The sequence below is a fragment of the Salarias fasciatus genome, chromosome 18 (genome assembly GCF_902148845.1).
Source record: "Salarias fasciatus chromosome 18, fSalaFa1.1, whole genome shotgun sequence".
Taxonomy (NCBI): domain Eukaryota; kingdom Metazoa; phylum Chordata; class Actinopteri; order Blenniiformes; family Blenniidae; genus Salarias; species Salarias fasciatus.
Window position 1 is genome coordinate 7,313,212 of NC_043762.1, and position 244,851 is coordinate 7,558,062.

Genomic DNA, 244,851 nt, shown 5'->3' on the forward strand with positions numbered 1-244,851 from the left:
TTAACACTTTCATCATGTATACTCTGCTGCACCACAACAGCAAAAAGACTCAAAAGTTTAAATTTAAAGGTCAAAAAGGAGACACAAACAGCATGTAAAACTGACTGACTTAAATTCCATCAATCCATCTATTTTCCACTGCTTATCTTGGACCGAGTCCCAGAGGCAGCAGTCTAAACAGGGATGCCCAGACTTCCCTGTCCCCAGACACTTCTAGCTCTTCCTGGAGGATCCCGAGGCGTTCCTAGGCCAGCCGAGAGACATAGTCTCTCCACCATTTCCTAGGTCTTCCCCAGGTCCTTCTCCAGGTGGAACATGCCCTGAACACTCCAGGAGGCATCCTAAACAGATGCCAGAGCCACCTCAGTTGGTTCTTCTGGATGTGGAGGAGTAGCGGCTCTACTCCGAGCTTCTCCCTGGTGATGTAGCTCCTCCAGCTATCCCTAAGGGAGCGCCCAGCCACCCTACGGGGGAAGCTCATTTCAGCCACTTGTATCCAGGACCTTCTCCTCTTGGTCATGACTCAAAACTCATGACAACAGGTGAGGGTAGGAGCAAAGATTGACCGGTAAATCGAGAGCTTTGCCTTTCAGCTCAACTCCCTCTTCACCACAATGGACCGCTACAACGACCACGTCACTGCAGATGCTGCACCAACCCGCCTGTCAATCTCACGCTCCATCCATCCCCCACTCATGAACATGACCCCAAGACTCCTCACATAAGCACCAGTCCTCATGTGTTTTGTAGATTTGGTTTAAGGACCTCACTATTTCACGTCTGCTTTTTGCACTGGTACCAGTGTCTCTCCGCCCACCTAGAGAGCAGACCACCTTCTTCTGGTCGAGGACCATGGCCTCTGATTTGGAGGTGTTGATCCTCATCCCTGTCGCTTCACATTCGACTGCAAACCGCCCCAGTGCATGATCGTCCAGGTCTGATGAAGCGAACAGGACAACATCATCTGCAAAAAGCAGACAGGAAATACTGTGGTCCCCAAACCAAGTCCACAAAACACATGTGGACTGGTTGAGCGAACTCCCACGAGCTATCGAGCACCCTATGGAGGGCCTAGAGCTGGTCCAGTGTTCCACAACCAGGATACAAACCACATTGTTCCTCTTGGATCCAAGGTTCCACTATCAGTCAAATACTCCTCTCCAGTACCCTGGAATAGACTTTCCCAGGGAGGCTGAGGCGTGTGATACCCCTATAGCTGGACCACATCCTCTGGCCCCTCTTTTTAAAAAGGGGAACCACCACCCCGATCAAGCTACTATTCCTGATCGCCACAGAGACAAGTCAACCAAGACAGTCCCTGCACATCGTCCAGCACAGACCCCACCAGGTAAAAGAAACTTAAATTTTACTCGAGCGCTACTAAAAGAGCGGGGAAGGAGTTCCCCTCTTCCGTGCACGCAAGCCACAGGCACGAGTGTTTCACTGAGCTGCATTACGCCCAAGGCCTGCAGGGGCTGCTGTTTTGCATAAAATGTGCAAACTCCTTATGGTGTGTTCACACCGGACCCGTTGCAAGCGTCACGGGTGTTGTTTTTTCCATTCAAAGTCTATGGTGGACGAGCTTCAACAACACACGTCAGGCGCTTTTTGAGCGTCGCTTTTGAGCGTCGCTTTTCGAGCGTGGGCGACGCGCGTCAGACGCGTCGTGCGTTGCATGCGTCAACGCCTGAAGTTGGGGAAAATTGAACTTTTGAAGCGCCAATGCAGAGTGTCATCCAATCACAGACAAGTACTCTGAGCGCTGATGCGGGCCAGAAGGTCGTCAAACTAGGCCCGGGAGAGGCGGAGGTACCGCTGAAAGCGAACCGAAACTTAAGGTACTCAGGGCGAATCTCGTCCATCCCCCGGTGTCTTGCCACCTCGGAACTTACCAACCCACTCAGTGACTTTAATTTGAGTGATGGATGATTCCCCCTCTGAGACTTGAGCCTCTGCTTCCTCCATGAAAGACGTGGCAACAAGATTGTGGAGGTCCTCAAAGTATTCCTTTCACTGTCAGATAATCTGCCCAGTCGAGGTCAATAGTGTGTGAGGCTTGAATCCTTTTTCAGAACTAATAATCTCCATTCATACATGTTGTGTCATCATATCTTAAGCTTGTTTTCTAGTTTCGGATTTCTAGTGAAGCCGATGTTGGCATCTTAGTGTGTGACGGAGTGTAATGAGCTGGTTTGTGTTGGATTTGCCCCCTGTTGCTGCTCAGACCCCCTGGGACGCGGAGTACGATGTGTGGTGGGACGAAGCCATGACCGACTCTCCGGAGGAGTGTGAGCCCGAGTGGCTGGACGCCGAAGACCCGCTGTTCATCCTCTACACCAGCGGATCGACCGGCAAACCCAAGGCAAGGCCCTGGCCGACCCACGGAGTTACTCACTACGGCGACTCGCCGTCAGCGAGGCACCAGGAGGAAAGAAAACTCCTGCTGTGCTTGTAATTTCTCACTTATCTTTCAAGAGAATCACAGCTTCCATCTCCTCTGATAAGCCTGTAATGATGTTAACCGTGCCTGCTTTTACATAATCTGCTGTGAAATAGTGAGAATTAATGACTTTCCAATGTGATTAATGCAATCTTAGAGAGTATCTCTGATTGTGAGCCTGGAAACACGACAAAATGATGTTTCTCACTCTGATGCACAAAATCCATGTAGAATTCATCCATATGTTTCATGATCTCCTGTAAAATATGACTGTACTTCACTGTATGTTCCCACAACATGACTCACACACACACTCACACACACACACACACCAGCATACACACCCCCGTCCCGTATTTACAGTGTGCCGATGGTCCATCCTCTCCGCAGGGCGTTCTCCATGCCGTCGCTGGCTATCTGCTCTACACCTCGCTGACCTTCAAGTACGTTTTCGACCATCACCATGACGACGTGTTTTGGTGCACGGCCGACATCGGCTGGATCACCGGCCACTCCTACATCACGTATGGCCCCCTGGCGAACGGCGCTACCAGCGTTCTGGTGAGTCGGAGCGGCGTTGTTTACCTGGCCGATGCACAAAGCCAAGCCATCGTCAGCTCAGCGTGTGCGTGTGTGTATGTGTGTGTGTGCAGTTTGAAGGGATTCCCGTCCACCCTCACGTCGGCCGCTTCTGGGAGATCATCGAGAAGTACCGAGTCTCTAAGTTCTACACGGCTCCCACGGCGATCCGCCTGCTGATGAAATACGGCCGCGAGCCGCTGCAGAAGTGAGTGACAACACAACTTTTAGGCAACAGCAGGAGAGCTTTGACCTCACACACAACTCTCGTATGTTAAGGAATCTGTGCAGATTTGCCAGGTTTGACCTCTGTGTGGATTCGCCAGGTACGACCTCTCCAGCCTGCGGATCCTGGGCACCGTGGGCGAGCCCATCAACCCGGAGGCGTGGCAGTGGTACCACGAGGCGGTCGGTCAAGGCAGGTGTCCCGTGGTCGACACGTTCTGGCAGACGGAGACGGTAAAAGGACACTCAGAGTCCGGGCGACGTTTTCAGACTTCCCCCTCCTGAAACTGTCCTCTTTTGTGTGTTTGTGTCTCGTCAGGGAGGTCACGTCCTGGCTCCTCTCCCCGCCGCCACGCCGCTGAAACCCGGCTCGGCCGTAAGTCACAGCGTCCCTTCTGAAATTCACGAGCATGCTGGTGTTGAGGGAGCTTCATGTTTTCTCTGGTTGGGGCGTCGTTTCAGACTTTTCCTTTCTTCGGAGTGGAGCCGACCATCCTGAATGAGCACGGAGAGGAGCTGGAAGGCGAGGCCGAAGGTTATCTGGTCAGTTTTCCAATCCGGCCAAACCGCCAAGAAAATTCTAAAAATCTTAAAGAAAACATTGATGTTTTTGATCAAATTTCTAAAGAGTAGCGCTGAGCATCAAGCTGATTTGAAAGCTAACAAACTAGCATTAGCCTCAAAGCCATGCTGTCAGGGGGAGTTTGAAAAAAACTCCCATAATGCAACAACTGAAGAAGTTTCAAAGATATGCCATTGGATTTTCACATCAGAAAGTTTCATTAAAATTGATTTATGTTGATTTTAAAGCCATTAATTCTTTTGGTGAAAATAGAGACATTTTGATCCTCATAGTGTTAAAAATGTTGCTGCTGCTGTGCTCAGCGTTGTTTTCATGCTGTTGCAGGTCTTCAGGAGGCCCTGGCCCGGAATCATGCGCTCAGTGTACAGAAACCACGAGCGCTTTGAGAACACCTACTTCAAGAAATTCCCCGGTTTTTATGTGACCGGTGACGGTGAGTCGGAGAAATCCGCTTCAAGCTACCATCACTCACAGCTGAAATGTCAGTGGGGGCGAGTCGGCAGCTTCCCTGCTCTGAATTTACATCCTGATGTATCACTAAAGCGCCAGAAGAGCCTCTTGAGGCAGGGAGCGCGATGCTATAAAAACTTCTTTCGGGGGTTACGCAACTTGTTTTCCTGTCTTTGGTTCTCAGGCTGCAGGCGGGATAAAGACGGATATTACTGGATCACCGGGAGGATCGACGACATGCTGAACGTGTCAGGTGCTGCGCCGTGACTCGGTCTGGGACGCCGATCCTTCCTCTTCCCCGTCACCCCATCAAAAAAACAAACAAACCTGGCTTTCGAATCGTCCCGCAGGTCACCTGATGAGCACGGCCGAGGTGGAGGCGGCTCTGGCCCAGCACCCGTCCGTGGCCGAGGCGGCGGCGGTGAGCCGGCCGCACACGGTGAAGGGAGAGTGTCTGTACTGCTTCGTCACGCTCAAAGACAGCCGGGAGTTCAACCGCACGCTGGAGGAGGAGCTCAAGAGACTCGGTGAGGATCGAGTCCAGATCGAATCCAGCTCGGCTCCGGCTCACAGGAAACCACAGATCACAGATCTGTTCTATTATCTACTTGTTTCTGGCCAGTATGCCATCATTTTTATTAACATTGAAAGCTTTTAATTTGTTTAATAGCTATAACATGCTCTTTTTATTATATGTGTGATTTTTAATTAAGTGTTCTTTACACATTTAATGCAGATAAAATAGCAAAAAAAACAAAAAACTACATAATTTAAAAAAAACTACGTAGCTGTAGTTGTATTTAAGTACCACTTCAACTTCGAGGAAAAAAAAACACTTAAACACCATTTTAAAGTTGTATTTTTTACAGTTATAGTGACCTCCGGAGCTTTTTCAGGATGACTTCCTGATCACAGAGTTTGAATCGTGACCAACATGAATTCTCAGTTCAGTCAGAAACTCACTGGAATCATTGAAATATGAAGTTATCCTGAAAAAACAGGCAGGAGCAGTGACTTCCTGTCACCAGGCTGTAGCCAATTTATCAAAATACAGATAATCTAGATAAACTGGAAATGTGTTTGAACAGGTCAAAATAATTGGATGACCCCCGAAATTTTTAGAAATTAATGTCCAGTGACAGAAAACATCAGATGAGAAAAATTAGGATTTTACATGTTCGTCTGAGTTACAGCAATAAATGCATCCAGTGTGAAACCAACATCATGAAGATTCGTCCAAACTGTGGAGCTCCGTTTTCTTTTCATTGTCATTATTAACCCTCTTCTTTTGTTTCCTTCTCAGTGAGAGAGAAAATCGGACCAATCGCGACGCCGGACTTCATCCAAAACGCCCCGGCGCTTCCCAAAACTCGCTCAGGTAACGACCGGACGCCTCGACAACACTCCTCCATCGCCTCCATCTCCCTGCTCCTCCTCCATCAGTCTCCTCTTCCTCCCTCAGGAAAGATCATGCGCCGGATCCTCCGTCAGATCGCCCGAAACGACCATGACCTGGGTGACCTCTCCACGCTGGCCGACCCCAAGGTGGTGGAGGTGCTGTTCAGCCAGAGGCGTGAGGCTGCAGCCTGAGCGCCGCCCTCCTCCGCCCTCCTCCTCAGCCTTCTCTTTTCTATCTATGCATCGGATCAAATGAAGCCGGTCAGAACCAGCTGCAGGTTCTGGATCGACCGGTTCCCCTGCTGCTCGGTTCTGGATCGACCCGTTCCCCTGCTGCTCGGGTCTGGATCGACCCGTTCCTCTGCTGCTCTCTGGGATCGAAGGACTGCTCAATTTTCTGTTTCAGTGAAATTGGGAACGTCAGGCGACGATTTAATGAGTCAAACTGAACGTGAGCTGAGTGTTTCATGTGTTGACGAGCACGAATGTCTTTGGGCCAAAACATCTCTCTCTCACACACACACACACACGCACACAGACACACGCACACACACACACACACACACACACACACACACACACACACACACACACACACACACACACACACACACACACACACACACACACACACACACACACACACACACACAGACAGACAGACACACATACACACACACACGTTCTCCTGCGGTGATTCAAACCTGCTTTTGTCGCTTCTCTTTTTGAATTTTTCACTCTGCCCAGCTGGTTTTGACTGATTATCAGTGTTTATTTCCCTCCTGTGTTAACATTTGTATGACCTGAGAATAAAATGCTTTCTGCTGCTTTTGTTCTCTCTTTCCCTCTGAGCACGGCGGCTTCCTGGCGCCCCCTCGTGGCAGGAAACGAGCCCTGCAGCTGCCACCTGCCACCTGGGTGTGAGATTCCTGTTGTGCCCCTGGCGGGGCTTTTACCTTTTGGTCCTGTAATGATGCTCCGAGTTTTCCCACAGCTTTGAAGATGAGATGTGTGCAGCAGGGAGCAGCCATTATGGCAGAGCTCAGACATGAGAGGCCTGTTTAATCTTAAGAGTTCTTTTGAAACTGTAAGCGCCAGTCATCTTAAAAAGCACAAAAAGGCACAATAATCTGATTGTTGTGGGTTTTTTTTTTTCTCCCATCGCCTTTTAAGAGATTAGATTGCAGCCGTTTGTCATGAAAGCAGCTTTGAGGGACTGCGCTCTTCATCATCCCGTTAACGCCGGGTCGCGTACAGTGGGAGGGATGCTCCTTTGTCTCCTCCGATGCCTCGGCGGTCACGTGCATGCGGCGATGTGCGAGAGTGGAGGTGGGCAGGGCGAGGGATGAGGAGGGAGAAAGAGAGAGAGAGAGCCAGCAATGGGGCAACGTTACATCACCAGGCCCAGCACCAGCAGCAGGAGGAGCAGGAGGAGGGGTTACCATGGCAACATCTTCACCACCACCTTCACACCACCCTCCTCACTCCCCTGACTCCCCCGTCTTTTCTTCTGGTCCCACAGCAGCAGCAGCAGCTGCAGGATGCTTCAGGTTTTCACACGTTTTCAAAAAGAGCTGAAACAAGCGAAGCGACTCCTCAACATGACTTTTCCACCTGATGCCTCTGAAGGAGCGGCGCCGAAATTCAGACGCCAAAATAAGAGAATCAATGATGTTGAAAGGGTTACAGTCTGCATGTTTTAGGACTGAGGGAGGACATCAGCATAAAAAAAAAAAAAACAATGAATGCACAGGGAGAACATGCAAACTTCAAAATCCTAACCTGGTATCCTGTCAATGTGAGGCTGGAGTGCTAACCACTGCACCACTGTGTAGCAAACAACAAGAAACCAAGAACATGCAATGGCAACAGCAATAAAATTAACTAAAACTCCTCATTAAAATTCTAAATGTTTTCTGTGGGATTCCGTAAGCCTAGTTTTTAAAGATGCATTATTATATATTTGTTTATTTAGAAGTTGTATAAATAAACTCACATCAGTCTAAGATTAATAAAAAATGATCAAAAAAATGAATTAGAAAAATTTTGGGAAAAAAATTCATACATCGGAATGAAAAAAATGATTATTTCTGTGTAATTGTGCATAAAAATCTCTCTGATGTTGTGCAGAGATCCATTGATCAGGCTGCACAATTTAACCAAATGCAAATGAGCATTTAACGGTTTGAATCTATTGATCTTGATCATAAATGTTCGACCATGTTTCTAAATGTCTCCCACCTCTGGTAGGTTGGGTGAAAACTGGAACTCTGAAGTTGATTTATTAAAAAATGAACCTAACAAACTCAGAGAATGTCATGTTCCAGATGAACAGCTTCCCATTTCCCGCCTCTTTCTGTGTAAATCGATCAGCTTTACAGATCAGTGGATTTATCAGAAGCATCAGATCAAACTTGAATCCAGCTCAGCTCCACGCAGAACAATAACCCCAGAAATAAACAGATTCGTCTGATGTCTGACTGTCTGCAAGAGATTAAATTCAACAAACTGAGGCTCTGAAGCTCCGAGGAGGATCCGGTCAGTGCTGACGGAGCGTCAACCCTCTGACGGCGGAAAGCAAAACACTCCTGAATTATTGATCAGTCTTCAGGAGGTTTGCTCTGTGAAGTCGGGACACTTTCAGTCTGCAGTTCACCGCAACGGAGAACTGATCAATCAGTCCCGTAACCCTCATCTGCAACACACAGCGAGAAAACTCCACAATAAAACTGAAAAAAATCTGCTTCTACTTCATAGTGGAGCAAACATGGGGACTGACTGTGTGTGTGTGTGTGTGTGTGTGTGTGTGTGTGTGTGTGTGTGTGTGTGTGTGTGTGTGTGTGTGTGTATTCTTCACATTCTGACAGAATAATATATTCAAAGTGGCACTATGGCACAGTTTTCTACACTAGAACAGCAACAATGTCTGTACACACACACACACACACACACACACACACACACACACACACACACACACACACACACACACACAACTTTCCTTTGAGGAAATCCTTCATTATTCTGCCTGTGTTGGTGTGAACTCAGATCCATGTGCGTGTGTGTGTGCGTGTGTGTGTGTGTGTGTGTGTGTGTGTGTGTGTGTGTGTGTGTGCCTGCCTGCCAGGCACATCCAAAGCAAATCAACGCAGACAAAAGAAGAATCAAGTCGGCACCAAAATGAATGGTGTCTTTTTGTTTTTGCCCGTCAAAAGGCGGACAGATGGTCCAACTGAACTCTGAGGCGGTTGGTTTCGTTTTGTAGTGTGAGTCGAGGCAGGAGGCTCCACATGACTCCAGTAAAATCACTAAAGTTGCATTTATACAGATACAACAAATTAGAAACTTATAATGGGACAGCACGCCTAGATACTTTCAAAAGAATCTTTCTCATCGTTTTGTACAATTTAAAACATAGTTGCCTGCAGTGGAAAAAGAACAACATGTAACTCAAACTAACCTGTTTAGTCCTTCAGTACCAGTTTGTATCACAAGGTGGTGCATTGAGTTACATTTTATGTGTTTTGCATTAATTCTACACAAACTGAAATATTCCGATGCTTTTTTTTTTATTTCACATAAACACAATCTGGTTTGGAAACTATTTAACGAAATAAAATAACCTAACGATCACTAACAGTTACATTACTTGCACGACGATTTCATATGAAAACTCAAAACTTTTGTTTCATTGTTGGAGTCTGTTTCCATGACAACGGCGCTCAGAGCTGCTAAAAATGCGACTTTTTTTGGCAAGGGCTCCAAATGTGGAACTTCAAAAAAAACAAAGTTTTTACTCTGAGGTCATGTAAACGGGGGAAAACATAACTTTAAAAATCCTCCGACTGCTTCTTCATGGAAACGAGGAAATTTTCATTTGAAAGGCGGTATTAACGGGGCTTCAGTAGCTAATGCATTATTATTCATCCATGTTCTGAGGCAGGGATCCTCAACCACCCGCAATAACAGAATCCAAAGTTTTATTTTGAAAGTGTGGATTTAACTTTCTGTGATTCTGCTCTATGTTTTATTTTGAAAAGCGCTTGACTTCTGCTGGCGCTTATTTAAAAAACTATGCTTCTTAAAACTGGTCAGTGGTGCCAAAAGGTTCAGGGACTGATTCAACTTGGACTCCTATACAGAATCGAGCCAGGGCTTTTCTCTTTGTGAGGCAGAAGAGCGAACCGCTACACCACTAATTTTCCTAATCTGCATTTTACAAAAAGCGCTGTAGTTTTGTGAATCGATGATTTGACGTGCCAAACCGAACGCTCATTTTTCTCAAACGGCTCTGCTGCGTCGGCTCAGGGTTCAAACGGTCGTCACACTCGCCCAAACAAAGGCCCTGCCTGTTTACTGCCACGACAGGGCATCTCTGGTGGAGCTAAACTGAACCCTCCCCTCTCTGAAGCCCCACCGTGACGCCCAGCCTGATCCACGCCGCCGTGAACACACGCCGAGCGGCGTGGCGGCGGCAGCCTGGACGGGCCCTCGGATGAACACTGGAGCCTCTCGGGGCCTCAGGGCTCAGTGTGAATCCCTCGACTGCGGCGTGCACGGTTGCCATGGCGACGCCTCGGCCGATGGCGTGGCCGGGCCTATTGTACGGCTCATTGTCCGCTTGGGGCCTTGGTGCGTGGCGGCGTGCACGTGCATTTTGGGGGCCAGGATTTCGACAGAGCAGCGTGGCGCTTTGGAGAATCCATTCAGATATTTCTATTCAACTAAACATGTTTGAGACAAACTGATAATCAATGCTTTAAAGTTCACCTGCTCACTGAGAGAAAGCGATTGATTTTCAGCTGTTGAGCAGTTGAAAAACCTTAAGGTACGTTTTCTGCTGGCCACAAAAACAGAAAAACAGCTGTTCAAAAAAGGGAGCGAGACACACCTGGACCCTGGGATGGATCAAAGGTGGCAGGTGTCAAACATCAGGCCTGAGATCAAAGTCAAGTGAAATACCTTTTACACTCCTGGCGTGACGAATGACAAAAACAACCCCAGAACCACGAGAAACTCTCCATGTGATTCAGTTTATGAGGGGGAAAAAAACACAATTTTCAAAGGTACAAGAATAAATGACAAAATCCAGCTAAAAAAAAAAAAGAAAGAAAGAAAGAAAGAAAAGTGAGTAATTGAAATATCCAAGAGTCCATATTAAAGAATCTGGGACTGAAATTCTTATATTTCTTTGCATGTTTTCTCTAATAACCATTTGGACTATAATTTTTAAACACAGTCACATTCTCCACTAATTAACCACACAGCTTTAACTTTACATTTGATTTTTTTTTTCTTCTCATTTTTCATCTATTGACTGATGAATTTTAACTGAAAGTCGTGGCGTTGCACGTATCATTTGATTCACTGATTCATCCCCAGCAGGCCGACTAGTTGGCGCATAGTTCACGGCCCGTTCGCGATAATTGGTCGTGACCAAAATTTGAAACAACACATGGCACGCAGTCCCGACGGGTTCACGCACACTTCACGCCGCTTTACCAGTGGTTTGCGACCGTTTGCGACTCGATTCGTGGCAATGCGTGCCACAGAATCGTGCATGTGTAAACCTGGCTTTAGCCATGAGCAGCGTTAGCAGCGACAACACACGCTCTCCCCGCCCCCCCAGCCAAACTTTTTTCCTGCAGGAAACACTTCGTTTTTCATCAAGAAGCAGCTACTGGAGACCAACAGACAACAAATGATTTCTGCTGACGACCACTGGGTCTTTACATCCACTAACCTGTCAGTTACAAATTAGCAGGCACCTTGTCTCCCGTTTGTAATAAGCTATTTGCGTTTCTGTGGCAAAAAAAAAAAAAAAGAAGAAAAGAATAATTACCTCATCGGAAGAGTCCATCGTTTTTTTCACCAAAAAACATTTCCAACAGTGATTCGCGCTGTGGAAACGCGAATCACCGTGGCAGGTCGGGGGCGAGAGGGAGTGGGGGACACCGGGGACACCTGGGCGTACGTCATGTGGGAGCACCGCTTTATTGTTGTAAGAACGCAGAATTCTGCTAGAGGGTGACCGAAGTTACGCACTACAGCTTTAAAACTGCCTTGAAATGCAAAACAACACGCACTTCAAAGCACGATTAATCACGATGAACTGTGGAAATTAATGGTGATCTTTAGACAGTCCTCATGTTTTTAAAGCAGATGTTTTCCAGAGGACCACAGTGGCTCATCTGAATGAACAATGTTTAGAATTTGTTGAGAAAATTACAAATGTGTTTTCTGAGGCCGTTTTAACCTCTGTACATCAAAATACACTACCGGTCAAAAGTTTTAGAACACCCCAATTTTTCCAGTTATTTATTGCCATTCAAGTCATTCAAGTCCAATCAGTACCTTGAAATGATACAACGGTAAGTGGTGAACCGCCAGAGGGTAAAATAAAAAGTAAGGTTACCCAAAACTGAAAAACAGAGTATATTTCTGAACAATACCGGTCAGTGAGTACAGTTTCCTTCATCATCAAAAGGAAGTCAGAAACTGGAGCAAACTTTGACAGGAAGAGGTCTGGCAGACCCAAAGCCACAACTGAATCAGAGGACAAGTTTCTGAGAGTCGATAGGCGGCTCACAGGACAACCGCTTCAAGCACAGCTTAATAGTGGTCGTAGTAAGCAAGTCTCTGTTTCAACTGTGAAGAGAAGACTTCCAGCTGCGGGTTTGACTGGACGAGTTGCAGCAAGAAAACCATTGCTGAGGCGTCAGAATAAGACAAAGAGGCTTGCCTGGGCCAAGAAACACTGCCATTTGACTACTGAAGACTGGAAAAAGGTATAATGGACTGATGAATCAAAGTTTGAAATCTTCGGTTCATCACGCAGGATCTTTGTACGGCATAGAGCAGGTGAGAGGATGCTTCCACAGTGTGTGGCTTCAACTGTCAAACATGGAGGAGGAAGTGTGATGATCTGGGGTTGTTTTGCTGGATCCAGGGTTGGTGACTTGTTCAGAGTGAGAGGCACCCTGAACCAAAACAGCTACCACAGCATGCTGCAGCGCCATGCAATGCCCTCTGGTATGCCTTCTAGTTGGTCAGGGGTTCATCTTCCAGCAAGATAATGACCCAAAACAGAAGTCCAAGCTATGCCAGAACTATCTTGTGAAAAAAGAAGAAGCTGGTAAACTTGAAAACATGGAGCGGCCAGCACAGTCTCCAGACTTAAACCCCATTGAGCTGGTTTGGGATGAAATAGACAGAAGAGTGAAAGCAAAGCAGCCCACAAGCGCCACACATTTATGGGAACTTCTGCAACAGACATGGGAAGAACTTTCTGAAGACTCTTTGATTTCTGTTGTAGAAAGAATGCCACGTGTGTGTTCAGCTGTTATATCTGCCAAAGGTGGCTACTTTGATGAGTCAACAGTTTAGGATCCGTTTTGGTCTATAAATTGATTCCATGATTTCTTTTTTTGACTCCAATTGCTTATTTGTACTATGCTTTGACGTCTGAGTGCAATGAGACATTAAACGGCATAATTTTCAGTAAAAAACACTGGAAAAGTTGGGATGTTCTAAAACTTTTGACCAGCAGTGTAAATCAAACTGATCAATGATTTCCTGTCTCCCACTGTCACAGAGGATCTGTTTAATGGAATCATACGATCATTAAAATGTTTTAGATATAGTCTCATGTGGAGGTTTTTAATAAAACGTCCATTTCAGCCAATTTGATTGAAGAAATGGATGAAAGATACTTTTTTTTTACTAAATTATTGCATTGAGATGCACTGGTGGGGCCTTTTAACTGCCAGCCAGCAGCGACAAATATCACTTCTACTCTCCAATTCACAGTCCAAGAATTAAATCTGTAAATTCCAAACTGTTGGCTTTTACTGGAAAAGTCCCGACTTTATGGCTGGCGGGAGTGGCGGAGCCAGAGAGGCAAGGAGGGAGCGATAAAGAGGCAGGGCGGAGAGCCGGAGGCCGCGGTGCCCCTTTCACTCACTTCTGAGGATGAATAATTAACATGGCTGCTGATGGCAGCGAGTGGGTCAGTGGAGGAGGAGGATGCTCTGCTTTTACTTCCATCTGCCGGCAGAGAAACCCTGAATAATTCACGACGGGTCTGAAGTGACTGCTCACACACACAGATTTCAGCCTCCATCACTTTGATGCGAGCTGCAGCGAGAAGGACGACCTCTGGAAAAAAAAAAAAAAAAAGCCGTCGTCGTGATCTTTCAGTTCTCATATCAGCCGGATTCACATTTTCCAGAGAAAAAAAGTCACATTTTCTGCAAACTGAACTCATCGTCGCTTCAACCGATTTAACGGCAAACTTTTTAACCTTCTAAAATTCCATTCCAATTGGAGGAAGAAACCAAAAGAGATGGAAAGTAGTTTAATGACAGTAAAAGAACTGGAGGAAATGCAACAAGCAGCACCTGTAAACTGATACGAATTTAAAATAAAAACTGATATGAAGCTCTTACCATCAGTCGTCTAGTTGAGTTGATGGATTATTCGCTGCAAACCAAATAATGAATCTGGTGGGTTTTTGCTCCTGTTCTGAAAAATGTTTGTTCTTCCTCTTCCTGTGACCTTTGCCCTCTAGCATATAATACCTGTGTCCAACTGCTGCCACCAAGTGTCCAAATCAGGAAACAGCAGGTAAATATTTAAATAAACTAGATAAAATTTCGAACACAGGTATAGTTAACGACTCCTGCACTCTGGTTAGAAAGGAGTTTGATCTTTGAAAACAGTGGATTTGCTCTCGACTCTGTGAACAATCAGACACGTTGTTTCCGACTCCCTGGACTCTACAGCGCCCCCTATTGAGGGTAGACCTTAAACAAACATGTCCGAGTCTCCGTGACTCAGAGTTAGCAGCCGATCCAGAAGTTCAGGTCTGGAGAAAGTCCACGTTTCTCCATCTGGTCCCCCCGCCTGCAGCAGCCGCTCCCTGATGATGCCTCCTCCATGCTGCTGGAGTTCTGAGGTCCTGGACCGGATCAGTGATGGTCTTCAGGTGGTCTGGACTGGTCCCTGGACCATTCACTAAGTGTAGAGCAGTTCTGGGGGATCCTGGTCCTCGAGGACCAAGTTCCAGAACAGATTCATCATAGCGAAGTGATTACATTCAGGTGTTTTGGAGAAGAGGAACGTTGAAAACATGCAGATCAGAGACCCTCCAGGACCAGATAAACCCACTTCTGCACTCGATATGTTTCAGAGTGATGGAATCTAACAAGCACGCTTTACTGGACCCTAAATAAAAATTAAACTAACCAGTTTTTTACTGGTATCAATGTTACAGAGACAAGCCTTAGATAACTTTCGTGTTTTCGTGGTGTTTTGAAAATGTTGTTTTCATGTCGGGCCACTAGCGGGTGCTGTTGGTCTTTTTTTTTCTTCTTTTTTTTTAATGAAACCACACATTCGGAGAGAACCAGTTAACTTGTAGTTTTTCAAACTTCTCTTTAGTTTCCTTGCATTTCTAGAATAAGCTTTGACGATATTATCTTTAGATCATTTGCAGTATATCAATGCACTGCTCCTCTATAAACGAAGGCAAAGCAGCTTTAGATTGCACAGAAATGCAAAAATGTTTAAATATATTTCATTTTGCTGCTGTTAAAAGTAGCGTGGAGATATCAGTGGTCGTCCTCTTGCGTGACAAGCTGGGAAACATGAGTAAGGTGGCACATATATGACCATGATGCAAGAGGATTTGACTTCTGGGAGGGACACAATCTTCTTATTCACGTTCACTCTGTGTGTGTGTGTGTGTGTGTGTGTGTGTGTGTGTGTGTGTGTGTGTGTGTGTGTGTGTGTGTGTGTGTGTGTGTGTGTGTGTGTGTGTGTGTGTGTGTGCGTGTCTGCCCCCCCTGACCCACTGTAATCCTGCGGTCTGCACTGTAATCCACACACACACACACACACACACACTCACTCACACACACAGTTCAGGATCAGCGTCGGCAGCAGACTCGGGTCTAACGACAGAGACAATCGTCCATCTAACCTCCAGAGACAGGAACCACAGAGGAAGTCTGTAAATACACATTCATGTTTATTACCGTTTACTATTTACATAAGACTATAGCTCGTTTTAGACATAGACTTTCCATTAAAACATTCATTTTTTTTTCCTCAACATAAATCTTTTTCTTGTCAAAAGAAGAAAAAAAAAAAAACAGAAAAACTTCATATCCAATAGTAACAACTGTACAAAGACAGTCTGGTAATTACAATAATTTACTTAAAAAGGGTTTGTATTTTCTTCAATGCAAATGATGAGACGACAGAAATCCATCACGATGAGTTTGAGCTTCTCCTCCCTCCAGTGACTACAGCTTGTATGTACATGCACTAAAGTGCTAGTGTTCAAAAGGCATGCAAATATTTCACTTATATTTGTACATCTGCCTTCCAAAGTATGCATAAGGTTGTCGTCGCCCTTCGTCCTACATGTCGACAGTCGGACATTCGTAAAAATGGAAATAAAAATGACATCAAGTGTCTGCTTCAGACCCGGTGAAGCACGACTGGCTTTTTTTCTTTGTTTGTTTCATTTTCCCAAAGTTTTAAACTTGGCAAAAAGAAGGGTGGACGCGAGGAGGACTGGACGAAGAAGACACGTTAAAAAAAAAAAAAAAAATGTAAACAGGTGTGAGTAGAGGTGCGAAACCGATGAGGACAGACATGGAGCGGCGAGGAACTCAGGTTCAGGCACCTCTGATGGAAACGTCACGTTCACGTGGTTCTGGGTGGTTTTACAGTACATCTCATGTTCTCGATGGTCAGCTGGTGCTACTGGGTGGATCCGGCCCCCCCTCCAGGCCCGAAGGAGTCTCTGGATCCGGGAAGGGGGGCGGCGGCTCTGAGGTACTGAGGGTGAGAGGAGGTAGAGCGTGGCGGCGTCACGCCGGCTCCTCGCCCTCCAGGATGGGCCTCCGGTGTCCGGGCGGGGGGAAGGTGAACCTCCTCCTGGAGGTCCCGCTCCACCTGGGGGAGGAGGAGGGGGAGCGGGCCGCCCAGCGGGACGGGGGCCGGCGGTTGGCCGGGCGGGCCGGTCTGAGGAAGCAGGAGTCCAGGGGAGGAGCCACCGGAGAGCGAGGGAGGTCCTGAGGACGAGAGGAGGCTGTCAGCGAGGAGGAGGAGGGAAGAGGAAGAGGAAGAGGAGGAGGAGGAGGTCTGCAGGTGTTTAAAACCAGGTGAGACAAACTGAGAAAAAAATAGACAAAAAGAGAAAAGTGAAGACTCCACAAACCAAAGTGAAGAATAATGCCAAAAGAACAATGCAGGAAGATGAAGAACTTGAGGCTGAGGCTTCAACTGAGGCCCCGTTTCCACGACGACGTGAAGACTTTTCGTTTCATGTTCACACAGAAACATTTTGAAACATGGTGTCTGTTGACACAGAGAGGCTGGAAACAATGTAATGAGCCTGTCGGGCCACTAGTTGCCGCTGCTGTTTGTTTTAGTGATGAAACCACACACACACACACACACACACAGACGCACACAGACACACACTGCAGAGAACAAAAAGTTCTAAACATTAACACTGGAAAACACGGACGCTGGTATATCCGCTGTCTGTGTTGGAAATGTGTTGCCAGTGGCTGAGCAGCGTCGAGGTGTAAACAGACACCTGAAACACAACAGCAGTTTTGTGTTTTCACTAGAAAACGCTGCCGTGTGAACTTATTTTTTGCGTCTGCCTCTGGCAAGGAGCCCAGGGTCGACATTTTAGTGATAACCTTCTGCCACAGAATTTTCCGCGTGAATTGGAACAGCACCACAAAAGTCACATCAAAACGTGTGGAAAATTCCGGAGCGGCGCGCTCTGACTTTTCTCAGTGTTCTGGCAAATAAATTCCGAGAAAATTCTCAAAAAAACGGGCATTTTCCCCCCATACAAGCGGATAAGAGCCGACTGAAACAGAAGAAAAACAATCATTCCTAAACAAGTCCGACGTGCCTGGCTATACTTTCACTTACAGACGTTATTAAAATATCAAAACGTTGGCATTTTTATCCTCTATCCAGATGTGAAAAGCTCATTTCAAGATCTTCTGCCAAATTTAAACTGTGAGCTTTCAGGTGTGGTAAGAATTTCAGTCGTTTTTGGAGTTTGTAATGGGAGAGGGTGAGAGAGGGAGAAGCTCTCCATTTAAACCGAAAATAAAATTCCTTCTCTCGTTCCCACGGCCACATTTCTGGCTCAATCTTCACAAATTATACATCAAAATGTAGGGATTTCCATTGTGATTCTCACAATACTTTCATTTTGTCTCTCTCTGAAACGGTTCTCTCTCCAGATGCATTTGTTTGAGGAGAGTGCGGAATTTTCTCCCATCCACTCCAGTGCATTTTGGAGAGAGACTTTCTCGCTGAAATCCAAAACCTGGCACATTTTTACAAACTCGCTGTGGCTCTATGGATGATCCTACAAACATGAAAATTTCAGGATAATTCCATGAAAGGCTTCTCACACTCACAGTATTTTTTTTTCTTCCAGTTTTAACTCTCAGTTCTTGAGAAACAACATTTCTTCAGCCATAGAAACTGGATGAAAAACTGCCGATTCCCTGTCATGGCTGCTGAGTGCAGCTGGTCTCCATGGCAACACACACACCTGCTGACTCTGTCACGGCTGATCTCAGGTCAGAGTTCACAGTGAATATGGACGGGTTATACAAACACACACACGTTCACACACTCTTGGCAGCAGCTGGCAGGCACAACATTAAATTTCCTCTGGAATTTACTAGTTCTTACTATTGATTGTTCTTTGTTTCTGTTTTAAAGAGCTTGTAAAAAGAGTCTACAATTCTACAATTTTATTTAGCAGACGCTTTTGTCCAAGGCGACTCGACCAGTGTTGTACGTCACGACGAGTCATTCCATTTTATCAGGTTCTCCCTACTTCCTTTCACACACACGAGAAAGGAGACTTGTTACATATTTTGATGTTATTTTTTCCGTACTTGTTTTCCTTCTTCATTTATTTGTTGAATGATTATTTGGTTTTTCCATGTTCATAATAAACCATCACTGTTCGGCTAATCCCTTCAGTTTCCTGAAGCTCAAAGAATCCTTTCAGTGTGGATTCAGCCTGCAGGTGCAACTGATTCAGGTCTTGATCTTTCGCTGTGGCTCTTAAAGCTTCTATCGAAACTCAAATAATCATCAGGCGATGGATCTGATCAGTATTGGCGGGGACCTGCAGCACATCAGCAAACACACTGAACTCATCGAAAAGTTGCCCCGATGCACCATCACCGTAACCAAACACACAGCCTCAAACGACCCTCAGAGATATCCTAATTATGGGGAGGAGGAATGATTTTACAATCATTTTTTTAATATTTTCAGGATCAGTAAACCTGACAGTGCTTTAAAAAATAATGCAGCGCGAGCCGGAGAAGTCCGACGCTTCAAAGAAGTTAAAGAAGTGTTTAATCCCAAAGTGGACTCCTTTTGATCTCACATTATCAATACATGCTGGTTCATCCTGTTTACGTCAAAGTGAACTTAGTGCTCAAAGAAAAAAGTGGACGAAGGTTTCAGGACGACTGAACCAACCGTCACGCTGCTTTATAAATAGACCATCTGCTGGAGGTAGATTCCAGCTGAGGGACGAGTGCAAAGCAATAGTCCTCTAAAAATACATGAGCAGAGGATGAAATGGAGGAGAAATAATTCACGGGGATGAATGAACCGATGGATGGACGGATGGATAGATGGACAGACCGATGGATGGATGGATGGATAGATGGATGACCTGCAGGAGGTTCTTCACCAACAGGTAGAAAACCGAGACGGCAATACGGCGGAAACAGGATTAATTCAGGATTTCCTCGCAGACACCGATACTTCACACCACACGGAGCTCATGCAGCGATAAAACACACAAGAAGAGGAGCGACAGAAAACAACAGCTTCACGCGACTGCTGGTCAGGAGATCCTGAAAGAAAAATCCACCTCAAAACAGAGCCGATGTCTTAAAACACAGATGATGAACGTTTCGAGTGTTTTATACTCGACTAACAGCACCAACTAGTGGCCCGACAGGAAAACCAGGAAAACTATGTCTTTTCCAGTGTTTCTGAAACGCCGCTGTGTAAACGTGAAACTATTCTAAGACAAAAATGTGTTTTCACAAGACAGCTTCTTAAAACTTCAATCATCTGTGCAAAAAAAAAATGTATCTGAAGGTAGATTTTTCTTCCATGCATGCAGAATATGGATGAAAATATTGAGTTAATTTCTCCACCAAAGAGCAAAGCACAGGAGAGGTGATGGATCTTCAGGGTTAATCTTGTGGAGAGCTGGTTAGAGTGAGAGGAAATGAAGAAGAACCGGGGAAAGGGGAGAGAGAGCGGAGACCGCCACAGTCCGCATGGTGATATGAGGTGGAGGACCTGGTGGGAACACACAGCGTTAGAGTCCGGCGAGACCGCATGAAGACCAGGCAGACCACAACCGACCCGGGGCCGAGCGGAAACGGCTGAAACCGGCTCACAAACCGTCCCCGGTCCAGACGCAACGTGAAGACTCTGTGGTGAACGCGCTTTAAAGGACCGTTCTGCTGTTTTTTTATTCACTCATTAACTGTGGCTTCAAAAAGCATCGATATCCCCTGAAATTCTCCAGGTTTTCACACATTACGATTTAAATGTATTCTATTGGGATTTCATGTCCAACAAAACGAGAATCGGAAGGAAAATGAGTCAAGGTTTTACCATTATACATATATATATATATATATATATATATATATATATATATATATATATATATAATTTTTATATATAATTTTTTTTTCTAATAAAAACTGAAAATAGTGCAAAAGTATTTGTCCCTCTAAATAAAATCTGTCTTCAGGTGTGTCAAACATAAGGTCTGTGGGCCAAAACTGGGCCGTGGGGGGCTCCAAAAATTAAAAATTTCAAAGAAAGTATTGATTTTACAGAAAATCTGAAATAACAGCTGGATCTGGGCTCAAAGTAACGCCACAGATGTTCTGCACATGTACATTAATGTTTGCGTATAATTTGCATATAAGTAAAAAAACTTGATTGACAAATAAAAACTGTGAAATGATGTGCAAAACTGAAATTGTGAGTAGACAGTCATTAGCAGATGCAAAATATTTGTGGCATTATATTGAGCCCATAGACAGAGCTCTGCTCAGAGCAGACCAGAACTAAAGAAAACCAGCTCTGCTCATGACCCTGAACACACCGCCCCACTGTGAGGCACGGTGGAGGCAGCATCATGCTGTGTGGAGGCTGCTCACAGCGGATGGAGGATGCTGTGCGGTTCTGTCACATTAAATAATGTAATGTGGTTGTAATGTGACTGAAAGTGGAAAAGTTCAAGAGGGATCAATACTTCATGAAGCTACCGTTCACTCTGAATGACGATCACCACAAAATGTCTCCCCAGGTATGAAAATCCACTTTAAACTCACATTAGGTACACGATTCAGGTTATAATGTACTACAGGAATAAATAATTGAAAATAAAAGCTGGGGTTTTCAACCACACTAAAATTATTTTCACAATTTAGCCTTTTTTTTTAATTAAAATAACTGAATACCAGCAGAGTTCAGGAGTGATTGCACCGGCTTTCAAATCCCACAAAGCTTTGATATGAAACACTTTCTCAATCTCTTTCTCTTGATAATCCATCCAGACTTCTCCTGTAATCTGGATTAAACTTTAAAAGCTAAACTTTCTGTTCCCGGAGTCAGTTTGTAGTTTATGAACGGATGAAGGGAAAACTGTACCAATCAATAAAATCTGAACAGTTTTCTTGGCTAAAACCCAAAAATGGTTTTGACAGTAATGTGTGTGGTTCATGGCTCATGGGGGGGGGGGGGGGGGGGGGGCGACATGCCAAAACACCAGGACGGTCCTTTAAAAACAAACACACACACGAAGAGGTGAGCAGGCATGCACGTATCAACACCACAACACGCCGATGGCTTCACACACGGTCACGCCGCCGCCCTGTGAGGCATGCATGGATGGAAAGAGGGGGGCGGGGGGTGGGGGGGTGGGGGGGGCTCTGTGGACTGTGAGGTGAGAGGTCCCTGTAGGGGGTGAAGCCACCGCCACCCGGAGGCCGTGGAGTAGGAGGAGGAGGAGGAGGAGGAGGAGGAACTTACATCGCAGAGACAGGAAGAGTTACAGTCCCCAAGGAGTTGTTAGTATGACAGTGTGGTTCTGGATCGGAGGAGGAGGGGGGGGGGATACGGGGGGGGACAGATAGAGTGGGACAAGTTAGCCGGAGGAAAAGAGGAGACACACGGTAAGCTGGGCAAGTCGGAGCGGGGAGTCGGGAGGCTGAATTCACACACACACTCACTTCGGACCTGGAAGAGACACAATGCAGCTCTGAGAGGAGGAGAACGCACATCTGGGCCCGGCGACAGCGGCAGTGCACATCTGTACACCTCCATTTGCCAGGGATCAATACAACTGATATGTGTTACTGAGAGCGTGGATGGAACGCTGCGGCAGTCCTGAGGAGCTGCCGTTCTCGGGTCATCCGTTTCGATTTTTCTTTCATTTATATCTTGAAGCTGCTTCGTAATCTGGCGCCATAAAGAACCAGCTGACCGCTTCTCCTGGGTTTTGTAGTGAAAGGAAGACATCATGCGTCTGACTGCTGGCAGAAACACCTCAGCTCCACGTCTTTCACGCTACTTTCACAATTTCACACAGTCAAAGGCGCGTAGAGCCTGTTTTACATGTGTTGTAGCAACATTTTATATGTTTTTAGATACTTTTTTATGTATTAAAGAGTGTTTATCAAATGAAAAAGATTCCTCATGTTTATAACGTCTTGTTCTCTGCAGCGTGCGTGTGGTTTCATTATAAAAACACCCAACAGCACCCACTAGTGGACCGGCAGGTCGACTACATCGCTTTCAGAGTATCTGCCGTTGCCGTGGAAACGGTCACCACTAAGGAACGTGTTTCCACAGGAAACGTGGAATTACCGTGTGCTGAAGGGGCGGTGGGGAAGGCACTGAGCAGCTCTCCAGGTTTACAGGGAACAGATCAAATCACTACAAAAACTAGAAGCACTTAAAAGTCTGGTTGACCGTTTAATTGGAGCCTGTGGATAATGAATAATTATGCAGCTTCGCAAATGGGATGCCGCTCGGTATGTAGCGGAGAGATCATTAATTCCCCTTCTTCAGTTATCAGGCACATAAATCAGATCGCAGAGAGAGCTAAAGCACAGAAGAAGAAGAAGAAGAAGAAGAGGAAGAAGCTACAGAGGAATCAGGACTGCAGAGGAGAAAACAGGCCGAAGAGGAAATCTTAAAGAGCGTCTGCCGTAAACAGAGAAAAGTTAAATATTTTAACGTTACCATTGCATCAGTCAGAGCTTTTCGATCTGAGAAAAAAGCATCAACATTTCAGTGGTTGTGCAAATTACATGTTAGCTGCTGTGTTTTTTTTTTTCGTTGTTTTCTCTGATTGTCACTACGAGGGCGAATCCGTGGAGCCGTCAGCGTGTCAGGAAACACGGGCCAAAGATCAAATGCGAGATGAAGCGACCGATCCGGTGCGTCTGTGTGTTTACCTCCATACATCCGGGCTGCGCTCGGTCCGAGTCGGCCGGCCTGCCGCCGCCGGCGCCGCCGGCGGGCGCCCCGGCCTGCAGCCTCCTCTCCTCCCTGAAGCTCTGCTCCTGCAGCTTCTTGTTCAGGATGCGCGCGGCGTTCTCGGCCAGCGTGTATCCCGGCGGCGCCGATAGGTCCTGCCGTATGCTGACCACCTCCGCGTTTCTGTCGCCCTGCGTCTCCACGATCAGCTGCACGGGGCTGGGCGAGCGGCCCCTGGCGGCCCGCTGGCACTCGGCGGCGGCGCCGTGGGCCGGGCTGGGCTCGGTGGTGGGCGGCGGCGTGGGCCGGGAGCGGCTGGGCGACTTGTTGAACTTCTGCATGGAGTCGTAGACCACCGGCGTGTGGTCGATGATGTTGAAGAGGCTGGACAGGCCGTCGTTGATGGTGGTGTGCACCGGGCTGTCCCGGGTGGTGGTGGAGCGCGCCCACGCCGACTCGCTGTTGCCCTTCTGCGGCGTGGTGGGCGTGGGGGCGCGGCTGTTGTTGGGGAGGTCGTTCTTGTTGGACGTGGACAGCTTGCGCTGGAGCTTGGGCGAGCCGTACTTGGGCGAGCAGCAGGGCCGCTCGAACTTGCTCTGGACCACCGGGGAGTACTGGACCTTCCTGGTGCTGCGGGACGGGGACGAGATGGGCGTGCCGCCGCCCTTCGGGGTGAGGCAGCGGTGGGGGCTGCTGGTCAGGTTCCTCAGCAGGTCCGTCTGCAGCCCCACGCTGATGGTCTGGGTGGTCTGGGTGCCTCGCGTGGTGAACCCGTTGGTCTGGCAGGCCGTGTCCCGGACGGCGGGCCCCGGGGGGGAGCGGATGGCGTTCCTCACGGAGATGGCCACCTCCTTCATGTCGTCGCTCATGTTCCTGGAGAGCTGCAGCTCCAGGGACGAGGCGTAGCCCACCGTGGGGCAGATGGGGGACTGGCTCGGAGAAGTCCTCAGCCCCCCTCCCTCCAGAAGACAAGGCCACCTGGTGCTGCCGAAGACCTCGTCGGGCCCGCCGACCCCCACCCCCGCCTCGCCGCCACTGCCGCCGCCCCGCGCTTTGGTCCCCTTGGCGTACAGAAAGTCCGGGTCTTGGGCAGTGGTGCGCTCGGCCCCCCCCGGCCTGGTGGGGCTGTGGAGGATGTGGACCCCGTAGTGCTCCAGTCCCACCCCGGCGGCCCCGGCCCCGTTGCCCCTCAGCGGCGACTTGTGGCAGTGCTCCGGGCTGCTCAGGGTGCTGGTGGTCAGGGTGGCGCTGGTGGTCAGGAACCAGGAGGCTGGCTGGAATGGATCGGGGACGGGTTCCCCCTCCCGGACCGGACCGGGGCCCGGGGCCGACGGGGGGAAGTCCCAGCCCTTGTTGTTGAACTCCTCGATGTACTTGAGGTCGTCCGGAGAAAGAGGCGGCGTGATGTCGTCCTGGCCGGGGTCGCCGGGTCGAGTCTTGTCGGGGAGGAACGGCGAGCTGTCCATCAACCGCTGGAAGTCACTCATGGAGCAGACCGACTTCGCTCTGCAGGACACACACACACACACACACACACACACACACACACACACACACACACACACACACACACACACACACACACACACACACACACACACACACACACACACACACACACACACACACACACACACACACACACACACACACACACACACACACACACACACACACACACACACACACACACACACACACACGCATTTAAAATGAAGTGAAATTCACACCAAAGGTCACAGAAGTCTCCAGCCATCGTCCTTGTTACTGAAGAAGCCAATCTGCTTCTGTTGATGGTTCAAAACATCATCTTTCAAAGCGACTCCGTCTTTTTTAATAGTTTATAACGGCCTGAATTATTTAACTATATTGTGACCTAAATCTTCCCAAATACTCCACCAGGAGGAAAATCTCTGCCACGCCAAGGAGCTTGAGACTGAACTCCACAGCAGAGCTGAACAATCAGTAGCCGATCGGACGAACTGCCTCACCGGAGCAGACTTCCTCCTTCCCTCATGTCCTCCTCCGGGAACGCAGCAGTTCCTTCGTTCTCCGAAAGCTCGTTCAGGGCCTGAAATACACAAAATAAACGACATGTGAAGTGATAAAACGAAGAAAGGCTTCATTGAATGGATTCTGGCTCTCTCAGCTCCAGCTCCAGAGAGCAAGGAGATTTATCTTCTAACATGGGGCATCTTTGTTTTTTGTTTTTTTTTTTAAGCTTTTCAACGTTAATGTTTAAGTTTTTAAGGGTATTTCATTGGGGAGTTCAGACATGAAAATAGCAAAATACCATAAAAGACGATATGAAAATTAACACAAATACACACTATTTATTTATAATAAAACCTGCAGAAAATATGCAAAACTGGTCCAAATTGCACATATTGGCTGCAATCAAGCCTCTTGTGGGCCGGTTTTGGCCCACGAGTCTTATGTTTAACACTCCTGACTCAGATCAAAAAGAAAAAGTTTAGATGAAAAAGCTGAAATAATTCAGACTTTTAATATTTTTATTTGTAAAAGTCATAAAAATGAAGAGTGCAGTACTTCCCATTCATCAATTTTAAAGGAAAATATCATAAATATATCAAAAAAGACACCGTTTTTTTAAAGAATTGTACATTTTAAGTGATAAAACTGTATTTTTAAGGCTTTCCTGACTTTACTGAGCAGTCTAGATGTCTAGGCCGAGAGATGCTGACCTACTCATGAAGCCTCTCGTTTCCTCTCCGTCACGCCACACTGACCTCCTTCATGCAGGGGAACCTCTTCTCGCTCTCCAGCCTGCAGGGGGGGGGCACCTCCAGCCCGCCCAGGGGGTCCAGCGTCAGCGCGTCCAGGAACAGGTTCTCGGCGGGGCCCTTCAGCCGCGTGGCGGCGCCCTGCTCCTCCAGCATGGCGTCCGAGTCGGAGTGGGAGCGCGTGGGCGGCGGCGGCGGGGCGGGGGTGGACGTGCAGGGGGAGCGGGGGGCCCGCGGCGAGCGGGGGGGCGAGAAGCCTCCTCTGTGGTCCTCGCCTCGACGGGAGTTCAGCTCTCTCTGCATCTGGACGGAGGAGGAAGCGGAGTGAACGCCGTTGTCATGGGAACGGGGCCTTATACTGATCATCAGTCCACATGGAGAACATGCAGACTCACAGAAAGCACTGGGACCTCACATTACTGCAGTTTAATCAAACTGACTGGAGGAAGAACAGAAAACTCTCCGTCTTCACGCTGCTGCATCGCTGCATAAAGCATCTCTGCTTCCCGCTTCCCGCCGCGCGGCGGCGTTCGGCGCCGCGTCAGCAGTTTTCCCCTCCGGAGCCGGAACGCGTGAAGAAGAGCTCACGAGGCGTCACGGCGTGACGTCCGGAGACACAAACATGCTGCAGTAACGCCACGGCTGCTCCGACCGCACGGCTCAAGAGCACATCAATAATTCAGCCGACGCCGGATGAGCGAAAGCAAACGCCGGAGGAGAGAATCGGCCCGAGAGGAGAGACACTCCGCCACTTCCTCGCTTCATCCTGACTGTGGATTCACTCCATCTCCTCACATCACGTTCTGCTCTTCCCGCTGGACCGATATCACGTCCTCACACAGATTAAATACAATTATTCCATACACTACACCGTCTTTGCAAAGGAGGTTCTGACTTTCATTTTTCTAAATAAATCCCATCATGCCTCTCTTCTCATCCGTGTGAAAAAAGGCCGTAAAAATGAACCTGAATCAGGGGCGTCGAACACATTTTAGATCAGCCTAACTTCATTTTGAGAGGATACGTCACCAAAGTGTCGATATTCTCACAAAATGCAAATAATTGCTGCAGAAAATGACTCAACATGAGGCCAATTTGATCCTCAATGTTTTCTTTGAAATCTTGTTATTATTTGATTTGTGTTTTGGCCAGATTAGAGCTCCGTGAGGGCCGGTTTTGGCCCACGGGCCTTATGTTTGACACTTCCTTTTTTTTTTTTTTTTTTTTTTTTTTAGTTTGAACTTCGTTCTGGAGCTTGTGAACGTGTGAAAATCTCCAGAACAGTCCAGCTCCTCCTCCTCCTCCTCCTCCTCCTCCTCCTCCGCCTCACCCTCTCCATCTTGCGGTGCAGCTCCCTCATGCTGCCGTCCCACTCCTGCCGCTCGCGGTCGAAGCGCTCCAGCAGCTCCGCCCTCTCGCGGCTCCACCTCTTCTCGCCGTGCTGCAGCTTCCAGCGCAGGTCCAGCGACGTGCTGTGGCTCTCCGCCAGCAGGCGCCGCTGCTCCTCGCGCTCCTGCTTCAGGGCCCGGCCGGGGTCGGCGGCCGGACCCCCGGATCCTCCCTGAGCTTCTCCTCGCACCTTCGACCGCTGCTCTTCCTCCTCCTCCTCCTCCTCCTCCTCCCCCAGCTGCTCAAACCACAAACACACCGAGACGGGAACATTCTGTCAGTAATCTACTGTCAAACACATTTTAGTTCAGCGGCCAGAAACAGTGAAACAGTGTCATGATGACAATAAAATTTTAACTTTAATGATGATTTTAAAGTTGCAAAATACTGTGAAACGTCCAAAAAACACAATCGAATGTTCAAAAATTCAATGTCTCCTTTAAAGTTTTTCCCATTTGCTTGGTTTGGCCAGATTTGTGCCCCAAGCGGGCCGGTTTTGGCCCACGAACCTTATGTTTGATGCATCAGCACATACAGAAAAGCACGATAAAGTGCTTCTACTGGATATTTAATCACTCCCTGCTGCTCATCAACCCGATCCTTTGGTTTTCAAGTCATCTGAGCAGGTGAGTCCTGATCCAGGAAGCAGGACGAGGAGAGGAACGGCGCCGCCGCAGAGCGAGGAGGAGCAGGTGGAGGCTCCTCCGCCACCTTACGTAACGCTCATTGACAGAATGAGGAAAAGCCCAGCGCAGTAATCACTGCCGATGTCTAAATCCGTCACGTCATGCTCGGCGTGATAACCACGCTTTAAAAGAGCCTCCCTGAAGTCCTGCGTCTGACAGAGGAAACGCAGAACGCCGCTTCTCGCCGCCGTTCTCCGTCCTGAACCGAGCAGGAAAAGATCATCTTCCTCCTGGAATTCAAACGTCTTAATTGGCTCCCAAAGCGCCGCTTTTTCCTTTTATCAGAACAAAGCTGAGAGAGGAAACTCCTCAGAAAGGAATATTTAATCTCCAAACAGCAGCGAGGAAGAAAAACAAGAAAACCTTGAGTTTACGTGTGACAGTAAGAGTCCCACTTTAAAAAACGCACGTTACATAATATATACAAGTATATGCTTTTCTCCTCTGATCGTTTTGTTTGCTGTGAAATTGAAAACACCTTCAGCACATCTATACAGACATGTATAGACACAAAAATGACTATATTTACACTGTTTGCAGCTGTTTCTTACAAGCTGAATATTTTAAAAATGTGCTTTACAGGTGTCAGAATAAAACAAAATCAGCACTTTAGGTCTTGAGTTCAGGCTTACATCATATTTCATAACATTCACAGCATTTTCCATCAGTCTAGTGATAAAATGATCCAAGTTAAATGATGCCTGAAGACGTAAATATTGAAATAAATGTGATTTGATCAATTTCATGTGTTTCACAGGTTGTTTTTTTCCTCAGAAAGTCACAAAATGCTTTAAATCAGTTTTTAATAACATGATTGGGTTAAAGATGTTCATTTTCATGTATTTCAGTGAGCGTAGAAAGCTAAGACACCAGTCAAATTATTGATTCAAGCCTTTTATTTAATAGTAGAGAATCTAAAATGTATGAACGAAAATGGACTCCTAGCATCGGAACTAGCTCATATTTAAGTTTTAGTGTTTAGTTTTCTCTTTGTTTAGGTTTGTAAATGGAAATAAGTCCTGATTTCATCTGAAGTTCAGTTATTTGAGGTTTGAAGAGCATTTCTGCAGTGTTTTCGTTGCACTTCATCTATTCATCTTTATCCAAGACGTTTTTCTTTGAAAGAGAAAATTATTAATATGAGCTACTTTATATTTGACACACATTTTTCTGTGGTTTCTTACAAAAAAAACAAAAAAACAACGGTGTCGAGCATTTGTGGTTTGTGATTATGAGGATTTTTCACCTTGTTTTCAAAATTCTGCTGTGAAAACATGAAACTTCTCTGAAACGAAAACCCCAAAATGATGCTTTTTCCCTTGAGACGCAGCGTCAACAGGGCCTCAACCTGAGGCATGGACACCGTTTGAGTTGGAAATGCTCTGATCAGCTTTTTTTAAATAAAGTTATTTGATATGATTAGCATTTGACCTGCAGGCCCACAGTAATGTTAAGATTTATCATTTAAAATCTATCAATACATGAAGGGAAGTGAAGAATCGGCTTCCCTGTAACGACTCCAGTCATTTCCTGACTTTTTTTTTTTTTTTTTTTAATTTAATGTTGAGAAACAAACCGAATTCATCAGTTGTTACGATATTTAAGTGACGGTGGTGGACGCTGCATTTCTATCTGAATCGAGTCTATTTTCTTACAGTTCGCAGCTCTGCTCGGTTGTATCGAGTTAAAAGCATTTGACTGGAGATGGGAGCTGAGATATCGGGTCGGCAGGCAGAAAGCCTCCGCCTTGTTTGTTTTGGACGCGTTGCAGGTTCGCCCCGAGCGGGATTTGATCCGCGGAGGAGTCAACATGTTTACTGTCGGCGGGCGCTGCGAGCCAGATCGCGCCCTGCGCCTGTAACGGCGGCCGCTGAGGCGCCATCTGTACCTGAGCGACCTGGCTCTTCATCTCGGCCCACTTGACCTCCCAGGCGGCTTTGTCATTGGCGTAGGACTGCTGCAGCTGGCTCCGCCGCGCCTCCTCCTCCCGCAGCTCCTCCCGAAACTCGTCCAGCAGCGTCCGCAAGGCCTGCAGGACCCGGCGGTTCTCGCCGAACTGCACACACCACACACACACAGACACACCACACACACATAGACAAGTGTCAGCTCAGCAACTTCCACTCTTATCTGAAAACACGCGACGGATTCGTCTCCTTCTTTTATCTGATCGTGTCCTTTGTGTCTTTTTAGAGCACTCTGGGATGAACCTGCTTCGTCAGTGCTTCATAAATCAATTTTTTTTTTTTTTTCACTTTAACGTCTCCATCTTTGTTCCCATCTCTGCTTTTCAGCCTCGTCCCTGCTCTGACCTCTGCAGCAGGGGTGTGTCTGAACCCAGAAGGCCCCGCACGACCGATCGCTGACACTCCCCCAACACGTCCCGAGGCGGCGTGCGCGGCCGCATACAGATGAGAAAGGACGTGACAAGCTGCTCGCCCTGGAAGGAGGCCGGCAAGCCCAGCAGGAGGTCGACCACAACCCTAAACCCATCACCTGCTCTCACTGTCACTTCCTTCTACCGTGCCCCTCACATGGAGAAAACCAAAAACAGACAAATACTGCTGGGTAACATCAAGACGAATCCATAATCCCCCAGGAAAGCAGCCAAACCAGAAAGCCCCATCACATTTATACCAAAAGGAAAGATTTAGTGATGAGATTATTACTGATGGACGCAAAACTTTCAGAGGGAGCCTCATTTTTCTGCACATTAAGATAAATGGCGATTACACTCAAGTGTCCCCGATGGAGACGTCGTTTGTGAAGGAGCCTGCAGCAGGAAACCACCTGCAGCTCCCGAGTCTCAGCGAAACGCATTAAAAACACGGATATTAGAAAGAAAGACGGACGGATTTCATTTGGAGTCTCTCCTGATCACAGGAACGAGGATAAAACCACATGTCGGACCAGAAATCACAACACGACAGAAAGTGAAGCACTTAATGCTGCTGAATAATGCATCCGGGACAAAGACGCTCACACTCCTGGTTCTCTAACGGGGTGAAGAGAAGAGCCGCCGCTCCCTTTGTCTCCCGTGAGACTGTAATATTTCAGTCGGCTCCAGAAGACTGAAAAAAACAAAACAAAAACCAAACAGTGTACAGAATAATTGCCGCCTGTAAGCAGCTATCTGGGTCAACGCGCTCATCTGCATACTGGTGCCAAACAGCGCCGATGAAACGCTGCCAAACATTCAGCGAATAAAAGAAAGAAAGAAAAAAAAGGAAAAATAATGAACGGCGTCACTTTGGTGGACAGACGGTCAAAATCACAACAAAGCATCAAGTTTTCACTTAAATTCTCACAGAGAACCTTTCTTCATTCATAGAGATCCTAATGTGGAAAATCCATAACTGTGTCACCTAAATAATAATAATATTAATAAAACCTGATCTGTTTAACTCCTGTAACACCAACTTTATTCTGATTTTAATTACAATTTCTGGAGCTGAACAAATAAAATGAAGACAAAAATAAAGCAAGGTTGAAAGGCTTTGCTGTATAGAAATATAAAGGGCCGTATAAAACTTCAATCATCCCCAGAAATGTCCAGATCCTTCTCCTCGTGGCCTGAGCAGAAGGTGACAGGTTCATCTGCACCAAACTGGACTCACAGCATGGCGGAAAGTGAGAAACTCTCCAGACCTGATAACTTCCAAGTGGCTTCAGCAGGACAAGCAGCTAACGCTAACATTACCCGCTAACACGACACAAGGCGCAACTGGACGATTAGGGCCGTGTTTTTCAACCCCTGTGCCATCATGGAAAGGATGAATTATGCTTTCTGTACGAACGTGATGCCTTAAGACACAGTAAGTAAACAAACATAGATTAAGAAAAAAAGGCTGCCAGTTTAATGCTATATTCTATGGGAAAATCCATTCACATGCTAACAGTTAGCAGAACAGTCACAGAACTTGCTGGAACAAATTAAACTGAATATTTGACTTAGTAAATACAAAGCACAAACTCTAATTATTTCAATAATAACTAGCTTAGATTTTATTCACTCAAGAAAACATGAATAACAAAAAAAAAAAAAAAAAATTCTGACAAAACACAGAAAAAGCAGCTACGGTGGCCCTAAGGGCTCAAAACACAAATCAAAAATTCATCCAGAATTTTGCTTTTTTTAGTCATTATTCAAGTTTTTTTGAGTGAGGAAAATATATTCCTGTTAGAGGAGGAGTACATATAACACACAAACACACAGAAAGACACAGGCTCCTCCTTAATAGTTAATAATTATCTTTGTATTAAGAAAATATTTCTTTTTCATCAAGAATTAACTTTCTATATTCAGAGTTGGTTCAAACCATTCGAAAATGTTATTTTGCTGCATTTTTTTTTATTTTATACGATCAGCTGCCGACTTTAACGGGATGGTTTTGGGAGTTCCTGCGTGATTTCAGTCTCACACTCGTACCTGTCTGTGGTGCTGCAGGTGTCGGTCGGGTGAGGGCAGGGGGAGGAGGGGTCCCGGGTCGGGGGTGTCCGCCGGGGTTTGTGGGAAACAGAGTCTGTCGTCTCGGTCGGGGTCGGCCTCCGCCTGCTCCACGATCACCCCCAACTCTGGGAATCCCTCCGACTGGATGAGACAGAGGAGAAAACCGTCAACTTTCTGCAGCAAGGCATCCTGGTTCTTTTAATCAGCCCACCTCTGGTGAATGATCTGGTTTGTCTTCACTGAAAACATGCAGTGTATAACACACACACGCAATATACAGACTTGGAGAAAGTTTAGGTAAACAAACGCACCTCTTGGTGTGGCGCCTCGTCCCCCGGGTCGTCCCGGCGTCCGAGCCTCCAGTGCGTGAGGATCCAGCGGAGCTTCATGTAGACCATGATGCTGTTCCGCCTGAAGAGTCGGACCTCCTGCTGCAGGGCGGCTCGCTCCTGAGCCCAGGGCACCTCCAGGCCCTGCAGGCCCTGCAGGCCCGGCAGATCCAGGCCTTCACGCTGGACCTCCAGACGCAGACGCTCGTCGTCCTGCTGCAGGGACAGGAAAGGGTTATTTGAAGGTGTCAAAGGTCATCTGTATGACGTCTAGTTTAAGCCTCCATTCTCTAAAGAGAGCAGAGTTCCAGTACCTGAGGCAGAGAAACCACGGCTTCCCGTTCGTCGGCCGTCGCCGCCCTCATCCTTCGGTCGTGATCCAGGCGAAACTGGAGGTCGGGAGGCGGCGCGTCCCGGAGCTGAGGCCACAAACCGCCGCGCAGCACAAAACACAGCAGAGGAAATGACTTGGAGCAGCACGCACACGTTGATCTGCTTCAAACCAAACAGCTGATTAGATCTGTTCCCTTCAATATCCTCAAAGCAAAAAAGTGGAAAGTGCTGGTTAGATTGTGTATTTTTGAGCCTTATTCACTGAAGTGACACCTGGTCTTTAAGGTCAGACTTTTAAAAGTACGAAGATAGATTCAGAGGGTCCTCTGCTAGTTTTCTCTAGGCTTCGTTCCTCTCCTGCACAGTTGCGTTTCACGTGGGAACGTGCCGATACCAATACCAGCAGGAGGTTTGGGCTTCGATTCTGCACGGAGCACCTGAACTCAGAAGAAGATTCCCGATGCCACCTGGCGAGTGTTACGTGACGTCGCGGGTCGGCAACTTCACAGGTACGCAGTGAGAGGACGAGCGATGCTACAGGCTAACGAGTTTCGGGGCTCACCTACCAGCGATGCGATATATTAAACATGATTAAAGTGTAACTGCTCAGCGTGCTGTGTATTATTTGCTTGTAGAGTATGAATTAGACTTCATAGCATTTAAAGTACTGGTATCAGTATCGGCAAGTAGCTACTGTAATGGTTGGGCTCCCTTACTCTCCTGAATAGTTTGGTTTCATCTTCTTGTAATGCTGTATTTTCTTATTTTGTTTGAGTTAAGAAAAAAAACTCGCTGTCGTCTTATTCTGACAAGTTTCCAGCAAAACTTTGGGAAAAGTACGAGGAACACAACTCCTCTTTTATGAGAATACAGACTGAAGAAATGTTTTGATGTTTGTGCAGGACGGGAAGTTTCTCCGGGTAAAAAAACAGCACCGGGTGAGGAATGGGATGCTCATGTTTATGGTGTTGAATGTGATGGTCGGTTACTTGCTTGTAAAACTGAGAATTTAGAGATGAAAAGAGGGTTTAAGAGGCGATCGCTGCCTCTGGCCATGGACTGCAGCCTCGCTCCAGCAGTAAGTTGAGCTGCTGGTTGTGTTCTGACCCTGGATCACCTCCCTGTCGGCCCAATGTCAAATGCAAATCAACCCGGCCTACAGCGCAGCGCTAATCCCGCTACATCCAAGCTGCTTTCCCATTCATTCAGTTCACCTCGCAGATTACACTGCGGCAGAAAGGCTCTGTGGAGGGGAGGAGGGGGGGGGGGGGGGTGGACAAAAAGAACTCCACGCCGATGTGCCGTAACTGTAACTGTAACAGTGATGTGTCACGCCGCCGTTACGTAACTACGGGTGAATTTCTCAGCGTGAGGCAGCGATTATGAATCTCGGCGTCCTGCTACGGCGCAGTGGAGGCACTGACGGGTTTAAGCGCTCTGAGCCGGGGGCTCTCATCCTGCTGATTGTGCTTTTAGCCTCACGTTGTCCGTCCGGTGCGTCCGGCCGCCGGTGACACTTCATCGTTTTTTGTTTTTTTTTTAAACATATGTTGGATTTGCTGAGTCGGGTCGCGGTGAAGCGGCGCCAGAGGGCAGATTCAGCTCTGAAACACTAAACCCACACAAACTGACCCTCAGGTCAATGAGCTGCAACTGTACAAGAGAAATATCAGCTCAAAAAAAATCTCATAACACAACTTAACTTCTCACTTTTTGATTATTTATCTTCCACTTATATCCTGATGGAAATCGCCCAGCAGCGTACGGCACCATTAGAAAAGAAAAGCAATTAAAACATGTCGAATTGAAGGAGAGAGAATGAGGAAAATTACCACCTGTAGCTGTGAGAGTGTGAAAAAAGAGTGAATGGAGTGAAAGTGTGCTCATCCGAAAGTGAGGCGCTGGACTGAGTGGCCCAATACGATCCCGTTTCACATGGAAAAGCAAATGAATTTAGATTAAACTGTGCTTTAAAGCTCCTCAAAATATCACGTGAAAGCTTTTTAGAGGCAATTTTATACATTTTAGATTTGTCTTTTTCAAACCAGACTCTTCATATTTGACCTGTACATGTTAGAAATCAACCCCAGAACAGGAACTGTTGATCATTTCCATCATCTCATGCACATCGGTGCAGATTTCAGCCCAGATTTTGTGAGTTTTCCCATAATTCAGTGAAGCAATGCCTCTATTCACAAATATTAATTCAAATAATGAAGATTTTTCGATGAGCGCAGATGAGACCAGACTGGATAGATGACAGCAGGAGAGGAAAATGTGGGATCAGGCTTCAGTTTGTTCTGGAGTTGCTGGCTGAGTTCATTGTCTTAGAGCAATGTCCAGGTCAAACATGGTCCGGATTAGCGCTGGAGGCTGATGGAGGAAGGGAGATGGAGGAGGCACTGACCTCTGCTCTTAAAGCCAGGGGCCTGTGGTACCTAGAGAGTCCCGTGGCTCCCCTGCTCTGGGCCTGGCTCTGGGGCTCCACGCCTCGCTCCTGTCCTAGACGCCACTCCAGCTCATCCCTCTGACCGGACTGTGAGTGACGTGGAGGGGAGGGGAGGGGAGGGTAGAGGGGGGGGGGGGGGAGAGGGGTGACGGGTGGAGGAAACAGGGGGTGCGGGTGGTGGCGGCGGTGGAGTCGGGGAGATGCGTGAGGCGAATCGTGGACAAAAACAGACAGGAGACAACAAACAGGGCAGTGAGGGGACGGGGGAGAACAGCGGTGAGGGGGGGGGGGGAACAAAAATCAAACCATAAAAACAGGAAATGGGTAGAGAGGAAATCAACTAACAGACGGCACGGTGTGGAGACAGACGGACTAGAGTACGAAGAAAAGCGCGAAGAGGAAGACCAACTTAAAGATGACGGCGTATGAGAGGGATGAGAAGAGGACGAGAATGAGGATGAACAAAATCATGGGCTGAAACATCTGGCGGGAACACAAAGAGGAACCAAGAGAGGGAGTCGGGAGGAGGAGGGGGGAGGGGGGAAAGAATGCAAAACACTCGTTATGAAGCGCATGCAATGAGGGATACATGAGTCCAAACCGACAGCTGAGAGATACCACAGCAGAGAAGTGCAGAGCGAGAGCTACGGCCACGCCGGGTAGGAGGAGGACAGTCGACACATGCCCGTGCACAGCGGGGCGGGACAAGCGCTAAACTACGGAAACCTTGCATCTCCAGCCTGCACGATGCACATTTCGGGCAGGAAATACAGCATTTTCGGCATTTGTAGGCGGCGACATGCCGGCCGGACCGCTGACGGGAGCGCAGAGCGTCCGCGCTCGTTGTCATAGCAACACATTTCAAGTCAAATATGCGGGGAAAAAAAAATAATGGAACCAAAATCCTTAAGTTTTCATTATTCGGCAGGTAAAACACTTTATTCACATTTATTTAAGAGGCAACATGTCATCTGAAACTTCTCATCCTTTAAAAGTGATTAAAGTAACAATATTGTCTAATTACGTTGACATAATTTATACAACTAATCAGAGATAAAACATCAGAATGACTTTAATTTGTCACTTGATCATGACAAAAGAGCAATTAAACATACTGTGAATGCAAATAGTTTAAATTTCATGACTTTTATGAGTTTTCTAGGTTAATTTAAATGATGCTACTCTGAATTATAATTCAAATTAGGTCACAATACTCAAAATGTGTCTTCTTTATCACTGAAACTGGTTTTTAATGAATCAGATTATATATTTGGGAGTACTTCCCCCTCTGGTGATGGCACGTCTACATTTTTTTTGCTCTTTCGGTTTGTTCATTTCGAACTCGATTCGCAGACTCGTTAGTTGCAGCGGTCAGCTGCGGCTAAACCACCCAGCTTCACCCAGACTAACCGGAGAGTCCAACAGGCGGCGGAGCAAAGCAGAAACAGAACAAGCAGCTTCAGAACATGATCTCGCCACAGCAGACTGGCTCCTTCGGGAAGTGCTCTGTTTGATTCTACCGGATTAGAAAGGGACGTCCGAGACGCTGCCTGATCATGCAGCACACAGATAATGAACCTGCTTTGGGAGAGTACACAGTATGTTGACATGTCGACTCATTCAGAGCTGCAGGAAAACAAGGACAGGAAGCAGGATGCCAGCCAGTGAGGTTCTCACACAGCGCCATGCCACTCTTGTTTTGGGCGTCCGACAGTTATTCTTGTCATCGCACACACTTATGCGGTTCATCTCCTTGGAAACACCACGGAGCGGCCGATGCTTGTGTGCTGATCGAGTGTGTAAACACACCAGCTACACCATTTATAATGAGTCATACAAATGATAGCATGGTGTAGCAGAGCTGCGAAGGAGGGGGGGGGGGGTCAGACGGGGGACTTACTAAAGTTCATCATGCAACCATTCGTCAAGAGAAGTCGAGCCAAATGGAAGAAGCTGCTAAAATCCCTCCATTCACACCAAGCAGGCGACCGGAAGCGCCAGGCGGCCTCGCCGCGCCCTGGCTGCTGCAGACAGTGAGCGCAGCGGGTGGGGGGCGGGGGGTGGAGGCAGGCGGGGCTGCTGGCTATGAGGATGGAGATGCAGATGTGAAGGCGGCGGCAGCAGCAGCAGCAGCAGCAGCAGGAAGCGATGGTGACAGCAGTGGTTCTGGGTGGAGGGGGCGGGGGTGACGTGACGGTGCTGGTGCTGGTGGTGGTGGTGGTGCCAGTGTGGCAGAGCTGGGTGGCTTACGGTGGGACTGCCTGTCACCCTGCGCTGCGCTGGCTCTAAAGACTCCACCCCAAGACGGCAGCCTCCTCAACTCGCGTTGGGTTTGGATCTTTTCAAGTCGCCTCAGCTCACCTCAAACCTGTCTAAGCTGCTAACAACCAGACTTTATTAATCCCCATTTCCAGGATGCAGTGTTAAACTGATTGGGGTCAAGAGTCAGGGACCACCACAGCCCATCACTGCATGAGGCGGCCATGTGAGGCGCTCCATGACTCCACTGGGAACAGTCTGAGGTTCAGCGTCTTGCTCAAGGACACTTCAACGTGTGGATGGAGAGAGATGGGGCATCGAACCTGCAACTTTCCTCTCAATTGTGACGAACAGAAGATAATCTAGACGGCACTGGTGGGACCATCTCCTCACAGGCTTCAGGTCAGTTCCAGAGAGCCACCATACTCCTAATTTGACCAACGCTTCCCCTAATTCTGGCTGTCACACGTCAATGCTTTAGGGTTAGGACATCTGACTCAAACCCTTCTAAACGCTTCCTAAACGCAACTTTACAAAGATAGGAAAGACACTGTGATAGGGCGATTCGATGGAAGCATCATTGATCCAATCTGAACGACCAGACCTGAAAAGATCCGAACCCATCTTTGAATCCAGCTGAATGAATTTCCCACCGACAGTCCTGAGCGTCTGGCTGAAGATGTACGACGCTGCCGCTATCTTTAATTAGAGGAGGTTATTTTGCACATGCTGCTGACTTAGACTCTCATCGAGTTTATTTTAGATTTAAATGGTTTACTAATGACTGGACACTTAGGGGCTCTCAATCCAAAGATAATTTAATTCTCACAACTATGAGCTGGGGATTATTACCTGGAACTTCACCGACCAGTTTTCCGCTGTTAACGGTGACTAAACCATGATTTTGAGACAAGGAGCTTCGATCAGGGGAAATGAAATACCGATCAGCGTTTCACGTCAGACCTACGGACAGCATCGTCCTGTCTGGACTTCTTGGAGAGAGTCTTTACACGGCTACCTACCATGCAGTTTCATTGATATGATCACATTAAGGCAGAGAGGAAACATCCAGACTTACCTGGAAGTCAGTGACCAGATCTCTCCCGAAGGTGCCGATGGGAGAGTCCCGGGACATGGAGGTGACGGTGGACAGGAAGCTGCTGGACTCCGTCAGGTTGGGCATGGGTGACAGATCGTCCGTCCGCTCCCTCAGCCCCTCTCCCACGTGGTCCAGCTTCTCCACGAAGATGTGCAGCTCGGTGCGGAACGCCTTCATGCGTGTGTTGATGGTGTCCAGGACTTGAGTGTCCGGTTTGGTTCCGGAGGCTCCTCCGCCCTCCAGGCCTTCTCCCGTCGTCACCAGCAGTCGGCCCTCGAAGATCAGACTGTCGGTGTCGGTGATGAGCCGGTCCACCGTCTTGCCGAGCCTCTCGGCCTCTCGCTTCACGTTAGAGAAGGACTCTCTCTCCTCCCGCCGGCGGTTGGCCAGCTCGGTGGCGCTCAGCTCGCTGCCATCCGACGGCTTGATGCTCCCGAACCCTGAGGTGGTCGCCGTTTTCTCGAACAGGTCTTCGGAGTCGCTCTCGCCCCCGATCGGACCCTCCCTCTTGGGCTGGAGGAGGAGGAGCCGGCCCGCCTCCTCGTCCTCGGCGGCCTCTCTTCTGCCGGCGTCGCTGTCGGCGTCGCTGTCCCGGGGGCTGCCGGTTCGAAGCCCGAGGTGCGCGGCCAGGTCGCAGCGCTGCACGTTGGACATGAGGACGCGGTTCTCGTACTGCAGCTTCATCACTTTCCCGCTCAGCTCGTTGATCTGCATCCGGGCCGACTTGAGCTCCTCCATCATCATCCCGCCGGTGGAGCCGTTCCCGGCGCCCCCGTTCCCGGGTTTGAACAGCGTCCCCTCGACGCCCTCCTCGCCGCCGGGCCCGGAGCCGCCGCTCGGACCAAACTTGAAGCGGTTGAGTTCGGATGTGAGCTGCCTGTTGTGATCCTCGATCTCTGAGATGGAGCGACGCAGCAGCTCGGCCTCCTCCTCTACGAACTGGAGGTGCCGTCGCAGCTCGCCGGCGGACTCCAGGGCGTCGCCGCCGTACGGCGAGGAAGGCATGCTGGAGAAGGGCTCTCGCCCGAAGCAGTCTCTCTCGTACTGACAGCGGATGTCTTCGTTTTCTGCCCGTAGGCTGCGGTTCTCCACCTCCAGCTCCACGATCTTCCTGCCCAGGATGTTGGCCTCCTCCTCCACCAGCTTCAGGCGGAGGCGCAGCTCGGCCTCTCGGGTGGTGTGAGGGCCTCCGCCGGCGCACTCGGCCAGGGGGAGGGGGCTGTCCACGTCCCCGTAAACCGACTTGTACTTCTGCAGCTCCTGCTCCAGCTCGTCCTTCTCCCGGCCCAGCTTGGCCATCTTCTTCCTCATCAGCCCCGACTCCTCCTTGGCGAACTGGAGCTGGCAGCGGAGGTCTGCACTGTCCTCCTGGGGGTGGCGGACAGAGGGAACAGAGTTAAGACTGAGGAAGGGACGAGTCCTCTCTCACCTGGAAATGCTCCTGACCCACAGACCGCTGACTGATGTCCTCAAGCAGGGGACTTAATGTCCATAAACATGTCCAGTTATTCCTCTGTGAGACTGGACTGCCTCACATTACATGAAAAAGAAAATCACATCCAACTTAAAGAAAAAAAAAAAGAAAATTCCTGGGCTATAGGAGGATGGAGTTCCAAAAATGTAAAAAAAAAATAAAAATAAAAAAATAAAAATAATAATAATAATAATAATAAACAAATAAATAAATAAATAACAATTTCCAATTATAAATAAACCAATTAAAGATAAAATAATAAAATAACTGGAGGATGTTTTTAACTTTACAATAATCTCTGATGTTTTTGTTTTTTATTTTCTTATTTCTTTCGTTTCTGGCTCATACTCCCAGTAAAAATTCAGAAATGTGTGTGTCTGTGAAAACAATAATAATAATAATAATAATAATAATAATAATAATAATAATAATAATAATAATACTAATAATAATAAAAATAGAAAATGTTATCTTTTTTGAGTTGTTTCTTCTCAAACGATTCATAAATAAAAACATGAGGAATTTTTATTTAAAAATATATAGTGATAATTTTAGGTAGAAAATAGACAAAACATCTGATATTACAACAAAATTCTAACTTTTAATGACCTAAATCTTGTAACTAAAGAATACTTTTTTAAAATGAGGCTTAAAATAAATAAATCTATGATATATGGGAGTTTCACTGTTTGCACATAAGCAAAAAAATATTCTGCAGAATATATTTCAATGTAAAATAAAATTTTTAAAAAGATGAAAAGTGATGCTATTCTCTTGATTCCGGGTCACTGGGCTGCTAATGAGACAATCCACTCCATTCACGTTGGCATTACCTGTTATCCAAGTTTCAGTGTAATTCACTCTTTTTTTTAATTTAATAACTACCATTCAAAGGAACCGATGAGTTTTTTTTACCCCATCACTGCAAAACTCACATGCATTGATCAGACTAACATCTCTATTGTCTTTAGTCAAAGCAGCAGAACAAAGCGTTTTCACCTGAGTTGTGGATTTCTTGTCTTTAAAGGTTTCCCTGCTGCCTCGTCGCCTCAGTGCGGTCTGGAAAACAGCAGAGATGGAAACACGCCATTCAGTTTGACATACAGGCAGAGCGGCATTAATATGTGTGGACGTCTTTAAGGACATTAGACCATCACCATACTTCCACATTCACTCCCTAATGTCACTTTAATCACCCAAATCAAACACTTTTACACGGCTGTCATGGAATTTAATGGACTGTATTCGTGATCCACAAGTCGTAATTGGAGTCTTTCCTTGAGACTTGTGCAGTTTGGAGCATCGCTGATACTCTGGAGCTCATTCAGAGCCGCTCAGGGCGACAGACGTCTTATCCCGGCTCAGATTCAGTGACACATGGCGCTTCCACGGCGCTCCGAGGGCGAAGCATCTGCCCGTCCAGCGGGGCAAATCTGGCCTGGAGCTAATACTGCAGCGGCATCGCACGCAAAGCCTGGATAAAACGGGGGCTGGTGGACACCAGCTTAGACTTACACACTAATAAAATCATTCATTTTTATCAACTCCCGGCCTCACATCAGCCGCAGCGCCAAAGGAAGAAGAAAGAGAGGTGAAGAAGCAGATCGAGAGAGAGAGGGAGGGAGAGAGAGAGCGAGCGAGAGAGAAATCCCCCTCTATAAATGCAGCGTGGAGCTTTTTCCAGGAACAGATTGCAGCCCTGGCAGAGTTATTTAAAGGTTCTGATGATCAGTGAAGCTGCAGCCTGGCTCCTTCCTACCAGGAACAGGTTCAGATTAATATTTCTGATCTCAGAGTGACGGATTTCAAAGTGAACTCAGATTTACTGTGTATTAGTTCACTGCTAAAACGAATTCTAAAAGAGCAGCGGCACGCAAACACGCCTCCGTCATGTTATCCGTTATGATCAATTTCAAGACACGTTTGTCCGACCTTGTTGCAGGTTTTTGTTCATGTCAGTACAACGATATGACGACGAGTGACGAATAAAGGAGAACAACCTCATCTCCGATTAGCTGCAATCTGCAAAGCTTTGCATGAGGTTTTGATGGATCGGGGGTCAGTTCATGTGAAACCGAATCCCAGGAGGCAGCTCACTAATGCCCAACTGCTCAGGAGGCGGATCTGTTGGAAAACTTTGTCCAAATCAAACCTGCGAGCTTGCTTGACTGGATGAAATCCCAACAAAACTCAATTAATCTGTAGTTTTTTTTTATATTTTACTGTATTTCGCACCATTAAAATGAGCTTTATGTTGAGATTGGACTAATTTTCAGTTGGTTTTTTGGGGTCATGGAGCATGACGAGGGAATCTTTCGGAAAAAATTCTTCATTCTGCTGATTTGTGCATTTAAAGAAGGTGATCTGTTCCAGTCTGTGTCCTGGGTGGGTTCGGCTTCTCTGAGCCAGTGAGGAAGACGTCATCCCGTTTCCGTTTTGTTGGAATATTTGACCAGCATCAGTTTCAAACCAGCCCGTCAAACAGATTCAGCTGTCAGTCTCAGTTGAAGCTGTTACACCATGTGGCCGTGCCAGGTAAGATTCGGGAAGTCATTACTTCTTCAAGTCAACACGTGGAACCACATTTGAAGCAAATTAGTCGTTTTCTTTGAGAGAAAAAAGTTAAAATCACAGCTTGAATGTAAATGTAGCATCAGAGAGCCTCCATCTTTAGATGAGATCAGTGCGGTGGTACAAACAGGCCGGGCTTCAGTTTCTTTTCTCTTTGATCGTCCTGTTGTTTCTCTGGTTCTGACTCCCGCCTACAATAAGCGGGGATCCTGATCACGGCGGTCTGGAGCTCCGAGGAGCTTTGGACAAGATGCTGTCTAATCCTCCGACTCCCCGGAGAGATTAGCTCTGCCGCCACAGCTGGGAGTTACACCACGGCTGCTGTGGAGACGCCAACACACACACACACACACACACGCACACACACACAGAGCCGGAGACTGGTGTCAGAGCCAGCGGCCGAGTCCAGCTCCAGCCCCGCTCGGGGCAGAACAGGTTCACCCTCACACTTTCCACCCGGCTGGCCATGAATGACTCACCCTGTCCTACTGCTCCGTTTAGGAGGGCAACCATGTGTGTGAGTGTGTGTGAGTGTGTGTGTGTGTGTGTGTGTACAGTGACGAGCACAGCTGGAAGAGAAGCAGCTAAAAAAAGGTTTACACATCAACGACTTATTCATACTGAAGAGCTGCTATAAAAAGCAATTAAAAGAGTTGATTCAGGCCTGAAGGAAGCGAGTTCCCGTGTTTTGGGAGGAAGAGAAAGTCGAGCCACATCGCCGCCTCAACATTCAACACTCTCCTTTCTGTTAAATACCACACTCACTCTTTTATTTCACTTCTAATACATTATTTTTTCACTGCTGGCTGTTTGCTAAGTCACTCGTCCTGCTAGTGGGACACATTAAACTAGAAATACTTGGTAAATGTCAGATTTTTTACACATACAGATGATTTGACAGTTATAGTTTTTCACTAAAGCTCGTTTAACCATTTTATTTTACCCCAAATTCAGACAGAATGAATGTAATCTGTGTATTAACACCATCCATCCATCCATTAGTCAAGCCACTAACTTTAGTGACTATGTTGTTAGAAAAAAATGCATCAAAAGTTGAAATAATATAATTTCGAGATTAAGAATTAAATGTTTGAAAGTTATATTCACTTAAATTCCACACACTTATAAAATGAAAGCAAACCATTTTCTTCTACTTCATCTTTCAAATGCCACCAGCGACAGCTATTTCAATAACCATTATTATTAACGAGCACTTTTTTAAATGTCCTTCACGAAGTGCTTCACAGAAAACATCAAACACATGAAATGAAGACCTTCAAAGGGATAAAATGTTCCAAACCATGATGAAAGCAGGAAAATCTCTCCGATGTCAAAAAGACATTGCTAGACGATCAGTGGCTCCGCTGACCTGACTTCGGGGGCAGGTTGATCAGAGCTAAACAGGCCCCTTCAGTTTTCAGTCAGGCTTTTATCCAGACACCTCCGGCTGAGCGTCTCCAGGTGCTTCAGGTCAGTGATACATGAGGGAGCGAGGCCATTAAGAGCTTTACAAGGATTTTAAGGAGCGATACGACGGTGTTTGAGGTTGTTTTTTTTAAGTGCATCAAAGCAGGAACTCTCGTCTGGATTTCTCTCTCTAATGAACATGATGAGCTTCGGCTGCAGGGACTCGGACTTCGAGGCGGCTGGAGTCCCGACGTTACACTCTGAGTCCCTGGAAGAGTTCAGCCAGGCTGCCGGGATCAGTTCAAAGGTCACAGCTTCAGTGAGATCAGCACAGCAGAAACAGAGGTCGGACCACCGGGGTCACAGGTGAGATCAGGTCTCACCTGTAAACGACCCCTCATCACTGGATCCTGATGTTCTCCGAGCTCACCACGACAAGACAACATCTGTTACATCTGGGTCTGATTCCTCGTCTCACACCGAATATAAATCAATCCTAATTCCTTTTGGCAACTCAACAAGATTATCATCGATCGTTAAAATAATAACAAAATTGTCTTTTTGAGGCCTTCAGAATTTTTCACTTCATCTGCAGTCCCTCACACCACGGCTGAAATGAGACCTTTTGAATTTTGAAGCCACTAGGCCAAAAACATGGTAAAAATTTGTAATGTGAAGTCAAAAAATGGTAATTTGCAGCTATAAAATACTAATTTAAAGAAACAAAATAGTAATTTGAAGCCACAAATACTAACTTGATTCCAATAAATAGTAACACGAGACCACAAAGTAGTAATCTGAGGCTAAGAGATTGTAATTTCAGGCCACAGAATACTAATTGGCAGCCAAAATGTAGTAATTTAAGCCACATAATAGTAATTTCAGGGTAAATAGATTGTAATTTGTGGCCTCAAAATATAATTTCCTGGCCACAAATTACTTTTTTTTGAGGCCATAAATAAGTAACTTGTGGCTACGCTTCAAATTTCAAGTTTCAGAAGTCATATTTGGGACTTTGTACAGTTCAGAGTTGAAATCAAACTGTAAATTTGTGGCCATGAAAACAGTAGTTGGTGACCAGGAGATGGTAAGATGAGACAAAGGAGCATTTATTGCCACAAAATTGTAATTGATGGTCACGATTTATAGTTTTATTTCAGCGGTCATGTTTCGGTTTCTCTGTATTTCAGTGTTTTGTGTGACTGATAGAACTCCTCCTGCTCCTCCTCCTCCTCAACGCCGTTGGTCCGTCGGCCTGTCGGTCCGTCGGTCTGTCCTGCGGCCTGCAGGCAGCTCCGGCTCCCGTCGGCAGGCCCGCTGCAGCTGCTTTGGTTTCCCTCCTGCGGGATCCTGCCAGGCTGAGGGATTATCAGGCTGGAGCGAGGCAGTCGTTTCTCTGCCGGCTCTGAAAATCTGTGCTTCGCTGGCCTCCTCGTGCACCTCCCTCCCGGAGACTCCCCCTCTCGCTCGCCGCCTCTCACATGTCACCCCTGAAGGACGTCGGGAATACATAACACCGAGTGTGTGTTTCACCAGCGGGGCGTTCCGCTCTTCTGGGGACCGGCGGGAGTTTGAACTGGAGGATGAAGGTCAGAGGGAGGACACGATTCAACAATTCCGTTTATCCATCGCTCGGCGAAAAGCGTCTTCCCAAAAGTCCCACAGCGGACTGATCAGCGTCACAGCGCTCACTGTAAGAAGACAAACCAGTGTTGATCATTTCATCATCTCCGTTGTTAGGATAAATGTCCTCCGCCTCACTCGCTCGCTCGCTCTCCTCTTAACTCTAATGTAATCACAGCAGCAGCTCCAGCGCCATCAGACACACTTTTACATCTGTGGAGAGTCGGAGTACACAAACCATCCAGGCCGTTCTTCAAGGTAATTTGATTCAAAGACGCAGCAAACAAGAGGTAAAGTCCAGGAGTCACTGCAGAACGTGATGTGGTTTTTCTTTTCAGCGCTCCGGATGATCCGATTAAAGTTTCCTCTGCTGATCCAGTTTACAGGAGTGAAAACGCAAAGATTCCGGTGTGTTCTGAATGTCTGTTTCCACGGCGACGGAGCTCGGAGCCACTGGCAACGCAGATACGTGGAAACGGTCGGGCTTCATCACTGCGTGAACGAGGGAAAACGCAATCTCTGAGAATGATCGGGAACCGTTTAGATCCGAGGAAACGCTGCTGCCGGTCCCGTCGCTAATGCCAACGACATCGTTTTCAGCATCCCTGCCGTTCCCATGCCAACAGACCCCCGAGGCCTGTGTGGATTCTGTGTGTGACGGTGTATTTATGTCCGGCTGAGTATTTATGGAGTTCCTTTACTCTCCGCCGCCGTTATTAAAGTGCCACTGGTCTACATTCTGCAGCTGGACCGGGTCCAGGCCTCAGGAGATAAACTGCTTCGTCCAGGAGGAAGAGGAGGAGGAGGAGGAGGAGGAGGAGGAGGGGGAGGAGGAGGGAAAACGTGTTGCTGCTCACAGCCTCAACAGATATTCTTGGAAATGTTGACGGAGAGGAAAAGCAGGATACTGTGTTCCGCGACACGCCTGTTTGCGTCAGACGCTGGAGCGTTTTCGGGGATGAGCCATCCAGAAGTGACTTCATGTTGGGAGAGGAGGAGGAGGGGGGGGACATTTTGGGGGTGGAGATCGAGCGGGAATGGGAACACGGCGAGTGTATTTTCAGCAGCATCTGCACTCAACAGCTTGGCCTATTTATGATTTCGCTCAGAGACGGCAACACAGTGCAGAGCGGAGCGGAGGGAGGCGTCTGGCGCTGGTAATGGGATTTAACAGGGGGAGCGCTGCGACCAGTGAGGGGGGGGCGGGGGGGGGGGGGGGGGGGGGGGGCGGGCGGGGGGGGTGAAAGTGGGGGAGCAGCACTAAACGGGCTGCAGATAAAACCCTTCTCAGCCCTGACACAGGAAGCTAAGACCCAAACACAACAGAATAAATATTGCTCACCCGGCGGGAGAGCTCAGAGAGATAAGTCGCTCTAAAATGTTTAGAGGCAGATTATATTAGTGCGATCGGGATGAATGAGGCTCAATCTGGGCTGTAATCCCCTTCAATGAATTAATTAATACCGCAACACACTTGACTGAAAACATTTAAGTCTTCTTCCTCCTCATCTGATTGAATCTTTTTTCTTTCCTTCCTCGCCCTGAGGACGCACGCCGAAGCGCCGTCGCTCTCTTTGAAGGCAGGAGCCGCGTCGGGATTTACAGCGGCCTGTTATTTTTATATGGACGATCAATCTCGCTGCACCTGCAGTGCTGGAAATATCCTGCATGTGGATGTGCTCCATCAGCCAAACATGCACCAGGAAGCACATTGAAATTCAATTTGCCATTAAAGGTGATGCACGCGTGCACGCACACACACACACACACACACACACACACTGTACGCAGCGATGCACCTTCAAACAGCAACAGCAGCGAATTTATGAAGAATTCCTAAACCAATCAGAGCTAAATTAATTGAGGTAAGGACGACACACACACACACACACACATCTGCAGTCATCAGTCTAACGCTCTGCTGGAGGCGCGGCCGGCATGCGTGAGCGTTAGTGAGTGCGCACGTCTGGCAGGAAGACAGGCTGGACGCATCGCGCCGAGGTCGCTCCAATGTCAGGGCATCCCGGCGGACGCCGGCGTCTCCGCGGCCGTCCGGTGGTCGCTCCGGAGGCGCCGAACGCCGAGGAGAGCCGCTGCATCCAGGACTGGACCCGACCAGCTGGAACCACACGAGAAGTGCTCCTGCAACGCCTCTGCTTCTGGCTCACTGACTCATTATCAAGATAAAAACAGCAAACAATGCAATTCCTGAAGTTTAAAGGAGAAGTTTCATCTTTTCATGGCCTGATTTCAAAATCCTTGCAGTCAACTGATGTTCCAGGACCCGAAAACCTCCAAGAAATTCTGGCTTCCCTGGTCAAACCGAGCCCACTGCCAGCTGTGGCAGCAGTGATCGGGGCAGAGAATTAGCATTTACCACACACCAAGTGAGTTTAGCTTAAACAATTTCCTTAAATACGACTAAATTATGGTTTGAAATGTCAACCACTCACCCAAACATGTGCTGCCTCTAATTTAGTTAAAAGGGGCTGTATCATGCTTTTTCAGCTAGTCCAAACCCTAGAATTGGCATTAACATGGTAATAGTTTATTTTTGGTGCTAAGGAAAAGTCATTTTGTGTGAAATAAAAGATTTTCTGGGGCTAATTCTGAAACCCGGAAGAGAAAATGCTCTGTTTCACTGAAAATCCCGCCTCTCCCCCTGTGGACTTTGACTGACAGCGAACTTCAACCAATCAGAGCTTCAAAACAAATATGCTAGCTAGCTTTAGCTCTTTAGCTCTAGCTTCTCTACACGCAAAGACACGGGAAAACGTCTTTTCCTGTTAGAAACTCACCAAGCGCAGACCCTTCAGACTCTTGCTCTTGCTTGACTGTTGCTTTCAGACGATGGTTAAAGTTTATCTCCGTAATCGGAGTTACAAAAAGCAGCAACGCTGATTGCCGAGGGCCTGCGGGAGGAGGAGCGGGGGCTCAGGGGAGCCATCTTCTCCGTGTGACGTCAATATGGGAAACAGAGCGTTTTCATGGGTACGGGAGGGGCTGCCTCTCTGAGCAGCTGAAACACTAGGAAAGCTCAAATTTTTGGTGAGTACATAACTATATAACAAGGTTAAAACATACAAAAAGTGAATTTTGCATGATACAGCCCCTTTAAAATTATTCCAGTAAGGCTGAGCTACGTGAGTAACAGATACGATGTGAGATGTTGGGATTTAAAGACAGATTTGAGGAAAACATTATCTGCTGTGGGTCAATGATGCATTAAAACCCCTGAACAAACTCATCAGGTGAACTGATGCTTTGTTTTTTAAGCCCATCTTCTCTGGTTTTGTCCGTACGGAGTGAGAACTCAGTCACACGATATGGATTCAGACAGTTAAGAAATGTGAGAAAACACTGATGGACAATACACTGTTATTAAATTTTCAAATGAAAAATTAAATGAAAAATCTTTCAAGGATTTTTTGTTCTATTAAAAGGTTTATATTCTGACAGCGCTCCAAACCTGGACTGACGTGCTGAACTGTGTCTTTCACAATAAGGAGAGAAGGACTCAAACGACGAGCTCAGACAGAAGATTTATGACTGAAATGATGTGATGAGAGTTATCTAATCACCGGACAAAGACCTTCCTGTGAGCGGTCTGAGAGCGAGGACCGAAAGCACACACACACACACACACACACGAACGGACTGTAATTTACAGTGCTGCCGCTCGCTGGGCCGTCCTGAGGCTGTGCAGAGAGAATCAGCAGGCGTGTTGGGCGGGGAGTCAACAGATTTCTATTCCTGGTTTCCCAGCAGAGACGTTCGGCGGCAGATCGCTCCAGAAAACACCGACTCTCCAAGGAAACCACCCCGGTGGCTGCAACGACCCGCCCAACATGCACATGCAGTACATCCTCCTGCAGGATGGCGTGAGCGTGCACGTGTGTGCATGTGCGTGTGTGTGTGTGTGTGTGTGTGTGTGTGTGTGTGTTTGTGCAGGAGGTGGCGTGCGAGCGGCGGAGGGTCGCTCCCATCCTGCTCCTCTCCACTAAGCTGGGCCTGACCTCAGCCTGAGCCCCGCCGTGCATTACAGACCTGCACAATGGGGCTTTTATGGGGCCCGTCACTCACGCTCTCACTCAAACGCCGGCCTGGCACGCCGCCGGGGGGGCGGGGGGGGGGCAACGCCACGCCGCTCTGCCAAACTGGCACAGGACAAAGACACGGTGGACACAGCTGAGAGGGGAGTTAAGACATTCACCGGGAGTTTCTACACTAATGCCGTGCAATCCCTTCAGTCAGCCCGCAAAAAAAAACACAAGACTCAACAATTAGCTTCTGATAATAACGAGCAGTTTCCTCAATCCCGGAACGAGCGCCGCACAATTAAGACAACAACAATAGCAAGAGAATCAGGTTCAACACTGAAAGAGGAGTTCGGCTTCGTGATTAGTCACAGCGGTGTGTGTGTGTGTGTGTGTGTGTGTGTGTGTGTGTGTGTGTGTGTGTGTGTGTGTGTGTGTTGGACACTTGAGACTGGGCTGCAGCGCTGACTCTGCAGATCTGACGGCGAGCAGAGACAGCAGAGAGCCCAGGCTCCACCTCGCTGCTCCCATTAGCGGCTCCGGCTCCTCTCAGATGTGTAATTACAACCAGCTTCACCTGACGCACACACACACACACACACACACACACACACACGCCGTGGACGGACATTAATCTGATTTTTTTTTTTCCTCATCGCAGCTCAGAAGATGAGGACGATGTTGAGAGGTGACGATGAAAGGCTGCAAATATTCTGCTATCTCCTCAGAGATGGTGAAATACCATAGAAGAAGAGTGATAAGGACGTGGAGGACACATCCAGAGCGCATCAACCAGGACGGAAATGAAACGCGACACCGGCTACAACACTGGAACACGTTTCTGTGTTGATGTTATCTGACTTTGTGTCCAATGAAAAGATAAGAGAAAAAAAAGATAGAAAAATGAAACTGGCAAAAGAGAACCACAACAGTGGTTTTGTGGGCCAGACTGGAGCCTCTTGAGGGCCAGTTTTGGCCCACTGGCCTTATGTTTCACACCCCTGACTCCTTCTCATCACTCCGTCATTTCACAAGGAAGTGATCTTTTCTGAAGTGACGCCATCAGACGCCGCCGCGCAGCGGAATTAAACCACAGCGACTCATCAAACAGCTTTAATTAACTTTACCGGGACTTTTCAGCTGGGTGTGATCAGTGAAGACGTCTGCTGGCGCACAGCCGGACGCCGCCACGCTCCGCCACCCTGTGAACAGCCGTAAAACCACCGACCGGTCCACACCTGATTAATGACCCGCCTCCTCGGCTGAGCCGCCCATCACCGGTTGCCACGGCAACAGATGGACGAATTTAAGAAAAACTGTGGCGTTTTGTAACTCCGCTCATGCATTTATGTTGAAATATCACATGAGCGAGCGGCCCGAGGCGTTCCGGCAAATAAACCAAGACGTAAATTAATTTTATTGATCAGTGAGGAGAAAACATCAGATCTGTGAGATATAGAGATGAGCTTATAAGAACTTGCAAATGAGGACAGCAAATCTAAACTCTCTCCTCTAAACGGGGCCGTGAAGAGTGAAATGCACAGTAATTTACTGCCGTCTTTCCTCGCTTTCTTATAAATTTAAAATAAGATTATACTGCAGAGGAAGATTCACAAAATGTCTCGTTTCTGTTTAGAAGTTTCTGAATATACCTCAGGTGTATTTTATATATTAATTTACAACTCAGAGAGAGATACCGAATCTCCAAGAGAACAGTTTCAGATTCTTTACACTTGAAAAGCTGCATATCACCAAAATATCAACCGATAAAGTGTCTGTCACCTTAAAGAAAAGAAAAAAAAAGACAGCAAATATAGAAGGAAAAGGGCAAATATCCAAACACTGCAACAGAAACCGATACAGAGCTCGCTCACGGCTTATTGTGTCTCTTCCACTTGACTGGTTCTGCTTGAAAACCAGCGGATTGTTTATTGTCTGATGCCAGAAACCCTCCCGAGTGGCGTCTGATCCCGGTTCTAAGCTGATCACGCACTCATGTCACAGCCGTGGTGTTATAAGACCAGCAGCATGAATCGCTCCGAGAGGTCAAAGGGTCAACATCTTCAAAGAAACCAAACGGTTTACAGTGCGGCAATGTAGCAGAACCTTTCCGGGGGAAACGCAGGAGACAAGAAGAGGCCGGTGGACGTGAGAGGCCTCTGTCTGGAGGTCATTTAACGCACGTCCTCCAACCGGAGAGCGGAGCTATAAAAACACACCGAGGTGTGTGACGGGAGTCACCGTGTGTGCAGCAGCACCAGCTGCAGGCTCCCCAGCAGAGGATTCTGGGCCTGCTGGCAGTGAGCCAGCCGAGTGTGTGTGTGAGGGGAGGCAGTGACGTTATACACACACACTCCACAGTGTACAGAGGAAAAGATGGGATCAGATAGAGGAGCAGAATAATGCTGACAGATCAGGCCTGGTAAGAGATCCGGCGTCTGCCGGGCCGGTCCCGCCACGACCAGCCGCACGGCGCGGCTCAGACGTGTAAAACACACAGATCATCTCCGTTCCCCCGTCGCCTCGCGCCGGCCAGATTAGGAACTCATCTTTGAAGGACCTGTTTACAGGATAAACCCGGCGTCTTGTCATGTTTTCATCTGACGAGGCTTTTTGTCTTGTTTTTTTCCTGATTTCTCCCCTCATCCAGGGGTTTTTGCCGGTTTGCTGCAGCCTCTTCTGTTTCTCGGTCACTTAAAGTGAACAGTATTTTATTTATTTCACCATCTGTCCCTGATGGGAGACGACCGGAGAGTCGATCCTCGCAGTCTGCCGGGGTTAATAAACATCGACGGATCAGTAAAACGGGGCTGCTGGAGCCAACTAGTGAGAGTCAGAAAAGGCAAAAAGCCACCGAGAGAACTCCGACACGAGACGGAGGAACAACACTCGACCGCAGGAGACACTGTGCTCAAGTCAGGAGCAATCCGTCACTGGGCGAGAATGTAAATATACTCGTTCTGCGTTTCATCTGCTGCCTTCAGGACTTGGATTACACACATTATACATACACACTTCACCAGAAATGACAAGAAGCTGATGAACCCGGTCTTGGTCCACAGGCCTCGTGTTTGACACCCCTGCTCTACGGTAATTTATAACAGATCAATCTTATGATTGAATTTTCCTCCACTGGTTCATTCAGAGCTTCCTCCGAGCTGCATCCGTTTCCTCCAGGCCTCGAATTGTGATATTTGTGCACTAAAGACTCTAGTGTACGTTGCACAGTGCCTGAAATATGGAGTCAGAGGAGCAAAAAGCAAACAAATAAAAAAAAAATCTCCATATTGTGATTCTAAACATGTTTTCTCCCTGTGGTCATGATGAGAACTGAGTGGAAGGAGCAGGATCAGATGATTCCTCAGGCAGAGACGGAGAGCAGCAGATTTCTGGAGACGTCGCCGGTCCTGACGAAGCCGCGCCGCTCCGTCTTTACAGCTGGACTCATCATTTAATCATGAGTGTGTTTGCGTGCGACGCTCAGCCCCAGAGAGCCGGGAGTGCCAGCCTGCGTTTGGCTCCTCGGCCTCCCACTTCGTCTCGACTCCCGCAGGAAGAACGTTTCACTCCCGGATGAAGCACTAACCGCCCGGCGAGCCTCCGTCCGTCCGGCCTCTGGTGCTTCTACGGAGGAAACGTCCTCCGGGATCCGGACTGAAGGCGGCTGCGCTAACTGGAAATGGAGCACTCTGAGGGCCCGTCCACACGGCAGCCAGCTCAGGGGGAAATGTCCGTTTGCTCGGAGGAGCCACGGAAAACACAACTTCTCGAAAAGTTTCGGGCTCCGACTACGTCCTGTTCGGTATTTCTGGCGTTGCCGTGTAAATGAGAAAAAACAACGTTTGGTGTGAAGGCTGCAGGTCGTCCTGACGAGCTGCTTCGGACTGTTTTCTGTCACACTGCCCTGCTGCTGCTGCTGCTGCTGCCTCCCGGACTCAGACCATCTCTGACCTCTGCTACTTCTAATTACTGCTTTCAGTCCGGCAGAGGATGATCCAGTCGGATCGCTTTCGCCGAGAATAAACGCAGAGAGGACAGACACTTCGAGGTCTGCCGTCGTCTCCGGGACGTCACGCAAGTGCGTTCCAGCAGAAACACATTGAAACACTGCTGCATTCACGCTACGGTGAGGCGCTTCTGCATCAAGACAGAATTTAACACGGGAAATCTGGAGACGGAGAGCGAACCACTGCACCACTGACAAACATCCTCCTCCAAATCCGCTCTGTCCAGCCGACCCCACGCCGTCCTCTCTGCTCCTCGCGTTGGGAGGATCGGCGAGGAACACAGTGAGGCTGCCGAGCTGCCGTCAGCCTCCCTAAATATAACTGCTAAAGCCATTTGTTCCGGTGGAGGAGAGAGGCTGCGCCATACAGACCCCTGGCTGGCGGAGCGAGCGCTCCTCCTGGTTTGGGATGTGGGTTAAGCTGAGCAGCGAAATGTGAGACAATGGGGAGATTTTTTTTTTTTTTTTTTTTTTTTCCTGCTGATGGATTCAAAACCTCCCTCGGTTCTGGTATCTGTTCAAACCACACGGTTCTGCAATAAACTGGTTCTTTCTTCACGTTAAACATTCAAACAGGACATTTTATACTCGAACTTTAAAACACGCAACGTCTATCTCAAAATTCATTCACGGCGTGTGTTTGAAGCCGTGAATCCCCCACCTGCAGACCGACTTCACTTCCCAAGAGACTGCCTTTCATGCAGATGTTGGATTCGTGCATGGCGGCGGCGGCGGCGGCGGCGGCGTGACGGTATAAGCTTTATATGGATGTGTGTCACTGCAGCAGATTTTGACTTCCAGCAGCGTCCCCGCTGCTCTCCTCACGCCTCTCCTCCTTCCTATTGGTGCAGTCAGACGGCAGATATTAACTAGGTCAATGAGATTCCTTCACACTCCTCTGACAGGGAATCACGGCGCAGGGAGGCGAGGAAGGAGAGGTGAGAGGCGGCGATGAGGAGGATCAGAGCAGGAAGCTTCAAAGCTCGCCGTGCTGAGAGGAGTCTGCAGCGACTCCCGCTCCAGCATCCGCGATGCGACTTCTTAAAAAAAAAAAAACGCAGAAACTTCCCGTCTGCAGCTCAGATAGTGGCTCAGGAGAGTCAAACACGTTTCGCTTCAGGCCAGTTTCATCTTGAGTGGACCCACCGCTAAAACAGAGCCACAAAAACCTTTCTTGATCTCCTGCGCTGTAGAGTATACGTGATGAAAATGCTGATATTTTCACAAAAACACGAACAACTACAGAATATGACCACAACCTCCACACAGAGCCCGATTTAATGACGCCTTCTGGTGCAGAATACGGTGAAATGTCCTTGAAACTTCTCCTCTGGCTGTTGCACCTGCTGGTTTTTTTTACCCGGCAGCACAGCTCTGAGAGGGAAAACCACACTAAAGAGTACCTGGAGGAAATCCGTGCACAGGGAGAACGTGCAAACCACTGCACCACAGTGTGAACACTGCTTCAGGTGCACGTATCAGTGAGTCTTCCCTCAAGCATCTTTCCGACGTCCTGGAGGTCCAATGTCCGCGGATCTGCAGCCGCTCGCCTCCCCTCCCGCCCGAGCCGACAGCAACACGCCAGGCTGTTTTATAACAGCCCTTCTAGTTGGATTAATCCATGTCGGGGCGCCAATCTCTGGGCCAGAAACACACTGTGCGGCTTCTGATCGCACGGAGACAGCAAGAGACGGGGAATTGTAACAGAAACACGACGGTTTTTAATTCTAGCTGCAGATTACTGCGGAATATTCTCACTTTTTCAGGTGTTTTATAGCTGCTTGTTTGTCTCCGACTGGCTCGAAAAAAGGATCAATATAAAGTATAAATACAGCGATCTGGGAAATTTGGCCGACATGGAAATCAGCAGCTCTTTGCCTTCATTCCCGTGTCTTTGCGCCGTCTTTGGGAGGTCTCTTGATTTTTGTCAGGCTTGCTGACTCGGTGTTGTGGATTTTATACCTCGCCCGGGTCACGGTTTACAAGCTCTAATTAAAGCAGGAGGAAAAAAGGCAGAAGCTTAAAATCCTGTTGAACTGCATTCTTATCAGCCGCGCTCGCTCCACCTCTCGGTCCTGTTCCTGAGATTAATCTCAGCCTGAGCGACTCGCACAGCAGAGGGCAGCTTCTTCAGGACGCCGACGATCATCCTTATCACTTCTGCCCTGGATATTTATCATAAAACCGTAGACAAAGACCCAGAATCCATTGCAAATCCATAAATGAACATATCGGGGGGCGTGTTGCAGGAGACTGGAAGCCTGCTTGTGTTTTTCTGGGACAAACCTCGGGGGAACACGAAAAACTCTGCGCTGGTTCGGAGCAGCCTCTCCGCTCCCCTTCCCTTCGTGCCGGCGTCATCCGGCGCTCATGCATGTATTCATCACTTCCCCAAGATGCACAAAACTGTACACAAGAGCGGCGTTACGGGGCGCGGCGCGACCTTCCAGTCGGATTCAATAACCGGGACGAGCACTGAGCGGGAGTCCGCCCATGAATCAGAAACCCGCCGGACGGTCGCCCCGGTGAGCCGCTGTCCAGAAGTTCCCCGAGTCGCAGAGACGACGGGGAAAAAAACTGGAGTTTGTTTCCAGACCAGACATGGATTTTCTGTCCCGTTTCCATCAGGAGGATCAATGGTGATGAAGCGTCTCTCAGAACAACATTTAAGGTCACATACGTCCCCGGAGCTTCGATTTTAAACGCGCGGAGGACATTTTTTTCCAGCAGGTAGAAGCATCGCAAGCGCAAACTGTGTCATCCAGCTGCCATCTCCACGCCGAGCGCTCCGGCATTAGCCTACTTTCTCTCCGCTGGCAGACGGCGTGCTACCTGCCGTTGTCAGAATCGATTAGTCTAAGCAGCTGAACCTGAGCAGCGCTGAGAATAGCCTCTGCCCACGGCATTACCGGCCTGGAGACCTCAGCTCAGAGTTATCAAAGCAGATCCTCAGAACTCAGTATCTGTAAGAACATCTGTCCCACGAAGAGTCCCGGAGCGCTGCAATTCCACAGAGCTGGGATAGAAATGATAACACTGGGAAGAAGAAGCTGCTGAAAAACCTCCTCGGAGCCGATTTCAGAATCCGAGGCCCTCGGGTGGAGCTCGGATGATTGGCTCTGGTTTTCCTGCAGCCCAACGTTTCCTCTGCAGAGATCCAGCAGAGCGAGGCGGGAAGAAGCTCCAGCAGCAGCCGGACACATCCATCACGCACCACCCACACCACCCGGCCTGTGTGTGTGCGTGTGAGAGAGTCGGTCTCACCTCTTTGGTCCGCTCCAGCTCGTTGTGCAGCGCCTGCTTGGAGATCTCCACCTCGATGATCTTCTGTCGGAGCTGCTCGTTCTCGTCCTCCGCCCGGCTGCGTTTGTCCTCCACGCTCTCCAGCTCGTTGTGCAGACGCACCGACACGTCTTTGGCCACCTGAGGTCACGGGAAGGGGCCAGAAAGGTCACGCGACGTGTGACTTTAACACACACACATTTTGACATTTTTCTGTTGACCGACCTTCAGGTCCTGCTCCAGGCTGCGCAGCAGCTCCCCGTCCACGTGTCCGGTCTGAGCCACCCGCAGGCTCTTCTGCTCCGCCTTGCGCAGGCGGTACTGCAGGATGCGGCAGTTCTTGTTGGAGCGGTCCAGCTCCCTCCGCAGCTCCTGCAGCTGGTACACCTCCTCCTCCAGGTAGCTGTCCCGCACCTCCTCCATCTCCGCCCGCAGCTCGTCCACTTCATCCTGAGGGCGACACCACGGCACGTTACAGCCCTGATCGAAAACGCCGCTTTGAACTTATATTCAGGAGCAGGACGGGACTCATCATACAGTGTCAGAATCTGAAGCGGAGCAAACACCCCAAGGTCAAGACTTCAGAATCCGATGCTCCAACATATTAGAGGAGTGATATACCTTTGTAGAACCTGCCAAAACTTTCACATGATTACATCTGAGTCTCAGTAATGCTGGTGACGTAACGTCACGAGCTCTAAGCATCTTATCTCCTGGATTGGAAACATCCATATTCCCAAACTCAGGAAAAAAAAAGAAAAGGCAGATTTATCTCCTGAACTGAAATCAGCAATGCTTTGTTTCTTCAAAAAGGAGGAGGAGGATGAGGAGGTGGAGGAGGAGGAGGAGGTGGAGGAGGAGGTGGAGGGACACTCTCCTCTGTTTGTTTTACAGATTTCCCCTGAGAGTCAAACACTGAGGCTCAACTGGCACCTGATGAAAAGACGGAGGGGGGAGGAGGAGGGTGTCATTTAATGAAGACTGAATCTATCCTCATGTGGGAGAGCGCCGGGCCTGCTGTGATCCCTGCCGGTCCCCCGGGGGGAGGGGGGAGGGGGGGGGGTCCTCCCGATCGATGGACGGGTTAAAAGCAGAGCTGGAGCCACGAGAGGCACTTTGAAGGAAAGATTACTGACGTTTATGAAGTGTGTGTGTGTGTGTGTGTGTGTGTGTGTGTGTGTGTGTGTGTGTGTGTGTGTGTGTGTGTGTGTGTGTGTGTGTGTGGCCACTGCCACTAGTCAGTCAGCTGTGGTTAACGTCACACTAATGAGACGTGGGATCACTCCACCGCTCCGGCCCACTCCAGGTGAATCCTGTGTTTAGCAGCAGTGCCGGGGACTCCCAGACACTTTGGGGCGTGAGGGGAGGGGGTGGGTGGGGGGCAAAGACTCTCCGAGTCCCAGCTGGCAGGAGGGTGTTTGAACCCCACACACACGGGACATCTGACTGTTATCAAGTCCTGTGGGATAAAGCCATTACAGCCCGAGCCGCAAAGCTGATTAACTCCGTTGTGTTTCCACCCGGCTGGGGAGAGACGCCGACATGCGTGATCAAGTTTGAAATAATACTCTCATCAGGAACATGCAAATAGACCTGCCCGGCTCCCCGGTGCCGCATTATCTGTCAGAACCCGCCCCCTCCGGCCCCCCGGCTCATGGGGGAAGCCTGCAGAGGGTCCTGACACGGAGAAGCTTCCTGATCAGACCCTGAGCTGAGAAACCCAACAATATCTGGAGTCACTGTTTTTAATACGCTCAAAGGAAACAGCTGCCTCAGATCCCCTGCATCTATTGTGGAAGTGTCTTTGAGCAAGGCACTTGAACCTCAGACTGCTATATGGACTGAGCGCCTTGCGTGGCAGCGGCCTCCACTGGTGTGTGAATGTGATTAAAAGTGTGTATCAGTGAAATCCATTCATCACTTTGTGTGATGTGTTTGAACATGGTGAGTGGAAAACCTAAAAAAACAAAAACAAAAAACAAATGTAAAGATGAAGGTGAGTCGACATCAGTCACGTGCAGACATGGAATTAAAGGGGAGGGGGGGGGGGTCAATAAAAGCCCCATCAGCAGAGGTCAGAGGATCCCAGGGGGAGAGGGGTGAAAGCAGACATGATGGATGGAGAGAGGACAGCTGGACATCAGTGACCTGGAGCTGCAATAACTTCCAGACTGAAGAGATGGATGGGGGGGGGGGGGGGGGGGGGGGGGGGGGCTGCTCCGGATGGAGCCTCTGCTGGGTTCAGGTCCGGGATCCGGTCTTACCTTGAGGTAGTCGTTTTCAGATCTCAGATCCTCTATCTCCCGCAGCAGCTCCTCCTCCGGTGCGTCCTTGGCTCCGGGCAGTTTGGGCTTCTTGCCCCCGTGCGCCCCCGGAGCGGGCTGAGCCTGAGACGAGCCCCCCTTGGCGGAGGACGCGGCCGCTCCGGGCGGGTTGTCCCGGTCGCTGGAGCCGGTGCCGGACTCCGCGTCGCTGCTGGCGGCCGGCGCCAGCCTCTGCTCGTCCGACAGCGGCTCGGACGGACAGTCCGACAGGTCGGAGCTGCTGTCGGTGTGGCTGGCCCGGCCCGGGGGCGCGCCGGTCGGGACGCGGATCGGGGATCCATGGCTGAGCGGGCCCGGACTCCCGGAGGGGGGCTTCCCTTTCTTGCCTTTGGTGCCGTCCGGCTTGGCGCCGGCGGCTCTGGGCTCCGGGGCCGCGGGCTGCGGAACCTTCGTGGGCTTCTTCGCCACCGCAGACTTGGCGGTGCTCCGCGCCGCGGCCGGCTTGTCTTTGGAGCCGGGGCTGGTGCGTCTGGAGCTGCGGTTCGGCGGCGCTAGGGACCCCGGGGCGGACTGCTGCTGCTGCTGCTGCTTGTTGAATTTGGGGGACTTGGGGACGATGGCAGGTGGCTTGGCGGAGCGGGAGTGCACATCCTTGAGGAAGGGTCTGGCCGGGGAAGGCGCTCGGTTCAGCCGCTTCTTCTCCAACTGGTGGTTCTGCGGTCTGGTGTCGCTGCCGGAGCCATTGGAGCTCTCCATTATACACCGGCACCACCCGCTGCAGGAGGCCGATGGAGGGAACGATCAATCCGCCGCGAGGAGCTAAACCCCCGACGAGCCACGCCACTGAAGCAGCCCGGTTTCTCTTCCGTCTTCCCCGCCGGGCTGAGGATGCGCATCGTGCGTGGAGCTGCGTGAATTCACTCCATCCTCACTGCGTGCACCAGGTTGTCTCAGCGGAAGGAGGACCGGGAGGGGGCGGGGGGGGTACGGACGGGCGGGCTGCGGTGCCGCTTCTGGTCCGGATCAGCTGGTCTCCATCGCTCCGGTCAGCCCCGGTGTGCGGCTCCTCCTCACACTCCTCCCGATCTGACACGGAAAATCTGCAATCTGCGGTGTGAAGCTCAACGCCCGTGATTTCCTGCGGGGCGCATGCGCACCTGCCGCCGCCACACACCCCTGGCTTTCTCCCGGACCAGGAGGGACCGGGTCCGATCAGGTCTGATCGAGGAGGGGGGGGGGGGGGTACAGCCTTTACCAGGTCTGACGCGTAATGTCGCGCATGACCAGATGGCGCGCACGTTATTGGCTATCGATCACCTCCACGTGAGGACTTCGGGGAGACTTCACTGATTGTTTTGATACATTTGAGTCGTTCTGACATCAAGAACACGATTTAATTCGTGTTCCTGTCTGGATATTTACACAATTTTAATTACTAGAAAATTCTTTTCACACTAAAATAGAAACAAAACCACATTTTCACACTTCATGAGAACATTTGTATAATCCACTATTTCTCCATCTTTAGATGTGTAGGAAAAATAGCTTTAACCTTAGAGATAATCTAGCTTCATTTCTTTATTCTATCATTTTACTTTTCTATCTTTATTTTCAGTTGTTCTATAGTATCTTGGATTTTGTGCCTTGCAGGAAACATAAATGTTATTCTGCAATAAATATTTTGTAAATTACAATGTTGGTACAATGTACAAAAAAAGCTTCAGGTGAGGAGCAAAGACCATTCAATGTTCACTTCCTCTAATCGATCACTTGTTTCAAATCTCTCAAAACCAGGACCACTTTTTCAAAAACCTTATTAAGAATTATTGTGGAATTTTTACAATTCATTGTGGTTTTATTCGTTTTTAACCCTTTATCCCGTATATTTTCCTAACTCCCACATTTCTTCCTGTTTCTGTCAAACCAAGAAAGGGTTAAAAATGTTCAGTTTTTTTATGCAAGACTGAAAACTGTCTAAGAAAGTATGCATTCGAAGACTTAACCATTCATGAGGCATGTCGCATTTCTTCAACACTCAGAGGCATAAAGACACATTCTGGTAATAAATATAGACATCTTTAATTGCATTTCATTAGTTCAAGAATGCCACAAGTTATAAATACCACAAATCTGTTTTAAACATGCCAAAACCTTCCACAGACTTCCCGACCGGTTGAACACGAAGTAGAGTCTTCCGTGTGGAAGGCGGACGCTCGGGTCGAGGGAAAAGCGTTTCGGAAAAACACAGAGAGGTTTAGAGGGCTTGGCTAATAAAAGATAGAGCACAGGGTTAGTGTCAAAGGTCAAAAGACTGTCTACGTCTGAAGAAACGCTCACATGTACACAAAGGTCGTGTTGCTCAATCGGATCAATACTGCGAGACCTGATTAAAGGCATCGAGCCTCGACGTCTGCGCCCAAGGCAGAGTTCAACATGTTGAATTTGGCATTAGAGTCGTTGTTAGATACACATTTGAAGCCAACAGAAGCTCGGGTTTAACATAAAAGGTGAAGGACTACGGAGGAAAACCACGAACGCATCGCAGCGACTTCCAAAGGAAAATACCAGGAGTTAAAAAGAGAGAAGTGTTAACGTCGAGGCCCGGCGTTTCAGAGAGACGTAAAAGGACAAGCCGCCGCAAATAAAACCCCAAACTGGTCCGTCAGCGGGAGCAGAAACAACACGGATTCAGAGAAAACGCAGAAGAAAAGACCTCGCTGAGCCAGAGCAGTTCCTCTCAGCTCAAACACTCCATCTCTCCGTTCTGAGAGGCGTGGCACTCACCGATACTCACATCTCCCCACAGCTTCCACTAACTGGACCTTTTAGTCAACTGTGATGAAATCAAGTTCGCGAAAGGAGGAGATGTGCAGGTCTGACCAGCAAATCGAAGTTTCCTGAGTCGTTCAAATACTGAAGAAGCTTCCCGCCTGTTTCCCCGCTGACACTCGTCTCTGATCAGTATCCGAATCCAGAGGAAGAAACATGTTAGTAACAGATACAAACGTGTGTGTGTGTGTGTTCCATCATCTGTCTTCTCCCACACACACTTTCTTCTCCTAGCTCCGCCTCCAGGCGGCCCAGCTTCACTTGTGCTTTTCTTTTCTTCTCGGCGTGTCAGTTGAACTCGGGGGACGAGAGGCCGAAGTGCAAAACGTTACAAATCTTTTAATACTTTAAGGCTGAGCACAAACTGACACGACTCGTCCGGTCGCTACGGCAACACGCCACACTTCCACCACGTGCTTCTGTTTACCTGCAGCCGACGCCGTTTGACCGACTTAGTGAGTGATGAGGGAGAGAGAGAGAGAGAGAGAGACCCCCCCCCCCCTCCCAGAAGGCACCTGCGGGGCACGGCCAGTCAGAACGGTCAGAGAGATGAGGTAGTCCGGGTCACGTGCAGACAGAGGGGTGGGGGGCGGGGGTGGGGGGGCTGTTAGTGCCTCTCAGGGTGGGAGATGGATTTGAAACTCTGCTCCAGACCGTTCGTGTTTCCTAACTGCTGCTATGTGCCGCCCTCTGGTGGCTACAATGATACTCTGCATACTGTGTATGTGTGTGTGTGTGTGTGTGTGTGTGTGTGTATGTATGTGAGTGTGTGTGTGGTGTGTGTGTCTCTCAGCAGCAGCGCATGCGTGGGGGAGGCAGCTCCGGCGGCACTTCCGGTTCAGGCTGCAGAGACAGGACGCTGTTGGAGAGCTCCTTGTTGGGCACTTCCAGAGGCATCTGTTGGAAAGAAGACAGCGCCACCGTCAGGTCGCCGGCCACACACACACACACACACACACACACACACACACACACACACACACACACATAAACACACACACACTGAAACCTTATGGACCAAAACGACGAGAACACGTGTGCAGATCCTACTGACGGAGAGAACAGACTGCTTTCACCGGTCATTAAGCCTCACTCAGTAATGAAACACGGAGTCGGCCCAGGAAGACACGCCCACCTTGCTCAGGATGTCATCCACCAGCTTCAGGAAGATCTCGTCCACGTTGAAGTTGTCCTTGGCGCTCGCTTCGCAGAAGCGCATTCCGCTAATCCGAGAGGCGAACTGGAAAACAAACACACAAACAAAAACACTGAAGTTTCAGGGACTAAAGTTTAACAAATCAAAGTATCTGCTAAACCTGCAGCCAGACTTCCACACTGCAGCAAGGTGTTGAACTGACCCGCTCCCCCTGCTGTCTGGTGATGATCCGGTCCGTCTCACAGTCCAGCTTGTTACCGACCAGCAGCAGCTCCGCCTCCTCTGAGGCGTACTGACACACACACACACACAAATGGAGAAAAGCTTCCAGAGGTTACTGTGGCTCTACTACCAGGCGGACCCACTCCAGATGAGCCTGGACTATCGCGTGTTTGACGCCTTGGTTTTCCTACCTTGTCGATCATTTTCATCCATTTCGGAAGGTCCTCGAAGGTCTCCTGTTTGGTGATATCGTACACCAGCACGATTCCTTTGGCTCCTCGGTAGTAGGCTGATGTGATGCTGTTGAACCTCTCCTGTCCAGCTGTGTCCCTGGAAGGAAAAAAAAAAAAAAAGGAAACTTAAAAAAAAAACAAACAAGGCATTGGAGAGTCACTAACTCTAATATAACAGCTGTTTAATGATGTTTCCACTATGATCAATTAATACACACTTACAGTCTAAATGAGTTTCATCAAACTACAAATACATACAGAAGAATCAGATTCAAAAGTCTGATCTTACAGATTGACAGTGTTGTGATCAAGAGGTTTCAGGTTTCTCTGGTTAGCAGCATTCAAATTAACCTGGGATCAGTCTGAATCCCGCATGCAGGCTGTTTCCTACCAAACTAAAATGCAGACAGCTGAGGAGCTTCGTTCCAAAAAGAAGGAGTTGTAAAAGACTGCCGGGCTGCATCTCTCTCTCTCTCTCTCTCACTCTCTCTCTCTCTCTCACTAGGATTTTGGAAAGGAGCTCCTCAGCGTCAGAGTGTTGATTGGGAGGCGTGAGGCTGTGACTCAGCGGATCATGTGACTCAGCTGCTGCTGCTGCAGCAGTTTGAAGTGTTACTGTACCTCCAGCCGGCGCCCAGCGAGTGACGGCAGCTGATGTGACACACGGGGGGGGGGGGGGGGGGGGGGGGGGGGGGGTGTTAGTTGGGGGCAAGACAGATGTGTTAGTGAAACAGGCAATGGAGTTTCCCCAGCAGCCACACAGTCCGTAAAAAATACAAACAACAACATGTGAGACGTGAAATGTTCCCAAAATGTGATCAGAGAGGAACCCCGTCACATCTTGGTGAGTCTGAGCAACGGAACAAGGCACATTAGACATGATCTATGGAAAAAAAAAAAAAAGACATATAACGCCCCCCCATTTATTCTCAGAAATGAACAGGAAGCAAAACAAAAGGTGGGAAAGGCAGACGCCCGCCATCACAACTTTTCTGACCTGGATTTAACAGGATTCATGTTTTCACCAGTTCTGCTCATTTGGCTCAAGCTTCTTAAAAGCTTCATGTGCAAAAGCAGAAAACACTAAATTCAGGACATTTGGGAACACAGTCCCTCTGACATATTGCCATGCTGAGACTCGAACAATTAAAAGAAATTCAATTATCCTCTCCATCTTTTGTGATTTCCTCAAATTTCCACACAGAGACCTCTGACTGGAAGTCTTCAGCTACTGTCATTTAAAATGTCCTCACATTAAAGAAATGCTCACATCTGAAAGCAAAACCAGGAAAATCAAGGATCAATACTTCCATCATGTGTATTAAATAATCCCTGCTGAAGTTTTGGATTTGGGCACGTTTTCAGATCTAGGAGCTGAGAATACAGGGACCAGACGTATTCCGATTAGACACCAATCTGATTGAACTCATGTCATGTAAACACTTGATCTGATCAGATTGATCGATCGGGACTGAGGGGTTGGTGTAATGCAGTTCTGATCCGATCAGAGTCTGTGTGAACGGCCTCATCAGTTCACCTCTGGGTAAAAGTGGATGTCACAAACATCCAGCATCACAGCAAAGCACTATGGGATTGATCCACAGACTGAATAAGTGTGTGTATCTATTCAGACTTTATGTTGACCAGATAATCACATTTCCCAATGTGAAATAATTAAACCGTCTTAAAACAGAAGTCAATTCACTTTAGGTTCCAGTAGTTTTAAAATCAGCATTATTATAGAATTACAGTGATTATTATTATAAACGACTGAATTTTGGCAACTTCAAACAAGAAAAATTAAGTTCTCCTTTAAAAATGAACTGAATGTTCAACAACTACATCAAATCACACTTCAAAGCTCCGAAAGAGTGTGTACAGCCTGAAATACACAAAGCTCTAACAATTTTCTGCTTCTTTTGGTTAACTTATCCTGTAGAATCAACAAACATGATCTTAACCACATGTCTCTGAGCATTTCAGCATTAATACGCACTACAAATCCTAAAGAAAATTATATTTTTCCTACTGATACACTCCTGAATGGAGCCATTAAAGCTGCGGCTTTAGAGAAAAGACTGAGTGTAATGATGTGCAGCTCATCAGAACTACCAGCGTTCAACACCAAACGATGAAAAGAAACTTTCAAAATAAAACAGTCGATATGCAGCCAGTAAACCGGCTGTAGTGTTTGTCAGGGCGGCCTTGAACGCTCCACGCTGAGGATTAAATAGGCATCTCTGTGTAGTTTCTCACCATATCTGTAGTCGAATCTTCTTCCCTCTCAGCTCCACCGTCTTGATTTTGAAGTCGACTCCTGGAAGGGAAATTCAGGGATGAAAATATGTAAACAGACCAATCAGATCTGTGGACGTCTAGCAGATTGTGTCTGAATCTGGAATAACAGTACGGCTTCATTCTCTCATATTAAAACTTCAGAGGACACAAACTGAAAGACATGGGAAACCTGAGGTTTTCCATGATTTTTACTTTTATAATCTGAGATTCAAACAATTGATTCTGATGAAATCTGTTAAAAACTGAAACAGACATGTCACCTTTCCCCCCGGAATTCTGTAAAATGTAGTTTACACACTATGGAGTGCCATTATCTCACAATATAATCTACTAATTGGAGGAAATGCCATAAATAGGACTTAATGCATGCACAGAGTGTCCTAGTTTTTGATATGTTTTGCACGTTCATGGGTGTTTTTGTCACGCATCAGTGAGAGGCACTGACTGGATGGGAGGCCAAGTGGGCCAAAACACCCCTCTGTTAGATTAGAGGAGAAATGGGTAAAACGTGGCCACTTGACTGATGAGAGGCTAAAGGCTGAGTTCAGCTCGAAATTATAAATAAATGACATTTCCGAGACTTACAGAAAACAGAGACACCTGTAGCTTGGTCATACCTGTCTATTACTGTGATCTACTATTAAAATAACAGACTTTTGATAAAAATATTTCCTCTGTGGTGTCGGATCAAAACAACTCAACATTAGAGGTGCACGGCTCACACACAACATGCAAGTTGTGTTGCGATAATGGCAGGACACAAAATGGAGTTCTGCCAGAGCAGCAGCTGCTTGCTTGTGTTGTGTGTGTGTGTGTGTGTGTGTGTGTGTGTGTGTGTGTGTGTGTGTGTGTGTGTGTGTGTCTATTCTGGGATTAGACACTATGGCTGTCTGCTGGATGACCGGGCTGTTTACTCAAAAGCAGATCACAAAGTCTTATCTTCTGTGAGTGCAGGGGTGGGAAACTTGTGTTGTTCTAATCAGACAGGGTGAACATGTTCATGCATTGCTCAGATTGTTCATACTTTGATAAAAATCTGAACATAAATAGGGTGAAGCAGAGCTAAAGGGCCACTTGTGTCTAACGATGTTGAGGTTGGTCTCAGTGAAAAGACCCACTAATCAAACAGTTCAGGAGAGCATGTGATCTGTAGTGAAATACTGAATATTTGGATATTCACTGACAGCTGACAAGCGAACACAGAAGCTCAAAACATGTTTTCCAAGCTTGGGGTGATCAGGTTCAACCCTGTCTCTCTATATTACTACTTCAGGGACTCCTAGTCAGTGTGTGAAACACTCTAAAACCTCCTGAAACACTTCTCCGAGCCGTAAACAAGGAATATAATGTGAGGTAATTTCATGTAGTGAACCAGCTCAGTGCTCAAATAAAAATATCTTTCAGCTAAAGTTCGCTATCTGGCATTAGGAGCAGTTGGAGGGGTGTATCTACTGTGTTCACCCGGGATATTAAACTTATCCATCTCCAGCTGGTGTCAGGAGGAGTGTATTATGTTCAGGCTGTCTGCAGCATCTTTTCTCCAGAAAGTAGTCTGATCCCAGCTCGGCACACAAAACACCGGACGCACAAACCGCCTTCCGTCCTCACCGACGGTCGACTTGCAGGCTTCGCAGAAGGTGTCGTCGGTGAACCGCTCCATGAGGCTGGTTTTACCGACACCGCGGGATCCGATGATGATGATCTGGAGTTTGAAATCAGCGGGCCGGGGCGGCACCTTCCTGCGCCGGGACTGAGCCCCCAGAGCCGGGGACGAGTTCGCGGAGCCCCCGCCGCCAGCTCCGGCGGCCCTCCGCGGGATGTCAAACCTCGAATCCATCAGTAACTCCGCATTGGTGGTTTGAAAGACGAACAGAACGAAGCAGGTAGTTACAGCAAACTTTCCTCCGTCCCCGAAGAAGTTTCAGAAAGTTTCTCTGTTACCGACAGTTGTTGTTGTTCAGCCATTAGAAACCAGACGTCATGACGTCATATCCGCTTTGACGTCCCTCCGCCACTGAGACGTAAAATAAAAAAAAAAGGAAGAATAAAAAATTAAACATATTTTAGATTTCTCTGTAAAATTGATATGGAAACAAAAAATAACGTTGAAAAGCTTTATTTATTTATTTATTTATTCTGCAATTTTGGAGAGCGAGGGAGGGAGAGAGAGAGAGAGAGAGAGAGAGGGAGAGAGAGAGGGAGAGAGGGAGGAATTTCTTTATCTGCAAATGTCTTTCAAAGAGACATGATAGAGGCCACAATTTTCGACGTTTTCAAATACTTATAATGAATAAAATAATATTATAGAATATGCCAGCAGAGCTGTAGATGCCATAGTATAATAATTAATCGAGGATATAGCTAGGATCTACAGATATGTGACAAGCAATTGCTCTCAAAATGGATAAAAAATGATCAGCTAGAGGAAATGGATGAGACAGTTAATGAAACGTTACCAAGACGATCACATCGGCTTAGTGTGCCCACAGAGAAATTGTTTTTCTACCAAAAGGATGAGCAGGATAAAAGGTAGAGAAAACTGTTATCCATTTATCAACATTGGAAAGGTCAGGTCAGAGCAGGCCTGAAAAGTGGTCTGTCAGACTCACAATCAGCAGAAATGACTGATGATATTGAAAAGACAGTAAATGACATGATGAAACTATACAACATAAGAGCGTAATGCACCATCTCACGTCAAAAGATGCTAAATGTGACTTGTGAATTGATGACAAATGGAAATCATTTCGGAGTGTTTGTATGATGAAAACAAGAAAGACATTGTGAATATCAACTTATAAACACACTCACACTAAGTCCACATTTGGTACTGCATCACAGTCAATTTATCACTCTGAAGCAAGCATTGCTGTCAAAAAGACTTGATGCAGCTGCAGAACGAGCTGCAAAGGAAGCTCAGTTTAAAATCACACAGGAGGAAATCGAAGGGAAAAGTTAAGAGAAATGGAAGAGAAACACAGGAGGGAATTAGATGCGAAAAAATCTGGACTTGAGTGTTTAAAAGCAGAAAATTAGAGATTTATGACATGGAACTGAAGGTTGATATGAACAGTCAGTTAATGCCACACACCTATGTGACTTCTCCTGTCACTTTAAGCTTTGCACAACAAGTTCCCACTGCCATCTGCAGGTTCATATTGTCTGCCCATGCAGCAAAATGCATCCATTCCTGTACAACATTTCCAACCTCGTGTTATCGCTCCATCGCCTTCCACAGACATTTCCCAGCTAAAAGCTAAAGCTAGCAATACAGCATAGCTGCAAACAGAATATACCGGTGACAATGGTGTTCAGAGGAGATACAATCAGCTGCATCAAATGAAAGGCATCCTTTATCTCACTTGTGTACACCAAAGGAATATCTCCTGCTGACAAGCTGCATTTGTTGAAAAGGTATGTCGCTGGTCCAACACTTAAACGAGGGCACAATTCACAGCTGTGAAAGACGCATGCAGAGATGCATGGAAAAGACTTGACATCAGCCTTTTGTTGTTAAATAGACATTCAGAGACAAACTGTCAAAGTGGCCCTAAATCCACTCAAAGGACGCAGAAGGTTTACGGACATTTTCTGACTTTCTCACCGCCTGTCTGCAAGCAACAGCACATGCAAAGGGCTTGGAGATAAGAGGCTGTGAGGAGAACCAAAAGTTATTGTGAAAGCTTCCAGAATGGCTTGAGACACGCAGTAATCGCCAGGTCACAGTTGCTCTCATGGAAAGTGGAGATCTCCCCTCCTTTTAGGATTTTGCAGAGTTCGTAGCACTTGAGATGGAAATTGCCTGTAACCTGTAAAGACACACTCAAAAGAGGTTAAATCAAAAAGATCTGCAACTTAAGTCTTTGCAACACAAGCTTCTGTTAAAGCTGATAAAGCAAATTCAAACAGCAGAGCAGTTAGTGTTCGCTTTAGACTCCCAAAGTGACAACAAATTTGTCAGTGAGGAGGTACTGAACCAATTACAGACAGACTCCCATTCAATGTAGCAAAAGCTAACCACAATGCTGGCAGTTCACATAATGGTTAAAAGTTAGAGAGTGTCAGGGGCTACAACTCAGATGTTCACGACCTTCCACTCTCTTATACAAAGGACTACATCCCATTTAACTATAACAGCATACCTACAAACGAAACGACAAAGCAATACCCCGCCTGTCAGAGATTGTTGACAAAATACCACCACTGATGAGCTGTGATGTTGGACTACTCATTGGATTTAACTGTCCCAGAACTTTAACTCCAAAACAGGTTCTTCTCAGAAATGACAGTGAGCTATTTACAATACTGAGAGCTCTGAGGCAGAGCATTGCTGGTGGCTCCACATCAGAGCTTAAAGAAACTGAAACAAGTTTGAGCCACAGAGTTACAGTAAAATAATTTTTTCCTGTGACTCCTATAGATCTGATAAATGTTCTTCAGTCACATTTTAAGGACACAGTCTCACAAAACCATCTGATTTTTCTGGACGAAACCGAGGATGGAATAAAGCAAAACAAACACAAAAGCCTTACAGAAATCAGACTCCAACATTTAAAGTGAAAGTTTCTCAAGGATGAGAAATACAAAGGCACCATGTTGCATACATGAATGACATAACTGAAAGAGATGTCGAAAAACTACAAAATGAAGGACCAAAAGGTGAAAAATGGTACATCCTCCACCATGGGATTTATCACTCAAAAAAGCCAACAAAACTGTGTGTCATATTTGATTGTTCAGCCAAATACAATGGAACAAGTCTCAATGATCATCTTCTCCAAGGACCAGACTCAGTAAACAATCTGACTAACTGACCCAAGGTTCAGGCGGCATATAGAAAAGATGTTCCATCAGGTTCTTGTCGATGGAAAAGACAGGGATTACTTGCACTTACTCTGGTGGAAAAGCGGTGGTACAAGCTCACAATGTCAGACCTACAGAATGAAGGTTCACCTTTTCAGTGCAGCACCGTCTCCAGGCTGCGGAAATTATGGACTTAAACATTCAGCCAAAGAACACAGCAAGTCCCACCCAGAAGGTTCAACGTTCATGGAAAAGGATTTTAATGTCGGTGATGGAGTTGCAAACACACAAAACACAAAATGCATTTTTTTTTAATGAAGAGTTTGTATTATGGGAGAAAAAATACCTAATCCTACTGGGCCCTGTGTAAACACTGTTTGTCCCTCAAACCCAGTAATGACTTGGATGATCGCCCTCAGCAGCAACAACTGTAATCAAGCATTTGTGATAACTTGCGATGAGTCTTTCACAGCACTGTGGAGGAATTTTGGCTCACTCCTGTTTGCAGGATTTTGGAGGAAAAGCAGGGATCTGCAGCAGGAGCCTCACAACCTGCAACAAGTTTGAATCAACATGGAAAAAAAAACAATTTCATTAACATAAGTGATTCATTCAGGTTCATTTTTATGGAACAGTAGTTTCAGTTAAAGTCACTTTTTTATAATATAGCAGTGTTTCTATAGTTACTGATTACTTCTCCAAGAAACTAATCCAGTTACTTTACTGATTACCTCTTTCAAAAGTAGTTAGTCACTTTAATAATCACTTTACTCACTTTTCTAACACATGATGCACAATCTTAACACACTATAAAGCCATTGACCTTTCAGCCTGTCTGTTCTTTCTGCGTTTTCCTTTGTATAATTGAACAAAATCAAAGTGTCTTTGTTCAAGTTTTTGTTAGTTTCAGTGTTTTATGCACATTGCATCCACCATAATGTTAATAAGTTCTTTTTGAATTCTCAGATTAAATGTGAGTAGTCAGGAAACCAGAGCACCTGGAGAAAACCCACATTCTGGTGCTGGTGGGGGATTAGCGGTTAGCGTTTCCATGCTCGGTAGAAGTGACCGGTCCCACAGCAGCCTCCTCCTTGTTATTGACCATGGTCACACTTCTTTTTCTGGAACAACCTGCTCCAGGTCGTCATTGTCTACAACCGTCTTGGTTTCTTCCACTTCTTTCCTGCTGATTCTGCTTTTGCTAACCCCCCTCCCATAGCCTCTTGTTCTCTTTTTCCCTCTTTTCTGATTGCCTCATCTAAGACCCTGGTGGCCTCCTCCGGCCTGATCTTCTCACGCAGCAGAATCGGCATCTCAGGACCTTCTTCTCAGACTGGAGGGTCTTCTGAACAGTGAGCAGGACCTCCTTCTCATCCTCCACCGTCTTTCTCTGCTCCACCACCTCCTCCAGAGCTCTGTGCTTCACCCTCCTTTCTTCTTCTCTCTGGAGCTCCTGACTTTCTTGATCAGTTGTTCAGAGGAGTCTCCCATTTTCCTCCAGGTATTCAGGCGAGTTGCAGTCTGTGTGTCTGAGCTTCCCCTCCAGGTCGCTCCCTTCTCGTTTGAGGGTTCAGTTTGAGTAAAATGGGTCCTGCTTTCTGCCTTGACCCTGTCTGTCCTGTGTCTTTGAGCCTGCAAGCGTTGAGACATCCACAGGAGTTCCTCCTTCAGTTTGTCCACTTTGTCATTTTCCCACTGCTCTTTTCGGAACTCCTCCAGTTGGCAAATGTTGGCAGAGAACACAGTGTCTGAGAGTTGAATCCTCCAGGGGAGGCTGTGCTGGGGCTAGATCCGAAAAGCCAAACATGCAGGTTGCACATTAGTCCAAAAGCAGGCAGAAGCAGGTGAGCGGCCAAAGCTGGATAGAGCGGAGTCGGAAGGCTGGGTGGACTGGGCAGCTTGAGCTACGATCCAGCACCAGAGTGGAGTAGAGGTCTGATTAAAAAGACGCCCTCTTCATCAGGAAAGCGATCTCCTCTCCCAGTCGCAGCTGAACACAATGGTAGTGACAGCCGGCCCCTGAATTAACCCAGTTTGGCTTTAATGTCTTATTGTTTTCAATAGCAGAAGATATCAGCTAGTAAGGCAAAACAGATCTACAAAGGAAAAGACAACAAGCAGGATATTATGTTGGAAAGACTCTTGCTCTGTCGGTGAGTCCTCCTGCACAGAATACACTACACTACACTACACTACACTACACTACACTACACTACACTACAGCAGGAAACAAAGTGTTCGGCATCACAACAAACGTCCCAGAAATATGGGATCACCATTCCAGACTCAAAATTATCTTATTTTGGGAAACTTTTTCCACATCCATCATGCCTGTCATTGCATGATTGTCTGGTTTACTTTAATTAGCTTACAGACAATAGTTTTAATAAAACAAAACAAAACAAAAAATGAACTTTACTGGGGTTTTTTTACCCTTACTTAGGAAAGAGACCATATTTGGTTCGTTATTTATTTCTTCCAGTGCTTTAAAATTAATGTTCCATTAATTCTACTGGTGCTACATTGAGATGTGTTAAATTTGAGCAGGATTTTCACATTTGTGAGGATAACGGATGCCATAATTACATTTTCCACACACAAACCATGACAACTTAGTGATCTGGGTCAACCCTTTTTTTTATTTACCCATAACAATATGTCTATTTTAATTTATTTTCCTGACTGAAATTATGTTAAATGATAGTAAAATATTGAGATATATAAATGACATTAACAATTTAGCAAACTCCAAGTAATTCAATGAGTTTCCCTCATTGTTTCTGCTGCAGTGCAGAGAGCTTCCCTCCACTGGATGGCAGTGTGTTCATTCAGCTCCACAGCTTCAAGCAGTTTGACTCATTTCAAATTCAGCCATCTGACAGAAGCAGAGGGGAGAAGCTTGATCTCAGATTTATACTCTGAAGTAGAAATTATGTCAGAAGTCAGACTGCTGGAGATCAGAGAAATTGATTGAGACAAAAAAGGGAGACAGAGGAGGAACATCACAAAGTCCCACGAAAGAGAGGAAGACGGTGGGAGAGAAATATGTCTTCTTAACTAAAAGGAATGTACAACAGGACAAAATTCTCCCTAAGGTGGAAAGATTAGTCTGAAAATGAATTGGATATCTTCAGCTGCATGTCCAGATTTGACAGATACATTTAAAACTACACACATTTCACACTTTCTATACATTGAAAAAGGAGGAGGAAAGCAGAGAGATAACATTATGTCTACCCAGCTTTTTTTTAATGGTCTCTCTATAATGTAACATGACATAGTTTGGTATGTCAGAAGCAAATTTTCTTTACTTTACATGAATTTAAACTGAAGCAGTTTGACTGGCTTGCACTGGAATAGAGACGTATTCAAAAAATGTACCAGATCACTTGAAAGCGCTCATGTTTCAGAAGATCTTTAGTGACCTGGTCCAGTAAGTCATGATGGAGCCTGGAGGTAAAAGCAGGTGTACTGCAGTGAGGAAACGCTATTGACGCGTCTCCTGCCCCTGTTGAGCTGATATTTCAAACAGGGGAGAGCATGTAAGGTTGAGAGGCAGTCACTCATAAAAGTGCTGTAAAGCAAAGGGTAAGCTGGGAGAAAAGAGGCTGTGTGTGTGTGTGTGTGTGTGTGTGTGTGTGTGTGTGTGTGCCGCCAGTAAGACAGGAGGCAAAAAGCTTCAGACACAATCAATAAGTGAGAGCGAAGCTGTCTGAATGCATGTGTGTGCACTGGACTAAAGACAAACCTCAGAAAAATGACTGGCAGTGTGCAGAGGTGGCAAATCTAAAAAACCCGGCGGCACCTCAGGACTGTGGCGGATTTGCAGGTTTAAATCTCACTGGTAGTTTCCCATGAGCAACACACTTGATCCCAGAAGTTTTTCGTTCAGTTACCCATGAAAAAGATTAAATGCAATGAAATAATTCCCTGAAAGGAAACTATTGACCTAATGTAACAATGGGTTTTTCTTGCTTTTTTAAAAAAAATTGTTTTCTACATTTCAGCAGAAATGCTTCGGATTTCACTAATTAAAGTCCTTATAGTGACGTATTTTCCATGATTTGTGTTAATGCTCATGATTAAGCTGGCGCATCCACATAAACAAATCATAAATGTGTGCATAATGTGTGTAAATGATGTGAGATTACCTGCTGATAATCTGCTGAAACTCAGCGCATGAACACTGACCTGAAACGTCTATTTTTGGTCGTTTTTCCAGCAAACAGTAGCGATCACGCATTAAATATTGACAGGACGTTCTCCCATTCCTCAGCATTAGAAAACCTGTCAATCAACCGATGATTATTTATCACTTGGAGCCATAAAGGTCAGCCGTGGCTTCGCCGTCTTGAACAAGATGATAATTCACCCGTTCATTCAGTCACTAGCTCGTCTGCTAATGCTGCCGGATTCTGATGGAGCGGCGTTCAGCCTGTCAGTCAATCTTCCCACTGCTGCTCTGCTGTGTTTGCAGGTCTGGAAACACAAAAACATGCACTGAACAGATGAGACTGCTGCGGTTTTGTCCTAATGTTTGACCCTCCTGTGTTATGATCTTATTTATTTGTGATGTCATCTTTGTTTTCTCAATCCACCATATGCGACTGTTGAGTTCCTGCACTCCCAGATTTGTGTGATGTTTGCACGTTCTTCCTGGGCCCGTTTTGGTTTTCGTCCGGTTTACCTCCACGGTCCAAAAGCAGGCAGGTCAGGTCATTTGGTGTTGCTCATGGGCTTAAAGGCAGTGGATTGATGAGCCGTTCCCCTGAAAGTCTGACTTGGATGAAGTGGACACAGAGGGCAGACGGGTGAGCCATAAAACATCCACAGCATTAAAAAAAAAAAACGGGACGCAGACGTGTTGAAAATCTTACAATGTATATAATTGACACAAGATTTCAGGTACAACAGCAAATGAGACATTTTTAGATTTTTTTTTTTTTCAACCTCTTTTCTGGCATCTGTCGTCACCATAAGAACAAACTTTCCATCGATTTCTGATAACAATAAAACCAATGTCAATTAAAACAGGAAAAAATAACTTTTTTTTCCCCCCTGGTAAATTGGCTCCTTTCAGAAATGCCTCCGTTTCTGAAGTCAGTGTTGAATAAAGTTGGTTGAATAATCAGCTTTGCGGCGCCGTGTGAAGGCAGGCCGGACGCCCGGCCTCAAACCCACGGCCTTCTTATTTACACCGTTCCACCACTGTCAAACAGGAGACATCTCGCTGGGCCATATCTATCTGCATACACACACGCGAGCACGCACACACGCACACACACACACACACACGCACGCATCCCCAATCAATAGTCGTTTCTGGAAGGTGTTGACTCGCGCATCGATCGACCATCTTGTGATGTCTTTGTGCAGACAATGCCATTTATTGGCCTCATAAAAGTGCAGGTTTTATAAAAGGGAGGGGACGAGGGGGGGGGGGCTTTGAACAACAAATTAATGAGATCAAAAAGTGAAGGAGGAGCGGGTGGGGGATGGGGGCGGTGTGTGTGTGTGTGCAAATTTCAGCCCATGACATTGTGAGGCCGTCACTGAAGCTGAAGCTGTGAGTCTAAAGTCATCTTTGAACTGGAATGTCACCATCACAGCTGGAGAACTTTCTGATTCTTTACAGGCCCGCGTGTGTTTACTTTCACATTCATATTCAGAAATTCCCTCCGGGGGTCAGCGACATGCGGCGCGCTCGCAAACTGTCAAAGAGTGTGTTTTCCCATCCCCGTCGGAACAACCGAGATCACAATAACTCTCTCTTTCGAGTCTCAGCGTCTGGAAGGCAGTCACAGGCAGAGTCCTTCATCAGGGACGGGCGGACAGACGGGCGCGCTCACACGGCAACACATCGCTCACTAATCAAGCCTCTCCGAAGAGCCTGACACGTGTTCTCCTCGCGCCCTGGCCGAGCCGAACGGGTCTGCGGTATCAGCGGCTGTCTGCTTGCATATAGATTATTTTTAACAACATGAGCCGGAGTGGATTGTACCAGTGCGCAACGCAAGGAAAGGCATACTTAAAAGAAGACTGTTGCACCTTCCATCTCGCAGCCCACGAGCAGTTCTGACAGCACAGATATCATCAATACAGCTCGTGAGCTCTGATAGCAGGAGCTGGATAATACTATTTTTGAAAAATGAGCTATATTAGTCTCCCATTGCTGTCACTTTAATGGCACTCCATCACACAAGTTTAGCCAGATGCATTTCAATAGATTTCCTCGCCGCGCCGTCCAAACCAGATTTACAAACGCTCTGAAGTCCGTCCCCCCCCCCCCCCTTTTTTTTTTTTTTGCCTCTGTCGATCAAACACAAGTACACACTCACGCGCGAGCATTTGTCCCATCAGCCCGCACGCGGCGCTCCTCCCACACGTCTGGGTTTTAAAATGCGCCGCGTGCTTCCTGTGTTCCCACAACAATCCCAGTCAGGACGACACGTAATGAAGCGCTGTGTCATTGTCGTATTGCCTTTGCCGTCATGGAGAAGCTTTAAAGGTCATTATAACTGATGAGCGGGGGGGAAAAGGGTAGCGGGAGACGGGCTGGGGAGAAAAGAGGCACTGATATAGAAAAGTTGCAGATGCAGATACTCTGACAGATGAGGGCAAATAAAACTATGGTCTGACCTCTTAGAAAATGTTGGTGCCTGACTGACTATTTTTCTCTAGGAAAAAAAAAAGAAAACAACAACAAAGAAGCAATCAAAAATATGTACAATGTTTTGTCTCGCCATAGAAATAGTAGTACTTTTCAAAGACGTGCACGGTGCGGCTGGTTCTGTGAAATGAATCATCGCTGTAATTACACAGGAAAACCTTTGACACTGAAGTAATGTTACTAATCACAGGATCACTGGACCTTCTCAGGGTACACAGGAAATTATGCATATTATAGTGTTGCTCCGTTTCGTGATCGTAGAAGGATTACTGGAGGGAAGAAAAAGAAAAGTGCAGCAAGATTGCAGTGTCTCTGCTTCTGTGTACGTTTCTGTTCTGCTACCAAAAAAAAAAAAAAAAAAAAATCACAGGAGTCGCTCAGCGTGAGGCCGATCGGACACCGACACCCCCGAATCCGCAGATATCATGTGGAGGGAGTCATCCGAGACCGGGGGCTTTACGAATCTGGAGGTGGTGCTACACTGCCAGCGGGGGGCGGAGGAGGGAGGGAGGGAGGGGGGGGAGGACTGCCTCAGCAGGGGGCGGAGGGGATGCTGGGATGGGTGGACGGATGGAGGGGGGGGACGACGGGCCGTGTTCCTCTCATGTCAGACCATCATGTCAGTGTAAATGTGATCAGGGCTGTTATTACAGCCTCCATGATGAAATGGCAAAAAGTGCTGATGCAGAGAAAGAGAGAGAGAGAGAGAGAGAGAGAGAGAGAGAGAGAGAGAGAGAGAGTAAGGATACTGTGAGGCTTAATGCATGAGGAGGTCTGCTGCAGTCCAGATTATCCTCCTTCAAACGTTATCGCCGCTTTAATACTTTCAGCTTCTGCTTTCTGTGAATTTTTGCGTCTCTATAAATATCTTTGTGTGACTAAATCAGTTTGGGGTTTTATTGATTATCAGTCGATAAATAAATAATCCTCAGGGGAATTTTAAGACGTGCCACCGCAAGGCTGCATTCCGACTCTCTCAGTGGTGTCAACACCAACGGACGGCGACCACAACACTCCCACACGTCCAGTCCCAAACGCCAGAGAGAAAACCGAAGAAGATGCAAAAAAAAAAAAAAAAAAGAAAAGAAAAAAAGACCAGCTCTAACGGAGTCGTCAATATACTGAGAGGAGAAGACAAGAAACATTGATGAAGTGAAATTTCCATTTTGTTCTAATCCAAAACCAAAGGAAGTCCATCCGAGCGACTGGTTTGTTGTTGTTTAGTTAAACTTATTCAGTTTTGGCAAAAGTAACTAATCCCCCAGCTTCTCCTCCCTCCTGTTTGAACTCCCCCCCCCCCCTAGACTCAGTCCCGGTTGGTTCCACGCCTCCTTCAGGATTATAGTCGCAGCAGCAGGAGGAGCAGCGGGAGCAGGCAGGAGGCGACGGAGGGGAGGCGCCGCGCCGCCGAGCCCTTCACCTCCTTGTTTTCGGGGAGGTAGGGGTAGAGCACGGGCCGGTCGGTGGCCGGGGCCACCAGGCGGGGGCTTCGGGAGCACGAGTCGTCGGTGCACATGCCGCTTCCTGAACCGCTCACGTCGTCACCTGCGGACGGAGAGGCGGAGTTTAATCCGACGACAAATTTATCACTTGGACTAATAAAGAAAATTAATTCAAAACATGCCAGTGCATTGCTTTTCAGAACACATGCCGCAATATATACTGTAATTATAGTAATAGTTTCACTTTTTCCAAAAAGAAACACTGGTTGATATTTCATATTATTGGAGACAAAGCAAACCCAATCAGAAAAGAAAAAAAAAAAACAAAAAACCTAAAATTTTATTGTCCAGGTGCAGGCCCCAGAAAATAAATAGAAGAGAAAAAGCAAAACCATGTGAGAATCTAATTACATAAAGGAACAAAATACCACTTCAGTCATGGAGAAGGACAATCTGATTTAAGAGAAAAGCCTTTAAAATCCAATCTTAACACTAACCATATCGCTTGTGCCATTTTGTGAAATGGAAGACAGAAGTGTGCTGCGCTAAATGACCATGTTTGGTGTTTTTTTAAGCTGGAACTTGTTAAAGTGCTTCGATCATCCGTGAATCATCCGAGATGAAGTTCCTTGTAAACGGTCTTTCGAAACTTCTGGGTTTTCTAATCACTCACTGGTGTCCTGAAAGTCCACATCCTGGCCGTTGAGCGCATTCTTCAGGCGGTGCGTCATGATCTTCAGCTGCATTATTTGCTGGCGTATTGTCATGTCTGGCTTGGTGATGTCGATTTCCACCTCGGGGTTGTTGATCTGACTGGCGAGGCCGTCGCCCATCACCTCCGGAAGGTACCTGGATCACACACACACACGCTCCATTGAAGTGCTTCAACTGATCAGTCATTTCAGAGTTCGGGGGTGTCCAATGTAAGGCCTGTGGGTCAGAGCCGGCCGGACCCTCGCTGACAGCCATACCTGGCTCGATTCATGCCGTTCCAGCACTTGTCCTCGGCCCCGGTTCCCGTGGCCACTCGGTCGCTGCAGAGGACGCTCGGGAGGGAAACCCAGTACGGCTGCATGTCCCTCAGCCTCATGGTCACGTCGGTCACCTGCAGGAGAGACGGAGACCGTCGGAACCCGTCGGGCTCGTCGTCAAGCCATGAAACCCGGGACAGGAGTTGAGCTGGACGGACACTGACCAGCTTCTCCATCTTGCCGGAGCTGGCCTCCAGCCCGTCCTCCGCCGCGACCTTCCCCCGCTTCACGCTGTCCTCCTCCCCCGTGCTGCTGGTCCCTCCGGCCCGGAGGTTTCCACACGCCTGGAACAGCTGGGGAAGAACGATGAGACGGAAAATCAAAGGTGAAGGTGAAAGAAGAGGAGGAAAATTGCGGGAGAATTTCCGAGCACGCGTGTGGAAACACATCTGCCAACGAGAGACGGCGGCGACAGGCGCTGGTGGCGATTTCATGACCTCGGGAGTCAATCACAGCCCGACTTTAGCCGAGTGATTCACAGCTCAGAAAGTAGCACTCGTCCCTGCGGGGCTTACATTTCATATACGGCGCCCTGGGAAGACAGAGAGACTGCAGTCAATCTGTCGCCCAATCGGCCCTGCTTGGAGGAAGAGCGTCGGGCCTTTGAACCTTCACACATCGCCGGGAAATAATCCCGCCGTAAGCTCAAAGTCACATCTGTTTCCACAACGCATCGATTTTCTCTGCTATATATCAAACAAAGTGAGTGAGTGTTACACTGTACACACACACACACACACACACACACACACACACACACACACACAACACAGCATATGGCTCCTGACATCAACAGATTATGTAAATAGGAGATAATCTTCCCAATGCGATATTGCTACAGCATCGGCTGACTTTCCGACGCAGCACTTCCTGCGGGAGATGAGGATCAGACACCGACGCCGCGTGTGACCGCCATTCCCAAGCAGGTCGGGGTGAGGAGGGGGGGGGGGGTCCGCCCGTCTGCAGCTCACCTCACACTCACCGCACGGCACACGGGAAGCTTTGTGTTTCCACTTACACTCTACTTTTATTTTCCACCTTAACCAAACAAGTCAGTCAGTCTTTCATTGCTGCCAGTTGCTTTTAAAGGAGCGTATAAAAGTGGAGCCCAAACACCATTAAAGAGTGAAGTAAAGGCTTGGCCTGCAGGCTGCTTTATGACTCACATCCCTTCATTTCACATTAGGAATGTGGAGCTTTAAAACACGACGGATGGAGAACCAGCGCAGGTGATAAGTGTCGACATAAAGCCAGGCGATAAACTCCAGCAACGAACGAAAAAAAGAAGTTCAGGCTCAAATGTTGTCAGAGCAACAACTCCAACATCTTTTTTTTTTTTTCTTTTTTGATGAAATAGCTGCATTTATAAGCAGTGTGTGTTCTGACCTTGCTGTTGATGTTCTCTATACTGTCCATCATGGTGGCCATGGCCTCAGATATCCGGTAGGGCAGAGCGAGGATCACGCTGTCGACGCCCGCGGCTCCGTCCAGCCGGTCGGCCACCTGCATCATGGTCTCTGCGCACACGGAGGTCCGAGCGTTTCACATGGAGCGCATCGGCGCAGAAATGCACTTTTATGAACGTGACGCCTTTGAGCTGACATATGGCCGGACTGGATCCGTGTGTGTGTGTGTGTGTGTGTGTGTGTGAGCCCCCCCACCTGCCAGATGCCTCCACTCGGTGTTGAGGTCCGCCTGGTTGGCCAGGCAGCCCTTCATGACGTTGCTGCAGTAGTTGGCGCAGGGCCTGGCGGAGGCCATGCCGCGGCAGTGGGGACAGTAGGTCATCCTCATCATGGCCTTCATGCACTCCTGGCTCAGCGGCACCTGCACGGCGAGGACACGGGACAAAGTAAACACCTTGAAATGAACCGCACTAGAAAGACAGAAGTTTAGAAATTCAATTTTGACACTTCATAAAGACAGAGAGGTCAGCGGGGGGTCAGCTCCCGCCGTGACCTTTCTTAGCGTGTACCAGACTTTCTTTGGGCACGGTTTCCGTGGAAACCACTCGGGGAGAATCCACCTTTTGTTTCACCATGTGATGAAAAGGCCCTGACATTCATACAAAGTACTGGCAGTCGCTCACTCCAGCCTCCCAGAATCCTCCACTCCTCTCGCTCCATCCCACAAGGCCGTTCCCCCAGGAAAGGGCCTTCGTGCGTGAAAAGTGAAACTGGGTTAATACCAGTAAGCCCTGTTCACAAGAGAGTACAGCTATGCATACAAAACCTCAGGAAGTATAGGGTGTGTGTCTGAGAGCGAGGGAGAGAGAGAGAGAGAGAGAGAGAGCAGCTACGCATACAAAGCTCCTCTAAGCTGACATCTGGGCCAGCCTGATGCTTTTCCTGGAAACTGTTCCTCCGACTGTTAAAATCAGCTTTTTAACAAATATACAGTGAAAACAGAACAATTGAGATCAGGTGGGAAAACACCTCGCTGACACTCTGACCTTCGCTCTCAGGCCTGTCAGGGTTTAGGGAGGAGACTCCAGTAATCTCTGCGTAAGGGGACATGAATCGGGCCGGTTTCAATCAGGGACGGACCGTTCCGTATCATGTTCGGAGGTCTTTTCCTTTCAGGAATACCGGCGTTACGGTCACGCTCGTCCTTCTCCTGGACTGTTTGCGGTTGTCGCTGATTTTCCTATTTTGTCCTGCGTTACGCAACGCTGCTGATAAAGCGTCGGCAAATCGGTTCAATCGAAAGGTTGGAGATTTGATTCCCCGTCCATCCGCAGGTGGAAGTGTCCTTGAGCAAGACACTGGACTCATGGCATGAGAATGGATGAATGTGCACAATAAAAGTGAAGATCAGTAAAAATCTGCTCCATGAAAATCAAAACTGGTGAAATATAACACCGGTTCAAGTTGTTTATTCCTAACTTAAGTAAAAAAAAAAAAAGTGTATTACGAAGCTAAAATGGAAAAAGAAAAAAACAACATTTTCTTATAAAAGAGGAAGGATTACAGCACCGAGTGAAACAAGTGACACAGATAAGCAATAACCACATTCCCAGGCTTAATCTGGAGTCATATGAGACGTGAGTCAGATCCTCACTCCTGCCCTGCTTTCCTCCCGTCTTTCCATCCTCTCCCCGCCGCTCATTAACGGGATGAGTCAGACGATTTTCAGCGAGGGAGGGAGAGGGAGGGGGAGGGAGGGAGGGAATGCAGCGGGATGAGTGGGAAAAGCTAAACATGAGAGGTGGAGGGGCGTTAAAGCAGGTTCAGCAGGAGGGAGTGGAAGAGAAACGGGGGGGGGATGTTAATGAAATACTGATTAAGGAGCCGCGGTGGTTAATGGAGTTTCAGTTACATCATCCTTCTCGGCGTTAATGCCGGGATTCCCAGGCCAGACATGAAACACTGTGTAACTCCTCAGTGCTGCTAATTGGAGGCCGATGTTGACAACTTCCTGTGTAACCTTGGAGCCGGTGGAGCTCGGGTACGGGGAGGAAGTGCTAATAAGACCCTCCGAGTCTCAAGCTTAGGCTGCTTCTCATTAAGAATCTATCTGTGGATTGATAAACTGATAACGGCTTAATAAGTTGTCACAAAATGAAAGTCTGTGCTCCAATTTCCCAGCACACCAAAGGATTGAAGAAGTCAAAAAGAAGAAGAATAGGAAGAAAAAAAGATTTCATATTGAATTTTGTGGCAGTCAGCTTATCCGAAAAGAAATGATTTCGGTTTCTACAAAAAAAAAAAAAAAAATTCACTTTCAGAGGCCAAGATCTGCTGAAATGAGGATTAACTCGACTGTAGTGAACAAGAAGTAGTGCCTGAATAGAGCTGCGTAAAAGAATCAACTGGAATCAAAATGGATATTTTAAAGTTGGGTGTCAAACATATGGCCTTCTGAACCAAAACCGGTTCACAAGCGGCTCCAGTCCAGCCCTCCAAACCGTTAAGCTCACTGGAAACATGTCAGCTGATTTTTGAACAGATTTTTTTCACAGAAGAAGAAACAGCGGAACACTGAGAACCGAGCTGAGAGATCAGTGATGCTGCCATCAAAGCTAGCTAACTAGCATTAGCCTCAAAGCCTGGCTGTCAGGGGGAAAAACACTCAGAACGCAACAGATGAAGAAGTTTTTGGGGCATTTTGCAATAGAAAGTTTCATTAAAATTGGTTTTATACAGATTTACACAGATATTCTGAAATAATTGTTTGATTTTGTGAAAATAGACATTTTCGTCCTCTGCGCCACAATAAAGAACCGGTGCAGCCCACTCTAGATGTTTCAAAAACAAACATTTGAGGTTAATTTTGGACTCAAAATCGCTTTTGCATTAAACATTCATATTCAGTCCTGAATCTTAATTACAGGCTCCCTTCTTCAGCTTTGATCATGCCGAAGTTAAAGTTTTCATTTTTTTTTAAAGAGTTTTTCAAACCACAATCTGCAGATAAGGATAAGGAGACTTATTGTTTTTCAAAACACTCTCAAGTGCCTGTTATCAGTCTCACCCAAGGTTATTCATGCTGATTCCTCAGCGTTGCAGCTGTTTGCTGACTAAATTTAGGGATTTTTTTTTTTTTTTCTCCAGACAAAAAAGGAGTAGCCTGGGGCCGGAGGAGTTAAATCTTTGACCTTCCAGAGTCGGGGAGCATCTTCACACACTCACGCTGAATACAATCAGCTCCTCTCTGGCCTAATAAAGAGAGAGTGTGAGTTCAGAAAGCCTCTGTTTGATGTGGTGTTTGTGATTTCCATGTATCTGCCTGTCCTTGCTTCACCTTCACAACATGCTCGCCATACCTGCGTGCGGCTTCTGCGCTGCCTGTGGCGGCGGAGGCGGAGCCCGCTCCCGCTCTCCCTGCCTCGCTCTTCATCTTCCTGCCTGTCTCTCCTCTGTAATTAGTAAGGATATATGAGCGACCTCTCCTCCCGTGCTACAGAGCGAGCTGATCCAGACTCCTCGCCTCCAAAGTGAGCTATGCGGCACGTGGCCTACTTCCTCCACTCCCTCACCCCAGGGAACCGAAAATCCCGGAAAAAAAAAAAAAAAAATACACAAAAGCAGTTGAGGACAGAGCAACTGGTGCAGACCGGAGCGAAGCAAGAGAGGGATTAATTCTGCAACTTTCTGCTGAAAGCTCACATTCTCCCCTCCTTTATTTACTAAGAAATGCTTCTTCATCACCCCTCTTCATGTCGTTCATTCTTAATTAGAATAACGACGGTTTCAAACACAAATGTTCTTGTGAGTGATTGGGTTTTGTTCAGGAAACATCTTGAGGTGTCTTTTGTTCAGATAAAAATAGGAGCGGTCGTCTCATTACTGCCCGATCAATCGCAGATAGAATTACACTGGAAGGAAGGTTGGACTTCTGGGGAAAGTAGATTTTACAAGCGTGAGGAAATAAAACCTGAAGAGTGAGCGGAGTATAGAGAAGGTGCAGGATTTCTGAGTGTCTCGTTGACAGCAGTGTGGCATCAATCTGCATTAATACAGCACAGCTGTCACTGAGGAAAACAAACAAAAAAACAACACAAACTCGCTTAAAGATTGCGAAAAAGAACAGTTGGTGGAAGTCAGAACCACTTTCAGTCAGATCAGATCGGACTTGGACGACTGAGGGTTTGTTTTCACGACTCAGAAGATGGACGGTGTGTAAATGGGACCTAAAAGAAAGACGAGAAACCTTGTTTTGGTTTTTTTTTTCTTTTTTTTCCTCCTGTCCGGATCAGTGGACGCAGCTCAGGGAGTCGTCCGTTACAGACACTGACCACGTGTCCCCAACGCCGCCTGCCTTCGCCATGCAGGCTGCTCTAAATAGGACAGAAAGCAGCTCGTGGCCTCATTCAGCTCGCAGCGGATCCAAAACCCCCCCGATTACAGCTGTGATTTCATAAAAGCTCGGCTAATTATTTACACAAATCTTTTTTTTTTTTTTTTTAGACACACTTGTGACGGCGGCGTCACTCGCTGTCCATCGGCGGATGTCAGGAAATGTGTGCGAACATCAGGGAAATGGAAAAATGAGTGTGCCGGCGAGCCTGCCGCATCTCGCTGACATAAGGGCTGCAGATCATGAACAAACATCTCAACATGTGCAGCTGATGATCATTCTGATCTGGTCTCTGTTTTCCTCCGTGGCTCCTGCACAGCATTGACGAGGTGTCTGTCCCTCTCTATCCAGCTCTTTTCTGTCTTTAACAGCATCATGTCTGATTCTGCTGCAGGTTTAAACCCATTAAAACCCTTTTTCTGTTCCTTTCCTCTGCCACTAATGCGTGCTCATGTGGAATTCGTTGGGTTTTGTCTGTTTTTTATTGGAACGCCTTAAGCTGACTCAGTTAGTAATTGACAGAACATAAACAGAACTGAGTTGAACGGCTTTAAACCCCAAGAAAATAAAAAATCCCCTAAGTTTTTCCAGTTTTTTTTATCCATTGTGTATCAGATTTCATTTGTCTTTAGAGCTGTGCATAATGATACTACTTTGAACTGATACCATTCTTGTTGAGTTGTCAAATGTCTGATAACTCATTTAATTTCAGAGGCCATATAACCCAAATTTATACTTTAAAGTTTTTCTATGTGATACATTTTTATCTCCACCCTGAATTGCCACCTTCTCATTGTGACAGAGGAATTTGAGAGCCCGCATGATCCCAGGAGCTATGTTGTCGAGACCTTCATGCCCCTGGTAGGGCCTTCCATGGCAAACAGGTCCTGGGTGACGGGCCAGACCAAAGACAGTTCAAAAGCCCCTTTGAAGAACAACAGAACAAGGACTGTGACATTACCCAGTATGGCACAGCCAGGGCCCCAACCTGGAGCCAGGCCCGGGGTTAGTCCGAACAGACAACGCAGGGCCGACCTCTGGTGGACTCACCACCCACCGAGGGAACCATAGGGTCTGTGTGCAGTGTGGATTGGGTGGCAGTCGACAGCAGGGTGCCCAGCAACCCGATACCCGGACACAGAGACTGGCTCTAGGGACATGGAATGTCACTTCGTTGGGGAGGAAGGAGCCTGAGCTTGTGAGAGAGGTTGAGAAGTACTGGATAGATGTACTTACGCTCACCTCCACACACAGCTGGGCTCTGGAACCCAATCCCTTGAGAAGGGCTGGACTCTCCACTTCTCTGGCGTTGCCAGCTGTGGGCTGATGGGAGTTTGCTTATCCCCACACAGCTCAGCCTCATGTGTTGGAGTTCACCTCAGTGAAAGAGAGGGACTTGTCCCTGCGCCTTTGGGTCGGATACTCTGCACTGCTGTTTTGTCTCGGCCTACAGGCCAAACAGCAGTGCAGAGTGCCCGGCCTTCTTGGAGTCCCTGGGAGGGGTACTGGACAGAGCTCCAACCGGGGACTCCATCGTTCTACTGGGGGACTTCAACACCCACGTGGGCAGCAACAGTTTGACCTGGATGGGGGGTGATCGAGACACATGGCCTCTATGATTTGAACCCAAGCAGTGCTCTGTAACTGGACTTCTGTGCTTGCACACAGTCTGTCCATTATGAACACTGTGTTCAATCACAGGTGGTGTCCATAAGTGCATTTGGCAACCTTTGGCTGTAAGTCGCTGATCGACATCGCTGTTGTGTCATCTGACCGGGTGAAGAGAAGAGCAGAGTTGTTGACCGATCACCACCTGGAGGTGAGTTGGATTCGCTGGCAGAGGAGGAACCCTGACAGACTTGGCAGACCCAAACGTGTTGAGAGAGTCTGTTGGGAACATCTTGCGATACCCTCTGTCAGCCCAGTTTTCAACTCCCACCTCTGATAGAGCTTATCCCTGATCCTGAGGGAGGCTGGGGACATTGAGTCCAAGTGGGCCATATTCTCCACCTCCATTGTTGAAGCAGCTTCTCAGAGCTGTGGTCGTAAGGTCTCTGGTGCCTGCCGTGGCAAACCCCGAACCAGTTGGTGGACAACGGAAGTAAGGGTTGCCGTCAAGCTGAAGAAGGAGTCCTATCGAGTCTTGTTGGCCCGTGGGACTCCAGAAGCAGCTGACAGGTACCTGCAGGCCAAGTGGTTGTGGAGGCAAAAACTCGGGTCTGGTAGGAGTTCGGGGAGGCCATGGAGGAGGACCACCGGTTGGTGTCAGGCGCCTCAGGAGGGGAAAGCTGGTCTGCACTAACACTGCTTACAGCAGAGGTGTGAAGCTGCTGACCTCAACCACAGACCACAGGATTTCGTCTGTGTTTTTTACAGAGGATGTTGTCCTGTTGGCTTCATGGAACCTGCACCATCATGCACTGGGGCGGTTCGCAATCAAATGTGAAGCGATGGGGATGAGGATCAGCACCTCCAAATCAAGGCCATGGTCCTCGACAAGAAGAAGGTAGTCTGCCCTCTCCAGGTCAGCGGAGAGACCCTGACCCAAGTGGAGGAGTTGAGGTGTCTTGGTGTCTTGTTCACAAGTGGGGGACGGATGGAGGTGAGACTGACAGGCGGATTGGTACAGCATCTATAGTGATGGAGTCATATCAGTCATCGTGGTGAAAAAGGAGCTGAGCTGAAAGGCGAAGCTCTTAATTTACCGGTCAATCTACACCCCCACCCTCACCTGTGGTCATGAGTTTTGGGACATGACCGAAAGGACAAGAAACTGATACTAGTGGCTGAAATGACCTTCCTCCGTAGGGTGGCTGGACGCTCCCTTCGAGATAATGTGAGGAGCTCAGTCATCAGGGCGGAGTTCAGAGTAGAGTCGCTACTCCTCCACATCGAGAGGAGCCAGCTGAGGTGGCATCTGTTTAATGCATGTTTTTCCAAACTCAACTCACATGACCGTGATGCTAATGCTAGTTAGCTAGCTCTCATGACAACGTCCTTAATATCTCAGCTCAGCTCTCATTGCTGTGCTGTTTCCACAACTCTGAAGAAATTTGTTCAAAAAGTCAGTGCTTTCTTTGCAGTTTTTCATATTTGCTTGATGGCTCGGCCGGACTGGAGCCTCTTGAGGACTGATTGTAGTCCACGGGCCTTATGTTTCATGACTTCGATGTTTTTAATAGAGTCAATATGGGGTGAATCCCTTTGATGGAACCGTCTTAATGGGGGTCTTCTAGGAATGGTTGCTGTTTCATCTATATCATTAATATCAACAACACAATGTAAAACCTCGAATGCAACAAAATTTGGGAATCTCCCCGACGCACATCCTGAAGCTCCGTCAGTTGTTCCCATCATGCTGTCTCTCGTTAGCTGCTAGACTGGCCAGTTGTGCTGCATGTTTGGGCTCCGCTTGAGTCGGTGCGATCAGCGAAACTCGTCTCACGGCCGTAGAGGAACAGGCGGACTGTGGTGTCTGTGGTGCCTGATCCCTCAGCCTGCACCACACTGATTATGTGCTGCTGTCCTCCATCCAGTTCTTTTTTACTCTCCCCTAACCTCACATGTCTAAATCTGATTGTACTGCAGATTTTTTACCAATGAAAATGAGTTTTTTCCTTACCACCAACACCTACATATGCTTACTCATGTGGGTTTGTTGGTATTTTTTTTTTTAAACTGAACTGGTTTAGATGGTAATTGGTGCTGTATAAATGAAAACTGTAATGATTGTGGCTCTTAACAGATTAGAAGACGTTTTCTGGGAGTTTTCACTGAACTTTTCACCAGAGGTCTTCATTAAAATTGACTTTATGTTGAGATTGTGGTCATTTTTGTGAAAATAAACATTTTCATTATGTTTACTCTATGTAACAACAACGAAAAACTTTAAAGTTCAAATTTGACAGTTGCAATAACATGATTTTACAGGACTAGCCCACTCAAGATTGCATTGTAAGAAATTAATTTATTGAAATGTGTGGCATGGCTTAAAACAACATGACCTTGTACTTCAAGGAAATAATTCCAATATTCATAACTGCCACAGCATCTGCTTCCCTAAAGCTTTTCCCCGCATTCATTGCGACTCTCACCCGTCTGCCTGCCTCGTGTCTGACAGCAGATATTTTTCACGCGGGCATCAATATCGGCCACCTCCCTGGAATGATTTCTCAGGCCTGCTCTGATCCTCACCTCGGTCTTGTCTCACACGCAGCGGCGGCCATTTCTCCCGGGAGATATTAACCCTCCCTGCAGCCCCGGGAGACATTTTTCAGCGCTGGGCTGACATTAACTGTTGTTGCAGTGGCTGATTGTCTGAGCTGCGGGCCATCCTTTACGGAGCCTCTTGTTTCTGCTAACATTGATCTGCCACGGCTTCACACTATGTGCGCGGACTGGTAAAGCAGGGCTCCAGAGCGCTGAGGTGCTCGTATGGAGGCCAACGCTGAAGAGTTCGCACCTTTACGCTCCAGAATACCAATGCATACACACACACACACACACACACACACGGAGGGCACAGGCAGTTTCAGCACTGCGCCAGATCAGACAGAATATATATCTCTGCAGTTCTCTGAGCCGTGTTTGACAGGAGAAATTCAGATCTATAATTTTAAAAGAAATGAGTCCTAAGTGCGAACCTACCTGGGAGACTTTTCGGACCACCTCTCCGCTGATCACCAGCCCCTGAACAAATGACCTGGCGGCCACAAATGTGCGAGTGATCATGGTCTTCACCGTTCGGGGGGTTTCTCCGAAAGGTCGCAGTGTTTCTATCTGCTTAGACACACACTCCAGGTAGTCTTCACCTGGAATCGACACACACACACACACACACACACACACTCAATGAAAACCTTGATTCAAGGACATGAACAGATGATCAGAAATCCTGAATTATTAATCATTTACCTATAAAATATTGCTTGTTTGCCTGGTGGAAGAGTTTCTCCAGCAGCCGCACCCAGAACTCATTGAGCACCTCCTCCAGGTTGACGTTGGAGCCTCGGTAGTAGTGCCTCAAATCCGTGTACAGGTCGGAGAAGACCTGGGAATTCTGGGAGTACAGAGAGCCCCAAGTTGGAATGAAAGTCTCCTGCAGGCTAATCGAAGAGCGGTTCAGCAACTCTAGGAAGTAACCTAAAAACAGACATAAAATGTTAATAGTTTAAAAACGGCTGAGGAAGAGCATTTTATACCCTGTCAGCAACTCCAGGCTGTAGTGTTCTCCCTCTCTGAGCCATAAATTACTTCATATCTTCACATTATCCTTCTGTGCTACTGTACTGCGCGACGCTCGACGTAACGCCGGGCGAGAAGAGAGGCCATTAACACAAGATGTCTCAGCCTCGTACAGTCAGGGATCCATCTGTAATATTTCCACATGATTATAAAGCCATCATACGCTGGAAGTGCTTCCACGGGAAAGTAATTATTTCCACACGTTTCCCGGCTTTGCGGCGTATTCTTCGTTGCATACAAACACTGCCTTTTCACTGCCAGCCAGCCCGGAGCTGAACTGCGCCGGGCGTCCCTCCGGGGAGAGGGGGGGAGATTGACAGTGCTCCAGGGTGCAGCGTATGCCGCTTCAAGGCAGGATTTTTTTTTTTTTTTTTTTTTGCAAATGTAGGCAGTGAAGAAGGCAGGAAGGTAAACAGAGTGACAGGCAGGCGGACGCCGAGGTCTGAGACATCTCAACGGAGCTCCAAATCCAAACGATGTTTCTTCAATTATCAACTGAAAAATCATCATTTGAAGATGTGTGAGCATGTTTAGCCAGAATCGGAGGCATTCACAGTCTTTCCCCGAAGGCCCGGCGGAGCTGTTCACATCTCCACACACTGAGCTGCAAAAGGAGAAAGCAGCGTCTAAATGTCAAAGTTCAGCTGTCACTTCCCCCCAGGTTCAACCTGCAGAGGATTAAATGAGCCAAAATGACAACTTCAGCTGATCCATGGTTGTTTTCGTTGATGTAAAATATGAAAATCATAAGTTTACTGCACATAATGTAATGCGTATTGTAAACCATTGAACCGAACACTACTGCTTTACATTATACAGGTTGTACAAGTAGCGTAAGGTTGGTACTCGCCCTTGGTATCGGTGCATCTCTACTTTAAACCTGTTTGCGCTGCGCTGTAGTTGTGTGGAGGTGATGAGGGACGCACACTCTGAGTTTTGTTTCCAGAAATTCCACATTTTCGGTAGCATTGTTACATTCATTCATTCTGTGTGCAAACAATGTTTATAAATGAGGTTCAGTTCTGCCGAGACAGCAGAAAGTTCAGCCCGGACCATCAGTAAAGCGAACACCTTCCCAGTGTGTGTGTGTGTGTGTGTGTGTGTGTGTGTGTGTGTGTGTGTGTGTGTGTGTGTGTGTTTGTTTTCCTGTGTGAATTGAACAGGAAGATGGAAGCCGTGCTGCTGTGCAGCCGTGTTTATTTTCTAGGTGTCTTATCTTTTCCAGCCGCCGCCCTAATTCAGAGGGAGATGCAGAGGAGAGGAGGCTGCAGCCCCACGGGTGTGTTGATGTGTTTGTGTGTGTGTGTGTGTGTGTGTGTGTGTGCGTGTGTGATGATGCCCTTCCAGCGGTTTGCATGTTGACAAAAAAAAAAAAAAACACCTAACATACGTCCCATACACACCAGCTTGCATATTTAAAGACACACGGTGAACGGAGGTAGATTGAGTGTGAGCCGCTGAAGGCTTGAAGACGGTCTCATCTCTTGGCCTTACGTAACGCTCCCATGTGCTCTCAGCTCATCCCAAACCATCTGTGGAGCATTATCTAAGCACTGGATACTGTATCTCTGCTCATTAACACACACTCCTGGACTGGCTTCACAGCTGCTGCTGTTTGCTGCTTTCTTCTGGCGTTTTCCACAGGCCTCCAGCTAAAAAAGGCTGCTCCGCAGAAATGCATGCTGGGATGAGGTTCTCTCGCAGAGACTCATGGTCGATCACGCAGACAGAAAGGGGGTTCATATTCCTGCTTTCACTGTATCTGATGGCCTCTGGAGCATTACTCAGTCTGACGGACGGGAAAGAAATGAAGCAACTTTTCCTTTTATCTTAGAATTTGTCTCTAAATTGATCACAGTTCTGAAAGAGAGAGAGAGAGAGAGAGAGAGAGAGAGTGTGTGTGTGTGTGTCTCAGTGTTTGAATTACTCTTCCAGTGCCGCTGACCTTAACACAGGAGTGTCAGACTCATGTAAAACTGACTATAAAATAAACATAATTCCTATTTTAATGAAACCTTCTCATGCAAAATATAGAGAAAGTTAATGTTTGAGCTTTTACACCGATCTGAGCTGGTTGGATGTCGCCGTTTCAGTGGAATAAATAAACATGCAGTGGAATGAATGTGTCCTGACACGCGGTCCGTCCAGTCTGGGTTTGCAGGGCTGCAGTGTGATACCTCGCTCCCCTGTTCCCTGACCTCCTGCCACTCAAACCGTCTTCAAACGGCTCCGGACCCGCCGCAGAGCGCCGCAGAGCGCCGCAGAGCGCCGGCGGGGCCGGGTCTGTGCCACTGACAGGCAAACATGCAAACACACAAAATCAGATTTCCACCAGTCAGCAGGAAAACACGTGTTCCAGGAGACACGTGTCCACAGAGAGACAGACGGACGGCGTTTCAACACATGATTCAGGCGTTTATAGGAACTTATTGTGGTGCTTTTCTCAGGCGCCGGGTCTCCGACCGCCACACCTGGAGGTAAACCGAGTTCTGCTGTCCCCGTTTGCTCCTCCGCTCTTTTTACTCTCTGTGAATAATGATCATCATTAGCGTGACGCGAACCGTCCCTCCCGCACGCGCGTGCGCTTCCTGTGCTCCGGCCTGTGAAAATGACCTTTCCTCGTTCTTCTGTTTGCGTCTCGGTGACAGACGGCGCTCAAGCCGTTCAGTCCCCGTCCTCGCGTTCTTCCCGCGGTCCTCCATCATCCTCGGGAGCTCCGCCTCCAGCTCTTCTTCTTCTCCTGCCTCCACGGCGGCTCTCTGGGGACGGCTGACGGAGAGCATGTCTAATTGCTCCTGTTACGTCACAGCGGAGGTCTGGAGGCACAAACAACAGCTGGAATAGAAGCTCTTCGGAGCCGACGCGAACATTAATTTCACGTTTTAATCTGCGATCGCCGGCTGGATGGCGGGGGAAGGTTCCGGTTTGAGTTCAGATGCTCACTGAGCGGAGGTCACTGGGAACATTGGGTCACTATTTAGTGATAGATTTCAAAAATGTTGCTTTTCTGAAAATTTTCTAAATCAAAAACGAAAAAATTATGCTTTTTCACTGAAGTTAACAAGTTAAGCAGTTAATCTCCAGAAAGTCCCTGTTCGGTTTCAGCTTCAGCCTGTTAAACACCTGTTAGGTTCATTTAACTGAAGCGCACAAGGCACCTTCACACACTCACAACAAACACGCAAAACCGACAAACCGAATGACAGAAACACTAAAAGACGAGCTGCCTTCCCTTCCCCTCGTGTTTTGATGTGCCTCTTCCGATCTGATGATAATATTTCAACATTATCGCCTCTGCATGATTAAGAGCAAAAAAAAAAAACTTTAATGTGACAATAGATCAGCCGAATTGTTCAAACTCGACTCTCCCAGCGACACATTTTGGCTTTCCATCTTTTTACCTCGCTAACCGACACAGAAGCGTTTTGAAGGAGCGAAGCCAGGCGTGCGCCTTAATGACTTTCTTCCTGCAGTGACAGAGGAGTTAATGATTTCATTTGTAATCACTCCGAGCTCCACATCCAGGCCACCTTGACATGTCAGAGGCTTATTTTAACTCCACTCCTGCCTTCTTTTTCTTTTCTTTTTTTCATCCCACTGCTTCTAAGCCTCAATTAACACGCGCACATTAAAGTGCGTGCCAGTAGAACGTTCTCCACACTCTTCTTGATGAGTACTTCTCAAAATCGGCTCTTTAGCACCGACGAGTCGCCGTTCGCTCCACGCACCCTCTGCTCTCTCATGGTTTTTGAAATCGCACTGAGTGACTGAGGCTCCCGCTGACAGGGTTCGATAACGTTAAGATATTTTAACTGCGACAAATGAAGGGATTTCCCAACAAATGCTATGAACTTGAACCGATTTTTAAAGAAAGACTTCCTCCGCTTCCCTCTGACCTTTACTGATCACGACTTGAACTGAGAGACGCGGCGTCGCATCCAGCTCCGAACCATAAATAGTAAACCGGCAGCGCCACGTCGCAGACGCGCTCGTTCTGGCACAGCATCAGACATTTCCAGGAGACGGGATGGAAAAGGGGAGATCTGACGAAGAATGAAAGGTTGAAGGGGATGGAAACGGGGCTGCGAAGGCACCTTTTGTATACCTCTTTCATATCTGGCAGCCTTAATTCTATTTGCCCATTTGACAAGTGCTGCGAGATCAAATTAGACGGATTTTGCTTCGGCAGAGAGGAGAGAGCGAGACGGAGAGAAAATGAGCGCATGAGATGAGGATCGGAGGAGAGGGCGTATTAAAAACTCAAATGTTCTTTCGCTGCAGCTGCCGAAGCTGCAGATGCCAATATTTCTTGTTCTAACGCGAGAATTTCTCAAACGGAATATAGGAATCATTGCTTTTGTGTTTCTGTTTCAGAAAATGTTCAAGTTTACACGACAACATTTTGAAAACGACGTCTGTTCACATGGAAGCGATGTAGTTTTCGTGATGCGCCACTAGTGGGTGCTGTGACACGAATATTCATGATTGTTATTCGGCGAATCTGAAGCTGAATCAAAGTGTTTTCCAAAAGTTCCCCCTTGATAGCAGTTTCCAGACAGCTGCATCTCGCGTGTCTGAGCAGCTTTTTGGGTAAAACGGACGCCTGAATCGCCAAACCCTGAGGTGCCGAGCGGCCCGTCTCGTCTCGCACTGCGTCCGGTCGGGAAGTCAACCCGGTCCGCGGTGCTTCAACCCGTGACCTTCCCGCTGTGCGGCTGAATGCAAAGCGAGCGTGTGAACCCTCCTTGTGAGGCTTGTTAAAGATTCACTCGTTTCCCCCGGACCGACCGCAGGTCGCCGCCGCCGCCCGCTGCGACGAGGCGTTGGCGTCTGAAGATGACTGACAGCCGAGCGGTGTTTAAAAAGGACCGAATGGAAGGAAGACGGACCGAATAACGCATTGTGGTAACGCCACACTCGCAGCAACAATCCATCATCTGCCGCAACGACCCAGAGTCCCCGGCCCCTCGGCTGAGTTATTACCCCACCTGTGCAAGGACGATGAAAAACTAAACACAACAGGCACAAACAGCGACGGTTGTCCTGGGTACAGTGAGCGCACGGCGGATGACGCGGGAGCCATTAGACGCTTTATGAGACGGACGGACTCTTCATCAATAACAGCTCTTATCTGCGCCCGAGGAGCACTTCAGGCCCCTTAGTCAGAATTTAGACTCTATTATGAGGTGCCCGGCTTTAAACAGGCCGACGTATCACATAATGCACGTCGTTTATCAAGGAGCTCTGGGTGGAAACCTTCACTCCACTTTCTCACCGTGTCTCCTCCGACGTCTCCCGGCTGCCATTACGCACCATTTAGCCACTGCCTCTTTCTTCTTCTCTCCATCTGGTTCTCTTTTTAAGTGGTTTTCCCCCACAGCTCGCTTCCTCCTTGGCTGTCATTTTCCTCCCCTCCTTCCCCGCTCTATCTGATCTTACTTTCCACCCTCCTCCCTCACTCTCACGTTGTCTCCTTAGCTTTTTTTCTTTTCTTTTTTTTTTTGCCTGTTCTTTCCCAGGCGCCATTGCTCCTGGTGAGTAATGCGTTTGGCATAATTAGGCCAGTGTGCTCCAGGTCCTCACCGACATGATTTGCATGCAGATAAAATGAGCCAATCAAGCCCCACAATGGGACCAGATGCCCTTGTCTGCCCGTGACATCGGGAGGGGTGACCCTGGGAGCGGCAAATTAGAGGGTGGGCGGCGTTGGCGGGCTCGGACGTGTTGCATGCTTGCAGCAATGCAGATGCAGATGGGGTCACCGGGAGGCACGCACTTCATGATTGGCAAACAACCATTCACCAGTTTTACACGGCCGACCTGAACAAGGACAAGTGGGTCGGTTCACTTCTTCTGTTTTCAGACGGATTGATTTACTTCACAGTTTACAGAGCAGAGCAGAGGTGTCAAACACATTTTAGTTCAGGCTCCACATTCAGCACAGTTTCATCTTCTGTGGGCCGGACCGGTGAAACAGAGCCACAATAACCTTTAAATATGAACTTTTTCTTTGTTGTGGCTCTGGGAAACAAAAAAAAAAAAAGGTCTATAATTTCAACTGTTCATAAAATCGCAACATGAAGTTCATTTTAATGAAACTTTCTGGTATAAATATGATGAAATGTCCAAAAAAACTTGCATTGTGTCCACATGAGAAGTGCATTATCGGAGCCGACGGACGGATCTGAGGGTTTGCTTCCAGACTGAAGCCCTGCTGCGGTTTGTTGTTGATTTAGTGACTATAAATCAAGTGTAAGAATAATAGTGCGCATGCCGTATGATGGAGCGGCGTCCTCTCCGGGGTTTACTCTGCCAGTTCATCAAGGTCGGCTTGGATTAATGTGGATCAGCGTGAACAGAATGTTGATACTTTACTCTATTGCTTCTTTTTGGCAGGTGTCTAATAGAGTGACCGCACTGAATACATATGCATGAAAGCAGGACTTTCCCTGGAATTGGACTGTCAAATGAACTTAAATCACATGTTCTCAGGATTTGGCACGTGTGCTTCACGTAACCAGGCTGGGACGTTCAAAATGTTTAAAATCTACCACAAAGCAGGGAAGTTCGACGGGGTTTTCATGAAAACAAACGGCTGAGGAACATTTGTCTTCGACAGTTCGGCAGTCATAAAATCTAAATAAATGCATATAACTGAAGGAGGGGTTTGTATTTGAACCTTTTCTCTTGCACGCCTCCGCCTTTTGGATGAGTTGTTCAACAAATTCAGTCTTCGGCTTTAACGCCGGTCGCCTCGGTTGCTCCCTCTCAGTTTGTCTCCAAGGGAGAACATGGGATTACTTAACAGGCCAGCTGGGAGATGTTCAGAGATCCACTTAAAAAGGGGGGGGAAAAAAAAAAGAAAGTAATTCCTACTAGAAATGAGCGTTCGGCCAGTGCTTTTCAAATCAGATTAGGCTCAATGACCAAATATCTGCCAAGAGAAATGGGCCGGGACTCAGTGGCCCAGAGGTCCGTGACCTTGTTAGAGTGCATGTGCGCACATTTTAATGACCCAAGACCTGAAAGGACATGAAAAGAAAAGCCTGTCAGAATGATGAAAAACTCCGTCTCTGTCTTCAGCTTTGTTATGCAAAGCGTAAACAGTCGAGCCTTAAAGACGGTCAGAAGTGTAGATTTGCATGAATTCCGTGCGACAGAAGCAGTCTGAGGACACCGCAGACGTCCCGCCGCCGCCGCCGCCGCCGGGCCGAACGCCACCTGCCAGGCTGAAGGTTTTTCCGTCTGTCTGATACACCTGGACGCCGTCGAGCACGCGGCTCCCTCCGGCGCCGTCACTCTCCCCGTCCTCCACGACCTTCCTCCTTCCCGCTTCTCCTCCCAACTCCATTTTTTTTCCTGTTTGTCCCGGCGATCAAAATCAATTTCAATATTTCTCCGCCGCCCTTCCCCTGCCTCGCTCTTTTCATTTCACCGTCCTCTCGCTCGCCCACTCGGTTTGATTTTTCCCTCTCTTAATTATACGCTGCACATATTGTTTAGTTTGTAGCTTTTACACACTGAGAACGACACAGGGATGCATTAAAAAAAAACCACGTCCAGTCGCACTGTGAGCGGAACCTCTCACACGGTGAGTCACAGACACACACGTGATGTGTGTGTCACTGTGCGAACGCTCGGCCGGCTGGATGCGAGCACGCCAGTCCTCTAATCTGCGGCTCGGTCGGCGCTTCTTCCCAAATCCCGGGACCTTAAAAAGGCCCGGATTGCCTGGGCCGGGGCAGTAACACCCTGCACTTAGCCACATGCTGCAAGCGAGCCCACACCCTGCTAAACGCAGCCAGATGTGCAGCGACTGGAAACACGCGGGCCAGCGACGCTTCGCTGCCACTCGGGACGCGTCGACACCACTTTTTGAAAGCTATTAAACCGACTCTGCACGGACGCTACGTCGCCACACACATCTGTCCGCACCGCTACCAGAATCAGTACATTTTCTGCTTTAAACTACATAAATCGGAGGAATATTTGTCCTTTGAGTCTCGGAGTCCAAACAACTGACTTTATTAACAGTGAAACAGAAAGAGAACTCCCCGAACGAGAGGTCTAAATATAACCTGACGCTGATGAAATGTGTCTTATTCCCACTTTTCGGCAGCTCTCGCTAACAACAGGAAGTCTTCGGGGAAAATCACCGGTCATGTGGCAGCAAATGAAACATATTATGGGTCCAATTAACCCCGGTCTGTCACTCGGCTGTGTTTGAGGACGCAGCTTCCAGCAGATGCTTTTTAGACCTCCAGGTCCCAACACACACACACACACACACACACACACACACCCCTCTCTGTCAGCTCTCATATTCGCATCCAATGCTCAGCTGGGGTAAAATGAGGAAAAAAAAATAAAGCGTGGAAGAAAAACAAGGCTGAGGATCGCAGAGGAGAGAAAGTAGAAATGCTCAAGAAGGAGAGAAAGGAAGCAGAAGAGAAGTGGAGCAGAGGACAGAAAGTACAAATGTGGATAGATTAAGAATCAACGGAGATAAACAGTCTAATTAATTCTCTGTTTCAAAGCAGCAGCAGCAATCAGGAGTTTGTAACAACACGTCTGGCGAGCGTACAGGAAAAATAACAAGCTCCGAATGACTCGTCGACGAGGCAACACGCCTTACTGATGTGCATCTGTGTGTGTGTGTGTGTGCGTGTGTGTGTGTGCGTGTGTGTGTGCCTGCAGCGCCGCGTTGTTTACCGGCTCCGCTGTGCTAGATGAGGTGCGTCCCTGCAGAGCAAGGAAGTTCAGGATGACATAAACCATCCCGGACCAGATGTGTGTTTGTGTCGGGCGTCCCGGACGCAGGACGGATGGATCCTCCTCACCCGACTACAAAACCACGGCGAGAACGGCAGAGCGCCGAGCAGCACAGGAAGAGTAAACAGATGTCAGCGGGCCACTAATCACTCCGGAGAGGCCGGGCTAACTCTCCGGGAACGCCACTGCACTTCAAACCTCTTTTACATTTCTCAGTCGTGTAAATGAGATTATTTGTCTCCTCCTCCGTTCTGTCCGGCGGTTGAATGCCGACCCGTCCGTCTGCGGTGCTGTCCCACTGGGAGCATCTGACACTCTTTACTCAAACAGGCTGTTTTTCCCCGCAAACCGGACTTCGCTGCACATCCTCCGCTAATCTTCTCTGTAAACTTGTGAGCCCTCTCACTGTAAATCCCCATAAAATGTGTTTCTCTTTATCTGTTGGTGGGAAACAAGACTTTCTGATTCAGCTGTAGTTGAAAAAGCAGTTTCCATCAATAGGCTTGTTTCTCTTCAGGGGGGCCATTGATGAATTATAAATCAGCCTTTTTAAATTAAGCTATTTTGCACCGTATACTTTGGAGCAATCCGTTCAACAAAGCTGTCTGAACGGCGCTGCTGTGTGGCCAGCCTGCAGGCATCCAGCCCGGCCCACATTCAACATAATTTCACCATTCAATATCCAGGAATGCATTTGGAGCCCGACACAAAGGGATTTGCTGATTTGGAGTATTGATCCCATCCTGCAGAGAACTGAGAGGTTTTGGTTTTGGTATCAGTAAGTAGTGAAAGTACATTGGTCTTGTTTCTGAGCATGATGAGGGAAAAAAAAAAAAAGCAAAATAAAATCCCCTCATCCCGCTGATCTGACACTTGATTGGAACTCACCATCGAAGGCCTTGTACTGGCCGGCCAGCGAGGTCTGCAGGGAGCGGCCGGCGTTTTTGAGCAGCCCCTCCATCTCCCTGCGGCTCAGCGCGGCCAGGTTGTCCTCCATGTCGCTGGTGCAGCAGGTGTAGCCCTGAGGACAGATGCGCAGGTGCTCTCCTGGACGGCAGAGAGGAGAGAGGAGTGTGTGAGGAGCAGGCGAGCGTTTCCATCTACTGTATCAAACACACCAACGCGACGGAGCTCAATCAGCTGCAGTGTTTGGTTGTGTACGACTGTGTGTGTGTGTGTGTGTTTTCCTGCGTGATGAGCAGCGGTGCAGCTCCCATGCACTTTTAATGAGCGCTCCTGACACGCAGGCTTAAAACATACACACACACACGCACATAAACTGTGTGTGTTTGCACTTACGCAGACATCAGAGGAGATTAAAGCTGCAATCAGTCTGCATCTCAAATCACAACAAATGTTTATTTACAAGTGAGAAGACGAGATGAGAGATTCTAGGAAGTACTGTTCATCTTCCGGAGCGAGGCAGAGCGTGAGATTATTCATGAGGGTGTGTGTGATGCACCACGTAAACAAATGCACAGCGGCATCAAACGGGCTGCGGAGTGTATGCAGATCAGATCGCGGCTCCGCCGCTCTCCCCCGCCGAGACTAAAGGTCACAGCTTTGTCTTCTGCGCTCGCCGTTCTTCAAGCCCGGCGAAGTTTGTGATGAACATGTGCTGCATGTATTTTGCAATCAAACAGCTTCCAACTGCGTGGCGTTTCTTTTTTCCCGGAGCGCAGTGGAACGACTGTGTTTATTCTTCCAGCTCACTGATGGAGTCGATGCTTTAAAATGCTGCTTTTTTTTTTTTTTTTTTTTTTTTTGTGTTCTTAAATATGGAAAAAGAAAACCACACACTAACTTGTTTGCCACAAAAGATGAATTCGAATTAAGAGGAAACTGACGAATGCTGGTCAACAAAACAGAACCTTCACAGTCTAGATTTAAAGGTTATTCCGGCTCTATTTCACCGATGTTGTGCATAAAAGACCAACACAGCAGTTCAGCTACCCACAGGTCAAAGGGTAAATGGCTGAGCTCTCTCTGATCCAGACACTGTTCCATTATTGAAGCTTTGCAGCTTTACTTATTCAAAGTCCTGAACTGTTTAATTAACACGTCGCTTCACATCACCGAGCTGCACTCGGCCTCCAGATGCAAAGCATACACAATCCTGTAAGCACACATAAATGCAGGATTTAATGATTTAATGTCCCTCAGGCGATCGTTAGCACGCGCCCTGCAGGAGCGGCTCCACCGGCGCGGCGCACACGTCAATGAAACGCAGCCCAGAATCGGTTTCAACTGCCACACTCCGTGATTCCTGTTTAGCGCCACAGTTTTAACTTCATTTACTGTGCATGTGTGTATATCATTTAATAGTCTATTTCCTGAAAAGTTGCAAATTCAGTTGTCGTGTAAACGGACGGCCACAACGCAACGTGAAATTTTGCGATTTCACTTAGAAATCGCCGCCGTGTAAACGGCCTCTTGATGTCTTCTGAATGTCTTCTCTCGGCCGGTCTGACGGTGGAGAGCAGCAATTAAAAGCAGGGAAGGTGACATTGAGCGTCTCCCAGCAGCCTCTCACTCCTAATGGTCTGACTCACACCTACAAGCACCGCGGGACCATGGGAGTTTGGACCCGGCTTTCTGTGATTTATGCGTGAAAGAGACTGAACGACAGAGCAAGGGAAATGACAGAAAGAGAGAGAGAGAGCGGTCAGCAAAGAGACGGAGAAGCGCGAGGGTCAGCTGCGACTATCCAGCCTTTAACGCTGCCGTTTAAACGCCCGGGTCGGTCTGAGTGTCGGCGTGTGAAGCTGCGGCCGTTCCTTCTAATGCAATCTGCTTCCTGTCCTCTGCTGAAGGACGTCAACCGAAAAAAAAAAACAACGAAAAACAGCTGAGAGAGCAGCAGGACAGACGCTCACATACAGTCAGACTGCAGCTGATTAATACAGAGAAACATCAGTGTGAGCATCTACACTGTACACACACACACACACACACACACACACACACACACACACACACACACACACACACACACACACACACACACACACACACACACACACACACACACACACACACACACACAGCAGGAAAGGAAAGGTCACCTGTAACTGAGTGTTACGTTTCCAGTTGGATAACCGAAGAGCGAACTAATGTTACTGACAGAGCGAGCTTTTCCATTTGACTCCGTGTGTGTGTGTGTGTGTGTGTGTGTGTGTGTGTGTGTGTGTGTGTGTGTGTGTGTGTGTCTATTTCGGTTAGAGTGACAGTAAGCCACTCTTCACTGAAGTGAAAAAGGAAATGTATACTTAACAAGCAGACAGGCACTTCTACTTTTACACTCTTTCATTTTACACACACACGCACACGCGCGCGCGCACACACACACACACACACATGCACTGGAAGTTCAGGCAGTCTTGAGGCTTTAACATCCACAGCCACAAAAAACAAACGTAGATATGTAAGATAATTCCATTAATTCATATATTTTCATTACAAAGTACAAATACACCCAACATTTCTCCTTGTTTTTTTTTTTTTTTTTTTTAATTAGCTGTCTGCTCCACTGCGCGTACGACGTAAAGAAGAAAATAACCAACAATTTAGCATCATGCTGGTTTCCTTGCAAAGAGGCCAGAGGGGATTTTTTTATCCGTTGGTGAAAAGACAAAATGAAGTTGTTAATCACAGCTGAAGATAAACTCTGCTTTGGAACTGATGAGTTTTGATTCGGCTCCAAAGAGGAAATTTGGGCTGAAATTAAAGGTTTCTGGATTGTTGCAGGAAAGAAAGAAGAAGTCGATGACAGCTGCATGTTTCGATAATAGTTCTGGGATCTAAATGCAATCAGTGGGAATAATAAAAAGATAATCTTCTCCTCCAAATGAATAACATCCTGGTGAGAAACCTTCAATATCCACTGGCTTTCTCTGCTTATCGCTTCAGAAAAAGCACGACTTTCAACAAAAATACTTGTGATTTATCTACTTTCTGATAAGACAAAGAAGGTGTGAGTATAAGCACGGCCTGTGTGTGTGTCTCTGTGTGTGTGTGTGTGTGTAATATCCACACACTCCTCTCGTAAAACATGCACTTTAAGGTCACATTTAGATTTCACATATGAATCAACAATATGACAAAGTTAAAAGTGAAACAGTTTAAAAGTAAAAGCTTCCCCTGTCAGAAGCATGATAAAAGCTTTTTAACTGATTAACCAGGGCGACACCTCAGTTTACTTTTTCACAACTCGTTAGCCATTCAAATGTATTTAAATTGACAGCCGGCGTTCCGCAGTAATCAGCCTCCTCCTGCGAGGCCAATCAGTGCCGAGGCGGCAATCAATCCATCCGGCCTCCGCCAGCGTGCACGGCCCACCCCCTCCACGTGCGCCACCCACCCGCTGGACGGACTCGACCTCGCAACCGTTTCACCTGAAAACGCTGAACATTCTGCGAGTCCGTTTCCACGACAACGCCCGTACATCAAGGCAATTTTAAAGTCTCCAGCCAACAGGAAGACAAAAATTCTGACCATTTCAAGACGGAACAGGTTTGATGCTGTATTCATCCAGATAGTTCGGAATAATGTGTGAACCTGCGCTGGCACTGCGCTCGGCTCTTCTAAAGGCTGCTTCAGACTGTTCACTGTGTTTATTCATTTGACTCGGCCCCAGCTGCACAGTTCATTCAGAACCTGTGTTTCTTTGTCCTTCAGAGTGCAAAAAAAAATTGGACCACTCCATATAATTTCCCTGCATTGTGTGTATAATGTATTTTCTTTGCCTTCGAGCACCATTTATAACGGGAACTGTGGCAACTTGTGCAGAAAAAGACAGCAACGTTTCTCTGCTTTGTGGAAAATGATCAATTTTCTTGTGAAGCGTTTGGACGTCTGCCATTTTAGAATGTTTTTAAATGAATTGAAGCAAACAGTCATAACTACCCACTGCCTGCATGGGGGTGACATGGAGGCATCTTCAGGTCGGAGCGCCGCCGCTACAGGACCATCACCGGCGAACAACAGTCGCTAAAAATGACAAAAACAATCCCTGATGGATGCAGCCAGGCAGACCAACCATCAACGGGAGTCTGTGTTCTTTAATAAACCCGACAACCTAATAAACCTAATAAACGACGGCTTCTGCGGGTCTGTTTCTATGAACACAGCTGAACTACACTTTCCATTAAATATTGACTTTTTTTATTAGAATGCTAGGAAAAACATTCAGAATAAGATCCTTTTTTTTCCTGTTTCTTTCTTTTTTGTGACCTTTACAGCATCCATGTTGCTTTGTTAGGTTACATGTTAGTAAAATTCACTCGGCTGTGGGTTTGACATGCAGTAGTTCAGCTTTGTGATCAAGCTACACGTTTTGGTTGTTGCTTGATCTTATTTTGCAACTCGATTAATGTTGTTTCAACAGTCTTTTTCATCAGAAATTAATGATTTAAGGTAGAAAAGAGTCTCAAATGAAGGAACGATCTCTCAGTTCTGTCTTCTGGGGCTGCTAGATGTTGCTGAACGCTGGTAGATTCAGGCATGTGGAAGTCTATTCGAATCGATGAGACGAATTGAAAACTAAAACACTGATTTTTTTTTTTTTTTAACATTTCTTAAAGGTGCTGTAGGCAGGATTCCGCATCTCCGCCATCTTGCTGAGGGTTACCTAAGCAAGATGGCGATTTGACCCATCTAAGATGGCCATTTGAAACCCAGCACAGTCAATCCGGTCCTGTTTTCTCTGACATCACGCCCTTACGCAAGTTAAGCCCCTCCCACAAGAACCTGCGACGAACGCCCCTCGACCAATCACGGTTAGAGCCTCATAGGCTCTTCTGATTGGTCAAAGATACCTGGAGCTGTCGAGATTGAACAGAGACAGATGGAAACGCTGCCCCTCGCGGTAGTGCAATTATGCTACACTCCTAGAGGATTATCAATGGATACTCTAACATTTAATCCAAAGAAAACACAGAAAATTTAGCATTGACTAGCAAAATCCTGCATACAGCACCTTTAAGAGCAGCGACACAACAAGACAGACGTGAGCAGAGATATCGTTGATGCTAACATGAAAGCTAGCTAACAAAGCCATGCTGTCAGGAAGATACCCACAATGCAACAGGAGACATTATTCACACATTTCACTGCATTTTGCACCAGAAAGTTTTATTAAAAGTGGATTTTACGTTGAGTTTGGAGACATTTTCTGTCATAATTGTGAAAACATCAACATTTCTATCGTGCCTTCTGCCTTTGAGGTTTACAAAAAAAAAAAAAACCTAAAGGTTATTTTACCGGTTTTCTGTATGCGGCCCGTGAGACTCCAACGTGATTTGACACGGCTGAAACAAACCTGGCTTCACCGCTCACGCTGATGTTTTTGGACCAATCTCGAAATTCGGGATGCGTTACATGCAAACGGCTGGTAAATCTCCACACTGACAAAGCCGGTGGATTGTGGGACGGAGAGTGACATGCATAACTGATACCGTTTCACCACACAGAATGTGTGTGTGTGTGTGTGTGTGTGTGCGTGCGCGCTGCAGGATTTGAGAGATTAGTAGCTTAATCCAGTCATCGGTGAGAGTGTCTACGTGTGTGTCCGCGGCTCCGTGGATTATTGCCAGTGCCAAGGAAAACACCCGTGGAGAACCAGGAATCACACACACACAAACACACACACATACACACACACACGCACACGCTGGGAAGGGGATTAGGGTTAAACAGATGAAGTGCGGCAGCAGCGGTTGACATGTCTGATCCAGATTTTTACATACCGACCCGACAAACGTGAAAACACAACCGTTTCAGCGCGGCTCCGTCAGCCGGGAACTTTTCGAAAACGACGGATTCCGTCGTTTTCGAAAAGTTCCCGGCTGACGGAGCCGTGTCGAAACGGTCTGAGAGTGACCCTCGCCAGTCTGGTAACGTGAGCCGAGCAGGGAGTCACATAAATAGCTTCCTGTAGCCAGACAAGGCGGCGGCAGCGGTGGTGACACATTAATATCACATCACGACGGATCCTGAACGCCGCACGCTTCAAACCCACGCCGACCGACGAGGGGGGGCGATCAGTCCGACCCGAACCGGACTCTGGGTAAAGAAGCTCTGACTGGAATAATTATTTCGTAACAACATGGACAGTAGTTTCCAACGGTTTCATGAAATAATAAAAAATCCCAGCCGCACCTGGAATCGAACGCGGGTTTTGAATGTCAAACACAGCGGCGAGAGAACGACCGCGGCGCTCCGGAGGATCCCCGGCCGGCTGCAGCGCCGTGATTTATAAGCAACATGATGGATTACAACAGGTTTTCTAATTAAGTTGGTGTTGCACTGAGAGGCATGGTTGACTGTGCACCCTGACAGGGGACGCACAAACACACACACACACACACACACACACACACACACATTTAGTTTTTTTGTCCTGTTCCTCCTCACATCTTTCCCCTCCCATTCAGAGCCCCGGGCTCCGCCGGCCAGTGAGTTACCGGAGTGTGAATGCCAGTGGCGTTAAATGGTGGCACCGGTTTGTCCCATTCAGCCGGCAGGTTCGGTCCAGGTGCTGCTGCTGCTTTTCAGCGCCGCCTGCCAGCTCCCCCAACCATGCCCTGCTTTCTTCACCCTCATCCCCTATCTGTGTGTGTGTGTGTGTGTGTGAGAGTGTGAGTGTGTGTGTTTTCGCTTTGCGGGCAGCTGGAGATTAAATTGGACTGAATGCAGGAGAATGTAATTTACTCAGACCTAACAAGAATAACACATCCAACAATCTATTGTACAGACACACAGTGTCCTAGTTACACCCTGCAGCCCGTCCTGCCTCTGCCAGACGCAGACCAGCCTGGACTTGAGCTTTCTTTGTGTGTGTGTGTGTGTGTGTGTGTGTGTGTGTGTGTGTGTGTCGCCTCTCTCGCAGTGTGTGCACAGTGAGTGAAAGCAGTCAGTCAAAAGTTCACCAGAAGGAACTTTCTCCACATATCTCAGGAATACGGCGTCGGGCGCCATCTTGAAACAGAAGAGGAGGAAGTCGAAGCTGCGGGGAGCCGGCCTGGTTTTCTGCGAATTTCCCACTGATGACGGCGAAAAGCTTTCTGACAGAAAGTGTCAACGGCTGACGGAGCTTCCTGTCACAAGATGCAGAAATAATAATAATAAAAAAAAAATAAAAAAAACCTTGCTCTTACCAGAAGAAGAGCGGCGCCGTTTCCTTTTAGCTGATTGTTTTGGGGCGGCTGTGGATCAGTGGGTTGTCTTCCACTGTAACGGATGATGGTTTGATCCCCACCAGCTCCGCCCATGTGAGGAAGTGACCTTGGGCCAGACTCTCCACCCCAACATGTGATCGATCACGGAAAGCACTTTTCAGAAACTGGAGCGCTTTATATAAAGAATCCATGCTGCATTTTTAGAACCGGAGTCGGAGGAGGAGGCCTCATGCTGTTCCAGATTCTTCACATCAAGTCTGTCTCTGGTTTGGCCAATCATTCAATAAATACTGTTGAACTGGCACAAAACTGGCTTCATTGACTTCTTTATCGCGTTCAGAATAATGTCTGCCGTTTAATTAAAAATGCAGGCAGTTGGAAGGAGACACCCAGTTCATAAGCGATCCGTCAACGCGGCAGCTTTATATTCCATTTTAATACGGCGCGAAAGCAAATTACCGCGGCAACGTTTAAAAAGAAAAGTAACTGTGGGTTCCCCTTTCAGGAATGACACTAACTGACATGTAAAATTGCTTCTACAAATAAGTGCAAGTGCAAAATGCACTCGAGAGACGGGCGAAGATAAAAGGATATAAAACGGAGCGTTGTATACGAGCCTGCCTTAATGCCTTGTTTTAATGTATTCCCATGCCTCTGCAAAGCACTTTAAACTGCCTGGTGTCAGAATGCCGCTGTATCAATAAACCTGCCCTGCCTGTGTGCAGGTATTTGCTCCAGTGTGTGTGTGTGTGTGTGTGTGTGTGGGACGGGGAGAGCTCACGGCTTGACTCCCATGCACAAGTCGGCGTCTCTCTGCAGCAGCGCCGTCTCCTGATGGTGGAAGAACAAACAAAAGCAGGCGGCTCCCCTCCGCCCCGCGCCGCGCTCAGGTGGAGGAGCTGACGGATAAAAGCTGACCTGCTGTTGTCAGGGCCTGTCAAAGCAGCACGAGCGCCAGCCAGCTCAGCCAGGCCTGAGTCACACACACACACACACACACACACACACACACACACACACACATCCACAGGAGACCCAGATGCGTCTGGATAAAAGAGCTGCGTTTGTACGAAAGAAAAAAAAAAAAGTCAGTGCTAATGAACAGGAATGAAAGCTGAAGAGGAGCCCAGGAACAGTTAGAGATGAAGAACAGAGAAGGAGAAGAAGTAGAAACACAAACTATTCTATCAACAACCAGCAATCAGACTCCTGGACGACACACATGTATTATTTCTGAATCACAGTCAGTGAAATATTAAGTGGCAGATTCCACATTTAACGCAACAATCGCACTAAAACCCAGTCGTCCAGACTGCTAATAGTAATGACAATTATTATTTTGGATTTGGGTGCCGTCGGCTCGCTCTGATGGCTCCACTTCACGGAGGGAACGCAGCGTCTGTTCTCTCGTTCGAGGAGGAATCCATTTTTAATGGAACACAAATGTCACATCTGATGCGATTCTGCCGTTTAATCCGTCTCTCCGTCAGTGCGGAGGGCCGTCCCCGGGACGTCCGTCTCCAGCTCTGAACCGACATCGCACGCCCCTGCCACTCCCTCTCCACCCGTCTCCGCGGCTCCGCTCACAACCTGTGAAATCCTCCATCAGATGTGCTGCAACAGGCGCGGCGCTGGACGGGTTTCTCTCGCTGGGTGATCTGATTATAGATCAGGCCGATGGCTTCAGTGGTCGGATCAAAGCACAGACGGGCCTCTCAATTCCTCCGACTTCACTCATCTCTCGCTTCCTCTCCTCCTTCCTTCGCCTCTGGCTGGGAATCCGGCCAGGGAATCTGTTCCTCCGCACACAGCAGATCCACACTTGCCTCAAACACTCGCTCGCTTTATTTACGAGCGGCGCTCGATAACAGTCTTCATCGCGGAGGGCGTTACGCTTTATCGCTATCGTTTCAACATCATTTGTCAACATTTGATATCAATCAAGATAAATGCTCACATTAGCCGTTATTTCTGGCAAGATTTGTGACATTCAGGCCGATACCAGGGGCGTCGAACACGAGGCCAAAACAAAGAACCTGCAGTTTTTTCAAAGCAAACATGCAGTTTTGTAATTTGTTTTTGGATGTTTCACTGTATTGAGCACCAGAAAGTTCGATTAGAATTGACTTTATGTTGACATTGTTGTCATTTTCCATTGTAATAGACACTGTGAGCACGGCACAAAAAAATAACTTTAAAGTTTAAACGTAATGAGTTTTGAACAGTTCAGTTAAAGTCTGATCGAAACAAAAACTACTAACAACCTCTTTTATTTTTTTTCTTCCCACGGTCTGATCCCAGTAACTGACAACCACACACACAGCCTCTGCGGGCGGGTGATTGTTCTCTCACTCATATGTCTATTAACTGGTGAGTCACACCGACGAAGGGGGGGGGGCAACATGGGAACCGGCGCCGTACAAGGAAAGCCCTGTTTTGGCGACGCCGTGCACGTAACGCCACGCACGTGAGGCCCTCTGTTTGGAAGTCAGGCTGGAACAGGCCGGCGCTTCGGGCCTCGCTTCGTCACCGTGAGTCAGTGAAACGTCTCGACAACGGACGGACTGGAAAGTCGCCGGCGAGGACTTCTCCGAGGGAAAGGGGGACGCTCAAATTCAGCGCGCGGATCAAGTGGAAGACGAGGAGACGAGGACATTTGGGGGACGGCGGCAGCAGCGAGCGTGCGGTCTGCGGCGCTCTGCTCCTCCTGGACGCTTCAGACCACGATGACACGGCGTGAAACAGCGTCCTGCCACCGGCTCGCTGTTCTATGTGGGCCGCCGTCACCGGCGTCGCACGGCTCCTCCGTGATGCAAACCAGCGTGGGCTTCGACCGCGGCATGCTGGGAAAAACACGGCATTGTGGGTGAGGCTGATTCATCTGCAGGACGCTTGGTGGCTCACCGAGATGAAGACGGGTTTAGCTCAGACTCTTCAGACGCTTCTATTATTAGACGTTCAGCTTCTGCGTCGATGTGCCGGCGACACAAAGGGAACAATGTTCCATTAATTCAGAAGTCAAAGATCAAAAGATATTAGAAATACGATGAATCTCATGGTCGTAATGCAACATACAGCAGTGAAAAACTACTTCTCTCTCATTGTTTTGTGGCAACAAAGTGAGCTTTGTTTCGCTGTTGGATTCATCAGGTAGTTCAGTTTGAATTGGTTTAGTTTGGATCTTTAATTTTTAACTTTATTAACTGGTTGAACGTGGTTTAGTTAGCTTATGCTCCTCTGGCTGTTCTGTTTATTTACTGGTTTAGTTTAATTTAGTTTTGTGTACTTTCACATGTTGGTTTTGTTGAATTCTGTTCAGCTCGGTTTGATTTAGATAACTTTGTTGCCTAATTCAATTTGATAAGCTTCAGTTAATTTCGCTCTCTATCTGTCAAACTCGTTGAATAATTCCATTCCTTCTTGTTTGCCTCTCTAAACTTTGGCCTCGGTGCTCAGTCACTGTTACATTTGAGGCGACGGTAAACACAAACTCAGATTTATGCGGTGTTTACCCGCCTTGCTGTGTTCGCTGCAGACTGCAGACTCTCCATTTGCGAGCGAAACGCGTCTGCCGATCATCTTCAGATTTAAAAAAAAAAAAAAAAGGTTAATTAGCCGAGCTCGGGTAAAAACCAGAAAGGTCACGGAAAGGTCAGCCACGGCGGCGGTGACGCGGGCCGAGCCGCGCAGGCTGCATCCTGTCCTGTTTCCACGGCACACAGCTGCGCAGCATTACTGGCAGCTCCGAGGCTCCTCCTGCTGATACCGGAGTCGCTGCGCCGCCTCGTCCACCGAGGCGTTACGCTTCAAACAAACAACGTAACTTCTAATGGAAGCCGGTGGAGAACAGAGCGAAGAGGCAGCGGTCGCAGCGCCGGGGCCGTGACCGCCTCCTTCATGCTGATGCGATGCGGTAATAACCTTCACTGGAAGAGCAGAGAAAACCGTTCCTGGAAGTCCATTTGGACTCCATCAGGCCACTTGATCTCTGTCAACCCGGCAGATAAAAGCAACATTAAACCGACTTTGACGTATTTTCTCCGCCGACAGCCAAATACTACTGAATCCGTCACGGCGGAGGACGCGTTAGCATGACAGCTCGAAGCCGGCCGGTCACACGGTGACCTCCTGAGCGCTGGAACCAGCCCCGTCGAGAACAGGACAGTCATTAGTTCCCTCCCCGCTGACGGGGCCAACGGACGAATTATGTGGCGTTTGTGAATTTATGCTTTGCGCGGAAGAATCCCAGCATTCTTCACAGACAGATCAGCGAGAAATTACTCTTCAAGGAGGATTACGGCGAGCAGGGCTGGGAACTGATGTGCTGCTCTGATGCCAGAAGTTCACTCAGATCTGCATGTGACACTCAACAAGCTGTGACCCGTTTCATCCGGACGTTTTATCAAGGAATTGTTGTAAAAACTGTAAACACGTCATCGATTCAGTATGAACCAACAGAACCGGGTCTCAACTGGCGAAATGAAGGTGAAACAAACATGATGGGAAGGACGGAAATTCAAGACCGTTCAGAAAACAAACGTCTAGCAGTTTCCACGGTGAGGAGATGTTGGCAGACTGCCGCCGTGGCGCAGCGGCGCTCTGACAGGTAAATGAACAAGACGTGTTGAGGAATGCTTCTGTCTTTCACTCCGCTCTGGTCCACCTAATCCTCCTTTCAGTCCGGGGGCCTGAAAGGAGGCTTTTCAAGGCCTCTTCAGTGAAAACAGCCCAGCTAAACGCTTGTCAGACGTGCACTCCTGAACCCGGCCTCTCGCCGCCGCTCGCCTTCCTCTCGCCTGTCTCTCCACTGCTTTAACGCACTCACCTCTTTAATGTTTCCCTCTCACGGCACGCTGACAGTCTCTGCTGTCAGCTGCCACGGTTCCTCCGTTCTCACCTCACACGCCTCGCTCCGCGGTAGCTCCACCTGTTCTGCTGAAGTCTCTTCATGACTTCTTACAAACGGCGGCTTTCCTCAAACGCCTCGGCGTGTCACTTCCACGTCGGGACCCGCGACTCCGGGCTGTTTCCAAATGTTGTTTTTCATTCTGCAGAGACTCGTGAAGACGTTCTCGCCTTCGTAAGCTGCTCAGCGCAGAAACGGAGACGCCGCCATTTCAGGCGAAATCGGAAAACGTGGCGTTTTTGTTTTTTTTGCGAGTCACCCGTAACAATCCAACATGGCCGTTTGTTCATATTAATGCCCGTTCTCTCCCGTTGCTGATGATTACAGCATATTTTGTGGTTTCATGAGTACAAAGCGCTCTTTAAGCAAGTCAAATCCATTTCATTATAAAAACGACCAACAGCGCCAACTGGAGGCCCAACATGCTAACTACATCGTTTTCAGCGGTAGTTTTGTTTCAGGGTTAAATTTAAGGACTCCACGTCTGACGGAGTCGTTGGATTAACGTGTCTCTTTATTAAAGACTTTCAAAGAACGCGACCCGACTTCCACTCTTCCTGCAGCTCCTGAAATACATCAGACTGAGAGGAACAAAGCTCCTCCACTGTCCTTCAGCACTGGAAACAGTCATTAGAAAGAGCTGGCCTGTGCTGAAAGGGTAGATGGTTATCCTCCCACAGTGAGATGAAGGCGGAGAAGGATGGAGGAGGGGGGCGAGAGAGAGAGAGAGAGAGAGAGGCTGCAGGGAGACAGATAGGGCACTGCCTTTTTTTGCTGAAAGGGTAGATGGTTATCCCCCCAGCAAACGATCAGGAGAAGCAGGAGGAGGACGAGGAGGAGGAGGAGGACGAGGAGGAGGAGGAGGCGGCGGCGGCAAGGCCACAAGTAGAGCAGAGCAATCCAGCAGGGAGGGAATGAAGCGGGGAGAAAGCGACAGTGAGGCTCTCTCTCTGGATCCTGGACTCCAGCTGAGAGTCGACTCGGGGCGCCGTGGAGGCAGCAGCGTCGCTGGTGGCACCGGATGCAAACTCCACTTGTAATATCTGACTTTTCACTTTTGCAGTTTTTACCAAGTAAAATAATACAGTAACTATTTAAATATCCGGTTAAAGTTAGAGCTGTTGTCCTGACTGATGGTGAACTTTATGTTTCAGGTCGCTGAGCGAGACAGGAGAATAAATTTGGATCCTCGAAAAAAAAAAAAAAAGTTTGAGAATCACTGATTTAGGACACTGCTGCCCCGAATTATTTAAACTTTTTAAACCACAAGAAGAACATACAGTACATGGATGAATATCGAATAATATCTAGTTTTCATTTTAAAAAAAATGTAAATGCATCCAATGTGTCGCTGTGTGATAATGTAACAAAAGGTTCTCTTCCACCGACAGAAAAACAAAGACGACATTTCCAAGTCATCAGTTCTCCTGAGTTCGAAATTCAGTGCTCACGGACACGCTGTTCTGTGGTCTGAGCGCTCGATCACAATAAAACCACCTCGCTTCATTCAGCCTTTGTTTGACGGCGAATGTGTGAGCTTACATACGAGAGAACGGCGGCGGCCTTGAAACACGAGCCTTTAGAAGAAACATGCAAAGAAGCACAACATGCAAATACAAATACACACACACACACGTACAAAAAAAAAAAGAAGAACAAATCATTTCAAGGCTGATTGTGTCCTTTCATGGACACTGAGAACATAAAAATGCAGAAACCTCACACGGCAATGATTTCAAGTGAAAATGTAAAACTTTGGATGCATGATTTTTTTTTTTTTTTTTTCCTTTCTCAAACCAAATTGCAAAATTGACATTGAAATTCAAATTAAACAGGATCGCAAACATATTCTGATGCATCAAATATTTAGACTGGTGCACAAGAAAGCTGAGCGGAAGGTTACACCAGGATATGTTTTCCTTCAGTCTCTCCGCTAAGCTAATATGCCCACATAGTGGCACAAACCGTGGAAATGTTCTATCAATACTGCAAAAGCGGGAGAAGTCAGCAAAGCGCGGCGGTGATAAACTATTCAGAACGTTTCCAAAGGAGTGAGAGCAAAGATGGTGGGGAGGAAAAAAGAAACAGAAAGGATGAGGAAATGCGCTCTGTCTGTCGCTTTCAGCTGGCAAAATACGTCTCCAACACAAATGACCCAGAACCATAGAACTGATGCAGCGCGGCGCGGTGGAGCGGCGTGATGTAGCGCGGCTCGGCCTTCTCCGGGTCCACAGGTTGGATTCCCACCACCTGTCCTTCGTCCAGCTGTGATGATTAACTCTGAGCACCGGCGGACCGAAGCCCGGATCGGCCCGCCGTCAGCGGGGCCCCCGCCGGCGTCGCAGCCACCTACAAAGCCCGGCATTGTGCGGCCCCGGCCCCAGACCCCCGGCCCCCGGCCCCAGACCCCCGGCCCCAGACCCCTGGCCCGTGCCCTCCGCCCACACATCAAACCACCCAGATCCCGCCGCACTGGCATCAGTCAACGGACAGAAAGCAGTTCTAATTAACTTCAGATCTGTCAGCCGGCGCCGAGCCGAGCCAGAGCAGGCATGTCAGATCAGGCCCCATTTGATCTTTATGGGGATTTTTTTTTTTTTTTTTTTTTTTTTTGCTTCATAAAATTAAAAAAGAAATGAGCCAAAAGAGGGGAAGAAAGGGCTGGTATTTGCAGAAAATAAACTTCAATAGACGGGTCTGCTTTCATGTGTTACATGCACACCTTTGTGCACTGTGACAACAGGTGGTGTGTGTAAGCACTCCAGTGTGTGTGTGTGTGTGTGTGTGTATGTTCTCCGAAGGTGTTGCACGCAGAAAGCTGTGATGTTCATGTCCTGACAGGAGAGGAATGACGTCTCTCCACTCGGAAACAAAGAACTTAAGAGGAAGAGAAAGGAGGCTTTTGTATCTGAATTAAATGCATGTAAAAATGAGATTTCTGATTTAAATTAACAATTTTCAACTAACAAAAGCATAAATTAGTTGGGAAAATAAGTTTCTTATAATACATGAGGGACTCGGTATCAGGAAGCAGCTCGTACAGTAAAGCGGTGTCAGTGCATCCCGGTTCAGTCTGGTAACGTCACCATATGGGATTGATTTCAATGCTCCTGCTACTGGAGGTGAAACTGTAAAAAAAAAAAAAAAAAAAAAAAGGCTTGGAAACGCCTCTCTGTCCTAATTGCCTGTTTCCGTGGCTCTGCTTGTGTAAAAGCCGGCACAGCTGAGATTCACACTTTAAGCACAACATTACGGCGACGGGAGAACAGCTGTCTGAACACTGTTTGTGCTAAAATCAAGTGCAGGTTTCTCTTTTCACCTCCAGGATTAAAAGGAGGCAGAAGCGAGAGGGAGATTACAGAGACGGAGAGAGAGACGGGGAGTTTTTTTTTTTTTTTCTTTTACTGCAGAGGAGCATCGCTGTTGAGACTGCAGACAGCGAACATCAAAGCCTGCGATGAGCTGGAAACGGGGAAGAGGAGCGAGGCTCACAGAGAGGGTGACGGACGACATCCAGAAGGTTCCTGTTCTTCAGAGAGAAGATCATGAGCTGTCCCCAGGAAGCCTGACCCCCCACACCACACACACACACACACACCACATTCATAACTACAGGCGCAGACGTCTGCATCAGCAAGGCTTTTACAGGAGCTACAGGACGATTTAACTACAAGGACTACCCACTCATAAAAGCTGATATCCCCTCCATGTTTGTTCCACGTGCGCGCACACACACACACGATGTGTGTCTGTGCTTTATGAGGACACTACATGGACTTACATTGATTTCCTACGGTCTTGAAGCTCATTTATGCTCGATGCACCTGAACACTGAACCAGAGACGTCTGGATCAAGGTGGGAGCACCGAGTCCGAGGTGTTCCGACAGCTTCACACAGCGTCCGAGGCTGGATCCAGGTGTGTTTTCTATCATTTCAACATTCAGGTTAGGCTCTGTCGTGGTTGTCAAGTAGATTCTGTAGGTCAGGGATGTGAAACATGAGGCCCGCGGGCCAAAACCGGCCCTAAAGAGGCTCAAACCACTAAGAAAATGGTTAAAAAAAAAAAAAAAAACTTGATTAAAAACAGATTGCCTGCTAAAAAAAAAAAAAAAAAAGAAGCAATAGAAATACAAATGTCATCAGTGTCAGAAACCATCATTCTTTTCACACTGATCCACATTAATCCTCGTCGACCTTGATGAACTGATGGGGTGAACCCTGGAGAGGACACCGCTCCATCACACACACCATTATTCCTACAGTTGATTTACAATCACTGATTAAACAGCGAACTGCACCAGGGCTTCACCCTGGAGTTAAACCTTTATATTGGCCACAGAGGTGTCAAGCACGGGGCCCATGGGCCAAAACTGAACCACAAGAGGCTCCAAACAGGCTTTCTTCTTCCTTTATTTCTTTAAGTACAAAACAGTCTCATGAGTTTACAGAACATCAAGCAAAAGGTAAGGATTTCCAGAAGGTTCCATTAAAATTGGTTTTATGTTGAGATTTCTTGCTTTTTCAGTCCCCATTAAGGTAGAAAAACACAGAGATGCATGAAAGCAAGCTTAAATGGACGCAGACCACAGGAGCACCTGGAGGGAGGAGCAATAAAAGTGGGAAACCGCAGCAGTTCCTGTTTGCTAAAGAAAGCAGGGACAAAATAAAGGCTGCCGAGAGGACAGACGGGCTTCTGCAGCCGCTAAGGAACGACTCAGCAAGACAACACACCCATGTGATTTCTCCTAAATTGGAAAAAAAAAAAAAAAGGACAATAAAATTAGACTCAATTCAGTGTTTGAGTGTGGATGGACGTTGCAGGGGTTCCGGGAAGCAGGAAGTCTCAGCAGGCTGCCAGCAGGTTCACATGGCAGACATCGGTTTGGACACTCGGGGATCGGAGTTGTGTTTGTGGACAGATTATGAGAGGTCCATTCCCAGGGAGCTTAATTAGAGGAGCTCTTTAAATAAACAGGGAGCAGGAGGGCTCCTCTGGTTTCCTCTCTTAGAGGAGGAAAAGGAACTTACTGACCCAACAGAATACAAAAAAAACCTTTAAATCATGTGTGTCAAACACGTTTTAGTTCATGCAGCCAAGTTTCAACACATCAGCATCCAAACAGAAACGGATTCTTAATCAACTGGCTTCACCAAATTCCGATTTCACGTCTTCATGTGTGCCTTTCCAGAGATCGCAGTATGAATAATTCAGCAGACGCACATCTCGGGTCACAACCTCCGTGATGAATTCAGGGAAATGAGAGGACAAGCTTTCAGGAAAAAATCCCAAACAAACAGTCGATCGCTTCTGCTAAAGTGTGAATAAAACGCCGTCTGCACTCAGACGGCGACGCTCCCTGGCTTTTTCCGCGCATCGCAGCAAATTACACGCTGCCGCTTCCTTTATTTCGGCCGCGGCGAACATAAAGGAGATCAAACGCTCACTGCTTGTAGGGACGCCGCGTGGAAACGCGAAGCAAACAGCAAACAGGCATGGTATCCAACAATACAAACACCGCACGGCCACAATTACATGAAACGGCCGCGAATCTCTTTCATGCTCCATTTTCCTGCCCCCCAAATGATGAGCAGATCTCCACAGGCCTGTGACAGCGGGCAGAAATGAAATAATAATCACCTCACAATGAGAGAGCGAGCGCGGTGTATGGAGGGAGTATTTATAGCAGTGTAATGGTGCATTAGGCGGCGTGTTCCCGGGAGGAAAGGGGACCCGGCTACAATTTGCAAAATGGGTGATGTGGGGAGGTGGGAAGTTCAAACAGTTAAAGCTGTCTCTTCTAACAATCGCTGCCTGACATTTAGCTACAGAGGAACTGCCGGGGTGTCATGCAGAATAACGTCCAACGTCTGTTTCCGAGGAGAAAAATGCGGAAGTAAGGAAGCGGAGTGCTTTTAGGAAAAAAGGTAACAATATGGGAAAGCAAAGGGTGGAGGAGCGGAGGGGCGGAGGTATTGTAGCCTGACAGAAAAGGCTTCTTATCAGGAGTAGAGTGGTTTCCCATCACAATGGAGCGAAGTCCCCGGAGAACCGAGATGCATTTAGCATCCTTTTCCAGTTCTACTGACCATCAGGGCTACTTTAGACAAAAAAATAATGCCTGCAAAGGTACTCGAAAGAGCTTTTCTCCGTCCGGATATAGAGCCGAATGAACAAGGCTCTGTCGAGGACTGTGGGGCGGCATTGTGCTCGGGCTACACTCAATTAGGGAGAGAGAATGTCCCGGTGCACATCGTCCGCACCGTCATTATGCTGGAGCTTCACGGAGTGGCATCGACCCCGAACGACACCTGCACTGCCTGCTATCTAAAGAGAAAGCTGTGCTTCGCTTTAAGGGTCCGTTTGCATGACTTCTAGATTAAAATGCACAATGTCCGTTGTGTTTTTGACTGAAAATGATTCCGTCTCCATGGAAACGGGGGGAAAACAACTTTTAGAAAACTGTCGACGAGCAAACATATTTCACAGAATCCAAAATAACCACAATCTCACCACATAGAAAGAATAATCCTGGATTCTGAGCACCTCCACCTATGTCTGGATCCGTGTGTGTGTGTGGGTGTGTGTGTGTGTGTGTGTGTGTGTGTGTCACTCCAGAGGTCAGAACACCCTTCAGCACAGCTCCTGCCCAGCGAGCCAGATAAACCCAGACAATGGCAAATGATTTAAGCTGCACTCTGCAGACCCAGGAGAGCCAGGAAGAATCCAACAGCAAGAAATATGGAGCTTAATAATCAAGTCACTGAGAAGATACTGAGGGAGGGGACGTGTTTGGATTATGCAACTTAGAATAAACAAGCGCACGCAGAAAAATGTGAACACGCACACTTTTATGGATGGGCAGGACGGCACAGACAGTAGAAATCTTTCTGTTTCGTAAACAGCAGTCACTGACGTCACGCAAAATCAACAAGGCCGGAGCGCGAGAACGACGGAAAGACGGCCTGCCAATTTATATAACAATGTGAAAAAAAGAGGGACCCGGGGACGAGCGCGACAGCTGCGCTTAATCAAGGCAACCAAGCCAAGAGAGATGTGAAGGGCCACAGAAAGGCTGAGAGAAGGCGCAGAAAGCTAAAGAGGCCAAGAGAGACTGAGAGGAAGGAGGACGTCTCCAGACTTAAAGAAGAGAGCTGCAGCTACAGTGTGTGTGTGTGTGTGTGTGTGTGTGTGTGTGTGTGTGTGTGTGTGTGTGTGTGTGTGTGTTCATCCCAGCGAGAGCTCAAACCTCTCGACGAAACACCCCGATACGAAACATCAAAGCTTCTCTTTCTGCGTCAGCAGCACATCCCAGAGAAGAAAGGCAAATTTGTCAGAACTAAAAGTGGGAAAAGTCGGATGCTGCTCCACTTTACAAGGATGTTTATCATCCTGCGTGATGAGAGTCACCAACGAATCACAGGACCGTTTACACCGCGACGGCTTCAAGGGAAAACGCAAATCTTGAGTTCCAGTCCAGATTCTCCTGGACCTACCAGGTGATCGGACATCATTACAAGAGTTAAAAATGGGGCGCATGTCTTTCCCCTAAAGGACAGTCGTCCTGCTGGACCTGAGCCGCCGCCGCCGCCGTGGCGCCTACCTTGGTGGAGTCCCTTCAATCCCTCCAGGCGCCGCTCATTCATCAGCGCTCGTCACAGGACGGAGCGGCAGCGTTCATCCAGAGTCACGGTCTCCTCTGCCCACAAGGATTTGTGATTCAATTTGACTGAGTGATGCACGGAGGGCCGCGGGGTGAGAAAGCGAGGCCGCCGCCGCCGCCGCCGCCGGGGCTGCTCTGGGGGAGCGGGGCGCGGCGTGGCACGGCGTGGCGTTCACGGACACACCGGAGACGGATCGAGTGACAGGAGCGCCACTGCTGCAGCTCCACACACAGATGAGCAGACATGCTGGTGAAGCGTGAACGGTCCTCACAAAGACATGAAACCATTCACAGGATATTGTGATGAATTTTCTTAAAAAACAGGCGGGAAGAGACTCTCTACCCAACAGAGGACACCACAACACATCAACACACACCACTGTCACAACAAAATAAAAGCACGTGGGACAAAAAGAAGAATTTGAAGCTTAAACCACAAATGTTAGCATGTTAGCATAGTTAGCATGTGTATCTCGAGAGGTGTGTGTACATCCGAAGTTCAATAGAGACTATTAAAATCCAAATGATGAACTTTTGTGTAAAATGATCGTGACAGCTCTAGACTGAACAAAAAAGTGTCAGATTAACTTTGCGATAACTTTTCATAATAAGAAAAACATTTGGGCATCCAGCATTCAGCTGAAGGTTCTTATGGGGAGTGAGAATTGGATTTTGGGTATGAGACCAATTAATATATGTCTAAGCTATGTTCTATTTATCCTACTCACTTTGAATCAGGGGTGTCAAACACATTCTAGTTCAGGGGCCACATACTGGAGTGGTAAAACAAAAACCTTTAAATTTAAACTTTTAAACGTTTCGTTGTTGTGGTGCAGAGTACACGTCAGGAAAACACATATGCTTTCACAAAACCAAACCATTCATATGGAAAATCACCATAATCTCAACATAAAGTTAATTTCAATTAAACCTTCTGCTATAAAACACGATTAAAAATCTTTGAAATGTCTCCTCTAGGTGTTGCATTATGGGTATTTTTCCAAATTCCCTCTGACAGCATGACTTTTAGGCTAGTTTGACAGCAACCAGAGAGCTAGCTTCACCAATATCTCAGAAATATATATATATATATATATGTTTAAAAATCAATGTTTTCTTTGGCATTATTCTAACTTTTCTTGGCGGTTTGGTCAATTTGGAGCTTCTTCCGGGCTGGTTTTGGCCCACGATCCTTATGTTTGACATAATGTTTGACAGATATAAGGATTTTTTTTTCTGTTAAATCATGTGAAATAATTGTGCAAATTGCCTTTGAAATGAAGCAAGGCCCTTTAATTTGAAAAAGCTGAATGATCAAGTCTCTGGCAGGCCTCATACGTTATTCCATCCGTGGTTTCCATCAATAGAAAATGGAATTTCCACCCTGGGGCAGAGCTCTGGATGCATCTTATGTGTACTTTAATAGGATAACGGATGGAAAATAAAGAGTAGAAGTAAATTTATTCCACTTAGTGATGAAGAAAAATAAAGCAATGATGGCATAAACACAAAGTGGCCAGAAGCGGCTCCGGCTCCAGGAAGCTTCGCATCGTTTCTGCCTCTCATTCCATCCCAGCAGGACGGGAGCAGCAGCATGAAAGATTCAACAAACAGACTTTAAAGCAGATCGCGGCTCCGAAATCAAGGCGAGGCCGACCGGACCCTGACGAGCATTCCCGAGACGACGGTGTGTGGAACACGGACACATGTGTATGTGTGTGTGTGTGTGTGTGTGTGGCAGCCGGCCTCGAGGTGTCCGATGTGACGCTGCTGAGTCAGCGATTCCGCCGACAGATTTACCGTCGCGCCTCCCGCACGTGTTGGAGAAGCTGTCACCGTCTGCAGGGCCGCCGGTCGACACCGCGCCCGGCCGAGAGCAAACCCAGGGGGTCAGGGCGGATTACTCTGAAAACACAGCTGATGGAAAAGGACTCCCAATGTGGAGCTTTTTGAAAACTCTGACTTTGTGTCTATGGAAAACGCAACTTTTTCACAAAAACGAAGTGCTTTAACTTGAAACGGAATCAGAAGAATATTGATTTTCTTATCAGCTTCCAACAATCTGACCATCAACAACCCTTTTCTCTTTTCTACAGCAGCGGCTTGTTTTGAACATGCAGCACGACGTTCATGTAGAGGATCTGAGACGGGCTGGTCTTGAAATGCAAGTGAAACTATCTTGGTAGAAGCTGTTTTTAGATCCATTCGTATTGTATTTCTAATTCCAAGCCAAAAAAAAAAAAAAAAAAAAAAAACAACCCAACTTTAAAAAAACCCCCAAACCAAATGCTGAAACAAGAGAAAACCAAGTTTCGGACCGCTGAGTCAATGTCCTTGTGATTCCCCTTTGGAATTCATGATATGTAAATAAACCTGTTATTATAAATTTTAGATGCAGCCCTGCATAAGCTAGCAGGTGGTTTCTGCAAATAACATGTTCTTTGTCACCTCGTCTGGAGAAACAACAGTTGGATGAACAAATCAGAAATAATATGCAAAACATGCCTTATGTGCGCGCGCACACACACACACACACACACGATATGGTTTAAACACACAATTCAGCCAGCCGTGCTCTAAGCTCGAGTTGACAGGGTTCATTTGGAAGATGTAAAATATTTATGAGAGAAGACTGCAGGGTAGGAAGAAGAGATGAAAATAGCGAGGGAGAAACGGAGAGACGGCAAATAACGAGACAAATGAAATGATGATGAGCTGGCCGAGCCGAAAGGCCCTCCCGTTACAGCCGGGCGGGAGACACGCGAGCTAAATAACTTATTGTGATTTCAAGTTTATTAGCTCGCCGCCTGCCAAAGACAAGGGGGAAGTGAATCATGGCGTGTTGAGCGGGACCGTTCCCATCGATCGGTCCCGTCAGGCCATGGACAGAGAGTCCGTCCCGACCTCTTCCTGTTTCAACATTTTACAATCGTCGGGGAACGAATAAAACCTAAAGATCAGAGCAGAACAAACCAAACTCAGTTCTGCGCTTCAATAAAAATGGAGCAAAAAAAAAAAAAAAAAAAAAAAATCAATGAAAACCCAGCATACTTCTGCTTTTCCACTCTCCTCAGTTTCCTGGTGAGGAGATAAAAAAAAGAGCGAGCAGAACCATCATTTTTCTGCTAATGGGCATTAATGGCAGACATATCTCTGCATGAGGTGGAACTGCTTCATAAACCTTTTTCAGACATGTACGTGTGTGAATTTTATATTCTTTACAGTAAACATGTATCTGAATACAGAGATGAGACAAGTGTGTTTTCCAGATTTGTTAAAGGGAGTAAAAATACAGAAAGAAGGAAAACAGCCCCAGAGTCAACGGGAATGTCAGAAAAGTGGAAAAAAAACATAACATTAAGGTTTTAGGTAATAAAAAATCCTGAAAACAGGATGACAATTGACAGTAATTGCATGTTCCCCCCTGTCATTATGAGCTTTTTTTAAGCGACCCCTCTTCTCATCAGGCTCTGGTGATCCTCCGGACCGTCTCCCGACAGTCGCTCCACCTCCAGATGGAAATAGCCAAATGAGCAAACCGCCGTGGACGACGGGGGCTTTCCTCCGCCGCAGAGGACTCTGGAGAAACGACGTCACGTCGAACCCAGGCTCACTGTCTAATTACACAAAAATGTGCTTCGGAAGCAGAACATCCAGCAGGAACACGAGGGCCGGGGCGAAAGCCGCGGCGCCCCGCCGCAAACGGAGGCAGGAGGAGGAGAGGAGGGCCGGCGAGCGGCGGCGGAGCGAGGATCCCAGCAGTCCAAGGTAATAATAGAGAGGAGAATGTGAGGAACGCGGCAGATGGAGCTGCGGGACGGTAATGAAACAACACAAAGATTCCACTGTAATTACATTAAAACCCCCGAGAAGTTGGTGAAAGTGCTCGCAAATAACAGATTCCCAGGAACATTCCGGGATAAAACTTCAGACTGTCAAAGTTATTGCGCTGAATTATCGCCGCGACTGAAGACACGAGGAAATTAGCCGGCCTGGTTCTCCAGCCATTCCTCTTCCTGAAGCCGCGCGAGACGTCAAGTTTTTTCTAATTAAACTCTTGAAACCCGTGACTTTAATGTCCGGGTGATAAAGTTTACGGTTGAATTAAGTCACAAAAACAGTGACAAGCGACAGAAACAAACCATCGCAATGTTTTTGGAGAGCATCTGCGAGCGTGCAATAAATCCTGCTCGGCGGCAGCAGATAGCGGGAAAATGAGAGATAAAGCCTCAGAGGCAGAACGAGTTAGAGGCAGAGAATTGGCAAGAGCAGGGAAATAATTACGATAATATAAACTAGTGTGAAACAGTTTATCTCGATGAGGGGGAAAAAAATATTGAGGAAATTGTGAATGCCAAGTTAAAAAAAAAAAAAAAAAAAGAAAAAAGCAATAAGAACTATTGTGTGGAGCGACAACAGAAGCTTAAAACTAAAATTCCTCCAAAATAAACCAATTAATGAAAAAAAGAAGAGAGCATTGTCGAAGTGGAAATAGTTTTGCATATAAATAAAACTCAAACTCTTCAAAGAGCTGGGAAGACTTTGTTTCCTCTGCGCCTCCACCTGTTCTTTCAACATGAAAACAAGCAGAAACAGCCTGGCCGGAGTCAGCTGGAGGCCGCCGCAGGGTCCACCAGCCCGGGGTGGTTTTCCACCGGCAGGAGCTCAGGACGCCGCGTCAGAGAGACGGGTTCACACGCATTAAGAAAGAGGAAGAAGACGATGTGAAGCCAGTTAATGAAGGAAAAAAACCCCTCAAACTGTGCTTTCGCTTAATTTAAAGGTATTTCGCTCAACTCTTTCAAACGCCATAGGGCCCGTCAGATCTGGATATCAACTACAATATATTGATTTGACCACCAGGGGCGCACTTCAGTCTTGTGGCAAATCAGATCGAGACAGATGCAAAAAGATGAACATTCAATATAACTTCTGAAATTATTCAAGTGTTTCTGATCATATTTCAAACCAGACCACTATATTTTTCAGTTCTGGCTGCATGTGGCCTTTGAAGACGTGAAATAGTGGAAAAATAATCCACAGTTGTAAAGCTCATTGTGAAGTGAGGCAAAATATTTATTTATTTATTTTTTTAGAATAGTTCATTAAATGTGAACTTCTTCATGATATATTGATATTTTGTTGCACTGAGACAAAGAAGAGTTTAACAAAGTCACTTTCATCACTTAAATCTAGAGAAAACAGTTGAGGACGCCAGCATCAGGCAGCAGTATTCCAGCGTATCAGTGTCTTCCTTCTCTCCAGCTCAGCATCTTGTTTCCTTGTTGGAGCCGATCGGGGTGTGTGTTCCTCCCTCCGCGAGCGTCGCGTTGAGAAAAGTGCAAAAACCGATACTCCCTGTGATGCCGCGGCGCGGCCTCCGGGGGGGAAACGAACCCCGGATAACCAACTAATCAAGAGTATGGAAACAGGATTCTAGTTCGGAGGGGATTATGGGTAATGATGTTTACACCTCGGGGAAGAGGAGAGACAAAGAAGATCCACCTGAGATCCTGACGGCTTCACAAACACGCCAGCTTCAGCGTTTCAGTAACAACCGATAAAAATAGCGGAGGAGAAACGGCGGCTCATCAAAGACCGGGGTGTGAAGATGACAGCAGTGTGCCGCTGCTCTTGTGGGCCGTATCTTTATTAAATCTTTATTGCGTGTGGAAGGTATCAACAGAGGACACGCGGCGGCGCCGCCAACCACGCGATTCTTATCATCTTTCCTTATCGCTTTTTATTTACAGTCCCTATCTTCCGTCGCTTCCGTTCTTATTTCTGTTTTCTTATGTTTGAGGGACGTGAGCCCGGAGGGCGTCGCCCCGTCGGAGGATATCCGTCTCTCCTGGCAGGTTTACAGGAGCAACAGTGGCTGAGGATGTCCCGGCTCAGGGCGGCAACACGAGCACCGCAGGACGCTCCGACGAGCATCAGAATGCCAAAAAAACTAAATCAACCTCGAGTCCGGCTGCGGCCGAGCGCTTTGCAATGTTCTGGAGTCAAATGTTGGAATATCAGAAGTTTGAGCAAACATCAAACAAAAACAGGAAACACGAACGTCTGGTTTCTCATTTAAATTTAGCATTTATGAAGAACCGTCTTCCTCGAATAACATCCAGATTATAGAACATCTTTCTCCCTTTAACATCCAGATTATCCAACACTCAGATTATAATCTTGATGCAACTCCAACCCTTAAAACATCCATGACTGATTACGAATTTTTATTACCTAAAATATTAAAGTTCAGAAGAAAAAAAATGCTTTAACATAAACAGTTTTCCATATCTATACCAGTGAGTAACATAAGAAATCAAAAAAACTTTGCAGCAGATCAAACACCTAAATCAAAAATAAGTATGATCGTAAAGACCATCCAGTCCTCTGGTTTCCTAAAAGTTTACGTGTCCCTGTGGAGATGCTGGAGTTGTTGCTTTAGCGCCACAGGCCTCGCCAACCGATCCTCCGGCGTGGCTGCACTGGCGTGGGGTGTGTCGCGCTGTAAGACTCATACTGCGAGCGCTCACTTGAAATGGTAGCGACCGTCCCGGTCTGGGCCCGAACCATCTGTCAAAGCAGCGGGACTGTCGGGAGCGTCTGGAGCGGCGGTGGCTGCAGCGTTAGCAGAGCCGGAGCCAGTTTCATGTCACTTCAAATACACACCTAGTCTACAGAAAACCCCGCCGGGGGCGGCGCGCACCGCGAGAGCTGGCCACGCCACGCACAGAGAGTTTACATAACCGGGGGAAGAGGAAGAGAAAAAAATGCCATCAGTCATGCTCACACACACACACACACACACACACAAAATGACAGCAAATGAAAAGGAAGCAGTTTAATAACATCCTCACACACATAAATGGATATTCATTCATTCATGGACACATAATCACACCTCTGCACCAAACCTCCCACCTCGCACACACTCACACGCGCACGCACACACTCACACACACACACTCACACACACACAGAGGAGGTTGCTGTGACAAGGGAATGATTCTCCTTTTGACACAGACAATCCTTCTGAAGACAAAAGAGGAGTCATACACCGACACACTGCAGCCCTCAGAGGAGAACACACACACTGGTATTACCACGCACGCACGCACGCACGCACGCACGCACGCACGCACGCACGCACGCACGCACGCACGCACGCACGCACGCACACACACACACACACACACACACACACACACACAGTCTTGTATTTCTATCCTTGTGGGGACCATCCATTGACTCCCATTCATGTCTAGCCCCTAACCCTGACCCTTACCCTAACCCTAACCCACACCACAACAAAGCCTAACCCTAAAGAAATGTTTTTGCACTTTTACTTTTTTCAGTAACAACAACATGGTCAAGAAAACACTGTTTCTCCTACTTAGGACCGGAAAAAGGTCCCCACAAGGCACGTCGTTCCACGTTTTGCTATCCTTGTGGGGACATTTGGCCCCGACAAGGATAGAAATACGAGAACACACACACACACACACACACACACACACACACACACACACACAAGCGCCTGTTGCAATGACAGTGCCACCCCCTGTGGTGATTTAAAAACTGGCCTATGCTATCATCTGTGTGTGTGTGTGTGTGTGTGTGTGTGAAGTCCAACTCTCACATTAGAGAAGCTACAGGGAACAAAAGACAAAAGGAGCCCTGGAGGAAGAGGAGGGAGAGGAGGAGGAGAGGAGGAAGAGGAGGCAGCTGATACTTGTCAAGCCAGTGAATCATCTTCTGGAGGTCTGTTTACACAGCAAAGCCACTGAAAACAATCTGACTCAAAATGACTCAAAAAGGTGCGAGTTCTTCAGAAACCTCTTGGACTCTGTTGCCTTGTAGACGGAGGAAATACTTCCACTGCGCACGCTCTGCCTATACCAAGTGTCCACAGCATCTTGTTCTCTGCAGCATGTGAGTGTGGTTTCATTAAAAAAAAAAAAAAAAAAAAAAAAAAAAAAAAAAACAATCAACAGCGCCAACTAGTGGCCCAGCACGCCAAAAACATGAAGCTTTTCTGAAATGAAAACACAAAAACGATGCACGATTCGTCTCCTCAATTATGGATAAAAATCATAATCATGATTGTTTTAGTCAGTATTGTAATCACAATTATTTAAATAGCTATATCTTTGAATTTGGAACAGCGTTCATTGATCATGTTTAACACAACGCTCCCCTGTTAAATATATAAAAATGTCCTGTAATGTAGCAGTGAAAAATAAACTGTTGTACTGCACCCAGTCTATTGAAAACGAGAAATAAATAAAATATAATAAGAGATAAAAGCTTCCATAAAGCAGTCCAAAATAACATTTCTCACATCTGAGTGCACTGCCACAGAATTCAACAAAGTTACGCTTTTCCAAGTCTGCCATAGTCATCTGCAGTCAATAAGCTATTTTATCACTCCTGGCACTACAGAGTACTTTCACTGTGAAACATTAGTAATTCTATCTGCCTTGTTTTCAACACGGAAGTCCAGAAAACTGGACTTCACGTTACCCCGGAACCTACATAACAGCATGACAGAAATAGATTTATGATACATAGACCCCACAGTGACTGTTGACGGACATGTTTATCAAGTCTAAATTGTATATATCTATGGTGCCTGCGTGCCGCCACCTTGTGGAAGTAGATGGTGAAGCAGCAGTGAAAGTCTCCGCAGGGTGCGAGCGTCGACTTATGCGTCTCAGAACGGAAACACCAAATGATCGTTTTTTTTCTCGATAACGTGAATTTTGAGATTATTTGGAGCCAAAATCATGATCAGGGTCAAAATTCGATGAATTGAGCAGCACTACTTTTCACTCGAAATGGCCAAAAAGTCACTGATGTCTCCACCTCAGTTTGTGAAATGAAGTCAGATATCACAGTCAAGAAGGGAATCTGAATTTCTTTCCAAGAAAACGTGAAGTGTGCAACTTTACATTGACGACTCCATGACCATTATACTAAACTTTCCATGAAAAAAAATGTCACTTTACTTCAGTAAATTGAGAAACTGAGACGCAGTGCTGAGAATACAAATGACACCAGAGACGCTTTTCGACTTTCTGAACCAGTTCAACAGCTTTCTTGTGTTTTTTCCTGATATATTAGCCATGAAAAGGGCAGAGCAGAGTGAAAAAAACGTGCAGACCAGGGCAGTCGGTGTAAAGTCAGCAGTCTCTCGCCCTCTTTCTCTCTCGCTCTCTATGGTGAACATCAAACACACTGTGGTCTGTTTCATGCTCCCTGCAGCCCATTATGGCTTAATGCTTCAAGGGCCATCTTACTGACTTCAGCATTTTAACAACTTCAGTATATTCACTGGCTCGGCCGACACACGTACACAAATAGAAAGGGCGCTCGCAAACACCCACACACACACGCACACACACACACACACACACACAGACGCATACACAGCAAGCCGAGACAGGAGCCCAGATGCAGGGACTGACACACTTTAAACTGCGGCAGAGTTATGAGCCTGCACACTGTGAGACAGAAACAACTGTTGCTTTTGCTTTAATCTGCCAACAGAAGCGCCGGGGCTTTGTGCCGACATTAACCTTCAAATAAGCTCCTGGCTCTCTTATCTCCAAAGTCAGCTAATGACTTCCATTCATATGTAAGTCAGTGGGATCAATTAGTCAGTCGCCACACGGAGAACAAGACCTGCACTTCAGGGGGGAGACGAGGCGCAGATGAGGCTGAAGTTCACGGGTGGAGGCGCACATTAACGCCGCCCTTCCACACACTGGTTGAGTTTGGTCTCGTTCCCGTTTGAGCACTGGCGACGGAGAGGTTGACCAATCGTTTGAGGGTTTCTGTTTTGTGCCAAATGCACAGTTAATCCGTAATTTACAGCATGTGTGGCCGAGTCAGGGCAGTCCGAGTGATCTGCTGCCATCCTGGACCATCGCTGCGTTTCCATGCATGACATGGAAGAAGCTATGTGGAAGAGATCAAGTAAGACAGGAAGTTCCCACACTGAAAATAAACATCTTATTTCAACAGTTAATTCAACATGAAGTCTTTCCTGTTGACAACTTTCCAGAAATCACAAAAAGAAAAAAGAAGGAGGAATGTCCAAAACTGAAAAATCAACATGTGAAGAGCTGCAGAAAGGTGGACCAAACCGAGGCAGACATCAGGTGTTGGAGATCCATCAAGTGCCAGAATCATAAAGTGTCGCGGTTTGTTTCCTCTGTGCTCTGAGAGGAAAAGTTTTGTAACGCTGAACTAATTCCTTCCACACAAAACCAAGATACCGACCATCATTTTAACACAAACCTCGATGACGCCATTTGTTTAATAAGAACCACAACTTTTCATGTCTAGAGCAAACTGATAGCGCAAAAGGACGAGGGTCGCCGCTCAGAGCGGGCCGGCCGGAGCGCCCGGAGGGTCTTCGGCTCACGGCAGCGGGTGGTGGATATCCAGATACTGTGCAAGCATTTCCACCGAGATTAAGAGCTTAAACACACATAAACGGTTCCATGGTGTGAAGCAACACACACACCCATGCTCTCTGAACCCAGAGCGTGTGTGTGTGTGTGTGTGTGTGTGTGCATCTGAATTAATCCGCGTGGCACATGTCCAGTGCTCCCTGGATTCTTAAGACCGCGCCTCTCGTGTGCCGTTTCGGTGTTGATTTACCAGCCTCGTCCCAGTCAGCTGCGCTCGCCGCCGCCGGTGTTTCCCCTCCTCCGCTTAACCTCTGGCTGGGAAGAGGTGCGCAGGGAAGCAAACACACTGGCAGCCATTATCTTATCATTACCCCGAGTCAAAGAGGTGAAAGAGCCGCCCGGGGAGCTTCTCTCCTCAACGTGTGAAAACCCGACCGCTGTTTTCTGCTACAATGCCGCCTTTATGCGATTCAAGACCGACTGGTAAATTCTGGGTCAAGCTGCTGAGTTTGAAACGTTCCCATGCTTCTTATGGACATAATAAGAACGCTATGGAGTATCGGCACTGGCAACTGGTAGTGCTTGCCCTTTAAAAAAAAAATAAAAAATACTGGTATTGTTGCATCCCTACTTCTAACAATACTGATCAGCACATTTAACCAGTGTTCAGTCAACAGCCCCACTGTATCATTAACCAAACACTGGTTAGAGATGACACTTCCCAGCAAGTCTGGAGCAACCGGCAATCAGCAGCAACACGCATCCAGCAATGGGAACGCTCCATCCCCGAGCCGAACGCCGCCGGCCGCCGGCAGACGTCTTTCTGGATTGCCGTGACATTGAGAACGTAACCAGCTGCTTCCAGAGAGAGCCCGGCGCCTCTTTCTCTGAGAGAGATGAAGAATGTCATCCAGCGAAAGACAAAAAGATAAGTCATCAAGACTGTAATGACGGGGTGGGGCGGGGGGGGGGCAGACGGATGAGGACTGGAAGAATCAATCATCCGTTTTCAGTAAACACACACATATACACACACACACACACACACAAAGTGGGTTTCCAAAAGTGATTACATGTCACAGAGTTAACAAAGCATCCTCACACCCATTTCAAAAGCAGCACTCGGTTTACTTTATCCCTTCTCGACTTGTTTTTCGTTCTGAAGGGCTCAGCTCACGGCGCTCCCATGGTCCGCTAAACAACTCCGCCATAACAAACGGCTCGCCCCGAACGTTCCTCCACACGGCCGTCCCTCCGGGGCAGATTACTCAAGAGGAGGGGAGACTTCTGCGAGCCGTTACACCAGGCGGATTAATAGGAAAGCGGTTATCTCAAATTCACCAATAAACCGAGGATGTTTAGACAAAGGCCGTGACGTTAGGCGGACTGGATGCAGAGACACCCTGGTCCCCGTCCAGATTCTCCTGGACTTGGTAGTTCCTCGGTGTGATCGAGTCTTCTCCTAACAGCCTCCAGTTCAGCCTGACCTCAGTTAAAGGTTCATGGGTTTAATCTCTCTGTTTTGTGTCTGAAGGCTGAGTTTTTCTTTAATAAACTGCGATTCGGCCGTGAAAAGGGTTTGAAAGTGCTCCGACCGGACATCAATTTGAGAGCGGGGCGAGCTCGTCCCTCCTCGCCGTCCCGGCCTGAACGTGGGTGATGAACACAGCCCGTGACCTTGAGTGGAGCGCGGCCAATACGTTAGTTTGATCAAGCCCCGGCGGTGTCACAGCTGGAAATAACCTCTGCAAATGTCAGAGATCATCCACAACATTCAGGCGGCTCATAAATTGGACTCATAAATTAAATCTCTCATATTTCACTGTGTTTAATATGCCAGACGGGAGCAGATGAAGGATTATTTATGTCAGGGAGCCCGGAGACAGGGACACCGGGAAAATGACTGCCAGCATCCAAAGCCACATTTCTCCATCCTTCTCCGTCTTCGGAAGTCTATCTGTCTCTGCTCGTTCTTCACCTCTCTTTTATCATCACCCCCTCTCCTTTATTTTCTGTCTTACTGAGAATGCACCGACCCCAAACTTAACTAAGCTGCACATCATTGATTGAACCAAGAGGGATCGGCGGTGTCGGTGCAAGACGGATCTGCTCTTTAAAGCTTTATGGATCGCAGATATTTGGAAGGGACGGGGATCTGGAAGAGACTACAGCTGATGTTAATCCTGTCCAATGATTTATTTACGGTGGTCAATCAAGTGAATTGGAAGTGTCTGCTCGCCACGTGGCGCTCAGTCCTGTAACAGATGATGGATGGAGGGATGATGTGACAGGAGCAGTTCTACCGCGTTACCGTCCGAACCCTAAAACTTTTAAAGGTCTCTGTGCTTTGAAATTAATGTCCTCCTCTATATGTTCACCTCAGAAAACAATGAAATGCATCGATCCAGGGTGATCACAGAGTCCTGCTCACCATTACTGGAACTCATTATTCATCTTTTGCATGATACATTCAATATCAATATCAATGTCAATCCAGAAACAATAAGGATCTTTTAATTTGACAAATAAATATTATTTGACGTGTAGTCGTCTAGAAGCTTCCTGAACTGCTCAGCTGGTATTTTCTCCCACTCTTCCTTTGCCATTTGTTCAAGATCTTCAGCATTTACGGGATTTTTCCCCCCAAAATAGAGATTCCAGCTCAACCCAAAGATTTTCAATCAGATTGAAATCATTTTCCCTGCATGATTTTTGGTGTCTCCTCTGGGTCTTTGTCTTGCTGAAGGACTCATGATCTTCAACTGAAACCAGGTTTGTTTTTTTTTTTATGTAAGAAATATAATTTTGTTCACCATTTCTTTCAACAAAAATCATCTTTCAGACAAATTGGGACTGAAATATTATTTCTGTTAAATGTGTATTTTTTTCCACGTTGTCTTTTCAATACTGTATGAAATTAAACTTCTTGTTCCTGATTTGGGTGCAGCAACTGACTGTTGGCAGAAAATGAGGTATCTTTAGTTTAAAACTAACCAAGTAATAGAATTTTAAAACAAATCTCACAAAACAAACTATGAAAATCTCTCCGCAGACGATCAAAAGGCTAATTGCAATATCTGCAGATTGGTTGTTTTGGCCGTTATTTTCCGACCTCAGCGAGCCAAAACGCTGCCACACCTCTGATTTGAAATCGCCTGAGGCCACTAGAGCTTCGCCGTCATCTACACCGAACGTCTGCGTGACGTAGGACGTCGAACACGTTTATCAAGAGGAGAAGCGCTCAAAAGCGAGATTGCTCCCTCTGCTGTTTGCTTCATTTTACACTCCGTCGATGTAATTAGTCGACTTTTTAACTGTCTTAACATCTCGACTGGGTATAGGACATTTTACTCCAATATCTCTGGATAATTCTCTGATTTTATGCTTCCTGTCATATGGTCAATGCAGCCCTCCAGTATGATGGTTCCTCCACCGTGCCAGCAGTGCCAATAAAGGTGAGCAGGTGTTTAAAATTTTGTGACGAGGCTTGATTTTTGCAGCCACACTGCAGTGTGTAGCAGCCCAAAGCCACCCGGAAAACTGTTTTTTTTTTTCTGCTGCTGCTGCTCGAAGCATCCTGAATGTGTGACCTTTTGGGAAAACACTGCAGAAGTCGCTCTTTCATATCTCACAGCCAGTCGACCAACATCTGCAGGCTTCACACAGTTTATCTACTGTCATCCCAGAGCATCACAGTCTGCGGGAAATGGGGAAAAAACGCCTGATTCAGAGTTCCTCTGAGTGACTTTTTAAAGAAAAGGTTATCAGACTGAGAGGGGAAAAAAAACAACTTGGTATTAGAGTAAAACCCAAATAAACATCCAGGACATCTGCACACACTTCTTGGTGGTAAAAGGATCTAGTGGGATTACTTTAATTCTATTTCATGCTCTATATATTTTCAGAATAACCTCATCATCTTTACAGTTTCAGCACAATGAAATAATCAAATCCATTCACAGAGAAGCAACTGTGTGAGCATGCATTAGTCCCAGTCTCATGTCTTGTCCATGCATGTAAGACACTGTAACTGTAGACGCTGGAGTCGCAGTAAACTGTGTGTGTGTGTGTGTGTGTGTGTGTGTGTGTGTGTGTGTGTGTGTGTGTGTGTGTGTGTGTGTGTGTGTGTGTGTGTGTGTGTGTGTGTGTGCGCTCCTGAAAGCACCGCACTGAATTCCAAGGGAGGCAAACATGTAATCATCTGCAGTGCAAAGGGGCTTGTGACTGTCTGACATCAGACCATGAATGACACACTGAGCAACACATCATATTTGCTTGGTTACAGCACACGACGCACGGTCAAGTGACTGTCTGGCAATTTATTAAGGCTTGGCAATTCAACCCTACCACATACACACACACACACACACACACACACACACACACACACACACACACACACACACACACACACACACACACACACACACACACACACAGACAGTGACAGGACAGCATGGAGAAGGGGAAAAGTTAAGAAGCGTCTGATGAAGGTTTTCCGCAAAATTCCACATTTGTGGGGACTTTCTCACAGTTTTGATCAGAAATCAAAACCCCGGATCAGCAGGGGCATGTCTGTGCTGTCCTAATATCTTTTCAAAGCGGTGATTCATCTTGAGAAATAGCCCAGAGGAGGAGGTCTGCTCTTATGCATCACCATGTGACATGAAATGAGTGAGACAACAGGTTTCAGAGGTGGAAACACGGACGGCTCCTCTGCTCTGTCTCACAGCCAAACGGGCTTTAAAAACTCCACATTTACAGTTTCAGAACCTGCAGTCAGCCGCTTAATGGGGACATGTCAGACATGTCAAAAGATGCAACTTGTATAGACATCAATGGGAAGATTTAGAAATAAAAAAAAAATATTCATTGTAAGATTCATTAAAACAAAGAGTCCACAGAGAGAGAAGTGTTGACCTTAGAGAGAGAATAGCTTACCTGATATTTCGGACTGGGGGACTCCATCCAGCGCGAATCCTTTCCCGAAGTAAAACTGCCTGATATCCGAACAACTCCGCGCTTTGCTGTTCCATTTGTCTGCGGAGGCTGGAGCCCACAGGGAGCCCAGCGCCAGGGCTGCTACGAGGATGAAGGAATCCATTCCGGGACGACCGCCGGCTGGGGCAAGTGCAAATCAGACGAGCAGGAGACCAAGTCTCGCACTTAGCAGGAGACTCCCAGATACTGTAAAACAGGGTTAGTCTGCGCCGCTGTGCGTAAAATATCCTCCTCCTCCTCCCCTTCCTCTCTCTCTCTCCCTCTCTCTCTCTCCTCTGTCCTTTCAGCGCGAGCGCAGCGCAGAGGTCCCGTCCCTTCCCTCTCCTGACAGACAGGACAAGGAGCTTTAATATCTCTCACAAATTATTATCTTCTCATGCGGGACACCCAACAAGAACACAAAAAAAAAGAAGAAGAAAAAAAAGCGCAGCGCTGCTTCTCGCGCGTCCACAGCTTGGCGTTTGGCGCACCTATACGGGGGAGAAGCAGAGAGAGATGGAGGAATTAGGTTACGCGTTTGCAGCTGAAATATTTTAAGTCATGTCAGAAAATAGCCCCTGCAGCCCTGCGTGTGTTGACTCACGCCTGCCGGAGGGGTCCGGGAGCGGGAGGCGCTCAGAGGACGAGACGCCGCGGCTTCTCTGGACGGAGCGATGGCAGCGCTGCCACTCCGAGGAATGAGAGGGAGGGAGGCGGGGAGACAGAGAGAGAAAGAGGGAGAATCAGAGAGAGGGAGTGAGGTGGCGAGCTCATCTTTGCTATTCCCGTTTTATTTTGTGCCATCTGTTTTTACGCACGTGTCAGAATATCCTGCAGATTCGGGTCACTTTTAGAAACTGGGCGGTTTTCTGGCTTCCAGGTGAGGAATGCGCCATCCTGACAGCTTGATCACCCCGGACCAGGTGTCCCAGGTGGAGAGTGGGCGTGTCCTCCGGCCCAGGTAGCCACGCACGGCGCGGGTCAGTCCTGTCTGCGCTGTCTCCACTGCGAGGAGACAAATCACTCCTCAAGGTGCAATTAATCCGCCAACAAGCCGATACCTGCCAGGTGCTGCTGCCAGGTTACCTGTCACCTGCTGAATGTCGTTATAACCTTTAGTTTCTGCTCAGAGAAAACACGTTCCGCCTCAGTGTGAGAAAGTTTTGCGCCTTGGTTTCAGGCTACAGAGATGAAGGCATTTCTCCATTCTCCGGATCAGGAGGAGGTTCTCCTATCAGCTGCACTGAAGGCTGCAGACTCTGGAGGGAACATGCAGAAAATTGACCATTTTCATCAAATCCGTACTCACTTTGTTGTGATTATTTATTTATGCACATCTGCAGTTTCCCAACTCAATCAGTAAACACTTTGTTTACCATGTAATCTGCACGTAGAACACAGCTTTTCCTCAGTTTCTTAATTACCTCTAATAGGATCAATGACTCATAATTCCCAGCATTCCAGTAAACTGCAAACCTTTCTCTCCCCGCTGTGTTTCTCCTGTTTGACAGGAAAGAGAAATCTGTGTAGTTCATGGTTGTGGGTGTTGTCAGCAAACTATAATGTATCGAAAGACTCGAATCTTTCAAAATCTTTCATGATATTGCTTCTACTAAATATAAAAACCAGACCCAGAAGCACACTCACACAGAGGCTGGTGTGTTGAAGGGTTTATTGAAGTCCGTGGGTGTGGAAGTCAATATCAGAGACACGAGAGGCTGCTGGGTGACCGGGAGCGCACACGAAGTTAAGAAACATGAACTAACAACCATCAAAGAGGAGAGAAGGGTTTGAATAGGGAAGACATGGGTGCAGCGCGTGAGCGTAACGAGCACCAGGAGGGGGAAGACACAGGAGCAGCGTGTTTCACTCTGAATCATCTTTAATGATCCTGCAGCGAACTGACAGCCTGCGATTGGCCGCCGGTCCCAACAGGACGACAACACAGGTGTGTGAAAGAGCTAACAGGTTGACTCAGCCGTCTAAGAACGGAGCGTTCAAACGTGGATGCTGTCAACAAGCAGCATCTACATGTTAAACATGGTGCAAAACACACCGAACGGACATTAAAACGGGTTTCTGGGTTTAATCGTTTCATTTCAATAAGTTATCTCATCTGAAATAATGTCTCATCAGACCTTTGAACGTGTGGAATTAAATCAGAAGGTGTTTGATAGTGTCACTCCTGAGGAATCTGTAAAAATAAAAAAAACTGATAACATGACAGACAAAAAAGTGAGAAGCTGACAGAAAGAGAAGGAGCGCGCCGCTCGCCGTGTTCTGCCTCCGGATCACTGTTTACAAAGACAGACATTGTTGATGAATACATCAGAAGACGTTACTCTGTAATTACTCCAAACGGAGGACAGCCTCTCACGTATCGCCGACTGACAAACGGCTGACACTCACTTCCTATTATTACAGCGCTGAGACCAGCGGGCCAGGAATTACAAGTCGGTGCTCCGGTGTCAAGTGTTGGCGTTGGCCTGTGGGCCAGCGTGCGTCCTCTGGCGGATCCGCGGCGGCGCAGTGGAGGGAAATGTGTAACCGAGCCACTCACAGAAGCCGCTTCCTAATTACGTGTGATTCTCTGGGTTCGCTGTTGTCGTTGCTTTAAAGCACATGTGGCCAGAGGTTAATACGTCTGGAGGCCTCAAGCGCTCCCGGGTGACGATATGTCAGCCTCCATTATATATGGGTTTGTGTATGCGTGACCTTTTTGGTGTGTAACACCAGTTTATGTGTCTGCCTCTGCAGCACATGTGGCCACAGGTCGCCGGTGCCGCCGGAGATCCGAGTGGCCCTCCACCGTCTGCCGTGGAAACGCTGTAATTAATGCTCAGCAAAGCCACAAAACAGCCGTGTTTTCTCCGGGCTGCGTCTGATTGAAGTTTTATTGGCTCTGACCATGAAAGGCCTCCTAATGAGGAGCAGGATGCTGGGGGAAGTTCGGGAGACGCGCGGCGAGGAAGCAAACGGGGAGAGAGGCCGTCCCGTTAAGCAGCGCTCGCTTGACGAACTTTTCCCCGAGAAGAAAGAAACGGCCGATTCAACACAATCTGTTTCACCTTAATGGTGCTCAGCTTCAGGTGGGAGGATTACTGTGAACCAGTTTGTCCATCAAACTTACGGAGGAATTACAGTCGATCATCAGCAAACGAGGAATTTCTTTCTCTGGCTTTTTTTTTTTTTTTAATTAATATTAATTTAAACAGATAAAAGCAACACATCAGGACACGTGTAGTCACACAACTTTTACATTTCCAAATCTTCACATAAAGAATATATGTTTATTGACACTGCTTTGGTTTGGAGGCTTGGCTCTGGACTCAAACCGGGGATCCTCCTGAAGTGCCCATTAGGTGATTACAGCCTTTCTTATGTTCGGCCCAACAGCATGACCTTGAGACGGACTCAGTTTTTATAGGAACAGTTACAGTGACGCTATTTATTGGTTGGCAGCAGTGAAAATAAAAACGAGGATTTATTCCTTTCATGGTTTCTTTTGTGTCCAACAACACAAACGCTGCTTAACTTGCCGCCCATAAAGACACGGTTGTTTCTTTGTTTACCGTCTTTCCGAGTTACTGTGGAACAACACGTATTTTTCTCCTGTGAACAGCCGCAGAAGATTCACTTCAAACGCGTGTGTGTAACAACAAATGCAACAAAGCAGCCGGACCCTGAGAATCTGACAATAGGAGGAGAAGACTGAAGGCGAGCCGCGACAGAAGGGAGTTTGTTACAGAAACCGCTCCTCGTCCAGAGCAGAGCCTGCTGCTCTTCTCCCCTCATTCCCAGCTTGAAGGCATTCAGGTGAGTGTTTCCCATTTCCCAGTTACTCGTGAAGGCAACATCAGCGAGTTTATCAAACATCTGGCTCTCTTCAGATGGCCTGAAGTCCTTCCTGTCTGACCAGGATGTGATAATGAAATGCACAAGCACGGTAAGCGTTTGCGTCACACCCACAGTATACTTTGTGGTGATACACACACACAGTATTAACGGGCTGCGGTGAAGGAGCAGAGTGGCGGGACTGGCCAGTGAACGGGGATCACCGCCGGGCCTCAGCAGGGGTTCTGTGTAGATGTCAGGGTGCCGTTTCAACAGATGTAATCAGCCTTTGGAGGAGGATCATTGTGACCTCCCCACTAAAATCCACCTCATCCCGCCTCTTGCAGATAGCATCGATCCTGCATCCTGTCTGGGTTTTATGTCGACCATTACCCAGAGTTCAGCTCGTCCACCTGAACGCTCCAGTGTGTCCGCATTACTCACCCAGCCCCTCGCGCCCCTTTTTCTTGATTCTTGTTCATTGTCTCTTTTCTCCAGTCCATTTCATTTATTTAACTCTTGTCTGAACACGTCGCTCTTTGCTGTTTTTTTTCCTCTCTCTCCGTCTCCTCATGAGAATATATAACACCCACATCCTTGGCTGTTAAAAAGCAGTTTTGCAGAGTTGTTTAGATGCTTTCCTTCTTCTTCTTCTTGCCCCTCCCTTCACTGTCATCCACTGCTATATTGTGCCTTGATCACATTTACCCGGCGTCTGTCTGTGCAAACAGCCTCCTCAAACAGCGGCTGTGCCTATCTGCATACACAGAGGCCTCCCTCGGCTGGCGGAGCTATAAAAAGACGTCAGAAAACAGCGGCGGTATTGATGGTGAGTGCAAAGGGTAGGCAGACAGTACAGTATGGAAATATGACAAATAGCAAAGGAAATTGAGGGGCGAGAGGCTCATGAGGCAAGATAAAGGATGAAAGAATGTAATGATGGATGACATGAGGAGAGTGACAGAGGAGTGAAGGACTGGAGTGCAAGAAAAGAGGGGGGGAAAAAAAATGATTGAGATGAAGTGAAAAGAACAAACGTCCAGAAGGGCCCTTCACTTCTCGAGGGGCGTTCTCGCCAACAGGCGTCGTGGTGCATGTGAAATCCCCCCCATTCCCCCCTCCCCGGTGGGGTGTTGCGTGGTGCTTTTGTGCGTCTCCGTGAGCATCCTGGCTCCGAAATCTGAGAACATCTCCTTCTACATGCAGGCAGGGAATCTTGGGTGCAACAATGAAAAGAAGCACTTTGTTCCAGATTACCTCAGGATGGAGCGGAGTGCATAAAATCTAATTGAAACACCACTAACAGCTCAATAATGGCCAATGAGCACTTTTCTTTTTTTTTTTTTTTTTTTAAAGTGTGCTCATGTACAGTTTCTCCTGCAGTCATTTAGCGTCGTGGGAGAGAACTGGGAGAGCGCCATGAGGAAGCCTCCGTCGATCGGCCCGCCTGGCAGCAGCACGCCCTCCTTCATTCACCTGCACGCCGTTCTCATGCCACCGCCTCACCTTCCCCGTTTGTCACGGGTCTGTGAGAAATGCATCGGCTGCTTCTTTCATCTGCGTCACGCTGTGAGGACTCATAGGCTCATGTGAAGACCCGACGGGGCTGAGGGATGAAGACGACGTCTCAGTTCGGACGCACACCGTTTCATCCATGTGAAAACAGCCAAACTGTTCCGTGAGATCCTGATAGCCGTTCCCGGTGATTCATTAATACATTACTATGTATATATAAAAACATTATAAATACATTAATTATATATGTATATGAAAAAAAAAACCCATCAAGACTGGCCGATCTCGTTTCCCCGAGAAAACGACCTTGACGGTGACCTTGGCTGTGAAGCGGCGGCCTGGGAGGCCGGATCCGTGTGGTTCTCAGCCCCCCGTGAGGAGTCCCACATTATTTTCTCACCGGGACTTCAGGATTCCTCGGACATTCCTCCGCCCTCCCCCGAGCTGAAGGCACTTCATCTCATCACTCCTGCTCTCATTTTCCCAATTTGCTTTTAATGAGTGAGCCGGCATAAAAAGAGGAATGCGGCAGGTTCGAGCAGCGGATTCCTCACAGAGAAGCACTCCCAGCTCCCAGCAGCACTTTCTTCCTCGTTCAAAAACAGCGTAGAGTTTGTTGATCACTCTCTGCTGCTAATGAGGGATTTCCACTTGGAAGCATTGTTTGCTCGGATGACGCTGTAAACCGGACCGTGAATCAGCCCTCTCCTGTCAATCTGTCGGCTGAGAACGCGCTCGGTTGCGTTCGGCTGTCAAACGAAGCTTCCGTGCGCAGAAAAAGACGCCTGGCTGCGACGAGTGCAGCTAGCGTGCGGCGATCGGCGCGGCGCACGCCGCATGTTTTACAAGGCGCCTGCTGTAGCTGCCGCTCTCCAGCAGGGACTCGTCATCGCCGGGCAGAAGCACTCTCACTTATTGATTTGACGTGCTCGCGCCCGTTAGATCCTCATCAGCTTTAACTCATGGATGCGTTCGCAGAGCGGAACACGTGTGCCAGCGCTGCTGTATTCTCTGATGAGGGCATTAAAAGTCAAGTCGGATTCAGTCACACGTCTCAAGGAATAATGTGTGTGACTTTTAAAGGAAGGCGAGGAAATAATTAAGACTAACATCACCCCATAACCCACCGCAGCAAGCGGCGCGCGTTCCTCACAATATTATGATACACGTTCAAGCCTAATTAATAAATGTCACTGAGCTAAAGTGATGGTTCTGGTAACACGTCCACCTAATGCAGCAGAGCGGGATCCAGCTGCAGTGTTGCTCTTTTTAATTCAGCTGTGCTGGTCCTTTCCGGTCGCACCGGGAGTTTCACGGCTTCTTGATCTCATTTTCATTTTTCCACAGGAGATAAGTCCGGCTCCTGCTGCTTTCTATACTCACTGAAAATCAGGGCGGATTAAATAATGTGGATTTTTTTTTATTCTTTTTTTTTTTTAAAAAAAAGCACCTTTGACTGAGCTTTGCTGAGCAGTTTTATTCAAATTAGCTCCTGAATATAAAGTTATTTAACGAGTTGAATAGAGAGAAAATCATTAGCTTCTTTGGAAATTAACTGCAATCAGTTAGACAGAAGTGTTTATTTTAGACCTTGTTTCAGGAGAAAAGGCTTCGCTTTTGTGTTTCATTTCAGAAAAGTTTTGCATTCACACGACCCGTCCAGGAGAAGATGGACTTGTGGAAACTTTTGAAGGGAAAATGAGAGACAAGCAGAGACATGCTGCAAAGTCCAAGAACCGAAACCCAAAGCAAGAAACGTGTAAAAGGAATGCTGGGAAGGCTGGAGCACAGAAAACAGGAGCTGCACAGGAAACTGGAGCACAGAAGAACTGGAAACAAGACACGCGAGAGGAGCAGGACGGACGTGAACTCTGCGTCTCTGTCTTGATTTGTAACCCAAAGCCTGTCCTGTGTCAGAGAGGCGGGATGTGTTTTAACTATGAGGGCTGAGGCCGCGTCGGGCATGCAACATTGATTCCTCCTGGCCGGCAGAGTCAGGCAGCAGCAGCAGTCATCTCTGAATGTGTAAAGAGGCGAGCAGATCCCTGAATCTGTAATCAGAGCCAATCAATGATGTTCCTGCTCAGCGGCTCCTTGTTCATCGCGGCTCCTGCGCGCACCCACAGGTTAGACAATTAACATTCATGACTCCGATGCCGCTTGGAACAAGAGTCGAGAGAGAAATGCATGAGATAAACCCCCCCAACCCCCAACCCCCCCCCACCGCCGCCAGCCGGCTAATACAGCAGTCATGCGGTTTTCAGCTCCATCCTGGCAGAGACGGAGAGGAGAGAAGAGAGAGTTGGAAAGGTGGAATGGCACCCAGGGGAGCCGTGGAACATTCACACTGGTGCTCATCCATCTCCAGGACATGAGGAGGGAAGCTGCCTGCGGCATGCCAAGCAGCCCGAGCCTGGGAGAGAGTCCTGCAGGAGACCACGGCGGGCCTCCTACATATGTGACACACACACACGCACACACACACACACACGCACGCACAGAGCTAATTGGAATGGGCGCTCATGCTTTTGGAGCTGCATTTTTCTCAGGTTGGCCACAGTCGTGTGGCGACGTCGGCCCCCTTCGCACGGCGTCCGCTCCTTATTGACCAGTTGCGGCGTTTCCGCCGTCCGCACGGAGACGAGGCCCGAGCGTTTTCAGCGGCGCCGAGCGCCGTTGTCGTGGAAACGGATCACCAAAATGCAACAAATGTTTTGCATTTTCTCTTTAAATGTGGTGTGAACTACTCTGTTCTGTTAACAAGCAGACTTTCCTGTTGAATAATGATCGGTACCTTCTGTGCTGCCTTATTACGACTAAATTTACTGTCACGACACCTTACAACTACCTGTTTTTCTCATTTATCGACTGGTAAATACCTTTCAATCTGCTTTGGGCTCAGTATATCTGTCAACAGCCTGGCGGGTGGAGAGATGTTTACACATCCGGCGAGCCGCTGAAACGTTTCTTTCCTCTCGTGATTCATCAGCACGATGTTGGACCAAACACAGCATCAACAGTCTGGCTTGATGGGAGAAGCGACGCTGCGCGGTACTGGCCTATAATCCACACATCTCACCAACAGAAAACATTTGGCCGTCATAAAAAGAAAACCTTGGCGGAGAGTTCCGGAGACTGCTGTGCAGCTTCAATCCTCCCATTTCCACTTAAATCTTACAAATCATCCCAAACTATTCTGGCCTCACATGACCTCTTCCTCTTTTTTTTAAACATGATTCATCTGCTGTAATTAGTTTAAGAGCTGATCAGGTATGCAGAAACAGGTGTATCTCACTAACCAGCCGCCTTTCCTCGAAATAATTTCATCTTTTTAACAGGCGTAGATGTTTTTAAAAGAGGCTGGTGTTTCGGCTTGCCTCTGTTTTCCTACGTTTAGATTCTAGCGGGATCGGAAATGACTGCATGGCTGAGCGACCGTTCACATTCGATGGCGTTCATACATAACCAGCAGGACTTGCCGGCGGAAGCGTTCTGCTGAATGCAGGATGAGTCGTGCAGAGCTGCAGGTCTTATCCCCTCCACATGCACGGCGGAACCATGTCCCCGGTCAGAAACGAACTGCGTTATTCCATGGAAATCAGCTTTCACCTCATCAGGCTGACAATACACGGCCAGAAGGGTAACGCCACCAAACGCTGCTTCCCTCCGCCAACCAGCAGTGGATGATGGGAAACGCGTCTGACAAGTGGATGGAGAGGCTAAAGCTAACGCGCTAGCATCTGTTGCTCTCACTCTCATTTGCCAAGCACTTTCCAAAAAGTTGCGTTATCAGTGGCTTGAGGCACCGACAGTGAAATGGTTCCCACGTAAACGACAGTCTGGACTCTGGAGAGTGAAACGTGGTTCTCAGAATCCTCCGCTTTAGTGTTTCCTCTCTATCGCAGACTGTTTTCAGCCGGGCGGTGCGGTCGTCCCGCTGTAGAGGGCAGACGGTTCGGGCCGTGCCTCTTCCACCCTGCGATTGCGCAGTGTGTGTGTGTGTGTGTGTGTGTGTGTGTGTGTTCTTCTTCAGGGAACATGCGGGGGGGGGGGAAAAAAACAGCCTTCTGCATCTCAAGGCCGCGCTCGCAGTGCATGATGTAACCGCGGTTCATCTCTGACTGTGTGAATTAGTTTCAGATCGACTGCACTGAGGCAGCGAAGATGTGTGTGTGTGTGTGTGAGAGAGGATGTTTAGGTGTGGACTTGGCTAAGCCAGCGGGACAGAAGCGCTGATGTGTGCTACCGTCTAAAATAGCCCAGACAGGCAGCGGAGCAGCTGTGACCTCAGGTCCCCCGGACTCTCCGTTCTGCTCGCTGACCACTGCGCCGCCTCACATGTGACCGTCCATACCTCCAGTACAGCACGCTGAATCATCCCCTCCCTATTTAAAAGACATTAAACTGTCATCGCGAGGCCGACTCCAGAATGAATCTGCAGTTCAAAGTCATTTTCTGACTTAATTCTATTCCACTTTTTCTTTTTCCCCCCCCCTCCCTTTTCTGAGTCATTTGTGGTTTCTTCACCAGTTTTCTGGAGGTTACAACAGGACGACACATGATTTTGGTTTTGTCAGGCAGGAGCAAAGCGGCCCGATTACAACCCGGGCGAAGACGGAGGCACGACATCCCCGGACCGGGACCTTCTCCTGACTCCTCCGCAGCCGGTTTTCACAGCAGCGAGCGTGAAACAGGCTCCCTGGGTGAAATGCGGCGTGCGTGGCGTGGAAGTGGACCAGTGTGAATGAGATCACGGAGTCCGCCGCGACTCCCTGTGCTCGTTGCGGTGCATCGCGTTCTCCGGCCAGGAAAGAGCTGCTATGCGCTCCCATGCTGATGGATAAAACAGCGGGAAGCGGGGCGAGGCTGCGAGGGCCGCAGTAGCCCCATCAAATGCCCGCTTAATAACTGCGGAGGGGAAACGGGACCGGCTCTACCCCGAGGACCAATTACAGCCGTGACTTCTCAATCCCATTGTGACTAATCTGACTCTGTAACAAAACAACGGAGCAGCAGCGACGCCTCGTATACAAAAGATTACAAGCACATGCTATCCGAGCTCCCGGGGCGCCGCAGTTTCCCGCACGCCACTGTTCCACGTGTTCCAAGCGGGGAATAGGCAGCGTCTCTGGGTTTCTGGAAATGCTACACAAGTTTTGAGTTCTTGCTTGAAACCGTTGCCGTAGCAACTCACCCCCTCATGTTTTAGTGTTTCTCCCTACAGATCCAGGATGACTGGACGCCGCAGGGTCCCGCGAGTTCCGCCGTCGGAGCGAGCCGCACACCAGCTGAGCTAAGCCGACGACCTCCTGTCATCGCGACCGCTGCCAGACCTATTCGCGTCCTCTGCGCTCTCACGCGCGCCCTCGCCGCTATTCCTGGTGCAAACACAGACCGATATGTTTAGCGAAAAGGCTTCCTCGATGCAAATAAAGAAGGTCAGACCGAGGCGGCCTGCCCCGCTCATGCCCCCATAACTCAGCGCCGCCGTCTTTTAAGCGAGGCGCTCCACTTCGGCTTCCTCGAGATCTCACCTTTACAACCGAGAAAGATCAAAATGGAGACGCCACAGTTCATATACAGTTATTCATCTGCTCTCTTTGCACAGGTGAACCCAGAAAGCCATTAGAGCCTGCACTGGAGACTGGATCCGTGAGCTACTCCGTTTTTAAAATGACAATTTTCACCCGTTACAGTGAAAGAAAATCTGCTGGAAAAAGCTAAATATACCGAAGTAATAAGCCAACTTTTAAGTCCTCTTGATAGACACTATATTACCTAAAGTATTTGCTCACTTATCCAAATCAGTAAATTTCAGTGTATAAAATCGAGCACCTCAACAAGCAGACTGTTTCTACATCAGTGAAGAAAGTGTCGCTCTCAGGAACTTGGTGAATTTTCAATACGTCCAGCTGGGAGATGTTCTCCAAATCGTCCGTCGGTGGCGTGATGCTGAATCATGAAGAGTCTGAGGTGGACAGTTTTCCTGCAGAGTCGGCGGCTACAAACCTCCAGGCGTCACGAGATCTTCAGCTGAACTCCAGGACAGGGTTTCCATGGCCGAGCGTCCCAGCTGTACATCGCAGTGCATGTTTCACACGGTTTCCACTAAATTTTGCTCGGTATTTGTAGACAGGTGTCAGTGGGAGGCTTTGGATCAGTAAAATGTACAATTTTACCTGATTCTCCTGTGTTTTTCTACATCCTACTCTCCTCACACCTGAAGGATGAATCTTTATTCACCTGTAATGTTTCTGAAAGCTTCGGGTTGAAAAGCTCCAGTCTGATCCTGAATAGTTAATAAAGTGAAGAAAGAAACACAAAAACAGGCGGCGAGTGATGTAAAATATGTACATTTATACACATGCGGAGAAGGCGTTGGGCTGTAAGCGATCATTCAGGCGAAAATCCGGAATAAAACAAAAACAAAAATACAGGATGACAGGTTTAAACTGCACGAGTCGTGGTTATTGTCCCCTCCATCCCCTGCAGGCTTCAGCGTAACATCGTATGCATGTATGTATATATATTTAAGATGCATTTTAGCTCGGATGCTGTGTGTGCGTGTGTGTGTGTGTGTGTGTAGTTCGGATCGGGCCGAGTCGGCTGCGGTAATCCGCAAAACGGAAACGGAGGAAGATGAAGCAGAAATGAAAGTTTAAGGTGCAAACAAACAAAAGACGGGACGTGTTTAATGATTCTTTTGTTTGCTTGTACCTTATACTTTTGCAACATCCTTATTTGTCATGTTTCATCCTGTAAAGCCTGAAGAGAAAAATAACTGTCATTTATGAAAAAACTATTCAAATTCTGCGATGATTTTCTTTTTAAAAATACTTGTTTTTATCGCCCATACATGCGTTAATGTGCAATTCAACGAGCAAACACACTCAATCCGGATGCACGATAACCAACGAAATCAGTAATGCACATGTTCTTTTGTTTTAAAAGGTTCAAAAACTGTCGGCTTCAGGTGGGAAAACGACGCGCATTCCTTTTCTCTGTACCGTGGAGCGGGCGGGCGGAGCCCATTAAAGGAAAAATAAAAAGGGAATAACCCATTAGGCAGCTTGCATCAAATCCTTTCCACCTATATACAGTTACATACTATACACACCTAATTTATCTGCGCAGTGTGTCGGGCTCGCGCCGTACCTGTGAACTCATTACAATCTAATCCCCCGCCAAGGTACACAGTCATTAGAGGGTCCCGGGCACCCGGGACGGATCTATCAGTCTATCATGCGTTCCTTAATCCTCGCAAAGAAATGAGTTGAGCCTCTCAAATGAGCCGATTTCTTCTGCCCGGCTGGCAAATGGCGCAGCGCTGTGATGAGGTTTGGAAGCTTGAGAGGATAAGTAAAACCAGCAGCAGCAGGAAAATGAGAGGAAGGAGAGAGAGAGAAAAAAAAAGAAAAAGGAACGACAGCTGTTCTGGTAAATGCAAAATGCGTGTAAGTGAGTGTAAGAGTTTTTAAGTGAAGTCAGAGCGCCGCAGTCCCGTTCTGAGTGTGTGTTTGTGTGAGTGAGGCGAGGCGTTTCGCAGGGCTGTGTGTGTGCACGCACGCACACACACGCACAGGTCGAACCCGAAATGACATAGCGGACGTGCAAGCACCCACATCGCAGCCGCCGCCAGACGTTTAGTTCCCATGAGGCTCATCTGCAGTCCGTCCTCCTCCTGGACGAGCACAGTCAGGTGTTGCATGTGTGTGTGTGTGTGTGTGTGTTGGCGTGCACGTGGGGTCCAGGACCGAGTCGCACATCAGAACAGGAGCCACTGCCAGCAGAGTCCGGCCAGCAGCGGCGCCAGGCTCCAGGCGGCGGGCGGCGAGCCGCCGATCACCTTCACCGAGGGCGGCTTGGACGGGTTCTCACGCGGGTTTTCGCCCGGCTTCCTCCCGGTGGGCTGTCCCTCGCCGGAGACGTCTTTGTGCGCTGAAAGAGACGAAGAGGAGAAACAAACAGCCTCAGTCCTCCGCCGTAATCAGGCTAATCTGCCGTAATGCGCCGAGTCCTCTGGGCCTGTGAAACCCGGCTCCGCGTCACCCAGTCACCGCTTCCTACACCTCATTCCAGCAGTTATCAGAAACAGTCAGACATTAAAATGATGAACGATTACGTCTGTTGCAGCTGAACTGAGTTCATGTGCGCGCCACAAGAGGCCCATCTGCGGCCGCTCCCTTCCGAAAGCCCCGCCACCGACTTTCCAGAGGACTTCGAACTTTCTCTCCGCCGCGACCAGATTTTAAATGACATATTGTTCAACACAGTTACAACGGCTCAAAGCGGCCACTTGTAACTGGAGTGACACACAGGATGCATTCACAGGGCAGGAGTTCCACCTGAGAGGGCGGGAAGCACAGTGCCGGAATCAACTTTAAACTCAAACTGGAAAGTTTTGCTTTGTTGGAGTGAAAATGTTGAGATTTTCACAAAAATTAAAGAATTACAACAAAATGATGACAATCTTAAAGTCAATTTTAAAGAAACCTTCTGGTGCGGAACTTCGCCTACAGCAGCATGTTTTTATTAAATCTCCACGACAGCATGGCTTCAAGGCTAATCCATGCTAGCTAGCGTTCAATGCAGCAGTGTTAAAGAAAAAAAAAGTGGTTGAAAAATTTCTTTGAAAGCTTTATATTTTTTTGGTGGTTTGGCCAGATTGGAGCCTCTTGCTGGCTGGTCGTGGCCCACGGGCCTCATGTTGGACCCCCCCAGGTTAAACAGATATTGCTATAATTTTCTCAACGTCATTTGTTCCTTGACTCAGTCGTTACTAGTGGAGAAAACATCAAACTGCTACAGCATCGTACTGCCAAGAGAAAATGGATTTCAGTTTCAGCACAGTTCTGCATGCAGTTATCGACGCAGTTTTCAAGTTGGGCCACTAGCAGGTGCTGTTGGTTGTTTTGTGAAGAAACCAGAGAGCAATGCACGGTAAACATCCCCAATGGGAGAAGGCAAACACTGGAGAACACGTGACTGCCTGAACGGCCACTCATTCCAGTCGACCGTTTCTTCCTCCTCCTCCTCCGGATGCTTGATTCGTGACCAACTCCGACTCTGCAGCTGCGACCTACATCTCCAGCAGCACTTTGCACGGCTCTGCTCGGCGGCTCTTCACACTTCTGGCTCTCCTGGTGAACGCGGCACAGGAGCCAAGTGACCCGAAAACACCGACAGCGCTGCGCTGCTCCTGATATCTGTGGAAAAGCTGCGAACGACTCAATCACCGACCTTCACGCCTTCTGACTAGAATGACTGGTAAAATGTATGTGGAAATGTTTAGAAACCGTGTAGACTGTGTAAACAGACGTGTGCTCACGTGTAAATGAACCTGAACTCACACGAGAAAACATGAAAACTACGAACAGAAAAGCTCCCGACTACAAATCCTTTCAGACTGAACACACCCAGATTTCTGCTTGATTCGGGATTCCTCAGTTTTCCTGAACTTCTTGAATGTGTCATCTCTCTCTCTACCTCCCTCTCTCTCTCCCCCTTCGGGCGGTGACGCCGCGTCGGCGTGTCGAAGCCGACAGGAAACGCTTTCCTTCTGCTCGTTACCTTTTCTCCTCTTCACGGATTCCAGGCTGAGTCGAACCAGCGCTGTTAAGTATGTCAGCGAATTAGAAGCAGATTACCGGCCTTGGCGAAGCAGGTGCACGCTCAGGATCTGAGTGACGCTGAGGTGCAGTGGTTCGCACCGTCGCCTCACAGCAACACGTCCCCGGTTCGAGTCCCGGCCTTTCTGGGTGGAATTTCTATTGCAAGTTGTTACTTTTTTTTTCCTGCACAGTTCAGACTCATGGAGAGCTTGTCATGTTGTCAACTCGACACGCCAACAGAGGTAAAGGTTGAGGGTGATCTGTCGGGGCCGGTTAGCAGGTGTCAGAGATGTTTCCTCAGATTGTCACAGTGACGGCGGTTCCTCCTGATGTGGGCATGAATTGATCTGTCAGGCGTCTAATTGAATGCAGTGGCAGCGTTTCCTGCGAGACGACTCGGCTGTCGGCCGAACTGACATCCAGGTGTGACGAGCTGCCAGACATCAGACTCGCAGAGAGAAACAGAAGCGACTGGAGCGAAGGACAAGTGTCATTTACACAGAACGGAAAACTTAGGTTGTGTTTACGGGGGCCGGTTCACACGACATCGGAGCCACTGGAGCTTTTCTGCAAATGTAAAAGCTTTTTCTGAAAAAATAACTAAAAAAAAATAACAAATAACATCATGTAAATGGGGCTGAAATCACTTTTTCCTGCAGGAGCTGAATTGAAGCCTCTCCAGCAGCTGTTATTCCACTGAATTTCTGTTTCTCTAAAAATACAGTCTTCCGTCAGCCTGGGATTAAACGTCATCCCGTCCATGAGTGTGTCAGCGAGCACATGTGAGCGGGGCCGGGCAGGGCTCCGGAGACACAAGCCGTCCCCGTGCCAATGGATTGTGTTGTTCCAGTAGACAATAGACAAAGACATCATTTATCCCAAATCAGATTGCTGTTATTGTTTCAATGGAAATGGGCTGCATCTCATCAGGGGATGTCAGAAAACAGCGTGTGGATGGGCCAACACAACACTGATGCTGCTCCGCTGCAGGCGAACCAACTGGCTAATTAATGGAGCGCCGCTTCGCCAGAGCAACCAATTACCACGTAAATAACTGAGCTGCCAGCAGCTTAAAAGTCTCCGTTTTCATAGAAGGTAGGTATTTGGGAATGCATGGCAACGCTCCGCGGCGCTTCTGATTTTAAAGACTGAGTGACAAATAAAGCATAATCCTCCAGCCTAATTATCTCCTGAGTGGTAAGTGGTTATTTCAGTGAGAATGTCCAGTGATGACCGATCTGAACCACGCAGCACGCTACTGGGATGAAGTGTTCTGGAATACTATTGTAAAATACAATGATAAAATCGCCATCAGTCTGCGAGTTAGTCCAGAATGCCTCAGTTATAGGAAAAGTCAAGAGTTTTTTTGAACCTTTTACTGTGTTTTGCATCAGAAGGTTTAATTAAATTTCTTCATGTTGAGATTTTAGTCCTTTTCTGTAGTAACTGTTTGGTTTTTGTGAAAATATAGATATTTTATTACATATACTCTGCGCCACAACAAATAAAATCTTCGAAGGAGCCATGTCGTGCTTGTCCAAGCCTATTCAAGTCATGTCTCGTCAACAATAAGCTATTTCATCACCTCGAGCACCACGGAGGACTTTATTATGAAAAATTAGTAATTCTATCTGCCGTGTTTTCAACACGGAAATCCAAACAACTGGACTTCACGTTACCCCGGAACCTGCATAACAGCATGGGAATGACGAGCACAGACGTAGGACACACAGAACTTGAGCCGACTGTGAATGGAAGTCTAGATTGTACATATCTGTGGGGCTTCGTACTGCCATCTTGTGGAAGTTGTCGGTGAAGCAGCAGTCGATGAAAGAGGTTCTCTGAAAGTATGCTACGATGCTGCGCATGTGGATTTGGTGCTTCATGATTGGTTCCACCACCTGACGTGAACTGTAAGCCAGTCGTTTGAGGGGTGAGGAGGCGGGTAGAGTACTCAAATATGCATGAATGAAGAGAAACACTGACTTAACTGAAGTTTTTATGAGGCAATCACACACTAACAATGTTTAAAGCTCATAAAAATCAATTTTTCATGAAAGGGCTCCTTTAAAATGAAAAATTAGAACTTATTATGGCACTATTTTACCAGTCCGGCTCAATCAAGATAAAATTGGCTGTGTGAGGCCCCTGAACTAAAACGTGTCTGACATTTCTGTTGAAGCTGTAACACTGATGATGTAGGAGGAAATATTGTCTTGCAATAATTCAATAGGTGGTGTTGCAACACAGAGCTGTCAGATTGACAAAGTAAAACTCTACGACATATTTAATGCTTTAAAATATATATTATCTGAGATTTGTGATAGAGCATTGATCTAACTGGCTGAGGCAAAGAAAGACTATACAGAATCCTTTTTGAAAACATTACATTGAGCAAAAGATTTTTTTTTTTTAAGCAATCTAATTGATAAAGAAGTGATAAACGGAGCATGCAGGACAGAAGTGTCTGAAGGAATGGGATCTTGTGGCCATAATGACATAATGTTAGAAAATACACTGTTTCATAAGCTGCCTCAAGTGAAGAGTTCAGAGAAATGAGGGACGAGTGAAGGGTTAGGAGACAGAAAGTGTTGGTTTAGCGCTTTCACGGCGAGAAGGATGAATATCTGTCGCCACTCGTATCGGAACAGATGGAATCAATCAGCTGACGGCGACTCCAAGGCTGCTCGGCGGCCCGTCGACCAGCTTCTCCCAGAAGATCAACAGTGAAAGGCGACACGGTTTGTTCTCCATCAGTGGAAGATGAATGTGATTTCAGCTAGAAAAAGTTTCACAACAGACAGCGACCGAGGGAAGCAGGACCTTGGAATTCAGTGGCTGAGAAGCGAGTGAATAAATGATTGTGTGTGTGTGTGTGTGTGTGTGTGTGTGCGCTGCTCTCATTCCTCAAGCTTGCAGTGAGCTGAGGGGAATGGGACTTGGTCCACTTCGTGCAGCGATCTCGCGTCAGGCTAACTGATCTCGACACCGACAGGATTCTGAGTGTTCGCTTCCCGTCACTCCGACTCTCAGATCAGAATCACGACTGCAGGTTTTTAAAGCTGTCCACCAAATAAAATTCATCTGGAAGCTCAAAAACAAATCCAACCTAACACAGCCCCCAAAACCAAACGCCGTATAAACATCTCTGACAGTTTGAGACAATTTAGTTATTACTGCACTTTGTGGCAATTGTAGCCATTTAAGACCTCTGTGCTCTTCTTCACTTTTCTCTATATAAAGGTTCTTTTTTAAAATCTTTCAGCTACTTTCTAGTTCTCATGATTTTCAAGGGATTCAATGTCTTTCAGCCATTTTTATTTTTTCACATTTTTCGTCTGGAGGTTAAAAAAATTCTCATCGTTTCGCATTTTCTAGTCCTCTGATGCCATTTTAGGCCCCGTTAAATGTTTTAGAAAGGAAAAAAAACACGAAACTTTTGTAGCTTTTCGGGGATCCGTTTACACAACAACAGCGACAAAGCTGCAACTTTTTGAAAACAGAAGAATTGTGAATTCAAATAAACGATGTACAATGACGTTCAACAACTGACATTGTTTTCAAAATGTTACAATACTTTTTTCTTTAAGAGAAAAACGCAGAATTTTTCACTTGAAACATTAAGTAGTTATTTTTCAGCTTCCAAAAAAAACTATTGCTTATTCGCTCCATTTGCCAAAGAAAGAAAAAAAAAATACTGCTGCTGGACTATAAATCACAATTTTCTTTTTTTGGTTGTTAAGCTAGTCCTGCCACTTTAGATTAGTGACTTAAATATTAGAAAACACCACCTAGGACCACTAGATGTCACTATATGACAACAGAAAGCTGCTATAGCACCACAAAGAGACCTCCATTATTACCGTACACCACTGATAGAGCAAAAAAAAAAGTATCCAAAAAGAAAAACACTGGACTTGAAAAACAAATCATACGTAAAACCATCGATTAAAAAATAAATGAGCATGTTAGTCCTCAGAGGGTTAACATACTGAGACAATCAAAGCCATATTTGTGTCTGATCACTGAACGCCATTCGCCTGCGTCTCTCTTTTCACAAGTCGTCGGTGCTGAAAGCCACCACCAGCCATAAAAAGCTCCCATCGGCTTCCAGTTACAGGCAGAAATGAGCCGACATCGGCGGGTTTGGCCTCGTCGACCTTTCTGTTGGCTGAACGTGTGAGAACCGCTCTGCAGTGTCCGTTTGCCACTAATGCCTCTCCAGATGGGTATCCTGCGTCTCCCCGTCGGCCGCGGAGGAGCAACAGCTGCCTCGGCGAGCCCGGCCACGGCGGCCAGGGCGAGGTGGAGCCCAGAGGGAGGGCGGGTGTGAAGCGGAGCAGATGACCACAGTCTGCGAGCAGAGACTCATCATTTCCGTGGAACCATTCCGAGGGACTGAAATTCTTATGGCACAGAGTTCTGTTTTTTTTTTTTTCTTAAGTACGTCTCTTCTTCTGTTTCTCTGGCTTCATAGAACATTTCCACAAACAGGAAACGGCTCTCAAACTCTCTTCTTTCTGCCTTCAGCTGATAAGCTGCAGTCCCAGTCTCTCCTCAGCGTTTGGCTGCAGAAACTCACACACAGGAGTTTTAATTCCCTCACAGAGAAACGAGTCTATCAGGGGACAAATCCAATGACTTTGCTCTAAAAATCTCTGATTTATGCATCTGCTCCGGAAGCCTGTTCCTCTGAGTTTGAGTGTGTTGAGGATTGAATGCATCGCTCATCTCGCCTCGTCTGCAGCTAGAAGGTTATCTGCAGTACCGTCAGCACCCACTAGTGGTCCTACATACAAACTGCACTGTTTCCAGCATTTCTGCGGTTTCCAATAAACAGAATTTTCTAAAGCAAAAAAATAAAAGCCATTTCACTTGAATCGTTGACAAGCCAAACACATAAGTAGAGTCCCTGAAAGGTGCTAATTCTTCCCGGTGTAGCTGGACTGAAGCGAGGCCGGTGGGCTGTGAGTCAGTCTGTTTACAGAGCGAGATCCCGCTTCACCCAACTCTCGTCCAGAAATAGAAGACTTGAACCTGTTTATTATGAGCTGTGAAGAATTCATCAGCTTTCACTTGTCTGCCTGGAACAAGGCGGAGGCTTGAGTTACAGCACATGGAGGCGGTGGAGGAGGCTGGGGGTCAGGAACGCTCTTCCACCCTTTCATTCTCGCCGTTTTCCTCACACTTCCGTCGTGACCTTGCAGCTTTTCTCGATGCAAGATGGGAGGTGGATGCAGGGTGGGGGGGTGGGGGGGTTGTAAAGTTCTTTCGTGGGTCTGGATTTCAACAAGGTCACCAGATCGGGCTCATGGCGATGAAGCGACCTCTGGCAGATTTTAAAAGAGGAGAACCACAAAACTGGTGCGCGCAGCTGTTAATGTACCAGTAGACTAAACCTGCTGTGTTGTGCATGTAAACAGGAACGAGGAGCTGATTACTGTTATGGGTTTCTTTTTTAAGAGGCTGCGGTTATTTCACTAGCAGCTAAAAATAAAACCTAAGTCGGGTCTGAGGAAAGTGATTCATTTAGTCTCTGTCAGGAAAGCCCGTCATAATAATGTGATTTACAGTCGTGTTGCTGTAACACATCAGCTGAGCTGTCAGCAGCGACAGCGCTAAGCTTGATCAGATGGAGGAAGATGCTCTAATAATACTTTCAGAAAGAAGCACATTTGTGGTGCGATCATAATGAGAAAAAACTAAACAGGTGAGACAAAAACGACATGCAGACAGAAGCTCTTCTGAAGGGAGGAACCTGCTGAGACTCGTTCATGTTACAAACAATCAGGAGTTTAGTGAATAGTAACCATGAAGTGTGAGCTTCAGTGTGTGTCGAAGCTCTCCAGCTGTTTTCACGTAAAAAACAGGCGTAAAATCCATCGAAACCCCAGCAGCGGTAGTTGAATTCAACAGCAGGTTCCGATACGGCATTAAGTGCTGTTAAAGCACTTGATGATACAACCTAGCCAGCACTGCTACATGCTAAAGAGTTTCAGGGCTCTCACACCAGCGATGCTACATGCTAAGCATGACTTAAGTCTGACGGATTTATGAGTCTGTATACATAGGAACAACATACCATGGAAAACATGAGTTCCACGGACTTCAGCAGCAGTACATGTTGTCCCTACATACCATATAAATGATCCCTTAAGCTACTTTTGGTAATCCTGGTCCACAATGTCACTGTACATGAAGCCAATAAAGCCCAGAAAGGTCGAGACGTGTGTGTGTTTTGTCTTGAATCTGTAAGCCTGCTCACAGTCAGACCTTTGGCCGGCAGTAAAACGCCGATGTGGCTCCTGGCGGCGATGGATCACCAGCATCCTGACAGTGTTTTTGTAACAGCCGGAGAATGCTGAAACTCGGAGGGTCACCCCGGTCCCCGAGGCCTCTCTTTCACCGCCTCACATTCACACGACGTTCTCTTATCTCCTTTCACACACACTCTCTTAGAAAGAGGGCTGAGGATTGAGGATGCAGAGGAAGGGGAGGGGAGGATGAATTCACACAGTTCATTACTGGCCATCCATCTCTGGGCTGTTTTTGTGGGAGACTCACTCTTTATGTGGTGGCATGTCAGGCAGGAGCTTCTCACCCCATCAAACTAATCTCCCCATTCTGTTGTCGGAGCGGCTGAATTTGCGCGATACTCGGGCTCCCGTCGCTGAGAACCGACCCGCTACGCTCACAGGCAACCTGCAGGACCGAACCCCACCCGGCGCGGGGTCTCCGGTAGGCCCCCGGAGGGGTTAAAGGGTCCAAAAACACTGGGGCACCAGTGGGAGACGCATCTTAGCCTACAGCTAACCTAGCAACAGGCGCAGCAGCGTGGCAACTCCTGAGCAGGGATCGGCACGCTGGAATTCATCCACTGCCACTCTTGGCTCTACTGGGCTGTTAAGCTTCTTGGCAAGATTAAAATTTACACTCTTTACACACACAGACACACAGAATGACACAAAGCCGTACACACACACACACACACAAATGGACAAACCGAGCCCTGGGAGGACAGTGACCTCCAGTCAATGTGACATCTTCAGGACAGAGGGGATCCCTCCGACAGGAAGGCATCTCAAAAAGGCTCCATTCCACTCCGCACACACACACACACACACACGAGCACACGCACGTGCACGCCACACCTGCGTGCTCTCAAACACCAGATGCTTCATTGCGCTGGCAGGTGTCGGGTCGTCCTTGCAGACAGAAGAAGCGTGAAGGACGCAGAAATAAACTGGCATTGGTTTTTCTTTGGCTCTCCCTTTCACTCTCTCACACATGCGTGCACACACTCCGTCCTCATCCATTATAGTCAGGAGGAAGCGCACGTCAGGCGCCGCTCGGGAGACACCGTCACCCACCAAACACAGAAACCAGACGGCTGCTGCAGAGCAGCCCAGATGAATGCTTTTCTGCGGCGGCGCTTTTTCAAGGCCAAACCGTTTCACATCGACGCTACGTGCGATATCCACTCCGCCAGCAACGCACCGACAAACACGTGGAAATGGAAATGATCTCGGCAGGGATACGGACATTTCTTGTCCTCGCGTATCATTTCAGAAAGTTAACTTATTTAGAATTCTGTCAGAGTGGAGTTAACTGATCTCCGGGAAGTCAAATTCAAATCGATTCAAGATGCCGATGCAAGTCTGTTGGTTTTGGACAGCGGGCGGAAATTAGAGGGCGATTCTGAACGTTCAATAACAAATACGGGACGCAGGAAGCAGTGACTCAGTTGGTCGACAAGCACAATCGCAATGTTGCAGGTTTGATTCTTGAGATGTGTGTGTGTGCGCGTGTGTGTGTGTGTGACTAACAACGTAAAGCATGCAACAACTAAACAGGCAAAATCCGTTTAACATTTACACAGAAAACACTTGATGAACATTTCATCTCAGTTTGTTTACCTCCAACTTGAGTCTCCGGCTTATCTTTAAAGAGTAATATAATACAGGTGAATGCGGTGTAGAAGATATATGGATGGATAATGCAGGCGTCAGGTCAATGAATTTAACTTCCTCGCATTAGCATTCGCCACATTGTGATGAATATCGTGTGTGAACTCGGCAGTCGATTCAAAAATGAAAAAAACGAACAAACGAGCATCCAGCCATCGTCTGCGTTTGCTTCCTGTTGAGGCGACGCTATGTTCTCGTAGTTAAATGGTTTTTGGTGGGACTAAACTGCCATTAGGCCGAGATGCGTTTGGTCGGCGTGTGGAGAGCAAAGCGCAGCCTTCTGTCGGCGGCATGTGAGCGAGCGCCTCTGAATTAAAGCCATCTAAGTGATACTTGGCCTCTCGACTTCAAAGTGTTTTCAGAAATCTGAAGTGGGTAAGTGAGAAAAACAGTGCTGTGATGTTATGAATGTTTGATTTCGTGGGGCGAGTCTCACGCTTTGATGTAAACTCCGGGTTGCGTAACCGACTGCAGTTTTGGAATCAAATTACTTGGAGTGTGTGCTAAGTGCGCCGTCAGTGGCCCTTCGGATGTAATCTGTAATCAGCTGAATCAGTGAGAGGTCACCCCCCCTCCTCCCCCCTCCCGGCGCTGACAGGCTGTTCCAGGTTCAGCTCTAATTGCCACATTAGTTATGGATAGAGCAGAAGGGCTTTGTTGCTCTCACCAGTGGTCAATAAGAACGGCCTTTAATGAAGTGACTTGTCTTGCTATTTGGTGCATAAACGCACATAATGCTCGCTCGCGGAGCTGCACAGCGGGCCGTCGATACTGAAAATGGACCCGTGGCTTGCAGCCATTGTCTAACCGCCCGTGCAATGCTGATACATGGAGAGCAGAGACACCGATCTGCCTCTAAAACAAAAGTCTGCAACTTCTCAGCTTGATATTGAATCAGCTCTCTGCCTTTAACCGAGGGAGGATCCAAACCCAGGCGCTCTCTTTCCCTCTGCCCTCACCTAGTTCGTATTTCCCCCTGCATTCCGGCCCGAGATGAGACAAAGAGGATCATACTCATCCCCTCTTATCCCTCAACTGTATTTTTCAATATCACTGGAATGTCTGCCTTTATTTGCTCAGTGCAGTGTTACAGCAGGAATGTCAGGGTTTTTTTTGCGAGTTGGTAGCCAAAGTGGAGCTCCAGGCAAGGGAAGGGAAGGAGGGGGGGGGGGGGGGGTTCAGTCGTGCCACACACCTCCACCCTCCCTCCAGTCCCTGTTCCATAAACAGCAGCCGTGGAGGAGATGGGTTGAACATCACAAGGAGCTCTGCTTGTCCGTCAGGCAACATCAATTGATCACGAATCGATCAAAAGTCTTCTATGTGGCCTTCAGTGCTCCGAACCTCCACAAGATGCTGGATCTGAAGTCAAGGTTGGGCTAATTTGGATGGATGGCGGTGGATTTTTGGTGTTTCCCGACCAGCTCCCGAAGGTGTGCTGGAGAGAGTCGGTCATAAAGGCCGAACAGACACTGCTCAGCAAGGAAATGATGATGCCGGCTAATGAGACCCATTCTCCTCTGATGACCGTGCACCCGGGGAGCCTTTCAGCCTAATACGCTCTCAAAGCGCTATAAAAACCACAGGGCAGACTGTGCCCGGGTGCAGTGATGGAGGGCCACGGCGGAGGGAGAGGCGGAGGACTGGGCGAGCACAAGGAGACGCTCCAATACGAGTTAACAAAAAACAGACAAGACAAGGAGTGGGGGGGCGGGGGGTGTAAGAACTGAATGATAATATAACAGAAGGGCGGACGGCTTGTGGGCGAGTCCAGAGCAGATGTGGGCATCATAAGGCCCGGGGGCCGGATGTGGCCTTTCAGCTTTTCTTGACCGGCCCTCAGGGTCTTGTTGGGAAATCCCGAAAGAGGGACACACCGACATTATATCTCGCAATCCCCTATCCCCGATCAAATGAAATATACTGTTATTATTGGCTTTTACATCTAAAAAGGTCACACTTTTCACATCATTGCCCATCGTTACATTATGGCTAGTTTCTAACCGCTTCCTTCGCAAAACTGTTTCACTACTTATCAGGCTGAGGGGGGGAAGCATGGAGAAACGGCAGCTCATAACAATCATGTAAGCACACAAACGGCTTTTTAACACCCGATAATTCTTCTCGAGAAAAACTCACATCAACTTCAGTCTCTGCCCTCAGTATTAGTGCCGATTTTTACGGATTCAGATGGAAAGACGAGCATAAATGATTCACTCCTGTTCCATATGCTTCCTCCTCCTTATTGGACACTGGTTTTGTTATACTTCTTCAACTAGACAAACAGGATTTTCTTTTTAAATTAGATTTACTTTGCTTTTCCAATCCAGGAATACCAAGCTCTGGAAGCAGTTGTGCAATGACAGTAAAGCCTCTTGTGTCTTTCTCAATTTCATTCGGTCCGTTTCACAATACTTAGCAGAAAAAAATTATGCAATGCTCAACAAATATCTGTCTCTACATATCTCGGGGAAAACGCGACTCCCTCCGCCCACATCCACCCTGAGAGCAGACCGGCCAAAGCCGGCTGTGATCCCCTGTTCCTCCCGCTCCGGCCGGGCTCTGCCCCGCGGAGCTCTCGCTCAGCCCCCTGAGCTCCAGATGAAAGGCCGAGGGAAATGGCAGCCATACTGGTAATATCCGCACCGGGACGCGGCCGCTACATCTGCCGGCCAGCCAGTCTCCGCGCACGCCAGTCCCGAGAGGCCCTCATCCAGTGCAGGATGGGAAAACGGGGGCTTGGATCAGCTCTCTCCGCTCAGCCGGGGCATCCGAGCACCAAATCCCTCGTCCGCCCTCCTAACCCTCCTCTCTCACGTTAGATTGAATCATCGCTCTCCGCGTTACGTTTACGTTATCTGGGCTCCGGGGCTTCACCCCTCCGTTGTTTCCACAGTTTGAGACCGTCGTTCGCCCTTGACCTTCAGGGACGACCTCGACTCCCTGGCTGATAATCGCCGCTCTCCTCCTCGTCTTGCTCTTCCTGACACGAGAAGCAGGTGCATGCTGGGTCTGGGGCAACAACGGCCCGGACCGGGCCCGGGGGTCGATCCGGTGTAATCTCGCTCACGCCGGTGAAGGCTGGCCTTATCCCGCCCGAGCAGCCGCTCACGTCAGGAATGCTGCTCGTGTGCCAGCGCCAGCAGCTGCTGCACACCTTTACGGCCTCACAGGCTTTAAAGATAAGTTCGCTTTATGCCTTTGACATTCAAGGTACAAACACAGTAACAACCCCATAACCGGGGCACGGCGAGACGAGGAGGGACAGCCCTGGCCTCAAAGGCAAAGACATCGCGATGCATTTCAGGCTGTGACACACACACACACACACACACACACACACACACTAACAGAGAGACAAACACACACACACACACACACACTAACAGGAAGATGACGTGAAAAAAATCACCTTGAGAAAGTGACTCAGAGTGAATGAGGTGTTGGCACTGTTGGTCTCACAGGCAGGATGTGAGTTTACGGTAATGCTAGTGAGGCTAGGGGGCGCTGTGAGGGGGCAGGCGGAGGTGTAGGGTAGGGAAGAAGAAGAAGAAGAGGTGAGAAAGACAGGATGGGTGTCTGGGGAGCGGACTGTATGAAGGTCCAGAACGTGTTCTGATTATTTTAAGCACCGAAGCACCCGGGACACCCGCAGCACTCGTATCGACGCTCAGCATCAGCAGGAGCCCAAAGGTTAGCCTCACACTCGTCCTTGGAAAGAAAAAAAAAAAATCGGTCCCGAGTGCGTTTACTTGTTTAATGAAAAATATCTGAACGCACTCTAAACTAACAAGCTGAAAGTTTGAATCCCTCAGGCTCAGGTTAAGACTCAGACACCAAAAACACAGCCAGCTGTTGTTTCTGCTGTCAGAGCCCTTAAAGAGGGACGCGCCGCTCTCCTAAATCTTCCCGTCTTGTCATATTGAAATAATTATGTTCTCTGACATTACGCCGAAGCAAAACAACGATTGCCGACGGCCCGGTGTGAGACAGCTTTAGCTACCGAGCTGCGGAGTGTGTGAAGAGATGCCAGGGGTCTCTCCCCCCCCCCCCAGTCACCAGCTCCCCGCCTCTCCTGGCAGATGGTGTTTGCTGCCGAAAGAGGATTCAAGGCTGTGCGATTCACACTCCTCTTTGCGGCTCATCCCTCCGGGTCAATCGCAGGAAGTGTTTAGCCATGCATTTAGCGGTACTTCTCCTGCTCTGGTGGAGAGACGGCGATGGATAGCCTGCTCCCCCCTCACTCCGGTCTTTATGGCTCCTCACAGGCAGACTGCACCAGCAGCAGCTCCAGCTCGACAACACACTTTAAATCTGCAGCCAAATGGAACAGGTGAACCTGTGCGAGTGTGTGTGTGTGTGTGTGTGTGTGTGTGTTTTTGAGCTTTGTCCAACATTGTTAACTCCTCAACTCTCATTGATTCAATTTATTGGGTTTTGCGGATTTGCACAGACGGCCAGAAAAGAAGAAGAAGAAGAAGAAGAAAAAAAAAAAAAGCCGATCCAGACACAAAGACAGTGAAGTTTGATCCAGACAGACAGATAAGTCACTGTTTTACCTTCTGATGCGTTTCCCCTCTTCTCCTAATAGAGAGATAGCGGTCTTATGTGGGCATTTCAGAGATTAATCCGTTAATGAGCAATCTACAAATGAATAGCTCCTCTGGAAGCAGCAGCGTTAAGTGTTCCCGGGCTAATGCAGTTAATAAGCCATAGTCACGCCACAAAGTGCACCACAGAGGAGGCTCTCATAGCTGCAGGGGCCACAGATAATACGCTCCATTAAAGATTCTCTGATTTATTCTGCCGTTCGCGGCGGCGGCGGTGCCTACATGACCGGGCCTTGTCGAGCTGGCACACAGAGTTTGCCCGCATGTCTCCGGGCGAGACGAGTCGGATGTGAACGGCGTCCGATCAAACAGACGTTACATCATGCAGTCAGACTCTGGCTTCGGCTGAGATGAAGCGTGAGAAAAAAGTGACATTTGAACATCGTGCCGCGCTTCCTCTTTCTGTTCTGCACGAATGCAGGCCGTTAGCCTTCAAGCAAGGGCGTCAAACACTTTTAGTTCAGGGGCCACTTTAAAGTTTTTATTTGTTGTGCTGCAGAGTTTACAAGATAAAAAATATCAATATTTTCGCAAAACAGAATGTACAGTCCACAAAACTTCTCTCGCTGTTTCATGATGCACGTTTTAACAAACTCACAATGGCTAATGCTAGTTAGCAAGCTTCAATGTGGCGTTGTGTCCGTTCAATTCATGCCGTCATGTGGACTCCCATCACATCTGGACGGTGACGGAGAGCCAGAGTCTGTTCTCTGCAGGTTAGCCCCGTTCCTTACCTCTGTAATCAAGTTTCCCGTGGCACAACAGCGGGCAGCCACGCCTCCTTTTGACATGGCGCTCTGCTGCAGTCACACAGGCGTTCGGACTGAATAACCACCCCGGTCTGACACTGATTACCGTTACATGTACCTAACTGTGGCTACCGGAAAACCAAACATTTCAAACTGTGGAAAAAATTCTAAAGAGTTGAGACAATAGTTATTTATAGAGGATATTTCATGATTTCTTTTCACTATCGCTGCAAATGAAGTAATGAGCTGGCAAAGCATCAAGTATGGCTTATGTTGCATTAAAAAAAAAAAAAAAATCTGATTATCAAACGAGCTCCTGGCATCCTTTCATTCATCTTCTACACACTTTTTCTTTTTCCAAGTTAGCTTTGCTGGGAGTTGGAACCGATCCCGGTTCAGTCAGGGTGATTTACAGGCTGCACCCCGGACGGGCTGCCAGTCCATCACAGGGCCAAGACACACCGCACGCACGCACGCACGCACGCACGCACGCACGCACGCACGCACGCACGCACGCACGCACGCACGCACGCACGCACGCCTTTAATTTGCAGGAGGAAGCTGGCGCTGGGAGAACGTGGAGTCCCCACTGAAAAGCTCAAGCAGCACAACCTGCTGTAAGGCGACGCCACACAGACGACTTTGGTATATTTAATCAGTCTTCTTACTCTGACGACAAGTTTCTATTTTTAGATTTGTGCCGATTATGCATATTTCGGACAATCAGCACTGTCATGACCCAGAAGTCACAAAATGTAGTTTGCTAAAGAGCCTTGCAGAAATTTTTAATTAACATGTACTCTAAAGATAAACTGAGAATTTAGCTTTTTTTTTTGTTTGTTTTTTTTACTATAAGAGTTGGATAAAGTCACATGGAAGATAGAGCGTCACATTGACTGAATATCTAAAAACTGTTGAAATAGACCTTGATCAAGAAAAAAAAAAAAAAAAAATAGAGTGTCACATTAAGAACAGTAACTGCGCAGGATGAGCTAATGTGAATTCGGTAAGCGTGGGACGCGCTCCAGGTGAGCCGCCTGCTGAATCAGCATCTGGCCTTTCAGCAGCCTGGCTGTCGGGGATCTGGTCTCCGGACCTTCCCCTCCCTGTGCTGCCTGTGCTGCCTGCCGTCGCGCCTCGGTGTGTGTAATGAGGATCTCCGTACGGCCTATTATCACACACAAGGAAATAAAATATTTGCTGTAGTCTTTTGTTCTGTTGTGCTGTTCTCCACTGCCTGCATGCAAATTAGACAAAGTCTTCGTGCGAATGTGTGGGAAGGAAAACAAAACAAAACAGAAACACGGCAATTATGGAAGATTAATGTAAAAAGTCGACATGACATCAAATAGACGCCATCAAAGACAACGGCGGCCCTGACACCCCCCCCCCCCCCCTCGTCTGGGTGCCCACGGTGGCAAAGCGGCTTGTTGTCGCAGGATGTGATGAACCTCCTGAGCTCCCACCTCCGAGTGTGAGGATGTGATTTAAGGTGAACGGAGGCGGCGAAGAGACAAGAGAGACAACAGTTCAGGGCTCTGAAGCAGGGAGAGGATAGAGAAGATGCCATAATGCATGTTTTTGCATCCTGCTCCGAATCAGGTGTTTTAACAGAATCACACTGCAATTATCACATAAAGGGGGCGGGGCTTGTGCACAAGGATACACCGATACCACAGGCAGCTAAAGCCTTTATCTCGTGTTTACTGCAGTGAACAGAATTCACAGTGTCTGTCTGGAAGGATCTTAAAGCCGCGGACATCGCTCGAGTTCTTTTGACAGTATGGGGGGGGGGACTCGGACCGATCCTGCCCAGATCTGAGACTTACAGCTCTTTTCTGGTCCGTCTCCGGAGGCCTGACATCCATCCTCATCATCGCAGTCGGCCGTGCTGCCGTCCTCCGTCTCCCCGCTGCCCAGGTCGTCCCAGGCCTCCATCTGACCCAGTTTGGGGAACTTTTCATGGGTTTCCTGCGGAAACAGAAGCATGAAGTCTTTCACACACTCCACTGTGAGTGTTAACACTTCTTGGATTTACCTGCCACTGAAAGGCAGTGTATCCGGATACAGCGTGATTACACAAGATGCTTGAACACAAAACACAATTCAGTCACAGGATTTGCTATTCTCCGCTTCCTACCGTCTCCTGCGGTAAAATCATCTGTTCATTAACCTCCGGAGCTGAATATGAGGGAGTATTTCTGTTGCTATAGCAACTGATGTCAATGATAATGAGTTTCTTAAATAACTTTTTTCCCCCTTTCTTTGTTGTTATTGTGGACTTTGTGTGATGATTATTTATCACCTGAAATTAATTATACTCCTCGTACGAACTTGAGTTTTGCTGTGATCTGAACTCAAACTAGAAAAAGTGATTAAAAGTTGATGCAAAGTGGATTTTATAAAAACTCTGTTACTAAAATATGAGGCATAGGTTTAAAAAAATGCATTGAATTTCAATTTAAGAAATGTTCCAATATAAATTGCTTCACGTGTGAAGTTTTGCGGCAGTGTTTTGAACATGATGTCCGTTTTCACCAGAACAGCAACCTTTATATTCAGGACGCTTTTCACAGCAAAATGTTTGAAATGAAAACAGGAAAGTGAAGGTGAAAACAGCATCCTGGGAAAGTTTCAAGGTTCTCAATCACAGCGATCATGTTTTGGTTGCGAAAGAGAAAAAAAAAAAGTCTTTAGACTTGGAATCAAGAGAGACGCCGTGTTTCTTATCCTGGAGCTCGAAACGCGCCTCTCCGTGGCGTCCGTCCGTCCGTCCGTCCCTCGCCGCACGGCGTCCACTAATTGGGCCACCTGCTGGCCGTTCCTTCTGTCCACCATCATCCAGGTGGTCTCTGGTCCGTCACGCCATGTCTGACCACAGAGTCACCCGACAGAAGACTATTCTGAAGACCGCCACAGCAGAGAAGTGCGTGAAGGTACTGGCGCACACGCACGCCGTTACTATGCATGCGAGGCAAACCGAACATTAACTATGCATGAGAAACGCCAACACAGTCACCCCTGGCGCATCGCTGACCTTTACGTGGGGGAACAGCGGGGGAAGACGCGTCGTGGGCGGCTGCAGACCCCCACCCACTCCACCAACCCCCACCCCGACACTCGCTCAGACAGCAAAGGTGATCTTCAACTCGTCTTTCATTCACTGGCTTAGTTGTTTGTTCAGACTGGAGCCTCTTACAGGCCAGTTTTGGCCCACGAACCTTATGCTTGACACCCACGACGGTCTGAAGGACAGATGGATCCATCTCCAAAAACATTGGAAGAGATCAGAGGTGGAGACGATGGACAGAAAACATGTACGGCCGCAGATCAAACACACACATTAAGGTCTAAAGCCTTGAACTGTGATCGTTTCTCGAAAAATTGATCCACTACAACTCACAACAAAGCGAGCGAGACTCGGAGGGGTTTTAGGGGTCAGAGGAGAGCTGACCCATCGTCTCCTTGTATGACTGTATTTCCATATATATGGTCGCGGGGTGATTAGAGCACTGAAGCGGTGCAGCAGGTGGATTATGTCGAGTCCATTAAAGTAAATCTAAAGCAGTTGAATCCACTCTGGAGGTAAAACTTCAGAAACCATCGCCATTTAAAGTCTGCATGCAGAGGCGTTTGTACGAACAATTAAAGCTTTTACCTTGAGCTTAATCTCTTGTTAATCACCAATGTCGCGACCTGATGGGTCTCTTCACACAAACTGCAGCTCGGCTCCAAAAGCAAAATCAAACTCGATGATACGTCTGCTTCAGAAGTGATAAATGTCCTGGAAATCCGTTTGCTTCACAGCAAGTCGTTGATTTCTGCGTTTCCTGTACTGCATAGATCACATATCAGGCAATAAAAGTCATTTTCTATATTTAGAGGCTCGGGGCTTGAAAATAAAGATTAATCTGTGCAACAGACGAGCTGTAAACTGGATTATAGGCTTGAATTGCATTAAATCTTCCCACCCCTCCCTATCATGCCCCTCCTGATCTGCCACAGGATAGATCAGCTCCTAAAACGACAGGTGAGGAACACTAAGGGAGTGTTCATGAGGAATAATCAGGAACCGTCAGACATTCACGTCTCAGTCTGCAGTCCTTCTCCCTCAGCTGCTGTCAGGATTATTAAAAGAGCCATTCCGAGCGTGTTGGGACTCTTCCCGCCGTTGACGAGGGAATTTACACTGATCCGACACCAGCGGGCTCGTCCCGATCAATCTGTACGACTGGAGTTCAGCGAGCGCCGAGGCTTTCAGGCCGGTGAAAGCGATCGCTCGCGCTCGCCGACAAACCTGAGGCCACAGACGAGACAAGAGCTTCAAGTGTCAGTTTCCACGCCGGAGCAGGAACACACAAAAGGCTTACCAGGAAAATACGTGCAGATTACCCGCCGCTGGTTACAGGTGTGTGTTTTATGGCTTGGGGCTGGTTCACGTTACAACCTGCCGACAGAGGGTTGTGTGTTCTGCGCTGGTTTCGTTGTGTTCGCTGTTAAAGAGAGAAGCGTCTGTGGCGTTTTCCTCTCGTCTCTCATCTGGATCGATTTCATGCAGACAGTGGGCTTCAGGACAACTTCACATGTCTGGAAGAAGTTTGAGAGGCTTCAAAACCGGAATACCGTAATTCAAAATGAAAAGGGATTCCGTTTATGTTGACATGTAAAGCTTTGAACAACCGTCGAAAGCCGTTAGTCGCATTTTATCCCTCCATAACACTCTGCTCTGACTGGCTTACGGGAGATTTCTAGAGTTTCTAAAAGTAGAATGGTAAACAGAGGTTTAAGCCAGGAGAGTCAAACATAAGGCCTGTGGACCGAAACCGACATCAACAGCTGGAGAAGAAGCTTTTTCACATTTCACTGGATTTTACATCATTAAAACTGGTTTTAAGTTGAAACTGTAGTAATTTTCTGTAAAAACTGCTTGATTTTGTGAAAATGGACATTTTCCTAATGTCACACTTTGCACCACAGCTGAGATAAAAGTTCCCTGGACTGTACGGGGCACCTGACAGAAACTCCAGTTTAAGCCATCAGGCTCCCAGTTTCAGTTCAGGAGGATAAAATTAACTAAAAGGCTGAAAAAACTCAAGTCATAGATCATTCTTTACCAAAGCTGCTTTAGGTTGAGACCTTGTTTACATGTTTTCTTCAAGTGAAAGCACAAATCTTTCGCGGTGTTTCGGGGGTTTGCTGACAAGGTGACGGCGTCACTGAAAACGCCACTTCTCCTCCTCTCTTCCGTCCCTTCCTGCAGTACGTCACGATATGTCTGACCCGGACAGGATCAGAATGAACGAGTTCCCGGCTGAACGGCCCCACATCCTGTTCCGCCGCCGCCCAGATAACCGGTGGGGACTAAGCCGATACCTCTGCGGTCCGGGGGCCGTCCAGCGCAGCGCGGCTCGGCCCAGCTGTCCTTAAAGCATGTTAATTAGAGGAGGAATCAATTAGAGCGCCGTCGCTGTGGAACACGCAGGCTGCGTGACGGTTGGTTGGCTCGCTGGCCGCGGTCCCAAAACGGTTTGCTTGTTTCGATTATGTCTCAAAAATATATTATTTCATCTCCACCGTGGGCGATTGCAGCGGCAGCGTGACGGCAGCGTGAAGTGGCCTCCCAACGCCACGGCGGAGGAACTCGCCCTTGGTGTAAAAGCAAGGGAAACTAAATATTCCAATAAGAGTTGTTTAAGAGCATAAATATGCAGTGAGGAGTCTGGCTCGCTCTCCCTCTCTGCTCTGTGATAGGATGAGAGTGCTGCCCTGGGTTTCAATGAACGTCTTTAACAGCTTCTCAAATTGCCTCCTTTCTCTTGAAGCACGGGGGGCCAGTTATCACGGCACAGGAGGGCTCGTGCACATTCCACGCTGAAATCGCTCGATTCCCGCAACAATAAAAACAATTCCTCATGCCTGAACCGATTCCGTATGCGCCGAGAGAGAGGAGCCAACGCGAACGGTAATCCATTAAAACGCCGTTCATCTGATCTGTCACCTGCAGCCGACGTGGAGAATGGAGGGGAGTATCTGAGCGGCAGCAGACTCTGTGACCAACAAAAGACTTTCTGCATCTCACCGACTTCAGCTTATATCCAGATTATAGAGCATCTTCCTCCCACTAAAATCGCTTCAATTGCTAACTTCACATTGTCTTCAGCATCAACTCATCTGAAATGAAGACGCTGAATGTACCAGGAAGCAAACAGTGAACAAAAAAAAAAAGAAGGAAGTTTTCAGAGTGTGTCCAACAGAAAACAGGTGAGTAACAGTTTGTCTGCAGAGTTCACGCCGGTGCAGAGAGAGAGAGGCCGAGGCCGGACGAGGCTGAACAAACAAAGCGCTGCTCTTTTTCCCTTTGAGGCTCGCCTTGAAATTACACTGGCATCCACAGACAAATCAGGTATTCCCAACAGGCTTTGAGTAAAATCCCAAATCATGAAATATTTTCTACTTTCTCCTCTCGCTCGCCAGCTCACTCTGCCCTCCGACTCTTCAAAAGCATTCTTGGGTCCGAGGACGAGGAGGCAGGTCTGAAAGCATCAGGAGCCGAATTCCTGCATGCGTCTGAGCGAACCTGAGTCACGCCAGTAAAAAGCGCGTGGAGAGACCAGGCTGGCGGAGCGTGCACGTGCGCACACGTTAATAACGAGGCAGCGAGCTCCGGGTTTTATGTGGAAACATAAAATCTGGTTATGAAACATAAAAACGTGAAACGCGGTCACTGGGGACGAGGCATGAATACTGCAACTGTGCGGCGGTTGCATAAGCGTGCGCGCACGCGCGCCCACGTGTCGGGACAAATGCAATAAGTGGGATGTTATTGTCAGAGCGGTGAAGCAGGACCGTAAGTCAGAACCTTTTAATACGGACGGGCTGGTGGAGGAAAACCTGCAGGAAAGTCCAGGGAGGAGCGACAGCGCCCGTCTGCCGCACGGCTCCAGCTCCCGCCGTGTCTCCATGAACCCTAAACATCAGCTGGGGAATAAAAAAAAAAGGATCTGTATGTGTAGGAGTGTGTGTGCGCGTGTGTGTCTTTGATTGTATATTTCATCCTGCCTGACCAACAATAGAAGCCACAGGAGGGGAAAAAAAAAAAAAAAAAAAAAGAGCATTTCTCTGAGAGCGAGAGGGAAGAGACGAGAACGGAGCATCTGAGGACGAGTGGCAGCAGCTCGGCTGCTCAGACATCCATCACTGCCGATTCTGGAAGGAAGGAACAAAAAAAACAGACACTATTTGTCTGGATCGCGCCTGCTCGTCTCCAGACTCCTCTTAATTAACCAGAAGCTCATGACTGGCAGATCAGGACGCTTCTGCAGGATTAACAAGCGAGGTGGGCAACAGCTGGGAGCGGAGCACATTCAAACAGGTTTTTAGAAACAAAACACGAAGTGCTTTAAAAAAAAAAATGAAATCAAGGAAAAGCCTTTATCTGAGGAGGAGTTGGAGAAACTAATCACATAACGGCCTGAAGTTTGAGGTGCTGCTCGTCAGTAACTAATCCTGCTTCATTAACGCCTCTGTTTCTCAGCACATGAACCGGATCACGATCCCAGAGTGCAACTCCCCGTTTCCACACCTCACTCAGACTCCACTGTTCCAGTCCGTTTCCTGAAGGACGTCCACGAGGCGACGGCTTGCAGCATTATTGCATTATCAAGTTATTTTTTACACCCAGCACCAGCAGCTCAGTCCTCACTCCTCTGGACAGCGTTCATCTTGGATTCAGCGAACTGCGGTTCCTCTGTGTCACACAGGGAGGCTCTCGGTTTGGCTCTGTGTGCAGAGTTTGACTTTTCTTCCTGAGATCATCTGAAAACATGTTGGATTCCCGGTTATAACACACACACACACACACTCATGTTCAGAGTGGCTACACAACTGGTCATGATTAAAATCTGAGTCCAGAACTCCAGTTTTCCAGAACGTTCTCCGTCCTGCTGATCATTCAGCGACTCCTTTCAACTCCATCCATCGGGCTCGTCGTGTTGGAGATCCAGAGGTTTCAGTCTTTCAGCTTCTGGTGCAGCTAAAGCTGAGATCCGGCTCACCAACACACACGCCAGCTCTGGTTTTCCTGACGAACGTCTTCATTTCTTTCCACACAGCTTGGAGTGAACACACACACACATACACATACACACACACGAACGCACAGCAGCCTTTTAGTTTGGTCCAACTGCAAAAATAATAAACGGAGGTTAAAGAGAAACGGAGCGTGAAAGAGAAAGTATTTATTCTGAACCAGTGGATACAAACACATTTGATGCATTTAGATATTAAAAACCCAAAAAAGTGATTAAGCGGTCACAGGCTGCATAAATGATTGAATTTTCATTTAGAAAAAAGAAAATAGAGACTCTACTTTTGGAAGTAAACATCGGGAGGCTTTGAAAACACTGCGGCGTCACACACACACACAAGCTCGTACAAGCTGAGCATTTGTGACACTCTATTGGCTTTGACCTGATGTTACCCTCATGACTCAATCACTAAAACACACACACCCTGCTCGAGCGTGTGCGTGTGTGTGTGTGTGTGTGTGTGTGTGTGTGTGAGGGAGAAAAAAAACCCTCGACTTCTGTCACGCAAAATGATGGAAAAGCTCCTGAAAAATGTCCGACAGTTCCACTGACCTCACGCTGCAGCAGAGCCGTGAGAAATGCGAGGCTGAAGGAGCGTTAAAGGGAGAGGAGACGATTCACACGCTTCAGAGCAGAGCCGCTCAGGTCACATGACCACAAAACACCAATAGCCAGGCTGCGGAGGCCCGTCGACACGACCTCAGGTTAAAACGCTAAAACTTTCCTCGTGTGTTAAAGCGGAGCGAGGTGAAACAGGACGGGAGCTCCTCCGGAATCGAACCCCTGCCTCACAGGATTTATACTGCTGTAGCTTTAAAATGGCGAATTCCACAGGAAGAAAGGCAGAAAGTGACCCATTTTTTCCATGACCAGCTTCTCCGTCCCTTAAAAAGAATCCACTTGTTGGTATTTGCATTAGAGAGTTTCACATATGACGGTAATGTTCTTAGTGAACTGATTCAAAATCAAACCGAAGTGGTTCAAACTGATATTTTCAGAACCGTAATTGAATCTGCGGCGACATCCAGCCCTGTAATCAAGAGGAGCGCTACGAAGCGTCGTCCAGCCGGGAGTAACAGCGTTATTTCACAGGGCAGAAACGCTGCGCTTTCACCAAAAAAACGCCGATAACGTTTTTCCTCTGCATGCCTCAAAATGACTGATCCTCCACCCAGGAGGACAGGAACAGTCAGTTCACCGAGTTTTCATGAACTTTATTTGTAATTGTGGTGGCGAAAGAAAAAAAAAAAAAAAAAAGGCGAGTGTGGGCTGAGGACGTTTGGCCCTGGGCAGGGAGGCTTGTTGCTGTATTGTTGCCACAGCAGCAGCAGCGGCGGCGGCGGCGGCGGCGGCGGCGGCAGCTCCTGTGAAGAGCAGCTCCATCGTCTCCTTCAAGCGGAAAGAATCTGTCCCCTCCCTGAGACGGCCGCCAGCTCGGCCCCGACTCGGCCTTCATCCCCGGACTGCCGCAGAGCTCCAGCACGGAAACCGGCAGAGGGGCTCGTTTGCTCGCTCTGCAGCCTTCCGGACGACGGCGACACGGAACCGCCGAGCGGCTCGAGGGCTCAATCTGAATCTGCTGAGTGTGTTTCACACCAGTGTGGCCTTTCTGATGTGGAACCTGACCGGGCGGCGAGCCAAACCAGACAGCAAGGAGTAGTCGGGCTCATCAATCACACACACACACACACTGACTGCCTGCTTTACACGGGAGTCTCTCCAAATGGGAAAAATGAAGACGGAATCAGAGAAAGACGTTCGGTCCTCCGACCGGACGCTCAGCGGAGTGAGGCGCCGCCGAACGATGTGGACTCGACGCTCACATGAAGAAAACAGACGGGCCATTGTGAGAGGATCCCCACCCAGAAACAGCTGGCCGGTGGCTGCGGATCAAGAACTCGCTCTGAAACATTCAGCGTCCGCTTTAGGAATATTTACAGGCCGAAGGAGAGCGAGAGCGGGAAGAGGATCGTCCGAGCAGAAACACACAGGAGGCCCGTAACCCGGCCCACTCACTTAACACTGCGCTTTACAGGAGCAGGAGTGTGTGTGTGTGTGTGTGTGTGTGTGTGTGTGGTAGATAGCTGATGGGAGAAGACTGATACGGTTTCACATCCACAACGTTTTCATCTTGAATCTTGTAAATAAAATTCTGAAATGTCACGAAAAAACAATTTTTTTCCTTCCATCAGCTTTCTACCGCTGTGTGCACGTGCACGCGCACGCACGGCTTAAACAGACAAATGCTGCGGGTGGATGAAGGGTCAGAGTCTGTGATATATCAAAAGTAGTTTTGCAATCCTCTTAGCGCGGCGGCGCTCTTTAGTGGTAAAAACACGCTCGTCTCCGACCCGCTAATCCCAGAAATTGAGGTTATTCAAATATAGAAAAGCTCCGATTAGAGATTGGCTGAAATACCTGAGACGCATCGCAGGTGGAGAAAGTAGAAAAAAAAAATCAGTCTGCTGTGGATGTTTTTGTGCTTTTCTGATTAAAATTAACAGCCTGAACCGACTGAAAGAGTGAATGTTCACCCAACATTGACATTAAACACCATTAAAGCGCCGTCAGTGCGGAGTCGGAGAGCTCCCACAATGCACCAGAATGAAGACGTGGGGACATTCGGGCTGACGTGAATCCAGCAGACGCTGCAGGAGCATTTTTAACAGTCGCTCTCTGGGCTTTTGTGAGACTGAAAGTCGCTTTTTTTCCTCTCCACACTCCGCATGGAGCCGCCTCAGTCTGAAAGTTTCCTGCTGTTTAATAACAACTTCTTTTACACTTCTGATTGCATTTAAAGATGAAATCTCTTACATTTTAATGGCCCTTTTGAGGGAATAATAATTGCACATCAACAGGAGTTTGAAGGTTCGCCAGATCACTGACGAGCACTTTACTTATATCTCCTCGAAAATCACATGTTTCTTGTCAATCCGCAGAGAATTCTGCGCTTTCTGCGGCACAGAAACAGACACATAATGACTGTTATTAACGGGGCTCATGTGAACAATTATTCTCCAACAAATTAAGCTTTGTGAGCCTCGCAACGCGGAGTCAGACTTAAAGTGCAGAGAACAAAGCTCTCGATCTGCAGAGCAGCGTCTCCTCATCGGACTGGAATTAACTTTACAGCCTGAGAGGAAACAAGGCGTGATTCTGAACACAGAAATTAAGTTGTATTCCTTGGAAATGAAGCTTTTTTTTTTTGGCAGGTTTAGTCCAGTCTGCTTATAGAAAATGAGGCGGATGAGAAACGTGTCATTCATTCATGATATTCTGCAGCATCTCTTTAATGTTTTATGACACAAAGTGATGTGTGATTAAGGAAAACTATTTCTGTCCTGTGTGTGTGTGTGTGTGTGTGTGTGTGTGTGTGTGTGTGTGTGTGTGTGTGAGACAGCCTTGGTGGACGGACGTCCTCCTGCTGCATTCTGCCCATTTAGCAGTCCTGTGATCCTCCTCTTATCAGCTGGACGCACAAAGCGCCGCCACCTGCTCCAGATTCAAAGTGGGCTTTTCAACCCTATAAATGTCAACAGGACGCCCGCTCGACGTGGCACGGTTTCCATGACAACCAGCCACTTGACAGCCGCCGCGCACAATGGGATGTTGTGGTCTGACAGACGCGATCCGGAGCCGCCGGCGGTGGCGGCGGCAGGTTGAACGGACCGGCTGAGATGAGCGTGAGAGACGAGACGCAATCTGTCCTCTGACGAAACAACAGAGCCACCTATTTGCTTTTCAGTTCGCTTCAGTGCTTTAAACGTTTAATAGCAGCCAATTTTCAGATGAAAGCAAAACGGAAAAGTTTTAATGAATTTCATCCACAAACTAATGTTGATTTTATTTTATTTTTTTACTTGTGAAGACTTTCAGGCTGTAAATGGTCGAATGTGAGCCTTCATAAAGTATCACAGTGACTGAGTGACGACGGAATAACCTCATCATATTCAAGTCAAGCAAACTGGACTGTGTGTCTTTTCGCTAAATTAAAGTTTGATGTCCTCGACGTCGTAGAGGCGCAAAAGTAGATTCTCCCTTTTCTTGGGGTGGTGATCTCTAATAATATCACCCAGCGACGGCTCACTCCGGCCTGCCCTGAGGCAGCCAGGAGAAAATATTTAATAAAAAAGAGATTAAATAAGAGAATTGGTCCAAATGCATCAAGATGTGAACATGAAGTCAAATAGAAGCAAATGGAGGAAAAAAAAATACATCGGCCGAGAGTAAAAGTCAAATAAGAAAAAGTCTCGGCGATATATTAGACGGAAACACAAGCGATCAGATTGGCTCAGAGAGGCAGAGGAGGAGAGCGATGTAGAGATAGGCTGCTGTGTGATCTGTGGGCATAATTTTCAGGGCAACAAAAGGGCAGGCAGGCAGAGGGGAACCAGATCCTGCTCCGTTTGTCTCCTCAAATGGCCTCTAGGGACGCTCTGAAATAGCCTTTTCTTCTTGGTCCTTTTCAGCCCTAAAGCCCATCTACATGACAAACAGTGTCACTTTGAAGCTGCTGGTGTCATCCAGGCCTATCTGTCACTCATTCCTGACCTTTTGCTCCCGCCTCTCATCTTTCTATTTTTTTTCCCCCCTTCTTCTTTGCACAGAAATTCACTTTTTTTTTCGTCACTGTCTCTCTTTCAACAAGCCTTTTCATTTATCTCTGATATCTGCCTCTGTGCTCAAAACAAGTCTTTAGATCAGAGGAGAAAGGCGAGGACGTTTCATCCCATCTTTTGACTCCCGGTTTTATTGTTTGATGCGTCTTAATAAGGAAAAAAAAAAATCAAAAAACAAGTTGGATCAGTGAAGACTTTGTTACAAATGTCCACATCCAACAGTAATTAACCCTGAAACATGGAACAAATACGAATCCCGGCTTCACAAACAGCAGCGCCATTACAGTTTAAGTAAAATCGGAGCTCATCCTACCTGGTTGAAGAGCTCCAACCTCTTCTTGACCTCCTCCATGGCAGGGTCCATGCTGCGAACTTTGACCTCTGGGTTTTGCCTCTGGGCGTGCAGGCCGTTTCCCACCACTCTGCCCGTGTAGCTGTGAGGACGAGAGGAGGGAAGCCAGACGCCGGTTTCACTTCACGACAGGAAACGCTGTGTGTCGTGTAGTGTGTGTGTGTGTGTGTGTGTGCAGGCTGCACAAATTCATCATCAGACAACATGAGCAGGACATGTTAAACTGCAACATAAACACATTTTTATTCATAATTTTACTCAATCTTCACGTATCCATAACAGACAAAGAAAAAACAGAAAAAGCAGAAAAATGAAGGCAAAATTACTAAAAATCAAATTCTGAAATGCTGCTGATGGGAAGAGCATGCACTCATGAAAGCACAGAAAACAAACACACTGACACAACTTAACTCATCGGTGTTAAACATAAGGCCCGCGGGCTGAAACTGGCCCGCAAGAGGCTCTGATCCGGCCGATCAAACCACCAAGCAAACAGCAAAAATGTTAAAGATAAAACAACACTGGACAAAAACTACAACAGGATACACTCTGTACAGGTGGCCTCTTCATCACAAGGTTAATAAACACACACTCCTACACACAGGTCACAGGGACCAGTCAGTTATGAGGAGAATCTCCTTTTGTTTTCCTCTTTCCAACTCGTGCATCCTGCTCTCCTATCAATCTACAAACCTGGTTAGTTTTTTCAGAGGCGTGAGTGTGTGCCAGCTGCACACCTCCTCAACACACACTCGGAGCCATTAGGGTCTCGTCTGTCAGCCAGTCAGACGGAGTCATTAAGAGCGCCATTAAGAAATATCTCCTGCATCAGCCTTGAATCAAATGCGGCCAGAATCACTTATTGCCGCTTCTCGTCTTCTTCTGAAAATATTTTCACTGAAAACACGCCGCAGTGGAAAAGAGTCGGACTCTCCGCGGCTCCGCGGGGGGAACCGGCGCTGCTGGTTCTGCCGGGGCGGAAGTCAGCGAGGCGAACAGATCGGAATCAGGAGGACGGAGGTTTGCGATGAAAAGGTCAGACCTGCTGTATCGGCTGGAGGATCTCAGTGAACACACAGAGGAGCTGCTCAGGATCCACAACAAGCCGCCTGAACGGAGTGTGTGGCGTCACTGAGGAGGTCTGATCTGTTAGGAGTGTGTGTGTTAGAGGTGTGTGTCAAACTTGCAGCCCTGAATGTAGGAGTGTTAGTGCTACATGACGGAATGAAAAGAAGGAAAAAAGAGGAAATGCTGCTTTACTGATGCCCTTGAGGAAACTAGTTCTCCACATTTAACCAGATTTAACCGGAGAGCGGCTGGCAGAGGGATTTAAACCTGTGAACCTCCAAACTCAGCCTTGTTTCTCCCACTCAGCCCTGCTCCATGTCTGATGTTTAACTTCAGCATTTCAGATTAACAAACACGTTTCAGCAACATTACCTGTATTTATGCTTCCATACAGAGGCTGCAGCTGTCGACTATTGAAGCTGAGTAACTGGTTAATACACAACATTCTCTTTTTCTGAAGTTGGGAGTGATGCTTTGCAGACCCTCTCTCAGCTCTCGGGCATAAAGCCACTTTGTAACGGAGTGGCGCGCGTCACCGTTAACCGTCCCTGCCGAACACGACCCCCGGGGCGGAACACAAGTGGTTAGTTTTTTTTCCAAACAGAATTACTCAATTTCCTGGAGTTATCGCTGCTGCTCTACCTTTATGGTAACTTCAGTAAAGCTCACAGTCCGGCCGGTTCAGGATCCACTGGATCGTTCTCTAGTGGAGCTGCTGTAGGTTCAGGCTGCTGGCAGACCACAACTTCTTCCCTTTCTCATGACGCTTAACATACTTGATTTTACTTTTACCTACATTCATCTCATTCATTCACCACCACTACTACTAACCTATCAATCACCCCGAACCGACCCAAAACTTACTGAAGCCATCATGACACTCTTCAATAAAATCCATCATCGTCTGGATTTTATTTTTCTCCTCATATTTCAGGGAGAATAAATTAATGTGCGAGTTCTGCGTTGATGCTAATCGTCCGTATGTTGGGGATTTAACCACACTGCAGAGGAACGACATGAACTGGCATCAAATCAATGGAGGCTTCCACCGGCGGTGCCAGGCTGATAAAGTCATTATGGACGGTTTAAGAGTGAGTGGTTATGTGGATGTGCTTACGCGCCCGTGTGTGTGTGTGTGTGTGCGTGCATTTGTATGTATTTGTGTGACTGTGAGCGCAGGCAATCATAAAAGTGCTGAACCTGAGAATCTGTGGCCTGTGATCTGAGCGGCGTCTTGATAAGGCCGGCGCCGCTTCCGCCTGCTGAGGCAGCGCTTCGCGCACGGCGCCCATAAAAATGCTAAAATTTCACGGCTAACCGTCTGACGTTGCACATTAACTTCACACCCACTTGTTTTTTTCTTTACATTTCCTCATATTTAACTTCTTGTTGCGCTTCACAACATTTGGAGGGAGAATTCCCAGAGCCCGACACACACAGACACACACACAGACACACACACACACACACACACACACACACTGTCTGCTCTGAAATCCTCTCAACATGGAAACAATCGATACACTTTGAACTTTCCGTTGGCATAAATGATTAATTGAAGAATCAAGCAGCCTCATAAGAAGTGTTTGGAAGTGGTGCTGGGGTGGGTGTGTGTGTGTGTGTGTGTTTGTCTCCAGCCTTGGACCGTGATAACAGCGCTGGCGCAGGAATGAGCTCATCCGATTGGATGCTAATGAAAGGGAAGCGTCGCAGCGAGCCTGGCACTGCGCTGCGGCCGGGAGCGTTTGATCGCCGGGTGCGTTTGATAGCGGGGCGGGTAACGTGACGTCTGACACGGCAGGACGTCTCGCAGCGGGTCAATTAGTTTACCCAGTCCCTGGATTCACAAGACGTCAGCTGATTGAGGATGATAATTAATACGGGAGCGGGACATGAGGAGGAACATTCTGACTGTAATGTTTTTAGTTTGCTCGAGCGGATCTTTCTGGCTTCGTCCCGCAGGCTTGTTAGGTTAATTGGTGACTCTGATCTGCCTGTAGGGGAGCAGTTGTGTGTCTCTCCATCCCTCACCATGAATAAAACGGGTGTAAAAAAATAGATGGTGCAATGAAAAATTATCTAATTTTTAAAGTTTTAAGATCTTTTTTTCCTCCATGACCAACAAAAGTTGATTTTTTTTTTGGGCTGTGAAAAAACAAGAAGCAGTGGTCTTCTTGTAGTGAAGTTTTAAAAAAAACACATCTGAGCTTCGTTTAAATCGGTAATTATCTAAAATTATTCATAAGTCCGACAAAACAGACTTCAACGGCAGTTCTGTGATGTTCTGCTGGTAAATCTGCTGAAGTTGGTCCGCTATCCGACTCACCGCAGCTCGCTTCAACGTGCAATACAAGCCTGCTCCACCAGGTGGTGCAGTGAGTCACGTCAGACAGCAGGAGAGGTGATAAAAACGAGGTCATTACAAAAAAACAGCAGCATCTCCCAGTGGTTCATCATGAGTGTTTCAGTCTGTGTGGAATTTCCTTAACAAAAACCACATGGATAACATGCAAACTCCACATGTTATGATCAAAAAGTTAAATCATCTTCTTGTGCTTTAACAGCATTCACAGTCGACACACACGCGCACACTCACACTCACTCCAAAGCCGTTCAGACTGAAAACAAGCGTCCAGTGGGGATTACTGATATTTATAGCTCAAGCCTCTGTGACTGTAAGGAAACTGACTCATTCCCTGATGAATGCACGATTGATGAAGGCAGCATTATCTCCCCTCGTCCATCCTGTACGCCTGGAGCGCAGACGAACCGTGACCTCTGACCCCCGCCCCCCCGATCTACAGAGAGCCTGCGGCAACGCTCGAGGGGCTTCGAGGCAGAGAAACAAAAATAAACGATTCATTTTGAAGGAGCTGTTTGCGCCCCGACTGTACTCTCACTCACATATACGTCTGTGTGAGAGGTCACAGGTCACACCACACCACACAGATCAGTGTTTGACGAGGGAATTTGAATCTTTTGGGCGGTGCACCAGCAGATTGGCCGCAGGTAAAACTCATACTTCATTATCTTTCCCGTGTCTTCAGTTCTTGCCTAATCAGTGCAGCCGAGCCGGATGGTTTAACAAGCAAACACTCGCTGGGGATTCAATTAGTTCGATCCGTGTTTGTGTGTGTTTTTTTAAACTGCTGCCAAGGGTCATCCTCCCATCTCCGCACACATATTTAAAAGAGAAACATGAAGCTTCGTTATCTTTGGACTGTGGCTGCAGTTTTTCAAAGTTGCGCGGATCCAAGAAATCCATCAACAAACACGCAGGACAGGGGTGTCAAACATGAGGCTTATGGAGCAAAACCGGCCCACAAGTGGCCCCGATTCCGGCCGTCCAAACAAGAGGTCTTCCCGGTGGGGAGCAGCAGCGCTCACTGTCACGCCGAGCCACGATCGCTAATGCAGAGCTGCAGGCTGCTTTCATTACATTTGATTAATCTGGATGATTAATTACATTTGTACAGCTTACAGAGATCCTTGTCAGGGATCCCAGCGGTTAAGGAGATTATTCACATGCACTGCCAAAGAGAGACATTCTTATGCATCACATGGAAACATGATGAAAGTCAAGTTCGGCTGATATTTTTCTGAAAACCCCACTGAAGATTTAACGAGGCCGCATGGCGCTGCACGGCGCGCTCACAGCCTGACATTCTGTACGGCTAATTTAAAACAGTAGTAAACAGTTGCTTCAAACTGAATCGATAATAATGTAATAGGAGTGGAAGAGGATTCTCTGTGAGGTCTTGCTTCAGTTTATTCAATCGATGACTGAGGGTATCATCTCCTGGGTTAAAATGAATCATGCGGAGATGAATATTTTGAGGTTTTATGTCATAAAGAAAAAAATTGTGGTGCAAACTACAGTGAAATATCCAAAAAAAAAACTGTTGCATTCTGCAAGTTTTTGCAACCTCGCCCTGACAGCACAGTTTAACAGCTATGGCTTGTCGATTTGGCCGGGTTGGAGCCTCTTGCGGGCCTTTTTTGGTCCACATGCCTCATGTTTGAAACCCCTGACATAGAGCCTCATGCTGGTAACATTAAACACGTCGTGTTGCTGTTCTGTGAATAACATCCATAAAGAGCAGAGCTAATTTCCCAGGTCTTCTTTCCAGAGCGCAGACTCCGCCCGAGGCGGTCTGCGGCGATGAGGCTTCAGGAACTCCGCAGCGTTGTCTCTGCACGCACGTGTCTGTCAGCGGCGGCCGATTAAAATCACATGGTATTTAAACATGAAAACAGCCACCTGTGCCGCCCACCTGAACGCCCAACTCCTGATAAAACACACCATATTTCACACCTCGATCACATCTTTTGTGATCTGTATCTGTTTGATTAAAGCGCTGCTCTGAGACAGACGTGAAACATATTTCCGACTCTGGCGCCCGCCTCCCCTCCCCGCATGCTGTTTGATTTGGATAAATGATTCCTCTGAAACAAACATCAGACTGAATCACAGTAAACTGAGGAGGAGGAGGAAAGTGTCGGCGATTAATAAGCGAGAGGAGATGAGGCACTTCTGCTCTGAGCGAGCGCGTTTAGTTCCGCGGCTGTGGGTGGCGGCGCTGGATCAGGGCTGGAGGGGCGAACTGTCGGTTCCTCGTGATTAATGGAGCCGCTGCCCACCCTCCTGGCTGACACGGCGGCCGACTCGCGATTACGACACACCGGGGCAAGACAGACGCTTTCAAGTCTGGCCTCAGCAGAGCCGTTTCATTTCATTTGTTTGTTGATTGTTTTGCTTAAAGAAATGATTTAATTGATGGATGCTTTGTGAAATCTAAACGGATGAGGAGAAACGTGAATAATCCGCTCGTGTCCCCCATCTAATATACAGAGACATCAAACGTATGTTCGCAGAAATCAAGAACGCTGCAGATTTATTCGGAAACGATGTCGCTTTGCTGCAGATGAAAAGTAAAGATCTACCTGGGAATCGGAGCGGAGCTGTTCAGCTGAAGCTACAGACAGAGGAAGATCCTCCAAGCACATTTATGAATGAATTGAAAGGAGAAAAGTTTTGGATCGCTGGATGGCTGTGGACCCAGCACAGAAATCTGAAGTCACTCCTCACATTCGATGGAAAACTTTCATGCAATGAAAATATTCATCCGCTGATCAGCTAAAGATGCAAAAAATGGTTCACTGCAAGCCGTCACGCTACAACAACAGGTTAGTTTATAAAAAGGGCCATTTCAGACAATTACAAAGCAACTTCCTGTGCTTTATAAACCCATCTACAGACAGTAAAATACTGTAATTGCTTGCTATTTGAAATCTTTAATTAGTGTAATAAATCTGCTCAAAGTACTATAAACATGAGGTTCATACAACATTTCCCCGCAGTGCATGAACTCATGGTGAAGTCAGCGGAGAGAGTGATGGCGGGCCGGAGCGGCCGCCTGTAGCCAGCGAGCTTTACGAGCGGCGCTCGACATGTTGAAATACTCGGAGCGGGACGGGCGGTTTTTGTTCTGAAAGGCCAGGCTGTTCTCACACGCTGGGAGCTCGGCGGCCATTCACTGTACGACAAACACTGCAGACACCGGCGGGCCACCGGTCAAAAGCCACTTTTCCAGCGTTTTAATCACCGTGACATGAGCACATGCTCGCCGCGCCGACGGTAAACATCGGCCGGGGGGATTACGCAACGTGAAAGTCAGTGTGTACACACTCGGTGAAACCCCAGCGGTAAACACTGGAAACAAATATTTCAAACACGAGGAAATATGCTGGTTTGGCTATTAAACGGAGCTTTATGAGGAGAGAAATCAGCAGATCACAGACCGCGCGGGCACGTCGGCGGAGGTCGTCTGGAGGTCAGGCCGGCTTAGAACACTGTGCTTTTTATTCTCTGCTCTATTTCCCTCATCCCTCCTGCTCCCCCACCTATTATCTGCCCTTCTTAAATAATCTCTACACAACTTTTTCTTTTTCCGTAAATGTTCTGCCCACGACTAAAGACTCTCCTGAAGCCTGTTTTGTTGGAGCCGGTCTGTGGAGGAGCTCTCAAACGAACCGTGAACTCCAGATTGCAGCCGCCGTAACGTAAATGGTTCACGCAAATCTGCATCACACCCGAAAAACTGAACCGATACAAGCCAAATATTCCAGAGTCATCAGTGAAAACATCACTGGTTATCTTTGAGAGAGTGAATGTGTTCACATACTGTTCTGAATTGGGTTGAAATCCCAGCAGTACCTGGGAGTGCATTCTGTCTCTCGCCCTCCCCTCCCCTCACCCCTCGGTCCGGCCGGCCCCTCGGGGTTGGAAATGAAGCAGCTTCGTCCCGCTGAGACACAGACCTAATCGATGTTCAGACATTCTGACTTGGAGAAAAGTTCCACTCCTTGAAAAAACTCAAATTTCCCTGGAACTGCTCAGCTTCAGTCCAGATTTCATTTAATGGTTTCCACTGCTGGAAACTGAACCTTTTTTTTTTTTTGAAACTGCAGTTCCAGCAACGAGACTTCAAATTGTTGTGAAGCACTCAGTTAATCCCTTCAGGAGTTGAGAGAGCAGACAGATTTCCTGGAAGTGGCTTCTGTCACACCTTTCTCTTTCCCCTGCAGCTCAGAAAGCTTCTCGCCGTTCACACGCCGACGCCTGCGAGTCAAAACGGGAATCCGTCTTTAAGAGATTCTTAGAGTCTTTAAGGATGAAGTAGAAGTTATAGAGAAAATAAACTGAAGCAAAGGCTGAAAGGTGATTTTATTGAACTTATTGAATGAAAAGCGGGACGGAGTGAGACGTGTGCAGGCCTCATCTCATTGAGTCGGAGCGGCTTGGAATTCGTCGTGATCACTTCACACTTGCGTGCCGTTACTTGTGTCTGTGTGACTAATCGCCCGGTGGTGGGAAACTCTGGAAACTTGTTTTCTTTTCATAATACATCTTAACTTTGTTTGTTCTTTTCCCACAGTCATTGCACTTCTCACTGAAACCAGTCTGATCACAAAATCTTTTCTTTTTTTTTTTTTTCCCCCCAAAGACATTTCCCATGCAACCCTGAGCAAAAGCTCAAGTAAACTTCAAATAAATTCACAAAAAAGCAATTATTACAAGACATTGTGGTTGGATATGCCAGATTTAGTGTAGGAGTTGTTTTTATAACTTTTTTCAAGGAATCTGGCTCACTTCATGTTAGAGAGACTGAAAAGAATCTTGCTGAGAATAAAGCTACAACTAAAGCGGCTTTATTGAAAATCTTCTGGGCTCTTTGTCGAGTAGCTACAAATGCCTGATGACAAAAAGGAAAAACTTGGTAAATTAAACTTTAAAAGGTTTTCTTTACTCTCTAAAACTGCTAGCGGTACAAATAAAATTCCCACAACACGTCTTTAAAGTCTTGAAGTGAGACGCACGGGTTTTGCACCACCAGATCTCGAACCGGGGACCCAGTTCCTATCACGTGACGGGGCTAACCACTATCCCACCGTGTAACCTGGGCTTCTTTCTTTAGGGTCGCGTAACTCCAGCCGGGATGAAGCACATTTACATGAATGAGTCATTAAGGTGGATGCTACCTGCGGCGCGGCACCTGCGCCCAGCGGCCGTATATCAGTCTGAGAGCAGCGCGGGCTGCTGGAAAAAAAAAAAAAAAAAAAAAAAAAAGCCTGCTGTTTATGGCCGTGTGGCTGGGCTGGAATTACACACCACTATGTTGGTCTGGACTGCTTTGCCACTTCTTAAGAGGTCCCGGGGCGGTTCTGCTGAGTGCCTGTGCCGCCGGAGCTCGGATTACTGGAGGCACTAAAACCCGCTGGAAACGCCGCCGCCGCCGCCGTACTCCTCACACCGTTTGCTTTCTCTATCAGCCCTGACGCACCGAGAAGGCTCCGGACGGCCTTTCATCGGCTCGGGTCAGGCGTCCTGTTTTCATCGTGCACGGCGCTGCCAGCTGGCTCTCGGTGCCCCGGGGGCCATTTAGCCGTCACATCCCTGCTATCGAGGCCGGCTTCCTCTCATTTGTCTCGTGCGCGCTGCCGTGTTTTTCCAGCGATCGGCGCTGGACGTGGCGAAAACGTCGCGGCCCGCCCGCTCGCTTGTCTCCGTGTCTGTTTGTGCAATCGGTCTGGCTGCTGGCTGAATGTGTCTTATCAGATTTTGGGGGGATGAAGATAAAAGCTGACCCTGCTGCCCGGCCCAGCGGACCGCGGTCTGCTGGAGATGCGGCCCGCTGCTAATAGCAGGACTGGGATTTCCTCGCTCAGCCAGGCCACAGATACATTTAAAAAAAAAAAAAAAATGATACCACAAAAGCTGGATTTGGTGTCTGTTTCAGGATATTGTGTTCGGACACGGCGTGTCCAGATGCTCAAACCCCAAACCGGGGTGATTTTCACTCGGGCAAGAAGCAGCAGCTGGAGGCTGCCTCTCTTTTGGATGCAGACCAAGTCCACTCCTGTCTTGGTATGCTCCCCCGGCCACCGTGACCTGGGCCGAGGCCGAGGCCCGTCAGGGAGCCCAAACAGACCCGAGCGGGAGGGAAACGCATTCCGCTTTAAGAGACACGAGCAGAGGCCTCCATCCCCGGTCACTTCCACTTCATAAATGCTCCCAGTAACGACCTGCTGTGATCACCTGTAACGCTGGAGCTGCTCCACACGTCTCCGCTTCGGCTCATTAACTCGTTTGCCTACATACACAGCCAAGCATGTTTTATCTGGAAGCTCCTCCAGGCTAATGAAGCGCCATCGATTCAGGCACGAGCTGCACCGAGCTGATTGAATTCGCTTTAAGTGACTTCCTCCTGGCAGCAAACTGCTCCCGCTTCCTGGTCCTCCAGCGCACGCCGTCTCCCTGATCCCTGTGGCTGCGGAGCAAATCCTGACATGGATCGACGCCCCCCCCCCCCCCCTCTCACAGCGGGACGCCCCCAGTTCCTCACAAAGACGGGAACCTGCCTGATACTGAGGAAGAAGCTGAGAGACTTTAAAATAATGCTTCCCCATGGTGGAGAAGCTTCCTGATGAAAGACGCTTCCACACTGCGCCCGTGTGGCCGGCGCCCTGTACTGAACGCTCGCCGATCGGCTGCCGAAGCATCTGGAAGTTATTTTCTGCATTTTAAGAGTAAGCTGGGAGTCACCCCGCGAGTAAATCTGATTTTTACAAGATCAGCTCATTTATTTTTGAGTCTCAAACAAAAGATTTAGCTTTTATGTGGAAGTTTTTCATTACCATCCCTCCGTCTTCTGTACCGTTTATGAAACTGGAGGTTGCGGGGGAGTTCAGGCGGATCCCAGCTGACTGAGGCCCAAACGGATTGTTTTTGATTTGGAAAAGTTTCACGTCTACAGGATGCAGCGGTCTCACGCAGCTGTCTTTCCAGTGACTCTGACCATCACTGCCATTTGAATTGAAACCCAAAACAACAAAAGTTTACAACCTAAACAGGTCACCAATCACTCAGATAAACTCATGCATGCAGAGGAAGAACATGCAAACTCCACTTGAAGGGGTAACATTTCTAACAACTCGTTTTCTAGACTGTTTTTGCACATTTAGGTTTCATGTGTTCGTAAAAACGCATCCCTTCCAGCATCACGTCAGGTACGATCAGAACCGAAAGCTTGACGATCTGCAGAGTCGAGCAAACTAAAAACTATCGGGTTGCACAAACAGCAAGTCATGACCCAAATACACACGACAGTTGCAGATATCATAGAGGGCCATAAGGAGGAGATTTCCACGACTTGGCGCTTCGTCTTGACAGGTATGTTAAAACTAAGCCAAAGTAGTTCAGTAAACCAATTAAACTGAACTTGTGAGCAGAGGGAGAAAAGTTGCTCCGATTCCACAGCTACTAATTCATGTGACTTCTTGGTTACATAAAAGTCAAACAAATTACAGAATGAGGAAGGCCCATTTGTCAAAGTCTGTCGGTAACGGTCGCGGACAGGCGAATGGAAACATACACTTCAGCGATATTGCTCGCAGCTTTAACAGCCTCTGGTGGCAATTACACAGATTAGCGGCGTAATTGGCCGGCGGTTTGCTGTGAGGACGTTTCCCAGGCCCAGTGGGTGTAACCGCTCCCCACCTCCGTGTGTCGCCCGCCGCCATGTACCGGGCTGACTCAGCAGACCACACAGACTTCTGGGAAAACGGCGACGTCGCGGGCCGAAGGAGGCAGGACGTCACGTCCCGATTGCATCATTTCCCAACAGGACGGCGTCCTCCGGCACCAGCTATTCTGCTTTCCTTCAAACACGCAACGATACAATTACTCTGTCCCTGAATTAGAGACGTGTTTACATGGATTTTAGAGCCCAAAGCCAGGCAGATTGATTTATGAGCGCAATGCATGATCCTGCGTTTTGTTCGGCAGAGATGATAAAGCTTCTGGACACGAAGCTGACAGTCTGCAGAACCGCAGAGTGACTGATCATTTTAACAACCAACAAGCGTCTGAAGGATAAAGATGATGGATCAGTGGCATGATTACTGAGGGGAGGAGTCTCTAATGATATACTGTCAGTCTGAAGTAAAACAAAAAAAATTTAAACATGCACCTTCACGTTTGAAAGAAAATAACTGCATCTGTGCCTTCTCCTTTTCCAGGGATTTACTGACTCAGTCCGCATCTTTTTCACTTCCATCTATTTACCAGTAGGTGGCAGCATCGCTGAGTCTATATTTCACTGCAGAGGTTCAAGTTCATGGCAGAGCAGGAGGGAGAGAGGGTGTGATGACAAGATGAAGAAAAAGGGAGAGAAACTAAAAAATAACAGCGTGAAACGAAGTAAACAAAGTACGAAAAGAACAGAAGCGGAGGCGGACCGGTGTGATGAATCTATCCGCTCGTCCAGCCACACGGTGCCGACATGCCGAGGAGGGCACGGATATCTGAGGTTACAGGTCCGGGGGGGGGGGGGGGGGGGTCTGAGGGGGGGTCGGGGGGCAGTTGGTGTTTGGAAGGCAGACAGGGGCAGGCAGGGGCAGAGCCGGGAGGGTGAAGCATGCCTCCGGGGCGCAGACGGGCGGAGCGGGCCGTGATCCCAACACCTGTTTGTCTGCGCGTCTAATCCGGGTCAGAACGGCCTGATCTCCTGCTCCGGAGGAAAAAAAGAGGAAAAACGCGCCCGGCGCTGAGCCGGCCGCTCTGCGTGCTCCTGCTCCACCGGGCGATCTGACAGGTGAGGAAGCGGAGCAGCGGAGGACACGCCGCTGAGCCCGACAGGCATCAGAGGCTCCATTACAAAGAAGCGTCGCCCACTGGCGGCCGGCATGAGAACTGCAGCATTTTCAAAACCTCAGCGAGGAAACGTGGAACTTCTCCGAAACGTCTGAACTCAAAATGTGTGAACGAAAGCCTCAAACACACACACACACACACACACTGACTTCAAATCAAGGCATCAAACACACAAATCATCCACAGACAAACCACATATGGAGTGAAGGGTGTTGAGTGAGGAAGGTCAAAGGTTAGATTCTCCCCTGCTGCACACCCACCCGTCGTGAACACACACAGAACATTCACTGCAGGCCATATAGACACACACGCAGGCAGAACCGGCCCCCCGACACACACCGACCGGGACATTTGAGCTCATTCTGCGGACGGAGAGATAATGAGTCAGCTGGAGCCGCCGCCACCCGACACCAGAATAACATACGGGATTATCTGCTGCCGTGTTGTTGCAAAAACCGCCGTTCGGGTCGAGGAGCGCCGGAGAGCGACTGTACCGCGGGCAGGAAGGAGAAGATCAGAGGTCAGGAGGCCGCTATCCAAACGAAGTGGGGCAGATGGTAGCATTGACAAACACATGGACGGAATGGCTTTCCTGGCAGAAATCCCAGCCAGAACTTCCATGTTTGTCATGAGCAGGCTCATCTGTCAGTCAGCCGCGGAGTCGGAGACCGTGCACGTCGTCCGTGCACGTCCCCCGTCGTAAGTCAGAGTCTGGAGGATGAAGTGGAGACGGGCTGGAGCTGGAAGATGTTTGGATCGCAGCTAAATCAGTTCGTCTTCTGTATTTATCGCTCTTTCCTTCCTCCCGTCCAGGTTTTTTTGGAAACTCCTCTCTGCACAGAGTGAACCCTGGGTAGACTTCAGTAAATGAGCATTATTATCGAATTCATCTTCTTTGCTACATTTTCTAATCCCTTCTAAAAGGATCATGTCAGGAGGTTGAAGCATTAAAAAAAAAGTTACGATCTTGAACTATTTCGACTGGATGTTTGCTTTAACAGTGGCCTTGAAATCACCTCTGAAAATGTCACATAAACTCCGGGAACAGTTCAATCAGGACACTAAAGTGTAGCCAGAGTCCCGACGAGAAGCAGCAGAGCTGCCGAATCGTTATATCGGCCTCTGTTTACTTACTGAATATATTCTGAAGTGCTGCTGGCAGTTTATAAATCACTCAATAAACACGGGGCCAAAACACATTTCTGATTTCCTTGAAAAAACAGAAAAAAAAAGGCGAACTCGGTGTGGGAATATTCAGGCCTATTCAAACAAGTTGGAGTCGTTTTCGGCGTCTTGGCCACCGCTGAAATCAAGTAATTCAGGATTTCTCGACGGTTTTCCTTGGTGGTAAAGTTACAAGCTGGATTCACTCCTCTGGTCTCGTCTCTTCATGTCTTTTCATTGAATCTTGACAGGAAAGTCTGGATTCTTCCAGTTTTGCTTGATTTTTATCTGTTCGGAAATGCTGAAGCTTCCATTTCCTTCGTCCTTCGCCTCAACTTTTGTTTCCCCGAGTCAAAACTGAAGCTGCGTTAATTCAAATGACAAGCATGAGGAGCTCCTGCCGCCTGTCAAAAGATGGGAAATGTCAAAATGTTTGTTTTAAATAAGGTTCAGCATCAGGTCAGAACCTTTAATAAACTCTAAAAATTATAATGGTTTTACAGTTATTGATACATGTCGGACAAAAAGTTGCGTTTCAGTGGCTCCGAGCGGCCAAGACGCGGCGGACGTTCTCTGTCTTCACATGAAAAAAGCTGTGGTTTCAACGGGGCTTCGGCCTGCAGCGTCCGCTGGCCTCCTCGCTGCGTGTGACGAGTTTGTTTCTTGACGTCTGCGCTGCTAAACGGAGCCGGGCTCTCCGGCGCTCGCAGGCCAAGTCCTCGCCCGGGAGCCGGGGCCAATCTGAACCAGGTCCAGCTCGCGTTTGGCTATTCCAGCCATCATCGCTCATTCCCCGGGACCCGACTCTAAACAAGACGCCCATTCTCCCAAACGTCAAAACGTGCACAGACGCAGGTCTGTGCACGGCCGAGCTGCAGGCTGAGTGGATTAGAAAGAAAAGCTTTTCTGGGGGGAACTGATCATGAACACATCATCCAAAGTGCTTCCCTGATGCCAACTTTTATCTATACATGCTTTAATTGGTTAGCTGGTGAGGAATGTGTGTGTGTGCATGCGTGTGTGTGTGTGGATGTATGAAAATAGGGCGGGACTTTCCCCTTCATTCTGCAGCTCTTCCGTGCAGAGGCCGCATTCCCGGCACCGCTCAGGGGGCTCCGGCGAGCGAGCGAGCCACGACACCAAACCCACCCGGAATTCTAGGAACGTTTTCCCTGTGGTTTCAGGTTACCACACACACACACACACACATATACACACACGCGCACACACAACGGCCTTCACAGTAGTGTACTGTACTTTTGTTGTTTGTACAGAGCTGGTTTTGTTAGCTTTCCCTCTCTCCTCCCGTGCGTGTCGTTCATTTTCGTTTCAAACTCGCATACCTTTCCACTGGGCTGGACAACAACTTGGACGGCGGTTCAAAACTCAGCGGCTGGACTCAAACCAGACGCCTCGTCCGCGGTTCGCACTCCGATGGTAAATACCGCACAGTGAAAACTTAATCTCAACGTCCCCTAAAAGGGTACGGGGGCCCCCGAACGGCCAAACGCACCCTTCAGATAAACACCGCACCATAAAACACGCAGTTCGATTTCAGACTTTAAGTCACCCCGGTGAGGCCTGCAGAGAATAACAACTTCCCTAAATATAGTGACGAAAAGAGAGGTTTGGCTGTGTGAATCAGAGGCGACCACACTGCTCTGTGTGTGTGTGTGTGTGTGTGTGTGTGAGATGGCCTGGTGGATATAATCCCGGAGCCACGCCGTCCTGCGCTGCGTGTCGGGATCAAAGCCGGGGGTCCGCCGGTGGCTTTCCTCCGCCTTCGAGCGGCGCTGAAATGTAAACTGAACTGGAGGAGTGAGAAAGTGTGTCGCCGATATGATAAGAGGCAAAGATGAAGATTTGTCATGAGCCGCATTAGCTGTGAACACATGTTCAGGCAAAACGTAGCAGATGTGCTCCGACTGGGGAAAGGATCTCGATGAAAACTGAAAGGGGGGCAAGACTTTCCTGCACTTTCATGAGGAAAACAAAATGGAGTATAAAAACAATATTCTACATGTGACTTGAATATTTTAAAGATGACCGTCATAGATGGATAAAGTAAACGATATTGACTTGTTTGGGTTTAATGTCAGGAAAACGATCCAGCAGCTCAAGATGAAGAATCGACATCATCTGATCTTTACAGTTTATCACCATCAATTTATTTCCTGATGACAGATGGATTTTCCTCTTCTCTCCTCCAGCAAAACACACCGTGTGTGAGTGTGTCCAGGTTGTATCCTTCACTTCTCCCCCAGAGCAAACTAAGAATGGCTCCAGAAAGCTGCTGACTGTAACTTGGATAAATCTGGTGTGAAACACAGGAGCACAAGAATAAGCAGCAAAATTGTGCCAAACAGTTTTTAGTCCAGAGGCCGCATGCGGCAACATTTCCTCTCGGGTGGAGTGGATCGGCAAAATAGCACCATAAAGAGGCTTTAGCATCAAACTTTAACGTTTTTCTCTGTTGTGGTACAGAGTGTAAGAAAAATATCAAATTAGAAATAAAAATGGAAACTCATAATTAAAAATGACTACAATCTTCATATAAAAAATACAATGAAAGCTTCAGCTGCAAAATACAGTGAGATATCCCAAAAACTGTTGCATTCAGTATGTTTTCCCTAACATCCCCCAGACTGCACGGCTTTGAGGCTGGTGGTTTGCCATCTTTTATTGCAGCATCACGGATATCTCAGCTCAGGTCTCAGCGTTGCTTGCTACTCTTAAGAAATTTGTTTAAATAAAAAAAAAATCAGTGTTTTCTTTCATTCGTCCAATTTGCTCGGTGGTTTGGCCGGACGGGAGCCTCTGGAGGAACCGGTTTTGGCTCGCAGGCCTTATGTTTGACACCCTGCTTTAGCGGTCTGCAGTTGCTTCTCTTCAGGGAGCGACGTGGCGCCTACCGTCCCGGACTTTTCCCCCCGCAGCTCGATTCTCTGAGAATCACGGAAATGAAGCCGATCATCAGGTTACAGGTCCAGACAATCAAACCATTACGAGACGAATATTCAGCATGACGGGTTTCACAAAGCGTCACCGGCGAGCCTCCCGGGACATTTTCACGACACGAGATGAAACGTGACTGAAGGGCTCGGTCCGGGAGGATGCGCGTTGAGTGTTGTTTCCGCAGACGGCGGTACGAGGGAGTGGTGCGTGTCAGACTGAGCAGGGATGCTGGAGAGGTAAAGCACATCCCTCGCCAACACACGCAGAGGACAGTGATGTAGAGGCGGCGCTGGCCGGCGCCCAGACACGCCAGCAGCAGGAACTTCAAACGGCGCTCATAGAGGCAATTAAAGCACAGACACGGAGCCGCAGCTTCCTGCCGCCGCTGACCTACATCCCTCCTTTCTCCCTCGTCTGTCCATGAGATCTTCCCTCCTTCGAGCCATTGTTTTCCATTCGCGCTTCCTCTCCCTCCCCTCCTGCTATGAGTTTGATGCCTTGCCAATGGGCAGACGCAGGGGTTAGTGAGTGCACCGTGTCCATCGCTCCCAGTCGGAGCCGCTCCAGTGAAACATGCCAGTCTATTGTGGCGTTTTAATGATATTAGCTGAACACACAGCGGCGGCCCGACGCTCAGCGCGAGGGAGAGGCTGTAAAACGGCAAACTTTCCATAAAAACTGATCATAATAAGAGTGGGGAAAAAAAGGGGTTTTGGGAGGGAATTTCACAAACATACACTGTGCACAAAGCACATCATAAAACACAGACTTGAAGAGGCTGCAACACATAAACACTCTTCACTGTGAGGCATGTTAAGTCCCATATTGGCAAATCTTCCTCCTGCAGGGCCGACGCCGCTTCATCTGCTGACATACAATCTACACAGAGAGGCTTTTAACGCCGCCGCTCCCGCTTCTGAGAAATTCCATAAATCTAGATGAACAATCCAGGCGTTTCTGCACAGAGAGTAAATAACTCAGGAAGTGAAATACGGCCGCTGTTGTTCTCACTGAGACGCAGACTCCGAAGACAGAGGAGTCAAAGCGGCGTGGAGCGGGTCAGGCCGGGGGCCCGGGCCGCAGCCCGGGGGTTATGGGAAAGGGACGGGTCACTGAATGGAGACGAGAGGTGGAAGCGAGCGGGGGACGGAGGGAACGCCATGCAAGAGACGTCTAACAGCAGAGGGGGCGGTGCAGGTGAAAGGAAAGAGTGTGTTCTTACTTTTTCACCTAAAAAAAAACAAAAACCAGAAGATGAGAAAGTGAGTGTCAAAACGTGACGCTGTGTGAACGAGGCCACATCAGCGTCTGTCTTCACAGGAACTGCAACTTGACTGAAACACTGAGGATGATAAGGGATCAATACATCTAAAACCTACAGAAAGTGTTCAAATGTGAGATGTTCCGATGACGACATCCCGTCTGCTGCGCCTGGACTTCCTTCTCTCTTCTCTCCTGCACAGAAGACTCAGCGGACGTCCAAACGGCGCAGGGCCTCAGGAATGTATCTGCAGCCGTCAGCGGACAGTAATTAATTTATTGTCTCCTCCGCTAGACTTTCATTATCCAGTCCGCTTGCATTTTCCAGACTAAACCCCGCCGACCCAGGAGAGCGCCGGGGAAGCAGAGCGGAGAGCGGCGGGTCGGAGCGTCGCCCCGGTTCTCACTGCATTACCGGAATCGCTTCCAGATGTCAAGACGATAAACAAACGGATTGTCATAACCTGATAAAAATGCGAGGCATTCGGGAGCACTCGCTCTGCGGACCTTCTCCTGGGTTAATCCCAAAACTTCAGGATCATCCCGTAAGTATGACGATGAGTTATTGGCTGTGCGTCTCTTCTCGGAGAACACACACACACACACACACACACACACTGCAACACACACCCAGAGTCCGGTCTGGACAAACCGGCGTCACATTCTGCGGAGAAGCTGAAGACAGGTCCAGTATTTATCGGGCTGTGGTGCTGCTGAGACCGAGCAGCGGTCCAGGACGTTCCCGGCCTCCGGTCCAGCGTCAGGCGGGACGCAGCTTCCCACGATCCCCGGCTGCACGGAGCCGCGCAGCAGATGGACGGACGAGGGGATGAAGTGATGGAGTCATCTCGCACGCCAGCGTTTCCCCAAAAATCTCACTTTCTTACCCATATGCGATACATATCAGAGTTTTTATGAGCGCAGATCTGAATTTTTCAAGGAACGATCACAAACACTTTCACGTGTGATGAATATCTGCTGTTTCGTTCAGCTTCACCTTCTCCTGACTCTCCCGTGCGCCTTCTCACCGTCACTCGGTCAGAACTTTCTTGGCTTTAACTGCACAAGTTTGAAATCGACATGTGAAGCATGTCTTCTGTTTCAGGTCCATAAACTCTCAGCGCCGGAGTCTGATGGCATTTAAATTATAATGCGAACAAGCATGAGGAAGAAAAACCGGCCTCAGCAGAAAGTGGAAATTGAACATCAGGACCTGCAGTGTGAACACGGCCTCTGCTTCTTTTCCACTCCACTGAACAGAAATTCTGCCGCCGCTCGGAGCATGTAAATGAGCTCAGTACCGGCGAATCCCTGCGCATTTTCAGGAAGAGACCGTCTCAACCATCCAGAGCCTGGACAAACCCGACCAGAGACAGATTCAGATGTCTTGAAACACGTTGAAGTAGCGTTCGGAAACACACCCGTGGACTGGAATGTTCATAGCGCACCATCGTTCAGTGTTTCAGTCGTTTCCGTGGAAACAGACAATGTTTTCAAATCCTTTCTGTGAAACTTTCCTCAAACGAAAAAGCAAAAATGATTCGTTTCAACTTGAAACGTTGCGTAAACGAGACCTAAAGCGTAAATGACTGCATAAAAAATTTAATTTCACTCCTCTGGTTCCCTGAAAAGAACAAACACATCCACCCCTCCATCGAGACTGACCGTTAAGAGTGAACTCACAATTTGAAGCTTGTTTTGTGGATTTCAGCCAAATGAAATGCAATCCTGTTGCTGTTTCATACGGAGTGCAAAATACAACCGAGATGCAAAAAACACATTGTTGTTTATTAGACACGAGTGTGTTGTGGAAAAATTGACATACTACACATATTTCAGTATTATAAGTATATAATTAAACATGGTATTTTTTAGTCCATATTTTCATATAATACTCAACTGTAACGATAAATATGAAAACTGTACTGTTGTCATGCTATAACTGTCATTAAGTGTACATCAGTGTGTATGTTGCTTGGTCTTTTCCCATCAATGTATCATTGTCAGATTAAAAACTGACAGATGGATCACAAATGAACACTTCACAGATCAACTAGCTGGGGTTTAAAGCACTATTAGCATTTATTAAGCTTTTTCTTCCCAGAAATGTAGTTCATTTAAGACTAGGCGTCGATCTGCTATCGTCTTCTGAGCTCTTTAATAAGACCATCTAACTGCTGCTCTGCAGTAAACAGGCTAATAAAAGTGTTTCTCCTGCAGCGGCGTTTCAAAAACGCACAAAATGTGTGCGTGTGAAACGCTGTGTCAAGAGGCAAAAAGTGCTTGAAATCCAGGGAAAACATGCAAACTCCAGAGAAGCGGATGAGAGCGATCCACTAAAGCGGTGAAGACAGACGAGTCGGTCGCCGGAGCCACAGCAGCGATACAGCGACCGACTGCCTGCGCGCTGAATGAAGTGGCAACGCCGGTCGGCCGTATCTTTCCGGAAGAGACGGCGTAAAGTATTCGCATGTGCTGGAAATGTGCTGAGATGTTTGAACGCGTGCCAACAGTGAGTGCAACTGCTCGCCTCGCCCCCCCCCCTCCGCCTGCCCCGCTGTCATCAGATGCTGAATAAAGAAGGGAGGGGAATTTCAAGCCCAAATGCCTCGGACTGGCTTTGAAGTATCAGAACACACAAGTGTGCCCATGTGTGCATGTGTGTGTGTGTGTGTGCGTTCTCACATGTGGATGTGTGTCTTCTTGCAAGAACACTTTTTGACTGAGCGAACCCGCCAGCTGTTAACGTGCATATAGATCCCATGAGACAGAGTGTGTGTGTGTGTGTGTGTGTGTGTGTGGTTTCATCACAAAACCACCAACAGCGCCCCCTCGCAGCCTGGCATGAGAACTACGTTGTTCTCATTGGAAACAGACATCGTTTTCAAAACGTTGTCGTGTGAAGGCGAAACGTCCTAAATGTCGAGTACACTCTCGTTTGGCCCCTTGGTTCTTGCGTCTGCCTCCTCTTCCCTCGTATCTCCCGGTGTTTTCATCGGGCTTTCCCAGGCCCGGCCTGCCCGGTCGGTGGCAGAACCGCCGGCAGCCATGTCCAAGTCTTTCCCATGCAGCCTCATAGGAGGGTCTTTGTTCCCCCTCCAGGCTTTGGGGGTCCCCACGGCAGGGCTGCGCCCCACTCCTCTGACTCCACAATGGGTCTTTATGCTGCCAACCCCCCCCACACACCACCACCCGCACCGGCCCTCCACCATGCTCCCCTCATCAGGGGCACATCGAGGCACGAGGGGCATCACGGCACCGGACCGGCGGACCCCCCCCCCCCCCGCCTTCATGCCCCGCTCTCTCCTCCTCCCCCGGTAAAACACGCCAGCAGAGTCAGATGCAGCGAAAGAGGCCCGTCTGAAGAGTTTGTGACTGGTGCCAAGTGTCTCAGCGGGGTCCTGCTTTCTTATTCAAACCAGGAACACTTGACACCACAAGCGAAGGCCCGGCGCTCACCAGGGAGTGTGTGATAACACACTCTCACAAGCCATTAGCACTGTAGGACGACACACTTCAGGTAACAAGATGAAGCCAGGGGGCACAAAAGAAGAGGAGAGGAGAAAAGAAGATGTGGAAAGATGCTTCGATTCTTTATAAATCTTTGAAGAAGTGTGTCACTGCCAACTGAAATAATAACAAAATGTTCTGAATCCCAGATATCTGGACTCATGTCCTCACGTACGGCACGACTGGTCCAAGAGCTGAGTGATCGGACAATCGCAGGGGGAAGGCATCCCGGAAACTTGTTTTTCTCTGCCTAAGCTAACACTGGCGGTGCCAAGAGGCCGAGGCTGCCAGCCGAAGGCCACCGCCGCACAGCGTGACCCCGCGACCCCATCGTCCCGAAGCTTCCAGAGCGTCGGAGACACGCATACAGCAGAGGGAATCATTTTACTGAGGCTCAGTAATCTGCGTCATCTCCCTGACAATCGGCACATAACCAACCACACACACACACACACTCGGTCTCGAAAAGACGAGCCCAAAACCAAAAGCAGGAAGAGGGCTTCCAAGGCCGTGCCTATAAATCAGAGCTAAATAAAACCTCATAAATACTGGAAGGAAAGCAGAGTGGAGAGATTCTGTGAATGAGTCCAGGACAATGCAGAGGAATCCATGCAGCCGCTCCTTCTGTCTGCATCCACTCAGGGCGGCGATGGATTTAATGATTTCCTCATTTCCACAGTGATTAACAGCAGCCAGATGTACAGACTAATATTATCTCATAAGAGCCAACGCGGGATAAAAACCGGAGTTTTAGCTTTTCTTTCCCAAATATTTCAATGTTCAAAAACAGAATCAATATATTTTGATACAACAACTACCAGCAACACACAAACAAGCAGCAGCGCCGAGGCTGTTTTTTTACCTCTCCACCACGCCGTCTCCGCTCCAACACGTGGCGTCGTCCACCACGTTCTCCCCTTCGCACAGCATCTCCGGCAGGGCCGCGAAGAAGGCCTTGTAGCGCTGCAGATACATCAAGAACTCCCTGGAAAAAAGAAAGGCGCAGGTTTATGGAGGCATGTCGCATCCTTCACATCCAACAAACACGTTAGAAAAGAGACGACTGAGGAACGACTGTACGATTCAGACTTCTCAGTGTGGTCAGAGGACACGCTCTGGAACAAAATACCGACTAACAGCAAACACGAAGTGTATTCTTCTTCCCAATCGGTGCATGTAATGAACACACACGATGATACTGAAGATGAACGGCTTCAAAATGTGACCACTTCGCTGCGTCAGCACATTCTCCTGCGCTCCGCTGTGCGGTGAAGAACCGGCCTCATCAGATCCGCTCACACATGTTATCAATACGGACGCCGTCGTCGCGAATCAGTGGCTGATCGGGAGCGCGTCGCCGGCGATGTGCTGAGGCAGGCGGTGAAATCACGCCTCAGAAGTGCAAAAAAAACTAACTGCATGTCTTTCATTTCGGCAGAAACGCTGCCGTGTGAACCCGAGCTAGTGACGGGACAGTGTCAGCTATCAAATGTGAGCAAACTGTGAGAGGAAGTGAGACGGATGAGTCCCCTGGGTGCATGCTTACCTAGAGAGCGTTCTCAGACTATGTTTATTGTTCTTGGAGGGTTTCAGGGGGAATGAGCTGGGAAATGGTGAGGTGGAGTCCAGGGGAGGTTGGTGCAAGCAGGGAGGATGCAGGAAGGTGAGACGGGGATCGAGAGAGAAAGACAGCAGAAAAACAAAAAGGGAGGACATGACAGGACACGAGGGGCGGGGGAGGGGGGGGAGGGAGGGAGAGAAGACAGTCAATTGACCCTGGAAGAGAGTGATTAATCATGCACATGCAGAGACCGGTCACATCCCAGATGAATCGATGCCCCTCGCTTCACCCCACACCAAATCCAACACTGAAACACATCATGGCATGTGACACACACACACATTAGCACAGACCAGCAAACATCACGTGGAAAGGCTTCAATATTCATTCACAGCTCAGTTTATCTGTTCTTCCCTCATTAAAACATGAATGTTGCTCTGGTCTGGAGGTGCCAAACACGTTTCGGTTCATGGAGAGAACAATTTCACCTGGAGTGGGTAAAACAGAGCCATGAAAATGTTTTTTTTTTTTTTTTTAACAAAAATTACAGTTACTCCAGAATATAACAAATTCTAATGGTGAAAAACAGCGAAATGTCCTAAAAATTGATTTGAACTCTTAAGAAATTTGTATTTTAAGAAAAATCAATGTTTTCTTTGAGACTTCTTCAGTCTCATGGTTTGGCCGGATTGGAGCCGCTCGCGGGCCGGTTTTGGCCCACGGGCCTCATGTTTGACACCTCTGCTCCAGTCTCATATTTGTCAGAGCTCCGTGCCCGGCGGCCTCTGAAGTGGTCGGCGCTGGCAGCGGGGCGGCGCTGGACTGCGCGGCCATGAATGGCGGCGGCGGTGCCAGGCCGGAGCTGTCAGCTCGCCTGGCTTCACCTCACTGATTCACGGTCTGGGACCGGGGCGGGCGGGCGGGCGGGCGGGCAAAACTGTGTGTGTTTCTGTCTGTGCTGCTATTTAAGCCGGGACCGGCTGGTGCGCAGGGCTGGTGGCGCGGCCGTCTGGATAAACAGGAAACCGTCGGTCCGTCAGGATTAATCTTCCCGCCGCTGCCCCTCGTCTCTGCCAGCTGCTGTGGGCCCAGGACGCAGCCAGGTGGAGGGCACGGCCGGCAGCGCCAGCCGCTGCTTTTACGGTGTGAGGATGTGTGTGTTTTTATACAAGCAATCATTACAAAGAAGGTGCGAAGCGACGGCAGAGAACGCCGAGACTCAAGGTTTTACCTCCTCAAGTGAGCCAGCTGCCCCAGCCACTGCTCCGGGAGGGCTCGGGAGGGGGCGGCAGATGGCAGCGGAGAGGCGGAGGTCACGGTGGGGGTCGCGACCTCCGCACTCGTCGGCTGCGTGCCTGTAGGTTCTTTGGTGGAAAGGCCACACACTTTGTCCACCTGTGAGAGAGAGGGGAGCAAACAGACACCTGTTAAGCCGAGAATGCTTATTAAAAAAAAAGAAACAGTCGTGGGTGGGGCGGCCGCCGGGGTGACCTCCAAACCAAACAACCCACACGAGACGCAGCGGTCGCGAGCAGATTCATTGCCGGAGCGCGAACCCCCGCCGTCAGATTGATGGCGTCTCCGCTCCAGATGAAGAACGCCTACATCTGTGTTGAGTGATTAGCGAGTGGAGAGAGGTGAGCAGAATTATGGAGCGGGACAACGTGGGAAACGGGCGATGAGAGAAAGCGGTGCGATGAGTGAGTTACGGCCGGTAAATGGAGAACATTCCACTACCTCATGGAGGTGAGCGCACGTGTGCACGGCCGGCAAGCATCTCTGGAGGGCCGTTAAAGCCGGCAGCGGAGAGGAGGAGGGAGCCGGGTCAAGAGAAGGAAGGGGCGTGTGCTTCAAACCGAGAGGCAAAATCGATGACATCTCATTGGCTTAAAAGCCTCCGGGCGGCGTTATTAAGTGGCGTTCAATTAGCCAGAGAGACGGAGTGTAATGGCTCCGGCGTGGAGCCTCGGGGATGAGTCACTCTGTGGCGTGGGGCCGTCCAATGAGACAGCAGCATCACTTCCTTCCCTTCAGACTCAGAAGTGGAAGATTTACAGTTAGAAGAAGTGCTAATTATTCTGCTCGTCTTCATTCTAGGAAATTAATGGAATTCCAGCATTTAGTGAATCACACTGGAACGTTTTACCAGAGCAAATAAACAATAACGACGTCTCTCGGACGAAGAATTTCCTTTTATTATCTACTTTACAGCTTCGATTCCATCTTTAAATCCATCCACTCATCCGTCTTCTAGACCCGCTGGACCCGATCCCAGCTGGGACTGTTGACTACAGGGCAAAGTAACACACACACAAACACACACATTCACAATTTAGGGGCAATTTAAGGTCTGGATGCTGCTGCAGGGGAACTGGCTTCAAATCACAATGATCACCTGACCTCAGCCAGGTCTTATTGTACGTTCTTATCTACGGAGGATTACACTTTGTAGTGGATTGGAGATTGCACATTACAGTTTTCAAGCTTCTTTTTTAAAATTTGCTGCACTCTTTTTCTTTATTTTCTTATTTTTATTCTCCTTTGGGCGAAGTCTACTCCATAGGAGGAGAGGCGAGACTAAATTCAAATTCTACGGTGTCTTATATGTACATCAGAACTGACAAAGCTCCATTCGACCCAACGTGCAGGGTCTGGCAGCCCGGTGCAGACCTGCAGAGCCGCTCCCAGCGTCAATAAAAGTGAAACTATCTGAATAAAAAGTAAGTAGTTCTCCTCCTGCGAAAGTGGTGGGCAGACACGTCTGAAGCCTCTCAGCACAAACAAACACATAAACTTCATCTGGAAGGAGCATGTATGATTAAACCGTTGCTCGGAGGGCTGGGTCCACATGCTGGGAAGACGCTGGATTAGTCTGGAACTCGCTGGAAAAAAAAAAATGTGTTAACACTTACAAAGTGTCTAAAAATACACTTTCCCTGCAGGGTGAGGCAGGCGGATCACTCATCTTCTGTGCCGTGTAAATGGAGGGTTTTACTGAACAGATAGTTGCTTCTCAGCGATGGGACTCACTGGAATCAGAGCTCGCTTCCTAACCAACCGCCCCTCGGTGTTTTTGCTGCAGTGTTTTTGCTCTGCGAGCTTCTACCGGCCTTAAATCGTCTCTCCGGGCAGACGCTGGGCACGCGGAAGGTTGTTTTACTGCATTAACCTTAACTCCCTCCAGACCCATAAAACACGCTCACATGTGGGCAGAGCGACGTGCAGCCACGCATGCACACGGACCCCCGGTCCACATGCGTCGTCGCACTGTGGCGGTGAGAGACGACGGAGCGCAGCAACTGCTCGGTCCACGTAACACCGTCAACGCAAAATGCCACATGCACCTTCTGCATGTGCCGCCATGCTTCTGCAGACAGACCATGTGCAGAGTGAACGCACATCACGCATCACGGCAGCAATGCATGGAGGAAAAATGAAAGCTCCAGAAAACCTCCAAACAGCCGCCTGACAGAGAACGTCAGGAGCTCCAGGGAGAAGAGGAAAGGAGGATGAAGCTCAGACAGAGGGTGGAGGATGAGGAGGAGATCCTTCTCACTGGAAGAACCTCCTCGATGAGGAGATCAGGCTAGAGGTGGTCAACAGGGTCTTAGAGGAGACAAAGCTTTTGGAGGGCGGTTAGCAAAAAAAAAAAAAAAAAGAATCAACAGAGAGAAGGCGGCGGCGGCCAGGAAAGAAGTGGAAGAAGACCAAGATGCAATGTGCATGAAACATTAAAACTAACAAAAAGTTGAACAAAGACACTTTGATTTGATTCAATTATAAGACACGATACAAAAAATGTTTTGGAAAAATAAGTTAAATAAAAATGAAATGAATTAATCATATATATTCATGCCAATATCCTCCAAATGCAATGTGTGAATGTGGAAAAACTTTTCTTTTTTTTTTAGAAAAAAAAACAAATTACAATATGAATATTTAAATTCATGTGACAGACACTGTGGGAGCGACTCACACGCCTCGTCTGTATTTAGCCAAAAACATTCCTGAGATTCATAGCACATATTTGTGACAACATAAAGCCACATGACGTCATGTCCAGACTGCAGCACTTGGGAGGTCTGCTGCGGCGTGCACGAGGATGCGTTCGTGCGTGCGTGCGTGTCCATCTGCTCTGCTGAGCGGAGACCCCACAGCATTCTGCATCTGTACAGGTTTTAACGCTGAACTGATGCTGAGGTCGGGGTTCTAGTCAGGGTGAGGCGTAAACTGATGGTTCAGGTTCGGGAGAAGGAATGCATTACAGCATGGAGACAGAGTCCCGTGCGTGTGTGTGGTGTTTTACCGACGTGGTTCCCTAAATCTGTCAGCGCAGTGACATTATGCGGACTCGTCTGATATATAGAGACACAAACCGAGTCCCTGTGATGTTCAGGGATATTATTTTGAGGCGACGACGTGTTTCAAGGTCAGACGAAGGTCGATGCTGGGATAAGTTGAGCTTAGTTAAGGAGCGTTTTGTGGAAAATACATTACGTCAATGTCAGCAAAAAGACGAATATGTGCACGTGGTCGAGCACAGCCAGATATCAAACCGTCTGCATCTCCACAAATCTCATGACTTCATTACCGTTATCTAAACGATTCAATTCAAATCACAGAATACAGAACTCTCATCACAGGCAGGTTCAGGACTTCTGTCCACCGGCGGGGAATCCTGAATGACTTTTCTAAAGTTAAGTGATGGTATTGGTAAGCACACGGCGATCCAGTCCCCGGTTTGAGTCCAGGGGAAACGGTGTCAGGAGGGACAGTGAAGTATTAAGCCCTTCGCCGTTTCTCACCTGCCTTCATGTGACGCTTTGCTATTCTTCCCGACAAAAGAAAATGTAAACAGTGTAAAATATGGACATGAAGAGGAGGTCACTCGCAGTTCTGTTTGCATTTCTCTGTTATTTTTACAGCCAAGCCACAGTGAACCGGTTCAAAAGCTCCTTTAAAGAGGCCTTATAAAAGGAAGAGCGGAGAGCCGGACATTCAAAACAAAGAAACAACACAAAATCATTCCGATGCCCAAGAAAACACACAACCATGTAAACAGATCACAAAGTCACTTGAGGGAAAATAAACCGTGTCCTCTGGAGGAGCCTCCTGAGAAATAGAGACATGCTGTTCTTATAGGCCGGATCTTACGACCACACGATCCTGACGGCCAATCAGATGACAGGCTGAGAAACGACATGTGGTAAAACACGCTCATAAATCAATTATCTCCTGACCTGATGATGGCGTGAGAATGGAAATCCCATTTGGGCTCAGCATGACTGCTTGCTTGTGTGTGTGTGTGTGTCCGTGTGTGTGTGTGAGACCACCTGTTTGTCCTTGTTATACCTTCACAATTTCAGTTATCTTGCGCAGCATTCCTCGTGTGATTGGCTGAGGACAGAGAGCGACGGCGGCAGCAGATTGATGGGATGCATGTTCTCCATGTGGGGAGACTTTGGGGAAATACCAGGCATGTGTTCTATGTGAATCTGAGCCGCCCAATGAAATGTCGCTCCTCCTGCCGCTCACGGGACGGATCGGTGTTTTAACGGTGACGGGACACACACGCACATACACACAAATCTGTTCAGTATTCATACTTTAAAAATTCGTCCTTTGAAAAAAGTGGTATAGGTTCCTAATTTTTCCCTTCCAGCAAGGGTCTGCTTCTCGGTCCAGTGTGCTTCATGAACACATCCTGAGGCCAGAATGTGAGGAGAGCAGAGAGGGAATCTGCTGCATGCGAGCCGAGCCGAGCCCAGGGCCATCCTTCCTCCGGGGGAGTATTGGCTTACAGATAGCAGCGGTGGTCTTTCTTCCCAGTTTATTTATCGAGGGATTACCCGGTAAAGCCAGGGGAACTTTCTCAGCCCCCCTCCGCCCCCCGCACCGAGCACGGAGCATTGTGGGACGATCAGTCAGTCAACCCTGTGCTTCACTTTCCTGCTCAATACAAGCAGAGTTCTGTTTGCACTGTTTCACTCCAGGAGCCATCCCGCTGGTCGGCTTCGCCGCGGCGAGCGACGGCCAAACGCTCGACTCGGCGCGGCTCTGAACTTCCTGCCATTTCCAACAAACGTACGAGTCGACTTCCTGAGCTGGATTTTGATGGTTCCAGTGGCTGAGCAGCGGACTGTTTTCCAATCTCGTTCACACGCTGCGCTCCATTACCAGTCCCTGACCTCACATACGACAATAGATGAACCTTATTTAACGCAGCTGTGAGTCTCGGAGGTGATCGACCCCAATGGAAACAGCGCAGGATTATAAACAAGGCTTTCCCTCTGCTGGGTCGTTCTCAGTATTTTAATTATTCACTCAATCTCAGAGGTGTGTACACTCGCAGTAAGTCTTTGAAAAGTTAATTCTACTAGTCAAAGACAGATGAAATTGTCAATTTCATTTATTTGGATCCATAAAAAGGCTAATGAGTCCACCGTTTCCACCATCTCTTATTCAACTCAGATTAATTCTGAGTCAATAACAAACCTTGCACGCATGTTTTTTTTTTTCTTCTTTCTTTTTTTGTCTGGACCGTGGGAGGAACAGAAGGTATTTCGTCGATTCGGCCCGTTTTATTCAGAGTTGACCTCGTAGCTCGCCGTCACAGGTCGGCAGCTGCGGTTCCAGAGGTTTTGATCGGCTGCCCTGTGTGGTTTCTGAAAGGCTGGAACTTTCTACACCTAAATCTCTCGTCAGTTCAGAAATTCAAACCAGCCACTCTCTGGTCAAAAAGTCGTTACTTTAAAACTTCAAGACCCGTTTCAGTTGAGGAACCACATACAGCCTAATCTGACCCCGGGTGGGCTGGACCGGGGAAATGGAGCCGTAATAACCTTTATGTTTAAACTGGAAGGTTTTTTTTGTTGTGGTGCAGAGTACACACGACTCCAAACATCCACATTTTTCAAAAACTAAGCAGTCGCTACAGAAAATAACAAAAATGTCACAATAAAGCTAATTAATAAAACCTTCTGGTGCACAATGCAGTGAAATGCTCAAAAAACTCCTAACAGCTGTTGCACTGTGGGTGTTATGCATTAAATATTCATTAAATGTGACAGAAAACTGCAAGTGACAATAAAACCTTAACTTTAAAAGAGAAACACTAAACAACAACAACGGAAAACGAAAGCCCCTCACTCCGGCGCAGAATAGAAACAAGAATGTCTTTCAAGATAAACGTCCGATGGCGAGCTGTGCAAGCAGCAGGCAGGCTGGGAAACGGCGAGACAACGGCAGGCCTGATTGGACTTTGTATATTTATCTGGCATTGGCTTCAGTGTGGTTGCTAACTTAAGGAAAAACAAATTAGAAAAATACAGACGCTCGTCAAACGCTGGCGCGGGAGGGAGCATGCAGCAGGCGATTGGTCGAAAGACCGGCGGACTCGCTTTTCCATCATGACATTGGCAACGTGGTTGTTTAGAACATTTTCTCCAAAGGAACCTCAAAGTATCAATTATATGTCAAATGAGGGGGGATTTCTGCATGGTAATTGTGTTTAAACAGACCATTTCCATCCTTAATTGTGACAAATACGACTGCGGAGGGGAGAGTTCACTGCAAGCACGAGGCGCGCGTTTCAAACACGTTAGAAACGGGCAGCAGGTAAAGCTGCCGCTGGAAAAAAAAAACCAAAACAAAGGGTAGAATCACAAAACCGTACAAAAACCGCCATCCGAAGCCAACACACAAACATGTGCATACGAAGGAAGCAGGCGGATAAGCCCCCTTTGTCTGGACTCGGCAGTGCGGCGGCGGCGGAGGCCTGCAGGTTCAGGGAGCAGGCTTGTGGCTGGACGGTTGCCAGTTCAAACCCCGGACCATATGGGGGAAAATCTGAGCCAGTTAAGGGATTAATAAATCTCCAGGCCAATGGCTATTCATGGGGAGAAATTTCAGAAGGAATATTGAGAGAATAAAGAGCAAAACTCGTATCAAGTTTGTTAAAAGACAATTCTTCAGAGCGGGAAAGTAATAAAGTATAATAAAATAGACCGGAGGTGTCAAACACATTTTAGCTCAGGAATCGCATGCAGAAGAACTTCCTTCTGTACTTTCATATGATTTCATGAACAAAGGCCCAATAATCACGCACCGCCAGTGCTCCGAGCATTCCTAATTTCACATGTAATTCTCACTTTAAGGACATTTGACCCAGAAATGAGCTAAAATCATTCAAACTGTCGATGCCGTTTTGCTGAACAGTCCTGCCCTCGATCTGTTTCACGTCATAAAACACTGTGCTGTGATCTCAACAGTCCGACGTGCGACGGTCCTCCATAACATTTACATCCACCGTCTGCTCGTCGCTTCACTTCCGTCTCATCCCGTCCACGGCCAGTCAGTATAAATCACGCTGCGTCCATCCTGTCCCGTTTCCGTCAGGTTCCCCCTCCTCCCCACCTGCTTCCCGCTTTAATCCCACTGATGTCGGCGCTAATTAAAGAGAGACGCAGCCACTCGTATATCACCGGGAAGCCTCCTTCAGACTCCAATAAAGTAAAGAGCTCCGCGCTGATTAAATCAGCCGCAGATGAGACGTTCTCTTTATGTAAATATGAGCGTTATCATTCGGCTTTCGGACCATCTTCTGGGAGAGTTACAGACACGAAGTGTGCCGAGCGGTCCCAGAGGACTGGAGCTGTGGTCTATATGGAGACAGCGGAAAGAAGGCCCAGAAACAGACCGGGACGAGGTCGAGCGAGTTCATCTTGTCTGCAATACGGTGCAATACGAAGGCCCAAGAAAGGAAAATAAGCCCCTCGGAATAGAAAGTCTGAGGTGTTCATTTGAAGCCTTCCACTGAACCAGCAGTTACCACTGAAATCCTAACACAGATGCATTTGTGTTAACTTCTCACCAGCTGCTGCCTGATACCGCGAGCCGGTAACGGGAAACCTTCAAAACACATTTTACTGGGCAGCGTTTGACTGGATGAACGGGCCTGCAGTAATATGGCCAGACTGTAGAAAACTGTCGTTTTCAGTCTGGGACGCTTCTGCTTTCCGATATTTACTTGGAAATTTAAAACTTCTGAAGGATTCCGCACATTCTGCCATCTCCGAACCCACATTTTGGGTTAATGAATTTCAGAAAAATCATTCAGGAAAACTGAACAAAAAATGTGTTTGACCCCTCTGATCTCGATCCAGGCAGCACTTCAATCTTTTAGTTTTCTCGTGCTTTTCGTTGAGAGGAATTTTCCCCAGTCGGCGCAACGCTGCGAGGGGCTCAGAGGGCAGAAACGTGCGAGGAGGGCTGGGGAGAAAATCCGCCGCAGCCGCCGTCATTAGCTAATGGACTGCTGAGTAAGGCCGTCGGCTCCGGGGCGGGACGCGCTGCCAAAGGCGCACGCAGCTCAGAAAGACGGCCGGAGCACAGAAACTGGCAGCGAGTGCGGTTTGCAGCCTTCCTGCTCGCAGTCTGAAATACGGGCTACAGGATTCTCTGTATGTCTCAGATGAGACGACTTTCTGGATTTTTTTAACCTCGATATTTTCTACGCATGCTCCTCGAGAACAGAGATACTGTAAAACTGAGCAGAACTTTTTTCTTTTGGTCCTGAAATGTTGATTTTTCCACTGCTTTGAAGCGTCGTACAGCAGAGCAAAAGCACTGAGGAGTAACTGGAGCAACTCGTCTGCTGCAGCATCCTTCATATTGGTAATAACATCTCCAAATCCTCAGCTGAAAGCTGGAATAATAATGTTTGTTTTCACACCAGTAATGTTCCCTCATTTCTTTTCGTGGTCTCCAGTAAAAGAAGAGCCGACGCAGTCTGCCGAGGTGCCGCCGTGGTAAATGAATCCTCCCGACCGTCCCACCGGCCCTTCTTTCCATTATCTAAAGTCCCAGGCTGCTATTATCATTCCTCCATAAGGCTGTAATGAGAAGGTGGGGTAAAACCAACAAGCGGATAAGGTAGACCTGCGAATAAACCGCTCTAATCTCCGCCGCTTTCACCCGCCTCTCGTAAAAGCGCGCGGCGAGCGACGCACTCCCGCGTGTCGAGAACGATCCGACGCCGTTCATCTTTACCGAGTGTATAAAGTTTCCCCGCAGGTCAAATGAGCCGTGCCGTTTTTACGGGCGCCCCAGTAAACGGCAGCTCCGCGGCCTTTTCGAAGCGACGTCAGGACCGATCCAACACGGCGGCGTTGTGACGAGCCCTCGCTCCCGGTTGCACGGGGGCCCGATCCCAGCAGCCACTCTCACTGGATACTTTCCCAATTTTCTCCTAATTGTGTCTACTCAACATAATCCAGCCCCGGGCTCCCCCAATATCCACAACCACTTCCTTTTAACCCTTCACGCTTCATGTCAGAGCGAGCAGGAATGTGTCAGAAGGCGGCGCGGGGCTCCTGGCAGACCCACTAAAGTGACATGAGCGTGTACAGTATATGTGTTACGACCCGTTCCCTCGCGGTGACGTCGAGCAGCGTATAGTGGAGACTCTGTGTCGTCCGCAGCTTCAAGTGTGAGAGAGAAAGAGAGAATAACCACAGAACGGTTTGGGATAACATCCCGGTTTGAAAAAAAAAAAAAAAACAGTCACATTAATTCCTTTAATAGCAGCTCCACATTACACTGTGGCTCAGTTACTTCTTTGTGCGTTAACTAAAACACGGCACTGGTTAAAGACTGGAGCAGCACGGACGCACCAGGGTAAAGGCCGTAAACATGACCCCGTAATTGCGTAGCGGAGATTTAACAGTCTTTCCATTGTAGCTTGATGAAAATAAAATTTAACAAGAGCTCGGGCTGGATGCGAACACAAACAGACTGCGGGGCGTTTTACTGTACGAGTCTGTGGCCCCGTTTATGAGTGAAAACAAAGCGACTGCGGCGTTTTGGGTGTCTGGTCGCATGGGGCCACTGGAAACGCAACTTTTAGAGAACTTTGATGCCGTAACAATCCAACCCGGTGGTCTGTCCATATGTCCATGTTCTCCTGTTGTTTGTGTTCAGAGTGTGTTGTTCACTGCATGTGTCTGTGTGTGTGTGTGTGTGTGTGTGTGTGTGTGTGTGTGTGTGTGTGTGTGTGTGTGTGTGTGTGGCTTCACGACAAACAACAGCGTCCACTAGTGGCCTAACACGAAAGCTACATCGTGTTCAAAGAAAAATGAACTCCACCTGAGTGGATCTTTATAAATGTGTGAGAACAGAAAATGGGAGCCACAAACGCCCGACTCGGGGTCACTTCCTTTTTAATTTTTTTTTTCCTCCCAGACAACAATTGCCCCAGATTTTGTTTTTGTTTTTTTTGTGTGTGTGTTTAGAGCTGGCTGGGTCTGGTTTGTATGGCCTAGCTGGAACCCTTTCAGTTCTCTCCCACTCGTCCCCATGCTGGGCTCCCTGCTCCGGGCCTGCCAGCCACCCCATGAATACCAAGCAGCACGCACACGCGCGCGCGCGCACACACACACACACACACACACACACACACACGCGCGTGTGTGCGTGCACGTGGACATGCACAGACAAAATACAAGCCCGGTTTCTCTGCATAGTTCTATTAGGTCAGTGTTTCAGCCTGGCAACCGCCCTTCCTCTCTCTGCGGATGCGTGTGTGTGTGTGCTGTGGTTCTCCGCTGGAAGTGTGTGAAAAAAGATGCGTTTTCCTTTGAAAGGTTGTCGTGTAAAAGCATCACGTACAAAAAAATTAGCAGGAACATTAACTTCCCTGTGTTTCTGCGAGGCAAAAGCAGACAGCCCGCCCAACAGCTAACAGGAAATGTGAATTCTGTCACTTCTGACCGTCTTTCAGTTCAGAGCCAGAATCAACTGATTCTTCTTTTCACATAAAGCTGCTATCAAACCATCTTCTTCCCTTCTCTGACCGCTAATCTCGGAGAATAACAGACAATAGTTCATCAGAGGGAGACAGCTGCACATTCGGTGGAACATCATGGCCAAGTCGAAACTGGATCCACCAACAGCGCGCTCTTCAGAAAGGCGTCGAATCCATTTGTGAATCTGGTTCCAGCGAGGATCGCTTGTGAAAAGTGTTCTTATCAGAGATGAATGAGAGCAGCAGGACCGACCGCTGCTTTTAGCCGACGCTGTTAACGGTGCGATGTCCAAAAATCTCCCACTCGCGTCGAGGGGGAGTCACATTTGAGAGCTCTTACGCATTAATAACGGCGAAGGGATCATGACAGAGCTCCAGCGGAGGTTTGAGTTATGTCCCTCTAGATGATGTACATAAATCTCTGCCGTCACCCTTTGCTCCTCAGCGTGTGACTCACAGCGAATCACACCCACACGCATGCCTGCAGCGTCCAGACGGGGATGGAAAGGCGAAAAAAGCATTCTGACATGACGTGGTGTGGAGCGGCACGGCCTGGCAGGGAAGTGCACGGCCGGCCGTTTGACGGTGTTGTGTTGCATGTCTGCGATACGGGGGGGGGGGGCAGGGTGGCATGAAACGGCCTGGTGTAGCATCTGCTGCATGGCATTCAGAAGAAATCTGCCGTCCTCTGGGTACCGTGTCTGCCAGGTTTGGCTGCGCGGCGTGATATCAAATGTTGTGTCACTGCATGGCGTTATATGGCGTTTTCCAGGCCTTAATGACGTGTGGCATTAGTCCGGCACGACGGAGCACTCGGTGTGTCGAGCGTGTTGTGACGTGGTATTGAATGATGCTGCACGGCATGACTGACATGTATATACAAACACCCACTGGGTACAGTGTAATGTCTGCCGGCTGTATGAAGCAGCAAATTCGGACTTTTCTGAAAACTTGATAAAATGACAGTGTTGTTGTGCAAACGGGAGCTGAACTGTCACTGGGGCTTGGTCAAACGACTGGAATAAAGAGAAAAGGTTAAAAAGTACTAACCACAAGAGTTCCTATATGTACATAAGAGTCCAAATCCAAGATAAACTGTTGAGAAGAACAACATTTTCACTGCGGATCTAATTACAACTCTGTGGCCGTTTTTCACCCAACTGTCATCACAGTGGGAACAATATTATCTCAATAAACCGCATACTGTACAACACAATGCATGTTTGCAGCTATCAGCTCACTAAATTCATATTTCATGGACTTTTCAAAGTTCCATCGTCATCGCTCAAGCAATACTGTCCTCCAGTCAGGAGCTAAATAACAGGCTGCGGCGACGTGGAGAAAACCGAAGGTCTTTTTTGTGTAAATATTATTTCTCTCTGAATGGTTTCAGCATTGCACAAACATTAATGTAGTTTGTGGAGTTCTTTGTGGAAAAAGCGGCTCATAACCCACAAGCGATCTGTGAAGGCTTTCCAATCAATACATCCCACGTTGCCAAGGTATATGTGTAAAACAACAATGCCGAACAGAAACGGGGCCGGGAGAGCTCTGCAGCGTGCCATTACAGCTGCGTGATTGATGTCCCGCCGGGTGCGTACTCACTGTGGCGGTAATGAGCGGACCGTGGAGCTGCGCGTAGAGCAGGGCCTCGTTAACGTGTCCCCGGACCCCCAGCAGAGCCAGCTCCAGGCTGTGGTGGCCCGCCATGGCGTGGGTGAGCTGCTCCAGCAGGCTGCTGTACCTCCTCCAGGGCTGATCCAGCTCCGACACGCTGGCCAGGCAGCCGCGCATCACGTTGTGGCAGTAGCCCACGCAGGGCTTGATGAGCGTCAGGCCCCGGCAGTGGGGGCAGTACACCATCCGCACCAGGCCCTTCACGCACTCCTTGCTCAGGCCGGCGTGCTCGGTGGCGTTCATGACCTCCAGGCCCTCCTCCAGGGCCAGGCCCAGCTGCCGCCCGGCCCCCAGCGCCCCGGCCAGCTCCTGCGCCATGGCGGCCGGGTGAGGCCCGAACGGGTTGACGTCCTGCCGGATCATGCGCAGGCAGTCGCTCATGTCGTTGCCCGCCGTCATGCCGCCTTCCATGCCGGGATTGATGAGCCGCGTGTAGACCAGCGGGAAGATGTGGTTGAAGAAGTGGTGCACCGAAGCCTCCACCGAGACGTTGGCCCCGCGGAGGTACAGGGAGAGGGAGGAGAAGAGCTGGTTCACGTGGGGGAGGGCCTGGCGGGACAGCGGCGAGTAGGTTCCCTCCAGCAGAGAGCTGAGGTGGCCCTGAGAGAACGACAGGAGGTACTGGAACATGTCTGCAAAACAGACGGGAGGGCGAGACAAAGGAGAGGAGTCTTGATTTCATTCATGAATAAATCATAATGACATGATCTGCAAGTTTTCCATGAAAGAAGACGCGCACGCACACACACACACACCCGAGCCCTGGCTGGGAACCAGGTGAGCTTGGCTGGTGTGTATCAGCGCGTCCAGTTGATGAATGCAGCTGGATATTATCATGCATGAAGTCATTACCACAGTAAGCGTATCTTAAGGTGGCTGTCTCTGCTCGTCTGCGCGCGGAGGAGACGCGGAGAGCCCGGAGAGATAACCACAATCAGTCTGGCTCTGCTGTGGAGACGACGGCATCGGCCAGATCAGAGCCACTTCAACTGGGATGGAGCGACGCCAGATCAGATGCTGAGCGGGGGAGGAGGAGGAAACTTTGCTTTTTCGGGACTGAGAAACGCAGTCGGGTGCCGTTCAGCTGAAAACGCATCGATTTTGCCTTTTTCATTTCGGAAAGGTTTCACATTTACACGCCAATGTTTTCAAATCCATGTCTGTTTCCATGGAAACAGTGCGGTCAGTGTGATAGTCCACTGATGTTGGTTGTTTCTGTAACCAAACTATTCCAGGTGAGGCTGCTGTTGTCATGTAAACAAACATTAAAAACCCAATGAAAGTTTTGCATTTTCACTTGAAATCGTTGCCTTGCAAACAAGCCCTGCAACTATTTCTCAAACATTTCATAAATATTAGAGTTAAAAAAAAAAAATTGGAAAGAAGGGATGCAGATGACAGACCCATCATCAGAGACCATAAACGGCCCAAACTCATCTGGAGTGTGCTGCACTGGTGATATAATGCTGTAATGACGGCTTTTATCATTGTGGCGAAGAGCAGACAGGATGAAAATGTCTGTATTTCTGCAAAAACCAAACAATCGAGCTGGAAAATAACTACAATCTCAACATAAATCCAATTTATATAAAGCAAAATACAGTAAAAAAATCTAACAAACTTCTCCTCTTGCTGTTTCATTCTGCCTCCTTTTATAAACTACCCCTGACGGCATGCCTTTGAGGATAATGCTAGCTTGCTAGCTTGCTAGCTTTCATGGAGGCATCGCCGATGTCTGAGCTCAGGTCTCAGTGTTGTGTTGTGTTCATTACACTTGGGAAAAATTTAAAAGAAAACATTGATTTTTTTTTTTTTTAACAAATTTCCTATTTGCTTGATGGTTTATGGACCAGACTGGAGCCTCATGTGGCCCGGTTTTGGCGCACAGGCCTTATGTTTGACACCCCCTGGTTTAAAGTGATTCACCTTTGATGTGAACTCATTAACTTGGTCTTTTCTTCCACTTCACCCCCCCCCCCCCCCCCCCCCTTCATAAAACCTCTCCGTGCACGTTGCTGTTGATACTGAAGTGCTGCAGTCTGTGTACGCAACACTTCTCTGGGGGGTGATGTCAGCCTGAAGGCACGACGGGACATGAAGGAGCAGCGGCAACTGCAGGAAAAGCTGGGACACAAGGACGAGGTTGCCAACACACACATGCCCACCACCACACACACACACACACACACACACACGGATTTGATAGTGACAGCAAATGCAACAGCGGTGCTCATGTACAGTGGATACACGCTGTATTTATAATATCAACAAATTCATTCATGAGTGTGTCCTTCCAGTAATGAGTCTATTTCGGTACAGCGGTTGTGTGTCTTTTTGTGTTTACTCGTGCGCGTCCAGCCCCTCCCAGCTCACAGACAGAAGGATAACAACAGCCACGGTCTCCTCAACAGCTGCACTAATATGAGCACCGTCTGACACGCAGGGACTCCCCGCCAGCTCCGAGAAGCACAATGAACCACCGTCAGAGCTGCTCCCGCTAACATTTGAAGTTACAAAAATGGGTCTGAAAAGCAGAAACATGGAAGCATGGAAAGTAATGGTCTGTTAGGGATTACGCTTATTAAGCCACGGGTGACATGTAGTCTGACTGCAGGTCAAAAGTTTCTCTGAAAGATCTCCAGAGACGCCGAGCGAGCCACAGGCGAAGACAAATAGGCTCCAGAGGAAAAGAGAGGGGGAAGCGTGACGCGCTAGCTCTGCAGAGAAGTTGCAAATGTGCAGCTCTGGTTCTGCAGGACCGGTACCAGTGTGAGGTCTCTGCTGAAGGCTCGAGGCCCACAGGACACTTACACCGCAAGATGTAACCACGGGCTTGGGTTACACAGCATTACATAATGTTATGATAAAATTATCATGCTCAGAAATACCACGGTTTAATCTTTCTCTCTTGTGAGGCGAAGCGTCTCGCCTAATATCAAACTTTCTGAAGTCGAAGAAAAAAAATAAATAAATGAAAGCACCATCTTCTCATCTTCTGCTTCTCAACAGGCCCATAACAGGATCCAACTCCTTCTGAGGGTTTATGACAGGATCACTGAATCTTGAAGACATTCCGTACTTGTTAAAAAAGCTTATTTCCATTTGCCAAGAGAGTGACACACAGAGAGGGAACATGAAAGCAGGAAAGGGAAAAGAGAGTGGGACACTGCCAGGAAAAAATGGAATCGAAAGAAGCAACTGAACTTTTTAACAAGGAAAAACAACTACTGTACAAGTCGACTCCACCTTGAGAACATGGTCTGACATCTGGATTCATTTGGCCCCCGGGCCCAGAGCACTTCCCTGTCTCTCCGTAGCTTTTACTGCAAACATGGCCTCCCCTCTCAATATATAGAAGCAGGACAAGAGTCCTTCCTTTTAACACTCGCCGTCTCTCACCAACAAGAAACGAGGGGATGACGCGTTTCTGTCTGGAAGAGAGGAACGAGGAGCCACACGTTCAGAACTCGTTTCAGACGCAGCAAAACATGAGCTGGAGCGTCTACCATCGTTCCACTGAGGTCCTTTAACTCAGGATAACAGAACATCGGTGATGTGATTAGTTCAATCCAAACAAACACGGAAAGAACATGAAAACTGTACTAAATACGAACCTTCGGTATTAATCAATGCTGGACTCATGACACGGAAAGTTCCCACGCCGATGGGGAGTCAGACGGAAACTTCTCCTAATTGCCATATTGCGTTTAGCACACACTGCATGAAGGATCACTAACGCTGTGAAATAGAAACTCGTCATCAACGCACGCTAGCAGACTCAGAGTTGTCACCATCGACCGGGAGCTTGGCACTGGACGTGTTCGACCGAGCTAATCAACGAAATACAATCAGGCAGGTTTTTTTTTTCCTTTCTCCGAAATATTTTAGGTCTTCAATCAAGCCGTCTCCCACGCTCCAAAATATCTCACCAAGCACAATTGTTGTGGGTTCTGTTGCACTTCCCAGTGCTGGGAAGCGGGGTGAGAACAGAACACGAGAAACCAAAGACTGCCTTTTTCAGTCTGATTGTTCCGTCTGACCGCGGAGCCTAAATCTGGATTTGACCGCAGTCCATTCAGAGACGCGCTCGTGGGTGGCTATCATTACCATGTCACCATGTCATCTGTGATCCTCTGTGGGAAAGCAGGTCTGGTTGGACTGGGGCTATTTGGCGTGGGACCATTACCTTTCATTTTCAACACTGCACTTCAAAATGCGTTCCTGTCATCAAACTACACCGTGCTGCTTCGCCTGTGGCCGCGTGGAGACAATCTGACATGTTCGCTGTTGGGAATAAACGGGGAATTGAAAGGATAGAAAAACAGTGGCCGTGCAGAGGAGGCCTTTGTCCTGCAGCGGTTTGAACCCAGCAAGTATTTATGACTCTGGTATGAGACATTATTCCATATCTTTCCACCAATGCTATGCCAAGGTCAGTCTCTGAGATCACCGGGTTTAAATCATAAGAAGCTATTTACACTTTACATTCTGCATGGCAACCCAGTGTTTAACTGGCACAATTAAAGCCGAAGTGTCTCTACGGCAAAGCTGCCGTAATTACAGAGTCGGGCCGAGCACAATGCCAACTGCACGGTTTAGCTCACAGCTATAGTGTTCCTTCCCTCTGCTGTTTGCTATGCGGCGCCCCTGATTTCTCCGCCGCACTCTTTCTCACAAGGCTGTGCTTCGCTACAGTGAAAATCTGAGGTGGAGGCTGAAGAACTGAGAACACACATTCACCTCAGATTGTTTAACACCGTAAATGCCGACAGAGAGGTTGTCCGACTCAGTCGCACTGCAGTTGTCCACTTGTTGGCTTTGTACTCTCTATGTCTGTGCTGTCCTTTTCTCGCTCACTAACCTAACCCCCCCAGCTGAAGAGCAGAAATGCCACGACCCCTGACCCCGGTTCTGCAGAGGATTCTATAATTGCGAACTTGAGCTCAATCACTTAATGTGGTTTTTAAACTATCACATGACCCTGCAGGAGAGAATAAACTCAAACATGTACGTCTCCCAGTGTGAGTATACGTGACCGTGTGGCTGCGGGAGAGTCTGCATGTATTTAGAGATGCGGTAACGTTGCGATAATGAGATTGGAGACACTGTTCTCATGCCACGGGGCTGTGGGCCATTCCTATCTTGGCAATCAGTCCTGAGCGAACCTGACCAACCGTCTTCCCAGGCAAAGCATTTTAATCCCACCGCCGGCTTGGGTTTCACACAGGTCACCATGCAGATATGTGACATAGTGACACGTGTGTAGATTACATATCCTCGTTTTAATTAGAAGAAATACTGTATATAGGGCCATCCTCTCCCACGCAGCGCTGGTCATCTTAGGTTACAGCCGAGCGCCGCAGTGTCACACAATCTCCCAGTTTAATGGTAATAAACTATTAATAAGCCTTTGAATCAATCTGTTGATTCATCATACACACAACTGAAGCCTAAAGGGGGAACATGACTCACTTGTCTAACATCAGGCGCGGGCGATCCGCTCACACACGTCTGACCTACAAGAGCTGTGAGGCTGCCAAAATCACAGCAAGTCCACGAGGCGCTGAAAGGACTCTTCATGTATGTGTAAACTATGTGCACGTTCTCCTGAAAACCCTGGACTGAAGACCTCGTGTGCTCGTGCTGTCCGACGAAGAGGCTAACAGGTGGGACGGCGGGACTTGAGGAGGGGGACGCCGGGAGTTCTCATTTTTCCCCATCAGCGGTGCAGTGATTAAGAAGTCAGGCAAAACTGTCAAACACAAACAATCGCACGGACAGCAGCTGCGTTGGAGGCTCATGGCGCTATAATGTGGTGGATATGGGGACTGAAAGTGGCCAAAGCAGCAGAAACATGATCGAAGGCTGGGAAATGAGCAGGGGGGGTGGGTGAGGGGGCTCTAATGGCTAATACCATACAGGGGAAACGTAGAGGGCCGTCCGGGGTGCAGACAGGCTGATGGACAGCACCCCTGCTGAGGCCGTGAAGGGGTTCACACCAGCACCACACTTCTTGTATTCAGTCGTATTAAACGACAATTTTATTAAAATCAGCTTCCCTATGAGGTTGTGGTCATTTTCAGTACTAATTGTTTGGTTTTGTGGAAATATCAACAGCCTAGTCTTGTATACTCTGCACCACAATGAATAAAAGCTTTTAAAGTGTCAATTTAAAGGTTATTATGGCAATATTTCACTGGTCAAGATGAAATTGGACTGTCTATGAACCCGAAACTAAAACATGTTTGTGGCTCCAATACAAAACAGGCAATCGTGACTCTCTGCATCATGGAAGGTTGAACGTTTTACAGCATGATCAGTCTTCGAAACACACATGAGAAAAAGTTCCTTTGGACATGAACCTATCTGGGGTTTGGATGAACTGTCCAAAGTATGCTGAAGCAATAATTCAATATATAAGTGGAAACTGATGACGACTGAAGCGGAGCTGCTCCAATCCGAGAAGTGACTCCAGACTTTGATGAAGAAGGAAACATTCAGGCTAACATGGGATTAACATGAAACAGACGCTGGAAGGGTCTCCGAGGTGTGGAACGAATCGTAGATGAAAGGCGCTCTAATGAAGGATTTTCCACTTTTTGGGAGCAGGTGTGGCCGCGGCTTTCATTTATCAGCTTTATTGCGAATCCAGTATACAAAGGGTCACTTATGTGTTGTTTGAACTTGGGATCGACATGGCCGTTACGGCTTTCGGGCCCTCGAGCCATTCGTTTTATATAACTTTTATAAATCAAAGAAAATAATCATGATAGATGTAAAGAAATATTTGTAAAGGGTGAATTCCTCCTGAGCTTAATGAAAGGCTGCATTGTAGTTTACTGAAGAGGAGAGTCAGAGCTCTGCAGATATAATCCAGCGTAAATCATCCAAGCAGGGCCCGAGTGGCCGGAGCAGGAACACCGCGTTTTTTCAGGGGTTTATTCGTCTCGTTTTTTTTTTTTTTGTGTGTGTCATTTATTGCGTCTCCTCCTCTTGAACACAATGGACGGAGGACGAGATGATCCATGACTAAAGAGCACCGTGGGGAACTCCTTAATGGTCCAAAAGGATCCAAAGAGCCGTGGACAAAAGGAGAAAGAGCAGAGGAGCGTCCATCACGGGACCTAATGAGCAAAAGTGCGTTGACTTGAACGTGGGAGTGACAGAGCGATCCGGGAGTGAGAGATGGGGGGGGGGTTAAGCTGAATCCAGGCTCCTTCAGGCTTAAGGAGCAGAAGCCGGTTATCAAAGAAGAGAAATGTGCGCCACAATACGTTTGCAGTACGTGTGGACCCTGGAAACACCTCAACCTCATCCGCCCCCATCTCCATCCTGACAACACTCCCCCGTGTCTCGTAACGCCACCACATTGGGATCAAATCCACCGAACTTCAGCCGAATATCGGCTCAAATTAAACTTCCCATGAATAATAATCGTCAGGAAATGTTGTTGGTTGTCAGGAATTTTCTGACTCAACTCGCAGCTGGTACAAAAGGGCTCAGAAGCACAGGCGTATTTACATGTGTATCTCTTATATATGCTCACTCCCACACTTTATAGCTTTTGGGATCAGTCAGTGAAACCCGGGCGCAGCAGGAAAAAAAAAAAAGAAATCTAGGCTAGACAAATCAGCATCTGCGAATAACAAATCCCAACAGATAACCCAGACGGACTGCGCTCCAGAAAAGCCAAATTCTCTTGGACTAGGAAAAATCCCAGGGAAATGTGTCTGTCTGATTAAACAGAAACGTTCTGAACGTCCAGATCACGGCGCTCACAATACAGTAAAACTAATGAGGCTTTGTCAACACGAAAAAGGCGTTTGTTGAAACTGGCTGAGGCGGCGGTGGCGGGGAAAAAAAAGTGTGTTTGAAGTGGTGTCAGAGATGTTGTGATAGAAAAAGGGGGTATTTATGTTGAATGGTGGCAGCAGCGCCTGGCAGCAGGCTTGTCCACACACACACACACACACACACGCAGCGTGTTTGTTTAGGCATTAGATAGAATACTGGAAAGCATGAATGGTTGGTCAGTCAGACTGCGGTCCGTGAAGGAAAATGAAAGAAGACTTATGAGGTGCAGAAGACGGATCCGCGTTTATGGCTTCATTTGCTTGAGTGCGCCGTTGGCAGTCAGGTTATCTGCGAGATGGAAGCCTTGCTGCACGCCAGCGAGCGGGCGACTCTCTGGCGCCGTGCCCATCCGGACGCAGCGCGCTCCTGTTCAGCATCCGGTGCCGACACAGGGGCGGACGCGTCGCACGGCGACGATGCAGAGAGTCACTGAAAAAGCAACATTTTGAAAATGCTCAGGCTTTTCTCTGGTTGTGTTTTCGCTGTTAACCGGGACCTGAGAGTCACCCTCATCGGGGAAAAGCAGCAGAGAGGATCCGCAGGGCAGAAAACCTGTTGATTCAACACACACACACCTGTGCACACACTCCCTGCACTTCCACTCTGGCCACAAACACTCCCTTCATCTCGCTCGCTGCCCGGTGAGCGGGGCAGATTCAAAGCGGGGCTAATGAGGAACGCTTGTGACTTTATGGGGCTTCGACCTTCTTTTTCTCTCCTCCCTCGTTTCCTCTTGTTCTCTCCCGGTTTTCCCCAGCGAGCCCGACTCCTCCAGACCGAGGGAAGTGCATCCTGCCCTCATGTGTCATGTGTTCTCCGGAGAGCCGAGAGCCATAGTTACAACACAAACATGCTTCCAGTGCGGAGCACGCCATATATTTGCTCCTCTATTAGGTCCATAAACACGTCTTCCCTCCATCCCTCCATCCCGGTGTGATTAAACGGGACGTGCGGGGACGGATTCCGGATATCCTCCCTAATTTGAGCATGAGCTCATGGTGCGGCCGATCCGGTCCCGCGTCCAAGCGTCAGCCTCCAGAGCAATAACCCGTCGGTCAAAACATCTGCGGAGAGAAATCCTCGCAGACATGAAGTGAGAGAACAAAAATGACGCCGTGAGGGAGGACCGAGGAGATCACAGGCAACGCGACTTCCAGAACAACACAGAGATGGCAATAAAGATAGAGCGGCGAGTATCTGACGAACGAATCGAGATCGGCCGCCATCGGAGAGTCATTCCTCACACAACTGTACACGGCAACAGCAAACTCATTGCCTTTTAAAACATGAGCGCTGCCTTGGAGCGAGCCACACAAGAAGAAAGCAAAAGATGCCAAAGAGCATTTCCATTAAATATTAATGCTTCAGGCTTGACGTCAGGAGAAAATAAAGAGTCTCTCAGGACAGGCGGCGGGTCTGGAGAGTTTCTGCATGATGAAACAAAGACCAGCTAATGATGTGACTTGGGCTGAGGAGCGGTGCCCTCTGTGCCACGGCTCGCTCTCCTGCTCTTTCTGAAACGAACTCCGTGTCCCGCCGCTGAAGGGCAGACAGTCCCGACGCTCTGAGGTTTTACTGGCGATGGAGAGATATCCCAGCCTTGAAGCGGCGGCGGCGGCTGGTGAGGGCGGTAAATATCACACGTGCTCACGTGTCTGCAGAGCCCACGACCGTCAGGACGCAGACGCACTAAAGTTTCTGTTTGGCTCAGAGATGTCGTGGCCTTCAGCCGAGAGCCAGGACGGCCATCTGAGCGCTGACCAGCGATTTCTCAATGTTTGCCTCTCATCGTATCTCAGGAAAGTTACTCATCATTCCCACCTGCTGTTCACTCTGACACACACACACACACACAAGCAGATTGGTAGAATAACGCCAGAAAAAGTTTTAAAACCCATGGTGAGATGCTGTGAAGCCCTTGCCTTCTTCATGTGTACATACTGAATAATAAGCCAGGTCACGGTGCAGCTGTAGTTCTTAGGCAGATATTTCAATTTTCATCACAACTGCTTCGACTGAAGCCACTATTTAACCGACACACACGCAAACAGCCCTCGCAGCCAACGCGGACGCCACCCGCAGGCTTCCCGCAGAAGTCAGATCTGATTGGCCGCAGCAGGCTGACAGGCCAAAGCTCTTGATGGCGGCTCTAAGCTGGCCCAGATTAAAGCGGGCTCTGTGCTCGACACCTAACCACAATCAGGCCCCTCCAGTCATTACCCATCAACTGGATTAGAGGAGTCTGGGCGTGCGGGGTTAAGACGGGCCGGTCTGGGGGTGGTGGGAGGAACGGAGGACAGGAGGACGACGGGGGGGGGGGTTACGTTTGTTATGTGAAAAGACACAACCTGCCTGTGGGATTCAGGGTGTGGCAGGTTCCGGGTTGGAAGAAGAAGAAGAAGAAAGACGCTGTATCTGGAGGACTTCAAGAGATTTAAGGATTATTGGTGTTTTTGCAGGAAAGATCTGAGCCTGTTCCTTAATATCGAGTGTCGGAAGCCTTGGCAGGAAGGAGCTCTGTGTTTAGAGGGTCATGCTCCCGACGTGCCCACTCCCACTCAAGACAAAGCACAGTAGGACATTTTAGGCTGTGAAAACAAAGGCAGGTCCAGCACAAACACGCGATACACGGAGACGCACTTGTCTTTCACATCGTCCTCTCTGTCCCGACCTGACTGAAGCCCCGTTTACTCCAACAGAGAGAAAAGCATCGTTCAGGCAGAAAGGTTTCCCTTTTACACAGCAAAGGAAATGATGAAAATGATGTAGTTTTCATTTCGGGCCACTAGTAGGTGCTGTTCTGTAATAAACCCATGACGACAAAGCTGGATTGTTATTCCAGATGACTCTAAACTCTGATGAGACTAATGAAAAAATACGGATGAATCTGTAGAAAACAGAGGCTGCATGACGGAAAAGCTATGCAGCCACATGCAGTTTTAACAACATGCAGAATAGACGTTACTTTCATTTCGTTTACTGAACTTGACTGTGAGCCTTTATCGTCACACCAGATTGAACTATTCATGTTTTTCCAACCAGTTAGCAGTATAACTATGGGTCGAGACCGGAAACCGGAAGTCATTCTTAAAACAATCCATGTTTCGGGGCTCTTCAAAAATTCTATTTTTGAGGAAAATAAGGCTCGGAAAAATCTCGCACTCCAAACAGGAGCGTGTCGTGACCCTTCCCCGACCGTCCGGCGTGTGAAGAACTGAAGCGGTGTCATCGGCCAAAATCATGTTCTCATTACTTCATGCTGTATATGAGCCACTTGCTACTTTACATTCCAGTGGAGGCACTCAGACAGCAAACAGACTGTCCTTAGAAGGCCTTGAAAATCCAGGGCAAGTGAGATCATCGGTCCGAGCCCCATCATACCCCAGATTCAACTGTTATTCTTCCACCGTGGCCTTTTCTGGAGATGTGCAACACCTGATCCCCATCTCCGGGCCCGCCTCAGACATGAGGTAAGAATAGAAGGATCTTAATGATGATGAGGAGGAGGAGAAAACCGTGCACGGCGCGTGTTCGAAGTCGTTTTCACTGGAAGCTGCTGGTCAGGCAGCTGCGAGGGAGGCGGACGCCCGGAGCCGCTCCAGCGCCGGTTAGCCAACACGTGAGAACGGGTCCATGTCGGTTCGGTCGTATGACACCAGCGCTCTCTGGTCCAGATGACATTTAAAAAGTCATGCATTACAGCGCTGACTTCCATGACAGCAGCGTCTGGAAATCAGACCTGCTGCTTTAGGCCAGGGGTGTCAAACGTACGGCCCGGGGTCTGAAAGCGGGCCGCTGCAGCAAAGCGTCATAGAGCAATAAAGTAGCGCCATAATAACCTTTAAACTTTTAGTTTTGCCTTTTGGAGTTTTATAAAAGCCTGAGTTGTTGCAAAATGTTTCAAAATTAGTACCAACAATCTTAACGATGTCAACATGAAGGCAGCTGAATGCGAGATGAACTTTCAAGACATAAACGGATATCATTTTCAGAATGTTGCCGTGCAAACGTAAAATGGTGCAATATAACTGAGGAGTTGTGTTTCACTAAATTCAAACATTTCAGTAACAAACTAAAGGAAACAGTCTGAGCTGTCTGAAAATGTGCCTATTAAAAGCTAATTTTGCTCCTCTTTGACTGGTCCGGCTCAGTCCCGGTCAAATCTGGCAGAATGTGAACTAACCTCCGGTCTGAGCCACATCGTTTCACTTCTGAAAGCTTCCTGTGCTGGAGAGGACAAGCCCAGCGTTCCTGCATCTGTCATAAATAAAACTTGGCCGACATCATGTGGAAGAAGTCCATTGTCTTATAAAAGTAATTGATGGTTCATGCTGTGTCTGTGGGACGAGGCCGGAGGCTGCGGGGAGGAAGAACTTCTGATTTTATTTTTTTTTTTTTTACATTTAAACGGCACTGCAATTAGGAGACAAGCTTGGTCATTCATTCGGCCGCAGCGCTTGGCCAAATTTTATCTCAAGCAGAAGTCAGGGATCTAAAACAAACGCACTGGGGTTCCGGTCAGTCTGTTCTCCACTGAGGACATGCTCGGATGATGAAGCAGACCGTCTTCCACTGAACGCTGGAGGCTGTGAAAACGGCCTCTGTGCCCTCGGCTCCCTCGTCTCCCCTCCGCCCTGAGTGATCCATCTCCACAGATCTGCTCCTGCTGCCAAACCCACAGAGGAAGGAGGGGGTGGGGGGGGTGGGGGGGGTGGAGGGGGAGGGCCGGACCCCTTTTCTGAGCTGACAACACGCCAGCAACCACAATCACTGGGGAACTCCACACTTTTTTTTTTTTTTTTTTAATTGAGCAATTACAAATAAATATTGCTCTCTGCATGCAAGTAAATAAACAATATTTGGAGATTTGATTTGGATTCAGGCAGAGATCAGCATGAAGCTGAATCCAAACTCCTGACTTGGAGCTCTGCAGGAGCGGCGTTCTTGTGTTCTGAATGTTAAGATCCTGTTTAAACAGCAGGGACGTCCAGAGAAAACACAACTTCTGTTGCGTTTTGGGGGTTGGTTTGTGTGACGGCGCTGCTCGGAGCAGCTGAATGCGTCTTCACCCCCAGGTGGGAGCCGCCCGCCCCGGTGAGCCTTACCCTGGAAGGCGTCGGCGTGGCCGGACAGGAGGTGCTCCAGCTCGTAGCTGTAGGAGTAAATGTTGTGGACGGTTTCCCGCCGGACGGCCAGCTGGTAGCTCTCCTCCATCTTCCGGGTGCAGCAGGACGGACCCTTGTGCTTGCAGACCAGCAGATCCACATCTGAGGGAGACACGCAGACATGTTGCTTTAATCGGCGTTCGTACGTTCACTCCGGCTGCGCGTGTGTCGCAGCTGCTGACAGCAAAACAACAAAGAAACGCTCCCGTCACAGTGAATTACATGTCGAAGGGACTTCAGAAAGTGTAAAATGAATTCCAATCTTCAATAAACATGAAAACAAACGTGATTAGAACCTGTTCAGAACCGGCATGTGCCCGGCCCGCGATCAGGCAAACGGCAGCAGCAGCAACTTCACAAGATCAAGGCGGCTGCAATTTTTAGAGCCAGGCGCCACCGCTGATCCCCGTCAACTGTGCAACCTCGGGGCATGATGGGAAAATAGCTGGCTCCAGCCCGTTCTGACAGCTGATTGGTTTAGATGTTGACTCAATGCTGTTTGGCAAACTCTGCCTCCAAACTGAAGCATCATTTCTCAATATTTAAGAAAACTCTCCTCTCAATAACACCATGTCCAATCCGTTTTAATGAGTTTCTGCAAGTTCATCTGCAATAACATGACACTTAACTGACTCCACAGCATTTATAATCACTTTTTTTTTTTTTTTTAATTTATGGACAAGTTTCAAGTTCAATAAAGAAGATCTGAAGAGCGAGTTTATAATTTAAGAGTTACTTTCACTTCTGGAAAAAATGTCGACAAAAAAGTGATTAGAAAAGTACCGCATCCATCTGTATGCGATTCTTCACTGTGCGAGTGTGTCTAAGCACACATATAGTGCACGCATATAGACAGATGAGCCGCGACTCCGCCGGGAGCCAGAGGAGGCACCATGGGAGGGCGGAAAAGCAGAGCGAGAATCCGTCCATGTTTCCAGCTATAAATACCGTCTCGGCTAAATATCTCTGCCTCATCCGATACGACCAGCACAGGCACTGAAAATGCACCTAATTCTTAAAGGGAGAGGAAACCGTCACACGGCCAGAGGCGTCCGTGTGAAATCACCTCTGACTGACTGAGCCTGCAGGTCGTAACGGCGCCACGACGCCGCTGGCCCGACTGCAAACGGCCCCGTCGCCCTCCGTTACGTCAGCTGAAACCCGGTCCCACACGAACAGGGTGGCCTTCCTCACAGACAGATATTTAGCACGAGTTCTGTCCCGACAGTCTCATTTGCACAAACAGGAGTCGTTCCTGTCGTATACGAGTCCGGTGTGAGCGATTTCACCGAGACCGGGCGGGAGGCAGGTGGTGTAACCGGAGCCGAGAGCGGGGCCTTAGGACGGAGCGCGGGAGCAGTGCCTCGCCGTCCAAATCCCTCCATGAAACACAATAGGGTTGCATTCTCAATCCCTCTTTCCCTTTTCTGCTGCTCGCTCCCACTCGCCTGGCATATCCTTGTGAGGCCTGGATGTCTCTTAATTACCCGGCGAGGCTCCATTTGTTCCCGTCCAGAGCCAGATGAGTGAAGTCATGACTGGCCGTCCCGCCACTTCCAGCTCATTATCTCCATCCCCGCAGCGGTCCGCTCCGTTCAGGTTCACGCCGCTTCCTCGGCTCAAACCAAAAACTCCCATGTTTTTTTTTTCCTTGCTTGGGGTTTTTCCGATTTATCACGGCCTTGTGGAATTTTGAGATTTTGGAAATAAAATCATTATTGGGTTGTTGAACGTGACCTTTTAAAATCAAATCTGTTACAATCACAGTCGAAGGAGCTCACCTACTTCTACATGCTTTATCTCAGGGGTGTCAAACACGCGGCCCGCGGGCCACAATTGGCTTTGAACACTACATAATCAATATGATCATAACTGGATGTAAAAATAATGAAGAGGACATTCACTACAGTTTTAATGGAGACTTTCCTTAAACGAAAAAACAAAAACGGAGCATTTTCATTTTAAACGGGGCTTTAATCGCACTAACACGTCCAACTTTTTCCACCCAACATGCAACAAATACAATGTGTGTGTGTGTTAACTCATTAATCTGATCCGTTAAAAAAATAAAAAATAAAATAAAGCGATAGGAGCAGGAGTGACAACAGTAGACAAAAAGGCCATAAACAACATCCAGCAGCAGGAAGTTGATGAAGATCCAGACTGAATCTCATGTGAAATGAAATAATGAAATGGAAGCCGGACAGGACCAGATGTTTAGAAAATAACAGTTTGGATCTTACGTCACTTCGTTTGTATGTTTGTACGTAATCCAGTAATGAACTGAACCACGATAAACACTTTTTTTTTTTTTTAAATTACAGAATTTCTGCATGTAGCAGACTCCGATCTGATCGGTACAACCATCCGACGACTGATGCAGTCATTAGAGTGGTATTGCCATGCGAACAGGCTCACCGATGCAACGAGCCTAATTCTAACAGCCAGGTTCTCAAATTGTGGGATTTGTCTTCAATTTTTTTGCGATGTACTTTCAGTCTCCAGTTCATTAAAACAGCTGATTTCGGAACACATTCCCCTTCCCTTCGCCTCACATCTTAGCCTCATTAAAGTAATAAAGCTCGAGTTCGGCTCCTCGGCGTCACACACTGGAGGCCGCATGGGAAAGGTGTTCCTCTTATCAACGCCGAGCATGAAATATGGCCCTAATTCTATTTTAAGGTTCTAATTTCCCCATAAGCAGTGTCAGTTCTCTCCCCTCCTCTGCCCCTGACCCCGTTCTCTCCGCTGGCTGGCTCCTTCCCTCCTTTGTGTTTGTTTGTTATCTGTGATATGAAAGTAATATCCAGGGACTCACAGTGGAATCCAGCCCGGCCTCTCCGTCCCTTGCGAGTAGCTGCACAGAGTAAGTGATACTCAGAAAGACTTTGGCCGTTAAAGCCACCCCAGCGGTCGGGGTAGACCGGCTGCGTCCAAAATATAGCGAGCCATTTTCTGCAGGGAGAAGCCATGTCGCTGCTCCACTCGCAAACGGCAAGCCGGCGCCGAGTTCGGGCGCGAGATGGCGTATCGACAGATTGTACCGAGCATACGTGACGAAAATGTGTTGCTTTTATCAAAAACCAAACTATTACTACCGAATATGATGACATCCTCGACATAAAATCAAATTTAATGAAACCTTCTGGTGCAAAATAAAGTCAAATGTCCAAAACAACGGTTGCATTATGCATGTTTTTACCAACTCAAATGGTTGACTGGGGACATCGGTGCAGTTTCTCATTTCTCAGACGCCGCCTTCAAGTTTTCCCTTCATGCATTGGGAAACGTGTCAAGTCAGTTTTTTTTCTTTTCCCTCCATTTTCTGACATTAAGCTGCGATTTGTGATGCGTCCAACAATTACTCCGTGAACCGTCTCTGCAGGAATCAGTGATGTGACAGTGTTTAGTATGCAGCCCTCCTTGGAAACATACTTGCGGGATTGGATCACTCAGCTAAGACCTCAGTAAGCTTGTTATAGAGTTTGCAGTGTTTGCTTGACCTTCCAGACACGTTTGCATTTCAATGACACCATATCGTGATTGGTTAAGCCCTTCTCTTTAAATTATTAACATGTGTTGACACAGGGCGAAGAGAAAACCATGGATTTAGTGTATTTAATGTCTTAAAATTAAGTTTTGTTGATTTAGTGGCACCTAATAAGTCTGCAGAAAGTACAAGCAGAACAATACGCTACAGAAAGCCTCATATTGGCGAAACATGAGATCCAGATTTAAATATGTCATTTCTGCACATTCAGAAGTTCACAAGAAAGAAAAGTGCAGTTGGACAGCTCGCCCCGCTCGCCCCGGGTAATTAATTAGTCCCCGTCCTGCGTGCTGCTCATTCTGCCTGGATAAACCTCAACGCGGCCCAGACTGGACGTCAACTCCCAGTCCTAATTCCCTTAATTGTCCTCAGGTGACAAATACCTCGGAAGTAATTTGCCGTATTAAAGCCGTGGCTCGGGGGTCTTGATTTGTTCGTCTCAATCCCTTCTGCGACGCGCCGGTGCTTCTCACTGCACCAGTCCAAACTTTTAAGAGGAGAAACTGTATAATTACCCTGCCAACTCTGGTGGATCGCTCTCAAAGAGCCTCGACTGTACTCGGAGAAAATACCACCCTGGTTTCTTTTTTTTTTTTTTAAACACCGATCCGGCACCGATGGAGCGGTTTGAACTCGCACCTCTTCCAGATGTTGTGATAAAGGCTGAGCTGATGCTCTGATGAGATGCAGATTTGCGGTTCGTTAATTCTGCTGTTTTGATATATTTCCAGAGAACAGGAGTAACGTTGTTAGAAAGCGGGCAGCCGAAGCCGCGACCCTCCGCCTGCCCCAGGAAGCCGCCTGGCCTTTGAAATGGTGAGATCCTCTGAACGTACAGGATATTTACTCTGTGCTTTGGACACGCCGCGTTGAATGAAAACACGTCTCAAAAGGCTCTTTGCCGCATACCTGCATTTTTGGACTACCTTGAAACTCAACTGGAACGTTTAAGCTTTCACAGACCCCGAACTGGAACCGCCGTCAGCGGCTGGCACCGAGGCCGAAGCCGCCACCGGAGGGCGGAGGGCGTCCGGTGACGGCCTGGCAGGCTTAGAGAGGCAGGCCGGTGAAGCAGCACTAGATCACAGAACACATGATCACATCTACCGACAAGATAAACCATCTCAAACCATCCGTTCAGCATGGTTCTGCTATCCCTGTATAACTCCGTTAAAATCAGTTCCTGAAGATTCGGCCATATTCTGGAACACAGCCTCTTCCTTTTTGTAATTAAGTCACATGTACAGGAGAATATAGACGAGAAACATTCCTATTGTCCACCTACTGAGCAGGTGCAGAACAGCTATTTACAGCAGCATTTCTGCCATCTAGGCGCAGCCCGAGTGCTTCCAGGAAGTTGACTTTCGCCCCCCGTTTCCATGGCGATGGAACCTGACCATTTCCAAAAAGTTGCGTTTTGGGCTGCTCTGAGGGCCTAAAAGGATGAGGCATCAGATGATCAAGTAGAACAGCAGAAAGGCTCAGGCTGAAATCCAATAAGATGAGATGTGGAGAAAGAATCCGCTTCACAAGGTCAAAAGCTATTTTCTCAATAACGTCCGTTCTCAAAACAAAAAACAAACGTCTTTTTATTAAACTGAAGTAGTGGTGAAAAACCATGCATGCTGTGTGGGAAGGTGTGTGTCCTGCATGTGTGTGTTTTACTCAGTGAGCCAGAGGCCAAGTTTAAAAGGGGGAATCAAAATAACTCGGGCCAATCAAAGACTACGGCGAGCTTTGAGAGGCTGCCAAGTCCTTTGACGCTGTAACTGGTTAAGGATGTGGCGACATGTGATAACACACTGTGTTCTCATTCCCTCGCCATTAACGCGTGACCCTGCTCGTGTTATATTAACCATAGCAGACACTTTCCCTTTCACTCTGGAATAGCTGCTAATGACTCGCTAAATCTGAGCCAAGTGCTGAGATTTGGAAGAAAGAAGTAGAGCAGATCATGAAGTGTGTTTTAAGTGAGCTGCAAAACACACTGATCAGATCTCAGGGTGTCATTCAAGAAGCCAGCGCTCCGAGATATGTTCCCGGAAACATCGGCCCTGTTCATACGACAACGTCTTCAATTAGAAACGGTGCTCTTAACCACTGAAGACGCAACTTTTTGAAAACACTCAAGGGTCCGGAACGCTGCTAGCGCGCACCACACCAGTAATTAATAGTTCTGCACATACTCAGTAGAAAGACTTGACTCAAAGTCCAGATCCTCCTGGACTTGGTAGCTTTAAAGTTTACAGTCGGTGTGTTCTCACATTATTAATGTTTATATGTGCAGGCGTGTGTGTGTGGCTTTATTACAAAAACAAACAGCTCCCACTGGTTGCTAACAACATTTTCAGCGTTTCTGCCGTTTCCGTCTAAACGCACATTGTTTTCACAATTTTGCCATCACAACGGGAACCTTCCCTAAAACGAAAATGCTCCAATGATTATTGGATGTAACCGATTACGTCGATGACGAGCGTCAACGCGTCGTGTTGCCGTCGCTTCGTGCTCCTCTGACACTGCAGTACCCTACAGGAAGTGCTGGGGGCAGCGCTGCTCCCCCTTTACAAACCACGAGGAAACAGAAGAAGAAAAACATGATTTATGGCGGAACAGACAGAAAAAGAGGCTCGAAAACTCCAACCGAAAGATTTTAAAGTTCACTGAACTTTCACTGAAACTAAACCAGGGAAACATTAAATTCCAACTGTGTGAAGCTCCGCTCTCAGGCCATGGTGGCTCAACGAGCCGCCCGAAAAACCCTGCCTTCTCGCCTGACCTGCATGTAGCAGTATCTCTCTCTCCGCTTGTCCTGTGACGGTGTAGCAACCCGTCGTCGCCCACGGTCAGCCAGAATCAACTCCAACCAGAAACTGGGCAAAAGTGGTCCAGAAGACGGATGGAGGGACTGATGGATGTTCGCTTGCCGAAACGTCAGCGTGAGGTCGACACTGTCATCACGCCTTTCCTGAACTTTCACACAACCACAAAGAACCACCTCATGAAATCTCTGAGCAAAGTCATTATTTCCAGACGGGATGTTTGAAGCGACTGCTCCCTGGCTGCCACACTCCTGCCACTTAAGTGAGAATCCATTTCAGCGCACATGAAACAGAGCACTGTATCCTTAAGCAAACACCGGGCTGTGAAACGGGGCCGAGGACTTGCCACTTCAAATTTCAAGACTTGCTTTTGTTGGCATTTGATCTAAGACGCGAAGCAGAGTAGCGTAATTGTGTGTACACACACACACATCTACACCAAACACCCCGCTGGACTCGAACCTCGGCCGGTCGGCGGTTTGAAGAAAAGGCTGCGAACGAACCAAAGAAAACACCCAGTGGAGGGGAAGTGCAAATAAACAGCAACAAGGCACGGTCCGTAAATGTAGCGCTGAAGCTACAAATTACAGTCTGGAGCGATAAGAATGAAGTGATGAAGTATCTAAACTAAAAATCAAATATGATCGTCTCATATTGGAGAAACCTGCAGCCCAGCTTTACAGACGGTGAAGACTCGGACTCGACTGCTGAATTTAAAGCCCTCCGCTCGTCTTTAAGCGGCCGGGATTCCTGCTCGCGGGGGCAATTGATATTCTCTGTTGCTAGTAGTGACACCCTGCTAAACAAACAGATCGAGTGGTTTGGATGCAGCTGCAGGTGTGTTTCCCACTCAGCGGCCTGTCACTGCTCTCCCACGTTACAGGCCGGAGGCTGCAGGCCTCTGTGGCGAAGTGTGTCCGATCACACACACACACACAGCTGAAAATGAGCAGACAGAGTCTGATCAAATCAGCAGGGGTGCCTAACGTAAGGCCCGTGGGCCAAAACTGGGCCGCAAGAAGCACTAATCTGGCCAGAAAACATTGAAACAATTTTCTTCACGGAACACTTCATGAAAAAGCTCCACAATTGTTTTTTTGTGCAACATAAACACTGAACGCACTGGGCTAAAATCTAAATATGCAAGCATTAAGATCTTCATAATCTGAGGTGAAAAACATCAAAGAAAGCATTCAAACAGCGTAAAAGGTCTGAAATTCATCATTTTTAATTAGAAAGCAACAGGAAGTTACCAGAAAAGGTCAGTTTTGATTAAAGGTAAAGAAATCTTTAATAAAGTTCAACTGTTTGGCTCCTGATGGGTCCCAGATTTTACCTCAGACTTCAGAAACTGTAATTACAGCTCATCAAAAGATCACAGTTCTAAAGCTGGTCAGCGACAAGCTTCCAAAGCACGAAGCAGCTCCTACGATATCAAGAAACAGCAGTTTTAAAGACGGAGTGTGAGCTGTGGAGGAAATCTCAACTGTGCACCAACGGAGAGAGAAAATGAGCAGACGGCACACGAAGCATCCAACATGTGGATGAACTCGAGCTGTTTTGGAAACCCAGGCTGCAGAAACACGACGTTTAAATGGAGCTATGAAGCCGCAATCATCAAAAAAACGTCTCTAAGTGTTATACAAACAAATCACTGCGGTGGAAATGTGTCCAGTTCAATAATAACATGGCAGAATATACCCCACATGAAACATTTCATTCGTTACAGAGGGCCGAGTATCACTTTATGCTTTTCACGCACAGAGATAAACACCGAAACCCATCATTTTTAGTCTCATCGCACCGTTTTTCTGCAGCGTACAGGAGAAAAGTACAAACCACAAAACCATTAAGGCTGCTTTGGATCATCACACCGACCGAAATAATCAAGTCAAATTCCTCATCGTGACTCTGCTCCAAAACTGACTTCCAGGCTGCCTTTTCTTACCATTTACATCAAAACCTTTCTGTAGTTATTTCTGCTCTACTTTTCATCCTTTAACCGGTTTTCTTTCACACCCTATTCCACTGCTCTGTCCACAGCAGAGAAGGAATGTCATTGTGCAGGGAGACAGGACTTCAGACGTGCATGTCAGTAAACCTGAACTGAATCCAGAGAGCGAGGGAAGCTGCAGCAGGTGAAACGCCGACCACCCAGATCTGTCTTCTTCTTCCTCAAACATTAAATCATGTCTGTGCCGAATGCATCACAGTAAATCTGCTCAACCAGCTGCGCTGCTTGTCTGACACATGATCTTTATCACAAACCCATTCTGAAGGTGCTGAATAGACAAACATGAAGCAAACAGCAGAAGCTCTGATGAAGGGCTTTTTTTTTTTTAATACTGGTAAAAACATTTTATTAAACCTTTGTGTTCTCCTGCAGTGGGTGAACTTCTATTAATCAGTGGTTCTGAGAGATTTTCAAGGTTCTGTCAATGGAAATGAGAAGCTGCTGGATGAGTTGTTGGCACCATTCTTCAATCATTTCAAAAACGACACAGACCCGGCATGAAAATGCTGCTTTGATGTAAAGTTCAACTGTGCAGGCTCTTGAAGGTTGGGCCTTTCTGCCTTCTATCTACACAATGCATTGTGTCATGAAACACACCCAATCCTTTATTTCCCTCCTTTACCTCATCTGTATCTGAGGAGTTGTCATGTTTGTTATAAAAGTTCGAACTGTATATAAAATACTTCACGGACGGAACCAACATGACCAAATTAAACATTAAAAGTTTCATGAATCTTGCTGTCAGCAGTTTAAAGTCAGAGAGTGGAGGATGCGGCGTCGCCTCACCTGTGCCAGGTGTCTCCGGGACGCGGCTCAGCGGTCCGACCTGCCGCAGCTGGAACGCCGTCCTCACCTCATGACAGCTGTACGCGTCCACCCGGACCGCCGCCGCCGCGAAGAGCAGCGCGACCCAAAGACATCCGCAGGAGCTCACGCGTGGGCATACTCCTCGGGACATGGCCGCATCTCACAGCAGGTACCCGCGTGGATATCCTCCTCCTGTGACCCGGCCGTGGAGTGTGGGGCAGTGCTGGAAACAGGCGGCGCGCGAGAAGACAGGAGCGCGGGTTAGTTCAACCATCTGACAGGCCCGACGCGTCTCCTCTTCACATCATCGGTCGGGGTGAGGGTGGGCGCCTCGCGGGGAGCTGTGGGGCTCTTCTCGCGGACAGAGGGAAAGTGGAAAGTGGTGTGTGTCCGGCGCGCAACACGGTGCAGTGAGTGAGTGCGCGGCTGCGCGCCTGTTTCCAAAGCGCAGCGCGGCGCGGCGCGCACTGCCCTCCCTTTCTGTTTACCTCAGCTAAGTGCCCCCGCTGCCCCCACATACTGCCCCTGCTGCTACATAATGCCCCCACCGCACTGGAACCAGCTCACATTTTCAATCTTTGCTTTAAAATATTTAAAATTACTTTTGAGATGAACATATTCTGTTATGTATCCACTCATTAAGATGAGAACGTGCGTTTTTACTTTTTTTAAATATCACCTTCAATCATTGTTTGAACTGTAAATTGATCTTTATTGGAAGTAGTTCATTTATATTTTTTTAATTTATTGATTACGACATATAATCCATACTTACACTATGGTTCTCTATCATACGTAAAAAATAAGTAAGTTCCAGACCAGATCTACCATCGATTGGCTTCTATTGATACAGCTATACTTTTAATTTAGAATTCATGATATGACACTTATTAAGGTGCATTTTATTTGACTGCACTGGAAAGCAAAGCAATGCTTTTTTGATTTACATTGCTGCCATCTTCTGGTGAAAATGTGCAGCAGCTGCTCCATTCATCCAGCTTTTAACCAGATTAAACATCCACACACTGCTTCACACACACAGGAAATACAGAGTCACGCCAAACCATGAATGTTACTCATTACTCTTCTGCAGGACACCGACTTTAACCTCATCCTTATGATTATATACCATAAATCTGGATAACAGTGACTTGGTTTTTTTCTCAGTACCTATTTATAAAATCAATCTACTGAAATCTCAGGCTCAGCTCCCACAGCAACAGATGATTTGAAACTAGTGAGAATGGTCTAAAATAAATGATCCCAAAATACAATCTCGAAGAAGAAAAATGGTGTCAGAATGGTGTTAAACTGTCTAAAAGTGCAACGTTGGACATGGATTTTCAAGAAGAGAATTCTGAGAACTAAAAAACACAAACAACCTAAACTTCCATGATCGTGTCAACCTGACCAATCATGGCGCAGGGAGAACATGCAAACACAAGAAGCTTTAAAACCAACCTGTCACGTTCGGATTATCTCTCACAGCTCATCTGTGTTCGGGATTTGTACAGCGAAAAGATTCACAACCAACACAAACTTAGTGAAAACTCTCCCGCGTGCTGAGCGGCTGATGATAACGAGCAATCAACTGACGCCACGTTCGACGTCATCACGTCGCCGACGTAAACGAACTCATTAAAGTCATTTGAATGACTTATTTGAAATATTATCCAGGAAAGACCGTGGAAATCGATTATTTTTGCAGTCTGGAGGACTCCGGATTAATTATTTACCCACGAAAGATCGAGAAAAGTGATTCCATCGACCAGCTCAGGTCAGTGACCAACAAGAATTTAATTTGTGTTTTATTATCGGTTATATTACAGAAGGGGTCATGAAATAGAGGTCATCTGGTTTACATTCTTGCATGACCCTCCAATCACTCACAGGTTCATCAATTTCTTCCATTAACTTTTTGCATCGAAAACACTCAATACACTTGAATTTTACAAAAACTGAAGTCTTATTTAACTTGTTCTTAATTATAAGTCAATAAAATCTGCACTTAATCCAGTCTTCTAATTCAACAAATGATTAATTTCTCGTGTTTGGCCAACATCTGAACACACTGCTGCTTTTCTGCAGAAGGAAACTCGCCATCAGTGAAGTATTTGAGTAAATAATGACAAACAGTCCATTAGATCATCTCCGAGCTGATTAATATAAATGTTTTCTTCTGGAATATCATGTTCATGGATTGTTCAAGTGAAGTCCACTCCCCATTGTCTCATGAGTCCTGAGGGAGACACTGCTGATACTGATGAACAGCAGAGTGATATTGAAGGAGACCAAAATGATCTAATGACCATCACTGAATCTCATGGAAGTCAAGTTGTTTCTGCAGATCCGTCAGCTGTGACTCTTATTTCTAATGAGTTTCAAGCTGTCGAGGTTGGAAAACTGTTCTTGTGTGCATGTAGCATCAGCAGTCTGACCAGTGATGGTCATCTGTGCTTCAGCAGGAAAACGCTTCAGGTTTTGGTTATTCTGTGACTGCAGTGACCCCATTCCTGCTGGTTTCACCCGGAGACTGAAAATAAAGAAGTTTATGTGGTTTTGCCAGCCTGAAGGTTTGAGTCTTCTCTGTTCATTATTGTGAAAAGTGATTGTAGAAATCTTCTTTCTGTTAGTTTCTTATTATAACCTGAACTTTAGCTTCACTTCCATTCAAATAATAAAAAAATATCTCTCTCCCTAAGATGCTCAGTGCCATGCCATGTCTCCTCTGTTCTGTGCGAATTAATGGTAGAGTGTGAGTGTGAGTGTGAGTGTGAGTGTGAGGGTGAGGGTGAGTGTGAGTGTGAGGGTGAGTGTGAGTGTGAGTGTGAGTGTGAGTGTGTGTGGTGCATACTGTTTGATGGCGCGGTTTTTATTCTTTTTGTTTTTATGACTGTTTTTAATGTTCAGCACTTTGCGTTGTTTTTATTAATATGAAAAGTGCTATATAAATAAAATCTGATTTGATTTGATTTGATTTGAATTGACTCAGGTTCCTGACCTCCATGTCATTCACGACTCATCTGAGGGTTAACCCTAACCCTGACCTTAACCTTAACCCATAGAAGTTAATGTGAGCTCAGGCAGGAGCTCCTGAGTTCTTGGGAAGTGTTCATTTGTTAACACGACCCACTGATATCTCATCAGTGTAACTTTTACTTCTGAGATCCTACAGTTAGTTTAAAGAAGGTTTTCTTGTTTTCCCACTACCTGCTGTTCATTTTTCAGGGTTTATTGTGATGTAGTGACTGATCTTTACTTTCACAGAAACGTTTGTTGGCTTCGGTGGAGAAACTTTGGATGGTGGTGGTTCTGCTGAGGATCTTTCAGATTAAGGATGACAGAATTTTTTTTTTTTTTTTTTTTGGGAAAACCAACTTTCCTGTGATTTGTGTTGTGAATTTTGAGGAGGGGCTGTAGATACGGAGGAGTTTTGTAAATGAAATGAACGCAGTGAGTTAGTCTGTCCAGTTTGTGGGTTTTAGCTTTGCGAGTTTACTGTCAGGCCAGATACCACATGTGGAATATTCCTGTTGAAAATCATTGGTTTTATTTGTGTTTCTTGTGGAATTTTGTGAGACAGAGATGAAGATGAGGGGTCGAGGTTTCAGTGTTCACACGGAGGTTTGAATTCAGCTGGCTGAGTGGCTCACGCTCACTCAGAACGCCGGCCTTCTCCGCCATGGAGTCAGTCAGCCAGGTTTTTAGAGACAACAGGGTTCATGACCGTCACACAGTGTCTCGGCCAAGTTGAACTCAAACTATTCCACATCAGTGTTCAGAACCAGTGGTATCGCTGGATCCTCGTCCTGTGTCTCATTTTCTGTCGGCTCTGAGTGACTTCAGCACCTTCAGGACCAGTTCTGTGAACTTTTCTGATGAATCGACCTTTGGCTGCAGACATTATTTGTGTGGAGTCATGGTTTTGTGCAGCAGGTGGCGCTCTCCTGCCTTTACAGAGCCCTCATGTGGACGTGCTCGCTGTCATGTTAGTAGTGATGATTTCCTCCAGCAGATGGCGCCAATCCCCTGACTTTTCAGAGTAGTTTGAGATTCCCCAGTGCTCATTTATGTTATGTGTTCTTATTGACATGGAGAAGGTCAGCAGGCAAACTGAATGATAACATATTTAGTTTTATCAGCTTTGATATCAGTGCAGGACGTCTCTGTTTTCCCTCTCCGTGGGAACATTTCTGTTATCTTCAAGCAAAGCCTAATTTGTAATGAGATAATCTCCTGTCGTGGTGGCAAGCAGTGAATCATCAGTGCGCTCTGGCATGCTCACAATCCACGTTAAACAGGACAAACACAGCATCAGCTGTTGTTTACAGAGGAACAATATGTTCCAGAATGCTCTCTGTCAACACAAACCTCCAGTATGTCCTCACGCTGCCTCCTCATTAACCGTTTGATGGTTAGGAACTGAACTGTGAGGCCAGATGAAGCTGATTCAGCTCGCTGCAGAGGAATGAGCAGACTGCAGCCGTCTTCTGGAGGTGTCCTCACGCTGCGTTTGAGTCCGCGCAGCCTGTGGGGGCTTGAGCCCATCAGTTCTGGCCCTCTAAACTGGGGATTTAAGGGGCTTAAACCCCCAAGATTGGAGCCGTCCATGGCCTGTTTGAGAGATTACGGGCTTCAGTCTCTTATTTTCACCTCTGTGTCTTGGTGGAACAGCAGGATATGTGCCGGCTGGTGGTTAAAAGGAAGAAACCTTTGCAGAACCAGCCTGAGAGGTGAAGGCCTTCTGCTGTTTCATTGGGGTGAGGGGACAGAAGGAAAGAAAATGCTAGAATCTGAACAGTAGGTGGAACGCATTCACAGTGAGCTGATTCACTTTTTATTTCTTTTTATTTACCAGTAGTTATATTACCTAAACTAAACTACATAAGGAACTAAAACTAAAACTAAAACCAAAGTTCCGCTGGGCGGTACACCCTATCGGTCAATGATTAATAATCCTTTAAAAAAATTTGTGATGATCCAGATCATCAACAAAATTGAATGGATTCTAAGTTAACCCAAGACCCACCTTTCCACAAAGTTTCATTGCAATCCGTCCATTACTTTTTCCGGAATCTTGCTAACAAACCAACCAACCAACAAACGGACGTGATTCCATAACCTCCTGGCGGCGGTAATAAGCCCTCTTCATCAGGTGGTGCTCAGGAGCAGAGCTGGAGAACACTTGTTTGATCACTTTGGTTTATGTATACTGAGGAATAGCTGCACCTTGTTTAAAAGTGTGAAGTAGCCACAGAGTGAGGGGAAAGAGGATAAATCAAAATCGTGATAGTTGTTGAATAATCTAATCATAGCTCCTGAATCGTAATTGAATTGTGAGGCGCCTCAGATGGTGCATCCCTACTGTTTGCTCATTGACACAAAACACCACCATCGCGGCGCCTCTGGTCCCGGCTTCACGTAGGAGGACAGGATGGACCGGCAACAGATGTCGGCCCCGTGGCCGTTCCCCAGAGGAGTCCTGCCTGTAACCCTGTCTATCTTCTGCAGACCGACACATCAGGTGGAGGGCTGGGGTGTGTGTGTGCGCGTGTATGTGTGTGTGTGTGTGTACTCAAGATCACATGAGTTCAGTGTGGCAGCCCGTGTAGCATTCTCCTGCGTGGAGGGGGACACAGCAGGACCTGCACCAGAGCTTTGGTCTCACTTCTTTGACCCCCCCGTGCACAGGTTGAGTCACGACCTCTGGTTGCTTCAGCAGCTGTAAAATACTGAAATATACTACAATTTCACCAAAAAAAACATGTTTATTGCTTTGTACTGATGTAGACAAATATTTTTTTAACCTTTGATTTTCACACTCTGTTGGACTGGGAGCTCCACTTGATCCACGGCTCTAAATACTTTTTTTTGTTATCAATACAGGTGATATAGTGAATATAACAGAATGGAATAGAAGTCCCAAAGTATTGTAATGATCTGTTATCACAGATCTGTTATAACAGATCATTACAGTATGAATTCACCTTGCAAACAAAATCAAACTAACACACACACACACACACACACACACACACACACACACACACAGTAATATGGCACTGTAACATCTTAACATGCACTCCCAGAGCGGCGGTGTCGTCCACCTCAGCTGGATTCCCGCGGATGTGGGGATGAATCCCTGCTGCTGAGCGATCCAGACAGCTGCCACTCGTCTGAGGAATCCGGGTCAGGCTCAGAGTCACCCGACTTGAAGCCAGGCAGGTCAGAGGTCAGCTCACATGTTCCAGTGGGGTCCTGGAGTGAGAGCAGGCTGCAGGAAGTTAAGGAGTTATCCAGGTGGTGTGCTCAGTGTTCTGTGCAGCACTTCTTGTGGAGTTCTGAAGCTTCATGCCAGAGCGTTTCCTTCATCGTCAAGTTACTACAAACAGCATGAACACTGACGCAGTCCTAATGGACTTACAGTTTGTTGAAAAACCAGCTCAGAACCTTCTGAAGTGGTTCATTTTTTTATGCCCACTCCTCTGAATCATTGGCAGAAAACTTACAAACATAGATCATAACGGAGTCATCCAGTAACGAAGCCCAACAGTTTCACATGATCAGGCAAAAGCGACTGTGCAAAGAAAAAAAAAACTCCCTTTTAAAGACATGTCTCAGCTTGACATCTCTGGAGGGAGGAAGTGGTGATAAGTGAGTGTCGAAGAGCTTGATTAAGCCGAACATCATCGCACGCTGTGCTGCTGAACTCAGAAACTCGTGGGGAAGATTTTTGTCATTCCTAAAATAGGATATATTGTGCAGCCAGTACAGGTGCATGCATAAATTTACAACATGCACATGCATACATGCAACACGGAGTGGTCAGATGGGCACATATTACCGGTCACAGCGCGAACCTTATGCTCCATTTCTCTCAGGGAGATGTGAGGAATGGAAGTAAGCCGTCCTGCATCTTTAATGAGAGTCTGACATCTTCAGTGCCACTGTCTCACTGTCAGTCCTGCGGTGGCGCCTTCGCCTGTGCCTGCATGGCACTCCCAGAGAGGCCAGAAAACAGAAAATGCCACTCAGCACCACTGATGCTTTTAAGGAATCTGGATGCCACCTCAAAGCTTTCCTGGAAGCACAAACCATCCCGCTGCACACCTGGCAGCAGGAAACCGCACTTAATACAATCTTGTAAAGCACTCGCTCTATTTACAACGACTGTATTTCCTCGGTGTCATTTAATTGATCGGCATAATGGTTTTTATAGACTCTTCATTAGCCTGTTACAGCATTAGATCAATACATCATTACATGCATGATTGAGCCGAGTACCAGGCATCTGCTCCGAGGCACAGCGGTTTGGATTCGTACACACTGATTAATGTCACCGTTTCGCCGCTGCCGCGAGTCAGCACGGTCAAGCAAACTCAATCTCTCATTCCATTATCTGTAACTTCACCGTCAATACATTTAGAATATACTCTGTTCATGATAAATCAGCCAGATGTAACATTCTTAACTTCCACATGACTGGAAATCAGTTATTGATTCAAATCCTGGATACTATTTTGAATAGTTTTTTGTTGTATTTTGTGTAATTAAACCTTCTTCTCCTATCAGGGACAAGTGTGCTTCATGCTGATGTGATAATTAATAATTCCGTCCTGGGCTGCCCACTGGACCCTGGAGGATGTGGGTGAGAGGAGGATGTTGGCCAAGCTCACGACAGCTCTCACCCGCTGCAGCGGGCGGCGGAGGAGCTCAGCAGCTCCTCCAGTGGCCGACTGAGACTCCGTCAGTGCAGGAAAGAGCAGGTCCTTCATCCCCACCGCTGTCACACTGCTCTACTCAATATGTGCAATATTCCTTAATTAGAATATCCTGCCATCGTCCTCACTTTATAACCCCCATAAGCAATCATGGACCCTTTATTCACTCTTCTGACAGCGAGAACATCACCAAGTCCAGTTAGATCAGTGGTGTCAAACAAAAGGCGTGTGGGCCAAAACCGGTCCACGAGCAGCTCCAATCTGGCCAAATCCCCAAGAAAATGAAAAAAAAAAAAATTTTAAAAATAAATTTTTTTGAACATATTTCTTCAGAGCAGCAGAGACAACACTGTTAGGAATTGAGCAACATCTTCTGCCAGGTGCAGGATTATCGTCTTCACGGTGAAAATCCAGTAACAGATGACAGTGAGTGCAGCGACGTGTTATTTTGATCATCAATTCAGGCCAAACTTTTCTCCTTGCATGCCCCTCTTTGTGTGTCTGTAAGCGTGCGTGAGCTGAAAAGTTAAGGGAATCGTGTCTGATTTCACCCCCAGAGGGAGTGTCCTCCGCTGTCCACCAAGCAAAATGCTGCTGTGCACATAGGTGGAAAAATTGGTTTAACCCATTCACCCCTGAGATCTCCTCACTGTCTGTGTTCACTGGAGTCCCACGGGATCTAAATACTTCCTTTCAGATCGTACACACGGGCCATGCACCGAGGCCAGACTCGCCTTTTGTGTGTGTGTGTGCGTGCGTGTCTGTGTGTGCTAAGCCGGTCTGGATAGAGTAACTTTCTTTGTGCGTGACCAGTCGACCACATTCCTCGCAATGGAGCAGAAAATGGGGGTGACTACCTTTTGACAGAACATTTTATCTGAGTGCGATCGAAGCGATTGGCGCTTTGTGGCTTGTGGCGAGCCGTACCGAGAGGCGCGGAGCCACGCAGCGGCGAGCTTCACCCTGTTTCACCTGTTCCTCCAGAGGACACTCCTCCTTTGGTAGTCAAATTCAGTGTCAGACTGGGACTGGCAAACGTCAATGCAAAAC

At 47.8% G+C, this 244,851-nt stretch overlaps 5 protein-coding genes across 7 annotated transcripts in view; 1 reads left to right on the forward strand and 4 right to left on the reverse strand.

The window, feature by feature from the left end:
• LOC115405112 (acetyl-coenzyme A synthetase, cytoplasmic-like) overlaps positions 1–6,270 on the forward strand; it is a 12,021-nt gene extending 5,751 nt beyond the window's left edge. Inside the window, exons 8-18 of the mRNA XM_030114574.1 lie at positions 2,225–2,362; positions 2,831–3,001; positions 3,094–3,227; positions 3,346–3,478; positions 3,564–3,620; positions 3,707–3,787; positions 4,152–4,260; positions 4,462–4,530; positions 4,628–4,804; positions 5,581–5,655; positions 5,740–6,270. Of these exons, the coding sequence (XP_029970434.1) occupies positions 2,225–2,362; positions 2,831–3,001; positions 3,094–3,227; positions 3,346–3,478; positions 3,564–3,620; positions 3,707–3,787; positions 4,152–4,260; positions 4,462–4,530; positions 4,628–4,804; positions 5,581–5,655; positions 5,740–5,867 (1,272 nt within the window). The 3' untranslated portion in view covers positions 5,868–6,270. The remainder of the gene's footprint in view (positions 1–2,224; positions 2,363–2,830; positions 3,002–3,093; positions 3,228–3,345; positions 3,479–3,563; positions 3,621–3,706; positions 3,788–4,151; positions 4,261–4,461; positions 4,531–4,627; positions 4,805–5,580; positions 5,656–5,739) is intronic.
• Positions 6,271–16,286: 10,016 nt separating this feature from the next.
• Positions 16,287–60,720, reverse strand: LOC115405295 (microtubule cross-linking factor 1-like). Its single transcript, XM_030114830.1, has 15 exons — positions 59,673–60,720; positions 57,634–57,858; positions 57,391–57,549; positions 41,482–41,541; positions 38,988–40,376; positions 35,609–35,737; positions 33,183–33,287; positions 32,851–33,081; positions 32,519–32,680; positions 29,978–30,145; positions 27,345–27,641; positions 26,021–26,317; positions 25,262–25,341; positions 23,249–24,776; positions 16,287–16,759 (listed from the first exon to the last, which is right to left on the reverse strand). Exons 1-15 carry the CDS (start codon positions 60,426–60,428, stop codon positions 16,556–16,558), a joined length of 5,790 nt encoding a protein of 1,929 aa, XP_029970690.1. The 5' UTR covers positions 60,429–60,720; the 3' UTR covers positions 16,287–16,555.
• Positions 60,721–61,932: 1,212 nt separating this feature from the next.
• LOC115405100 (ras-related protein Rab-12) lies at positions 61,933–68,386 on the reverse strand. Its single transcript, XM_030114560.1, has 6 exons — positions 68,019–68,386; positions 66,369–66,429; positions 64,071–64,209; positions 63,860–63,949; positions 63,637–63,741; positions 61,933–63,398 (listed from the first exon to the last, which is right to left on the reverse strand). The coding sequence occupies exons 1-6, from the start codon at positions 68,245–68,247 to the stop codon at positions 63,291–63,293; spliced, it is 732 nt and encodes a 243-aa protein (XP_029970420.1). The 5' UTR covers positions 68,248–68,386; the 3' UTR covers positions 61,933–63,290.
• A 7,761-nt stretch (positions 68,387–76,147) lies between these two features.
• Positions 76,148–151,161, reverse strand: LOC115405099 (glypican-1-like). Of its 2 annotated transcripts, XM_030114559.1 has the most exons (12): positions 151,150–151,161; positions 137,791–137,796; positions 136,276–136,603; positions 101,060–101,218; positions 91,070–91,297; positions 90,803–90,966; positions 82,018–82,183; positions 81,743–81,873; positions 80,521–80,649; positions 80,297–80,430; positions 79,999–80,174; positions 76,148–79,428 (listed from the first exon to the last, which is right to left on the reverse strand). In XM_030114559.1, exons 3-12 carry the CDS (start codon positions 136,436–136,438, stop codon positions 79,223–79,225), a joined length of 1,656 nt encoding a protein of 551 aa, XP_029970419.1. In that variant the 5' UTR covers positions 136,439–136,603; positions 137,791–137,796; positions 151,150–151,161; the 3' UTR covers positions 76,148–79,222. The 2 variants fall into 2 exon arrangements, with proteins under 2 accessions (XP_029970419.1, XP_029970418.1); XM_030114558.1 differs by lacking the exons at positions 137,791–137,796; positions 151,150–151,161 and having other exon boundaries at positions 136,276–136,799.
• Positions 148,001–236,446, reverse strand: LOC115405098 (glypican-5-like). 2 transcript variants are annotated; one of them, XM_030114556.1, is made up of 9 exons: positions 236,060–236,446; positions 226,831–226,992; positions 213,800–214,503; positions 201,623–201,786; positions 200,377–200,433; positions 199,693–199,815; positions 177,620–177,740; positions 166,430–166,571; positions 148,001–149,601 (listed from the first exon to the last, which is right to left on the reverse strand). In XM_030114556.1, exons 1-9 carry the CDS (start codon positions 236,229–236,231, stop codon positions 149,429–149,431), a joined length of 1,818 nt encoding a protein of 605 aa, XP_029970416.1. In that variant the 5' UTR covers positions 236,232–236,446; the 3' UTR covers positions 148,001–149,428. The 2 variants fall into 2 exon arrangements, with proteins under 2 accessions (XP_029970416.1, XP_029970417.1); XM_030114557.1 differs by lacking the exon at positions 200,377–200,433.
• Between the last annotated feature and the right edge of the window lie 8,405 nt (positions 236,447–244,851).

What these genes read in the sequence shown, in the direction of transcription:
- LOC115405295 (XM_030114830.1), bottom strand. Translation starts at nt 60,428, where the DNA reads ATGGAGAGCTCCAATGGCTCCGGCAGCGACACCAGACCGCAGAACCAC. An exon ending in CTGAAAACGACTACCTCAAG is followed by an intron (nt 57,859 to 59,672) that starts GTAAGACCGGAT and finishes TGTCGCCCTCAG; the next exon opens with GATGAAGTGGACGAGCTGCG. An exon ending in ACGAGGCGCCACACCAAGAG is followed by an intron (nt 32,681 to 32,850) that starts GTGCGTTTGTTT and finishes TGTCTCATCCAG; the next exon opens with TCGGAGGGATTCCCAGAGTT.
- LOC115405100 (XM_030114560.1), bottom strand. Translation starts at nt 68,247, where the DNA reads ATGGATTCGAGGTTTGACATCCCGCGGAGGGCCGCCGGAGCTGGCGGC. An exon ending in AAGATTCGACTACAGATATG is followed by an intron (nt 64,210 to 66,368) that starts GTGAGAAACTAC and finishes TTTTCCTTCCAG; the next exon opens with GGACACAGCTGGACAGGAGA. An exon ending in TGGATGACATCCTGAGCAAG is followed by an intron (nt 63,399 to 63,636) that starts GTGGGCGTGTCT and finishes TCTTTCCAACAG; the next exon opens with ATGCCTCTGGAAGTGCCCAA.
- LOC115405099 (XM_030114559.1), bottom strand. Translation starts at nt 136,438, where the DNA reads ATGGATTCCTTCATCCTCGTAGCAGCCCTGGCGCTGGGCTCCCTGTGG. An exon ending in CCAGTACAAGGCCTTCGATG is followed by an intron (nt 91,298 to 101,059) that starts GTGAGTTCCAAT and finishes GTCTGTTTTTAG; the next exon opens with GTTACTTCCTAGAGTTGCTG. An exon ending in TGTGGACTTTCAGGACACCA is followed by an intron (nt 79,429 to 79,998) that starts GTGAGTGATTAG and finishes CTCCGTCCGCAG; the next exon opens with GTGACGACGTGAGCGGTTCA.
- LOC115405098 (XM_030114556.1), bottom strand. Translation starts at nt 236,231, where the DNA reads ATGTCCCGAGGAGTATGCCCACGCGTGAGCTCCTGCGGATGTCTTTGG. An exon ending in CAGCTGGCTCACTTGAGGAG is followed by an intron (nt 200,434 to 201,622) that starts GTAAAACCTTGA and finishes ACCATTTCCCAG; the next exon opens with CTCATTCCCCCTGAAACCCT. An exon ending in GGTTGGAGCTCTTCAACCAG is followed by an intron (nt 166,572 to 177,619) that starts GTAGGATGAGCT and finishes CTGTTTCCGCAG; the next exon opens with GAAACCCATGAAAAGTTCCC.